The following is a 253,314-nucleotide window of genomic DNA, read 5'->3' as shown; positions in this document are numbered from 1 at the left end:
GAAAAAAAGAACCTAACTTACTTAAAAAAAGAAGTCAAAATAATTTCATTCCAGACTCGGACAAAAATAAGGATGAAATTACTTTATACTACTTCAAAACAAAAGCTGCTAAGTTCCAGGTTCAACAATTCCTTGCTCAACAGCAGAATGCCTGACTGGCAGCTTCTATGGTAACTCTATCCAAACGAGTATGACATAGCCTTAGAAGAGATAGGGAGACAGTTAAAAAATAAACAAATGAGACATGACTAATTGCTAAATGTTCACTTACCAAAGTTCTGGATAGTTCAGTGCCTAAACCTGAAAAAAAAAATAAATCACAACTTGTAGAGCAAAAAACCACAGGCATGGAAAAATAGGTTAGCTCCTATTCCACCTGCATGGAGCTCATTAGTTGTAGCCAAGAGCTGCTTTGACTCATACATGAACTTGATTCAAAATCCAGAATCCAGCAACAACCAGATAGGACTACAGTGTGTGCAATACTATTGAAGAGAAAATCTTAGGTACACAGTTCAATAGTATCTCATTATTAATTATTGTTTTGATTAAAGAATCCACCACAATCCTTAGCAAACTTCTTCAATGATTTTAAAGTAATTAGTTACAATATTTGTCTCACTTCTGCTTTGGTCCTAATCTTATCTCTGGCTAAGGATTTATTTCAGTGCCAGTGTTTAAAAGTCTGACAGTGTAAAAATGCCTGTAATTTGGATTTTACAAAAAAATAATTTCTGGGCATATGAACAATCCGTACAAAACTGATGAAGAACAGCTGTTTCTGAAGTACATTCTGTTAAAACTAAACCATCTTCACTTTTAAATCAGTTGTCTCATCTCCAGAAGCACATTTCTCAGACACCAAATCACGAAGAAGTAATCAAAAAGTAAAAGGGATCAAATACATTAGGAATCAAAAATGCATTGTATCAGTGAAATCGCTTTTCACAAACTTGGCTGATAAAAATCAATAGTTTTAAAAGAAGAGTGATCAAAACAGACCAGACCAATCTTCCATTAAGCTACAATGATTAGCATGCATCAGCCTTCTTTAATCTTTTAAGAACAAAGTCCCATGTTGGCTATTTACCTATTTTCTCCTCACTTTTCCCGTCTCATAAGATCCACGTAAAGTTGAGTAGCCTGAAGTCATCTAGGTTAGCCTGTTTCTTTTTTGGTAGTAATTTAAAAAAACTTACTGTACCTCACTGTGTCCTCCAGGCTTTGGGATGTTTCACTGTTTTGAACATCAGTATTAATAACCTGAAGACCCTGATTCTTTCTATTTTTTTTCTATTAACTGCCTACAGTTGTGGTTGTTTTTTTTTCCAGTTAGAATTGGCTGTCTGCAAAATACTAAAATAAATAATGTTACAAGTGATACAGAAATACATTTTCAGGTTCAGTTCTTTCAAAACCATGCAATTTTATTGTCTATACATAAACATAGCTACAATATTAACAACTTCTCCTTGGCAACACTATATGTGCATCTAGTTTTGTTATCATCATTGCTTGCCCTTATTTTTAAACAGCAACAGTAACACCAAAAGATTTTGTGGGCAAAAGCCATGCATGGAGTTGCATGGATCCAGTCCACACTGACAAAAGACATTCAGTGTTATTCCCAAAAGCTATGTAGTACTTCTGGGATGTATTGATATTCACATGATTTTTTCACATTGATATTTGGGATGTATTGATATTCACATGCTCCATAAAAATAAAGCATGGAAAGAGAAGCATAAGCAGTATTTTCTAATAATAAAAGCTAGCTACTTCCTACTGAGGAAATGTATTGTCTGTTCCAACACCTAGTAATTATGGTCCTGGAACAGAAACATACTAAAATGGTGGCACTGTAGATTGACCTTTAAAACAAATTAGAATTGTAAATTTTTCAGGCCTAATAGCCTAGACTGAGTCTGTGCAATCAAGAATAGATGACTTTTCAAAAAAGAGCTCTGAAATTATTTTCCTCTTTCTACAAATTACTAGGACCTATAACAAAATTCTTTCTGCTCTATCACAAACACTATCCTAAGTGCTCCAAGGCAGCAACAACTCAAAAGTTGCTGTCAGTTTTAACAGTTGCATTATTGTGACAAAGAGGGAGCTAGCATAAAGAAAAGGTTATATAGCAATTATTGAATTGGTTGCTATTAATAACCTCACGCAGACTTCTCCCTCTCCCATTCAAGCACACAAAAAGCACAACGTGCCCAGTAAGAACTTCATTTAGCAAAGGGTGAAAGGACTTCTATGGGCAAACAGTGAGTTAATTATTGATCAGCAGCAAACACATGGTTTTGAATGCAGGTAAAAGATGGAGAGGGCACTTACCAAATCTACCAGGCACAATTCATATGAGAAGCCACCAAATAAATATCTTCACATCTGTAAGAATGCACTAAAGCTAATAAAAGTTAAAAAATGACTAATTTTAGAAAATTTGAAGCAGATGTACTATGTTGAAAGCCACAAGTGCATACTGTGAAAATGAACATTATTTAGAAACTCTTCACCTTTCTTTCTGAGAACAAATTACACATTCTGTATTTGGTGGCAGCACACATATAAGAACACATTCTGTGCAGCTCTTATATGACCACATAACATCTGTGGTCATACAGACTATAGGACAGCAAAAATGCAGAACAAAAATATTTAACATATTTGTCTGACATTGTTGCCTTTTGGTCTGAAAAATGTTCATATTAAGAAAGAAAAACTACCTTCCATTAACATTAGTAACAACAGACTCAAAAAATTTTTACTTATTTTTGCCCCAAACTTTTCAGTCTTATTCCACAAGGGATTTTGCTCCTACTCTCAGTCCTTCTTGTATTCTGTGTTTCTGTTTGACTTCTGTACTAGGATTTCTTTATTTGTTCAGTCTTACAACTGATTTGCTAGACAGGACAAACTGCCTTCATGCTAAGTCAGTCATAGCAGCATGTCCACCTTGGCTTTCTTTCTGCTTAGAATGAAAGCGGTCAGAACACAGGCATTCTGGTTTTCTAGCAACTGATTAGGCTGTTTGTTACCAAGCTGGTTAAACCAGCTGCACTTTCCCACATCTACATGGAACAGATGAATTGAACTTTCAAAATTCTAAATAAATAAATGGTGTGGGTTTTTTTTGTTTTGTTTTGTTTTTTCCACATCTCATTTAGTATCACTAAGGTTAGTCCCTTTTCATCAAAACCCATTCTCTCCAGTAGTAAATAAATAAATAAAACCACAACTTCAGTTCAGATTCAATGGAATCAGAATTTTACCCTGGTTTCCACTGCAATACCTGTAAACTAGGATGTATTCAGAAAAGTCTAAGACTGATAAATAGTGATCTAGAAGGCAAGTGAAAAGCCATAGAAACTATAAAAAGTGCAGCAGAAGAAGCACACCAGAAGAGCAGAACTTCTCAGGAACTTTTTTAACGTAGAAGAAAAATTCAGACCTGCTTTTAGCAGGATTTGCTAAAAGCTACAACTGAAGTTATTATATTTGATTAAATTTATAGCAGATCCTATAACAGCAATCTTCACTTAAAAAGGAATTATTAATACCAGTGTCAAACAGAAGAAAATATGAATGTACAGTATAACTGCTGGAAGCATACACATCAGCTTTTCAGGTCAGGTACAGCCACTCTGATACGCAGCCAAATAGAGAGCATCATACATGTTAGTCACCAAGTATCTGCTTATTTTCACGTGCGGGATGGGCTTTATGGTACTCAGAGTATATTAGTGCTACAAATTCAATATTTAATATCCTGGTGCTGATGGAAGCCACTGGCTAGCTGGCTTCAGTGCTGTTGCCCTGTTTATCTGAAATGGTCACACAAAAAAGCCTTCAGTAGTTTAAATCACGCCAACTTACTTTCACCAACAGCCTGACTAAGAATGTCGTAATTACTATCTCAGCATATTGGAAACCAGTGAAAAACTAATTTACCTTCCTAACGAGAACATTTTGGCAGAGCAAAGAAACAGAAACTCCAAAACAATGTATCAATGCTGGTTAATTTTAAATCATAAGATCTGTTTGGTCCCCTCCTCATTAAAAAAATAATCTATTCACTAGGTGAAGAACAACAATTTCACTCGCTACCAAAAAATCCAAAACATCTTTGAAATGAATCTGATAAGGAAATCTTATTGCATGACTCAGTGGGTGTGGTTTTTATCATGTTTCAGCCAGCATTACTGTTCACTTACGCAGACATTGCTTAAATTCTGTCCAAGAAGGAAGTGAAGATGGATATCAAAAGAGGAAAGTTAATTTAAATACAGAAGAAAGAATTGGTTACAGGCTCTCAGGTAAGAGCATGGTACAGAGAACAGCCAAGAAAGGGTTCCCTTATGCCAGCCTTCTTCTTCAACAGTAAATTCAGACAGCCACAGGTATCCAACTTCGGATTCTCTGGCAGGATGATGTTTGGCAGACAGTGATGTTGCGATAGCTACAGATTTAAGTGAACCTATGACATACACTTACCAATCCTTTCTCCCCATCTCCATCAATGAAAAACTAATGTTGTACAGCGAAAAAAAGTGGCTGCCAAAACCTGGATGTGTCTGTGATATCTGACTTCACAAACATCACAAACAATGCCAGGTACAGTTACCCTCAAAATGGAAACCACGCTATTAAGCTACCAGTTAGCATAGTCTATAGGTCAAGACATGTTACAAGACTAAACTTTAGTCTAACACAGTGATTTTAACCCTCTACCTTCAATCTGGGATTTTTTCAACACGACTGTTCTTGCCTTTATTACAAGATCAGCAGACTACACACTATTTTTCTCCCTAAGAATTCCATCTCAAAATGCTAACCTTGTTCTAGTGTGAATATAAATTAGTTTTCAAAGCATGCTTATTTAGAGCTACTTTAGTTTAAGATGCAGTTAAGTTTTCCTAACAAGATTCTACTTAATTTCTTTCAGGTTTAAATCTTCCTACAGTTAGAGCAAATACAATCATTCACAATGAGGGGAAAACAAACAAATAAACAAACAAACAAAAAAAACCAGCAAAAAAAAAAAACCAAACCCAAAATGCCTTCGCTTTCAGGTGAATTTAAATCAGACAAAAATAAATGAATCACAACAAAGCCAAAAGCACAAGGATTCTACTAATAAAGGAGACTGACTTCCATGTATGGAGGAAAAATAGTTTTCTGTTGAAATCATTTTGAAAGAATTATGAACAAAAAAATTCCACTTCTTATTGCAGTATGTATACAGGAATGAAAGTGATTTATTTATTACACACAAAAACTTTTATTAAAAAGGCTGGTAATGGAACATTTTATTTTCATCTATCAGCTTGATAAAAGGTTAATTACAGAAATTGTGTATAATGTATGTCACATGGATGGGTTATTTAAAAAATAAAGACTTGATAGAGGATCTTTTATCTTAGTTACATTGTAAAGTGCCTCGTGTAGTCATATTCTATTGTTGGAATGACTGCCTGTACAAATTTCAAGAAAATAAGAAGGTACCTGAATTTCTTGTTAAGGAAGAGTTGTAAAAACTGGAAATCCCATAAAACAAACTAGAAGTCACTTACAATATTTCATTCAACTGTTCTTCTTGCTAGCAGGAAAATAGCACTTACAAATTATACAGATAGAGACTGGGAAACTAATACAACAGATCTCTAGTGATAACATCTGGTGCTTGCCCAAACATAGAAGTCTTACTTTTTCAAGATAAAACAAGGAACCAGAAATTACTTTCAATAACTCTTACAAATATCTTACAAGAACATATAATGCCATTTACCAATTTAACATTTGTTATTAACAAATGCCAAGCTGAACTGAACCTAGCAAGGCTAATTCCTTCCTGCAGCTGCAGCGAAAACAGGCTTCTTCTCACAGAATGGCTCATGGATCATGAATCTCCAACCCCCCTGCCACATGCAGGGCCACCAGCCTCCCTATTTAATGCCAGACCAGGCTGCCCAGGGCCCCATCCAACCTGGCCTTGAACATCTCCAGGGACGGGGCATCCACAACCTCTCTGGGCAGCCTGTTCCAGCACCTCACTGCTCTCTCTGTACAGAACTTAAACTGAAACTTCTCATTTTCAGTCGCTCAGAAAAAAAAGTAAGCTGCTGTTCTGAAACATCCTTTGGAAATGCTCCTTGCTCTTGAGAAGGGAAGGAGAAATAAGCTTTGCTAAGCTCAAAAGCTTGCATTTGAATAGCAGATTTTCTTAGTCTTCCCTGTATGATACACCTTCAAACGATTGTTGGTCCCAAATTTGTAATGTTGAGTATGCTGGACAATTGTAAACTGAGGTGTCTGTCCACTTGTGACTGAGGCATGCAGTGAAACAAAAACTAAAATAAATCACTAAAATCAATCTCAGAGCCAAATCTAATACCAAAGTAGTACATCTGATATTTCCAAGTCTACTATGTGGTAATATCAAAGCATTGATTCTCAAACTTCACTCAAATGCATGCCAACTCTGGCCAACGTCTATGTAACTCCAGCCTTATCTTCTTAATACATCCTCCCTCACCAGGATCTCAATTGCATATTCATAGCTACCTCCTTAATTGAGATGCAAACTTTCAATCTTGTCCCTTCAATACTACTTGTTTTCCACTCTGGTTCCTCACCTGCCCTCCCCTCTCCCCAGCAGAGTAGCAGTGTTCATTTACACAAAAAGAGCTCATCCCAGAAATCTAATTAAGTACTACCACAAACATGGTTTATTGCTTTCACACACTATTGAATTCTAGTTTAGGAACCCTTAAGTAACAGCTCCCTACACTGAAAGAAATCCTTACAAATAGCATGCAGTAATGAAAAAGGATACATGTGAACTCCAAGTTCTCCTCCACCTTCTGCAACAGTCTCTATTATTTTCTTCATCACCTCCGCATGCCTGAAATACAGATTAGAAACAGTGAACGAAAAAATAACGAAAAAATAACTTCTTCATCTCAATAAAATCATATTACCTGCAAATTAAAAAGTTTCGGATGTTTGGTTCCAACAGCAGCAAGATGAAACTTGCAGTTTATTAACAGAGAAGTCCCAACAACAACTGAAATATTAATACTGAAGTGCTGAATATAACAATTGCCAGCCTCCTACATTCACAAAGAAAAAGAAAATATTCTATGCTACAGTGAAGACTGAGTAGCATAATGCAAGACAGTATGTTTTCCTTCTGCTTGTACAATTGTTAATTGTAAAATGACAAAGTCATCAGGAAAGTCTCTAGAAGGTAATCCTCACTAGAAGCAGCAAGCCAGCAGAAGTCCCCAGATGATCTCTGAAGGTGACCTACAAATCACTGCAGCGTTTTCATCTGCCTCGGGTGATTTTCAGTGTGCTTAAGAAATATCAAATACATAACTCATAGTTTCCTTGGAAATGCAGGGTAAGCCAAACCTACATAAAACACCTTTTATAAGAATATAAAATGGAATCACAAACTATCTGAGGTTAGAAAAGTTTCTGGTCATTGCCTAGTACTGCCAAGTCCAGCCTTTCCTGCAAGAAGAACAGTAAGCTAGAACCGATTGCTCAGGAGCCTGTCTGATCTAGTTTTGAATACTTCCAACAAGGAATGCTATAAATCTTTTAATGATCAGCTACAATTCAGGAATAATAGTCTTCTGTATCATAAACTAAAGGATGAAGAACATACCAACTCAGAGGAGGAAAATACTGTACGGTCAATTGAAGTTTTAATTATAACTTATTAACTCAGACTCACAGGTTGTCACTTTCACCTATCCATCAGCTTTAAATTCATGATTCTGTAGGCAGTCCTGACCAGAAACGCCACATGGTGTTATGTTTGCCCACCCATTTAACAGTGCAAGTTAGTCAACAGTAGCAGTTTAAAGTACTCATCCTGAAACAAACTGTATTTGTAAGAACCAGGAAGAGTGGTAAGCACAGTCTGAATAACTTACTGAACATCCTTTGACATAATTATACAAATCAAAACAGCCTAAATAACTGACTAATAGTGGCATTCAGTAATTATCTCTAAAGTTACTCATGCTGACAGTGACTGCAAACACAAGGAAGGAAGTTGTTGTAAAGTTACCAAGACACTTTGTAAACAGGAACGTGTAAGTCTGGGAAATAATAAAGGTCAGCATTTGTCACTTACTGTGCTGTTGGTCCTTAGAAACCAACTAATCATCAGAGTTGATTCCAATTCTGGATCCTCATGATGCCACTGCAGAACTTATGCTCACACAGATACCTAAGCCAGTTGCTTCTTTGTAGGCACATGGTCTCTGTTACAACTTAAGTTTCATCCTCTCATCTGTTAATGGTGAGTTATTTTTTGTAGTGGCACAAGTACAAGTCACCACACAGCTATTTTAAGTCTTTTACAGGATACTGGCTCAACCTCATACAGAATCACAGAATGGCCAGGGTTGGAAGGGACCTCAAGGATCATGAATCTCCAACCCCCCTGCCACAGGCAGGGCCACCAACCTCCACATTTAATGCCAGACCAGGCTGCCCAGGGCCCCATCCAACCTGGCCATGAACAACTCCAAGGACAGGGCATCCACAACCTCTCTGGGCAGCCTGTTCCAGCACCTCACCACTCTCACAGTAAAGAACTTCCCCCTGACATCCAACCTAAATCTCCCCTCCCTCGACTTAAAACCATTTCCCCTTGTCCTGCTGTTATCTACCCTTTCAAAGAGTTGATTCCCATCCTGTTTGTAGGCTCCCTTTAGGTACTGAAAGGCTGCAATGAGGTCACCCCGCAGCCTTCTTTTCTCCAGGCTGAACAAGTCCAGCTCCCTCAGCCCATACATACATCTTAATGAAATTTGTTCTTTCCAGTATTCTAAGAACCAGTAAAAGATAACTGGAATTCTCTAACAGCAACATAACGGTCATTCTTACAGTCTTACAGTTACCTGTGAGAAACTTTGTGACTTAGAAGCTTTCAAAAGTTGGTTTCCTTCTACAAGAAAATTTTGAGAAGACAACATGAAGAATACATATCCTAAAAATAAAAGAAGCAAGCTAACTTCGGGAGAAGTGTAATTTGAAAAACCCTATCTAGAAATCTCAAAGATTATTATTATTACCTTACTTCTGAATATTAGCTACCCCGAAATAACTGGTTGCCTTAACCCAAGGTAACTGTAAATGCTACTGATGTTTGTTTCAGGCCTGTTTGTATATCACTTGAGCTAACAAGTAGATCAGTAGATCAAACATTCGAAACACCTACTAAAGTCTCCTAATTTACTTACTGGTATATTACCAACTCTTAATGTGCTTCAAGTAATACAAGTTAACACTCATATTCTAAGTAAAAAATACTGTTGTTCATATTGAAAAGAAATTGAGACAGATACGTATAGAGTTAAGTCCATAAATAAATAAATAGAGAGAATCCAATTTCTTAGATTGATTACACTCTCATAAGTATTTACTTTGTTAAAAGTTTTTGCTTTTGAAGAGAATCACAGAACTGTAGGGGTTGGAAGGGACCTCCAGAGATCACCAAGTCCAATTCTCCTGCCAAAGCAGGTCCCCTACAGCAGGTTGCACAGGTTGGCATCCAGACAGGTCTTGAATATTACCAGAGGAGACTGCACAACCTGGGCTGCCCATTCCAGTGCTCTGTCACTCTTACTGTGTTGAACTTCTTGTGCTCCAGTTTATGCCCAATTCCCCTTGGAAGTAACTGAAATCTTTCAGAAGTAAATGAATAAATAAAATCAACCTGACAGTGGAATTCAGCACAGTCGACATACTGATATTTTCTCAGTATCAGCTGAAAGGGAAAATTACAACACTGAGAAGTAAATGTATACAATAAAAACCATCCCTGACCTATTGGGGGGAAACACAACCCACAAACCACACAACAGCAATACCAGAAATGATCGATTATTCACAGTTCAAAACAGTAAAAGGCCTTCTTCAGGACTTTCAGTGCAGTGGACAACTATAAGCTTCTAGAACAAAGAGCTGAATCTAAGACACTATAGGACAGTGTATTTTCAAGAGAAAACTGTCCACGAATGTGATTCAGTGTCTGTAACTGCTCACAGAAAGACACTGGTGGGAAAAAAAGCACACAGGTGCTATTTTCAGTATAAACCTGCATAATCTTGACAGTTGACCATAAACTCTACAATTCACTTATCCTGAGCCTTACATTCACTTCCCTGCTGATAGCTTACACTATGTAAGGTTAAAAGACTTCAAAAGCCTATTATTATACATTCTGAAGGAGAGGAAAATATGATCTCGGAATTAGTATATGCAATTCAAACCCAATTGTAAATGTGTTTAGTAGTTAACTAGTTTGCTATCAAATTATCAGTCATAAAACCCACATAAATAGTGAGAACTGTGGTTAAACCAGTTTCCAGCAATTAATGAGGAAGTTGAATGTGTTCCTGCTGGTATCATAAAAATGCTGATAAGGAATACAACTTCCAGAAGAGATGCAAGATGAACTCTTTCAACTAACTACTTAAAATAGAAGCAGTCTTAAGAAGTGGCAGTCTCCCTCATGCCAACATCCCATTTCCTCCTGTTCTCTGACGCAGGACAGAAGGACATACGCATTGCAAGAAACAGCCAAGTGAGTTTAGGACCACGCAAGTACCCCACATTACACAATATATGTAATGTGTAGGGAAGCAACAGCTGCAGAGCTAGAAAAACACTAACTTAACAACAAAACATTTTTGACCTTTTAAAATAAATTAATAAATAAAATCTCAGAAGTCCAGACCTTCTCAGCTATACGCCTTATTAAATTAAGGAGATGGAATAGCTTGCCTCATACAGCAAGAGAATATATATTTAACGCTTTAAGAATTAAGCGGCATGAGGCAACCTAATTTAACCATGGCCTTTGTAACATTAGTACCTAGCAGTCACATAGAATTCCATTTTAAACCACCATTTTAGATACACTATCAGTCACTTTCTTCACGTTCTCAGGACAATACCTGCTAACTTACACAACGTCAAGCAGTTGCCAGTCAATTAGATCACCTCGTCTTGTTTTGGAGAAGGCTACATTGCTTCCTCTACATTTAAGACTAGTGACAAACTGATCTCACTGCAATATCAATCTTCCTTTTTTGTTCTTAAAAGACTAATTGCAGTAAGTCTCATGATGCAAGCTGTTTTTCCGAGGGTAGATGTGAATTATGTAACAAAGTCACTGAAACTTTACTCATTTCAGAGGAGGAACACATACACTCGCAGCTCTCCTCTGTGAAAAAATTTCAATCCAAATTCACAGGCTAATAGGAAATTGGTTCTTCTTCTATAAAGAAGTCTGCAAAGTTAAACAGGATACATTGTAGTCACAGACAAGAATATACTCTACAGCTTTAAGTAGTCAGCAAGGGTTGTCATGCCCAAATATCTTGTCATCTTTATTTCTTTTGTGAGTGCCCTCCAACATGCATCCATCAGAGGCTTCCTCACATTCCTTTATTAGCAGGTCTTTCAGCATCCACTAAATTGAGCCACATCAGGAACGTTTTCTTCTTTGCTTTGGTTAATTGCCTTCCCACTCAGTCTGCTAAACCTTCCTACATTCATCCCACCTGATCAACCATCAAAAGGAAAGAACAGCATATGCCATTTTCTTCCCAAATCCTTCTTACAGCAAAAGATCTTTTTCATTCTCCTCATTATCTGACAAACTCAGAGTACATGCTCAAAAAACAGAGGCCTGAGCACGTACTTAGTAATGCTTCCCTCAAATTTTTCAAGTCTCCAGCAGTACACAGACTAGAGGCTCCCTAATTCTGGAACAGTAACCACACCTGACAACTCTTGACAGCTTTTCTTCCATTAACTTCCTAAACAACTTTAATATTTAGGTTTCTTAGATATATGCAGAGTATACTCCTTTTTCTGGCTTTCAACATGCCAGTAGTGAGTTCCATTCAATAATACGCACTTTACTACTGAAGAAAAAAATAAAAAGAAAGACCTACTGGCTATTGTCCCTCTGTGGCTTTCATGATAAGAGTCACTGAAATCAGAACTCATTCCTCAGCGGTCTTTTGCCAGCTGAAGGGTCCCAGATTACTCAAATCATTTCTTATTTGGAAGAAGCTTCATAACTGCAGCTATTCCTGATACCCTATCTGTACCTCTTCCTTTATCTCAAAGACTACAGAATGGATAACAACAACTTACTGCAGTATTCAACATATAGGTCATCCCACAGATTCGCAGTAAGAAACTTAATGTTTTCTGTTTTAGTCTTTATTCCTTTTCTAATAGTTCTCTAAGTTGTATCTGCTTCCTATACTACTCTCGAGTACCAAGGCTTGTCTAGATAGGTCTTTATAGACTTAAACCTGGTCATTAAAAGACCAACAATGAAGTTCATTACTTAAATTTCTCTACATCAGCTGAACTGGGCAGAAAGCTATTTCCCACTTGTAAAATGTTTTCCCTGCTTAATATTGTGCAGGCATAAGCTTGAGTGCTTGTTAAAAGCAGAGACTATTGCAAGGCGGTGGTTAAAGAACCAAAATCTGGAAGACAAGATACAGATTATAAAACACATGGATATACAACCTCATAAGATCAAGAGCAGCCATCCACCAGTTCAAAGCTTCCATTCTTTATAAAGAATGGTACAGCCTTCCCAAAACTAATCGTATGTTCAAAGAATGCCTAACCTAGAAGTAAGAATGCTTTGAATCTGCAGAAGTTACCACATGCTTGTCAGTCACATGCTAATTATTTGGCATCTCAACTAGTGACACAAGATCCAGAATTGTTTCTTCAAGCACAAAGAAACTTATGTGAGTGAAAGGGACAATCAGAATTTCTATTTATTTGTATAGTAAGCATGTACACGATACAGGATGTTTTTCCTTTTTATTTTTTAATGGGGAAAAAAAAAAAAAAGAGAGAGAGAAAGCCCAAATTCACATCTCCAAGATCTTGATAATAGCAGGAAGCTGAAGAACCACTCTACATCTAAGATAAAAGCCATCTTCAAAAACATGTTAGAAAAAATATCTGTGCAACTAGTCTAACTACAGACTACTTGTATATTGGATAAGAAATGTGGAAATGCAACAGAAAAGATCCTGAAAACTATTTTTTTTTTAAACATAAGTGCAAAATAATATTTCAGTGTGACAATTACAGGACCTGTACTTAGCAGTTTAATGGACATTTTGGGAAGAAGGTAGTAATGAAAGAGAGTTCTTTCACACTGAAATAACATTTTCCTGCTCTCAAAGCATATATACTTCTACTGCCCCAAAAACAGCAAATGAAAGCACAGAACTTGCTCTATAGAGTTCTAGTAGTCTGCCATCTTCTGGAATTTCTGGGAAAGTGGAGGAAAAGCAAGTTAAGCACAGAAAAGAGAACTCTAACTGCATAGTACATTTGCAGCAGTGAGCAGCGGAATGACCTCAGAGAAAAACTATTCTCTGTATTTTATATTCCCTCAGAAGCTAAGAGACCATTGTGGCAGCCAAGTATGGAAATAAGTCCAAAAAAACCTGAATCAAAACCTTAACAAGAACAGCAAAGTGCCTTGTGTCCACATCCCGCATCACACTAGAAACACTTACCTGCATGGATGAACTGAGCACATGGGAGGTGGAGGAAGGTGAGGATGGTTTTCAATGGTCACAGTCTTCTTGACGTGATCTTGACTAATGTCTTCATACATATGCTCTACTGTTAAAGGCTGCCGTTGCTACAAAGAAAAAAGGAACACTCCATCAAAAGCATTACTAAAAAAGAATTTTTTACTGCTTCTTAGTAGTTCTAGCATCACGAATACATGTAGTACCGTAAGTCACAAGTACAACAGTTCTGAAAGTACACTGAAAATACAGATTGTGTTAAAATTCATACAGTGTTGAAATAGTACTACATAAAACCTTGCTTTTAGTATATAAGGTGAATGGTCAATTCTATATATGACAACCAAGGCCCTGGTTCCCATCTAGGTAACTGAGTCATAAGCCCTCATCAACTTTGATCCAAGAAACTTAGCTAGTAAAAGGGAAGTGATTTATCTAATCTTTTTATCACAATAACACATGTTTAGTTGTCTGAATTGACAGGGGTTATTTCTCTTAGCTTCTCTTAGAGCAATAGCTTAAAAAAAATAACAGTGCACAATCCCCCTTTTTTCCAAAAATACTTAGTTATCAAGTACAATTTTTCAGTGAAATAATTTCTGTGTCCTGCAACCCTAAAAGCCCTGTCTGCAATCCTGACTGCATAATGGCTTCCTCACCATTTCTTCCTTTCAATTTGCACTGTGATTTAGAAAGTAATAACAAAATAGCCTTGTTATCTGACTTGGTCTCATTTCACAGAAGTGGGAAAACAAACAAACAAAGAAACATCGCTGTACCTCATCATATCCAAATAACCAGAGCCTTGGAGTTTGGTAATACTTGTCGTAAGTGATGTAGAGGTCATAAGTTCTAGTCTGTAGAATAGCATCTTCCCCTCCAACATCAACTTTGGCTTTGTTAACTTCTACAATCTGTCTTGTGTCAAGTGTTGCCTGGTTTTCAAGGTGAAAATGACAACATTAGTATAGTCCTGTTTGTATTCCCTCTTGTCCCATCCTATGCAGCTAGGTAGGGCTGCAAGATCAAAATAAATGTTCTCCAGTGTACATTAAGAAATACAGGCTTTTAGGTTTTGTTTTCAGTCTTCAAAGAAGTAATATAAATTTCTCTCCACTTTTTTTTTGTTTGTTTTTTAAGACACGATTTCCCAAGGAAAGGTGCAACTACGTTGTGCTACCCTCTTCCCTTCTTCCACCAAAAACTTTTAAACAAAAAAGACAATCCCAATGAAATTCACAAGGCAGGTCTCAGATTATGCAGGTTTCACGAAAACCTCAGAAAAGTGCCTCCAAATAATGATGCCCTGTCTTCCCTCATTAGATTCTGGAGTGTGCATGCAATTAACGGAACCTATAAGACACTCCGTCCACCACACACAGGTTTTAGAACAACCACCACACTTTATAACTTGTGAATTGAGCATAGTATGTAAGCAGAGCAAAACAGAACAGCAAAGAAAGCAAAATTACTGCGGTCAAAATTTGTAAGGACCTATGAGTTAAGGTAGTCAGGAAGGAGACAAATCCATAGGAAACCAAGCTCAGGAATCCCACTGCTCCTAATAACCTTATGTGAGCCACTTATCTTTATTTTTACTCTGCCTGTGCTCATACTGGTGATAAGTATTTTAACAGACAAGACAGAACAGTTCACTCACATCATCTGTCTCCAATAGCCCACTTTCTTCATATTCTGAAAAGAAGACCCATAAAATTCTGTGTTCAGTTCACAGCTAGTTATCATAGCTCTCATTCTCATTGTCACATGTATATAAAAATGTTTTACTCGCATAGATTTCCCAACCCCCAAACCAGACTAAGCCTTTTTAATACAAATGTGACAAAGCCTACAAGTACATGATAAACAATCCTTAAAAAAGTGGTTTTTAGTTGACGGATTAGGTACAGCCATGTAGCAGGAATGAAACTATGCTAAATTCCTAATTTTTCTTTGCTTCTACGTTGCTACTGAAACCTATTCGCCTGTCAATAGTCATTGAGATTTCATCACACAAATTAAACATGCACCAATAAGACCATACAAAAGATAATAAAGGAGATCTGCCTGCTGATTATTGTTAGCATGCATTCTGTAAAAATAAAGTAGTATTCTCTTAAAGTGTACCAATATAGCTAAAGGCCTGAAAAAAAAGTGCATCCCATTCAATTAAGGAAATACCTTCCATGTCTGCAGCTTCTCCTTCATCTTCCTCGTCATCATCTTCACAGGATGCTGATCGCTCTGGTATTTTTATATTATCCTTTAGATAAAAAGTAAAAATTGAAAGCACTACTTTAAAGACAGCTGCATTTAAGATGCCCCAGCAAATCTCAAGTATTTAGGTCCAGTCAAAACAGCCGTGCAAAAAATAAATATATAAATGAAATAAAATAATCTGCAATACTAACAAGGACTATACTGAACTCAAACATTAGTCCAGAATGATTCTATTTATACGTAAAGAATAATCACAAATAAAGTATTACACAGCCATAATTTATTTTCAAATAACCCACTTGCCTCAAATGAAAGCCCACAACTAGACATGCAGATTACGACTTTCTATAAACTAAGCCACAAACAAGCCCTCAAACAACTTTTGTGCCTATGGATAACGTTTGAATCCAACAGACAATTCCAGAGAAATTCAGAGAGAGAGGCCTCAATTTATGCCAATGTCATGAAGACTTCAAGAGAATACTCAAAACAATGATTAGAATTAGGAGCTGCTCTAATTATAAGGAAAACAAAACAAAACACAATCAGTACATAACTATGTTGTTGAGTACTTCGGCAAATGGTACATAAGCAGAAAAAGATTTGTCATTCTGGATTGGCCTTGTGATCCAAGAAATGAAGTACTCTACATGCAGATTTTTTTTTCTGTGTACAGAACAGAAGTGAAATCCTTAACACAACAGCAGTTACACATCCAATAAGGTTCTACAGTTACATTTTGTAGAAACGCCAGTCACCTCCAGGTGATTCTTAAGAGAGTTTTTTCTACCCTTACGTAACTGAGTTGTCAAAAAGTTGTATTTTCACAGTGTTCAGTACAGTCTCACTTGGATGAATTTCACAGTTAATCACATCAACAGAGTTTGAGTTGCTTACAATTTCCGTTCTCTTTCCATCTAATCTTCAGAATCAAAAAGATTCATGCTTGGATGGTTTCACACATTCTTAAAGGACACAAATAGAACTCCACTCGAGCGTTCATCGTTAAAATCATTTTGCCCTTTGTGACATTCTCCCCATCTCTTAAGCACATTAGCTATTACACATATCCATTTCAATTTCTGTTCTCAGTTTCATGAGGCCTTAAGTTTCAGATTTGGATCCTGCTACCGAGTGATTTTTTGGAAACGTACAGAAACTGATGACTTTGTAAGATATTTAAACAGTGCTAGTATGTCAGTGAATGTGAGGGCATCAAACAGGACTTAAAGAGTTTAAACGCTACTGAAAATGAAGTTTAAAGATTATGAATAAATACTTCCTACTCCTGCATTATTTTTCCACAAAAAAAAAAAAAGATTATTTACATTGGATCACCAAACATCAGCTTCTTGAGAAACAAGGGTAGTTATCACCGTGAATCCAGGTGCATTTTCAGTTTGTAGAGGTTTGGCACAAGAGCACACTAGTTAAACACAGCCTAAAAAGAACACCGCTCTGGTAAACACATGGTAATGTAGAGATTACATGCTTAAATCTGTATCACAGCTATGAAGGTCAACGAATATCTGCAACACATCTAGTGACAAAGAGTATTCTAGACTTTCAGAAGCAAGACTAGATTGCTGCAGGGAAGATTTCTATTACCTTTATGTCCAATAATAAAGAAAAAAAATAATTCCAAAGCAAGTACCTTACAGTCTAGAGTGATCTCCTTAACTGCTTCTGTTGCACCCGCTATACCTGTTAATTGAACAGCAAATTTGCATTAAAGAAGCCTGCTTCTTTGTTACAGAACACTACAACGAATTACAAGGAACTCAGAAAGCAGCATATGATCATTCCTATTACACCTCACAACAATTCTATAGATTTGAAAGGCTATTTATTTGGTGTTGGCAGCATGCTTGGAGCTGGACATCCATAAACAGACCATGCTAGTAATGCATAGCACAATAGCACAGCTCTTATGCTGCAAACAAATTTTGTTGATGGAATAACTGCAAAGTAATTTGGATTTTTTATTTTAAGGATCATTGGCACAAAGAATGAATTCACGACGTGAATTCTCTCAGCTTCACAGGCAAGGTATGCTTCATTAGTTGTTTCGAAGCATCTTGAAGGCAAAGTGTTGACAACAAAGCAGAAACATGGTAGCACACAATGCTTTCAGCTGAGAAGAAGTGGAAGTAAAAAACACCCCAAATCACAGCAGTATCAACATTTTAATGCCTCCACATTTGATTCCCAGTTTTATTCTAGCACTCATTTGCTGCTCTTTGGGATACACGACAACATTCTGCTTTGAAACAGTAAATGAATCTTCTTATCTGCTCAGGTAAGAAGTTATATCATGAATGAATGAACTTGAAATCAAGTTACTGTCCCGCAGAAATGCAAAAATGGACCTTAATTGCTTAGGGAAAGGGATGTCAGGTGAATGCTGCTCAGAAACAACATATTTCTAGTGGAAATGTGATTGTTTACATGCAGTTTTGCCACACACACCGAGAAGTGTTGTTATAAAACTTATGAATACAGATGAAAGGAAATAAATTTTTACCTCCTAAGATTATTCAGAGACCCAGCTAGATCTAATCAGAAGTCTTATAGCTGTACTAGCAAAGCATAGGAACCAAATCAATCAACCCAAATAATCTCACCCAATAAAACAAACAAAAAAACCCACACCCAAAACTTGACAGAGCAGAGAAGGAGAAGGCATACCTAATTAAAGAATATGACAAAGCTATGTCTCATGTGATTTCCTTGCAGAGAGGTGTTCAATTATGAAGAGCAATACAGGGAAGAATTTCCAGTGATCAAAATTACACATTTACATAAGCAAAAGCATCTTCTTGCACCCCTGCTCTCCTCAGTATGGCTAAATTATTTAATGAGAGAAGATTTGCCAGAATACAGAAAAAAAAATTACACTGAAAAAAGTAAAGCTGACTGAAATATATTCCAGCCTTGGAGGCAGTAGAAGACAATGTAATTGAAAGACTGAATTTAATTAACTCATTACAGCTCATGAAGAAATTGATTAAAACTAATAAAACTGCCATTTCTCAGAAAAGGACAACGTGGTTTACTAGAAGCTGTGCTACACAGGATCATAGAATCACAGAATCCTAGAATGGCTTGGTTTTGAAGGGACCTCAAGGATCAACAAGCTCCAAATCCCTGCTACATGCAGGGCCACCAACGTCCCCATTTAATGCCAGACCAGGCTGCCCAGGGCCCCATCCAACCTGGCCTTGAACACCTCCAGGGACGGGGCATCCACAACCTCTCTGGGCAGCCTGTTCCAGTACTCATCACTCTGCTGGTAAAGAACATCCCCTGATATCCAACCTAAATCTTCCTTCTCTCAACTTAAAACCATTTCCCCTTATCCTGCTGTTATGTACCCTTGTAAAGAGTTGGCTACCCTCCTATTTGTAGGCTCCCTTTAGGCACTGGGAGGCTGCATTGAGGTCACTCTCCAGCCCTCTCTTCTCCAGGCTGAACAAGCCTGATAATGAGACAGATCCATGTAAGCAATAATTTTTAGACACAAGCTCATTAAAAACAAAAAAGGATCATCTTTCACAGTCATCACCTTATTTAACAATATTTTTAGCCCTTCAAATGACATCAAATACTAAGAGCTGTTTTCTAATTGTTCCCCTTTTTAACTCAAACCCAACAAATTAACAAAATGAGAAATACTACAATCATTAAGTCTCTTTGCATCATCATTTAAGTATCAAAATCCTTCACATGCCATCTGACTAAAAGCAGAAATTACTACGTTCTTGACATATATTTTAAACCAGTGCTCTCTTGAAGAGAAGATCTCTTTGCTAAAGAATGAGCCAGTACACAGCCCCTAGCTTCCCCCCTGGCAATAACTTCCTAGAACTTTTCTAAGAGAATACCAAAATAACTAAAATACCATTGACATCACTGAAAAGCAGCCTATTTCAGATACATACAGGCATACAGTTAAATATGTCATACAAGCAGTCATACACAAAGCACGTGGGTTTCTGGCACAGTAACATACTTTCTTCCAGATTAGGTACTAATACACAGTCAACCGCATGAGAAAGATTTTACTTTCTAATAGTGGAAACTGATAATCTTATTGATTACCAAATGCAAAGTTTGAAGCAAGACTCTGAATACCTGCATTGTGAAAGGTGTCTACCCATCCCCCATCACCATCATCTTCTTCTATAATTGCCTCCTGCTCATCTGAGTACTCCATCTGCTTGCACCTTTTGTAGCACGGTACTGCAAAAAATTGCAAAACAAGATGACTGCAGCCATTCCTATACAAAATCAGATTGATGCAAGAAACTTTTCTACAAGGTCTTCTGAAATATAGTTAGCTCATATCTTTATTTAAGGAACCCTGGATATATATATTTCAAATGAAATCAATTATGCTGATGAGCTGTAAGTGGTGTTTTATCTCACTACAGCACATCACTTGTTCGAGTTGCTGCAAGTTCATTCTTCTTCTAACAATTAGAACTTTCACCCAAACTCATAAGTACCAGAAACAAATTAACTTTTCATGTGTCTTTATGCTACCTATTAATTTGACAACAACTAAACTACTGCTAAACACTAAATTACATCTAGCCCAAGTACAATATTGCCTGTATTACCACCAGTTTACTGAGCTGATTTGTCTTTAGAATTCCTTTAAAGTTTGTATCAGATATTTACTGTTAAATGTACCTAATTTATCATGCTAATTAACGTCTACAAGTTTGGAATAGGCTAAAATTAATTTGTTAATTAAAGCAACTTCAGTCATACGTATTGCCATTTAAGTACAATTCAAATATAATTTTCAGAAAACAGTCACAGAAAATGCGGATCCAGTTAAGACAAAGCAGACTCTTTCCAATTGCATAAACGAGCAACAAAATGCTAATTTTCAGAAAGAGAGAAGAAGGCTTGAAAGTCACAGTGAAAGAACATTCTCCAAAGACTTCCAAAATGAAGCCTGTAGAGTGGCTTTTGGCTTCACCCTTAGCCCACAGCTTCTACTCAGGTGCTTGGCCAATGCGTCACTACCAGTAGAAACAGCACAAACACATTGCTTTAAAGCGTGGCCTAGGAAGCTCACAGCAATGTGGTACCCTGGAAGGAGTAGAAGAGATAAACAAAGTAGATCACCTGGCCATTCAGCTATCAAGACTATCTCACTGAAGTCTGTCCAACACTAGCACTAACATCTTCATATGATAGTTCCCTACAGCTCCCTGCAAGACTTCAAAGCTTGCAAGGGACATCAAAGCATGAAATACAACTTCCAGCAGGTAAAAAAACTTTTGACGATCTTCATAGTATTGCAGGTACCTCTAATTACATTATCTTTGACACATTTTTATACAAAATCTCTCAAGAAAACAATTCTACCATGGTAGTGCCAATGCACATCAATGTACAGGTCTCTCCTGTATTTTCTTGAAAAGGGAGTCATCACAAGTATTATACATACACACAATTGTGAATCTGATGAAAACTGGATTTAAAATTGCATTTTATATAATCGTATGATATAAATTATTGAAAGGAACAGTGACATCAGTTATGCATTCCAGAAGCACTGGTATGACAATTCTGGGAACTTCAATAACCCACCATTTCCAAAAGGAGGTGTAAAATAAACATATCTTATTTATTTAAACTTAATAAACCAATTATGATCCAAAGGGTGGAGGAAAAAAAAAGATAGACAAGGACAATAGACAAGTTTATGGCATTTACTCTTCATTTTTACTTCATCAAAAGAAACTGCACTGCTGGTATAAAGTCCTGGTAATAACAGATAAAAGGAAGAGATTTCAGATGTGCAGGAAAAACTTCTAGTATCACAAGAACAAAATACGCTTCAATTGTCAATACAGGCAATGAGTTGACAGCACAATCAACCATGCTGTCCTAAACTCACTTATATTTAAACTTCAGCCTTACCATTTTTAGTTACCAAAAATTGTTTGTCTGTTGGCAGATAAGCCTTGACTTTTAGCTCTTCTCCTGAAGCCCTGCAAAACAAAGTGCACCACAAAAAGGTTGGGAATTGGATGACGTGCAAGCAAAAGAACCCTATTTTCAATCTACATCAAGAGTATTTTATGTACTCCTTTTGAACTCTTAACAGAATTTGTTTGCTATAACTTTGCCCTTGGTTATATAGAGACTTTGATATCTGTATGGGATCAAAAAAAGTTGGCCATTCCTAAACTATCAAGTCTTGGATTACAAATATTTTCTGCTTCAATAACCACCTTCACTTTGAGATAGCCTAGCAAAGATGGGTTGACAAAACAATCTAGTCTGTAAGAAACATACTATAATCAGCAACAACATAGTACCAAGCATCTCCAGAAAGCAACTTCAGAAAAAGAAACAGAAGTTATACAACCTGTCCATAGTAACCAGACTCCAGTAATTTTGCTAAGCTCACATTATTCAGAGCACTTTCTTTTACCTTCCTTGCTTTTTGGTTTGGAATAAAAGTCTTCTAATCTACTAAATAGTCTGCTGCAAACTATGTACATAAAGCTTATGTACAGACATGATTCAACATCTTATTTTTTCTGAAGACAGTAAAAAAGGCAAGAAACTGATTCAAGTATAACAATTCTTTCTCTGTTCACGGTCCAGAATGATTTGTTTTATAATGCAAGATACTAATAAAATGTAAGAAAGTACCCTGTTTGCACCCCCCACTGCGTGTGAATAACAATGAATTTCCCAGAACAAGCACAGCACAAAGCAACCTGGCGTGGGTCTACTTGAAAACATTTAACCAAACTCTTGCTTAAAACATACCAATTACAACTTGTTCTTAGCAATTCTGTTTGGACATGGCCTTTTGTTTTTTTTAAACACGAAAGACAAACTTGGGAAGAGACACTGCTACCGCAGCTAAGTACTGAAAGCATGCATGGTATGTACAAGTTTATTTCCACCAGAGCCTTTGGAGAACAATAACAACGAAAAAAACCCACAAACAAACCCTTATTTTCCCTACTGCTACAAAGAATAAAAAAGACCTGTTTGACTTTAAGTTCATATATCTTCATCATAGAGATAGAGTAGATTGCACTGCAAGAGTCAGAGTACTGTTCTGAAATGAGACAATTGTACGGTTGTATCCAATGGAAACACATCAAAGCATAGGTATGTAGGGATGCTACAACTTTGTGCAATTCTTTTGTGTTTACTTACCATTGCCAAGTAGGACAGTGGTGAACTAAGTGATCGCCAGCTGCGACAAACTGTTAAGGCAAGAAAAAATTAAAGAACTGTTAAATATAGCATAAGAAAGCAACGTGCAATTCCTGCAATACTATTTATATTTCAGTTGCATATTCCTCTGATACTTATTACATAGTTAATCTGTTTATACTTTGTTTGATGCTTTCTTTACTATTTTTCAGCTAATCATAAAATGACTTACAAAACTAAATCAACTTCACCTGAAGGAAATGCATACTAACCACTATTTCTTAATCCAAGTTACATCATTGATTTTGTGAAGGATAAATTATTTTTATTTGCTACTCTTCATGTTTTACAAAGACATTGAAGAGATTAATATGAGATGAATAACTGAACTTAAGCTTTCCATCCAAAATCAATCCAGTAAAAACTTTATGTACATTTATTTGAGTTTCAGCTACAAAAAACCAAAAGTTTAATTCTCTTCTAGTGTTCACAACAATTTTGCAGCAAGAACAGAAGCGAGACTGTCACTACTTCATTGAATTAGTGAGAGAACTGCAACAGAGGAGTAAACAGTATGCTTTAAGAAGTGAGCACCAACCACCATATTTCACCACTGGCATTTACTAGATATGGATAACCACACACTTAGTAAATTGAAAAAACTTACGTAGAACGTTGTTCCAAACAAAGAACTTTTAAAAATCTTCACTCTACTTTTTCGTAGTATCAAAGATAAAAGCTATTTCACCATGCAAAACTGTACCAACTCAGAATCTACCCAGCATAATCTAACCCACTGAGCATAGTTTTCCTGCACAAACTGAAAAAGAAATCCATATTTAAGAATAATGATTTCTGTGTTCCATGCACGAGTTCACTTTGAAAAGAAGGTACACACCTAATGCTACAGTTGCTTTCTTTTCTTAGAATGCCAATTTACAACAACATATTTGTAAGCTGCCCACAAGGCGTTATGGCGTGATACAGCAGGCTTGTAGCATAAGCATCAGCCATTTTCTCATCGTGCCTTCCGATGCACACAGTGGAAAATACCAGAACATGTACTGCATATGAGTTAGCAGACCTGATCTCTGCAAAAGCGAACCGTTTCAACCATTCCCCAAGAGAAGCCTCTAGCTGAAGTGAAATTTTCAATTTAAGGAAAACTGTAATCTCTTCCAACACACAGGGAAATTAAAAACAACAACAACAACAACAAAAGCATGTACTAGGCTGTATGTGATAATAAACACCACATGGAAATCCAGAATCATCTAAAATTCTCTGTCCAGGGAACTGGAACAAGTGCTTGCAGCTCCACTGTTAAAAGACATTATTTAAGATGAAAAAATTCAAAGCGTTCTTTGCAGGTTCTGTAATACAAAAAACCTAAAACAATCTCTAAATTTCACTTGAATTTTTCTTCAGCTTGGACTGCATAATTAAATCAGGTGGTTTCACTTTCTATTTCTACTGTGCTACTGCTATCGTACCTTAGCCGGTAACACAAAAGTGACAAGAGAACAATTTTAGGACAACATCTTACTTCTACTCTTGAAAAGAATTATTTTAAAGATTTGCCCATGCTCACATATGAAATTTAAAAGGCTATCTTTATGAGTTATTAATTAATAAGAACACCTGGCAGGCAAGAACTTGCTGAAATTACATCAATTACACAGACCCCAAAAAAGGTGTTGAATTTGATTAGTCTAATGTTGAATTTGATTAGTCATCATTAGTGTTATTATGGAATGGTTTGGGTTGGAAGGGATGTCTAAGACCACCCAGTTCCAACCTCACTGCTATAGACAGGGACATCTCCCACCATACCAGGCTGCTCAGAGCCCCATCCAGCCTAGCCTTGAATAGATTCATCTTCACAGACAAGCCACAAGATCATAGAACCATTAAGATTGGAAAAGACCGATAAGATCATCCAATCCAACCCCAACTCATCCCCACCATGTCCACTAAGTCATGTCCCTCCTCACAAAGTTTACCACAGTGGTATCTCACACTAAGATGCAGGAAAAACAAGTTAAATTGAAATTCATTACTTGGGAAACCCAAACTCATTCAAAGATAACATCCTACCATCATCACAGGTGACTTCAACTCTTTAGCAATCACTATTCTATAAAGAACAAAACAATCAGTGAGTAAAAAGGTTGTCAGAGACAATAAGCAGGTCCACGCTTCAGCCCTACCTAAGTTTAAGAAAACAATTTGTCTTGCTAGATAACCATTTCTCTTGAGTACAGCTTTGAAGGATTCAATTTATTCATCCTATCAGTATCTGTGTTTACACAGATAATACATATTATTTGCATTATTTTACTGACCCATAAATACTGCAAACAGCTTAATGTAGCATAGAGTGTTTCTTGCCACTACAGAAACCTTCTTTTCAGTTCTACTATGGAGTTCCCTCCTTCAGATCAAGAAGGGATTAGGCACTAGTACATTCATTTACACTTTCTCTGTAAAGTTATACTTTTTTTATATAGAAAAAACAAATATATTAGTATGTAAAACGTATAACCATCTACACATATATATTGTTATCAATACAGCAGAACACTTTGTTACTAAGCCTGTTCTTCAGAGTACTGCTCTTCTGGATGACAGAGAGCACAAATGTTTGCATGTCTCGTAACACAGCAGAACAATACTATCTACCAACATTAGGAAAAACACTCCTGCCCATACTAGCTGCAGTTGGTTTAATTTCATCTTCACATTTGTAAGTCATCACATTTTTCTTTCATTCTACCCAACTCTGTTCAGCAAGGACAACGTATTTTCAGAACAGTAGCATTTTAATGGGAGAAGAAGCGCAACCAGGGAGCCCAAATAGCACTGCATGTTCAGTGTTTCTACAATTCTAGAAAAATTCTTTTTTTCCTCTTTAAAAATAGCAATTGCTTGGCAGCATGAAACAGCCTCCACAGGGGGGAAAAAAAAAAAAGGGAAAAAGAAAAGCATTGAATGAATGCTTACCGTAGACAAGCATATATAATGGTTTAGCCATAGTCTTGGAAGGAACCAAAAGTGAGGTAAGCAAGATACAGTAATAAATTTACCTCATGAAATGTTTATGGGAAAAGCCTTTGAAATAAACATATTCCTGTTAACCCCCCAAGACAAACGGAGCTGCTGACCCAGCAAAAACTTTCTAACTAGTGTTTTAGGACATAACACAGGAAAAGACATCCCACATTCAGATCTCAAGAAGAATTCTGATGCTGACCTACTTCACCTGTAGGCTAAGAAGGCTTTTTTTTTTCACATTGTGGAAATTGTTTCAAGAAGGAATACTTAACTGACAAAGAAGTAAACTGTTTGAGATGAGCACAGTCACTTTGAGTAAAAATTATCAGTACTTTCACAGTTTCCAAATGTATTTCAAAGGTTCTAAATACTTACTTCTTCAGGTGTAATGACTCCAGTTTCTTTAAATTTGGATTCCTGCAATAAATAAAAGGTAGAGTTTTTGAGCTCGGCTGGCAAATCAACATATTCACTTTCCTGGGGACAAAAATATCTGCTCAGTCCACATAGATCTGCAAAGCAGCTTGGAGGCAGCCTCTGCTTATGCTGATACCTCCATATCCTATAACATAAGGCCTGATAAAATTACTTTGTAGCAGACTTGGGGGGGGAAGGGGAACGAGGTTCATGATAAGATTACAAAGTGGTTTTGTTGGTAGTGGCTTTTAATTTATTCTTTTTTGCTTTTGATAGAGTCAGTTATGTCAATAATAATAAATATATTATAAAAATAATAATAAAAAGAAAACAAGAGAAAGAGGACACCTTACACTCTGTATTACATTTACCAGTTAGAGACAGAAAAGCAGCTGGAAATAATGATCTTTAGAATAACAATTTTGAGACTGTTTAAATACTGAATGACAGCGTAATGCATCAGTATGTGGGTTTCTAGGTCATGAAATGAAGGACTGAACCAGCTTTCACCTGTGATAAGAAAAGCTGCAATGACTGTTACTAAATCTTTTTGGTACCCATTTTGTTTTGATGCCTTCATTATACACACCATAGAACCAGTTATGATTACAACAGATGGCAAATGGCCACGTAATTTAGTTTTGCATAGAAAAATTAAGAACTTTTGCATTAAAGACAACATCTATGAAGTTTAAGACTACATTTTCAGCGTAATCAAATTTGGAGAGAGAGTACTCAGTTTATGATTCATTTGTTTTTTCATTCAGAAAAGCCTCAAGGAAACCTACAGTTTTTCAGTTATTTAAGAAGAACTTTTGAAAGAATATAAATTTCAAGGATGGCGTAGCTCACTTTTCAAGTCCTCAATTACTACATAGCTTCTTGCCCTGAAGAACTCATGATTTTTTCCATCAAGACTAAAAGCAGCAAACACAAAGGATTTTATGTTTGGCTACAACTTCAGCAGGTTCAGTCACTGGGAAAGCATTAAAGAAAACCAGCTGCTACTTAACTTAGTTCTTCCTGGCGCTTGACCCTGGTGCACACTACCACCTGTGCTATATAAACGGAAACAAGCTCACCTATTTCACAGAATCACAAGGTTGGAAAGGACCCACAAGATCACCCAGTCCATCCTCTCATTATGATTGCTAACACAAGGTACTAAACAATATCTCATAGCTCCTTATCCAGATGCCTCTTGAACACTGCCAGGGATGGCGACTTCACCAGATCCCAGGACAGGGGAGGTATTCATGAATACCTGATCCCTTTCTCTCCCATTATGTCTCTGAAGAAGAGACACTGAAGTGAATGATTAATGATAAACAAACTGGCTGTTGTGCAAACATCACTATATGCACTGCTATACGCAGTTAACAAAAATAAAAAAACTAAAGAACTAATTTAGCAATTTGGATTACTATAAAAATTGAGAATAACATATTATGCAACACCTCGTTAAAGTCTACTTACTATTTAACCTCAAAATTATCCATATACTTTATGCAACAAGAACAAGCTTGTAGTTCTGGAATTACATTAGGAAAAATGTAAAATAACCACTCTCTGTTCCCAGAGGGTAAATAGTTCACTTTTTTAATCTATGTGCATCATGTGGTATGCAAGCCTAGCACAAGACACAGTCGCTAAAGTTAATTTCTGAAGTCAAGAAATCAGCGTACTTGCTTAAATCCCCTTGTGAAGGGAATACATACATGTTATCATCACCTCCCACTCATGAGAAGTTCCACAGCCCCCCAGCACATCTGAGCACAAAAACTCCTCTGCTGTTCACATAATAAAATACCAGTTGTGCAACAGCCATACTGCAGTGAACAAGCCACATTTCCACACAACTTCACAGCAGCAGATGGCTCGCACTAGTGGTGAAACCTACAGAGACAGACTATCCAGGCAGGAGCATGTTATTTGCTTTAAAGGGACAAGTTCAATTAATAACTGCATATCACCAACTTCTGTCCAAGGATCCAGGTTGCACAGTACAAGTCATGTAGAAGGTCATGCAGCAGAACTATAGCCAGAGAGCTTGTTGTTGTAGGCAATTATAGCAGGCATACAAGGCAGAAATAATGCCCCCTATTTTATTAAGTTGGTCTATAATGTCAGAGGTAGATGTAGGTGATATGGCAGGATTGAACCCTCCCACCAATATTCCATTACATTTGGTTGCCGTGTGACAAATGGCAGCAAAGGGGAAGTACGATAAAATGGTGTCTGACCTATGAGTGTGGATGAAATGAAGATGTGCCACTGAATTCCTCCACGCTGAAAACATGGCTGCTACTGATATTCATCGACACCTGCTGAGCATTTCTGGAGACCAAACAGTGGATGTAGTGAGCTTCTTTACAATGAGGGTGACAGAGCAGTGGAACAGGCTGCCCACGGAGGTTGTGGAGTTTCCCTCTCTGGAGATTTTCAAGACCTGCCTGGACACCTAGTTGTATGATCTGGTGTAGGGAGCCTGTTTTGGCAGGGGGGTTGGAATTGATGATCTCTGGAGGTCCCTTCCAACCCCTATGACTCTGACATGAACACAGCGAGGTGGTGAGTGGTGTGTTTCAGCAGTTGGCAGCAACTGGTCATCTCCAATGATGCAGATTTTGATGAGTGGCATGCAGGCTCTTGTTCACTGCTGGCAAAAATGCACAGCTAATGCTGGTGCCTATGTTGAACAATCATGATTTGTAGCCAAGTATTTTCTCTGCCAAATACTGTTATTGCATTCAGTGCATTTGTTATAGCTTCCACAGAAATAAGCAGGAGGCATTACTATTGGAGTGGCTACATATTTTAATAAAAACATGGAAAAAGTCTGAAAGTCAGTAGTGAGAGTACTGCTGGGAAGTTAAATATTTCCATACAAAGTCAACTTTTGAATAGGAAAATAGTTGAAAACTGAAGGTAGAATATATTACCAAATTGAGAAATGGAGAAAAAATAAAAAAATCACTTCCTACCTACCTAAGCAAGCAGGAATAGATTTGCTGTACACCTTTATAAGCATGTTATTAGAGGAGACCATGAAGAATTTCTACTGTTTGCTGTTACGTTGTGCAGATGCTTCCATTTATTTAGCAATGCAGATACAGCCAGTCATGCTATACAGCTTTACATTTGCGCACATAACGGAGACTTGACGAGTTTGTTTCTTTCTGTCAGCTGAGAAAGCTGCACTCTTACCCAAAGACCCACTGCAACCCACCCCTGAAACCACGCTCAAGCCTATCACTGCACAAGCACGCTTGGCTTCCATCCCTGCTCACACAGGCAAACGTTCAGCCACTTCAGCACAAAACGATGACAGCAGACAAGCCGTTCTTCCAGCAACCCGCCCCCTCCCGAGGCCTGCCACCATTATCTTCCCCCACCTCCCCAAGAGATGCTCCAGCCCTGACGGAACGCAAAGCGCAGCTCAGCCCCACGGAAGCAGGCAGCTGCCCGCTCCCTCCTTTGGAGCCAATTCGCAGAGGCGGGACGGCGCCCTCGCGACCCTCGGGGCGTCAGCGCGGCCTTCACAGAGAGGGCCACCCAGCCCTCCCCCCTCCCGGAACGCCTAGCAAGGGAACGCGCTGGGATCTCCGCGCAGAGCCGGCACCTTGAGGACGGGAGTGAGGTACTCGGCCACCTCCAGGGCCTTCCCCTTCACCGTGTTGATGACGTTCTGCATGCCGCCACAGGGCCACGGGAAGGCCACGGGAACGATCGCCGCAGCCAACGGTCACGGCGGCACCGGCAGCCCCGCCCCCTGTCCCGGCCACGTGACCCGCCGCCCGCTCCGTCGCGCACACGTACCTCATGTGCGCACGCGCAGGCACAGACCAAGACGGGAAGCCGGCAGCTTTTCTTGCACGCGTCCCCGAAAATAAACGTATGCGTCACGTGGTGGGGAGAGAAATCCGGAAGTAAGCCTGGATCACGTGGGTAGTTGTCATGGAGAATGAGGCGGCGGAGGAGGGGCAGTCGGGGCAGTCGGGGCGCGCGCTGCCGTCCGTCTCGGGGAGGGTTCCGCCCCGTTCGGCTCCGCCCCGGCAGGTGAGGCCGGCGGGGAAGCGGGAGAGGGGCAAGGTGCCGGGGATGAGGGCCGGGAGAGGAAGAGAACGAGCGGGATTAGGGACAGGGTCGCGGTCTTCGTTCCCCACCGGCGACGGGTGTGTTTGACGGCAGCGTCGCCGTGCCCGGTGCCCGGCTGCTGAGTGCAGTGGGGCGGGGAGCTGAAACGGGCTACGGCCGAGGCCGGTGGGAACAGAACGGGGAGAGCCGAGCGTCGGATGCGCCTTCCCGGTTCCCCGTCTCGGCGGCAGCCGCCCTCTGTCGGCCCGGCTTGCCCCGCGCCCGCGAGGCGGAGACGTGGCAGAGAGCGGCGAGCGCAGCCGCGAGGCTGAGGCGCAGCCGCTGAGGTGGATCGGCGCGAGGCGAGAGACCGTTGACAGCCGGTGCCTGGCGGTGCCGGGGCCGCCGCCCTTCCGTCTTTCGTTAGCGGGTGGCTGAACTGCGGAAACAGCCGCCCGGAGCGCGTCTGGTAGCGGATGAGCCGCGGGCGGCCCTGTGCAACTCTGTCTGCTGCGATCGGGAACAGGAGCTGTTTGTGAAAGAGATCGAGGCCGGGTTGGATGGAACCCTGGCAGCCTGGTCTGGTGGGTGACAACCCTGCTCGCGGCGGGGGCTGGAACTGGATGGGCCCTTTTAACCCAGCCATTCTGTGATACACGTACATGTATATTCAAACATAAAAATTCTGTGGAGAAATAACAATGTATTATTATACATTTACATTATAATTATAATATTACATGTATTTTTTATAGAATTACATGTATAATTATAATTATGCATTATACATTATAATAACATTTATCTTGTTCAGCTGGTGAGCATTCCATAGATATCACTGTGTATGTGAGGTGTTTATTTCCCCCTGGCTGGCCCTCATTTGAAATAAAATGTTGATTTTAGCATGCAATTATAGTTCTCAACACAAACCATTTTGTTTGAGATGAAATAAAGCAATAAAAGGCAGACGTTTCACCTCACCATATCAGCCTCTGGAAGTACTGTTTATAGCATATGTGTGTTGTGTCATCCAAAGGGCACTGACAGCAAGGCAGCAGAATGGAGAGCAAGTGCTGTCGTCGCTCTGCAGTTTGCTCCAAGACAACCATCTACACCTTTCTACTTGGAGGAGTCTTCATTGCTCTGGGCTCGAGTCGAATCCTTCTGATGAAATATTCTGCTAATGAAGGTATTGTTGGACAATAAACGTAATGAACTTCAAATAAGATTTGTTATTTCAGGTGTAATGGATACCCCAAAACCTAGTTTTCCACCTAGTTTTCCATTACATAAACTGAGGCATAAATTTCACTGTGTCTAACGTAGAATAACAATTTGAGGTTGCAAGATATCTGATCCAGTTGAAGATTAGCCTCAAAAGATGAGACAGTAGATTACTTTATAGCTGATTTCCAAATATTAAACTGTGCAGACACTGTTGGTGGTGCATGACCAGTTTATTTGTTTCACAGCACCTTCAGGAGAAGGTGGTATAGTGGTGTGCAAGCTGTCTTAGAGCAAATGTTAGCAAAATACGCTGTCCTTTTAGCAAACGTTAGCAAAATATGCTGTCAAAGAAAAGATAAAATCCACGAAGTAGGTCATATCATCCTGGAAGCTTTCTCCTACTAAGAAAACATACTCTATCACTCTGGGGGGGAAAATATTTCCTGGTTTGATTGTTTTAAAAATGATGGTTAGTTCTTCCAAAAAAAATGTACTGTAAACTGAGAGCAAATGAGGAAAGATTTCAGCCTAGAACAGCACCTGACTTGTCAAAAACTGACTATCTGTAATAGGAGTGCTAACACTTTGTGTTTATGAGCAGGGGGTCTAATCCTGACTGAAGGGGTTAAAGTATTTCCTTTTCCAATTGTGAATGCAAAAGGAATCTGATGGTGTACTCTTTACAATTTGCTGAATCCCACAGATAACAAGTATGATTATCTTCCTACAACAGTGAACATATGTTCTGAAGTAGTAAAACTGTTCCTGTGCGTGGTATTGGCACTATGGGTTAAGAAAAAAGGTGAGTACATATGTTTCAAGTAACTAAGATGTGTTGACTTGCTAAGATTTATTATACTTCATATCTTTTTTTTTTTACCTTCCCACTAATAGGTTCACATGTAATGGCATGAAGTCCTGACAGTAATGTTCTCTGGAATTATGTCTTTGATTCATAATTATAACCATACTTATTATAACTCTAATTTTTCCATTAAATTCAGATGTTCTCAAGTTGTTTGTATGATAGCAGAAATAAGGATAATGAGTAGAGTTAGAAAGTGTAATGAAGACAATCTAATCTTTTTGAAATTTTAGCACAGCATTGGGCTAGGGTAATAGGAGTTGCCTCACTGTGAAGACATGACTGAAAAGAAGCTTGTTACTGGCTACCCTTTGGGTGCTAAATGAACAGATCCTCCATCTATGTCATTATTTCTAATCTAAATGAGATTGATAATCAGCTGATACTGATGTGACTATTGTGTGGGGGCTTTCTGGAGTGCTTTTTGGTCCTCAAAGAATGATTATGATGTGTTTTTGCACCAGTGGAGAAATACTCTGATAGGGTTAAAGGATTCTCTAAGCATCTTTTGGCTGTTTCTGTTCAGCCCTAGAACAGAACAAGACAAAATGGCAAAAGGAAAAAAAAAAAAAAAAAAAAAAGAGGAGAGCAGAGCTAGAGATTGCAAGTTTTGTCTCCTGGTTTTAATTCTCACATAAGAAACCACTTGAGAAACCCTAATTCAGGTTTCTGTCTTGTGGACAGATTAGCAAAATCTGCTTAGAGAAGTTGTGGAATCTCCTTTGGTGATAGTCAAGACTTGTCTGGGTGCCTGCCTTCGTGACTTGCTGTAGGGCACCTACTTTGGCAGGTTTAGCAGGCAGGTTGGACTCAATGATCTCTAGAAGTCCCTTCCAACCCCTACAATTCTGTGATTCCTTCAGAGTTTCCTTAGTGAAGCAAGGATGTGAATGCTTACAGACACTAGATTTCTGTTTTAGCTGTGTGTTCTGCCTTGGGGCTGTCCTCTGTGTTGCCAGAGAACGCTGGTGACTATTCACAGGGCTTCAAAATGGACTTCTGATAATAAAAAAGTTGCTTCTCCTATTGATTTGTTTTCCTTCCAGAGGGCTGCTTAGATCATCCATTTGGCTGTCTTTCCTGGAAGAATTTTTGTAATTCCATGAAATGGTCAATTCCTGCCTTTCTTTACTTTTTGGACAACTTGATTGTCTTCTATGTGCTGTCCTACCTCCAGCCAGTAAGTATGCCTGTACTGACTAAAGTATCTTTCAGTGTGTTAATAATTGACAAGACTGACTGTAGGCTATCAGCAATTGCTACATTGACAGTACAAGATTTGCAGGTAAATGAGTCATCTGAACAGCTAGACCATCCTTTCTCCTGCCAGTGATCCAGTTCTACAGCTCTCAGTAGAGGAATGTTTCTGTGAGTTTTCTCTATCCTAAGTGAGTTAGGAATAGGCTGAATTCCTTAAGTAAGGGGCAGGTTTTTGTGCTTTCCAATCTTTGGCTTCTTCAATTCTGTATTTCTCTCACAATGCATTTGCACATGTTGCTGATGCTTAAGTTGCCCTTTTCTGTGTGGCTTCTGCCACTTTATTTACATGACTTCACATGTTGACTTGTTTTCTTTCCTCAACAATTCCAAAGAAAATCAAATAAATGTAATCCCACTAAGTGAAAAAAGTGTAATGGGAAGTGAGTAGGCAAGGAATAGAACTGTTTGGCTCTCAATTTTTTACTTTTTATTTTTATATAACAATATATGGGACTTAGTTATGTTTAACATGTTTCATTTATATTTTTTTTTTCTAGCTGCATTCAGCCTTCTGAATGAATCTATGTATACTTGGGAAATGTGGTTTTATTGTGCTCTCTCTCTCTCTCTTTATTCTAAAGTACCTTTTGGCACAGAATCAGTTTGAAATTTCATGGAAGCAAATGGTTACTGCTTGCTATAAGATACTGTCTACTCTTTTTTTACCATTAAAAATCTGTTTAACTGTTTCTGTTCATTCTCTTTCAGGATTTCTTCTCTAAACTAATGTCCTTTTAGATGTGCATTTCTGGTAGGGACAGAACAGAGTCTAGAATAGGACCTGGCTGAAAAAAAATGATTAAAATGAATAATCCCCCTAATTCTGTAACTCTTTGTAATTTGGTATTTTAACATTAGTAGATGGTATTTTATTTGTGTTCTTTGCTTTCTTGCAGGGGGGGATTGGTGGAAGGAAATTCAGCTATAGCATTTATAATAGCAAAGTCTGATATTTAAAAGGCTACACGATACTTACTGCTTTCTTAAACAGTTTGATTTGGCTGAGTTAGAGCAATCTCTTGTTAAATGTGCATTGCAGATTTTGTGTTGCATGCACACACCCATATGCATTCACATGTAAAACTTTTCTCTCTCCTCAGAACATGTGCACTAGAGTTACTTTTCTTTGGAATTCTGAGTGTCTTTTAGTTTTTACCTGATGGGTAGATAAGACTGTGACACCATCATGGCTAACCAGACAGAAATAGTAAATGAGGTAACCAAATACCTATAAGGTAGAATATCTTGATGGAATTGCAAAACCCTCAGAGTGAAAAGGCAGATGCAAGATGCCCGAAAGAAAGCAGCCATGCCTGGCTACACTTGGTTTCATGTGAATTTTGACACTAAATAGGCTTTGGACTATGTTATACTTAGGTGAGCAGGCATCTTGACTGTAGAGTTGCTTTGGTGAGGTCTTTTCTCTTGAAGCTTCAGCAGTAACTGCGGTTATTCTTCAGTATTTAATGTATATTACTGGTAGACTTATTTTTACAGGCTTTTCTTGTAATGCTGGCAGCATGTAGGCCATTAGTGTGGTGGCCTTTTGTAAATTGTTTTCTAATTCGTACTTATGTGAGATTGATGTCCCCTGTGGCCTCAGAATAGAGCAACTCAGAATTAATTCACTTTAAGTATTCTTCCATTGATTTGGGTTGTATTAATGTTACCAGAGATGTTTTTGTCTCAGTCAAAAGCTCAGCCATTGTTTTGCACGTCATTTGTACATCAGTTTTAAGTCTCCTTCTTCCAGAGTGATTTCTACCAGCTCCAGTTCCATCTGTTCATTCATTGTTATTTTCTTCCATAATTTTCACCTAACATGAGTTTTTAACTGAGTTGTAATTTCACGAAGCATAAAATGAGGCTGTGATTTCTTAGGCAGATGTGTCATGTGTCAGCTTACTTAAGACCCCGCGTAGTTTCATGAGGAAGTGATCTGAGAGAGCCAGCACAGCTTCACCATGGGCAGATCATTCTTGACCAATCTGGTGGACTTCTACAATGGAGTTATAGCAATAGTGAACAAAGGAAGGGCAGCTGACGTTGTCTGCTTTGACACTTTGAAATGATGCTCCAATGTTATTTTAGGGCTATGCTATCCTACCACTTTGTTAAGGAAAGAAGGTTCAGTACAAGAGTGATGCTTTCCACTCTAGTCTCCCTTCTGTAAGGTATTACTGAAAGTTGTTGGGCTGATATCAACATGTCTGAATTATGAGTTTGTTCCTCTTCTTTTTCTAGGCAATGGCTGTCCTTTTCTCAAATTTTGTCATTATAACAACAGCTCTTCTCTTCAGGATAGTGCTAAAGTAAGTAGTACTTAATAAGGTGAACAAAACTTTAAATTTTGTCTTTCTAGCCTAGATACAGTGGTTACACTACAGTCTTTCTTTGTATGATAGCAACAGTAATATTGTTTTCTTGCAACTCTACCATCTTAGAGAAATGGCTTTGTGTTCTACATAAGAAGGTGTTGGAAATAATAGGTTTTCAGAGGCTCCTGTGTATCTCCACGTATGGTCACCTGTCACAGATTGCAAGTGATAGCTGTTGAATGATCAGACTTAAGGTTTGGGTTGATGTATCTTCGTTTGTGCGTTAAATCTCATACTTAATGATGAGCAGTACATCTTTTCAGACCAATGTAACTCTTAAAGGAATGTAAAGGTAATCTAGCAAGAAAGGATGAGATATATGAGAGTGAAATACGTGTTTTCAGTAATATTGTTCCTGCCCTGGTGTGTTTCTGCTTATTTGCATAGGTTAAGTCTCTTCTTTGTTATTCATGTGATAGGGAAAAGGATATTAGCTTTCATACACTACCTGAAAAGTTATTTGTGGTGAAGTCTGAACAAAGATGCTCTTTTGGAATATTAACACCTGTGGAAAATGCATTTGGTAGTTTGGCCAAAGTGCTTTTACTCAGTTCTTTAGTTTTATATCTCTTGTGATGTCACAGTTTGTTTAATCTTCCGAATTTTGATTTTTTTTTTTTTAAGTTTTTTTTCCCGCCACAACAAACTAGTTTCACTTGCTTGAGTGAGAGAGTAGTTACAACAGATAAGATATTAGGCCTTGTACATTACATTTCTGCCATCATAAAATATGTAAAAAATGTACAAAATCATGGGGAAAAAATGAAATGCTGTAAAGGTTTATTGGAGAGAGCATTATTGGAATGTCTGACTTCTTTTTAATCCTTCTGTGATTACAATCTGTGATTACAAGGACAGCAGTTGATTTTAGTTGTTAGGTAGCCAGCATCTACAACTGACTTAATCTTGAAAGATTTTCCTTTTGTTGTCTCTACATTGGTTTATTGTCTATTCTGTGTTTCTGCGATCACCAAGTTGGGATCCCCTTGCCATAAAAAAGTATGTTATGTTTTGGCGTTTTCCTTTCGATTCTGAAAAATCAAGATTTTTCATCATGCCACAGATAAGGAAACGTAGTCAAGCACGATGTTTTGTGTGTGCTTTATTAGGGTTTGTTCTCATTGAATTTGTGTGACCATGTTTCTAAAGTTCGTGGCTTTTTTTGTCTGCTCCTAGGCGAAAACTCTCTTGGGTACAGTGGGCATCTCTGGTTATCTTATTCTTATCCATCGTCGCCCTTACACTAGGAACTGGAGGCCATCAGCAAAGCTTGGCTGTGCATGGATTCCATCACAGTATGTTTTTCAGCCCATCTAACCACTGCCTTTTTTCTGCTGGACCGGAGGAAACGTGCATGGAAAATGGTAGCTGTGGAGCACCAAGATTCCTTCCCACCTTCCGGTGGAATGTTACAAGTACCATGGCAGGAGCACTGAAACCTCTACGACTCAGTCTGGGGCATCTGCTTATTCTAGTGCAGTGTTTCATTTCTGCCCTGGCTAACATCTACAATGAAAAGATATTGAAAGATGGAGATCAGCTTGGTGAAAGCATCTTCACACAGAACAGCAAACTGTATGCCTTTGGAGTGTTGTTCAATGGACTGATGCTGGGCCTACAGGCTAAGGACCGGAGGCAAATAGAGAATTGTGGTTTCTTTTATGGGCACAACATCTTCTCAGTGGCTCTCATATTTGTCACTGCTTTCCTGGGGTTGTCTGTAGCCTTTATCTTGAAGTTCCGAGACAATATGTTCCATGTTATGACAGCTCAGATCACCACTGTCATCATCACTACTGTGTCTTTTGTCATCTTTGACTTCAGGCCTTCTTTAGAGTTCTTTTTGGAAGCTCCTGTAGTGCTTCTCTCCATATTCATCTATAATGCCAGTAAACCGAGAGGCCTGGAATATGCCGCTATGAGGGAAAGGGGCAAGCTCTTCAAAGGAGATACATGGGAGAGGTCAAGTGGGGTAAGGCTTTTCCATGCTTGTCTTCTCTGATTTTTTTTTTTTTTTTTTTAATTATTTATTTTTTCTTATTTCCCCTCTATTTACGCTATGGGATATGGACTGAAATCACTCATCTACTGAAACACCAAAATCCGTGTTCTTTGTCAAAAGCCTTCAAAAGGGATTGAATATTGCTTTGCATGTCACACTCTTTCAATTCATAAATCCCAGATAAACAATGCTTTTCTGCAGTGACTGTGCTGTGAGCAACTTCAGCTTTGTGCAAATTCTCTGTTGAGGATATTGCTGGCCCTGGGAATACAGAAATTAGAATCGATGCCAGGAAACTAACAATACTTAAGTAGAACTGAAATTTTTGTGTAGCTGAGCCCACATCATGAAGAAATCAGTATTTGTTATTAAGATTATTTCTGTCATAACAGTCAAAGATACAAACAGACACAATGGTAACATTGGAGTAGACATTTTAATATTGTTTCTTACACAACATTTTCTCCAGGGCCTTTTGTGTGTTGTTTGTTTGTTTTTTACCCCTTCCCTAAGTTGAACTGTAGCCTAGATAACTCTAATATGGCACAGAGAGCTTGCCCTTAAGAATCCCAGTTAACTCACCTGAGCTGAGAAGTCAGTCTAAGGGGGAAGGAATTGCTTCATTCTTTGTGGACAGCTGTATGTCTGTAATACATGTTGCAACCAGCAGAGAGTGCTGTCTCCATTTAATTCTAGGAAACATTAAGCTTCCAACAGATGTTTTCTAAAACTTACAAATGGTGCCCTTTTTAGATGCTTGTTTAATGAAGAGTATGTGGGGTTTTCTTTTGTACCTGAAACTATTTATTTTAGCATTTACAAGTGAGCGTATGCGGTAAAAACAAAGAATACTATGTGTGCAAGTTTCCTGATGGTGGGCTACAAGATTTTTCAGGGATCAAGCTACAGAATAAAGCATTGAAGATAAAGAGGTTGTCATTTATTAGCATATGTGTACTAGAGTAAGATTTGAACATACTTGTAAAAGATAAATTACTGGGTGTTGACATCACAGAGATTGCTTAAAAATAGTCTTTCTTCTTCTCTCCTTTCTTTATGCATTGATAACAAGTTCACTTTTGTTCACATTGTTTTCTCCTGCTTCTGGTTCTTGCAGGATGGAGAAGAATTTGAGAGATTGAACAAACCAAGCAGTGACATTGATACAGATGAAGATTCACTCTAGCATGGAGCAGGCTGAGAAGAATGCTATTACTCATAGTGAGGGAATGTTCATGTTTCCTTTTTCCCTTTTTGCAGAATGATTGAGATTTCTTTGGGCCTAAATGTCAGAGATAGATGAGGAAAACATTCAAACTCTTAATTTGAGCCACACATTCTTGAAAACTGTTTTCCCTCTTACTATCTCTGCAAATGAAGAGGTTAAAATCTGCTGTAATAAACCAAGTTTATAATTGATGTGAACAAGAAGAGACTTGGATGCTGGACTCAGTTGTGTGGGTGACATGCTGTATTGGAGGGCAGTCCTTGCTGCAAATACGCCAGCGTGTGTCTTTTGTCACTTTGGTTGGTTGTGAAGCGGTGCAAATTCCTGTATGAATTCTTTTGTTAGCAAAACAGAGGTGATAAAACTGTTGTTCATGTTGCAGAAGTGGTAGGAGGACTGATGAGCATCTTCTAATTAAGCTGGCACTAATAACCTTATAAATAATGAAGCATATTGACTGTTTTATTGCATTTTGGTCAATCAGATTGAAACATCCCTAGCTGAGTGAAAGAGTCCCCTTGAAACAATCTTATCAAACCTTGACTTGTGAATGTATAATAGATCAGACAATTTGGGTTAAGGATTCTTCAGACAGAGGAATCTCTAGAGTGTGATTTCAGTATGAATGGTTTTAATTTAATTTTCATTCCTGTTCTACACCAGTGTAACTCTGTACTGGCTCCTGTGGAGTCCTTCCTGGTTCTTTGATGTGACTGAAGCAGAATAGATTCCAGTGACTTCAGCCACTAGCTCTCTCATATTTCTAGTATGAGATTGCTTTGTGCCTGTCTCCCAGTGTTTGGGGAAAATGAAATATGGAATGCCTTTATAGAAAATAGTGTATTTTACATGCAACTTACGTGGCCTAACACCGAAAGAGCCTGAATAAAACAAAAGTATGTTATTCAGTTTGAATGTATCATAGGATCTTTTCTGCATGTGGAAAGCATGTATGTAGAGATATACTTTACACTGGGGCCACCATCTGGAAGTGAATATTACATAGCTACAGTGAGGCACTACAACATGTAGTACTAAGTACAGGGAGCACCAAGCAGGGGGGAAAAGGTGTTGGAATCGTTTGGCGTTGCTCCACTAACTCAGACTGATAAAGGTTTGCATTCGGTTTATAGAGTGAAAAGTTATTCTGCAGAGTGCCAGGCAGGGTGATTTCAGAATAACTGTTGGCTTGTATTTTGAGTGAGATGAAAAATAGATTCCAAGTAATTCAGTGAATCTTAAAAATTGAAGGATGAAGTGAATAGGAATGCAGATAAGAGTTATTAATGTGTTCTTGGAAAGATACTGTCAAAGGAATTCCTAAGGAGGTATGCAATAAGTTCAGCATCAAACTCTCATACCACAGAATATAGTAATGCATTTCTCTGTGGACAGTTCTGTCTTTGTTCCCCTCTTCTACCCTGTTTCCAGGCTCTATGTGCTAACAGCTTACTTACACATACTGTATTGATGGCTCATTGCTGCATTTATTAGCATATCTCCTGTCACTGATCCATCAAAAAGATCAGCCTGTTTCCAGTTGTGGCCAATGCCTGTCAGAAACTATGTATGTGAAATTCTTACTCTGATTTTTGGTTTTTTGGATGATGAATGTGAAATCTTACTGTTTTGTTTTTTTTTCCCCCCCAGAAGTGTAAGCTTTTTCTTGTATGTATTAATACTAATTATACAAAGAGAAATTATTGTTGTGGTTTGTTTATATGAGGTAACATTGTAAGTAGTGTTGAAACATGAAAAACATTTTACAGCTGATGTCGTTGTGCTTGTTGTGCTTTCCACAACAAGAAAAATCTTGTTGTTTGGATCTATACAGAATGAATAAGAAAGTATATTTGAATGTAAACTCCACATGGTTTCATTGATGCATGATATCCTGATTTGGGAAATGAAAGTTGAGTGTTAAAAAAGAAACAAAGAAACCCTTAAACTGTTTTGAGACTTAGTTTGCAATAAGACAGCTTCATTTTGTTTTCCATTGCATACAAGTTTGCAATATATACTGCCTGAGTTCATTGTTTTTGCTTCTGGTTTTTTGTTTTCCAGTCACAGCTACCCACTTTTAGCAGATATTTTCATGAAAAAATGAAAGTACTGTTGGCTTTAGACTGCTGTTAAGAGTGGTATCTTTTTACGTTGACTTTTGCAGACAGTTTTGCCTTAGATTAAGTCACAGCATAGAATTCTGCTTCATACTTCTAGTGACAGTGTCAAAACTGAAATGAATGTCTTGAAAACATTATTTGACCTTCCTGCATGAACTGTCTGCCTTAAGAGAGATAAGAGTTGGAAATGACTGATTTGCAAATTTTATGAAGTGTATTTGGGATTGCATTCGGCTCTTGTCAGCCTTAGTCATTTCTTCCCTCTTTAAGTTTCACTGATGTTGTAACGCTTGACTTGTTTTGCCAAACTCTGATTGCACAAAGATACCAGGTGTATAACTGTGAATGTATGCTGATATACTGATTTACTGGTCTATCTGATTTACTTTCCACGTAGAGTTAGGTGCTGTCTAACGTGTGGAAATCTTTCTGTTGTCTTCAGGTGAACAGGTTGGAATGAGGCTGTTGGATTGGCCAGGCAGGTTTCTTTTAATAATGGAAGAGAACTTTGAATCTCCTCAGCAGAAACAGGAACATTAACTGTCTAAAAATGGGTAAGGACTTAATATAAACTTAGCAATAAAAAGTATATAAGTAATTCAGAAATATGGCCATGCATTTCTGTGCAGCATACTGCCCATGGTGATAGTCAAATGTAGTGTGTATATGACATTTGTTAGAGAAAGTGACTATAAGCAAATGTTAGCTGAAAAAAACAACTCTGGTTAGCAAGTGAGGCTGTTCTGTGGAGCTATACACTGCAAATAGATCATGTGATCCCTACAGCAGTAAGAGTGGTTAAGTACTGCCACTGTGGTGTCCTTCACCTACTCTGTGTCAGAAAGCTTACTTTTTTTTTTCTTCTCTAGCTTACTATTTTACTCCTCAAAAGGCAATAGGGAATTTTATTAGGAGTTATTTGGAGATCGGCATTAGTTTGACACATAGTGAAGTGTTTAATGAAGGTGTTGGACTGAGAGCTCTTTCAAAGTTGTGAGTCAGAGCCCAGATTCACAAATGTTTGAACTTTATCACTGCTTAGAATGTTATGTTCCTCCCATGGATGGGAGGAATTAGTTCATAAAATCTCTAAGGAAGAGAGATCTCTTCATGTTTCTCTTGTTTATAACAAGTTTGTTAAAGTAGTTTTTATTGGTTAATTTCAGCTACTTTGTGAAAGTAGAAGCTGAGCCATTGTGCTTAAAGGACAGCTCAAGCTGAATCAAATCCCAGAAATATGGATGAGAAAAATGTTTTGAAATTTTCCTTCATTGTGTCAAAACTTCCTCCTCAGAACTGTAAAAACAGGGCTTTAATCTCAATAAACCTGTCCTCACAGTGGTGCTGCAGGGACAGACGCAGTATTTTTGATCTGTGTTTGGCACGATTAAGTGTTGGTCTGGAGTTGTCTGTCTCTGATACTTTTGGAGTCTTTGAGGTAATTTTTGTTAAAAGGTTTAGTGTTCCTCTCACTTCGCTTTTAGTTTTCCACAGGGAGAGGTAGGTTGCAAAATCAGGGTTTTAAATCATTGCTAAAAGTTGTTAGTAATTTTAAGCCATTTTGTAATGAAGGCAGAATTGGCACCAGAAGGTACAATCATACTGAGTGTCTCAGATTTTATAATGTTAAAATGTGCAGTTTTGGTTAAGAGCACATCCCAGCCTCCCTTATCAGTACATAACTTGTTTGGAGTTGCTTTTTTTAAATGCAACTTCCACAGCCAAGACTGGGTTTGATATTTGCACAACTTGAATTAAGCATAGCCCTGTCTCTTGTAAGTTTACTGTCTCTTCCTACTGCTTGGTACAGGATGTTTAGGTTCCATGTTTTGTACTGTCAATTAAAACAGCTTTTATTTTTCATTTGCATGAAAAATAAGGTTATAGGAAAGTTGAAATGAAAAATTGAAAGAAGACACTCCAGAGATGCTTCTTCTTTTGTCAACAGGCGGTGGCTGTTAGGTACACTTTCCTCTGCTTTTGCTTTAGGCAAAGATGGTTAGGTAACTGACCTTAATGCATTGGTTCAGTACTTGTACTTGCTCTCTAAGACTAAGCTGTGGGACTCAATCTGTTTTCTTAGAAAACTTTCAGTTCTATAACTTTTTTTTTTTTTTTTTTTTTTTTTTAATCTGTCCTCTTTGGGCTTTTCGTTTTGTTTTCTCTGTCCTCTGCTTTCAGCTGCAGAAGTTCTGTAGGTAAAGAGAAGTACTGTGCAGGCATCAGTCCTCTCAGATTGGATCTGTCAGAAGTCTATCTTTTGCCCATTTAGCTCCAGACACAAACCTGAGAGTTTTAAGATAGAAGCAGTATCCTGTGTTGGCTAGACCTTTTGGCAGAGGGCAGCCAGCCCTGGAAGGTGACTGGGTCTAATGCAGAGGAACAACTGGCCAGGCCCTGTGACCTCTTGACATCTGTTTGCCTTTCAGTAGGGTAAGCAAGATATGACCTTCCCCTCCCCTCTCCTCCCCCCCAAAAAAACAACCCAACAACAACAAAAAAACAACAAAAACCCTCACTCCATCAGAAAAACTAAACAAAACAATCCACATCTAGGGGAAAAAGAAAGCAAAAACAAAATGGAAAATACAAAATCTCACATGGTAGAGCATGCTCTGTCCAGTTTTGAGCTGTACTTTCTACCTACTCCAGTGCTACTGCTGTGATGACAAAACCTAATGAATGCCCTGTTACACGTATGCATGCAAGGCATGAATGCATATCTGGAGTACGCTTCCATGTAACAGATTATAAAGAGGAAAGGTGACTGATAGGTGTGCCTGAAACAGTAGATAAGACTATTGTGCCCATGTGAGGATTTGCATGATGCCTTCACTTCAACATATTCCTGAATCTCGCTGCTGAGTCTTTAGCGTTTGGGAATCTAACCCAAATGATACTGAAAACACAGCTTTGCAAGGAGTTTCTGCAACTGACTTCAACAGAATAAGGTTGTGCAATGGACCCAATGCGCGAAGACAACAGTGAGAAGGGAGAAGAAAAACATTTCAGAAAATGTGGCAGAAATACAGCTGGTTTAGTAGCAAATCAAATTATACTCAAACAATTCTATAAACATTTCATCCTTTTTTTCTTTTTTCAGGGGGTAGGATATGAGAAGAGGTAGAAGGAAATCTGGAGTTTAGAGCAATAGTTTACATAACATTACAATAGAGAGCTAGTACAACTTATTTAAAATATGTGAATTGACAATGTTTTCTTTTTTTTTTTCTGATTAGAAATAATGCTTTTAGTTTATTTCAGACAAGACTATATGGCTGGTGTTTTCACTTAGCTCTCATTAACTTAGAATTAACTGCCAGGTGCGTAAGACCTAAAAGAACAGGGACCCAATTAAAAGACTAGATGGCCGCGTGCAGCCAGCTTTGCTGTTAAGAGAACTTTACACTGTTCAGTGTTGGAACAAGTACTGCCGGAACCTAACATTCTTACTTTCATTGGCAAAGTCAGCAAATTACAATGCTGATGCACTGTAGAAGGCATGCTGTGTTTTTTAGACAAATTACTTCAAAAGGATTTTTTTAATTATTATTGAAGAACTTGTCAAAGGTGTCTTTCATAATGTTTCCTTTTTTGGGAAAGTTTTGAAGTTCTTCGCTTATCTTCATCAGCGCAATGCAAAGTTCTCACTTTCCAATAAATACAGGGGTTTTTTTCTTAGAAAAAATACTAAAAAGAGCATTGCAATATTTGTCAGACCGTTCATGTCCTGCCCTACAGTAGCGTCCATGGACTGAGGCTGTGGGGACTTTTTGTTTAGTTTTAGTACAAAGAAACAGCAACTGCTGATGCCTTTTGTTTTTAGGATTAAAAATATAAAGGAGTCTTTATTGTTTAAAGCTTCAACACTATGGTTTTGAATTGTTTCACTGTAAAAAGGCTTCTGCATTTTTGAGAAGGCAAATAACCAAAGTCCCTTGATTGAACAGTGCAAGAAGGAGGCGTGGATATCTAGATGGCCTGGAAAAACTCTGCAACAGGCCACATATTGCTTGGATAGCTATTAGAAGACAGGCACAGGGCAGTCAGAGACTAACTTGCTCTTTTCAGTATGGGTATCCATGGTGGTAACTTCCATGGTGACGGTAGTCATCTTGGTAACCTTCCTGGTATCCCTGGTGATAGCTATGGTAACCATACCCACCATACTCATCTTCTGGGCACTGCATGCCGAGCGATTGCTGAATTGTCATTTCCTGTCGCCGAAGCTGCATGGAATCAATCAGATCATACACAATTGCCATAGACCACATTGGAGAAGGGTACCAGGATTTGACGTTTCCATCTTTCCCAACTAGAAGCATGGAGAAATACTCTGGGCTAATTTGGAAATAATTTCGAATGTCTTTCACCAAGTTAGCTGGGATATCTTCTCGGTCTACAGTAGCGCTTCCTAGAAAGTGATCACATAAAACAGCATTGGCATTTTGTTTAAGCAACAGTGATGAGTGTCAGTCACTCAGTGAGTTTGCAGTGTGAGAAGAGATACAGCCTAGTGTTTGATAATGTAATATTCTTGACGTTTGCAGTGTAGTATTTCCTGGTTCTGAAATGAAAGGCTGCTGTACTGTGAACCAAAGATGCATTTTTAACGGTTTTGTTAGGGTTAGTAAATTTGTCTTTATCCTCTAGGCTGAAGCTACTGAGGTCTGGCACACCTTTTCCTCACCTGGCATGCATGTGTGTCTTTTGCTTCTTTTGCAGCTTGAGTAACGGTTAATGTCTGCAGAAGGCACACAAAAATAGTCACAGTGAAAGAAATCACTACACTAGAAATGTGATAGTGTGCAGCATTGCAGGATGAATATGCTGGGTCATTAATGGCAGTGTAGAACCTCACTTTTGAGCTGGAATGCTGTATGAAATATGAGAAGTGGCAGATGTCACGATGACTTTAAAAAATAGGCTCTCATGCTGATCTGCTGAATTTGGCTTATAAATATGAAGCCTGTACTAAGTGGGCAGAAAGTATAAGGCAACTGGGTCGGTGGACACCTATATGCAGAGTTGATGTAGTAAAAGGACTTCCATGAAGTGGCATCCTGCTTACCCACTTTGTGAGATTCTCCAAAGGAGATCTGTGAGTGGGTAGCTGAGAGTGGTCAGGCTGATACAGTTGATGAAGATTTCTAGAAGGCTTCAATATAAACTTTGATAATATGATTGGAAGGCAGAAACAGGGTAGGAATAAATATATCACCAGTTCCTAGAGTGCAGGAAGGTAGCTTGTGTGACCTATTGTAGGGTACCCGCTTTGCCAGGGAGGTTGGACTCTGATATTCTGAAGTCCTTTCCAACCCATGCAATTCCGTGATTCTGTAGCCAGTAAAGTTCACAGTTGTCTATGCTGGGACTGGTGCTATTCTAGGTTAGAGCTTATGTTTATGAAAGGGAGTTATTTGAAAGGCTTGTTCTCTGCTCACTAGTGGTCAAAAAGCCAAAACTGATGTTAGAAGCTGTGAAGAAAATGATACAGGAAGAAAACAATATCATTATGCCACTATGTAAACCTGTTGTGTCCCTCTTGAATACTATATACGCGTCTGATTGTCTCACCTTGAAACTGGAAAAAAGTCCAAGGCAATGAGGATGGTCATAGGTTTGTCAGTGGGTTGGGGGAGATCTACAGGATTGTGTATATTACTGCAGGGATTAATTAACTGTTTACCCACAGAAAAGGTAAGGGATATCTAATAGCCCTATAGGAATCACGTTTAGGACAAATAAAAGTTGGTTTGCAGATTTATGGAGTTTCTCAGAGGGAAGTATGGATGCTAAAAGTTAACATGAAATCAAAGGGTGATTTGACAAGCACATTAAAGGTATCTGTTGAGAACTACATAGCATGTATAACAACATCTGATTTGCTCCTTTGATTGTTATCCTTTATTGATAGTTCAGGCCAGCAGCGATGAAGTTGCTGAGAGAAGCCTGAGGATTATCAAAAAGAATTTCAGGGGACTGAGGCAGTTAATACGCAGAGCAGGTGTACAGGTTGTATGTTCCTCAATCAGTGGCAGGGATGCATTCTGAGAGAAGCAAGAAAACCCATCTCATAAATACATGGCTGAGGCTGGTGCAATCACAAGAATTTGGGTTTTTTTTTGACCATGGGGCAGTTTACTCTGTTCCTGGCCTGATGTCTGCTGATGGGTCTCATCTGTCTTAAAGCAGGATGTGGATGCTAGCCAAGGAGCTGGTAGGGCCTGTTGAGAGGGCTTTAAACTAGATGTGAAGGGGGAGGAGGGGGCTAAAAACCAAGCTTGCTAGAGATGAGCCTAGGGGAATGATGATGGGATTGGGAATGAGGCAACAGGCGCAGTTGAAGTGCATCTACACCGATGCATGCAGCATGGGCAACAAACAGGAGGAGCTGGAAGGCATTGTGTGGCAGACAAATATGACTTAATTTCCATTATGGAAACATGGTGGGATTGCTTCCATGACTGGGAGTGCTGCTGCAGTAGATGGCTGTAAGCTCTTTGGAAGGGACAGTTGAAGAAAGAGAGGTGGTTGCATGGCTCTTTATGTTAGAGAATGTTTTGATGTTATTGAGCTTGGGGCTGGGAATGATAAGATTGAATCTCTAGAGGTAAGGATCAGAGGGAGGGCCAACAAGGCAGGCATCCTGCTGGGACTCTTATAAACCACCTAATCAGGGTGAAGAGACAGATGAGGCATTCTACAAGCAGCAGGCGGAAGTTGCATGATCATCAGCCCTTGTTCTCATAGGGGACTTCAACTTTCTTGATGTATCTTGGAAATAGAATGCAGCACAGAAGAAGCAGTCTGGGAAGTTTCTAGAGTGAATGGAAGGTAACTTCCTGATGCAGCTTGTAAGAGAGTATACCAGAGGTGGTGCCCTGCTGCTAGACTTCAACAGAGTCTTCGATGAATTCGATGCTGCCTACCTGGACTTCAGCAAAGTCTTCGATGCTGTCTCCCACATTATTCTCCTGAGAAACTGGTAGCCCATTGTTTGTACAGATACAGTCTTTACTGGGTAAAGAACTGGCTGGAGGGCTGGGCCCAGAAAGTTTTGGTGAATGGAGTTAAATCCAGCTGGTGACCGGTCATGAGTGGTGTTCCCTCGCAGTCAGTAGTGGGTCTATGTTGTTTAATATCTTTATTGATGATGTGAATGAGGGCACAAGTAAATTTGCAGGTAACACCAAGCTGGCAGGAAGTGTCGATTTGCCTGGGGGTAGGAAAGCCCTACAGAGCAATCTGGACATGCTGGAAAGCTGGGCTGAGGCCAATGGGATGAAGTTCAAGTGCCAAATCCTGCATGCTGGCCACAACAACCCCAGGCAATGCTACAGGTTTGGGGCAGAAATACTGGAAGATTGTGTGCAAGAAATGGACCTAGGGAGGTTGGTTGATGCTAGACTGGTTAACATGAACCAACAGTGTGCCCAGGTGGCCAGAAAGGCCAATGGCATCCTGGCTTGTATCAGAAAGAATGCAGCCAGCAGGAGTAGGGAGGTTATTGTCCCCTGTACTCAGCTCTGGTGAGGCTGCACCTCAAGTACTGTCTTCAGTTTTGGTCCTCTCACTACCAGAAAGACGTTGATGCCCTGGAGCGTGTCCAGAGAAGGTCAGCGGAGCTGGTGAGGAGTCTGGAGCACAGGTCTTATGGGGAGTGGCTGAGGGAACTGGAATTGTTTTGTGTGTAGAAGAGGGGGCTCAAGGCTGACCTTATCACTCTCTACAATTACTTTGAAAGGAGGTTATGGCAAGGTGGAGGTTGGCCTCTTTTCCTGCATAATTAGCGACAGGACTGGAGGGAATGGCCTCAAGTTGCGCCAGGGGAGATTTAGGTTGGATGTTACGAAGAAGTTCTTCTCCAAAACAGTGTTCAAGTGCTGGAATGGGCTGCCCATGGGCATGGTGCAGTCACATCCCTGGAGGTGATCAAGAAACAGTCACTTACCATTAATTGGATACAACTCTAAGACACCACCAACATCTTCTCCAACTCCTAACAACTTGAGGATAGTTATATGGCGCAGACCTGTGGAAGAAATGAGGGAGATTTTGAGTGAGACCTGTTCTTTATGCACATTCTTGGACAGATTTCAGTTAATTCAGCCAGACCTATGCTAGCTTAATTAGCAGCTGGTCTCAGCAGCCCTCTGTGAAGCTGAATAGCCAGTTTCCTTGTAGTCTCTGCCAGTCACATCAGCTGTCCCAAACATGGGGATAAGCCAGCATACTGACATACCAGTAACTCACAGAGGCCACATCCAAAATTAAGAATATCTCTGCACTGTTTTGTTCAGAGCTGATATACTGCCGATCGCTGTACTGTACGGCTTAGGACAGGCATGTACTTCTTTCACTTGCTCTGAGCAAAAGCTTGAACTGTTGCCTCAGCACTGAAGAAAGTCTTAGGGGGCTGCAGAACCTGTTTATGAAACGTGAGTCTATGTGATCCACGAAATCTCTGATGTAACTTCTTACAATGTGGAGATAAGATGCTTGGAAACATCACTTGGTTAAGAAAAACCATTGAAGACAAACCCTTTAGGAGCTCCTTCAGTCTGTTCTTAGCAAGAGGCAGAAGGAATGGCTGTGTTCTGTTCTTCTGAAAGGAGTTTACAATGGTTCACAGTTTTCTTTGGGAGTTACCAAATAAGATGTTGCTAAAGCTCTAAGTGAAAGCCGGGTGATTATGAGTAAACAAAGCAGTGTAGCAGTAACAGTGTTGAAATGTACTGAAATAATGGCTTTTGAATGGGACCTATTTCATTCTGTTACAGGAGTAAAGTTTAGGCCTTGCATCACTCTGTTATTGCTAGGAACTTAAGTTAAGGTGCAAGACTCTCTAGGCTTTTGTAAACAGTCTTGCTCTCAACTGCCTCGTGGAACAGTCTGTCTCTCTAGTGAATATCTTAAGTGCCTAGATAAGGAGCTGAGAAGGTTGTTGCTGGATTGAAGTAGCTTCCATTAACATTTTTTTACAGGTTTAGGAAATGGAGCAGGAAGGAAAAGGGGAGGGAAAAAAAAGAAAAAAAGAAAAAAAAGCAACTGATACCCATGCATCTCCCTAGCTCTAAGCTGGGTATAAGAATCTGACTCTTCCAAGGCATTGCATAATTAATTCATGCAGTAAGGTAGATCATCTATAGTATAAGCTGGAAGAGAAGTCTTCAGAGCACTAACCTTTCCTGCCTAAAGCAAAGGATTCTAGGGAACACTTGATTTAGTGTTGCTAGCTGATGGTGCTGTACTACCTGCTTATCATGGTATTTTCCATTTGTATTTGGAGTAGCTACAAGCTTCAGTTGTGAGACTCCTCAGATTGTCTAGTTTCAGACTTGAGCAAAAGAATCCATCGCATCACCAGGAAGGATGTGGTTTTTGGGGAGCAAGAATGTAATTTCCTTTGACTCACCAAAATTACAGGCTTGTCCACTGAGAGCAGCAAGCTGCTGGGAATAAGCCCAGTCCTCATCACTGGGAGCAGAGATTACCACTAGCCGCCTTCTCCATCGGAACCTGAAAACAAAAGGGAGTGCAACAGGGAACCATCATGACATACGACTGGAGTACTTTGAGGACTTTTGTTCTTTAGGCTGAGATACGTATAACTTTCACAACTTCTAAGAAACGGCTGCTGGGAGTTCTTCCCAGTTTCATTCATCACGGAAAGAGGATAAAGCCTGTCTGGAATTGTACAGCTCCAAAACAAAACAAAAAAACTCTTGCAGCTTTGCTGCAGTTTAGCCAAATAAACACTGAAAAGCTTAAGATCTTTGCTGAAGGCCACCTTTGCTGGATATTACAATGCTGAGACCTGCATATTCAAGTGCAAGAGAGATTCCTGTAGAATTTCTCATTAGACATTTTAGCTTCTATGTCATTTGCTGCTGCTGGAACTGCTCTGTTATTTTGCAGTCCAAGGGCTGTCTGAGAATTAGGGTGTATCTTAATTTCAGACATAACTCATGCTTCTATGTAAATAATCGCTGATCTCTTTTTCTTCTTTACCACACACGCTCACTCAAAATACTTTTAACATTCTCTTAAATCTAGTCTTGTTTATGTAGATGTCTGTATGAGACTGTGGCTACATAAGCCATCCATTGGGCAGCAGAATAGATTTTGGAATTCTCTTTAACAGGGGTGTCTCATCAAACCAAACTTATGCATTGAGGATCACTTTTCATTGTCCTCTCAGAGAAAGGGAATGCCATAGGGACACTTGAAACCCTTAAGAATTCTAACTACAGAGTTATTTAATACTCTGCAAACAACCCCTTTTTTGAGTAAAGGTACTTATACACTGAACCTAAATAAGTCAGATTTATAGGAATTTGCAGAGCTGCAGGGATATTTTTATAGCAGGAAATGATATTTTAAATGGATGCAGATGTTACTCTGTTACAATAATAGTCTGCCTTTCTGCAGCACCACATGAAGATCTCAAAATAAAAGCTAATGCAGCGGATCAACACTGTTCCACTTGAGAATGCAGAAAATACTGTGGGATTTGCTCAGTCACAGAAGTTACTGAGAATGCAGAGGATGCTCCTGCCTAATTCTTTATCTTGTTGACTGACGCTTTTTTTTTCTTTTTTTTTAAATAAGTGATTTGTTTTGTTTTTTAAAATAAGTTCCTCAGTTTTAATCTTGCCCAGGAGGAGCAGCTAGGAGATGTGAGATGTGCATGCAGGTATGAAAATGGGAACAAGAAGATGTATTAATCATATAATGATGTAAAGAAAAGAGGATGAATTTCTTGTTTTTCTGAAAATAGTAGACTTTTTTTTTTTTGTGATACTTTGTATATCAAAAACACTTGGCTGCCTATAAACAAGGACAGAGAATGGAAACATTGGATCATATTTTGTCTAGGGCATAAATGAGTACAGTACCTTACCTTTGAGTTGCGTTAAGATACTCTAATGATTACTTACTAATTTTTGAGTATCTGCTTTGGATGCATAGAGATGAGGAATATTAACAGTCACTTGAGTTGTGAATTCTTCTATCCCAGGCAAGGCCTATACCTGTGTGCTTGTTTGAAGTCACATCTAACCAATACATTAATTTATTTAGATTTTTACAGCTGTTGGTTTAGAAACACTAATATACAAATTTATGCCTATTTTCCTGACGTGGGAAAAACAAACTGGTATTCCTGTCCCAAATAATCTGCCAGACCTTTCCCTTTGTGCACCCTGTCTTCCTCATTTAACCGGTTTTATTTCTCATTCTGATTTGTGAGCCCAGAAAGCAGCACAGCCAGTGTCTCAGTGTTACAGGGATCCAAGGAAATTCAAGGATCTCTTGCCAATATGTGTGGTTTTTAAGAATTACTTAAGGAAGTCCTGGCTCTTGGTCTTCTTTCACACCAGACAGAGGTGTGAAGAACAACATTTGCAATTATACAAGGGCTGTTCTAAAAGTAATGTCTCCTGTTCTATTATGTTGGTTGTATGGAAGTAGAGGTCGAACCTCCTACCAATATTCTGTTAAATTTTGTTGCTGTGTGACAGATGGCAGCAGAAGGGCAGTCTGACAAATTGGCGTCTGACATGGCAGTGTGGGTGAAGAAAAGGTGTGTTGCTGAATTCCTCCATGCAGAAAAAATGGCACCCACTGTCATTCATCAACACTTGCTGAATATGAAGATCAGAGTGTGGATGTGTGCACAGTGAGGTGGGGGGGGGGGATGAGGGGGACGAGGGACTTTTCAGTAGTGACAACACCAACAGTGGGTCACCTCCACCTGTGCAGGTTTGTACAAGTACTGCATGTATGCTCTTTTTCATCACTGGTGAAATTGCACAGCTGATGGTGGTGCCTATATTGAAAAATGGTGTTTCGTAGCTGTTAACTTGCTCTATCAGATAGTGCTGTTGTGCTCTTCGTATCTGTTATAGTTTCCATGGAAATAAATAGGCATTACATTCAGAGAGACCTAAGTACAACTGACCTCCCAAATCTGCAATTCTAGGACTCTTGTTCAGCTGGAAAGTTAATCTTGGACAAAGCTGGAAGTAATATTGCTGGGAATCTGACCAGTTATCGTGGCTAATGAAGTCCACCCAATACTTAAACCTGATGTCTATTCCACAGACAACAGACAAATTTTGTGCAGCAGTAGTTCTGTTTATAGATGCACCATTCTGTATTTTTCCTGCCTGTTTCTCTAACGTGTATTTACTACTAAGGCTGTTCATAAGTAAAGAAGTATTTGGGAACTGCCACTTCTCAGCATACAAGCTCTTTCTTGTGTTGGACAGCTGCTTCCAAACTGTGGTTCTTCTTGGTGGTCTTGAGGATGAATCACTGAGACCTAAACAGGAGGTGGTGAGGAGGGTGGGGTATGTCTTGTTAAAGGTTCTCTTTCTGTAGAAGTGGCCATAAAATTTTGAAATGTTCATGAGTAAACAACCTACCAATTTGCCTGTTGCTCCATTCCCCCTTGTGTCATAACACATTATTCTGTCCCACTTATTTGTATAGGCATCTGGCATTAAAGGTGTACCTGGATAGATTCTGATAGTAGGTGCAGAGAACACAGTAGTACCACTTAAAGCCTAGAGTGATGAGATAGCCCTAATTTTGTGTAAATTTTTCTGTACACTGCTGTTCTTTGGGTCTGAATTTTCCCACAATCCAAACGTTTATTTCAAGGTATTTAGGTCTCGCAGGTATGTAGAGACTGCACAAACAAAACTGCCTTTCTACAGAAGGTCTCTCAGGCATTTTACAAGAAACATCTGCAAGATCTGTAATGCATGACTAATATGACTAATACTGGCAAAGGCCAACTGTTATCTCAAAGCAGTATAAGAAGGAAATTACAGCGAATGAATTAGTGAATCAAACTACATGAAAAGGATTAGAAGGGGATTAATGAGACTGTGATGGCAGTTGAAACATCAACATTGTACTTTATACGTTCAAAACAATGAGCTAACATCTGTGAATTAATCCTTATTTGCTCTTCTAATGCAAATCAGTGTTATTATCTCCATATCTTGGGGGGGGAAGTTGGGGGAGGCTGATATACAGAAAGTTAGTGTCCAAAAAATGTGCGACAACATGCACACTGACTTCTAGCTCTCTGTGCAAGACTGCATGCAGCTGTGGCTACATCTCTGTTTTGCTTAACACTGATAGCACTGAGAAATCTCTTTAAAAATTGTAGAAGTAGTTGGATAGTTATTTTTCTAGTAAGACAGTAATTACTAGGACAAGCAGCAGTTAAGAGCAGAAGGTAATACCTGGATAAGAAGCTTTCAAGGGATTGCTTTTTATCTTCTTTGCAGACAATGCCCTCTTTTTTCTGTCTTTCCATGTCTTTAATTCGTGACTGGAAGGTATCGATCAAATCAAACACGGACTTCATTGCTATGGGTACTTCATAGTATTGCTGTCAAGCAAAAAGAACAGTTGAAAAATGGTCCACATATTAGCATTCTTTCTGCATGCATTGCAGCACTGTAGGGTATACAGAGATTCAAATATCCTCCTATGCACACAGGTAGCAATGCCTAAAACAGATGATGAACTATGGTAATATTCCTATTTTTGCAGTCAGACTGCTCCTTGGGAATGACAGATTATTTGTCCAATGTGTTAAGACCAGGCCATTGCAGGCAACACATTGTCAATATATGCTTTTGTAGGGCGTTGTCATATAAAATAGTTAACATCTTGGTGAGTTGTCACACTGTGTTTAAAATACCAGGTACTGCATAAACATCCCTTCCAGAGGCTGTCCTGTCCCAGCAGTGTCAGCTCACCATCCCCACAGAAAGCCACAATCCCTGAGATCCTCCCATCTGCAGATTATGAAGATAATGATCTAATTCCTGACATATTCTCTTACTGTCCTTTTTCTTGTTATCTAGCAATGACAGTCTCTTATGTGCCTGACATGCTAGCCTATATTATAATTTCATCCATTTATTTTTTTCATATTTTTCAATGCCTTTTCTTTCCAAGAGTCAAAATTCTCACCTTGACCTTCATGTCAGTGTCTGTCAGCACCATGAAGAAATCATTGTAGGTCATCCCATACTCTTTCCTCAACTCACTGATGAGCTGCTGATCCACAAGATCTTCATCCTCTATCACTTTCATGGGCTTTTCGTTATCTTAATACAAAACAGAGGAGAAATAAAAACGGTCATGGAATTGCACAGCAAGTTGTCTTCAGTTACATCTTGCAAGAAAAGAGGAAGTTCATCTTCCATAGTCCCTCTTCCCACTGCAATGGCAAGATCTTCAAAAACAGTGCTATGCCACTATGGCTTTTAACTGTCCAGTTTTCTGTCTCAGTATTTTTGGAAAATGAGTTTACCCTAGGTCTCATGTACTTCAACATTAGGCATTTTTACTTGCTTTTGAAAAATTTTGGTTGTCTACTCTTTTCTGGAGAGGGATTTGAGATTTTTTCAGACATATTTATGTATTCATGTGTGTGTTAATTATTTCAGTAGCTCCAAATGCAGCTGCTCCTGCAATAGAAAATAGAAACTGACAGTTTCCTGCAGAGGCTGGAAAGCGTTGAGAATCTGAGTCAGTAAAATGTAGTTAGAACAACTTGAGGCTGTCCAGTATCTTTCTGTCTTAAAAAATTACATGGGATGTTTAGTGACTACAAGAAACTAGAAACCATTAAACATATCTTGGATATTGCAGTTTTAGCTCTTTGGGTCTGCACAAATACCATGCTGTGGCACTCTTCTATGTGCTTGCTGATGTCAATTTCCTAATGGGGAAAGAAAGGTGTTCTGAGAATGATTTTATGCATACTCACTGGTTCTACCCTAAGAAAACTTTCAGAAAAGAGAGAGGAAGAAAAAAAAAAGCAGTCAGTGATTTCATTTTGAAATTTACAGAATTACTAGATGTCCAAATTATGCAAATGGAAAAGAACCAAACACCCAACAAGATTTTTAACTAACTCAGAACTTTATGTCTCTTTTCTTGTATTTAACATGAAAAATGATTAGTCTGATGCTTCAAGTTTCAACCTAAAAGTTTCACCTCTTTCACCATTTTCAAATGATTTATCATCATTTGATGACAAGTACCAAAAGATAGTCTAGGTATGTATTTACAAAGTTAGATCCATGTGACTTAAACGTGTACAGGACAAGCCCATAGAGGTACTGAGAATCCTTAATTTCCTTAAGCCAGAGTGCGTTAGGGCCAAGTTCTGAAAGCTTCCATATCATCAGCTCATCCCCAGCATCCAGAACAGCACTATACAACTACGACAGTGCTAAAGCAGGCCTCCAGATGCAGCTATGGGCTTGGGAATTAAAAAAGCAGGGAAGTCTCACACACAGTGAAATAAAGCACCTGGGGGCCAAAGAGCTGTCTTCAAATACTACTTGTTTATGCCCTAAGACAGCGCTAGGTCATAAATACTCTCATCATCACTTAGCGATCTCAGTCGTGGCTTAAGTGATCTGCCTGAAGTCAGAGATGCCACAGCCAGTAAAGAGCTGCAGTGCAGAGGTTCAGCTTTACTGTCTCCTGCTTCATTGTTACTCATCAGCAAACAGACATGAGATGAACTGATTTCAGCATGCAGCAATAGAAAATACTTATTCAAGAACAAATGTATATTTTGAAAATAGTTGAAAATGTTTGGATCAGAACCAGACCTAAACTTCATACCTTGGGGGGAAAAAAAAAACAAACACCATCAAGTGCTATAATTTGGCTATACTAATCATTATACAGACAACATTTTTAATGGTTGTACATGGTTATATGCACTTTACAGTTTTGTGAAGGACTGCAGGTAATGTTATAAATTCTCTGTTATATGGGTTCAGTTATGCTTTAATGCTTCTTAAACAAGACTTACATCTTACTAATGTCAAGCGTGACTCTTACAACATTAACCAAAATTCATACTTATGCCTGCAATTTTATCCCAAAGCAAGATCAGCACTTTCTCATTGGTCTGTACGGAGGTAAAATAATGCAAGAGAGGTTAGTGGAAAACAGCTTCAATGGTACACTACCTTACACTAACTGACTCATAGCACTGTTTTGCTTCAAAGGTTGCAGATAGCAACATGAAGATAGCACTCTAGAGTTTCACTGTTTGGATGTTTTCTTTCAGAGCTTACAATGTAAAGTAAAACAAATGACAAAAGTGATACAGAAAAATGTTTTCTGGGGAAAAAAGCCAGAAGGACTGACTTGCCTTGAAAACTTATGCAAACATAGAAGTGGTTTTTGGAGAGGAAAATAGAAGTTAATCCGATAGCCTTTCTCCAGTTCACCACTTGTCCCCAGCCTTCACTCTCATAAAGCATATTGGGTCAGCCTGAAGAACAACACAGTTGAGACTGTCTACTACCACCAGCAAAATTCTCTTTGATGTTTCTGTACAGGTCACTGAAAAAGTGTAAAATCTTTTCTCAGTACATCTTTAGCAGCCAGATAGGCTGGAAAGATGAGTTACTCTTTACAAATAATTCAGTCGAACAAAGAATGTCAGTACTTAGCTGTGAAAGTATAGAAGCCTAGTAGATTATGTGCTGGCTTTGGTTGTAAGATGGTTGTGTTACAGCTTGGAACTGCAGTTTAGTTCCCTGAAGCCCTGTTCCCAGGATGTGGGGGAAAGAGACCAAATGGCTAACAAGGTGAAAAGGATTCTGATTTTCTGTCATTCCAATGGGAAACAGTCTTTGGTTTCATCATAAATCAGTCTAGGCCAAACAGTGTTAATGAGCTCTTTCATTAACTACTTCTAAATATGTTTGAAATTCCAGATGAAGTATTTTCTGTGGGCCTTTCTGTTTTTGTCACTTATAATTCACTAGCACAGCAAGTCCGAGGATATAGCAATTTAAGTAGATCCCTTTGTGCTGGCTGCTAAGACTTCTCACTTTGGCAAAATACTGTGAACAAAACATTTGTTAGGAGTTTTTGCTGCCTCTGATGCTGACAGAGACTGTGTCATTAAGAGGCTATGCCAGCAAGAAGAGTAGAGGAGAAGGGGAGGGAGAATAGAAAAGTGTTTGTATTATTAAAATTTTGAAAAAGCTCAGGAGATTAGGTGTTCTGGGCAAACATGTAAGGTGAGCTTCTCATGTAAGGTTAGCTCATACCCTTCTAAGTCTCTTGCTTTTTTTCAACAAGTTAATTCCTCCTATGAGAATTAAGCTGTTATACACATTTGTGGTTTGGAAGAAGTTTGGGTGTAAGTTAAGTTTGGAAGAGGCTGAAAGAGTATGGTCTATGTCAGAGTGAATGTCTGTTTATTAGAGAGACTGGAGCTAAATATATTCCTAAACAGTCCACTGACAGACAGATGGTGTAGGTACAGAAAAAGTGACCTTGAGTAACCTTGGTCTGATGTGGAAAATTCTGTACCACTCCAGATTTGCCAGAGAGGTGCATGGATGGATAGTCTGGATATGTGCGTCTCTGCTGTTCAGAGACAAGTCTGCTGGCCCCCAGCTAGCTCCCCTCTCTCATAGCAAGGGCATGGCTGGAAGCCAGGCATAGTTCCATCATTTTCCAACCAGTTTTATGCCAGATCTGAAATACTCTGGAAGAAACAGGTGATGGGAGCATCATGTAGTCCTGAGCTTTCCATTCTATCATACATTGCTTCTAAGGTCTGGGAAACCAAACCATATGAATTTCTGAATGTGGTCAGTTATAAGCAAAACTAGTAGTTTATATACTATTGATTTGCCTTGGTTCATCAAAACACTTAAACTGGTGCGAAGCTGTAGATGCAGACAGCAACAGGATTGCTTACATTCTTTAGAAGACACTAAAGCTTAGGTGCTTTGCTGGACCTGGACTTGATGTCTCTGTCCAAATTCCACCATAACTGAAGGAAAGGTTCTTGCTGGCTTTGGTGGGTTTCCCCAGGACCTGAGCACTGACACCTGTTGTTTAAAAACTACATAAGAGTTGGATGCCCAGTGCCACTTGCAGATACAGGAATTCTAAAGAAAGTGGAACTAGATAATGCTGAAAGAAGTGCTTTACAAGACCTGCACAGTCTGATTTATAGCGCCTCCAAAGATTAACCTCTTAACAGCCAGCAATAAACAGACACACTGATGAGTATCTTGCTTTCTGGGCAAAGAGAGGCTATCAGACTTAAAACGGTAAACCTTTTAATATCAGGTATGCTAGTACAAATATATAGGGTTGCCCATACTTAGAAGCTATGGATGAAATCTCCTATATTAATATCTCTTTACTAGCAGAGAGAGGAAAACGTTCTTGGACCTCACTTGTGGTAGAAAGTACTCACTTTAAACATCTCAAAATCATCTGTTAAGCCTAGAGAAGCTGATCTTGGAAGGAAAAGAACTCACTTCAAGGAGTCTACCTGGCACACTTCTCTCACAGTCCTGGGTTCAGTGAGTGTGTCCCTGTGCAAAATTAAGCCTTTTCCATGGCCTCATGAGGAGTGAAAAGGCATAAGTAAATGTTATATGGCAGGGCAGAAAGCTAATGATGTTGAACTTCGAAACAGAGTAAGCTTAGACCAAGTTTTGAATTATAATCTCAAACATTCTCTTCAGCTTCTTCTGTACCCCACCTCCTCTCCTTCATGACATCAGACAGTTTCTTTAAACCGTGTTTAAAACATGCTAGCAAATATCTAGCTGCCCACGGTTTAGAAAAGAAACAATGGTGGTGTATTAGGACAACCATCCTGATAGTGAGGTTAGTATTCATGATACTGGTAGAACTGAGCCTCATTTCCCCCATTTTCCATGTCCTCATCAAATTTTCAGGCCTTTTCTCTGTTACACTATTTTACTGTCTTTATGAATTCCCACAAACAAAGCTGAAGTTACAGCGCTGGAAGCCTAAGCATGGAAAATATTAGAGGCCTTTACATAAATACAGAATGACAGAAGTCAGCATGGAGGGAGGAGGAATGGGTTTGAAAGTCCTACTATCCCACAGCAGATGGTCTTGTTCAGGTCTTGACCCAAGCTGGGGAAATTTCTCCCTTTGCTATCTGTTATGTGCCCACAAGATGGAAAGAAATTATATAAAAAAAAAAGGAACCTAGCTGGAAGTGGTCAATTTTCATGCTGCTGTTGTTCATGGTGCCAAAAATTGTAATGACTGAGATTTTCCTTGTTGCCATCTTGCAGAAGCTCTCCAGATATTCGTCTCGCTGCTGAACATACATGGTGTTGTCCGCCTTGGGGGTTGTAATCAGCTGGTTGGTGGCAGAGACAAAAGAGCTTGTTTAATATAAGAAATGAAGCAGATTACTATTTCACTGAAGGAGAACTAGTCTCTGTCTGCAACCTTGGATTTCTTTCTCATAAAGCTATTGACTCCTCTATAGTTTTATTTTGCTTGTGGTTGTAGCATACCTTTAAGACTAGTCCTCTCCAACCAGTCCCAGGAAAGCCATAGGAAGCATGGTAGCACCAGCTCTTCCAATGCCTTTCCACAGTACTGGTAGGAGAAATGACACTGGAATTTACAGGAAGCCCTCTACCTTCTTATTATCCTTTGCCCTACCACATCTCCCCCCACTCATCAGGGATGCAACATATTTAGGATTCCTCCCACCCAGTCACAGCAGGAGCACTGGGAACATGGCAGCCTGGCAGCTACTCCATCCTCATCTTATGCTCCAAGCAGAGCTCCTGTGGCTGTTTCGACTATGACAGTGCAATTACAACTAGAGCTCATTGAATAATTATATAACTGATGGTCGTATAAGAAGACCTTGAAAACTCACTAAGGCCACTGTGACCTCACCTGAAGATCAGATTTATCATATATTTGTTTTAAGTCACTTTGCTGTGATATGGGTCTTTTATTTGATTAGAAGGCATGGCTATGGAGGAAAAGCAGGAGGAAGAACAGTTATAAAAACGAAAGTATAAAATTATCCACAGTTTATGTTACTCCATTCATTTCAAAGTCTCCTAACAATTGAAAGCTTAAAGAAGTTTAAAGCACATAACTTGGCTCCTTCATCAGTGACTAGGATTCTGAAATCCCAGGAAGGGTGTTTGTCTCTTAAATGTTCCCTGCTTTGTTCTGCAAGGTTTGATGACAGGTCTAATTCAGACTTCAATATATGTTCTCACTCATGGCTTCTGAAACTAAGAGGAAAGTGCAAACCAATGGTCTGGTCAGCATGCAGTAGTTCTATGCAGCAGTTTCCAGAAGAAGTTTGGACAGGAATGCCCCCAGTCTAGCAACATAATCATATAAATGCTGTCAGTGCAACACACTGAAGTACCTGCAACCACTCCTCCAAACACAAAGGGAGTTGGAATCTGAATTTTATCATTTAATATATTAAAATACCAGAATCCGTCAATTGCAAGCTTATGCTTCAGTCTGTAGCAGGTAAAATTATCTTCTATATACCTCATGTTCACAGAGCCTGAAGGCTAATGTTTACAATATATTCATTATTAATTTTAATCACTGTACTGAAACGTAGGGGGCATTTATCAGCTTGTAAAATCTGACTAGTTTATAGAAAGACTCCCTGGCATGACTATAGCCCTGGGTGAATGAGAATTAAACACAAAAAGTGTTTGATTTACATGTAATGAATTGTTTTTAAATTGCACAGAAATACTTCAAGTTAAGAAAAGATCATCAAGAGGATTTGAGGACTGGAACCAAAACCAGACCATTGGTTTGCATTGTACGTTTAGTTTTAGAGGCTGTAAATAAGAGCACACACTGAAGTCTGAATTAGATGTACTTGTTCGGATCTTGCAAAATGAAACAGGGAGCATTTAAAAGGCAAAGCAATCTTCACATCAAAGCTTTGTTCTAGGACTGTTAAAGCCAAACAGAAAATGCATCACATCTACCTGCATTTTCAGGCATGTGTGTGTATGTGCATGTATGTATTCATATATGTGCACCTATGTATAAATGGTTATACAAACTGTCAGCTTGCACTTCATCACCATAAGGAAATAAACAGAAAACCCAAACTCGGTAAGCCAAGACTTCTCAACGTTAGTAAGAATGAAACAAAACCCTCAGTATGGACTGGTGGGGCTGCAGACCTCAATACCCATATGCTTGTTCAGTGTTCACAGGTGGATCCTATGTTTGTCATTAATTGAGCTTAACGCAGATTAGCCTTCAGAATCTATATGTTTGAAAAGCATGCTGAAACCTGCAAACTGAAATCCTTAATGATGCATAAGTCTTAAAAGCCTGTGACTCTCTTAAAATTCTCTTGTACTGGGAGAGGACTGAAACAAGTCTTTGGGAGACAGTCTACTAAAGTGACTGAAAGACAGTATCATAGCAATGTGGTGGTGTTCTACTCAGGTAGGGCCAATTCTGTAACAGTGTGGGCTAATTCTTTAGAGGAGTTTAAAGACTCATGAATGGTATAGTTTGTCCAGCTAGAAGGACTTACCCTAAGTGAACTGAATAGTTTGATAGAAAGGAGTGCAAAAATGCATGTGTATGAATTAACGAAGCTTGGAAAGTTTTTTGTTATCCACGTGCTGGGGATGGAAAAGAGAGAACAGGCTTCAGCCGTTGCTTTTACTATTGATTACCTCAAACTTGTCCTTCAAGAAACTTCAGGACAAGCAGGCTGAAGGTAGTATTAGATACTAAAGAAATTCAATGGAAATGGCACAGTCATTTCTCTTCAGTGAGTTCTGGCCTGACAGCCTGAGATTGTGCAGCTCTTTTAATGAAAATGCAGCTGACAGGTGGCCTGCTATCAGCTGATTGAAATTTCAGACCAGCCTTTAAGTTGCTGTGACTGTGCTGGTGTAATGAATTAACAGTTTGACATCCATAAGCTCAGATTTTGACGTTTTACAAATTTGTTTTTATTTGTCTTGATGCTGGACATGTTGTTGGAAGCCACAACATTGACATATATGACCAAATTTCAAAGATCTCAAACTTCTTTGGTTTGCCTAACTGGTAGTTAACATGTAACTGACAAGCATTATTTGCAAAATTAACTTAAGTTCAAATTTTTCAATAATAATAATAATATAATTGAATAATATTTGAATATTATTCAAATATATTGCAAATGGATCAAATATAAGGCCAAGTGCAAGGTCCTGCATCTGGGTTGGGGCAATCTTAAGCACAAATACAGGTTGGGCAGAGAATGGCTTAAGGGCAGCCCTGAGGAGAAAGAATTGGGAGTGTCAATTGATGAGAGATTCAATATGAGCTGGCAAAGTGTGCTTGCAGCCCAGAAGACCAACTGTATCCTGGGCTACATTAAGAGAAGTGTGACCAGCAGATGTAGGGAGACGATTCTGCCTCTCTACTCTGTTCTCGTGAGACCCCACCTGGAGTGTCCAGTTCTGGAGCCCCCAACACAAGAAAGCTGTTGGAGCAGGTCCAGAGGAGGGCCACAAAGATGATTAGAGCTGGAGAACCTCCCCTATGAGCACAGGCTGAGAGAGCTGGGGCTCTTCAGCCTGGAGAAAAGAAGGCTCTGAGGATAGTAGTCTTCAAGTTCCTTGAAGGGGGCCTACAGGAAAGCTGGGGACGGAGTTTTTATAAGGATATTTATGCGACAGGATGAGGGGAAATGGTTTTAAACTGGAAATAGGTTGGTTTAGACTAGATATTAGGAAGAAATTCTGTACTGTGAGGGTGGTGAGATACTGGAAAACAGGTTGCCCAGTGAGGCTGTGAATGCCCCTTTCCCTGGAAGCATTCAAGGCCAGGCTGGATGTGGCTTTGGTCTAGAGGGAGGAGTCCCTGCCTATAGCAGGGACTTGGAACTAGATGATCTTAAAGGTCCCTTCCAACCCAAACCATTCTATGATTATATGATTGTTCTCCACTCACAACATGCTAGGGAATGTTCTTCTAGCTCTGCACAGGCCCTGACTCTGGAAGAATAGGGAGGGGAATAAGAAAGTTGGATTCTACTTACGTTTGTGAATCATCAACAGAATGATTAATTACATTCCAGTGGTTGAAATCTTGGCTTGGCGTCTTAGGTATTTGAATTGAAATATGGGGCATCAAAGTGAAAACTGTGTTGTGACACTGACTGTTGAACAATAACTGTCAAAGAGGCCAGCTTGCAGTGGAATAATTGCAAGAAACCAGCTCCCATAATAATATTTTTAAAGAACTATTTTTCAAAGTGTGCCGTTTCAGGATATGTGCCATCTGCCAGGAAAAACATCTGTACTACAGCTAAAACTGTTTCCTGTTGCAGGTGAAGTGTTTTTTTAGATAAGTCGTTGGAAAAACATACAACACTATTAAACCCTGAGAGAAGTAACTCCAGATTGTGCTGAGTTTCTAAGACTTGAAAACTAACCATACAGTTATTGTTTAATAAAAACAGCAGGAGAATAAAAGGGAACAAAGTTTGTATGGGATCCCTGACGATATCTAGGAGATCTGAACGCCAAATTCCCACGAGAAATAATGGCACATATAACTGTTCTACCTCAGGGCAAACTTGTCATATGCCTTTGTGCATATCGTTAGTCAGACATGCATAATACTGCCAAAAACACCTGGCTTACTTCCAGTTTTAGGACACCAGCACCAATACAAAACAGGTTTGCCAGCTGGCAGGACATGCTGAGCATCAAAATGTAGTGACATTGGCAAGTGCCTTAAAGCAATGACTGAAATCCACATGAACTTCATTTTATTGAATATAGTTGTAGGGATCCTGATACCTGTGTATCTATTGAAAATAAAATATTCTGATGACTGTATGATGGCTCATGGAAGTGAGTGGGAAGAAGTTTTAACCTAATTCCTGTCTGATGGATTTTTGTACCATATGTAAGATTTTCTACATGAGGCTGCAAAAACTTCCATGTTGGCAATGATCCTCCAAATCTAGAGATCTGATCTCTTAAACAAAATCAACAAAATAGACTAATACAAAAGCACCATAAACTTTCTGTTCCCCATGTTCCTACTAGGATGGAGATATTAGTTCATTTATGAAATAGAATTCAGATGAACAAGTTACTTACAATGAGCCGCCTTTTGCCTTCAAAATAGTCTAGGAGGTTGGCCACCGATTTCCTGGGAGGCTGTAAGAAAGGCTTCTTGTTGGACTTGGGGAAATCCTCATTTTCTGTTCTGCTCCCCTTCTTGTTTTTTTTGCTACGGTCTTTATCCTGCTTGCTCTTTTTCTCAGCTTTGTCCTTCTTGGACTGTTTCTCACTCTTCTGCAGCTTGTCAGGTCTGTCCTTTTTCTTTTTCTTCTCAGGTTTATCCATTCGCTCATGCTTCTTTGATTCTTTCCCTTTCTTTGGGGGAATGCTTCCCACTGCAATCTCTTCCTCTAGATGGGGACTAGCAGGCTTACTTGGGTCGTATTTATCTTCGTATTCATTACTCAGTATCTTCTCTTGCGTCTTCTTTTTTGGTGGTTTAGTCTTAGTTGGTTTGTGTTGCCCTGGCGTGACATTCAGGTCCCTGTGGTTATAGTCCTTCCTGTCTGTTCGATTATCTTTAAACCTACTCACGCTTGCCTTCGTGTAATGCACTGAGGGGGCGGTTGGGACTTCTGTGAAGCTCTCATAGCGGCCACCTTTGCTTGGTTTCCGTGTGGCTGCCAGGTGTTTCTCTGGGTGGCCTCGCTGCCGGTCCCTGCGATTTGCCTTCCACACAGGAGAATAGAAATCCTCAGAGGCCATGACTCGCGGCGTGGTGGCCTCAGGAGCTGCTGGCAGCCTGTGGTACTCTGTGGTGGTATGTGACTTTGTGGTCCATGTCCTCTGTGTGGTGGGGACGGGTGTAGTTGTTGTTGTAGGCCTGCTTGCTGTTGTCACTGTGCGGGTGGTGGGCCGGGTGGCTGCGGTGGTGGTAGGGAGGGCAGTGGTCCTTACTGTAGGCAGAGGAGTAGCCACAGTGGTTGTCATTGGTTTTCTCACTGTTTTGGTCCTTGTTGGCTGGTTGTTGCTCCTCTTTGGTTCCTCCTTCCTGCCTCCGGCTGATACTTGGACATGCCCACCACCAGGGGTAGATTGGGTGCTCCCCCCGTTATTGTCATCTTCAACCACCTGTCCCTCCACCCCAGCTGCTTTGCAAGTCTGTATGAAACCCTTCTGTCTCATCTTCTCAATTTTTCTGATGGGGTTCTGATCAATGACCTCATACATGGCCTCTAGCCTTACAGGGTAAGGGTACCTTTCCTCCACCTGTAGAGTTTTCTTCAGCAGCACCATGCCAAATTTCCCCTTTTCTAGTTTCAGAAAGCTCATGAGTTTAGGGATGAGAGCAGGATCCAGTGGCTGTTCCAGGATTTTTCCTTCATTGGTTATCCTTCTGACTTTTCCTCCTTCTTCCCCTTCTTCATGGAACAACACAATCTGCTGGATGTGTCTCTCAGCCAGTTCACAGTAAACATCATTTTTCAGCAGGCTCATCATGAGCCGGTAGTAGCCCTCCGAGGCATGAGGGGCAGAAATGACCCACACCCGATTTTTCCCAGCAAAGCTGGCCAAGACATTGGGGGAGCTTGATCCCGAAGGGAAGCGTACTGCTCGTGACTGTGGGGCAGTAGATATCCCTTCATCTTTGATCATCTCAGACTTGGAATATTTGGCTGCAGCTGTGAGTCTCTGTACCCGCCTTGTTCTGGTGCCTATGCTCCTGGATTGGGAACGTGATTCCTCTTTCAGGAGATTGGCAGGTGCCCTTGGAGGTACTGAAGAATCTCTCTTGGTGACGGGGTGTTGGGGATTCGGGCTCAGATTCTTTAGGGATGCTCCAGACCTTCTGAGGAGGCTGCTTGCAGCCCTGTGAGACTGAGGCACTTTCCTAACTCCATGGCTCCCTCTCTCTGCTAACCTCCCTGTCGTCTCAGAGCCACAAACTAGCCATGCTGTCCACAGCAGGGCTAAGCTGAGAGCTGGCCTCCAGTTCATTGTGCAATCTGCTTGTGGGAAGGAGGAGAAAAAGTCAGGTGTTAACAGTATGATGATTTGCACAAATGATTAAATAAAGCCACAGAAAGAGACTGGATAGTTTTAGGAATTTAAGAGTGCTGGTTACACCTCAGTATTACCCCAGTGGTTTTGTAGAGTTTAAAAGTTATTTTTGGAAAAGCACAAAATGGATCATTTTATCAAAAAATGACATCATCCACCTGTAACACAACTCTGTCTATCCAAAAGGACATCATGATCCACATCCTTCTCACTCTCTCAGTCTCTCACGCTTTCACATGCACACATGCAAACACACAGAGAGAATAGGTCTGGTACATAGAGCAGAAAGCCAAGAATTAGACTTGAGACTTACACTCTCACGGAAGTTCCCCTTCCAGAGACGAGGTTTCACGTCTTTTTCCTTTAAAAGGAGACAAATGCCATACAGCTTTGCTGCTGCTCGGTGATTTATCCTTACACAGCCTAGCAGGTCCCAGAGCCCGTCTGTCTACTTGTGTATCTTTTACTTTTTCTTTTTTCTTCACGTTCTTGACAAGCGGGATGAGGTGAGTGGAAATTTCCTTTGGGATCTCTGCTTCTCCATTTACCTGCAGGTCTGTCTTCTTTCTGTACCGGTTACCCACACAGGCAGGGATTTCATTTAAGAAAAGGAAACTCCCAGCTGCTCTGAGTCTCTCTCTTTCAAACTTCCTCAAGCCTCCTTCCCACTCCTTGCTTCCTCAGTCCAGCTTAGCTCCTTTGTTTCCAGAAAGGAAAGCACAAGCATTAATATATTTTCCAGGCTGAAGAAAAACACAGGAATGTGGTGTTGAAAAAAAAAGCAGATGCTTCCCTTTCCCCTTTCTCCACACTTAGACAAAAGCAAATTGTGTAAGTTTAATCTTTTCTTCTCCTTCCCTTCTTGGCTCTTTACGGTCCCAGAAATGTCAGGGTAACCCCAGCGCTGCTCAGAACCAGCTTCAGACAACAGTGGCCACTGGAAATGGGGGAAACTTCACTCAGGATTTAACAGCTCAGCAGAACCCGCCTCCTCCCCACTCTGACACAGGGAGGGAGGGAGGAGGAAGGCTCTGGGGGCTGAAACACTGCACAGCATCACAGCACACTTCAGAGAGGGTGACTCCAGCCTTAACTCTTTCCTTTGCACTTCCGAGCTCCCTTGTGCTCCCCAGTCACATCTTTCTCTTTCTTCCCATTACAAAGACACGCTCTGAATAAAAAAGAGTCCCGTGAGAAATGTATTTCCCCATCTGTGTCAGAAACCCCTCTGCTGTTTTAAAAGTAGTTGCTTTGTAACCCTATTGTTTCTGCCTTCTGCTCCCCTTCTCCCCGTTCGTTTGTTTTCTGGGAGTTCTCCAGTAAAATCCTGTTTTGCTTCACTTTCCTGCCAATTTCACTTTCAGATCCTCTTGGATGTGTCACTATAGTCTGCTCTGTAAACATATGTGCACATGGCTGTTTGTTCATTTGTAGTTTTAAACAGATCAAGATGTTTACTGCATTATGGTACTAAAAACAGCGTCACATGTATTTCCCTTGAATGTACACTAGTAGTAAAAAAAAAAAAAGTGCAAAAATACCTAAAGCGACATGGTTAAGGACAGGGTCATGTCCTTTGCTCTGTTCATGGGGTAAATGACACCATTCTATTGAGCTGACGTAAACTGGCACTGCTGCACTGCCAGCACCTGGTCTTTAGCTGATTCACACTGGCTTCAGTGTGTCATGAACCTTTAGTGTAAAACACCACTTAGTTGTGGTTGATGGATAACAACTGAAAACAACCAGGATCTTAATATTCTTCTTATAGTTTTCCAAAATCTCACTTATTTACTGAGATGCTGCTGCATTCTTGTGATCGTGATAAAATACTGCATTTGATCTGAATTATTGTGGCAAAGGTGTACCTTCTTCGTCCCTTGAAATGAATGTTTCAAAGACAAAACACTTCCTCTTCTTTCTCTTTCCTTATTTGCTTCATTTTAACTTTACGTTATCAAACGCACTGGTAAACGTTGGTGGTGTTTTTGCTCCACACTAATTTGTGTGCACTGTTTGCATTCTATGGCCTGTGGTATGTGTGGAGGTATGGGAGGATGGTGCATGCCTGTGCTCACATTAATGTGAATGCAATCAGCCCCTCCCAGAATATCAGCTACAAAATAGGAGGATTGTACCTCTCAGAAGGACCACAAAAGTGGAGTTCTGTGAAGCAAGGATTGGGTAACATTTTCCATTTAAACTTACACTTGTGGCAGACCTGCTGGATTATTAATCTTGACAAGGAAAAATAAGTCTTTAAACAATTTCAGTTCATTGTGACTTTTTAAAGTAAATAAACTCTAGCTTCAGAAGTGCTTTTCATTTCAGTGTTTCCTTCAGTTTTACTACAAAGATTTAAAAAAGAAATCACAGAGTTGAAGTTGAAGCCAAATGCTTAATTTGGAACAATTGATTTTTTTTTCCCATTAAATCATTTCAATTTTCTTGTTGTAGGAATCCATACAAAAGCAAAAATTTATCTGCATAGCTTGAACGAAGCCACAAAAAACACATCTAGCACATGAAAATGAAGGAAAAAAACAGAGATTCTCTCTACTGTCTGTCCTATCAAATTATAGATACACAAAATAGTCTTTGTGAGGACTTTATTGAAAACTGCTTCAGAATTTCCTTTAAGCTTATCAAAAGGTGACAGATCACCAAAGGTGACAGATTGTAAGTCAGCTGCAGGGACAGACTGTCACACAGCAAGAGCTGGAGCTGCAGGAATTGTTTCCAAGGCTGATGCTTCTTGGAATTTTTATTGGAGGTGAGGAATGAAACCTGAAATGACTGCTGAAAATATTTGGCATTGGAATTTCATAGGAGGTAAATAATTTTTACAGGCCAAAGTGGAACTCCTAGTAAAGCAAATTTACGTCTTACAGGATCAAAGCAAGGTCATACTGCAAGAAACAAAAAAATGTGTGAAATATGCATGAGATGAATAAAAATATCCTAGAATGCAGCTATTCTGTAAAGAACTTAAAGGTCAGAGTAGATAATCCACTGGAAATAAGCTTCTGCTTTGATACTGCAGCAAGGAAAACATCTACTCACATACAATGAGAAGTTAGGAATTAATATGTAGTACCAATAAGGCTGTTCCTGCCATGCACATCAAGCTTTTCTGAAGAGTTGCATGGGATTCAAAAAGTGATGTGACATCTGGATATGATCTTATGCAAACAGAGGTGGGAAAAGGTCAAGCTAACTGTAGAGAAGGCACAGCCACACCTTGGGCACGATCTCCGCATGCATACTCAGGAAAAAGTCCTTTGAAAGAAAGTGGCTTTGTAATCCATCAAAGGGTGGCAAAAGGATTAGGAATTAAATCTTGACAAATGCAGACTTGAAGTAATTGTCAATTACTGCAACTTCTTTTATTAGTGATCTTTGTTAATCCCTGAGACCATTTCCCCAGTAGTATGGTTGTTTTCTGCTGTCATTTCTTCAAATCAAGCCTGTAGGAGATCTGTAGATTAGAAGACACGGCAAAAGGATGGACAGAGATCCTTATGGACTCACCAATATGGGAAATTTGAGAGCAAAATGCCATCCACTCTTGAAGAGTGAGGCTCTTTGGAGACTTATGGAAATCAGCTCTTATTCCTAACACAAGCTTGCTATTTGAGATAGGTTGAGTTGCTACAAGGCAGATCTTGTAGTCTTCAGAGTGGTTTGAATGAGGAAGTGATAGTTAATGCTGTGTCCACAAAAGGGAAATATATATGTGCTTATGAATAACTGTTTTGTGGATATTTCTATGTTCTGCTTTAGGTATCAGAATTAAACATATATATATAGATAAAGTGTGTGTAAAGGGCTGTGCACAAAACTGCGCTATTTTAGCTGCTAAGGAATTAACAGAAAAGCCTTCAGGGAGTTTACATGGAAGGTGACAGGAGATGAAGGGGCTTGGGAAAGCCAGCATCAGCTGCTCTGTGCTGGGAAGCTGGGAGCCAGAGGAGCAGGTGGAGATCCCCTGTGGATGCCAGTGGGGGTGACTGGATAACAGAGAACCAGAGTCTGAGTCCTGGGAAGCAGACATTGTTGCTCCTCTGAAAAGGGGCAGGTTTCTTGAACTCTGCTGGCTCTTTGCTTTCCTCTGAAGGGAGGAAGCTATTATTGGTGATGTGCCTGGGGTCATAGCCCATCCAGCAGCTGGGGAAATAACAACTAAGAGTGTACACAGTGGACCTGTGCTGCAGCCCCCTATATGTAAGCAGGAAAAGGAGTCAATACAGGGAGGCTTGCAAAAGCAATGACCCATAATAAAAAGAGCGGTGCCTGGTTAGTCAGATCAAGCTCCTAAAATAGAAAGGCGCTTTTGATAAATAGGGAGGCCCCAGCAGAGCCTTCACTATTAAAATGTACATTTTTTCTGTAGAGTCCCCCAGCAGTGTTGCTTAGAAACCAATGATGCAATATGACACATATTACAAACTTTTAATTCTGAGGTTAAGCCTTCAAGATACTGACAGGGCTGCAGCCGCATAGGTTTGGGCTTTATTTGAGATACAGTGAAATTCTAATGTCTGGATATTAGTACTGGCCTGCATGCAGGGTGACCTTGAGTTTAGCACCTCTGTCAAGTTTACAGGGCCTCCTGGTGAGAGAAAGGCTCTCAGATAGACCCATTTCTTGTTCTACATCTGGTTGACATCTGGGATGGAAGTGTCAGCCAGGAAGAACATAACATTTTCTGGCCAGGACAGACACAAATTCTATTCCAAACTGATGCAACTGATGTTATGTACTCTGAGACCAAAGTGCTTATTGAGAGCAACTGAGTACGAAGATTGCCATCTGCCGGCCTTTCAAACTGTGTTACTAGTCACAAGCCACTGGGAGTCTCAGAGCCATTGCAGCCTGCTGTAGCTGATCTCTTGATGTTATAGCTGCTGATGTACAGGATTCTTTCAGTCACAGAAATAGTTGTCTCCTTTCTTGGTGTTACTGGGAAAAGGAGACTTCATGAGCTCTGATCAATAAGTGAGGCCAACTTCCCTCTCCTGGAGCAGTATTACCCATGGGGAAACTGTACTGAGGGCATTTTATGATGCTGAGGTTTAGAACTGTCCCATGAAGCACAGTGGTTTCCCAGGTCATGAATTCAGCTATGGCAGTGGACTCACCAGCTGCAAAGGCCTGGTTTCTTTTCCCACATTTGTACCTCTGCACAACAGAAAGTTATACTGGTGCAGGTCTGAGCAGTGATCCTAGCCACCTCCTCCCTCCAGCAGACTTTCCTTTTTCTTCTATCCTGTCTGGATAGAGGGGAAATTCTCTCCTGGCTCTTGCTGCTCTGCTTTGTGGTATGAAATAGATTTAATTAGGATGAAAGCTAGAGCTTATGCAACTTCTTTGCACAAATGCTGGGACTTCAGCTCCCAGGCCTGATTTCCCTGCTTACTGTTTTTGTCCAAGTGCAACCACTTATGGATTTGCACATGTGGAAGCAGATCAAGTAGAAAGTGACCTGCAATGCAATCAGCTAATTCACTTACCAGGGAAGGCTCAGTTCTCCTCTTCATTGACAGAGGTACTTGAAGGAATTTCTGCCAGAAAACAGCCCACTGATTCAGATGAGGTTGATTCTTAGATATTTGTGGGCCTTATTTTCTAGCCTAAAATATTATGGTTTGTAAACCTTTTTCTTTCACCCTGTAATTTAAGTAAAAAATTTGTTTGGTTCCTTCTTTTTTTAAAGACTTGTTTTGATTATAAAATTGAAGGGGTTGGAATCAAGGAGGATCCTGTTTAAAAAACAGGCTGGGCTACAGTTTAGCAAAAGAAGACTCTTCCAAAACAGGGCTGTGCTCAGCGATTACTCTCAGAGATTACGTGTCAGAAAGCTTTATGGATGAATATAAAAATGACTAGTTACATGGTTGCAAACATTTTTGTTCTAACATTTTACTAGCCAGTGGCAAAGATTCAGATTTTCCTATGATTCTAAGTCAGATGAGCATTTAAGCATATACTGACGTTCATCTTGTTTTGGTAACTCTCGTGGCTCTATAGAGGGAAGGGCATGGAAGGCAAGGAAGACAAGGCAAGGCACTGAAGTGGAATAAGAATGTAATGATTCTATCCGTATTCTTTAGGTCAGACTGAAGACAGTTCAAGCCTGAAAATGACATTCAGAAATATGGCCTTTAAATAATGCACCACACTTTTTTGTCAGATTGCTCATGCTCACTTGCAGGCATTCATGGTCCTTTTTTAAAATTTGCTATCAGGAGCATTACCAAATTTCATCTTCTGTGAATTCACTGTTTTCTCTTTATGTGAATGAAGAGAATCAGATACTACTACGTTTAGCTGAGGGACAGCCTGTGATTATCCCTTGCCCTCCTTTGGGCTAAACTAAGTCTTCTCGCCAGATGCTTCTTGAGTCTTTCCTTAGTGGGTGGCAGAAGAGGGTGCTACCTGTTTGTAGGTGTGACCATCAAGTAAGCAGATGCTCCAGAAGCCGGAGACCTGTAGGTCAGTTTATAAAAATGAGAAAAAGGAATACAAGTAGTTGGAAGCCCAAGGCTCTTAATTTCATTCCTTGAATCCAGCACAAGTGTCTACTACTGCCCAGCTATGTCCAGTCATGAAGGAGGAGAAGATGGGCCTTTGAAGATGGAAGAGAAAACTCTGGAGGAATGCTCTTGGAGATAGAGCAGAAATGTGCAGCTATCACCTTAAACTCGAATATTTAGAAAATGGAGTCAAAAGTTCTGGAGTCATTTAGAGCAGGATGAGGATCTATAGCCTCCTCTAAGAGCTTTTATTTTCGGTGAGAAGACCCATGCCAGCCTTCTGGGTGTGCGCCTTGGATGGTGAATACAGTTCTTGCAGAATTTTGTTTTCCTTCTGTGGCTGTGGAGGAGCAAAAAGTACTCACCTGGGAGAGGAGACGAATTGCTAATTTGCTTAATCTCATCATTCCACCAGTGTACAGGGTCATAAATAAGTCATCTTTCTGCACTACTTTTGGAAGCAGAAATATGTGCAGAATGATGTAGGCAGCGAGTTCTTAAACCATAATTCATGGGATAATGGCAAGTGGTCAGCAGCTGGCAATACAACAGTGCTGGCTATTATGGTCCTTTCAACTGAAAACATACGAAGAGGGTGCAAAATGCTGTGAGGAGTCTTGAGACATGACAATGGTCCAGAGGGTTTGGCAACTACAATTTGCAGTTCTTTAGGCCAGTGATTTAAACTCAGCTCAGATTGGAATCAAAGCAAAACTGAGGCCTTGTGGATAAGTTTCCACAAAGCCAAAGACTAACGATGCAGTTGAATCCTAAAGTGGTTTTCTTACCAAGAGAAGCAAACAATTAAAAAAACATCCTAATCCCTGATATGGTATCTTACACTGACATGTACACACCTCTCTCTTTCCCATTCAGTAATACTGGTATTAATTTTTTAATCAAATGATAATAAGAAAAGGCTGGGTTTCTGAGATTGCTTCAGAAGCAATACACTCACATAAACGAAAAAGTTGCAGATGGGGTTAGCATACATAGCAGAGGCAGGGAATGGTCTCTGCCGTGCACAATCACCATCAGTATTTTCATTCAGAATATAAAATGCATTTTAAGAGTGGAAGAACTTATGCATATAAATTCCACAGCTCAGTTTGGTACTGCAGAGTGAGAGAGAGACATTTTTTCACAGTTATTGACGAAGGACATTCTAGCAACTAGTGAGATCTGGAGTTCATTATATATTTTGGGCTAGAGTGCAAAAGCACTATCTGCCAGAAAAAAAAATAAATATGGTTGAAGCGTGTTTTATTAATACATTGCTGCTGTTCTTGGATTATACTCCTGTAGAGGCTCACATCTGAAATGATGCATCTGATATGCTATATACTAGATAGCTTTTCAAGGTTCATTTTTGGATCTGGTTCCCTTTCAATATACAGATACTATGTAAATTTCTATTTTTAAGCTTTCAGAGACATACTGTCTCTGCCCTTCTGTAGATCATTATTGCAAGCTGTTTTTGCTCATATTCTAAAAGCACTAATATTACTATAAAGCAATAAGTTGTTGCCACTGAATCTGGTACCTCTGTGTGTAATGTATGAGTGGAGGGTGACATCCCAGTCCAGACAGGTTCTTTCCAAATAAAGAGGTCCGATGTTGTCAACACTGTATGTCATTGCAGTGAATGTGCTGTTAGGAGAGAAGCAGTGGCAACACACTCGTGCCGCTCAGCAGGAAGCAGACCTAGAGGACCAGAAGAAATGCTTTTGCTTCCCTGTCACCTAAGCCCAGAGAGCTGTATTAATGATAAGAGCTCCCTGACAATTATCTCCAAAATGAGCAAAACAAGAAAGAGAGAAACATGTAGAGTCAATTTTTTTTCAGGAAAATATACAATTAAATCCGATATTTCCATTTCTGGTTTTGCATTCTCATTTTCTTGTTAAAGACAGGCCCACACGTGTTCCTGATATATGAACCAGCTGCCTTGAAATCAATAGCAAAGTTCCTGTCATCAGCAAAAATTCTTGGATGTTACCCATATTTATAGGATATGATTAAACTGAAAACTTAAGGGAGATCACAGCCTTCCAACAATTAAAGAGGAGGGAGAAAGAAAGGAGAAAGTAAATATGTTGTGAAAGAGATCCCAGGTGAAATAATTGGTCCAAATTTTCAAGTCTGGATGTTGTTAGTTTTTCCATAATTACTACAGCAAGCTCCTGCTTTCACTGAGGGGAGGTGACCTGGTTTTGTTCCAGTAATAATAGAAATTTTAACACACAAATGACCAGAACTGCTAAAGCTGCTTTACATACATGTGTCAGCACTGGGAGAATCGAGATATAGCAGACATCATTTAGTCAACTACAAAATTTTGTGTCCATGAACTCAAAATGGAAAGAGAGCAAAGAACAGAAAATCACTGTTTATCAAGAATAGATTGATTTAAGCGTCAAGTCATGTAAAAGTGTACAGTGATGCAGGTGTGGTTAAAACATGATTTAGGTGTCTTATTTCCTGCAGGTGTTTTAGAGAGTCATGTTGTTGGAGTAAGGAAGCCCAATTTACTCTTACACCACCTTTAGCTATGAAAGTATCTGACACAACGCAGCAACTGATGTTGGAAGTCCCACTGTATTTAAGCCTCCAGTTTTCTTCATTGTTGTTTCTACATAGACAGTTAATATCAAATGGTTGCATGGTATTGATGCTTATGAAGTAGCCAACTCAACTCAGCTCCCAGAGTGAATGATTTTATAATCCTTAAAAGCCTGAAGCCAAATGTCTGTGCTCTCCAAAACTGTTTGGAATCTGTCACATTTCTGCAGGAAACAAAACTGGTGACCAGATACAAAGTTAATTTAAAGTTCCTTTTTCACAGGCTCTATTTTCCATTTTTTTGTTTGTATTACTATATTATTGTTGCCATCCCAACCAGAGGGAGAAAAAAAACACTGAAATCAGAAAGCAACTAAATCCTGTTACGGAGTAACAGCATCAAAATTTATCAAAAATTATTTACTGAATGAAATGTGCTAGTTTCATATTTCCAGTAATGTCTTCCTTCTCAAAAACTCTTTACAAATATCCATAATTGTTGTCTGATGCTAAACCTGTGATTTATATGCTAATAGTGTTTGCCCTTAATCTCACCCTTGGAAATATACTATTACATCTGATATGAATTTATTCTAGCTAACAGCTGAGAATTAAAGGAGTAGAGAGAGTTTGATGATTTCACAGAATGGCTTGGGTTGTGAGAGACCTTAAAGATCATCTAGTCCTAGATGGGTTTCATTCATGGTCATTAGTATTAGTAGCCTGGCTAGTGCCAGGATGCTGTTGTAACAGCAATCAAAGATCTGAAGCATCAAAAAAAGTTCTTCAGGAAAACTGCAGTCTCTGCTGAAGGCAATAGGTGGTTATAGACAGACAATTACAAGAGCTCAAGGAACAATGAAGCAATAGAGGCAGGAGTGCCAGGCTGTTGTGTTAGACATGAATGGCCAAATACATGTTAGACACATAGGTCTACACATCAGCGGTGTAGGAGTATCTTAGCATAGGGAAGTTTATAGGGAGCTTTTAAAGAACATTACAAAGAATAAGAATGAGCATTTTTCCTCAAATGTGAGTGAAAAAATGTGATTTTGCTCATTAACAATATGAAGCGAAGGGACAGAACTAACCCTCTGTTATTTAGTTCATTTAAGGCAAGTTCTCAAGTTTTTGTGTTAGAGGAATATTTCTTTATTGCTGTACTGGTAGCCAGAAATGTCTAACATCTGTATGACTAACATCTGCATGCCATCACACATAGCAGATGGTAAGCTATACAATGACAAGAAGCTTTGGTAATGGAAAGATCAGCAGCAGACTCGAACACCAACCAGCACTATTTATAGAGGGAGAGATTTAATTCTCTTTGAGAGGAAAAGCAGAAGTGACAGAGAGACTGAGAGACTGACTGATGAAGAGAGAATGAGAGAGAAGCATATACATTAAGCTTGGGGAAATGATAAGCCAAAATGAGCTGTGATATGAAGAACCAGGGAACAAGAGATTTTTTACAGGGAAGGTTGGGCAATAGAATCACTGGACAAAGACAAGGCTAGCATGAGGGATAAGAGTCCATGGAAGTACGCATATCAAAACTTTGCAGGTAAGTTCCCAAGGGAGGTGGCAAGTGCTTGTTATACCTGGATTTCCTAAATGTGAGCTGGGCAGAGCATGAGGGAACATCTTATGAGCAGGAAAATAAGTCTTAGGTGACTGCATCAGCATTTTGTGTCGCATCCATCCAGTTCTAGTATTCCATTCCTGGAGCATACATACCCATCCTCATATGCATCCTGTGCAGAAAGAAGTAGAATAGAAAGCTCCAGCTTCACATGCTTCTCCAACCCTATGCTGAGGCCTTCAGATCCTCTAGTTCTGGTTTCCTGGGGAGTTAGAAAAATGCCTTCTAATTTTAGTGACAAGAACGAGTCTCATGCTGTCCCTGCTAGCCTTGGAGAACAGGCACAGCTCTGGGGATGAGAGCTGGTCTCTGTTACAGCTCATACATCATCAACAGAATTCTTAACTGAACTGCAAAGGCAGAGCCTCATCTCTGCCAGTCCTAATGCTGCCAGTGCAGCTACATGGCTGTAACTGTAGGCAGGCCAGAAGGCAAGTGGCAGTGCAGTTGTAATTTGGAGCTAACCTCAGCTGAGAGACGGGTGGGTAAAGTGGGGGATGAGATGACTGTCTTGATTCCCAGAGCTCCTAGGAAGAGGGCAGGTTGTCTCCAAGCATTTATCCTTTTAACTGTTAAAGTTTGATGAGCTGATCTCAAATACATATTAATATATACAGCACCTCTTCATATCAACTTTAGAAACTCACTCTTAGGCACAACTACAACACAGGCTTTAAGGAAGGGCAGTCAATCAGTCATCTGCATAAAGCTGGAAACATGCCCAACAGATTTCCTAAGACAGGACCATGTTCACTATGAAAATAGCCCTATCTTTGCTTCTCTCCCTGGTTTCAATGAGTTAGTCTGGTAGGAATGAGGATCTCACTACACTTGCAAGATAGCTGCGTCGGGGCAGCAGTAGAGAAAGAAAACTGGTCATTTGTGTGTGTCATTTGTACGGTCTGTCACTGTAGCATCTCTGACTGGGAACTGGTACCTGAGCCTAGTTCAGTGAATGTGCTACATGAGCAGGTTCTCCAAAGTATCACATGTGAGCACAGCAGCTTATTAATCAACTTTCACAGCCTTGTGATTTGCCATTAAGCTATACCATAACTGTTTTGCAACGCCATCTAGTGACATATACAGATGCCTCAAATCCCTCAAACTCTTGCTTTTCTCTTATTTTATTGTACTGAATGGATCATCTGTGATTTTTGCAAGAAAAAAATAGATGTTTACACTTATCAGCAGTGGCAATTAGACCAGAAGGAGCATTTGATGCATAGGATGTGAGCTGTTTTCTTATTCTAAATGAAAAATAAAAATGTTTGCTGAAGCAATAACCTGTCTCCAAGCAATGTTCAGTTCAGCTTCAGGTTTCAGTGAGAGTCCATGTGATGCACAAATGCTCCTCTGCTTTTAATATTAATTAAAAACATCAACAACAAACTAGTTCAATTTATGTTTCATGCAAAATACCCCCAAAATTAACATAATACGTACATTACATCTGTGTTCTTATTTTAAAGCAAAATTAAAACCTCTCTCCTTTAATCAGATGGTTATTAAAATGGAAGTCTTCGAGAGAAGTTACTGACAAGTTCACCATTTGATGAGCCTGCTGCATAGTAAGCTTCCAACTTTTGTAAATCTATGAGGAATTAGAGGGAAAAAGAGCTCGGAATCCAGAGAAGCCAATAACCTCCTTCTATAATCCTTAGCTGTCTAGAAAGGCACAAATCAATTTTTCCTCATACTTCTTAGCTTTAATATTTTGGAAAATGTTGAATTATTGCTGCTTTTTCTTACTTTGGTACTCATACTTTTTTCTCTGCTTAAAAAAAAAGATTGATGAAAACCTTATGTTTGAAAAATGTATTAATTCTGAGGAATGGTAAAGCTCTTATTATCCTGTGGCAAGCTTGTAACTTAATTTCAACCCTAATGACTGTTTTTACTGTAGTTCTCCTCTTGCCATCCTTGGACAGGTCATAGCAAGAAGTTACTTTGCATCTGCTGTGTTCTCTCCATCCTTTCCCTTTCGAAGGAATCTGGCTGTTTCATGGTGCTGTTGTGCTTTTTGCATTGAACAGAAAGTTTTGGAACAGATTCCTTAATCTGAAACAGATGTCTCTTCTCTCAACTCCTTGCTAGCTGACTGCAGCCAGAGGATGGAGCCATGAAGGGATATGCTCTTTTCTCAGGAGCACCTGGCAGAGGCCATCTCACTCATGCAGGGGAAAATAGTGCTTAAAAACTTCTCACTCTGTTTGTGTGTGGGAGGAAAATAAGCACATTCAGACAAAGAGAATTCACTCTTACCTGTGCTTTGTGCTGGGTGCTCCTTGAACTAAGGTAGTAAGGGTGTGACACAGGGACAAGAAGGCCTCTTTATATGAGAAACCCATTTCAGTACTAAACTCTCTGACCAAAAACCCACTTCTGTAGAAAGCGTTCCCGTTCTGTTATTCCAGTAAGCAAGTGTAATAATATGCAATCTAGCAGGTCAGAAAGACATGTGACTAGGCATTGGTAAGTGTTTTTATTGGAATCAGTAGGACAATGCAGAATAATGTCATGGTGCCTTCATTTAGTGCATTCACTGACCCATCTCAGGCCAGTGTTTATACGGGGATCTGTACAGACTTGTATAAATACAAACCTCAGCCCCTGTCGCGCCATTCACAAAGGGGCTGTTGTGGCAGTGCTGGTTTTTTTGTTTCACACATTGTGGCCTATCTTACAGGATAATGTTGTCTATTTCTATTATTTCCTATTTGAGATCCTAAACTGAAAGCTGATGTTTAGCAATATCCAGGACTCTACTATCAGTGGCTTCAAGGCACTTTTGAACTACATGCCTCATGACAGCCTTTGTGGTAGCCTCAGTTTGCAAATATGGAAACAAAAGCATAGGAAATTTCAGTGGTTTGATGCGTCATTTGCTATTCGGAACAGACATCAGCAGTGTCATCTCCCCTTCCCTTTCTGTCTGTACAGGACACAAACTCAGAGCTATTGTTCTTGAACATGGATGTATCTTTTTTCAGCTCTTCTCATTAATAAGCTGCAGACTGTGCAGAGGCAGGAGGAACTATATCAGTGAGCATTTGGATGTTACTGAAATCTCTTGTGTTACCTTGGGAAGGTTACTAAGCATACTGCACAAGTACTGTCATTGTAATTGTAAAATGCATAGCTTATAAACAACCATAATGTCCCATGAAAAGCAGCCAGTCTTACGACACTGTATATTTTGAACCCTGCAATATATTATTCATCTTTAAAAACGTATTTTTTTCTGTTGCTGCTACTAGTTGGCTTCTCATCACCTCATCTGTGTATTTCTGCCTTTTCTGTTCTTAGCCACAAAAGTTGGAATTTTCATTCGTGTCATTTTTTCCATCCCATGGAATGCACAACCTTGGTTATGCATTTGTCTGTTGAATGTATGACAGAAAGCAATCCAGAAGTGTCCTGCTCCCTCTTCTGAAACATAGAGTCATAGAATCACCAAGGTTGGAAACGACCTCTTAAGATCATCCAGTTCAACCATCCACTTATCGCCAATATCTCCCACTAAGCCATGTCCCTCAGTACAACAACCTAAATGTTTCTTCAACATCTCCAAAGTCAGTGACATCACCACCTCTCTACGCAGCCCATTCCAGCACCTGACCACTTTTTCAGAGAAAAAGCATGTTGCATGGAGAGCCATAACTGCAGCACTGGTGTCATGGAAGGATTTTAGAATTTAGCAAACTGGGCAGGCAGCTGTGCATGGAAAAGGCAAACCAAAAAGACTGAAAATCTAAGATCATGATAGGAAAGAAGTGGGGAGAACACAAAGCAAGTTTCAGATATAGCTGGCAGCTTCTAGGCAATATGGGCTTACAGAGTGCTGCCTTGCTGACCAAAGCAGGAACACACTGGCCCATGTAGTAGCAATTTATGACAGGATGGAGGATACAAATTACCATCTGCTACTAAACCTTCCTTTCTCCTTCCCACTGACCAAATCTAAATCTCCCTTCCTTTCATTTGAAACCATTTCCCCTTGTCCTGTCATCAGCAAACTTGCCGGGGATGCACTCAGTGCTATCATGTATGTCATTGACAAAGATGTTAAAGAAAACCAGACTCAAGACCCATGGGGAACACTGCTTGTTACCTGGTTCTACTTGGAGATAGAGCCATTGAGCACAACCTCATTGCTGTGACCTTTCAACCAATTCCTTATCCTCTGAATAGTCCATCCTTCAAATTCATTTCTTTCCAATTTAGAGATAAAGATGTGGTGGGAGACCATGTCAAAGGTCTTGCAGAAATCCAGGTAGATGACATCACTTGCCTTCCCTTTGCCCACCTATGCTATCACTTCATCATAGAAGGCCACCAGATTGGACAGGCACAACCTTCCCTTGACGAAGCTGTGCTGACTGTCTCAGATCACCCACTCATTGTATTGTATTAGCTATTAATTCTATTCTTTCTAACATAAAATTTGCTTCTTGAGTCAAAGTCAGGATCTCAAAAATAATACAGAGAATTATATTAGTGGCAAAAGTGCCCAAATTTAGTCACACTTGGGAGTCTGCATAGATACTGACAGAGATTTTTATTTAGGTCAGGTGTACAATTAGAGTCCAAGGTGAAGGTGAAGACAAAGACTGTGAATGCGCTATGTTAGCTCCAAATGTAAGTGGAGACCCTGTGCCCACAACCTTCCTCTTGAGCTCAAATGTCCCAGATGTTATCCTGCAGAATAAGGCATGCTTCTTGTTACATTTTCCTTTGTAATATCTTAGTTTTTGAACATTTCCTCCGGGGATGTCAGGATATGTGTAAAACACTGGGATGGGTGCTGACAAGGTTTACAGGGCTTTGTGGCATCAGATGATTTGAGAGGAGAGAGAATTTTTTTTTCTTCCCCAAAAGCAGAACTGCAAGAAGGAATTCATAATTATATTATGTTAGAACATGCAGCTCTGGTGGCCACAGATAGCTCTTCAGACAGAAATGCTCTAATTAAAGACAGAAAGGTTTGAGGAACATGTGATTCCAGCTTATTTGGAAGACTGTGAGAGGCCAAAACTAATCCTAATAAAAGTAGCATAAAATATCAACATGAACAGAATTGCTCAGGGGAGGGAATAAAACCATAGCAGCTAGTTTGTGTACAGTTTGTGCACACATTCAAACTGAAGGAGGCAGGACAGAGAGATTGACTGAGTATGGACCAATAGGTGTACTGCTGAAAGCAGTGTAAGTAGAGAGAGTTAGACCCACCACTTAGAAAATTATAATAGGTTTGTGTGGACAAAATTCAGCCATTTTTTTTATCTCTGATAGAACGGGTGCAACAGGATGAAAGAAAAACAGTCTAGCGCTGAAACCAGGGAAGCTTGATTGCCTGGGGTCTAGGCTAGGAACTGAAGAAGCTGTGAGGTCCTTACAAACTTAGGAACATAGGCTAAAGGTCAAACCACGTGCCTGGAGCATTGGCTAGTGGCTGATGTGGCAGAGGTGATGTGGACAGTGATAGAGACTTTCCACATATGGACTCTGCTGTGCATGGCTACCAGCCATCTTACTGCGGTCAACACACTTGTCACACTTACTGCCACTGGCATCCCAGTCACTTTCCACATCCAGTCACAAACAGTGGGATCCCAAGCATTCTCATAAAACTAAGATTAGAGAGAAATGGAACCTGGTATTGATGGTACTGATGATCCACAGCAACTCCATTTTGAATGATGTAGTTAAGAACAGAGACTGTTGTAGATAAGAAACTCCTAGGACAAGATGTTATTTAGAAATGATGTGCTTGAGTATTGCTCAAGCTTTATGGTAGAATGCAGAAGAGAAGACAATTGCCATGGGCCCTGTGAAGCACAGGGTGATTCTGTGATTCTGTGATATAATACAATATAAGGACATGTTAGGTGAGAGAGGTGATGGAAAATTGAGCTGAAGTCTTACAGATTCATAAAAGAATTGAAGAAGAAAATGAAAGCTTTAAAGGCATAGCCCTACACCTCTTGAAACTGGCAAGTTTCAATAGCAGCCTACAAGTAGTTAAGGAAACTGAGGACCTGCTCTAAGTCAACACTGAATCAATGGCACAATCCATTATTGATGTTGGAAGATATAGCTACTTGATTTGCCAGGAGCAAAAAAGTGAAACCCCTTGTGTTGCTTTCACTGGGTTCAAATTTCCCTCATCAAACTATCTGCAGTTGCCAGAAAGCGCAAATGCCTACAGCCATCAGCCACTACCAATGATCTTCCTATGACAATTGAACTGGGCATTGGATGGATTCCCAAGTATTTGTCAGATTTAATCTTTATAAAGAGCTTGCATGAGACAAACAGGAAGGCTAGAAAAAAAACAATAAATGATAATCTAAGAAGATTCAGTAGCATCTCTTTGAAGGAACAGTTGGAAAGCTACTTCTCTTTGGAGAAAACGTTAATATACATATTCACAGCCAAATCTCCTAATTTGGGACAGTATTAATCAATACTTTGAGTGATACAAGTGAGAATGGGCATGAAGAGAGTATCTTCTCATCTGCTTTGCATGCTGTTCAGTTGACCTGGCTAGCTGAAATACATCACGCATACCTGGGAGTCTCTTCCATTTTACTTGTTCTTTTTCAGCATAAGGGTAAGTTGTGGAGGAAGTGGAACCATCTGTTTAACTGTGGTATGTGATAAAAAGATCCAGACTTTCTCTTGGTTTACTACCTGGGTAAAATATTTATATATGTGAGATGCTGTATTTCTTTGTAAACTTACTTCTGCAAGCCAAACCAAGCTAATCTTCCAGCATCATGAATTTATATCCTAACAGTGGCTTCCTGCCAGCATCCTCTCTATTGAACTGTATTTACATTAGCACTGTAGAACGTTACTTCATTCAAGCGTCTGAAGTGAAGCACTCACTCAGTGCACACACTTAGTTCTTGTTCATTGCCAGCTAGTAAGATGTTAGCAGATTGCCTTTCCCAGCTGGGCCCTGCCGTTCTACATATAATGAGAATTAGGGACAGTGGTCTTCTATGGTTGCTCAAGCTTCAGCGTTGGTTTTAGTTGTTTGTAGCTGGTGTAAATGCAAAATACTAGACAATTTCCTTTGCTCAGATTGAAAGATGAATCCTTCTATTAGATTCACAGGCATTACTTAAGTATCAGATCTTGGTGTCCTTAGTGATAAGTAATCTGGAGAATGGTTTGTTGTTTTTCAGTCTTTTTTTTTTTCTGTAACTTTCAAAGTGCTTTACAAAGTGGAAGTATTTTCATTCTGTGGAAGGCAAAATTGGTAGAAGAGAGGGGCAGATAACATTACTGAACCTGGTATAGATCCTTATGTGAAGCTTCTTTGATTTGCAGAGTCAATAATGCAGTCTCAGCGAGTGTGTGACTGAACTAGGACAATTTCATAGAATCATTAAGGTTGGAAAAGATCTCTAAGATTTTCTATCTCTGCTGTCAACCCACCAACACCATGCCCACTAGACCATGTCCCTCAGTGCTATATCTACAGGGTTCTTGAACATCTCCAAGGACAGTGACTCAACCACCTCCATGGGCATCCTGTTCCAATGCCTCACCACTCCATCTGAGAAGAAATTTTTCCTAATAACCAACCTGAACCTCCCCTGGTGCAACTCGAGGCCGTTCCCTCTAGACCTATCGCTATTCATCTTGGAGAAGAGGTGGACCTACACCTTGCTGCAGCCTCCTTTCAGGTGGTTGTAGAGAACAGTAATGTCTCCCAAGTCTCCTCTTCTCTAGACTAAACAATCCTGGTTTCCTCAGTCACTCCTCATAAGTCCTGTGCTCCAGACCCTTCACCAGCTTCGTTGCCCTTCTTTGAACACGCTCCAGTGCCTCAATGTTCCACTGCACAGCTATCCAGCCACTCTGCCCCAAGCTTGTAGCATTGCATGGGGTTGTTCTGACCAAAGCGTAGGACCCAGCACTTGGTCTTGTTGAGCCTCATACAATTGGCCTCAGCCCATTGGTCCAGCCTATCCAGATACCTCTGTGGGGACTTTCTTCCCTCAGGCATAGAGAAGCATTTTCTGTAAACTTACTAAAGGTACACTCAATCCACTCATCCAGAACATCAATAAGGATATTAAACAGGACAGGCCCCACTACAGACCCTTGGGGAACACCACTCGTGACCGGTCAGCAGCTGGATTTGACTCCATTCACCAACATTTTCTGGGCCTGGCCATCCAGGCAGTGTTTTACTCAGAGCACACCTGTTTAAGCCATGAGCTGCCAGCTTCCCCAGGGGAATGCTGTGGGAAACAGTGCCTGGAGAAATGAAAGACTGAAGAAGTCCGACTGTACTCTGTGTGCTCTGATGCACAGACTGTTACTTCTGGATAAGTACTTTAGAATGGAGTTAAAATTATACATTCTCTCTGTGTTCTAAAATGGCCTGCTGAGCACAAACTTTGTTCTCTTTATTTAAAGAGATGATTTGAAAAAGGATTTTTCATCCTTGAATTTCACTAAAAACACTTAAATTACTCTCCTTGTCCCATGTCATGCTGTATTCTGAAAAAGCACTGGGACTTTGCTAGCTCACAAGAAGGAGAAAGCAAAAACATTTGGTCCCATCTCCAAAAACGGATGAATGACAGCAGCTGATGAATGAAGTACATGCTTCGACTCAAATGTAAGAATTAAATAAATAATTCTCTCTGGAAATTTGAAAACACTTTACTTTTAGTGGTAAGAAATATGTGACAGCTAGTTTAAGGAGAATAATTGTGTAATAGCTTGGAAATCTGATTTCTCATACAATGGTTCCAGTTCTTAATTACCTCAGTGTTAACATGCAGACTGGGGTATTGAAAAACTTTTCTCACAATAATCAATTTCAGGGCTGTGTGAAGTTTTTTAAGGTCATTGCATACAAGGTTTGAAGGAGATTACCAAGAAAGATGGTAGTTTCATTATAATGTAGTCTTCTATTTTGATTTGTTTAGATTTTTATCTCCATTTTGAGGAAGTGGCAAACAGAGAATGAGGAAATATTTTCACATCTTTCTGGGAGAAGAGCAAAAAACATGAGTTGGGGGATTGTAAAGACAGCAGTTACAGTAACTGTCACTCCATTGTTCCTTAAGATGGGCAACAAAACAAAACAACCACCTGCCCCCAAGTTAAGTGAAATTAATTAATTTTTGTGGTTTTAAATTTGCTTTATGAATGTTTGTGTCTTCATGGGAAGAAAACACTTTCACATTCCAAAACCACTGGACTAGGACAATAATGATCTTTCCTGGTGATGAAGCCAGCCTTTCCCTCCTGGGTATATGAGTAGCTGCCACTCTTTCCTACTCAAACAGTTTTCAAATGCTGCAAGCCTAATGGAGGGTAAGTTTGCCTCACTGAAGCAGGTCTTTGACTGTAAAGTGCAGGTGAAACCAGTGGAGATGCATTTAAATTTGTCTGAGAACTTGACCTTATTTCTAATGTTGAATATGTTTACTTCTGTCTTACAGGGTCATCACTGGTCAGCAATGAGGGAACATTAAAGAGTCTGGAAGTCCATTTTGGCTCTGTCAAAGAATGTGAGCACACTTCTGTTTATTTTCTTCCCTCCTTCATTCCCTCCTTGCCTGTGGTGCAGATTAGAGGTAAAAGTCTCCAGAGAGTGGATTCCTCATTAAGATTCCCGATACCTCCTGGTATGTGGTGCCTGAGATTACCACATGAAGGGTATCCTGCTATTTTTGCCTCTGGTCCAGTCCCTTTGAAGGAACCCTGGAACACTTTACACTCATGCAGATTTATGAGTGCTGTGTACCCTGCCAGAGACTTTCTGACATACTCCTGTAAACTAATTATGGGAAAGTCCCCCAGGCCCCTGACGTTAAAAATACATTCTTAGCATTTCATGAACAAAGCTTAGTTTCCTCCTTCTGTTCCTATAGGATATGATCTATTTCCTGACAGATGTTTATCCTAAAACACCAAGTGATTGCTTCTGAGGAAAGTAAGTGAACAAAATCATGCCATACCACCTAGAATGAGTCACAATGTGAATCCTGAACTCCAGGTGTGATCTGAATTTCTCTAGTGGCCAAGGATTTTGATTTTTAAAATTCTGATTTATTAAAGTTTGTCTCAGTTGAAGACTGGGCACTTTAATTTCTGCAGCCAGTCATGAAGCCTTCCTTTTCAATGCCTTCAATGCCTGCATGGCTTTTGATCAAAATCCATTGTGCACCTGCTGACTGTTTGGATACCTGAATGAAAGAAGTTGATCCTTCCAAGTGCTTGTGCCTTGCTTCTTCTTAGGCACTACAACACGAGATGCCAAGAAAGACAAACAGATATAGAATAAACAAGAATGGGTGTTGGCAGGAGTAGAGTTCTGGCTCATATAAGTAGAAAAACACAACATTTGTTGGCTGACAATTATTTGTGATCCTAGGGGCTCCTGGGAGAGGGGAAGGTGGCATGTGCATCAACTGTGAATGCCTGAAACAGTCTTGGTGGTTATGAACATAGGTGTAGATGCTCTCAACACATATATCACAAACAGTGCCCTTGGAAACACTTATTCCCTAACTAGACAAGGAGCACAGGGCTAGGTGCAGTAGGGAGAACTGGATTCAATTCATAATCTTAATCTTCAAATCATAATCTTAAAATTCATCCCATTATAGAGCCATACTGAGATGCATTCTGGCTTAGACAGGTGGTCAAGTTATTGCCATTTACCTGATTATTTCAGAGCAACCGAGCTGCCATAACTGTGTATGCTTCAGTCTGCCTCACTTGTTAATTACTGTATTTTAGCTCAAACTTCAGTGAAAGGCCTGGCATACATAAACTAATTAACCTGAGCTGTCACATGGGCTTGTTTTTGGTCAGTGAGCATGGTCTGTGTAGGAATTTCAGCTTCTTGTTGTTGTTGCTTGTTGATGGTGTCTTTTGGGGTCCTAATCCTTGATACGGCCTGAACTTAGAGTGTTTCAGATGTAATATATATGTGCACAGTGGCCACAAAGCTATTGATTTTGTTAACGGATCTTAAAATCTGAAGGTGGTGTTCTTCCCAAGGCTTTCAGCTTGTGTGAAGGTCAAACACCAGATGATCTGCTACAGCACAAGGCTTGGAACTGAACCCTGAAATTATATGGCCATCCTCCATACGGCTATAAGGTTTTGAGTTGCCAGATAAAATGCAGTGGGAAAAATAATATGCAGAAAGATGTCCGTATTTTCCGCCTGTAAATGATTAAAACAAAGATTCTGCAAGAACAGACCTATTTTGTACTAGTATTATTACTTAAGATTTCTGTTCTACTGCACAGATTTTGTATTTTATTGTTGTCGTTTGCTTGTTTGTTTGTTGGTTTCCTGTAAGTAAAGCGATGGGTCACAGAATGAGACCAAAGCAGGAGAAGAACCTGAAGCACACTTTCCTTCCCTTGACACATGATGAATAGTAGGCACTGAGGTAGAATCCTTTATGGGGTGAAGAGCTGAGAAGGCAGTCTTTTTACAGAGATGGCAGGAGATGCAAAGAAGTGACAGTAAGAAAAAGGGAATTGAGAGACAGAGTGAAGGGACATTCAGGAAAGTGCTGATGCATGTCCAGGCAAACTAAGGTGGGATTAGAAAACAATTCCAAAGCCTCCTTCTCTGCATCCTGTCCCACAAAATGATGTGCAATAGCAGTGAGCCCCAGCACCATCTTGGTAATGCTTGTTGATGAGTAATGCTGAGGAGAATGGAATAATTCCACTAAATGAAGCTCTCGCTCTTGACTTTACAGTCTTCTATTTACTCTTGGTATTGGTATAAATTCTTAAGGAAGCAGAGGAGCAGAAAATCAAGCTGAGCCTCTGGGAACGCTGGATAATTCCCAGTGTGAAACGGGTGAGGCAGTAATTGAAGCGTACAAAGTGAGAGATGATGTGGTCAAGTGAAGAATTGGTGGAATTAGTTGTCTACGTATAGCAACTCCACCCATTTTTCCTTTTCTCAGTGGTGTAGTTTGGCTATAAGCCTATTCCAGACAATCCGAGCTTTCTCCTTCCTTATTTCTTGCAGTACAGTTGAATAAAATCAAATGATAAACAAACTGCAGGCTCCAAGTTCCCTCTAGGATTTACAGAAAAAACAGTTGTAGGATTTTTTATCCGTTTTTCCCCCACTCTCAATCTTTCATACTTTTCCAACTTGTTCTGTGAACAGAACAGGCTTTCCTCCTTGGAGTTGATGCTGATAAATGGCGTAAGCGAGGGCCAGCTGGGTGTGTCCCTGTGATAATTAGCATCTTTATTTTTCTGCAAGGGGAAAATGAGAGGGGGTATGAGACCCCTTCCTCGGCTAGGGTCCACCACTGTCAGAGATAGAGTAACAAACGAAGAAAACACTCAGGGGAAAAAAATCGTAAGTAATTTTCATGAGCTGTGGATTAGCTGAGGATTTGCCATTGGGGTTCCATTCTGCAAGAGGCCTGTATGATCGATCCCACTCCAAACCCACCACTTTCAAATAAACATAAGCTGAACTGAGTTTACACTAGGAAGGCTGAAAAGCTGCACAAGGAACATCCTTTGTGGACCTGAAGGATGGCATAACAGAGATTCTTTCCTTTTTTCCCACAAAGATGTTAAATACAACAGTACTACCAACTGCTCCAGATCCAACAGAGCACATACCAGCTGGGGATCTTTTCCAATGTGCTCCTTTGAACAGGGTGCTATGTATATATATTCTTGCTTTACTGAGTGTGTGTGCCTGTGGTATATCATCCTACTTCTTCATCAGCGTCAGACAAGTGTTCTAGTGCCACTAAACATAAAGCATATGAGCCACAGTCTTCTTGGCTCTACTACAACGTTTTGTACTGATATGGTATTCACCCCTTTCCAGAGTCTTAATAATGACTTTGTCATGAAAGCATGAGTTTATGAAACAGTCACCACTGTAGCCACTTCCATCTACCTCTGCTCCAGAATAAACAAAAGTAGAAACAATATATTTGGTGTCACCTAATCAATCTCTGACAGTATGGAATAACTCCTACTACTCTACTGCTAATATTTAATTTGATGTAAATTTTACAGTAGAAGAATATTCTCCCTTCTTTGGAATTCTATTCCAAACTCTAACTCCTAACATTCGCTGTAGGATGCACTGTATTGTCTGTAAGATGCAGACAGACATGAAAAAGTTGCTGTTGGAGCAACAAGAATGATAAGAGACTTAGAAAGCATGACCTGTGAGTAAAGGCTGAGAAAATCAGCTTTGTTTAGTCTAGAAAAAGAGAATATGGCAGGAGCAAGGGGTGGGAAATACGATAGTCTTAAAAAATGTCTAAGTTCAGCAAAGAAGGCTTGTATTAGATCTTTCAAAAAGGGAGAAAAAAAAACTTCTAGCTGTAGGAATAGGTGAGTGCTGACAACCTAGAGACCTGCAAAATTATTTATGTAGGACATTCATAAGAATGAGCTGGAGGGATGAAAATTGGAGAAACTAGATCCCAAACTTTCATTGTGTTTCCAGTCACATTTTTGTGTATCACCACCAAAGCAAATTTCCTTTTTAGTCTTGAACATTTTTAACTAAGTGCAGTCCACTTTTTTTTCTCCCTCCTTTATTATTCTCTCACGCCATTTCATATTGCCAGATCAAAACTCTGGGTGGCTGTAGACTCAAATAGCTCAATTTCTATAACTTCATTACGTTAATTTGAGCATGATGCTTTTGTCTTTTTTTACCCTCACTCCCAGGGGAATAAAGGTCAGAATCTTGCTCTACTTCTGAACAGCGCCTAGCACAGTAAGGTTCTTGTCTGGCACTGGGACTCTAAAGGTTGCTGTCAGTCAATTACTACATACAATAATAATAGTTACCCTCTGTCTTTAAAAAATATACTGATTCTATCTGTGGCTGCCCTTGACCAAGACTGGGATGTTTGATTTTTTGAACTGAATGAAATGTTTCATCTGATTATTTAACGCTGCATGAAGTTGTTGTGTTTGAAGTATTTGCCAGGGGTCAGCAGTAGGATCTTATGCTTCGAAGGAAAACATTGTGATACATACTCATTTTTGCAGTTTTGAGATAGCGTAACTAGGTTTTCTTGAAAGGAAATGACTGAGGGCACGTAATGCAACTGGACCTTATGTGTTAGCTAGCCTACATTAGTTGCCCAGTGAGGCAAGACCGGCACCCTGTAAAGACTATGTGAGATCAGCCCTCAGCCCTGAATGAAACAGATTAGAAGCAAAAGGAGGAGAATCATGTGTCCTGCTTAATGACAGTGGCTTTGAGCAAGTCACAGTCATCTTGTGCTTGACTTTGAAGAGGCATTATAGTGGATAATGAGGAAGAAAGGGCTGAGTTACTCCTCCATCCGTTCAGGGGAACATAATGCTCTTGTGTTAACATCCAGATTTACAGCCCACACATCAACATGCAGCATAGCAGGAAATACAGCCAAGGTTTCCTGTGGGGAAACTGGCAGCCCTTGGGAAACCCCTCCAGGACTTCCTCACTCTTGCCTGCAGGAGGGCAGACAGCCCATGGCCTTCTTGGCATCCCCCTCCTTCTCAGCCTTCGAGCTGTGACCCCCTCCAGAGCTTGGGCACTGACCCTGTTAGGGCTGCAGCCCCTTGCAGGAATGCTGTGGCCCGACAGGCACTGTCTAGCTCTTCAGTTGAGCAATGCCTGGCATGGCAGGGGCTGAGCTCGCAAAGCATCTCTGTATCCAAAAGCCAATACGCTCAAGCTGGGATAATTCAGAAATCCAAGCTGAGTTACACAGTTTTAGAGGGTTCTGAGACTCAGCTGAGGCATTGAGATCGCTCTGGTGGCGTTTCCAGCCTGCTACAATGTCGCTGTGCCGTGCATGGCAGATAGTGGGTAAACCCATTGGTACAGCTCTGCTTCTGGCTCTGCCAACTGCCCCACTGCTGTAAAGAGTGCGGTGGAAAGATCTGCAGACCAGACATGGAACTTGTACCAAGGATGGCATACAATTAGCACAAACCTTCACCTTACTCAACTTCTGCCAGACCCAGTGGAAGAAAATGCAAAGCAGGTGAGGAAAATATGCCAACCACAGTATCTTGCCATAGCTGGTTGTTGTTTGGAGATAGTGTAGAACTGGGACCACTAATCTTCTTCCACACAAATATCTGTGGGTATATATCTAGCCCTACATTCAGATTTGGTGATGGCAGCTCCAGTTGGCTTGAAATGCCCCTGTCCAAATTATGCTTCTGTGAGAACACAGGTGAAGATCTGGGGAATTTTTTTGTTCTAATGCTGATCTGTTGAAAATTTGGGACACTTGTCTTCTGGTAATTAAGCCCTTTCTAAACAATTTCAACTTGAACATATGGTCTTCTTTCTGTCTCCATTCTACAGCATCCTCTGGTGCTTCTTCTATCGTGCTTCATCCTCCACTTGCTCTTCCACCTCCAACACGGGGGCTTTAATAGCTGCTATGCAAGTAAGCTGTTTTTCAGGCTTTTGTCTTGCTGACTCATTGAGAAGAAATTGGGATTTAAATTACAATGTAGGGTTGATAACATTTTCTCTTACTGTGTGACCGTGTTGGCTCAAGCTATCTTGTATCTATCCAAAGTTACTGCAGACAGACAAGCTTTGATCTCTCCAAAAGTGCAGAAGTAGATGTTTGTCCACAATGTACTGTCTCTCCTATTATTTCAGAGCCTGGAACACAATAATATCTTATGGAGAGCTTTGGAGTTTAGATTACAGCCCGTTCATTTATTTTGCTGGAGCACTGTCCCATAAGGAAAATCCTGTGCTGGGTTTAAAGAGCCAGACAATAGAGCAGCCGTCACATTTGGATGTTGCTTTTGAAAGAATACCCTAATACTACATCACTTTGCTCTACTGGGTTCTGCTCCTATTCTTCAATGGCAAAAATCACAAGATCAGAATTAGTAAAAGGGCTTTAGTGATGCTTAATGCAAAACATGTTGAAAATGAAAACACCAGCTCAACTGTGCTGAAAAAGCAGCTCTCTGGTTCCTAAGTTTCTTCTTGACCAGTGGATGTAAGCATTACCTCACAGTCAGTACAGAGTCAGACAATGGATTCTATGTCTCAGACTTTTGCAGGAGAAAATATAACTAAATTAGGGTATATAAATATATAATATAAATAAATTAGGGTAACGTGACAGTTCTGTATGTCAAAGATACACTCCATCTCTTACCATTGAATGGGGCTTTAGAGTCCCTGAATATATAGAAAAGAAAAATATTTTTTTCTAGTCCTATTGTATGTGAAAATAATCCTAATCCTTCTCCTGAGTTTGCAGATAGCCTGAAGTAGCAGCTTCAGCATGTATGACTTACTGTACTTATACTTAATGCATTTTCAATGATAAAATGAAAAACAGGCAGTATTTTTACAAACGTTTTGTTGAAAAAGGTGTTTATGAAAGACACTTAGTGAAAAAAGTTGATCATGTTTTGCTTGCTCTATTTACCACATTCCTCCCTTCCTTCTTTTGCTTCCTGTTTAAAAAAAAATACTAATATGGTACATGTAAGCAGCTAGAAAGAGCTCTGTATTGCAAAGGTATGTATTGAAAAAAAATCAAAAAGAAAATACTTGAAATTCATTTTACAGAGTGAACTTTCAATTCTCATCTTGATTAGAGAAACAGAAATGACTGCTATGTTGACATTTTCCCTATGATTTGCATCTTGCATGGACTGCTTAATTTCTTAGACAGTTTGAACAACTTATCTAGCCCTTAATAATCTCTGTTAAACTCTCCAGATTTTACTTCTCTCTTAAAATCTCTGATTTTCACAATGCAGTTAAGTATAAGAATTATGAAAACTAAAGTTTTGTGTGCATATATCTGTATATATCTATCCAAGATAGATACTAGGATACTAGAGCAAGGGAGTTCTGCATTAAGTATTTATTAAGTTCATGATTAATCTCTTGATGATGTCACTATTTTTCAATGGGTGCAAAATACTTGAGATATCTCTGTCATCAGATTGCTGCAAAACCTGGGAATCTTGCCATGAAAATTAGGGCTGGTTTGTCATGGATTACATGGGCTTTTGCTAGTAATTACAGGAACAGCACATTCAGTAAGCTGGCACTTGATGTATATACACATATGGCAGGTCAAACAGGGTAACAGGAAGTAGTACGAGCAGCCCTTTCAGCCAAGTTTTCTTTTTGAAGGACCAAGTCAATAAAAACAGGCCAAAATAAAAATTTACATCTCAAACAGGACAGCCAAGACTTTGTGTGATATCTCACCTAATTGCTTAAGTCCTTACTGATCAGCACTTCTGTTTTAAGTTGTTTTTTTCCTTATGGGTGCCACTGAAGATTCCAAGCCTTTGCCCTGAATATGAATCCATAACTGCTTAAATGCAGATGCTAGGATTCATTTCAAATTACAGCTACTCTGTTGGACAAATTGAGAAATAACAGATGATGAGAAAACTATAGACATAACATACAAGCTTGGGTTCAAAGCAAAGTCTGTAGATCCAACTGGAGGGCTGAAATTACTAACCTCTGAATAAAAAGCTGTGCAGCCTTTGAAGAGCCCACACTGCAGGAGCTTCATATCTTCAAGATTTTTGTGAGATACCAACAGCATAGGTCTATGTGGTCCTTTCATAGATAATTCAAAGCCTGGAAACCTTACCTTGAGGGTAGAGATATAAAAGGCTTAATCTATTCATTTTAGCAAAGAGTAGGTGAAGAGGTGACTTGATCAGAGCCCAGAAGGCTTTAGTGTAGTAGGAGGTTTCTGGGAACAAAGAACTCTTTTACGCAGAGGGAGGCATAACAAACCCAGTGTCTGGAAGCTGCGACTAGGTTTATACAGATGGGAACTGAGGTGCAAAATCATGGGCTTGTGGCAGGAATCACTGGCAGAAATTCTATGCCTGGTGTTACACTGTGGATCAGACTAGGTCATCACAACCAGCGCTCTTGGCTTTGAAATCTGTGCGCCTATGATTAACGTGATTCCCACATTATATGCACACATCAGCATTACATTTAGTCACTGAAGAAGAGAGAGAATGCATCCAATTAGCTCCGGGCTTTCTGCCCGAAAAGGGAAAATGAAGTGGGATTTTGTTTAAGGACAACCCCGAAAACTCTGAAAAACACACCATGGGATCATTAGCACTTGGGCAGAGGGGACAGGATTTCAAGTCCAGCACAAAAGCCCCTGCAGAAAGAATTCTGTTCAGTGAGCTGTGTGGAAGGAAGGACTGTGCCTACCTCGCTCCCGGCTTAGTTACAGTTCTAGGAAGTACAGGACACACTTAGATAACCAAATCAGAAGTATCCTGTATTGTTTTAGAAACAACTGTTTCAAGAACCCTTTTTTTCTGCTGGGTCTTGCACGAGTAGAAAGGAAAATACCCTCTTCTCTGAGAACGGTCTTGTTAAAATAGCTGACATGGATGATGATGGTGGGAGGCATCTGCTCCTGCAGAGCAGGCCTGGTTTGAATGTCTAGTTTTGCTGGAAAATCCCCAAGTTCTCGTAAGAACTTTGCAAGCATCAGTTTCAAAAGTTCTTGACTCACATTACAGGAAAAAATGTAAAAATGCAAGTTTCAAAGCTACAAAATACATTTTTCAAATGCAAGAACTTGTCTTTGAAAAGGTAAGCAAAATATGTAGTTTTTTTTTTAAACTACATTCTCAAAATCCCATTAAAGTACTTAACAGGTGTCATAATGAAAGGTTTTGGTGATTCAAATAGAAAATACGTTAATAATTTTGCTGGATGAAAAGCGTTTGGTCCTCTGACAATCTATGCAGATTGGAAATATTTTGAAGTTGTTCATGGAACAAGAAAAGCCAATTACGATACAGTCTAAAATTCTGCTGTCAAAGGTTGCTAATAATCTGTAATTGTTGCTCATGTATGTAGGTAAATCCTTTTAATACAGCTGCTTTATTTTCATTTTCCATTCTTTCCAACACAGAAGCCAGTTATCCTAACCAGACCCCTCTATCTGTTCAACATTTCCTGTCATCTGACTCCAAAATTTGAGCGGCCCAAAAAGGAACGATCAGTTGTGGTTCTCACTTAGGAATTCAGGTTGTTGTTGACTTTTCATTCTCTTCTCTCTTGTATCCAAACTGAGTGACAAAACAAGCTGTTTCTGTTATTGTAAAAGACCACGTTACCCATGCCAAGTTGTGTAACATGGTCTGAGATCTTCTCACACTATTTTCCAGCCACCTTAATGAGGAAGTATCATGCGAAATCATGCCTTTGATTACACTGAGGACCATAGGTGCAAATCTGAAAAAAAAGCTACTTTAAAGAGCCCTTTAGTTTTCAGCTTATTGCTATTGGCAGGGGAAAAAAAAAAAGAAAAAAAGAGAAGAATTTGTTCCTGGCTGATTTTTAAGCTGAATGCACATACGTAATTTTTTTCTGAAAGTCCTTTACATGGGACTGGTTTTTGAGGGCTTGTGATCATACATATAATTTGCTTTTCATGTAGCCACATCAGTTTACTGCATTCACAGAAGAGTCTTTCAGCACCTGATCCTATATCCAGGGCAAGTTCTGCAACCTTTAATTGTTTAATTAGCTGGTGCTAGTTTAAAAATATTTAACTGTGCTCTTTTAGGTAAACAGTTTATTTCAGGAAGCATCACTATCAAATATTTTCATTCCTCTTTTACTTCCTTTCTCTTTGCTGCTTCACACAGCAGAAAGGAGCAATGACCATGTCTTTGAAGGTGATCTCCAAATGTTTGCAAGTAGTTCTCATTTTCGCAACCGGTGAACAAAAAGCTTCTGCCCAAATCCTCTTATGCTGAGGGTATTTGTGCTTTACGTGCTCTGTGATGGTGTGTTAAGAGAAGTGAAAAAAATGCTCTGTATCTTTCCATTGCTTCTTAGTTTGTTTAGTGGTGAGTGGGTAATTCTTTCATCTGAAACTTTGCATGTTCTTTCCTTCTCCACATACATACCTCATTTAAAGTAACAAGTAGCACACAGCTGCTTGTCCCGGCTTCCTCTGTAAAAAGGACATTGAGCAGAAGTGAAAGGCAACACTTGTAAAGTTGTTTAAAAGAAAACCTTTTGATTGCTACCTAGCTGGGAAAGGTGGCACTGAATTTGAGATTCTTGTTTGTACGTTGAGACGTTTCGGATTGATGAGGAGAAGTCTGTGCAAAACTGAAAAGTTTTGACTCTTTTGTTGACATCCAGCCACTCCTCCTTTCTCATCAATCAGGCTGTCAACTGGCTCTTAGTTTATTTCTGGTAAATTTTCTGATATTTTTCATATTCAGACACTGGCAGATGAAAAACAAAAAATGAAGTGATTGTTCATTCTGATAGGGATAAACAGGAGCAAACATAAAGTATCCCAGTATCACTTTCACGGAGCCACTTTTTAGACTGCAGACTCTTTTGAAAGTCAGCATTGCACTTGGCTGAAATGATGAGATGCTGACATTGAATGCTATTTAGGTAGAGCCAGTGTTAATATTTTCAATGCCTTAGAAAAAAGGAAAGTATGTAAACTAATTCTACTTCTGTAATGATGAAGTTCCTTCATAACATCTGAGCAAAGATCAAAACTGTGTTTGAGGACCTAAGGAAAGTATAATTTTTCCGCTATTTATTTGGGGTGAGATATGATAGGGGGAGATTATTTTAAAAATGCTCAGTGCGAGTCATATTCCTTTCCTCACCCCTGTGTGAAAACTTCCAAGTCACCTTGTTTCCCATGGTCAACAGCAGAAAATGCCAATAATTACACATATTGTCAGCTAGTGAAATTCGTAATTTCTATGTTCCAGAACAGAGACAATGAAAAAAAAAGCTACAGCCTTTCAATTCCAAATAGATCTTTGGGCTAAATGCTGACACGACTAAGAAAAATACCTATCTAAAGAAATCACTGTGCAAAAAAAACCCCAACTCCTTGCTTACCCCCAACCTTGTGTTCCCTCCAGCAATTAGTACTGGCTAGCTTAACTGTGTGCTGTAATTCCCGCAGCAGCTAAACACTTTTACCTACAAACATTAATGCGTTATTTCCAATAACTCCACTAATGTGCTACTCCTATCCATTTTACCGGTGAAGACAAGTGGCCATTGCTAAGATGTCACAGAATCATAGAATGGCTTGAGTTGCAAGGGATTGTACAGGCCACCCAGTTTCAACCCCCCTGCCATGGGCAAGGATACCACCCTCTAGATCAGGGTACCCAGAGTCCCATCCAACCTGGCCTTGAACACCTCCAGGGATGGGGCATCTACAGCTTCTCTGAGCAACCTATTCCAGTACCCCACTACCCGCATGGAAAAGAGTTTCGTCCTTGTGTCTAACATAAATCTGCCCATCTTCCTTTCAGTGTTAATTTGATTGGTGTTGAGTCCTACCTGTGCCCATATAGTAGACTGGTGTATCTTAACTCTCACACACTCATCTGCCACCTGCCTGTTCTGAAGCCTGATCTGATCTAACTGTTCCACTTTGTGTTGCTGAAGGAGCAGCCTGTGCAAAATTCATATTAGCTCACAGTGCGATTACCCACTGGCGTGGCTGTTGTACAGTAGGGGGACATTGCACTTCAGTTTATCTGGAAATTAAGACTGCTGACTGTGAAGTGAGCGCCAGACTGTCTGAAAATTGGGCTATTCATTGATTTAATGGTCTGTTGAGATAAAAGAGGATAAACCAGCATCACTCCATGATCACAGCTTATCTTCTAGAGTCCATCTGCAGTTTATGATGACTAATCTTACAAATGACAACTCCTTTCCAAGAAAAAGTGTTGTCCCAGACTAATGGTAAATAACATCCTTCAGCTAAAGCAGTTTTACACAGTTCAGTGCTTTGCATTCCATAGATGTTATTAAGTATTTCTTGCAGTTCTCTTTTTCCTCTTTGCATGACTTTGTGTGACTGCGTCTTCCTGGAAGTTGGATAAGAATATCAAGTCTGGGAAGATAAAGGGGTGGTTCTTGCTGTCTCTTGCAGGAAGAAAAGAAAGTAGGAAAGATTGCAAACTTTAACACATGAGAGATATAAAGACAATATGCTTCTTGTCAAAGCAATCCAGCTGAACCTTTCTGTATCATGACCCAAGCCTTACTCTGGTACCAGCTCAGCTGTAATTTGGCCACGTCCATTACTGAAGCAAGTTGGGCTTAAAGAAAGGATTTTATCCTATATGGTTTCCAATACTGTGAAAAAAACATGCTGCTGATGAGGAGGAGGAAGCAGTAAAATAAATAGATATATTAAAGAGTGATTGAGACCAAGAGAATGCTGTTTATCTGTAGGAGCAAGTGAGGGGTTAAGAAAATGTTTCTGTTGGAAGAAACATACTGGTAATTTTCCTATGCCTAGGGAAATGGAACCTCTCTAACTAAAAAGTTTGTACTAAAAATATGTTTATTTATGTTCCTGTCTCCTTCAACAGGAATTTAACTAGGTCCCAAGATTCACCAAACCTGGCGTTTCAGGGACACAAAAGCAGTAAAGAGGTGAGGAAATCACTTTCACAATTTTAATGCTAATATCCTTTGTATTCACGGTAGCCTATTCAATTTCCTTGCTTCAGCAGGAGAAGTGCATCTCATTCCCTCTGCTCTGGGCATCACTGTCCTATGTTCTTTTTATAACTGCTCTCTCAGTTCAATAGCCATTTGCATAGTCACTAAATTCTCTTTTTAAAATATTTCTCTGGTTCTGGGCATTTTTGCTGCCTTTCTCAAGAATCCATCTACTTTGCTCCTATAGATTTATATCAGCTTAAACAAATTGCACTCGGTCAGACTGCAGTGCCCTCGCCCATATTACACAGTGCTTTGCTTTGCAAACAGTGAGCAGTACTGCTCAACAAAGAAGATAGCTAGCTGCAGTAAAAGATCTTTGCTTGACGTAAAAATCTGTGTGATAAGAATCTTCCCCATCTGCATGATGAAAGTCTTTTCTTTCTTTGGTGAGTGTGCTGAGCCCTACAGATCAAAACCTGGCTATACACACTAAACATATTTGAGTGTTTAGAGGCATTTCTATGATACTCGGAGTCAACAGTGTTGTGAAAGAACCTGTCAGGAGGTAGGGAAGTTATCTCTAAGAAGAATGGGTTTTTTTCAATAACCACAGAGAATGACAAATGCAAAAGCCTGCCAGGTAACAATTTTTGAGAATCTCTGATCTGATGATTTGCCAGTTCCTGGACCTACTTGGTGAAAACAGTCTTTTCTGTATTATAAATGTCTGCACAGAACTTAGGTGAATATTTATAGAAAAGCCAAGCCTCAAACTTATTTCTGCTTTTCTTTTTTTAAATCTTGGTATTTATATAATCTAACCATAGGGTAGTTTTGGTTGCAAAACTGGCTGACAGAAGCCCCGAGGCCCTGCCACAAGAAAGAAAACTTCACTGGTTAAAAAAACTTTTTGGGGGGGTGTGCTGGAAAACGTTTTATTTGACTGAAGCAACTTTTTCTAAAGATGGGACAGCTTTGTGGCATAGTTCAGCAAACTTCTGCCTTAGAAGGATTCTGACTCTACACCTCTTGCCTTTGCTATCCAAAAATACTCTACTTTTTAATGTATAATTGAATCTTGATTACTTTCTTGCAAGTGTGGTCTTACTATGAGAAATTCAAGTGTTTTCTACATAGCAGAAAATTGAAAAGAATACATCACTAAATGTTTTTGTTCTAATCAAAGAAGAGAAATTAGTCATTATACATTCTGCTGTTTGAAAAGCCTGAGAAGGTAAGTAGCAGAGAATATAGTTCCCATTTCAGAACAACAGAAATGTGAGTTCCTCAAAGTCATACCAAGACAAGCTCTACCACAAACTTCAGTAGCCCAAATTAGTTTCATGTCAATAGCCTAAGATTGGAATTTGCCATCTTACCCATCTAACCACTGAGGTTTAATTATAAAAGAACTCTGTTATGAACAATCTCACGTCTGAACTAACGGAACAAAACCAAAACTGATGAGGTTTTGTGACATTAAACCAAACCTACTTCTCATAGAAGAGATAACAATAGTGTAAAGCATTTTATCTGAGTGCCAAGTTCTGGTGGTTTGGATGAGCAGAGACCAGAGACCAGGCTTCCCACAGAAGCTGGAATGGAGTGCAGCCACCCAGGTCAGATTCCAGTCACAACAGTAAAGCTGATTTCTTTCATTTTCTGAAAAGAGAACTGGAGTATCTCTCATGAGAAGAAGGCTGGCTGGCTTCCTGTTCTAAAGAACCCAAGGTGCTGATATCATGATATGAAGCTTCAGTCAATACATCCGCAGAACAAGTTCCCGTTTTTACCAGTCACAGCAGGGCACTGTAACTTGCTGTTACCTCTAGCAATAACTTCATCAATAATTAGTAGCTGTGTGGCTAACCTTACATGATACTCTTGTCATACTCTTTCATTAATTCTCTTACTGCACAGACATGAATAAGTGACCTCCAGCTTTCATTTGCATTTATTTGTTGTGATCATTTGTGGGCTGAGAATGAACATTGGCATGTCTCTCCTGGCCACCTGATGACATCACTGTTTACCCAAAATTGTCCTATGGTTTTCATATTCATATTCCAAATGAATTTGCTTGGCTTTCATTAATTTTCCATTAAAGATGATGTTTTTCCCCAGGGCTCATATAACCATTCCCAACTCACCGTGCTTCAGATCTCCCTCTGCTAATTTTCTTCAGCTTACGTGGAGCATGTGTTTTTGTTGTTGTTGTTTTTTTTCCCCCCAGTAAATTCAGTAATGTGAAAACTGAAATGTGCAAATGCCTTGCTGGAGAAGCTATAGATAAGAAAAAGAGGGTCTGTTGGGTCACCCAAGCTTAGAGTTTCCTAGCCAACTGATCCATCTACTGTACTTCAGGATGTGAACAGATAGGTTTTGTTCTGTTCTAAAAAAGAAAAAGCACCTGTTCTTGTAGCAATGACATTATCACAGGATATTCTTCAGAAAAAAATAGTATGGGAAGAAAGCACTTATTTTCATATTTGCTCAGATAGCTTGCTAGTTACATTCATAAGATTAATGGACTGACCTTGGTCATAGCTTATTTTCTAAGTTTAGGGTAAATAATGTAGTATCTACATCACAGTATTTAATTAAATAAAATGCTCAGTCTGGCTCCATAAAAGTGATGAAGCTTGTATGCATGGTGTTTATGCAAGACAGAGTTTTTGACTGTACTTTGTCCAAGGTGTCTTCAAATGCAATGTCACCTGCCTCCTTCTAGAAGCAGTGCTCTGACTAATTAAGTCTGTGCAACTGTTCCCATTGGAATTAAACCTCAGCAAAAGAGATGTAAAAGGTTGCAGAAGGCTATATCATAATTATTACTCATGCTGATTTGCACTCTGCTTACATAAAGCAATATGCTTCTCAAGAGCTGCAAATGCTTCTCAAGACTGCAAATATCTTGCTAATCTATAGCTTTGCTGTTTTGTGCAGTACCAGATGTCTTTTATTGTGGGAACTCTACTATGTATTTGAATAATGTGTCACTACAGGCCTTATTGTTCTCTTTTGAGCAGAGTGAACAAGAGAGTACTAAATCCTTTGAAGAGTTAGGAAATGACAGTAACTAGTATAGTAGTACTCCACAGCTGATGAAGAACCAGATGATCTGGTTTTTTTAGGTCCTGAAAGCACAGATGGACCTGTGATGAGTTTAGTGAGAAAAAAGACAAAGGAGATTTCTTCTGTTCTTGTAGTTTCAAAACAATTAGAATGTAATACTCCACTTCAAGAGATTTGCTAGCTGCTCAGAACCATGCCTCTAATTTTCTGCCTACGCTGCTAACCTTTTTTACATTATCTCAGCACGTATCTGCTTCCTCCTTTGCAAAACTTCTTGACATCTGAGAAAGACTTACTCTTCTCTTTGTAAATTGTTTTGATATCTAAGGATAAAAAAAATGAAGGTCACCATGTAAATATTCAACAGACTGGTATGGTGATGCTTCAGTTGCAAAAGTAAAGCTCATATGTGGTGAATGAGATGTACATTTTCTTTGTCATGCATGCCCATTCCCCTGTGAACAATAAAGAGAACCCTCAATTTTTGCTGTTAGGTAAGGTTGAGGCTTTGACGAATTTGGCGCTGAAAAATGCTCTTTTGCCAGTGCTAGTGGAGAATTTGATCAGTGCATCACAAGAAATTTTGGTGTAGGTCACACAGATTGTCAAGCACATTCCATGACATCTTTTGACAGCAGCCAGTTTGATCAGACTTTGGGCTGCACCTTCCTGCATGGGGACTCTTGTGAGCGAGGTGAACTTCGGTGAGAGTCAATCAGTCTGGGTGGTGGCAGAGCTCTGAAGTGTCTCCTCCTCTTCTGCCAAGTCACTTTCTCAAGCACTGGACAGCTGGCTTGAATATCTCAAAGCAAGAAATTGTATGAGATCACAGTGCAGCTCTGGGCTTCATCACCCAGATTTCTTGTGTGACTGTGCCAGAGCAGAAGGTTTGGCTTGCTTGAGAGGAACATCCCTGTGAAATATGGGCACTTTGAAATGAAAGTGGCTGGATGGGGGAGAACAGAGAGGACTGAGTGCAGAATTTATCCTGTTGTGCATTTCACATGATGAAGTTTCCCTTACTAAAGTGACCCAAGCCAAAACAAAAAGAAGGAGCAGAGGGAACTGAGAATTTTTGTGGTAGAACTGTGCTTCACGTGCTGTTCTGCATTATGAAATGAATCCAGCTGTATCCAGCAGACTGTAATTAACTTTTATTAAGGGGAAAATAATAGTTCTACAATACAGAAGACTATTTAAAAAATGAAGTATCTTGGCTGGTTTTAATCCCAAATGCACAAAAGATCTAGACTACAAAACATTCCAGTGGCTTGAAATATTCCAATTGGAAAAAAAAAGAAAAAAAGAGAATTAATTTATTTTTGACATGTGAAAAGACATCACTGCATCCTTAGGTTTCATTGCCTTTATTTGTGCGGGAATAAATTGAGATAATTTTGGTTTGAAGTCATGAAAAAATTACAGTCCCGAGGATGAAACCTTGACTGTGAATATCAGTGTTGAGTGAAATACTTCCAGCTAAATTGCTAACCTCTCTAAATACTCCTTTAGCTGAATGAACCAAATCTGAGAAGGAGAATGCTGATTTTGGGCTTAATATCAGCAGAGCATCTGTCTATGTGGCAGAGATTATGTCATCAGGGAATGTGGACTTGGAAGCCCTCATCAGCTTGCCTCCTACACTTAAAAAATGGCTGTTACTTGCATCCTGTGGTTAAGTATTTAACTTACCCTTGTTTGCTTTAATTTCCTCATACAAATTCTCTCTAGTACTTTTTTTTTCTCTTTTTTTTTTCTTTTTTCTTTTTTCAACTTTGTTAGTAAGCTAATCTTGCTTTTCATTTTCATCTAGCAGTTCTTGAAGCTGCTGGAAATCTTGAAGGTAACTGTATTCCTACAACTTCTATGGCAACCAGTTGCTAAGAAGAGAGAAGAGGTCCAAAGTATTGCTTTCATAAAGGAGAGACAGGAAGCCGGAAATGTCTATACATTTTATCTCATCTGCAATGCTCTTTCTTTTACAGAGGTGAGCACTTCATAGTGGGGACTGTGGAAAATTACTTTGCTGCAGCTAAGCAAGGGAAAAAGAGTTGTATTTTGAAGTCTTACCAAGTAATATCTATTTTTACAATTTTTCAGCAATGTGAATCAAATAATTTTGGAAAAGTACTAACACTTTCCTCTGCCCCCAGGAAAAGGTAGAGAATGACATTTATCTATTCCTTGTCTTAGGAGTTGTGTATTTCTGCCTCAGAACTGATGGACTGAATTTTGTTCGAAATCACATTTTTCCTAGATATACAAAAGAGTGAGGAATAAATAAATCTGACAAAATTTGCAAGGATCTTTAAGGGTGTAAACTGTACCCAATTTGTTTAAGCTTTAAAGGAGACTTGGCAAAGAAGCTGCCATCCAGGATCTAGAGAACAAAAAGATCTAACACAGTACAAAACCGTCTTCTTTTAAATTCAGCTGTTCTTCAAGCTGAGTTATATGATAAGAATTCTGTTCTTTTGCTACTGCTATGTACTTTTTATTGAGAAATAACAAATTCTGAGAGCCATCTTAACTTTCTTCTTAATGGAGCCTAAAAGAAGACTGTGGGAAATAGTGCTTGAGAAACAAAGCATTTGGCCTAGTATTAGTAATTTGTCGCCGTATCATCATTTTTTTAAGATTGTTGTCCAGGGTAAATCATAAACTTATGAAGTACAGAACTGAATCCAAAAACATTTCTACTTTACAGAACAACCATATTGCCAAGAGGCAGACTTAAGATCCCACTCTGTTAGCAACACTGACTCTGAAACAGAGAATTCAGCTCATCCTCCCCACCAAAAAAGAAAACAAATGTTTTGGACCAATGTTAAAATACTCATTGCATAAATAAATCACTCCTACATATTCTTTCCTAATCCTCCATGATCTAGTATAGACAAAAGCACCTAATATTTTTTGAGCAAAATGGTGCATCTAGTGGAGATTTTAGGCCATAAACACAGAAAAAGCTCTGTAACTAAAGGCCTGTGGCATAAGTATTAAAGAATGTTCAGCTCCTTTTTGGTCTAAAAGGTAAATGCTTTAATTTCTGGTACTCATCCTTGTTAGGGAGTGTATGCAACGAAGGTTAGAGTTCCCAGAGCGAGAACACAGCCTCTACTACAAAGAACATGTGGTCTGAGACAAGAACCCCAGGGCTCCTGGCCTGCCAGGCTGACAGAGAGCCACTAATCATTTGCCTGCAGATCATAACGTCCTCAGTGTTGTGGCCTGTTTGCCTGCAAAGACTGGGGACAAGCAGACAAGCTAAACTGGGAGAAAGGGAAACTGGAAACTCCTAGCTCACAGCCTAGGCTTCAGCACAGCCATCCTACCTATTTCTCTCTGTACCTGCTTTCTGTTTGGGGTCAACTTCAAGATCTGTGTGTTCAAATAAGGACCAGTTCTATATATAACACACTTGCTTAGGTTGCCCTGCAGTGCCAGAAGTATTTTCTCCAGGATATCTGTGTTACTGACTCATTTCATCATTATTCTTTCTCATCTCTTGCTGGTTAATGGCTTAGCTGTTTCCAGCTGGTACTCTACTGAGTTTGCAATTCATTAAGTATCAAGTAACTTTTAAAACAGCTCTCATAGTTTGATCTTGCCAGTTACCCACAAACTCCAGCTTTGTGCTCCTGTTTAATTTTCATTGTAAAAAAGTCCAACTGAGGAGTGAATTTTTTAAAAGAAAAACTGTCTGTCTTTGTGGAGGAACAGGAAGGAAATATCCCAGAAGCACTTAAGTAGGAGACATGACTCAGATCGAATATGTTGTTTTGTTTCTCGGATTTTCAGCCTTCAGAATCTTCTACAAACCATTGTTCATTTAAACGTAAATCTGCAGGTTTTCTGGGGCTTCATGGAGGTGGCCCACTTGGTGTGCGGTATCTGCTGCAATACAGAGGCACAAAGGTGGGTAGCTACAGTATTTTGTCAGGGAAAGGAAAGTAAGGGATGCCAGGGTGAAGGACTGGACACTTCCTTCCTGATTCCTCTGTGCCTATACAGTGCATAAGCATGCACTTTCACATCTGGGATCTAAGGTGCATTCGAGGTTATATCCAGGAGTTTGAGCTGAGGGCCCAGCAACTCCTAGATCACTTCACACAGAGCAGAAAAGGGAATTGGCTGGTTTCTCAGGAGAGGGCATCAATTTAGGCTAGTGAAAAGTTTTTCTGGTGAACAGCCTGCTGCAAAGGTCTGCATGGCAAAGCACCATCACAATGCACATTTGGGTGAGCAGTACATCCTGGGAGAGACAAGAAACTTGTCAAATATCTAAAGCATGAAGTTTGGACTCTACTAGACACAAGCAGTTCCCATACAGGAAGGTCCCTGGTGACAATGGCAAATTCTGCTTTTATTCGGAACCAGAAAAAATGAAGTTTGCTCATCCTGGCTCAGCATCAGCAAAATCATAAGTTCCTGTGTGGTCTGAGATTAAAAATATCGGCTCAAACTGATTTTCTGTTTGGATTCCGTTCAACAGCCTTTCCAAAATGGAATTAAGCTCTGGAGGATCTGCCCATTCTCAAGTGTACCAGTGTGCTTGGATGGTAAGAGAAAGAATTTTAATTCCTCAGTTGATTTTCATTTCAATTTTGCTGTGCTTTGCTGCATTACTATTGCATAAGCCAGTGTTACTACTCCCTTGTCTCTCATCAGCATCACTAGGATAAGCAGGCTGGCCACAGCTTAACCTTTTGGTTAAGGCCCCTTCTTTGTAAGATCACCCCTGTGTTTTTCCCTCCACGGCAACAGAGAAGCCAGTGGCTGACAAGGCCATGGAAATGGGCTTCTTCCCTTTAGAGGGGTGTCTGGAGATAAGAGTTGGAACACATCAGTATGTGCTGTTTTGGCAATTGCCACTGCTGTATCTTATCCTGTATCTTTTTATATGTAGGAGATATTAGGCTCCAGGATCATCAATCATACATTTGTTTATTTTAATGAAAGGAAAGAAAGAAAGCCCCGGTTTCACTGGAAAATGATAAAGAAAAGCTTGACCTAGTGCCAGATTTAGAATGATTAAAGGGAGGCTGTTATTTTCCCCATCTTTATAGATTTGTGTGCTGCCAGCTCATGGGCCCCAGCCTGTCAAGTCAGGAGAGCAGGCTGGAGCAAAAGAGCTGTCTTTTTCTGAGCTCTTCTGTATGTACCAACTGTAATGATTAGTCTGAGGTCAGGCTGGAGTGAGCACTTTCCCCCTGAGGAATAGCATCACTGTATGATGCCAGAATCAGCTGGCACAGGCTGATTTTCCTTTACTGGATTATCCTCTTCCATCTGTCTGCCTCCTCTTCCTGTGACCCCCGCAACCCATGCTCAGAAGCATGCTTCAGCCCGCCTGCAGTGCTCATCCAACTGGCAACTCACCCACAGCTGCTCTGGTAAAGGATTTGGTGGGCTATTTCCTGTCCCTAACTCCCACCCTAAGCCATACGCTTTCTTACTTTACCTAGACACAGACACAGATGTACTTGCACAACAATCCGCTTTATCAGCCTGGGCCATTTCATACAGTGGAGATTTACACTCTCTGCTGTCGTGGTTACAGCCTGACTTCACTGGCTAGGAATGAGACTACTGTATGATCTCCTAAGCTGAATAGGCATTTGAAGGGCAGTTGCTTCACCGTGAACATTTTATTTATTTCTTTACTTCAGAAGTAAATGGTCAAGCCATCTGTTTAACCTTATTTTGGGCCAAATCTCCCCTACTTAAAGACTCTTGAAGCCGCTGCACACACGTAACAAATGGGAGAGTTTGAACCATTGATATTCAGGGCTGGAGCGATAGATATGATTACACAGGCTCTCTGGGAATGAAGCAGTGTGCTATATAACAGTTCCTTTCAGATGCGTTTGGGCAGTAGATCATTGTTTTCTTTTATAATAAGGATTCCCATTTGAACTACAGCTGAATTGATTCCAATTCTGTGAGAGACTGTTCCAAAAGAGACTTTATTTTCTCTCATAAAGTGCACCCTGCAGTGGTTCTTCCTTTTGTTTTTGCTGGTAAAGTTTGTAAAACATTTACTGAGAAGGGTGTCAAGATGTAAGTTTTGCTGGACCAAGGTTTATTTTCCATTCAATCATACCTGTACCATAGGAGAAAAACATAAGCTTGAACTGGTGTAACCGAACACAGAATTTGACTTATCTGATTTTGAGCAATTCTTGTAAAGCCTTAAATTTTAGTTTATTTGAATTCTTGCAAAATAATCTGTGACATCCTAGGCAGTCCTCTTGAGAAATGTATTTCTTTCATCTAGCTGTTGTCATTTGGTCTTCTGTAACCTACTTTTTTTACTTGCAAAAATACAAGAATTGCCACATGAGATTAGATACTCTGGTATTTTGCATCCATATGTAGCCACTATTAATTGCTTCAGGAAAGCTGTAAAGGTCTCAGTAGCAAATACTTACTAAATAACCTAATGCTGATTGAAATTACTTCTTTCTACCTGTCTTAACTTACGAAAAGTTGGTTATGCCCAGCACGATATCCTTCAAAGCGTTTTTGAATTGTCAATCAGTGAATTGCACCCTCTGCCCTGGTGTATTTTCTTTCCCTAGGAAATTTCTATTTCTTTCCTACATGCTGCTGAATTCCTGGCCTCAGTGACTCTCTCAGTGAGTGCTCAGATTCTTCTTTTCTCCTTTACAGGAGCTGGACTTTACCTCTTCAGATTAATACTTCAGTTTGATGTTAATCTGGGCCACTTCTTCCCCACTCTGACATTCATCTAAATCGTTGCACTTATACAGCAGCAAGAGCATTCACTCAGTGCTGCACAAAGCCAGTGCTACACATTTACACAGCCTGTGTATTACTGATCCAGTATCTAGTGATGACACAATCATTTCCTGATTTTTTCTTAAGTATCTTCATTCTGACCTCAAAGGCCTGTTTCCCTCTTCTTCCACTCCTCCTTTCTGCTTGTCTCAACAGCGTGTGTGCTCCCTACTCGCCTCACCTTCACCATTAGAGTAAGGTCTGCGGTTTGCTGGACACTCTCCCTCTCATTTTATTTCATTTATTAGCTTCAATTCCAATTATACTGTATTATGTCGTGTTTGTTATCTTGCATTCTGATATCTTTTTTTAGTAAATTATCTTTCTTCCTCAGATCACTGCCACTGTTTTGTTTTTAGGCCCATTTCCCTACCCTTCCCCCTTTTCCCTTTTCTCTTCCCTGCCCCATTAGTCACAGAACCGGGCTGATCTGATATGTAAACTGTTGACAGTAAAATATTGCAGGGGAATATTAACTCATGTAAAACTTTTATAATTTTCAATGCATTATTCATCATTCTGATGTTTTATATATATATATGTTTGTTGTTTGTTTTTTAAGTCTTAGATGACAAGCAGATAAGGCAACACTATCTTTTAGTCATCCATCACAGAAATTGTGCATAAAAGAGTGACAATTTTTTTCATTTGCAGTTCATTGATTCTGGGTTTTAGTCCCATCGAGACATCTAGTATGCCCCAATGGCTTGCTTCTCCCTTATTTCCATTCAGTGCTTCTATTTTCTGACAGCATTATTATCTTTATTATATGAAGGGATTAACTCCAGAGTTTGCTGTTCACTTTGCCAAAGGGTGAGGTGATGAAGGCTCTCTGCAGCTAAATCCCTTAACTACTCTGTACTCAACACACATGGGATTCATCTAGCTGATTTCAGAAATACCACACACGCACAAAAAAACCCAACACACACACACAAAAGGTTCCTAGAGCATTTTATCAAAAGGGAAGAGTAATGAGAGGGATGGGGGCTAATATAAGGAGCCTCTCACCTGTAAGTCAATAGTTCAACTACATGATAAACAGAAGTTGGCTACTCTTTAGTCTTTGGTTTTGTGCTCCTTCTAGTTCCAGCATGCAGCTGCATAATAGCAAGCGCTACCAGCTCCAGCTGCAGGGCAGACTGTGTGTGTGACCTGTAGACAACTGAACCCTAAAACTAATTTTAAAAGTAGCATTTGTACAGATTTACACTGCTCCTGTACAACTTTCATAACAGAGAGAAAGCATATGAAAAGCTGTCAGACCAGTGCTAAACAAAATTGAAGAGGAATGCACTTACTGATCCTACTTAGCTGTTTAGGTGTGAATTCTTGGCCTTATGTGTACACCTCCTGAATTCTTCTGGATTTAGACATAGGCCTCTGAAAGATTCAAGTGTATTAACATGGGATCTCTTACAGAAGGCTCAAGGCCAACATGATACAGGCCCCTGCTTTACAAAGTGCTTGTCAGATTTTTCAGCTGAAATTTTGGCCTTTGGCATATGTCTAATGTTTTGAAGTTGCTTTAGAGAGAAAAGTCAGGAAGACGTGTGTGGAGTCAAACCTTATCCGAATTACAGCCTAGACCTGAATACTGTTCCACAGTGTTGATCAACAACACTGATAAATAGGGATTAACAAGGAGACACTGTAGTGGAGTCTGTAACATTGCCCTGACCTCAACCACAACTTTTCCCTGGGTATGAGCTTGCTTATGTTTGTGTGGTGCCGGATCTGTCTGTTTGCTGCCTGAAACAGCAGTCTGAACTGTGCTCAGGCTGGAAAGAAGAGCCAAGGTACATTACATCATACATTAGTAATTCAAACTACAGGCAGTTGTACCAGCACTTGCTGAATTTCTCTTTTTCTCTCTCTTCTCCTGGGAAGAAAGCTGTTCTCTATTACAATGAGTTCTAATCACATATTATGGTTTTCCTGGACTGTCCAAATGACCTGTTGGCAAGAAATAGCTCACTACTAAGTGAGATATAAATAAATAACAATAATAAAATATCATTAAACAGGTTAAAATGAATCACTGCACTGTAGCCAGAAGGAAGGTTTTGATAATTTTTTCCCAGTTCCCTGCACACAGAATGCTTCATAATTAACTGTCTCAGTGTTATATACGGCATTTAAGTGGGAACATCTATATTCATGTAGACCCCTGTAGACAGAATCTCTTAAGATTCTGTATAGCTGGTAGTTAAGTAAATAGATGTTATACTGAGGGCAAAAAAAAACAAACTTTGCTAATTACTTATCTTCCATTCCATGTAACCCAAGATTTCACAAGAATCTCTAGATTCTTCAATTCATCTAGCACTTACATTCAAGAAAGACTGACTCGATCCTGACTCAAAGTTCTCAATTATGGGAGAGCCAGTTACATATCTAGTTACCTTATTCAAATGGTTGATCTACCTCATATTCATTTTTGTCATATTACATTTATCTGAATTTGCCCCAACAATAATTTCCAGTCATGAGTTCTCATGAAGCTTCTCTGCTAGGGTTATCCATGTGCTGTTTTGGGCAGAAGCACACTGTTATATGAAAGCCATAAATTTCAAATCTTCCTGAGATCTGTTTACAAGTTCTTCATAAAGCAGCACGCAAACGCTACAAATTTTGCAAGGACTTCTGGTAGGGAATGTGCATGAGAGTTCATAGGAATGTGGTGTAAGTGACTAAGTTGGGAAGAATGAACAAACTAAGTAAGTTTTGCCACACCAATGCCATTAGGGAAAATTTCCCAGAGAACTAGAGGCAGCACAGTTAGTGGAGGAAGTAGACATTTGCTCAAACATCTGGCTGGTATCCAGTCATTTGCTTTGTGTGATGTAAGGTCTGGTCTTTTTCTCTTTTTTAATCAGTGGGCATTATAAATTAATCCTGCTTTAGTGCTTGAGCTGTAGTGTGTTGTAGAATTAGCACTAGGAGACTAACTCTGCTTTTCACCTAGCACAAGTTATTTCCATTTTATGCAGAAGCATCTTGGATCCAAATCATGTAAGTCATAGTTGGCATCAATGGACACTTGTTTTGAGTAAAGCTGGTGGCTTACTCAGATTGGGTTGAGGTAGCTTACCTCTTAGCTCATTGTTTAACATGCAACCCCAATCAATTTAATGAGAATAAATGTTCAGCTTTTCTTTTGCTTTTTCACAGTCTTCTACTTGGTCATATAAATACATCTACACTGTCAAATGTCAACCTTTCCCAGTCCAGGTGGTATAGTGTTGCTTACAGCCATACTCAAGACGAACCTGCTGAAGAACAGGCTGACAGCGTTTATACCGAATCCCTTCTCACCTCTTCCAGAATTACATGGCAGCTGTCTAGTCCTAGATACAATCAGTATTTTAAATTATCTTCCTTTTGCATTTAAAATGCCTGCAACAACAAGGAATATGTTGCAGCTCACTGAGATGATGTTTTTATCAGATGAATTCAGTGGCATAAATTACGTGCTGTGCACGTAGTGTGAGGATTTGTCAGAATGCTTGAGAGTGCAAAGCACGCTGAAGTAGGTACTGTAAAGCTGAACTCAGGTTTGGTATGGTTTATATCTACAGTTTATTTCTATGCCAGCTGTCTGGAGCAGAACATAGAATGAACTATTCTCAGTAGTGCCTGGGCTTCCTCTAGCATAGACCCATTTTGCTCTGTCCTGAAAAACGTGGGGAGTAATCTGACCTGTATGCAGCATGGAAGGGCAGGTATTTAGACTGGCTAAGGCAGTTACTTGAATGTAGGCACAGTTGAGGGAAAATCGTGTTTCAGGTCCTGCTCAGCCACAGGCTTTTTGTGTGACCTGAAAGAAACCACTTGTCCTCTTCATACTTCATTTTCCCATCTATAAAATTTCTGGCCCTTGTCTTGTCAAAATAATGTTAGTGCTGCTAACTGGAACAATCTCATTCCTTGTCTGTTTGGAGAATTCAGCACAATATGATGGCTGATTTGCAGCTTGCAGGCTCTGTAAAACTGTAATAAGAAGACATGTCAAATTTTATTTTTGTACATAATCATAATTTGATGGGACTTAAGAAGAATCTGTTCTCTGTTTTGTTTGTTTGAGCGTGGGTTCTTTTGTTTTTAATGTTCTGTTCTTTCAGGAGAATTCAAACTGGTACAGAGAACAATCCCTTAATTCTCTTCTTCCCCAGATGAGCGTATACGTAAAAAATATGGAAAAACTAAGAATCTTTTCCACATTCAGGCCTTCATATAAGCATCTTGTGCATTCCATAAATTCCAGGTGAACGAGTCAGACTTAGTGAAGCTGTCAGTAGGGGCAGAGTCTGGCTTTGGTTATTTGCCCACAGAAAATGACACAAATCTTTTCTGAGAGCTTTTCAAATCTACAGAGATTTTGCAACTAGTCCAGAATAGCTGTGAGGTGGCAGTTCACCTAAGCTGCTGATACAGAAGCAAGTCAGCAGTGCATATAACAATCGATGTAGAGGAAATGAGGACCATGGGGCTGGGTAAGATTTGAAGACTCTCTAAGTCTACTCTCTTGCTGTCATTATCTCCCTAGTTTTCGTAACACTCCTCATGAACTCAACTTCATCTTAAAACAGTTTAGCTTTTTGTTATCACTAATGTTTTTTGGCCTCTGTATATCAACAGCAAGAATTAGAAGAACTTGGAATCAGTCTCCTCCTCCACATTCAGGATTCTGAGACTCACCTAGGCACTGTTTAAACATGTGCCTAAATGGAAGCTTGTACACTAATCAATGAGTCCAGCAGTGTTCTACAAGACACATATGTGCTTGACACCTTGTTGAATTTGTGTACTTCCTTAGATACATAAGCTTCCTTTTAACTGATTGTGTAGGGGTTTCCAGAGCATGATTACACTCCTAGGGATGGAAAGAGGTAGAGGAGTTCCTCTGAGATGACAGAAGAGGAGTGGAAGTCCTCTGCAGCATAGGAGATGGTTCTATGTGTCGAGCAGCGTGCTGAATTGCCCATTCTGTGAGATTATGTAGTGAAAGACCCCATTGTCCAATGTGACATGCAGAGGAAAGGGGCTCGAGCTGCTGTGGGAACCTTCAGCCTGAACTTCCTGACCTTTGTGCAATTAAAATTTCAGACAGCCTCGCATGTATGCGTGCTCTTGGCACTGCATTCCCTGTGAGGATTGCTGTTCTGATTTTGGGCAAGAGATTTGAAAACACTGTTGGATAAATAAATGGCAATCAGCTGCAGATGCCATTGTGTGACTATCACTCCTCCCTAAAACTGCTACAAATATGAAACGTCTGGGTAATTTAACAAGTTGCTTATGTTAATAAGGTAATTTGAAAGGTGTTAGGGTGAGGTAAGGGAAAACAAAGCAAAGGATCAGTAAAGTGCTTATGAGCCCAAGTCTGCTTTTCCTTTCATTGGCAATGCAGCCAAGTGCTGCACAAAACATGCGATTGTTGCCCTCTTTAACTTCAGTTTTCCTCTGCAAATTCCAAGCAGGCCTAACACTCCTGAGTGTTAAGGACAGCCCTGTGCACAGGCTGCCCAGCAGCTGCTTTTCAAGTTATATGTTTCAGTCTCTTGTAACTTGTTAATTTCATGCTGTGTATCTGAATATGCTGGATGCCTGTGTGAACTTTCTGTGACTTAGTATTTACAGCACATTAGCTCTCTCAGGCCCCATCTGTGTTTGGACTGGATAAAGCAGCATACCTTAAGTGCAGTATGTTGGAGAGAGACTCGAGCTGGCTGTTAGCTAAACTCAGTCCTGTCTGTGAGGGAGTTCCATCTTCTCAGTGAGGTCAATTATCCCAGGTGGATTTCCACACCAAGAAAGCTCAATTTTTCTGAGCCTTTTTTGGTGTCCGGATGGTGCAAACATACTCTGCTGGAAAAAAAGCCTGAACACAGGCTGCCAGCATACATGTGCTTGTAAAATCTGCAGACTTCAACTTTATTAAGTCTAAGGCACTTTCTCAAAGCTCTCAACAGTATGAGTGCAGGAATATGCGAGTGGGGGTAAACCATAATTTTCTGCTTCAGCAATGCTAAAGGCTTTAGCGTAAATAGTAAATAATCTCTTTGATTCTGGATAATATCACACATCAGTGGTGCTAAGTCCTTGTGATTCATGTAGGTTTTCTTTTCTTTCCCCCAGAGTGAGAATAACCACTCTGTCAGGTCACTGGCTTCTCAAAGGGGAATATTTCCAGATGGAAAATGGAATAAGCTCTGCTCAGAGGGAGGCCTCTCTGGTATGGAAAGAATGAATAAATTATGGCACATATACTCTAGTATTTGGTAACTTTAGTAAATTCCAAGCAAGCTGAGAGCTTTATTCTCCACAGTGCAGGGCAATGTATGCAGTCACTGAGTTCACCTTCACATACTTTTCCCCCCCATTCTCTATATGAGGCTAGGAAGATTAGAAAGCAAACTTATGGTTATGAGTCATCCAAATGTCATAATCAAAACCTGATAATAGCACATAATGTCATGTCACGCAAGATATAACCACCACTGGGATAGTGATCTGTGCAGTATTTCAGTTATACACTTTGCTGTTTAAATACATTTTTGTGGCTCAACTCAGATTTGGACAACTCCAATTCAAAATCCATGATATTTCTATTATGGGAAAGAAAGAAAAGAAAGAAGAAGAAAGTATTAAATCTTACTTGGAGATGGTCGTTGGCACAAAATTTGGCTGTTGCCTGGCTCAGGAACATGTGCTTTTAGAGTCAGTTCTCTTGAGGGCTGCATTATTCCTAATCTGTCTGTTGTACATTTTATAGAGCAAAGGAAGTCTTTTGCAAATAGCTAAAGCACCACCAGCTTAGTGAACTGTAGGACAAGGGAAACGAGTCGCCACCAGGATTCCCACATCCTTCTTCCAACCCCATTTTCAGTGTTCTGTACAGCATCTTGATTTTCTTATGGAAGAAGAAACCGGTATCTCCCTGGAATCAAGAGGCTTAACTAGTATTTTGGGATCATGTGGGAGAAACTCAAGTAGTAAAGACACAGACAGTAACAGGAAGTTGAAGTGGTACATAAACCTCAGTTTTCTAAAGAATGATTGTTTCAGATTGGATTTACTTAAGCAAATCCACATGATTAGGTAATTCCAGCATAAACAAGGATGTGTCATATCAGGAGCTCAGTTCAGTTTTATCTGGAACTGAAATTGTTCCTGCTCAGTTTCAGTACAGGACACTAACTGTTTGTTAACCAGCCTGGTAAATTGGAACTGACTCATAGCGCAGTGCTGGAAAAGTTCGGGTGGAAATGGAGCTTCAGGGAGAGAAAATGTTAGTTCTCCTTAAGTAAAGTAAGTTTGAAGAGGGTCCACTTCCAGTTTAAGTTCCCAAAGGCTACAGAACAACACTCTGGTTTTGGTCCAAAAGAGAAATGACAATTCTGAGTGATTTGCGGTTGGATTCATTTATCAGGATTTGCTGCATAGCAATTGTATTCTTCTCTCAGGTGTTATAATCACCTGCTGAAAGATGATGGGTACTACAAACAGAAGAGCAGTACTGACTCATTTTCTATGTGTCCTCAACAAGGTGGTTCTATTTGATTCCCCACATTTGCATTTCCACAGTCCTGTTTAATAATATTTAAAGCAGTTAATAAGGCCTCTGTTACTTAGGTAACTATTGTTCTTTTTTATAGATTTTCCTATCTTACTATTTATTCTAGCTTTACCACAAATACTTCTTTCTCCACGGAGGTCCAACTAATTAACATTTGTGGTAGATTTTTCTTCTTCTATGAGACTCCATACAGAGGCTCAGGTTTGCCTCTCAACCTCCCAGAAGTTACTCACATGAGTAGTCCCACAGAAAGAAATACACTTGTATGACTAATCTGCTCAGCAGCATACAAAATGTGCTGTCTGGACTAGAATTAAATTACTTTAAAGAGTGCTACACAGGTTGCAAATGGGGTGAATTAAAATTTAGGAGATTCCACTGATAAATGCCACACTTTTAGAACAAGGCTGTTCTTGCTGTCCAGCCAGACTGAGTCTAGATGCCAATTTTATTTTCTCAGTTTTTTTCCTGTGTGAAGAAAATGCAATGTTTTTTAGTATTTCAAGAAACTGCATATAAATTTGGACATTTTGTAAGGGTTACGAAACTCTTAAAATCAATACTTGGAAATGTTGCAGGTCTTGTTTCTCCCAGACATTTGCTTACCAGATCTGATGAGCCAGTAAACATGTTGTTGTGTGTATGTTGGCACATGCATTACCTCAGCTTAAACTAATTTATAGGATACAGCACCTCTGACACAGTTCCCTGTTACTAACAGCAGTCCTAATCAGTCCCACTCTGAAATATGTATGATATGTGAACTAGAAGTACTGGTAGCTTTTCTCTTGCTTAGGACTGTTGCACTGGCCCATTTTTCAGCCTTCTATGAACAAACGTGTAAAGCAGCTGACTGAAAGAGAGATGACATTAACAGGTGGATCAGTGTTTTTCTTCTGTCGGGAAGAACAAAAACATTCTGAGACAACTGTAGGGTAGGGGAAGTAATACAAGAAAAAAAACAGTTTTTTTTTTATCAAAGATGTCTGGAGTGAGCCTGTGTCAGAACACCATAATATGTATTTACTGCCTTTTGAGTCACTAAGGAAGATAGAATTTACTGAGGTAGTGGAGTAATCCTATGGTTACTTAGGAAGATGGGGATACTGGGGCTGGCTCTTGCTGCGCCTCCAAGAGGACTGCAAAGAACAGCCAGTGCCACGGTGGTTCCTCTCTAATACTTAAGTACCTCAAAATTTATGTGCCCCTCATAATAGGGATATTCAAGGGTCTCCACCAGATTGAAAAGTGAGATTACATATGTATTTATGATTCATTTTGGAATTTGGGAGAACTAGCATCTTCATCATATATTGTATCTTTCCTAACTATCTGCAGTCTGCATTGGCTTGCCCTGACTGTCTTGCTAAGTATAGTGTAAGAGAACTGTTGTTTATGCACTAATCCTGCACAGTCTGTGGCCATTTTTTCAGCAGGATCATGAATTTGCCTTGAGACCCACTTTGGCACCCTTTTAACTGAGGAGAAGGAAGAAAAAGCAGAAGTGGAGGTCCAAACATAACGATTGTATGATTCGGTGATACTAAGAATTTACAGAGACGTTCTAGGTACCATCAGGAATAATCTTCCATCCATCCATTTCTTCAACTTGTCTCATAACTCACAAAAAGAACTAGGGAGATTAGCTGAAGGATTTCACTTCAAAGAGCGGCCAGTGTTTGGAATTGCTTTCTTTAAAAGTTGCCAAAAATATTTTTTCCATTTAATTTGAAATTTCTCACGGTTTCTTCCTTTATTTTTCCAATAAGTGAATGTTGGTTTGAAAAAACAATTGAGCGTCCTTAAAGGAAAGAAAGGAAGAAAAAAAGGAGGAAAGTAAAAAGGTGGTCTAGAAAACTTTACAAGATGAAACTTTACAAGAGTTTGCCTTTTCAGTAAATAACTTCAAACTACGAAAAAGAAAGTCTCTATGAAAGCCTTTTCTTCATCTCAAAATGTGTCGACATGAAGTGAGATGGATGGCTGCTGTTGCACTGAGTTGTATGTCCCAGAGAAGGAGACTCCAGGCAAGGACATGAGTCCAGTCCAGTCCACTCCACCCCACAAAATGGCCTCCTATTGATGGGTGTACGGGTGGGTGTGAAGCTCTTTTCTCTTTACCCAGATGTGCCCTGAAAAGGATGCCCTGTAATACCCTGATTTTATTTATGATGAAAAACTGTTAAAAGAAAAGGAAAACGTGACTCAGTTCTCGGTTATTTTTGTCACTACATTAAGGCAGTGTTGTTAGCAGTATCCCAAACACTGCAGCTGGCAGCACACTGTGCTGAGCTGGACTGCCTGAAACAGAAGAAAATAGGGCTGTTTTCAATCACTCTTGAGTTTCTGTGCAAAACCACCCCTTCTCATTGTGTTAAACCCTGTCTTAATCCTCCTGGCTCATACAAAGGGCAATTACTCTGTTCACATATCATTGCAGCCCACTGCTTAAGATGTGCGGGTGATTCCTGTGGGGCTGCATCAGATGCTGGAGTCTTGCAAGGTGGCTTCTGCTGGAAGACTGCCTCTTGCCCTGTACGGCCTGGGGGGGAGGGGAGGTTTTGCAAACTGGGAAGGGAAGGTGAGGAGCTGGCAATTGGTGATTGGCAGTTGGCTGTTAGCAACTGGCCTGGCAACTGGCCGCAGAACATTCCAGAGCCCTGCAGCTGAGGGTAGTGGGCACAGGAAGCAGCTGAGTGAGGGGAGGCCTGGGGCACAGCCCAGCTCCTGAGGAGGCAGCTGTGGGGCAGCCTGGATTCCACATAGCACTGGTGGTAAGAGCGATGGGTCCCTTGGGGTACTGTGAAGGTGTGAGAGGAGGGTGCCCAATCTGTGTCTGTTGGATATGTTTTCCACTCCCTTGCAACCTTTTTGAAATTCTCCACTGTGGAACTCATAGAATGGTTTAGTTTGGAAGAGACCTTTAGAATCATCTTGTTTCAACTCCCTGCTATAGGCAAGGACACCTGTCTCTAGACCAGGTTGCTCAGAGCCCCATCCAGCCTGGCCTTGAATGCTTCCAGGGAGGAGACGTTCATAACCTCACTGGACAATCTATTCCAATGTCTCACCACCCACACAGTAAAGTGAGGGCAAAAATCTCTTCCTAGTATCTAGTCTAAATCCCAGTAAATTCCTTTCCTTTGCTTCCAACCAACCACTCCCATTTGCTTTTTTGCTGGCCTGCCTCACAAATTCCTCTAGTGACTTTCCTGCTCTGTCCCCAGACAGACCAACAGAACAATCCTGAGGAAACAGAGGGCCACTGCACAGCCAGGGCGCCATTTGCTTTTCCCATCTTGTATCATCACGGTAGGCACGAAGCGGTGCACAGTCTCTAAGCTGCTCTGCACCAGGCTGCATGGGTACTTGGCATGAGTTAGGTGAAGCTTGGGGTATTTATCTGAGGAGAGAATTCCTGCTCCCTCTGGCTCCTTCTTTTAAGCTCTCCGCTCCTTGGTAGTTTTCTTATTTGTCTAACATACCTTTCCTAGAAAGTCTTTCATATCCCCTCTAGCAAAGGAGAATGGGGTGTGTAAGAACGTGGAGTACATGCTACCTTGCCTGTGAAAAGGTTTTTTTTAAATCCCTCAGAATGAGGTAGGAATAGGGTGGACAATGTGATTTTTAAAAGTGAATGAGTCCATTTTTCTCTGTGAATAATATCATCTGAGTTGAACTGAAAAAAAGAATGTGAAAGAGATGCAAGAAAAATGATATCTAGTGGAAAGATGAGCATAATTCTGCTATGTACTCTTACAAAATTATATCCTTGTAGCAGTCTGCAACCTCCCTTTCCATCCTTCTGTTTTTATGTTTTTAAAGCATATGGATTTGTTCGCATCCTAAGGGCTGAGGAAATCAGAAGACAGAAGTTTTAAAGTCAAACTTTCCCCTAGTTGTACCTTACTATGCCTAGCTTCTGTGTGTTAAACTACCTGGAACTCTTCTCTTTGACAGGTAGGACTAAGAGACAAAGGAATTGCACCTCTAGGTTTGTTCCTTTCCTTTTGCTACCCTCTCTTACTGCCAGAGTCCCATGGCAAGCAAATTGCTGTGACTAATAAATTCCATCTCACACTTCTTATGAAGAGGTTTGGTGGCTTTTTCCAGAGCCTTAAATTGAATCAGGGATAAGCCAACAAAGAGATTACAGACATATCAAGAGTTTACTTTGCGTGATTGCCACGTATTTGATGCCAGATACAGTATCCTGTTTTCCCTCTATACTTCACTTGGAGATCACATCAAATAAAACTCAACCTCTCAGTTATGTAAAAATTAAGCAGGCAGCCCTCTGGTTTTAAAATTCTTTTTATTTAGCAAGAAATGGAGGGGAAAAAAAAAAAAAAAAAAAAAAGCAACCACATAGGCATTATGCTGAGGAATTAAATGCAATTTGAGAAGAGACCATGATGAAAGGTTTCTTCAGATCTTTCTGGGGAGGTGATCTCTGAGTCCAAATCATGACAAACAAGACTTGGTGGGAGAGAAGAGGGAAAAGCAACTCACAGTGTTCTTTTGACTTAAAAACACTTTGGTTATTTACTGACAGCTTTTCCTCTAAGCTGTGACCTATTTTCACTTGCTGCACGGAATCTGATGAAGCTTATGACTAAAATGAATCCTTTGTCACATTGGGAAATAAGAGTCCTCACTGGCAGAGGTTAGATTTTAGGATGATTTTCCTTAGACCTCACAGTTGCTTACAGATGCTCAGGTTTCTGCAGTAGCCCTCTCCTCATAAGTCTTTTGATGTCAGTAAGCACAAGTGAACTTTCCCTTTTGGTCTATACAGATCAATGCTAGGAACTGTAGTAGAGTTTCTGCTTATTACCCAGCACTGCAGAGTCCATAAAATCACTTCATCCTTCCTCCATTACAATGAAGCCCATTGTGTTGGATTGCCCATACACGTTACTGACTGACAAAATTGGAAGGGACTTTAAGGATCATCCATTTCCAGACCTCTGTTTACCTTCCACTAGGCCAGGTTGCCCAAGACCTTATCCAGACTGGTCCTGAACACTTAGAGGGATGAGGCATTCACAGCTTTTCTGTGCAACCTGCTCCATTGCTTCACCAGAATTTCTTTTTTACAGCTAGTACAAAACTTCCATATTGTAGTTTTAAACTTTTCTCTCTTGTCCTATCACTCTCTGCCTGTGTAAAAGTTTGCTCTTCAGGCTGAGATTAATTATGCTGCAAGCATTGGTGAGTTTGAAAAGTTTAACTGTCCTTAGCTACACTTCAAAAATGGGAAGACTGTTGCTGAATGTTCTTGCAGCAGATGCTGGTGACTGCAGTCAGCTCTGGCAAATAAGCATGCCTGATCAGGAAAGAAAATGTCTTCAGTGCTGTATGAGCCTGACTTGGAAAAAAATTCCTCCCGTCTCCCAGTCAGTTTACCTGTGAGAGTGCAAAGTCACACTGATATGCCCAGCAGATTTACTTGTTTTCTCTTATGCTGTACATTCAAAAGTTGTGATCACTATGGCGTGGAGGCTGGAAGTGAGGTGCTGAGGAAATTCAGTTTATTTTCTTTGACAGATGAGAAATGCTTTTATGCATTTGCCAGTGTTTAGCTCATGAGCTCTGAAGGCAATGCAACTACTATCCTCCATTTTCTATGAAAATCAGACAGAGTACTTAACAAAAGGTTCTGAAGAGTTTGTGTTCATAGTCGGGGAAATATGTCTACAGATGCATAAATATGCTCTGTACATTACAAAATAAAAATGAGGCAGATTCTTGCCACAGGATCTCCTACAGTAATTCCCAAATGCCCATATTGATTTTCAGCTTGCAGAATTACACGTACTGGGCAGCTTTTCCAAGTGCCTTGAGCCTAGGGGTTTGCTGAGGCCTCAGCTCTTGCTACAGAGCTCTGACCTTTCTCTTACTGTCTGGGTACTGTCAAGGGGCTGCTGCACTGTGAGCCAGGAGAGAAAGGAATGATTTCCCAACCTGGTAATTCCCAGATTTTCAGGGCTCTGAAATAGGTACGAGTACTGGGAAATGAATTTGAGATTTTGTCCATTACACTTTCTCTGCAATCAGTTGAGATAAATAGGTGGGAGTTGGGCACTCATATTGAAACCTGTGTCTGAAAGCAGCATTTGAGTCCCATTTCCAGAAGAACCAGTGGTGTGTTAGGGGCACCACACACTCAGGAAAAAGAAATATGATAAGGCAGTGGAGGAGTGGGCAGCTCTCCTCACTGCCTTTGGAAGGTGCACTGTAGAAGTCACGTCCGCCAAAGCTTTATTTTCCAGATAAGACCTTCATCTTTAAACTGTCAAGCAAGCATTAATTTTGTAACAGGAAAATTGACATTATCTTGCAAATGCTTTTATCCATCTTCAGGACAGAAAGATTATTTTCTGGAGTTTAAAACATAGCCCTTGAAGCTTGTAGACTTTATAAGCCTGCACTGTGTGGAGTAGAGAACAGGCTCTCCAGTGAAAGGCACAGGAACTTGCAGTTTATACGTATGTAGCACTTGCAATAACATCATAAATATTTCATTTCACTTCACACTTGCAGTTCCCAGCACTGTTAATATAGATGTATTGTCAATCTCCAGCCTCTGAGGAAGGAGAACTTGTCTGGAAACTGGTTCATTCCTTTACTGAAAGTGCATTGCCTCTACAACTCTGTAGTGAGCTGACTGTGAAGCATGGGCCCCTGGTTTCCCTTCTAAGTACATGAAGATTATTTTTGTTATTTCTTTCCTAGCAAAGACACTGGGATCTCTCATCTGACTTTCTGACAAAGTCTCAGTGGAATAGCTCAATTTCCTTAAATCTGTTGCTCGATAGATATCGAAATAATTTTTGCTGCCAGTTTGCTCAATAATGCAACACTAGTGGGATTGTAGCAGCATTGAAAACACCACTGCAAATCAAGAATGTTTTTCCCTTGCAAGGCAATGTCTATATATACACATTAAAATCCCAGTGAGCTTCCTTAATCCTTTTGTGTTTGTGTATGTCCTAACAGTTTTAGAAGTGGTCAGCTATGAAATAAGCCAAAAGATAAACTGAAATGTTTATCTGAGAAATGAACGTGATTTCATACACTAAGTTTCTGTGTCTATCATAATGAAAAGTAAAAACATCTTCTACTTGCATTGAATCTGAAAAAGAGTTAATCTCAAAAAAATTCTGATTTTGCTCTGGAAAGGTTTTAGTATGTCAGTGTGACAATATGTCAGAAGTGGATGGCAACATCTGTGCTAATGCAGCTGCAGACATCAAGGCTCATTTTGCAGATTTAGAGAGATGTGTGTCCCTGGGACTGCTCCATCATCATCTCCAACAGCTGACTTGACACTTAGTTGAGAGTCCAGCAGCAAGGATTTTTACTGTACCAGCACACATTCTGTATCACATAGTGGCCCAGAAAGGTTAACTGTCATGGTCCAGCCCAGCAACAGCAGTGACAGCATGTCTGGTTGTGCTCAACTTGAGCTGAATTTCCATTGGCAAAGCTCCATGGAAATGAAAAGCAGAGATGGTGATGGTGAGACTAGTTTTACTTTAGAGCCAAGGGCATGGCTTAGCTTAACTTCATACAAGCCCAGTAATCCCAAAGTGTTTGAATATCCTTGAATGCACGTTTGGAGACCACGGGGTTTATCAAGTGTGTTACTGAATAAGCCCTTTGGTTTGCAGCTGTATAATCTGCAAGGTTTTCATGTTCTGCTGCAGCTCTTGGTGAGTACCAAAGCTCTACTGAAGACCAAGAGCTTTTAATGTGGACCTCCCAGTTTATTTAAAACCTGCAATTTAACTCTGCAAGAGGGGTATCAGAGCACCTGCCTTTCTGAACAGAACTTAGATCATAAGAGTAAATGTTGAAAGACTTCACCATCTCTGAAGAAAGCATCATCTTTCTAATGAGACCGAATGAATTAAATATGTGCAGTGCCTGTTTTGTTTGTTTGTCCAGATGAACAAACGAAACAGGCAAGTGCTGCTCTTTCTGAAAACCCAGCTGAACTTTTTCTGTCCCTTCTCATACATTAGCACCAAGAAATGCTGTGTTGAAAGTGATATTATAGTTATCGTACTAGCGAGCATTGCAGGCTATGCTCCATCTCATAACCACGGAGAAATCATCAATCCAGTCGTGCATATTAAACCATTATCAGAAAAAGAGCAAGAGAAATTTGAGGTGGCACCTTGGACTCTTCCTGGAGCAAAATCGTGCCAGTCTGCTCTGTTGCTTTGCTAAAATAACTAAGTTTTGAAGGAGATTTTATTTCCTGTTGCAAAGTCTGCATGTTCAGAGCAATGTTTCCTAACACAGACTTTGTGCTCATCCTGTGTTCTTTGTCCTTTCATCTCCAGCATTCCAACATTAATATTTTGGTTCTGTGGTTTCCTGACTGTACTGTAGTTTTACACATGGATGCCTCCAGTTTAGCTAACAGCATGTGCTTTCAACTATTATTACTATTGTTAGCATTATTTCTGTCAGAAATACAGAGAGCCCAGAGATACAGAGATAGAATCAGAGCCCTACAGCAACAGGTGTTTTGTACACAAATACACTGTCTCTCTCTCTTCTGAAGTACCTACAGTCTTTATCCAACCTGTAACTGTTTTTGTGCAAATTAACTTAGTGTCTGGGACAGAGGCCCTCTGAGAATTTCATACAGAAATAAAAACGATGATGGAACATATCTACATTTGCAAGAGCTCCTTTTTTTTTTTTTTTTTTTTTTTTTTTTTTCCATAGCAAACTGGAAATCTTAAATAATTCTTTTTGCAGGCATTTTATTCCTTTTATTACAACCTGGCACGCATCACTTGTTTGGTTTTTTTTGTTTGTTTTGCGGGGGCTCTTTGTCACTGAGGTTTGCTTTTCTATGGTACCATTCTCATCTGTTAAAGTCTCACTACAATTCTGGAGATTAATTTTGCCAGTTTGGTCTTTAAACTTGCTTGAGGAGAGGAGCAAATGGGAGGCAGTACTCTGTGTGTAGTACCAGGTAAAAGATTTGTCTCCAATACCTTACACAGGCTTTTATGCATATAGCCACTGGCCCTTGCAGCCAGCAGAGGTTTTGTCTTCTGTTGCCTAATACACAAATAAGCACCAGTTATATAAAATATTGTAATGAAATGCAACGTAGTTTTGCCTACTGTGAATCAAGTTGAGCTGAAAGTTATTCCTATGGTTCCCATGAGCTGAAACACTACAGCAAGTTTGGTTTCAGGTGCAAATGTTGTAGCTCCAACTGACCTGTAGAATTTTCATTCCTGAATATTGCTAGTATTTTATTAGTACCTGATCATATGAATGCTGACAGTGACTCGTTTGCTACTTTCTGCCAGACAAAACATGCTTCAACATAAGGAAACAGGGAGGAGGAAAAGGTAGAATCATAGAATCACAAGGTTAAAAAGGACTTACAAGATCATCTAGTTCAACCATCCTCCCATTACCCTTGCTACCACAAATCACTAAACCACAGAGGAAAATATATAGGAAAGTCTTTTGTCTTTTGTCCTGTATATTATTTACAAGAAGGCATAGCCTGTGAAGACTAGGTTAGAGGCTCTTCATGTTGAATGTCTCAAGACCACAAAGCCAATTTTAAAAACCACAACAACAACAACAAAAAAGGCTTGAGGCCTGTAACTTAGCACAGGAGTTGCAAAACATATTAAAATGTCTGAAAAATAGAAAAGATTTGTTCTAAGTAGATACAGTGAGCCATGTGTATTATCACACTTCTGTTTTTCCAGTGAGATAGGATAGCTTCATATCTAACTTCAGAAAAGGGAGGTGCAGATGATACTTTCCCAAATCAGTTTGTTTCAAAGCACAAATTGATGTCGTTCTACTTCTCTTTCTTCATTGCACGAAGCAGCGTTTTTCTTTAGCGCACAAAAATAAGACATGCTAAAGGGTATCACTCTGTCTTGCTTGTTTCCAGTTGTTCTTGATATTCTAGAATTCACTGTTCTTCCTGAAAGAGCATTCTGAAAGTGCTTGAACAGATCATAGGTGGATCTTTACATACAATCATAGAATGGTTTGGGTTGGAAGGGATTGTAAAGATCACGCAGTTCCAACCACAGCCATAGGAAGGGCTGCCACCCACTAGATCAGGCTGTCCAGGACCCCATCCAACCTGGCCTTAGGCACCTCCAGGGATGGGACATCAGCTCCTCCAGGCAGCCTGTGCCAGTGCCTCACTGAGTAAAAGTTTCTTTCCTAAGATCTAATCGAAATCTCCCCATTTAAAACCATTTTCCTTTGTTTTTTCATCACCAGATTGTGTATAAAGTTTGTTTTCTGCAAGTGAAACCAGCTCTCTCAGCCTTTCTTCACAGAAGAGGTGCTCCAGCCCTCTGATTATCTTTGCGGCTCTCCTCTGTACCCTCTCCAACAGCTCCATATCCTTCTTGTGCTGGGGGCCTCCAGGCCTGAATGCAGTATTTCAGATGAGGCCTCACAAGGACAGAAACAGCCACCTCCATCACTCTGTGGCCACCCCTCTTTTGATGCAGCTCAGGATACTGTTGGCCTTCCAGGGTGCAAGCACACACACTACTGGCTTCACATCCCCCTGGAGCCCTAAGTCCTTCTCTGCAGGGCTGCTCTCAGTGAGTTCTTTTCCAGTCTATAAATGTATTTGGGTTTGCCCAAGCCCAAGTGTAACATCATGCACTTTGCTTTGCTGAATCTCATTAGGTTCTCATGTGCTCACTTTTCAAGCCTGTCCAGGTCCCTCTGGATGACATCCCATCCTTGTACCACGTCAACTGCACCACTCAGATTAGTGTCATCAGCAAACTTGCTGAGGGTATACCTGATCCCTTCATGTCTTTGATAAAGATATTGAAGAGCACCTGTCCCAAGACTGAATCTTGGAGATCACCACTCATGACCGGCCTCCATCTGGACATAGAGCCATTGACCACAACCCTCTGGCTGCAAATATCCAACGCTCTGGCTGCAACATCTGATGCCTGTAATTATAACAAAATATATCATCAGTAGATTGTAATATGTTTGTCCCTTGGAGTCAGCCAGAAAGGCTTCATTTTATTTCTGTGATCTTTGGCTCGGACTCTGACATTTGCTAACATCATACTAACAAGCATTGCTTCAGTTTTGTGAAAACTATCTGGAAGCTGTTTATTTATACTCTTAACTTACTTTTCTCTTAAAAAAAGAAGCATGCACCCTCAATTCAGGCCAAGCATGAGTTTATCACTGTCAAAAAAGGCTTAAAAAATTATCTTTTGTTAAAGCAGCTTCATAGAAGAAAGCAATTTTTTAGCAATAGTGTTAACGAAGTCAGACCTGCTGTTTTTAGTAGGCCTTTGTACACATTATTTCATTATTTTGATTAAATCAATTTAAAAATTTCTGACAATTGGCACTATCCAATTTAAGCTGTCATTGCTCATTGCTCTTCTTCATTGGAAAACATTTAATTGACCTGTAATTGTATTCCTGAGTATGTTTTCAGATACTTCCTCTGCACAGAGGAAAGTATTTAGTGGCAGATTTCAGCAGTGATGTAGACATCAGCTACTTTCTATCTTTATTTGTAAATAGGACTTTCTATACTATTTTATTTAATGAAAATACAGTGATTTTGTCCATGCACAAACATGAAGTGCTGAAAAGCAACTGAAAATATTCCAAGGTTATTAGCTTTCAGTTTTATGATGCAATTCCTCCGACGGTCTCTTGTAACACATCAGGAAATGTATACTGAGATATTTCTAATTGAAAGATGTGAATGATGCTTGTGTTCTAATTAAAGTACATGAGGAAACTCCCTAATCAGGATGTAAACATAAGGTTTCTGTTGTCAGGCTCATAGTTTTGTGATAAGATTTCCAAATGTGATTTTATTATTGTTATGAAGTAAAGAATTATTTAGGGTATTACAATAACCTAGCAATGAATGCTAAAATCCTTTTTCAAAGGAGTGAACCTAGTTTATATTCTGTGCTTTTCATGTAGTAACTTTCTTTAAAAAAAAAAAAAAGAAAAAATGAGCTTTTCCTGTTAATGTGGATTAACAAAAACCTGCTATATCATGTAGATTGCCATGTGGATAGTTACAAAGCTTGTACTATGGGCAGTTGAGCAGTTTACCTCTGTCTCTAAGTGATTCCCAGCAAAGGTTTATACTCACGTTATTTAAATTCCTTCCTCAAGAATAATTTTTATCTGTAGCTCATAGCTTTAACAGAATCTGTCGTGTACAAATAAAGCATGGGGCTGTCACCCACACTGAAACAGAGTTCTGTAGCAGTGCCAAGCATTTGGGTTTTATTCACTTTGTTAAGCAGTTTCTATAGAGTCTAGATCCTGAATCTGACAAAACAAAATACTAGAGAAGCCTATAGGTTTGTGAAGTGTTGGGATGATGTTTCAGTTGCCTTGAGCTGAACAAAGTTCCTAACAGATGAAAAACATTTTTGTTCACTTGAGATAATTGCAAGGCAGCCAAATGATTACATTCAAACTTTCCAATCCTTGCAAAGATTTGCTTCTGAGTCAAAGCCAAACATCAATAACAGCTGCCCAGAAGGGATATTGTTTGGAAAGGGGGAGATGGCTGTAACTGATTGCAGTGCTGAGCCTGGAAATTCCTTGTCAGTCTCATCTTCAGCACCATGCTTTTGCAGTGCTTTTAACTCCACTGCTGTTGAAGCAGCAATCCAGAAGCCGCAAGCTTGTCTTTGTGATGTAATGAACTACTCCAACAAAAAATGTGTTGAATCCATACATCAGGGAAGGTACAGTCTAGTAAGCAGGTAGCCTGCAGAACAGAAAGCAGTCAACAGCATTCCTTCAATCAATCAATCAATCAATAGATATACTGCATAAATCTCAGCAGTTAATCTTTTATCATTAGAAACACCGTGTAGCCAAACAAGATGCTCTGTCAGTATTAAATGCAGGTTAGGCTTTATCAAATGACAGTGAATAGTTGGCTATTAATAGGGAATTTGGGCCTTTAAATATTGGCCTACAGCAATTTATTTTTGTGTGTTGTTAATGAAATTTCAGCCGGTATTTTACAAATATTTTCTCTTGGTCTTAGAACTAAATGTTCCAAAGAGCTATCATAAATTAAAAAGAAACAGGTAGAACGTCTGCAGAAAGAAGTCAGGATAGGAAATACCTTCAGAAGAGCTTAATATTTGACTGAGAAGAGACATTGATTCCGGGATACTTGCGGAAAATCAAAAAATGACAAGCATGCAATGTTCAGTCCTTGACCTGACTTAAAGGCACTGACATGTCTTTATCCAATCCAAAAAGGATTTATCCTTGGATTCATCCATGTCTTTATCTTCCTCAGTAAGGCGTTCTTGAAAACCTTAAAATACTCTTCTTGAACATCCTGGCATTTTTAGTGGTAGAAGCAATTAATATTAGAAAACAGACTCCCAAGAGAGACTCCAACCCTTAAAACAGTGTTCTTTCTGTGTTGTTTCTAGTTCATATACGACTTTTACCTACCTCCAACCAAAATGTTCTTTTTCTAAAAGGAGGAGGACTCTCTTGTAAAGGATTAGGAAGATTCTGGGCATCTGGTATCTCTCCTTGCTGCCAACTCTTCAGTTAAATATAGTTGCAGTCTCTCCCTTGTGTGTACGGGGATAAAAAGCAGATGTCTTTCAAATCCTAAGTGAAGTTTCTGTAACTGCCATTTGAAAGAAAACACCCATGGCTTGTGCATCAGGCAAGTCTGAACTGAAACCATTTACCAGAGTAAATATGATTCTCCTGGTGTCATTTTTAGAGGCTCCTTTTTTGCACATAACTGCTCTTTAAATGAAAATAATCACTGTTCCCTAAATATGTGATTTTTTTACCCTGAGAACACTATTAGGGATTTCACAAATATTACCTCAGTGTATATTCAGACATTATTAAAACAAATTACTCCATTGCAGTACAGCTAAGGCCCATTCATTCATTCATTCATAATGGTGGAGGACTGCATAACGTCCCTGAAAGAACTGCTCTGTTGTGAGTATACACACTGAGTTATTTAAAATTGATTTATTTTGTTAATATCGTATAATGGTTCCCAGGAGGAGATAAAAACAAACAGATCAGAGCTGATTATGCCTCCAGGTTATTCCCTGAGACAAGGCAGTAACTTTTAAGTCTAGAACTTGCAGCCACAGAAAGATACTGCTTTGTGCTTTGTGTGCTTTTTTTCCCCCTGCATCCCTTTGAACCTCACAGTATTCGTGTGCCTTGGGTGTTAAACCACCACAGGCCTGCATTGTACAGCTTGGCCCATGCTCTCCAGATTGCCTAAACTGTATCTGGCACAAGTCCAGAGGGGTCTTGTGCAGACTACTGTAGCTATTGGAAACCACCTACACAGCTCTCTGGTTTTGGGACTCTGGTCTTGGGTCGTCAGTTGGCACAAGGTTAAATTCTCTGCAGAAAAACACTCCAATAGTTGAGGATTCCCAGTGCACAGAGGCAACCAGTTTGTTCCACCTTTTCTGTTCTGTATATGAATATACATAGGACATGACCTAGAACACAAAAATGTCTGTATTAACTTTGGCTTGACTTAGAGATTAGGGCCAGCTAGGAAATTTGGACCCATATGGACCTTTATGGGATCTATAACAGTAAAGGCAGTTTTAAGATCCAGATAAGTGTTCCTCTGAAAACAATAGCAGGATTAATGTGTTGCATGTTTCTGACCCTCCATTTGCTTCCACTTTCCTGTCAGATGCAGGTTTCTGTAGACTTTAATGATAATGCAGCCCGGAAAAAATAAATCCTCAGGATTTTGTTGACTGTCTGTGGTTTCCTCCACAAACTATTTTTTAAAATAGAACCTGATGAGCAGAAGCTGCCTGACCCATGAGATGATAGATAGGTAAAAATGAAGTGGTTCACTGACTAAAAGAGAATCATGAGGTTTTCACTTATGCTCCTGGGACCCTCAAGGCCTCAGTGGATAACACGACCTTATTTAAATCCTTTAGTAATCATCTAGGGGTCTACCCAATGAAGCAGTTAAATTACTTTCAAATAAGATGAGGCCAGGACAAGGACACATTTTTTATTTCTTAATGCCTAGTTGAAGCATTGCTACTTTGATTATATGTCTGGTCTGGTCTTCAGATAGAGGCCTGATTCAAATCTATTAGGGCTGCATTTTCAAGGCATTTCTAGTAGTCCATACATCTCCTTAGAACTTACATGCAGTAAGACTGAGTAAAGCTAACAAAATGTGGACCCTGGAGTGTACTTTCACCTGTGGCTGGCATTGAATATTTCTATGCAAAGCTGGTAAAAAGTGGGGTTTTTATCCAAAGAATTTTAGTCGTGCTGGGGTCTGTCATTTTCTTTTAGAGAGTAGGAATGAGATGTTTTCTAGTGCTGCTTAGCATCAGCACATTCTCTTCAGAAAACTATCAAGCTCTAGAAGTATCTATAACTCTCTACTGTTAAGTATACCTTCTGCTGTTTATCTGCTTAATCCTTGGCCTCCACTGTAAGTTTAATATACTACATTATCACTCCAGTTATTGCCAGCAGTGAAGTTAGATTTGGAAACTGATCTTCTGCCCTTAGTTTCCCAGTTTCCAGTGAAACAAGGATGAATGTCATTGTATGCCCATCCTTATACTATAGTATAAGTACTATATAGTGAGACCAACTTCCCTTTTTTTTTTTTTTTTTTTTCTTTCCAATTTTCGCCTACCTCCCATAATCAAGCATTGATTCAGGAGAATCCATCTGTGAAAGATTCAGGTTCTCAGACTGTGAATTGGTAACTTGTGATACAGCCTTATAAACGAGGACGAAACATTTTGGATGAAATCTGGGCTCCAAGCTTCATGTTAACTTCTTCTGATCTGATAGAAGTCGGTTTCAAATATTTTATTAGAAACTTCTTCTGCTTCGGAAATGGGAAGCAGCAAACCATTGCAGGAACCTGACTATATGAGAGGGGCAGACACAGGGTAGACACGTCTGAATGAGGCTCATTCACCAAGACCCAGACAGCATGCTTAAAAGCTGTTGGGAATCTCTGTATAGTCTGGGGCCTGCCCAGCCCTAGTTTGAGCCATACAGATTGCTTTAATTAGGATCTTCTTTGCACTAGTGCAGGGGCCCTGGTGCACTAACGCTATTGCAAACCCCCAGTGCAGATGTGTCATACTGTGCTGACAATGGCTTCATTCTTTTGGCCCTGCATGTTACACATTTTTTTTACTGATGGGTATAAAATCTTCTGTGTTACTGAAATTGCAAGTTACTTTTGAGATGCTGGAAAGGAATGAGGTAAAAAAGCTTTAAAGTACAGGTCTGGCATGAAGGCTTGGTGTTTTTTCTTCGACTCTGTCTATTTGTCTTTTCAGACTGTAAACTCTACAAGGAAGAAGGTTTTATTCCCTGTTTTTCACTAGCATTTCTAAATTGTCCAGTGATCCTATTAAATAATAGTAAAATTATATACATATATTTGTATATTCATATATAAATATGCAGCTTGAAATTATTTTGTAAATACCTTTTTTTTTAATTTGCAGCTTTTCATCAAAGCAATTCTTTGGTAAAATTTAAAAGCACATGGAATTTCCAATAAAAGACAAACCCAAAGAGAAAAAAGAAAAAAATGAAAAAAACCAAACCAAACCAAAAAAAACCCCAAAAACAGCAGGGATAGAGATAGAAAGGATGAGCAAATAATGAAGTTTATATGTGGGGTATGGGTCAGATTTCAAAAGCAGATGGAATAAACTTAAGCAGAACAGCATGTATTCCAAATTGGAATCAGCTATATAATATTACGAGAAGTCTGTGTACCTCCTATTGTAAATATTTATACTTTTGAATTTCCTTAGTAAACTGCCAGATATGATTCCCCAAAGGACATTATTTACTTGTTTTAGGCTTTAGCTAATCTGTTCTTAATTTTTCCTGTGAGATCAAATTCTGACATTACTGAGAGATGAAGGTTTTTGTATTGCAGATCAAAGAGGAATATAACTCATAACTCATTACAGCATCATATGTTAACACCTAGCAGACTATAGTGACTAGAATTTGACTTCATAGAGCATTAATATCCGAATATTGTGACATTAAAGGTCCATAAACCTCCCTGAGAACAGAAATCCCGTACTGATCCTTGCATAAGTGACTTCTGCACAGTGTTCCCTATCCTAAATTGCTGCCTGTACTTCCACACTACTTCAGCTTTTTGCACCTAAGCATGAGGAAGCACATCTTTACTGTGTGGATGACAGAGCACTGGCACAGCTTGCTCATAGAAACTCTGGAATATCCTCCTTGGAGATCTTCAGAAGCCACCTGGCCATTGACCTGGGCAGCCTGCTTTGGGTGTCCCTACGTGATCAGGGCTGGGAGCTGGTGACCTCCTGAGGTTCCCTTCCCATTTCAGCCATTCTGAGATTCCCGTGATTAAAAGGGAGAGCTTAATGCATCCAAAGATCAATGGAGAACTAGTGCAGAAATTACGCTATTTAGGTTTATGCATTTCCTGTTCTGTTTCACTGTGCCTGCAGTTGTTAGATTTCTGATAATACTGACAATATGATCAGTCTTGCTCTAGATGAATGCTGTCCTATTAGTCTAATTCTGAGTTATTCTGTGTCTCTAATTAATTCCTGTCCTTTATTTCATGCCTTGAATTCCATCTGCTGCCTACCTTCTCTCCACAGCAGGAATATGGTGTCTTACATACTTTCAACTTAACTGCTTTGATGTCTGCCGAAAGAAGTCCTCATAAGAACTGGTTTCTGCTTTTTTTTTTTTTATCAGAGACATGTAGTTATTTAAGTTGTTATTGTTGCTTGAATGGCATAATAATTTAACATTCATTTCAATAGGAACAGAAATGGAAACTGTATATCAGCTTGCAGAGTTAGTCGTTTGAGGTGAGCCTTCTCAAGACAGTCATAATTCTTACACCTCTGTATGCTTTTGAAAACCTTAACTTTGGTCCAGGAAGGTCTAACAAGGCATTAAAGCACTGAAAGTGCAGCCAACATTGCATGCACTTTCAAACATCTTGATAATATCCTGTTCTCTCATATCTGGTGTGTATGTTTAAATTCTAAGTTCCTTAGGTCAAAGACTGTCTGCAACTCCCTGTTTATATAGTGCTTACTATATCTTTGTCAATTTTGATTAGTCTCTAGATATTGCTATAGCACACATAGGTAATAAAAGAGCAATGATCTTCAGTCACTTCAGATTTGAGCCAGCGGCATAGAGGCAAGTCTCCATTATCCCCCTGAGCCATTCATTCAGTCTTTTGAAAGCAAGTTCTTAAACAGAACAAATCATTTTTCTTCCCCTCTCTCCAGCAATCCCCAGTCCTTTTTCTTTATGTAATTAAAAGGCAGGCAAAAGAGAATAACTCAAAAGCCCTCGGGAAAAATATGTCTCCTGAACACCTCCAGATCCTGATGACAGAACAACAACAACAACAACAATTTAAAAAGATTTCCTAGTTTGGCAAAAGAGTTTTGATCAAAATAGCTGCAGTTTTCAGGGATTAGATTTGGTCTGCTGTCTTGCAGAAGTAAGAATTGGACAGTGGCTCTTTATGATTTCATGGCCCTATGGTTTGGCTGCCAAAGTAAGCATGTTTTGGATGAAAGTCTGAAAAAGGGAAGAAAAAAAAAAAAAAAAAGAAAAAAAGAGCTGGCATCAAAAGACATTTTGGTGTCTACCTCCTGCCCTAACAATTTTCTTTTGATCTTTAGCCAGGACATGAGAAATACAATCCTCCTACATTAAAAGCAATTAAGAGATCATATGTTAGACTGTATGTGACTTGAGATTTGTTCCCTTTATGGAATGAATAAGGTTAATGGAATCTGGCTATAAGCTGAAAAGCCACCACGGAAATTTTTACAAACTTTCTTTCTTCTACCCCCTAAAAGTAGCTAGAAATTTCTTTCTCATTTTGATGACAAGAGGAGTAGAGCAGTAGGGAATAGCTTCCTGAAATAATATTTAAGAATTCTTTTGAGTTATTCTACTATACTTTAGTTCCTTAGACCTAGTGTCTTGGACTCTTTCACTCCCATTCAGTCATCTAAGTGATTTTTTGTGTCCTGCTTTATGGTTACGATTATGGTTATAAAGAGTAGAAATAATGTTTACTTTCAGCTGGTGCAGTAGAGCTTGCAATGGTAAATGAAAGCAGATGACGTCCAACCAAAGTCCCAATGTTATACATTGTTTTTGCAGTTTGTTTCCCACTCTTTTTAAAGCCACCCTCCCATCCCTGCGTACACGTGGCAGTGTTTGTAGATTCTCAGCCTTCAGAGTGTTAGCAGCTGAGTCTTGTGTAACCTTTCCACTTTAGGGCATGAGCTCATCAGCTTGTACAGCTCAAGCACTGCTGAGCACTGATCAGTGTGAAGAGACCATAGGAAAACAAATAAGCAAATAAAAACCAGTGTCCCATGGAAAGCATTACTTAATAAATGGAGAAGAAAAAATGATTTGCAGCAAGGTGATATCTGAAATCAAATACCAAAGGACCTTAGAATGTTATTCCTTAAAAACTCAGCATTATTCTCTATAAGAATGTTATATGCACTTCTATGACATGGAGGAAATATGGAGGGATGGGAGCGAAGGGCAAGTTTCCCCATCTGACCTGAGTTTGGCAGTTTCAATGTGATATTACTGTTTTTACTTTCTGTTCTCTTAAATGGATTAGCAGTATTCACAGTTAACTATGGTCAAGCTCTGGTGTGGAGGCACTTTGATGCTAGAAGAAATGCTTAGTTTCTACACAGTATTATAAGTAGAAGACCATGCAGTTCACAAAGTAGGTCACTATAGTTGCCCTGTTTTACATAAGGAAATGTGGGACTTCTAGAATTAGTTTGCCTGTTTTTACTGGAGGTATTGTCAGCTGTTTAAAAATGGATTTGAGGGTGCTTATAACAATCTTTCTTTACTACTGCAGTTGATCTTTCCTGATTTCTATTCACAGAGGCCTCAACAGACTCGAAAGATAGGCTGGGGTGAACCTAATGAGGTTCAACACGGCAAAGTACAAAGTTTTGCAGTTGGGCTGGAGGAATCCCAGGCATCCATACAGACTGGAAGGAGCGGTCCTTGAGAGCAGACCTGGGGGTCTTGATAGATGAAAAGCTTAACATGAGCCAGTAGTGTGCTCTTGCAACTTGGAAAGCAAATGATATCCTGGGCTCCATCAGAAGAGGGGTGGCCAGCAGGAACAGGGAGGTGATTGTCCCTCTCTACTCTGCTCTTGTGAGGCCCCATCTGGAGTACTGTGTCCAGGTCTGGAGCCCCCAGTACAAGAAAGACAGAGAGCTGTTGGAGAGGGTCCAGAGGAGAGCCACAAAGATGATCAGGGGACTGGAGCACCTCCCCTATGAGGACAGGCTGAGGGAGCTGGGCCTGGAGATAAGAAAGCTTCAGGGTTTGCAGCCTTTCAGTACATAAAGGGAGCCTACAAACAGGAGGGGAATCAACTCTTTGAAAGGATGGGTAACTGCAGGATGAGGGGAAATGGTTTTCATTTGAGGGAGGGAAGATTTAGGTTGGATGTCAGAGGGAAGTTCTTTACAGAGAGAGTGGTGAGGTGCTGGAACAGGCTGCCCAGAGAGGTTGTGGATGCCCCGTCCTTGGAGGTGTTTGAGGCCAGGTTGGATGGGGCCCTGGGCAGCCTGGTCTAGTATTAAATGGGGAGGTTGGTGGCCCTGCCTGTGGCAGGGGGGTTGGAGATTCATGATCCTTGAGGTCCCTTCCAACCCGAGCCATTCTGTGATTCTGTGATTTTTGAATGGGCACAGTGTAGTTCTAGGTGACTGTAAGCTGATTATTGTACCCTTCATGTTCCTGTCTATTTAAAATACCAATGATGATTGAGAGGGGGTCAGTGAGACTGAATATATAAGTAATGATGAAGTGCTGTAAAATCCTTGGCTAGAAAGTGTTACTGGCAGGCAGTATTATTGCTCTTCTAAAGTATTCTGACTGCTGCTCTTTAAATACTAAGTCCAGAGAAGGAGTGCCTTGTGGCACTGGCATCTCTTACATTTGCACCGTGCTCTTGGTTTGGATATCCCCTATCCCCCCTTGTTAGCAGGTCTATTATGTGTTGAGTTGTTCTTCTGCCTTGTGGCTCCTGGAGTTGGAAAGGGGCAAGTGCTGGCAGTAGTAAACACTCCTAAAACACGTTGCTACAGTTTTTAATCTCTAAGCCACTCTCATATAACTTCTTCTAAAGTTTCTACTGCAAGTCTATGCTCTTGATCCTACCAGAAACAGGGTAGTACAGTTAGGTTGCATTTGGATTTCATGATCTTTAAGGTCTTTTCCAACCTGAGCAATTGTATGATTCTGTGTTTCTACTTCCCTTTCCTGAAACAGCGTGTCAAGGAATGTGGTGGATCACATACATCCGTGCCCAGTCATCTGTTTGTTTTGTGTTTGAATATGCAGCTTTTCACACTATACATCCTCAGTCCCTTGTGCTATGTTTATAACAAAACTTGATATAGGAACCTTATTTTGGAAGCTGATGAAACTTCTAATATTATTATCAACATTTCAGTACAGAGAGGTCTGAGTGCTTGCAGAAAAGTGGAAAGAGAAAAAAAGCAGGGGCAGTGGCTTGGATTGAGGTGGTTACCCAGGAGAAACATAAAGGGGACTAACATCATACTGCAGATGACTGCAATAAGATGCAAACTTTAAAATATATATATATTTGATGCATGGTTCTCAGTGTGAGAGAGCCATGAAAGATACAGATGTAAGGGCAAAGAGTTGATGACAGAAACATTCCTACCAGGTTTCTATACTTATGTTTTCTTCTGAATATAAATTCTTGGACATGTTTTATAGGGTTTTCTTTAGAAAGAAAGACTACACATAGCAGTGTGGGAATGCCTAGACCCTACAATTAAAAAGGCAGCATAAACTCCCCTTAGTTTTCAAGATCCTCTCCAGTTTTATCTTTCATGAAGGCAGAAAATGTGGCCTCTGCCTACTTTCTCCATCATGCTTTCCATCAGGTTTTGATGATTCTCATTCACTGAGGTGGTATGCAGTGGTCTCTTACCCATTTCCTTTTCCTCTTTCCAAACTGGAAGATGGAGATTAAGCTCAGCACACATGTGGTACCAGAGGATCCCACAATAGGATTCAATCTCTTTGTATGTTGTGTGGTGTTCTGGGTTACAGGTGTGTGCTGAGGGAAAAGAGTAGGAAATCTGGCCAAAGCTGACTTCAGATGTTTATTTTACCTAGAACATAAGCAACAATTGTCTGAATTGAATAACAACTGAAGCAGATGCCATTCTGCTTTACTGTCTGCACCTTTTTGATCCTACTAGCAACAAGAGTAGTTAGGCCATACGCCTCTGTCCTTTGTTGCATTTCCACTGGGACCTCACACCCACCTGCTTCCTTTCCCAAAAGAGCAGTCCAGGAGGTTTGGGAACCAGTGGGGTCACAGGAGAGAATTAGCTGTGGGTGTCAGGCTGTAGATGGATTTGGATTCCTGTAATAAAAAGGAATAGGAGCCTTCCCACTGAGAAGGTGGGGTGCTGAAAAAGGAGAGAATCCACTGCTTTTAACTGCAGTCCTTTGAATTCTCATTAATTCCTCCATCTTCCCAATATGCCTTTTAATGCCCCACCTGTCGATATCCTACTGGCTTTTCCCCATTCTCTTCTCTATCCCATCAGAACTTACAATAGTACAAAAAAGCTACTTTAAAAACTGTGATTTTGTGTATACCATAGGGATGTCAGTAATCAATTTTGAATGAGCTTGTTGGTGAATATTATACTGTATTTGCTGCATTCAGAATTGCCTTATATGCCACTATTGTTTTATATGCACTGTTGTGTCACCTTCAGGAAAATGTGTTGTTTTTTTTTTTGAAGTAAGAACCTCGTGTCACAAAAGAAGCTCCACATGTAAGAAAAAAGAATCACTAAAATCCCAAATCCAGTGAGAGAATATATGGAGAACGACTATTCCTCCTGTGGCAGTGTTTTTCAGAGGATGAGGTGAAACTGTCATCTAGTGGTCATTATAGGTTTTAACTTATTTCCCTGTATAGCTGTTTTCATCTGGATATAGCTGGAATGTTTCTTATTCCCAGGATATATCACCTGAACATGCTAAGCTAGAAAAAATAATATTAAAAAAACAATGGTGAGGCTTTGAGAGGAAGGGAAAAACTCCACAGATTTTGATCAAGTGGAATCAAGTTTAATAACATTATGTAGCAAGGCTGTGAACTCACTCTTTCCTCTCTATACTATCATTTACCACAGTGACACATGAGCTTCTGCCTTAGAGGTGTGAGGCCGAAGACCAAGATACCTGATGCCAAAATAGGGCATCAAAAGAACTTCTCTTTTTAGGCCTTTTTATATTTTGTGGGTCAGCCTGAGTTTCAAATTTCCTCTTAACAGCAGCAACATTTTATCCTAACTCACCCCAGAAGAAGGTTTTGTTACAGAATCAGCACAGAGCCTGTGTTTTCAGTTGGACAGACGCAGATCGTAAGGTAGAAGAGCCTTCAGCCTAGAGGTGTAGGTCTTCTGATGTGCCTTGACTTCTATAAGTTGTAGTAAACCTACAAGGACTTATCAGCAGTCTACATGCACCTTGAGCAGGCACGGCCTCAGGCACCTAGATCTTGGAGTGCAGCTATTGTAGAGCAAGTGTATTGATATTGCCAGACAGAAGCTGACTATGTGCATCTGCCCACCATGGCCTTGTAAGTTAATTAATGTTTTACAGATTACTGATTGGTAAAGCTAGTAATAACACCTAGACAATAATGACTGAAGGTAAGAGAGAAACTGTGGGAAAAAAAGTGAGTCTGGTATGCAATGTGATAAGAATATACTCTTAGAAAGATTAAAGCAATTAGAACAGTGTTCTGAGTTTGATGACTCAGGCTAGGGTGTTGTTGTGTAGCATTGCTGATATAGGTGCTACCTGCATCCAGTATGTGTGAAACAGCTCTAATTCCAAGCAGAATTGTGGCAGACAAAAACAGCTGTGAATTCTCAAGTTTTTTGTATGGTGAGATTGATGGTGCCAATCAGTGAGGAAGCTTTTTACACAAACAAGATCTGTGTTTGAGCAAAATGGATAGCGTGAGTCATAATATGTGACAAACATACTTCCCCTCTAGCTCAGTTTGTAGCTTCTTTGTGTTATTCATATTTTCACACTGTGTTGGAGTCCCTGTTTTGAATTTGGATCCCTCTGTACAATCTGATAGCAAATTCAGGGCCTAAATATAGTGTTTGCCTTGTAATGCTTACAGTTTTAACTATACCAAGGGGCCGTGATGACAGACTTTGGATACCATAAAGGAATGACAATGCAATCTGATCTGTCCAGTAAGCAGCAATTCCAGAATGCCCATATTCTAAATAATGTCATTTTTAATGAACAGATGTCATTGCAGAAGTTACACAAAGGCATTGTTTGGGGTGTGAAGGAAAACACTGAGGTAGCCTTCTAAATGTTTATGCAGTTTCCTAGCCAAGGAATGTCCCATCTGTGTTAAATGAGAAAAAGTGTAATTATTTTTAAATTTAACATGTGGTTAAAGACATTTGTCACCTTTAGTCTGCCAGAGAGAGATACTTTCTCAGTAGTGAATGTCAGGGAGAACAGAACAGGCTATGGAAGCCTTTCTGATGTAGTGACTAGTGAAATATACTCAGTAACGTAACGTAATTCTGCTTAGTAATTTCTGTGAATTTGTTTTCTCCTCTCGAACTGTGTTTTTGCTTTCTAGCTATGACTAACTGCATTGCATACTTCTCTTCCCCTACCAATAGAATATGAATCGCTTCTTACACTGCTTATAAAGATTTCAGAACTTTTGCATTTCTTTTAATTACTGTTTCTTGAAACTTATTTATCAGTCCCTTGCCAATAGATTTTCCTAGATTTGTGTAAAGAAATGCAGTCATTCTCTCTATATATAAAAAGAAGTCCCTTCTACATCTGCAGTTAAGTGCCCATGTCAGTGCTCATGTGAAAGACATCCAGCTCTAATGTCAAAATTTACATTTATCTTCCAGAATGATGAAAACAGAAGATGTTGAACTCATTTTAATTCATATCTGGCAGTAAGCTGGGCAGAACAGCGGGGCAGTCACACACCGAACAAGGGAACCCAGAAAAGACATCAGGATTAAAAACTAGACTGTGGATAGTAAAGCACAAGTACAAGGAGGTGATACTGGCAGGAGAGAGGAGCTGTAAGTCCTGAAACCTGATGGAGTGCTGAACAGTTAATGGGTCACGTTAGGAAAGCTGTGTGAAGCAGGTAAGTGGTCATATAATGACGACTCTGCTAGAAGTTGTGTTTTAATGAAATTTTATATATTGCTGTAATGAGTGGTGGAGGGGTTGACTCCGTACCCATGAAATAATTTCTGGTTAGAGAGTCCCAATAACTGATGTTTTGCAGCTTTCATCAGTTGCAGGGTTTATAGTGCATCCATTTTTTCATACTGTCAGTCTTATCTTAAAAAATAAGCCCTTATTCTGAAGGAAGCTGCTGTTCTTCAGTGAGCGTCACAGCACCTGCTGACTTTCAGTGCATGTAAGCTCAGTGTTCAGGGTTCTTTATAGTCATAAGATAACCATGATTATTAACTGCCTGATTAGAGCAGGAATGGCAGTTGTGAACTAGCAAGAGACTGCACTGTATGTGTGTAAATACAGCAGCTAAGGTGGGAAATAAAATTAAGCAGAAGTAAATGTTGCAGCACAAGGTTATTGATCCTTGATAAATGTGGTGGAAACCAAAACTTCTGAAAGCAGTTGAAAAGCTGCTAACTTTCTTCCGACTCTGTAACATGCTGGGAAGTTTTAGAGGGTAGGATTGTCTGACCAGTAATAGATAAAGAAATTTTGGTATGGAGGATGACTGTAGCACAATAGCAGTACACTGCAAAGAGAAATAGCAAGTAGCCTGATAGAGAATGAGGAATGGAGGAAGGAAGATTCAGTGCTTCTTGAAAGAAAGATGATTTTATACATATGTGTACCTGAGATGCTTGTATGTATTTATCACAGTCACAAAGTATGGGCAAAAGCCTATTCTCTGTCAAATTACTGTAGAGGATCTGCCTGTATCCTTGGCTATGCTCATCAGTTAGGCACAAAAAATGCCTTCCTGTCTACATGAAAGGGCAAGATTATTTATTGTGTTGACTGATTGGGCCTTCTAGCCCTTGGCTGCACTGAGCTTCAGGTCAGAAAACATTCATGCCACCATCAACAGCCTACTGACTCTTGCCTCAGAGTGCATGGCCTGATGGCCTGATGGTGGAACAAAGTAGAGGACAAAGGAGATAATTGATCAGCTAGCAACTTAGCAAAATCTAGGTCTGAATCATACATGTTTAGTCCAGTGTAATGGACCTGTAAAGAATCTTAAAACCCTGCAGCTGGACAGCAGATTAGCAGGTTCTGTACTTGGATAGATTTAATATATTGCATATAAACTGGCAAGAATCTACCTTGAAAAACAGCTGCCCCACAGGATGAAACCCATTTTATGGACACTGAACAACATAAATGACTTTCCAGTCCGTAGGAAAAAATCTGAGAAGTGGTGGTTGTTTGCAATGCAAAGAAAGGTCACTCAGACAGCATTACACCTATTTAAAGAGGGAAATTTTAGAGGACCATGACTGACTGGTTCTCTCCTTTGGGAAGACACTGGAAATTGGAGTTTATTTAGACCTTCATGTCTGTAGCTGATTTATATTTCAGTATGCTAAATTCATTGTGCAGCTTTGATCCATCACATTTCAAAATGACAATGAAATGGAGAAAAGCAATACTTGCATACATATGAACACTTGGACAAAAGCAGCTGTTTCACAGCTCATAGAGTGAAAATCAATAATCACATCAGTTTACATGAGTAATGCATTCAAAGAACTTCAGTCAATGTAGAAGTCTGTTTTCTAAGCATAGCCCTCAAGAGACTACCTCAAAAGAGAACTCTAGCAACATGTGAGAAAGAGAATTCTGTGATCTAAAGGAAAAATCCTGTTCTTCTCATCCTACCATCAGGCCAGCTACTCATTCTGTCTTTTCAAATACTGAAAGAAAAGGCAGTAAACAGAAATTTACAAATGGATCTCTTTACTGTTACTGTAAACCAGTTTATACATTAGTTAGTAAGACATCAGTCAAAAAATCTTGAGAGCTGCTAGTTTAGATATATATATATATATTACTTATTCTGAAAATATGTTTTGGGAAGATGAGAAGAAATCACCTTAACATGAGACACTTTAAAATATACAAGCTAATTTACATGCAACAAAGGGGACTTGCAGTTACATTAAAAAAAAAATAATGAAAGATCTAGACATATGAGTAAAATATCTCCAGTTGCACTTAAAATAAATATCACAATCATCAGGAGCTTTGTCCTTTTAGTACATTATTGCACAGTTATAGATAATATTTTGAACTTTTCATTGCGAAATACTTGAAGTTAATTTCTGTTAAAAAATAGCTTACCAGATTTGAGTAATGTAATTCTTTTACATTACTTTAATGCCAATACATTTAAGAAGACCCCATCTCCAGATAGTCTTATAGAAAAGTAATCAAAGCAATATCTGACTAACCAAACGGACAGGTTTAGTGGAAATACTGAGCATAAACCTAACGAGTTAAATCAGCATGCTAGTGATGTCTCTTTTTTTAGTGAATGAACTTGTACGTTCATGACTCATTTCCATTTTCAGAGCAGAGAGATTGAAGCTCTTCCCTACTGATACCTTTTGCTAGGCAAAATGTTCTGTGATGATCAGAGCCATTATGTTAGTCATTTGTCAATTAGGAAAAAGTGGCTGCTAACTGAAGGGTGTTTGACTTAAACACTCTCCCCATCTCCCAAATGTATGCAACATAGTGTCAAGAGTATCGAAGTAATGCCTAGAAGTGACCAACAAAACTAGAATGTCCAATGCAAGAACAGCAAAGGGAAAACCAATCATAGCGTATTTTTTCCAGGAAAAACTATGTCTTGATGTCAGTGAGATTTTCCTTAGGAAAAAAAGGACATCTCTTTCCTTTACCAATGAGGAAGGCAAAAAAGAGGGGAAAAAAAAAAAGAACTATGCAGACTCATCGATTAACATATATCTTTAAAGAGACCTAGTGAGCTATGTCGCCTCCCACTTTGGCCAAATGCTTTGAGAAATTTCTTTCTGTGACTTGTCTTAGTAATAGAAATCGTCTCTCCCCTTTCCAGTGTTGCTGAATCACTCATGTTGCTGGTGACTGTCCTTGTGGAAGATTCTGCCTCAATGTCAGATCAGATACTGAGTTGTAAATTGCATTTTCCTTCTGCACATACGTAGTATAAGGTTCCACCTCCACTGTGTCATCCTAGTAAAACAAAACCAAAAATTGTGAATACAGAAAGTAGTTTATTTTGTCAAGTCACTGCAAGCTTTTCATCTGGAATGAAGAAAGTATGAAGTTCAACAAGGCCAAATGCAAGCTCCTGCACCTGGGTCAGGGCAATTCCAAGCACAGATACAGGCTGAGTGGAGAATGGCTTGAGAGCAACCCTGAGGAGAAGGGTTTGGGGATGTTTGTTGATGAAAGACTCAACATGAGCCAGCAGTGTGCACTTGCAGCCCAGAAGGCCAAATTGTATCATAGAATTATAGAATGGCTTGGGTTGGAAGGGACCCCAAGGTTCATCAAGTTCCTACCCCCTACCCCAGGCAGGGCCACCAACCTCCAGATCTGATTCTAGACCAGGCTGCCCAGGGCCGACCTAACCTGGCCTTGAACACCTCCAGGGATGAGCATCCACAGTCTCTCTGGGCGCCTGTTCCAGCACATCACCACTCTCTCTGTAAAGAACTTCCCCCAGCATCCAATCTAAATCTTCCCTTCTTGAGCTTAAAATCATTCCCCCTTGTCCTGTCACTGTCTACTCAAGTAAATGTTGATTCTCTTCCTTTTTATGATCACCTTTTAAATACTGAGAAGCTGCAGTGAGGTCTCATAGAATCATAAAATCATAGAATGGCCTGGGTTGAAAAGGAACTTCAAAGATCATCTAGTTTCAACCCCCTGCCACAGGCAGGATTGCCAACCACTAGACCAGACTGCCTCAAGGCTCTCAGCAGCCTTCTCTTCACCAGGCTGAACAAGCCCAGCTCCCTCCTATCTCACCTATCTTTATAGGATAGGTGCTTTAGCCCTCTAGTCACCTTAGTGGTCCTCTTCTGGACCCTCTCCAACGGCTCTACATCTTTCCTGTACTGGAGGCCCCAGACCAGAACACAGTACTCCAGATGGGGTGTCATGAAGGCAGGATATCCTGGGTTGCATCAAGAGAAGCATGACCAGCAGGTCGAGGGAGGTGATTCTGCCCTTCTGCTCTGCTCTCATGAGACCCCACCTGGAGTCATATGCCCCTTTCTGGGCTCCCCAACACAAGAAGGACATCAAGCTTTTGGAGATGGTCGAGAGGTGGGCCATGAAGATGATCAGAGGGCTTGAGAACCTCTCATAATGAGGAGAGGCTGAGAGAGCTGGGAGGGGCTCATCAGCATGGAGAAGGGAGAACTCCGGAGAGACTGTAAAGTGGCCTTCCATTACCTGAAGGGGGCATGCAGGAAAACTGTAGAGGGATGTCTTATATAAGTTTGTAGTGACATAACAAGGATAAATGGCTTTAAACTGGAAGAGGATGGATTTAGAGTAGATGTTAAGAAGAAATTCTTTACTGTGAGGGTTGTGAGATACTGGAACAAGTTGCTTAGGTAGGGTGGACACCCCTCACCTTGGAGGTGTTGAAGACCAGGCTGGATGGAGCTTTGGGCAACCTGGTCTAGTGGGAGGTGTTCCTGCCTATAGCAGGGGGTTGGAACTAGACGACCTTGAAGGGCCCTTCCAACCCAACCTGTTCTATGATTCTGTGATAACTGTGTAGGGTCCACACTAATGAAAGTGTGCCAACACCAAGACTGGTATATAACTGGTTATTTTACATTTATGAAACTGTGTCTGTCAGCAACAATTAAGAGGCAGGGCAGCAGAAGATAAATAACAAAAATAGCTAGAATTGGCTAAGTCATTTCAGAAATCTAAGCTGAAGTACTTTAAAAATGTGAGAATTTGAGCCTTGAATCTACTGTAGCTACATGGAGAAGCACAATATATATGTCTCACAATTTCTGTGCATGCTTTCCTGTGTTTGTCTTGTTGTTTAATCATTTTATTTACAATCTTTCTTAGTATTCCCCAATCCACAAAATTGCCCCCCTTCCTGGGTATTGTTAATACAACACCTGTGACCAGTGTATCTCATATGGCCGGGAAGATGCCGTGGGACTTGCTCCTTACAATAATACAAGATAGCAGTTATTGAGTTTTTGCTGTTGAAACATGCTGCTAATATTTGCTCCAAGACAGAATTATGGTGGTGACAATACTGAGATACAGCTACATTCAAAAGTATATGACATAATATTGCCAACTGAAAAAATAATAATAATTAAAAAAATAAAAATCTTAGGGTTTCTCTTACTTGACCATGTTTTCAAGGCTATTAGAAAATCCCTGATTTAGTGATGGGCTAATCTCCTTACCTGCAAGGAATATGTAGGAACAATATCAGGAGGTTTGGTTTTGCGACAGAATCTGTGAGAAAGAAAATAAGCATTAAAACAAATGTCATCCTCTGGAAGGATGCACAATTTGTCCTTAGTGAATTTGTACTGAACTAATTATTCATCTCTGGGAGAAAGTTGGAACAAAAGCCAGTTTAGGAATAGGAGACAGAGAGAATTTATCAGGAGTGTTCAGTCAAGTGCTAATTAGCCTTTATCTGCACAAATTATTTTTATATTCTTTTTCCATGGGACTGCTTTCTTCTCCACTCCAAATCCTAAAGGGTGTAGAATTCAGCTTCACCCAGAGATCTTGTTCAAAATACGTATAAAACCTGCTGCCCCATCAGTTGATATGGCAGGATAGCACTGATGAATCCTCTGGCACTTGATAAAGCTTAGTGGAAGAGAAATTAATCCTCTGATGTGAACAAGAGAGACACTGACAGGCTCTCACAGTACCTGAAGACTGCATTTACTCTGCCAGTTTCCTGACAGAATGAAGTTTCCATTCAGTGCAGCATGCAGTATAATGAGTATTGCTTGCCAACATCTAACCATCTATGTTTTACTCAGGGGCATTATTCAGTGAAGATGTGTGCAATGCACAATTACTGCAGTAGAAAGTCAAAATATTTGATATAGTTAATTCACCCATAGTGGTTACCATGAGCAGCACAGAGAGACAGAATCATTTGATTTCAAGACACAAACAGTATTTAAAGCTTTCTGCTAACACCAGATGAGTTTTCCTTAGCCCCATCTTGTACATACCTGTAACCATGGAGCTTTAAATAGTAAATGACAGCCGCAAACGTGATGATGATCAGGAAACTGAGAACGATGGCTATGCACAGGATAAGATATCTGTGTGCTAAATGCAATGAGTTAGTCTTAGTTATGTCTTCTTACTTCTGTTTCTTTAGTAAGTTTAAAGCTGCTTTAATATATACATTTTCAGCATGCTTGTAAAATATAATCCTCTTTAGCAAAAAGGAAAGTCATTAATGAAAGCTATCTGAGAAATGAAAACATGGTTTGTGTCAGAAACAAAAGCAGATGGCCCAAATTCCACAGTGGACAACTCATGACATTTATGCACTAAGTTGTGGATGATCCTCTCACAAGGACTCTGCATATCTCCATATTGCAATTCACATGTAGTTATCCAATTAAAGAAAAAAAAATTCGAAACAAAATGCAGAAACCAATCTTACTGTGTCAGATATTCACAACTCAAAATGATTTGTTTGTTTCTTCTAGATATATGGTAGTTGGGTCTCTTTCTCTCTCTTACCATGATCCGAACAGGAGATCATTTGCATTTTAACAATAAGAGCATGTCCACTCTGATGCTGCTTCCTACAGCTTTCCAAATACCCAAATAACACTAATGCATCAATGTACTTCCGTCTTAGGGAAGAAACCACTTGGAAATAGTGTCTGGAATGCAAACAAACTGTCAAAGTTTATGAGCAAAAGTGGTATGGGATGGCACTCATCTATATAGAATTTGATTGTAGGTTTCTTTAGCTGTAGAGCAAGAATGTGAAGAGAGGGTTAAATGGGACTTTGAACACTGAGCACACAAAGGGAAGCTTACGTGAGGAGCAGTCTATGGACTTGGCCTCGTTCAGAGTTGTGTGGGACACGATGCAGGTAGGATTCTTCCCATCGCTGCTATGTGCTGCAAACCTGCTGAGAACTGTCACTGTCCCGTTACTGTGACTGTCTGCTCTGGGTGTGGAGTTGCTCTGTGGGACCCACGAGATCTCAGCAGCCGGCTTCTCTGTCTCTGCCTCGCACACAGGGTTCCCGTGGTCATCGCAGTACAGAGCCATTCTCGGGGAAACTGCAGAGCACCAGGAAGGGGGGAGATGCGTGTGGGTTGCTGCAGTGGGACAGGAGGTTTTATCGACTATCCAAAGGGATCGTAGTGAGAACAGGGGAATTGGAAGTGCCATCTCATCACAGCAATGTGTTCCAAAGCCACAGGAGACAAGGGCATATCTTTTTTCATTCTGGACAATTCTTCTACATTCAAGTGAGCTACTACAGCCACGTGCCTTGAGAGGAGGTATTCCTGGACATGGAGGTAGGGAATACCCCAGAATACAGGCCTGAATTAGTCTTTTGTCCCAAGAGACATCAGAGTCATAGCTTAAGATGGATTGGAATGCCAACTGAGGAGGAAATGATGCTGTTCTTCCTATCTGAGTACTAACATAATGTGTTTGATAGGATATCTTGGTACTTATAGTTGTTTATCTTATATGCTTTAGAAAAATTAATGTATTACTGAGTTACTACAAAATAACATGTTACCCATGCAAAATCCTTCTGTGTCTTGAAAATTGCTTCACACCTGTTACTTGTAACTCTATAGGAAGAAGAAAGAAGAATTTTGGCAAATAAGAAAAGGGAAGAAACAGTTACTCTACATGAAATGCATGACCCTTTCTAGCCATGAGAAAGCTCCTCTTCTTACCCTAAACTTCCTCCCACGCACAAGGAGAGGAGCTTTGTTTGCCCAGGCCTGGACACGGTCCTCTGGAGAACAGTGAAATGAGGAAGGAGACCCTTACCTTGCACAGTCAGGTGATGCAGGCCATGGAAATTCCCATCTGCATTTACCACTTCGCAGGTGTAATTTCCCTCATCAGCCATTCCTACTTGCTGTATCTCAAGTGCATGATCCCAGTCTGGTCTGGATCTCCAGTTTATTCTGTCACTGCAGTTGGTTTTTTCTGTCTTGTTACTACCAATCAGGTGTGCCAAGATGCATTGGCCTCCAGTCTTGGGGCTTATTTTCCATGTTACCATAGTTATATTTGTTTTGTTAGGGCAGGTCATCACAGCGCTGTGACCCAGGGGTGCTGACACTCTGTTAATTCCTGGAGGAGACAAGGAAGGAGAAAGAGGTATGAAAAGGTGTCCAAGGATGTTACGTATGGCCTTGGAGTTCTTGTCTGTGCTTCACGGGGAATTGCCAGTAATATTACATTCTGGAGGGAGGCCCTGCCTTTGATTATCCATAAAGTTGTCATCTGCTATGGACTGTGGAGCCAGTGGGCTATTACAGTCTGCTCTATCAACATGTTTCCCACTGGGACTTATCTTATTCGATGAGAGAGATACTGCAAGAAGAGCATGCTCCAGCACATTGATTTTATCAGATCAATATCTTATTCATATGTATTCAACTCTTTGTTCATTGCTTAAACATTTCTTGGTAGATTCATTTAATTGTTTCCTGCCTCTTATGTCTCTGTTCTTTCTATCAGAATCTCTGTATAGTTGCCACTTTTCCAGGTTTGTAACTACTTTGTCTTTGCTTATGTCACTTGGATCAGATTCTCTACTGGCAGTCTTTTCTGAGAAAGCCATTGATTTCTACTGTCTTGATAGGTAGCAGGGATGCAAACTGATCTCATTTTCCTGTACTGGAGAAAGAGATATCCCTTTTTCCTAAGGTATTGTCTACTGTCATGAGAAGTGCAGGAAATATATTTATCTTTTTTCCTTAATTGAATACATTTTTAATCCTCTTATTGGACATCTACAAAATGTGAGATTATCTTACAGTTCTCCTGCTTGTTCCATCATGGAACCACTACAAAAATTCAACGAATATTCAAAGAATATTTTTAATATGGCTGAGTTGCTACAGTTAGCATCGTGGATTTGCTGACAATAATATAAGAGGCAAAGAAAGCTTATTCTCAGTCTTCAAGATTTGTACAGTATTTAGATCCAGTCCAGGATATTTCTTAGTTCTTTTTCTCTCTTTATGCCATCTTAAAATGAGTGACTCTACAGGTAGTGCAGCATCATAAAATGACCTAAAACACAGCATGTCAGACAAATACAAAATGGATGTATAAGAGCAATGATGCCTTTGTGGGGGGTCATGGTTATATCTATTGGATCTCTTCTGATTCAGACAAGATTAGTAACTCTTTAGGCCTACTATTCCAGAATGCAATGCTGATATCTTCTTACAAAGGAAATTAATTTTGTCTGATCTAGGTGGGAATTAAGTACTTTGCTCTTTGAAACTGCTCTTGGAATATGGCTTGTATCTGTGGGTAAATACAGGGATTATCGATCTTCATGACGGCCATGATCCAGCTATGTTTTCACAGCATTGTTTACGCTAAAATATTGAACTTCAGTAGGACATCCCTAACAGTAAGAACTGAAATTAAGGTTCTACTGAATGAGGTTTCACTGAAAGGCTCACCTCCGCTAGTGAGCAAAAGCAATATTCATTATTTGGGTTAAATCCTACATGTCCATCTTGCTAATTGTATGATTTGCTGTCCCAATTTTTTATGCTTTAATAAATAAATAAATATTATGCTTTAATAATAAGTAAGGAAGTAAGTAAAGTAGTTTTGTTTCTTATATAGCCTCAAATTGCAGCAAGGGAGGTTCAGATTGGAAGTCAGAAAAAATGATCTCCACATTTTCACTGTTCTTGTTTTTAGCAAGTTTTGCGGGTTGGGACATTAAAAATAAAAATAAAAAATAATTTTAAAAAGAGGTTTCTTTTTTTAAAAGTTGATGGGTTTTTTTTTTGTTTTGTTTTGTTTTTTTGTTTTTTTTTTTTAAACAAAATTTGCCAGGGGTGGGAGGACAAAGCTTGAGAAACAGACAAGCTGAACAGGTATTTGCCACACACACAAAAACTAGTGATTCAGAAGATAGGTGGTTTTATATGCACCTCTCACCAGTGTCCTTTTCCCCCATTTTGTAAAAATATGCCTGAACACTTCAGGGCTGTTACCACCTTTTATTTGACCATCTGGTCATGACTTTTTTCTGAAACTGTTATTACAAAGGAAGTAAGCAACTTTTATATCTGCATTCATGCAAAATAAATCCAGCACTGTGGCAAAGACCTTGATTGTATCTGTCAGACATGATTGCAGCACAGATAGCAATGGGGAAGCTTTGTGCGAGAGAAAAGTCTAATGTCTCAGAGGTGTCTTTATTTTCTAAGTCTTTGTGGACATAGTCATTCACACTGTGTGTACACGGTGCTCATACGTGCTTTCATGCTGTGACGGGCAGCAGTCCACATAAGGCATACGTAAGTCCTACCCATCTTTGCTCCATGCATGCAGCTACAGAGGTGTAAAATGTGCCCAGTACCTCTATCCGTCTTGCTTATGAGGCTAAGATGGCAGAGGATCTTTATTCAGCTGGTATAGCAACTTCTGTTGACTCTAATATTGTGTCTTGTTTGTGTGTTCTGTTTCACATTTGCATGGAAACATTCTCTTTGTTTTTTGTTTGATTTTCTTTCTATGACACTGACTTCTTTTGGGCTTTAAGTGATGACTTTTGGATGGAGTCATGTACAATGACTTTTGTCTTTGTCTTTTCATGATCCATGAGCTGTGTGCTTAAATAACCTAAATGTTTGTATGGAAAAGCCCTGGACATAGTGTTCATGACCTCTCTGGAAGTTATCACTTTGCCCATTGGAAGGGCGACAGCCAGGCCACTGTGATGGCTCCTCTGTATTATGTAGACAAGTAAGATTTTCTTATGCAAGACAAGTAGCTGCACAGTCAGGATTGCCTTCAATATTTTTTTAAATTATATTTTTATTTTTTCCTATGTGTCCATGAATTACTTTTTCCACAAGTTGTCAGGGCTGAATCATTTTTGAAATGTTAGATCTTTTTATACTGACCAGCCTTATAACTACTCATATGCCTATGTCTTCAACTGACACATCCAAGGGGTCAGGTTTCTAATCTTTCACTGTTTCCTTGACAGTTACAGTGCTGTGAAACCACTCAAAATGATGTCATATTTGGGACAGTTCTGTTTTATTTCAGCTATCCACACTGGGATATTTTCCTTAATAAGTTAATATGTGATGGGTGTTGTTCACAGTAAACATTTATGTAGACAAACACTCGGAGGTGAAAGAAAGATTATCTGTCATTCTTTAAGATTAGTTCCTTACATGTTATGACATTCATAGCACACTTCCTCTGTGAGGTACTTTTGAGATTGAGAGAAGGCAAAATCCCAAGGCATAGATAGCAAAATGGCATGAACAATTGCGAAGGGGATGGGACTTTTATGTTTTTTGGTCCTGTTGAAGGAGAAACCAAATAACCCAAAAAATCAGCAGTGTATCTATATGTATAAATAAACTCTTGAAGAATTAGGTGTAGTGCTGATGGAACACAAGAGCCCAAAGCTGCACTGGAGGAGGCTCAGACTAGACATTAGGAAAAATTTCTTTACTACGAGAGTGGCCCAACACTGAAACAAGCTTTCTTGTGAGGTGGTTGATGCCCATATTTGTCAGCATTGCACTCAGTGACATGCTTTAACTTTTGGTTAGCCATGAAGTTGGACTGGATCATCTCTGAAGGTCTCTTCCAACTGTACTACACTATTCTATTCTAAATGCAAAGAGTTAGAAGACCTAACTTGTGCTTGATTATTCAGACCTTTGCCAAAGTCTTCCCCAGACTGGACCTTTCTGAGTTTCTTGTTCCCTTGCTTAGAGCTGGAATTCTGTGATCTGTGCCAGCACAATATGAAGGCCAGTTCCTGAACATGTACCACACTATAAGAAATGGTCCTAATGAAAACCACCTTTAAGTTTTTAGTCAGATCATTACTATTAGTTTGTTTGAGAAATCAACAGATAAAGTGCTAACTATTCACAGTTTTCTGATACATAAATTATACACCTTGTCTTAATTCAGTTATTTAGCATTCTTTGATACATTGTTACACTGAAGGTGTTTTAAATGATGAGGTTTTTTTTTCTGCTAAATATCATTTCAAGAAAATATGAGGTGCATGTTTTAAAATCAGATTATTTTACCAGAAAAGGAACTGAAAAAAAGCCTTTTCTGTCAGGATGGCTTCTGCAAGTGAGCTCTATGAATGCCTCTGAAAACAGGAGAACAAAGTGTTTCCCTGCCAGCTTAACAAGGCCAAGTGCCTCAGAACTCTGAGTCATGTCATCAGTATAGCTGACCTCATCTAAAAATGACTAAGCAAACCTCTGCATTCAAACAGACTATATGTTGGAGCTGAGGTGGTTGGGGTTTTGTTTGGATAATGTTTGCAATGTGTACCAGAAAAGACAATCTTGTGCATGCATAATGGTGTACACTTTCATGTACATCCTATAGGAATATCAGTTTAATGGTCTTTCAACTGCGCATTTCCCAGGTGACCTATTGTGTTGGGTAGTTTCCCAAAATGAGTTTGCATGCTTCAAGACTGGAAAGAAAAAGGGAACAGAAGTAATGCTTTCTGTTACGCCTTTCTGTCAGAGTCACCTCAGAATTAGTCAGGTACCATTCTTTAGAAATGATAAGTCTCATGAGTCAGCTTAAAATCTGTTAGGTCATATGTAAGTACAATTTTAGGTTTATGACAAATCTGTAGAAAGGTTCTGATTTCCCCTGTAACTTGTTTAATACAGCAAATGTTTTTTTCTCCAGATGATAGTTTAATTACTAAAAAATATATTTGCTTGTCCTATTCTTACATGCATCTGCCTACTAAAATATAAATATAATAATGTTAAACTGCTTTCACCTTAGTGTCCTCTTTCATTACTAGCGTATATGTAAGTGGCATTTACATAAACATAAATTGTATACATTCTTTCTTGCTTTTCTTCTTTTGTCTAGTATGTTGCTAGAATGATAACCTTTAGACTTCCTGTAGAAGAAGGATGTGTGTGCCAAAAATGGTTAAAGGTTTGGTTGACTTCTATTTCTATCTTGACTGACAACCTCTTCTTGAAGCAGAGTAAGGAAGATGCTTTTTCCTCTGTAGAATAGAAACATATTACTAGGTTTTATCGTATCTTATGACCCTGTTAGTATTCTCCTAAAGCTAGCTAAAACTCTGGCTGTCTGTTGTTGAGTTGAAAGAGAAAGGGAGAAAATGGTGAAGGAGAAAGGCATAACTGCAGGGCCTATCCAATATGAATACCTAGCTGCAAAACTAGCGTGGCCAGGTTCTGCTAGTCTTTTGCTTATTAGCTCTGTTTGTCAGCCACATGGAGGTACAGTGCTACTGTATGTTTAATACTTGATGAGAACTTACAAAACAAGAGCTTACAAAGGACAATGTCATAGATTTTCTTAACAGTTTCTGATAAAAACAGGATTTGCCTTTCCTTCTGTTTTAAGCTAAGACATAGTCTAAATCCTGTTTTTATCAATGAGATATTGAGATTTCCTATTCATAACCACAAAATTAGCTTTATTTAAATACAGATTAAAATATATATACACTCCACAATTAGTCTGCTAATAGTTATGGCACGTATGTCCTACCCACAGCCTGGCCATCCACTGCCCAGCCCATCCCACCCTGTGGCCTCCCCTTGCCCCCACGTCGTCATGGCAATGACTCTGCCCCACTAAGCAGCCCAGCCCTGACTGCGCAACCATCATTCACAGCAACCACACAGCACTGTGCAAGCAGCACTGTCTGGGCTGGAAGCAGGACATAGGGCACAGTGCAGCGCTGACTCAAGGGATGGCAAATAATGTTACGCGTTTTGGTACACTGATTGAACACAGTCCTGTGATCAGTGAAGAATATGCAGCCATGCTTTCCGTTTTGATGAAGGTATTTGGGACAATGTTCCAAGATTACAAAAAAATCCATTTTTTATGCTTGCAACTCCACTTTCAGTTGACATAAATACATTTGTCTGTGAAATTTCAAATGGAGTATATAGAGTTGTAATCAAGTATTCAAGTCAAAATTTTGATCGTGCCTCTTTCCCAGACCTTTATAAGCCCTCTCTTACCAGAGAAAAACAACCATCACTTCACAACCACATCTTATTTGTGTCATCACTTTTTGGCAGTACATATATTTGTGAGCAACCGTTTTCAAGGATGAAACAATAGGACAGTAAAATTCCATCAAAAATCTGACAAACATCTTGAGAAGTCAGTAAGAATTTCTGCTGCTGCTATTGAACCAGACTGATACATCAGTTTCGACACACATACAAAAAAAGATCAAATATCCCACTAATTTTATGTGGGGCTTTTCTTGTTCATTTTAATGTTTTAATAAAAAATATAAAAAATAAAATGATTTTTGTTACTTGTATACATTAACAATACTATATATTCTATATGCAGCCCTAGACAGTTCCTCTTCACTTAGTGCAGCCTGGACAAGCCAAAAATTTGAACATCCATGAGCTATGGGATCAAACAGCACAAAAGCAGTTCTTGAATGAAAATTATCCTCCTCCCTGTCCTGTTCTTTCTGGTCAGCCACAGCTTTACTTTAGTGTGTAGGTATTGAAGGGATCTCCTGTTAATCAAGGGCTGCAGTTGGTCAAGCCTTACCTTTTCTTTATAGTGAGCATTCCAAAAGCCTTCTGTCTCTAAAAATGTTCCTTGTTAAAATATAAACCAAGGAAGTGATAACTTTTCAGGTACCTTATAGTTGTTGGCTGTACTCATCAACGAAATGCTCTCTGTGCCTCATACAAAATGACTTCTTTCCCCTAGTCCTCTTTTCTATTCCACCAGCTTTCAGTGACTTGTCAGGCTGCATGGATTTCACATAATTTCTTCTTGTCTTCTTTTTCCATCACTTCTATGTCTTCCTGTAGATTTGTTCCAACCTAATCCTTTGCAAGGTTCTGTCTCCCAGTCTGTTTTCTTTGCCTTTCTATAGCCTGCCCGAGCTTGCACTCTTGGGTATGAGCTGAGCAGCTCAGGAGGAGAACACAAATCCCCCTCTCTCCAGGAACTTAATTAAACATAAAGGATGCATACCTTCTCTGTGGGCAAACTAAACAAAATTATTCCACTGCAAAAGAGGAAAGGTTCAATGCTGTAGGTATTAAAATTCAGACTGATCACTGTACCGTTGTTTCCTGGAATGGTGCTTTCATACTGTAAAATGGCAGTCAGTTGCTGAAGTTTTCTCTGTGATAGCTGATTGGTTTAAGACCTGAAGTGTCAGGGCACATATGCCATACACATCAGCTTTTAGCTATTTGAATGATGGCTTGGAATCAAGCCAGTACATTGCACTGATGCGTCTCAAAAGGTGAAATCCCATGCTATAACTGAGCTGAGCTGGACTGATAGCTTACTCCAACTGAAAAAGTGAATAACCAGTTTAGCAAAGGCCTCTCTCTCTGTGGGTCTGCAGAGAAAAAGAAAATCGAAGAGGTGTGAGCTGTCACGCTTGTCTCCTTGCAGTGATAATGAAGAATGATAATTAAACGTCAGCCCTGCTAATGATTTCATTCTATTCAAGAGAGACTATACAAAGCATCACATATCTATATATTTATTGTAAATAACTTCTCATTTTCAGTCTCATTCACAAATGAGTGAACTCTGAAAAATGGCAATCATTTTTTTCTGTTTGTTGGAAGGTGCAGAGCCTTGGAGAATGTGTTGTCAATCATTCCAATGTAGAAAAAAGCCAAGTGAGATTCAGGGAGTTCTGTACAGCTCCAAGCTGAACTACCAAAATTTGGCTATTGAAACAAATCCCATTTGTGGGATTTCACGAAGATTTCAGTTTGGAGCCTCCTCTGACAGGTTATGAGGTTGGAGATGGGGTTGAAAACCAGACTGAAGTCCTCCAATTTGACTCCAGACTCTGAAGTTCACCTTATTAAAATTCAAATAACATTTTGTCATCCTTTCAGTGTCTCCCATTGACTCTTGCATAGATTTTAGGCAATATTTGAGGAAGTTCATGAGCTCTATTCCAGTGTATCGAGTGTACATTGCAATGCACTGACAAATTAAGGGTAACAGAACACTGGCACAGGCTGCCCAGAGAGGTTGTGGGGTCTGCTTCTCTGGAGACGTTCAAAACCCACCTGGACGCAGTCCTGTGTGACCTGATCTAGGTGCTCCTGCTCCAGCAGGGGCATTGGACTAGATGATCTTTTGAGGTCCCTTCCAATCCCTGACATTCTGTGATTCTGTGAAATTCCAATTTGAAAATGGACATATCCTCACTTGGGAAAAAACACACTTAAAGGAGGAGTTGGTATTTGTGTTTCAGAAACGTAGTGGTTACTGTTGTCACACTAAGATTATTGTAATTGAAAAAGACTGGGGAAACAAGTTGTCTTGTTTTTTAACATGGTTAAACATAGCCTGTTTGACAGCTCTGGTGGATAACTAGTTACGCCAGTTCTTTTGCAGTATCACTTAGTCATTTCTCTTGTTTCTACTTCACACAGTAGAAGGAGAAATAAATATTTTAAAAACAGGAAAAATTGAATGTGAAACCACTAAAATTTTCAGAGGAATCACTGCAAAATCAAAGACAGCTTGAAAACACTTCTGATTCCTTTCAAGTAGGAAAAATTTCCAGCCTCTTATTCTTTGCAGCAGGTAAAACCTTTTCTTACCCTCAGAATGACTCAAGTTTCATGACAGCCTCTGCAGAAATTCAGGTGCTAAAGAGTTTTTTACACTGTAAGGAGATTACTTTAATTTCTCAGGCACGATCCTGTTTGAGTATTTGTATCTTCATTTCTTGCTGTCACTATCTGCAACGCGTTTTGGAGCATCCCACCTCCCACCTTTTCCCCCTCCCTGTGATAATGACACATTAAATTTAGATATATAAAGAACTGAAACAGTGATAAACCACAGTTAAATGACTAACTGTATCTTGGAATGAATACGTTATATTAGTCATAGTAAGTTATGATCAAAAAGACAGTACCAGACACTTGGAAGAGGCCAAGTACAATAGATTGAGCTCTGCATCTATTTTCCCCTTCTCCCATCACAGGGTGCCTGTGAACACTTAGAAAGTCTTGTCTGTAATGAAGTGAAAGATAAACAAATAGAAGGTCTTTGTGCTAGGATATAATTTGCTAAATTATTGTCAGAACTTTCTATATGGCAGCTTCATGACTTTGTCAGTGTATCCAGAACGACACAGGACAGAATGCAGCCTGAAAACCTGCCCTGCATTCTGGGTAAGCAGTTAGTAGTTTGAATGCTGTAAGTCTCGCAGTAGCAATACATGAACCAGTTGGCTTGAACTGATGTGAATTCACATCAGAACTTCAGCTACAGTCACAGCTTTTTCAGTGTCAACACATCCATAAATAGGCAATACTTGACACAATAAAAGACTGAAGTCTTTATTGTTGAGTTCCTTCAAACCCTCTTTTATCCATCCTTTTTCATTATTCCTTGAAAGTATCCTTTTCCCATTTCATTCTATTTAAGCCTTTTTCCTGTCTACAGAAATTTCATTTTTATGCCCAAACTGTTCTTTTGTTCTTGCAGCACATTTCTACCACAATTCCTGTGTCAGTTGCAGCATGTATCTCTTTCCTGCTGTCTTACCAAATTTAGTGGCAAATTTAAAACAGACAGAAAGTTATGCTGTTTCAACGTGAACTATGCTTTTATAGTATGAATTGTCTGCAGCATGGCTGGGTTTTTTTTAGATTGCAAACTTTAATATCAGGGAGTGATTGTATATCTTGCAGAAAGACAAGTACACAGACAGAACTTAATAAAGAACAAAAGGTTTCAGTTTTCACATTCCAGACAGAATATAACTTTGCAGTTGCCAAATCTTGGTTCTTAAAGTCCCTGTGATTTCCTCAAGCTCTTTAGCTTTCTTCAGCATCCTTTCAAACAGTCATTCAAGACAACTGGTTTTGTAGGCAAAAGGAAGATGTTAAATCTCACCTCATTGGAAAAGAGGTTTGATACACTGTCCTCTCAAAAATCCTAAATTGAGCTGATGAGAAGAGGAACAGTTGGAGGGATGTGTGATGGATAAAGAATTGTTTCCAGGAGAGAAAGCAAAAGCTAGTGTTGAAAGGAAGTGTCACACTGAAGGTAGCTTGCTAATAATGTTTTCCAGTAGGCAAGTTTTTTACTAATTCTGTGTAGCATTTCAAATAATTGCATTGGTATTTGTATCTGGAGTTTGTGAGGAAATTTGTTGAAAGCAGAAAGTATATAGTATTATAGAAACACCTCAAAAGAATAACCGGGTAATATTCATGATGGAATAGTAGATATGCATTAAAATCTGTCATCTCAAAATGTAATAACAATTTTAAAAGTGCAACAAATATAGGCTGGAAATTGGAATAGAGTATCTTGCCTCAATCTGGATTAAAAGCAGCCTTTCAACGTGTTTAGGATTCTTTTCCATTCTCTTTTTTTGGTGCTCAAATTGTTTGTTTCACGATGCAGTGCCTGTAAAAAAGGGCAATTTGGTGCAGTGACTTAGGGATCTTTTCTGAGGCTGTTTCTACTCTTATGTAAAAGAGCTATGTCTCAATATCAACATGCCTCTGTAGAAAAAAAGGATCAGTATGCCTCTTTAATGGAGGAGCTGGCGTTGAAGTGATGTGTTGGCATCATCCAGCCTGTAGAATTAGCACCTTAGCCCAAATCTTCCATCATCTATAAATCTTCACTGAACTTAAGTTGTCATGTTTGTTACAACTGTGGTTACTATCTTTAAACTTGCTATAGCAACTTGTGTATGCAGATTCAATAGATCTTTATCTTTGCAGAATGTGAGCTGGAAAGGATAAGAGGAAAAGAGGTTTTACATTGGAAGCCAAAGTGATTTGGGTATTATTTCTTTCATAATGGATACCCTTTGAAATAAACTGTGAATGCCTTCTGAACTCTTCTTACTACAGAAACAGAGTGTTTGATATTCTGTTCTGCATGCTGACCTTGACTTTCTACTCTCTTCCTCATCAGGAGAAGAATACAAGAAGTTTTACCACTTATGCTTAAGAGGAATTTTCCTGTTATTCCAAACAAAAATAGAGCATTGACAGCAAGTGATGGGTTGTATGCCCTGCCCTTTTTTCTTTTTTCTTTTTTTGCAAAGAGCAGACAAGGAGCTGCTGTGAAAACAGGCTTACACCTTCATCTTTGTATGGTTAAAATCTCAGTCATACCTTGCTTAGTAATCAGCTTCAGCTTTTCTTTTCTAGCATTTTCTTACTTGGGAAAAAATAAAGCAGCATAAGAAGAATCCCTATGCTTTATTTTTTTGAATGGTTGTACCACTGTGTATAAAATATATTACCAGTGAGTTTTAAATAGCCTGTACATCTGTAGGTTCATTATCAAAATAGATATACTTTTAGTGATGGAATATGTGGTCAACTTGCAAAACTGAACTTCTCTATTTCTGTAGTTATGAAGCTAGACACCTTCAAATGCTGTGTTTGGACCATAGCAAAGTAAATTGTTATGTCACATGAACATGCTTTGAAGATTGTGCTAGGGCAATTTAGATACCTTGTGAGAAATTTTTTTTTTTGCTTAATTTAGTAGTACAGAGTTCTGTTTTAAGCATCTTAGTAAGAAAAATTTGCTACGGTGGTTTAGGTTTTTATTGTAAAAGAAGTCAAAGTGATTCCAGCACATAGAAACAAGGGAACAGCAGAGCAATCATGAAACAGAGACAAATGAAAATTTACCAGAATACTTTTTTAGCCTATGATTTTATTTCCGGAGCAGTAAAGTAGAATTAGTAGAAAGTAGAAAAGCAGTAAAGTAGGAAGGAACAAGGAAAGGGAACACACCAAGTCAGTGCAAGTAACAAGGCAATAAAACACCATCATATTAGCAAAGGAAAATTAAAAGGTTTTGTTAAAGAAAGAAGCTAAGTGAAAGCTAAAAGCAGTTGCATTCAAGAATTTGTGTAGTTGACCTTGTACTCTAGACAGGTTGGTCTATTTCAATTTTATTCACCTCATACACTCTAATTCCAGCACCAGTGCAATTGGTTTCACTTCTTTGCTAATGTTAGAACTGAACTAACCATAGAGAATCACATCTCATTCCTAAGAATGGACTTACTGCAGCTTCCTCTGAAGCACTAGGTCATATCTATTGTCACATGGTAGTACTGGAGGTGTAGGACTTGTATAAGTCAACGCTGCTTGTATTACTCCAATAAAGAGTTTAGTTGTGTGAATCTCTCATAGAAAAACTTGCCCTCCCTTATCCTTTTCCTTTGGAGTATGTATGCATACAGCCACTCAAGGTGCCCTGTTTGTTCTTTTAAACCAGGAAAAGTCTTCAAAGTTTGCCAGCAAGATTTTAATTCTGAATCATTTCCACTACTTCTGCAATGAGGATTCTCAGGAAGAGTCATACAGATCATGCACCAGCAGCTTTAGCAGCATATTATTGTTCAGCCCCATTTGGGTGCAGATTTAAACATAACAATCATGGAGTGACTTTGCTGAGCTGCCTTTTTTCTTATTCGTAGAAACTGACCAAAGCCACATAGAGCAGCATGCTAAGGAAATGCTAAGGAAAGTACAAATGCAGATAAGGTCTGGTTATGCACAACAATTTTTGCATGACATTATTTCACTTGGAGTGTCTTGCTTCGGTCTTCAGAAAGGGAGCACAATTCCCTCTGCGCTTCACACAGCATTCCAATTCTCTGGATAGAGTACACACACCAGATTATCTTAATACTATTGGTCTGGGATCTCTAAGTGAAAAATGTTGTCACTACAACTTGCTCAGCACTGTCACACTAATATTGAAGTGCCCAGCTCTCTCAGAACTGTAGATTGTCTCTGATGCTATCATAACCTGTATTCATGACCTTCGGACAGTTCTTCAGCATTCTTCTGAGAGAATTTCATTTCTGATAGCTGTTTTGTTTATGTTTTGCCTGCAGTGTGCCTACTGTGTGCCACAGAATTAAATAGTTTGTGAAGTATTTTGAGTTTTTCCAAGTAGTGGCACTGAGGTTAGCATTTCAGATCCCTTGTTTCATCTACCAAATGCATTACCGAGTGGTGTTCCCTCACTGCCAGCAATGACTGCATCTACTCTGCTTAAAAATGTCTTCAAGGAGCTACTCTTGCTTTCTAGCCAAGTGAATAAAATAACTCATTACCATGCAGCTAAATTCTACCTGTCCATAAGAGTAATGGGCACATGCATATTAAATGTTATTCAGAGATGTCTCCAGCTGACAGTTTAGGTTTCTGAAACTGCTGCTCAAATTCCTAATTCACTGGCCGAATCTTAGGACTACTGTTTGCTGTCTGGAAGAGCACAAACTCTGCAAATGCAAATAAACACTATCTGGAAGACATTAACTTCTATAGCTAGAATATATTAAACTTAAGTTGATGACAAAGAAAGGGTTAGTTCACCGTGTTTGGCACCAAAGCCCTATGCATGCTTGATTGCAGTTATTCCTATTAGCCTTAGAGAAAAATTCCAGAAGCTGATCCCTACTGTCAGCATACCAGTGATCTTCCACCACTTCTCAGAAAGATGCGAGAGATCCCTGCCACATTTCACTGTGCCTACCACCTCTCCTCAGCAGAAATCCTTATGAGAAGAAAATACCTGCACACATTTCCCTTTTTTCCACCCTGATGCCTGTTCGCTTTCAGAGACCAGTTCGACTCACCCTCTGTTCTTCTGAGCCTGATGATAGTGAGCAGCATGAAGACACACACAGCCTTTCCAGCAATCTCCATATCAGCTCCTGCTTTCATGGCTCAGGCAGCTCCATCACTCCATTGCTCTTGCTGACAGCTTAGCTGTGGTCATGGAGACTGTTGTGTGCCCATGCATCCTCAGCAGCCAGTGCTGGTGTTTTCTCTTCCCTCTCCCTACTCCTCTCCTGGCCGCCTGACTCCTCAATGCTGGAGAAGTTCCTCCTTCTGACTTTTCTGAGCACTAGGCTTCCTGTGCTGAGTGCCTAGGCGAACGCTGAGGAAACATACTGAGCAGCTCTGCCTTCCGCTCATTGGCTCTCCTCAAGAGGCTGATGAGCAAAGATAAACCCTGCAGCGGATCTCAGATGGGGTAAAAATGGAGGAGATTATTCAAGCCTGAGTTTAATATCAAAAAGAAAACCTTTGTCTTGGGGAGCTAGTAAGAAAATTTTTTGTCCTCTTTATCACCTCTACTACCACTAGTGTAAACGTCTGGCACTTCTGTCACACTGCATTATAGAAAATTCCTCCTTCTGTCTTAAGGATTTCCCCCTTTCTGTTAGAACAACAAGGCTTTCAAGACTCTGGGAAGAGAAACTGAGTGAGAAGAAAGAAATACTATTTTACATACTTTCCAACAGAAATTGTACCAATTGAAGCTTACCCATATCTTTCAATGAAAACTGTTTGGTATTTTTTCAGAATAGTATTTTTTCTTTTGATAACATTGTTCCTGTTTCTTCACCTCCTCACTGATTTAGTCATTTCAGATTCAGAGCTTCATTTTTTTTCCTTAAGCCACAGCACTTCCCTGGCATCTGCAGGACAGCAGTAGAGAGGATTTCAGCTGCCAAAAATTACAAGTCAGAGTAATTATCATTGAGGACAGAGACAAAAACAGCGAAGACAAAAAACAGATCAAAGTCAGCAGAAAGCTGAGGTTTTCAGGAACTAAGACTGCACAGCACTTTTGGACATCAACGTCTTTTGTGAATAAGTAAAAAAAAAAACCAGAAAACAAAAAAACAAAAAAACAAAAAGATAATGACCATATAAAGAAATTCAGACGAGGCAGAAATTTGTTTTTCTTGGTCCCAGAGTCTTACTATTGACTAGAAGTTTGTTTGGCAAGGAGTTCTATAGATTTTTCCCACTTGATTTTTAAATTCAGTGTAACATTCTGATATTTCTCTGCACTATTCTGAGGTTTTCACTATGCTGAGGTTTTCATTATTCATAATAACACCCTGGTTTATTTTTTTACTGTTCAACACTGATCTAGAAATGTGACTAAATAACACATAGCTGTATTCTAGATAAGGGCTTGGAGAAGAAGAGGAGTCATTTATTTAAGTCAAGATTAAGATAAAGGTGGGAGAAGGAATTAGGCGACATACAAGCAGTATGAGGCCTTAGGTGTGAAATAAACAGTGATCAAACTTGATGCAAAGGCCAAGTGAAACTGAAGTGGTGTAAATGTGGAAGCCAGACTGGGCTCTGAACAACCTCGTCTAGCTGTAGATGTCCCTGTTCATTGCAGGAAAGTTGGACTATATGACCTTTAAAGGTCCCTTCCAACTCAAACAGCGTTATGGTTCTATATTTGGCAAACTGGACGATTGCTGCTTGAAGAGAAATACTTGAAGAATGAAAGATGTACTGGGTTAGATGAGATTTTAGAAGAGAGTATACTTATTAATAATGAAAGTCCTAGTTTAAATGAACACAGTAAAGATTTCTGCCATTCCAACAGGAATTCCTTTGGAACCAGAAATTAGCTGAGTTCTTTTGCTAGGCAGGTATCGTTTAAGATGCCATTAGAAAGCCCTGTGAACAACTTCCTGCTTCAAGCCTGGGTGTTCAGGAACAAGTGGGGCCTCATAGGAGAAGGTAGGACAGAAATCTGAGGATGACAGAAGCTGGAAACTAAAGTCACAGGGATTTTTTTTACCCTTGTGAAAATACCGCTGCAGGCAACAGAATATAGGATGTGAAACGGCCATGTCTACAGTGAGATGTTATTGAAAACATCGTTCTACGACAGGAAGTGATGGATCCTGAATTTCTTCTTCCTGTCCTCTCAGTTACAGATTGGAAGCCAGGATTCCATGACAGAGGAATCAATCCCAAAAAAGGCCAGAGTGGGACAGAGGATGACTTAGATGGAAAATAATGCATGGAAGTGGGGGAGAGGTATCAGGGATTGCTGGCTGCATTGGTTTGGAAATATTGTTGTATTTGATGAAAAGGAGAAGAAAGAGAGGGACAAACTGACTGTAATAGCTGAGGCTGAAGCCTAAGTTGTAAAGACACTTATAGCGAATGCACATTTCTACACAGCAGCAGAGGCTCATTTGTTTAAGGTGCCATGAGGACCATGAGGAGCCACTGCAGTCTTCCTTAAGTCTGAGCATTCCCTGTCTTCTGTGTATAGACCATAAAGACTTGGCCTTTGCCTGTGGTTTTCAATGTGGGTTATTGCAGAACCATTTTATGTTAATTATCATAATGTTATCAGATATTATTTGACAAAGGCACTGGCTGTGATCTGCTCTGTTTGAAGTGGTTTCACTCAGCCTTGAAGTCCTTGCTGACAGCAGATTCCACACCAATCATTTGTTCAATAAGAAATGGAGATGTGTAAGGCTGGATTATGACTATCAAGATACAGACAGAAATGGAATTTTTTCAGGAATTTCGTTCCCCGTGCTGGTATGAATATCAGTGTGCTGAAACCACAGCTGCTATAAACTGGTATGCTGGCCTGCATCTTGTGGATCTTCCATGTTTTTCTCCACATGAGAATTCTCCCTGTTGTATCTCCTTCTGTGTCAGCTCAGGACCCTAAATCTTGCAACCATACACGTAGCACAAGGCTGCTCATATATGGGAAAATTCAATTATCTCTGAACCTCAGAGTGGTTCTGGAAAAGTGTTGTGGTTCTCTGTGCTACTGAGAGAGTTGTCTTACAGACTAAGTACACACATTCTGGCAACAAAATGCAATGGTCTTGTCTGGGAATTTGTCAAGTAAGTGGAATCAAAGCTAGAATATGTTATGTAGCAGCCTTACCCAATGTATAAGGCATCAAAAACACTTCAATTCTTTCAAAGATAGAAGTATATGTCACTTTTGTCACTGAATTTCCTGCCTTTTGATGACCTGTCTTAGAGCCTAGAACTTGTTACATTTATAATGAAGGAAAAATAATTTCTTATGTTTTATTTGCATCCTCCACAACAAAATACATTAATTTTGAATATAAGGGTGTATGAAAAAGAAAGCATAAATATTGCATAGTCTCACTTCTTGTACGGGCAGACGCAAAACTTCTATCTCCACCTTGCAAATGCACTTTACTCCATATGTCTGTTCCTCCTAGTATTCTGGTTTAGAACTTAAACAGAACTTTGTCCAGTCTATCTGGAGTGTGATTGACAGGCTCCCACAAAATATGATCATCTGAATGCTTGCAATTGCAGGCTTTGTCATTTTAGCATACGGTGCACCATTTCCTAGCCCACCACAAGGCGAGTCAATGGCATTATAGCTGGCTGTGGAGATAAAATTTATAAATTTTGTAGCAGTAAAGTGACATGGTATGCTTATAAAGTCGCTTCCTGGTTGTTCTGTGGTTGAGTGTTGTTTATTCCTGGAAACACCCACACACCTGAAAGTCCTGCTGAGAATATGGTTTCTTTTACACAACACCTACTGAAGCATAGGTGAACCTGAGATGAAGCCCACATTCCCAGAGTCCTTCTCCCTTCAGGGAAGCTTGCATTGAATAGCAAGACTGAAATTACAAGGCCTGACTCCGAGTTCAGAACTATCGTTCCCACTTTACACATATGCAGGTAAATAGAATTCTACCCATTGTTTCAAAGTATTTCTAGGAGTGCTGTATGGGGAGCTAAGTATGCTAACCACTTCCCTGCAGCCTAGTCTGAAATTCTGTTTCCTGTGTCTCCTTGGATTCCTGTCTCGAAACCTTCTGCGGGCAATGTCCGTACTTCACAGTTTCTAACACCCTGAGCTAGCTTTGAGCTAGCTTTAGAAATGGAAGAGGTACAGACGAGTCAGCAGTTCTGCACCTCGCCAGGCAGAGCAACTTGTTCATGCAACTAACTGCTGCCCCGTGGAGATGAGTGTTCAACGCAATGGCATGTCAGCTTACTTGGAGCTAGCTCTGGTATCACTAACATATGAACAATTCTGCTGATGCGGAATGTTGTGGCTCTTTTCCAGCATTAAGATTCCTAAAAACATGTGATTCAAACCAGCTCAAAAGTCCTGCTTAAGCAAAAGATATCTAGGAGTTTTACCCTGTGATACGCTTTGGTTATACTGTAGCCTACCTCCCAGAAAGACTCGCCTTGAACCCTGCTCCAGATTGTGCAAAGAAGACTGGGTTAGCTGGAGAAGTGCACTGAGGGCGGATGACTGAAAAGTGGGGAGGAAGTGACTCAGAGGACCGGATTAAATGAGACAGATGTTTGGTGAGCAGGAACTTGCAGATGAGCCCTAGCTCCCCTCTGTGCTGGAGATCCAAAACTGGAGTCAGCCCTTCTTTTCTTTAGTCAGGAGGAAAATCTTGCAAGAGGTTGTACTGAAATAAGTTACTGTTAAGGCTCTGCTTTCTCAACAGGAAGATGTTTCACTTCTCTGATTCCTTAAAATGCTGAGCATTCTTCACTCTATTCTTCTCCATCTGGATCAGAGGATTTCATTCCCCATATCACTATTTTCGGTCTCTGGGCTTGTGGCATTGCCTCTCCCCTGAAGATACTTTGGTACAAGTCTGCTTGTCTGCCACACAACCCTTTGCCAAAATAAGACTCCTCTTTAGAACCAAGAGCTTTTTGAGGAATGAGACAGGTGAGAAACACACCGCTGTGATGGTCATTGCTGTGTGATGCAACAACTGAGATTCACATTGTATGCACCTTGATTTCCATCTGGGTGGATGGCAACAGACACCTGATTTATCACTGGGAAATGCGGTGAGTTCCATGACAACAGTCCTAACCTCAGGCAGATAAGGCTACCAACACCAGATAGCTGAATATTTAAAGAAATCATGCATGCAAACAGGATCTCAGTCTCCGTGTAATCCTCTGGTGGACAGAGTCACAAAAATATAAATAATACAGTCCTGTGATGTTGGGAGTTTTTGGTTAAAGGTGTGGACTTCAGGAGAATGAAACTTGGTGTCTTCATTTCCTTAGGGAAGAAAGACTTGAGAGGCAATTTCTGGACTTCTTGGGATAGTTTTTCCACTGCTTTTTCATTTGCAAACCATATTATTAAAATCTGTTTTGGAATTTAGAAATCCACATGCACTAAGCATTAACAACATTTAGGTTCTTAACTTCTTAACATAGGAAAACTAAAAGCTGGAAGCTATTCTGTTACCTTCCTCCTGCTGCAGAAGGGCTAGTGTTGGAGGTTAAAGCAAGAAAAACACAATCAGAGATCAATGAACTGTAGAGAGAGTCAAATGCCATGGTCTGGTAGATCCTGGCATGTCAGTTTGGAGTTGTAGTCCTTGTAAGAGAGATGAGATTGTTTTTCAGTCTTGCACTTCAGCTATCTGTACAGCTGTGGAGGAAAGTAAATGAAAATTATGATTACAAGATGAAAGAAAAAAGGAAGCTAAGAGAAGCATTTGATTCAAGTCTGAGGTATCAGATGGTGATGGCATGTGGCTAATGTATGAGAGCTTTTTTAAGGCCACTCTGAAATTATAGACTAAGTTTATTAGGAACTCCAATGCATTACATATTTCACTCTGCAATTGGAAAAAGATAAAGAACTGAAAGCAGTTCTGGATCTGAATATCTCCTGTACCTTTAGAAAGCTAGCTTTTACACAGTGCAGTCGAGGCATGCAGAAGTGAGCATTGTATGTGCGGGTGTGTATATTTATACAATTTTAGAACTATAAAATCATTTGAGTTGGAAGGGACCACTTAAGGTCATCTAGTCCAACTCCCCTGCAATGAACAGGGACACCTACAGCTACATCGGGTTGCTCAGAGCCCCATCCAGCCTGGCCTAGAATGTCTCCAGGGATGGGGCACCTACCACTTCTCTGGGCAACCTGTTCCAGCTCCTCATCACCCTTATTTTAAAAATTCTTCCTTATATCCAGTCTAAATCTCTCCTCTTTTAGTTTGAACCCATTTCGCCTTCTCCTATCTCCACAGACCCTGCTGAAGAGTCTGTTCCTTCTTTCTTATAGCTTCCATTTTAGATACTGAGAGGCCACTCTCAGGTCTCCACAGGCCTTCTCATTTCCAGGATGAACAGCCCCAGCTCTCTCAGCCTGTCCTTATATGGGAGGTGTTCCATGCCTTGGATCATTTCTGTGGCTCTCCTTTGGACACATTCTGACAGGTCCACATTTGTCCTGTACTGAGGACTCCATATCTGGATTCAGTACTGCAAGTGAGGCCTCACCAGCGCAGAGTAGAAGGGCAGGTTCACTTCTTGATTTGCTGGCCATGCTTCTTTGGATGTAGCTCAGGATACAGTTGGCTTTCTGGGCTGCAAGAGCACACTGCTGGTGCATGTCCATCTTGCCATCTAACAGTACTCCTGGGTCCTTTATGTGCTCCATCCTTACAACCTCCAGCTTCTGAGGAATATTTGATTGTTGGGGTTGCCATGACCCAGGTGCACGAACTTGCGCTTCAATTTGTTGAACATCATGAGGTTAACCTGGGCCCATTGCTCGAGCCTGTCTGGGTCTCTCTGCATGGTACCTCATCCTTTGGGTATGCTGACTATACCATACAGCTTGATGTCATCTGCAGACTTGCTGAGGGTACACTTGATCTCAGTGATGTAATTCATGAAGATGTTAAAGAGTAGCAGTCCCCGTACTGACCTCTGAGAGATACCACTCATCACTGATCTCCGTCTGGATATTGAGCCATTGACCACCACGTTCTGGGTATGATCTCACAGTCAGTTCTTGTCCATCAAATAGTCCACCCACCAAATCCATATCTTTCTAATGAGAAGGATGTTGTGGGGGATTATGTGAAAGGCCTTACTGAAGTCTGTATTGTTGCTGTCTATAGAGAGTTTTAGTCAAACTGACTTTTCATGTTCAGGATGGTTACAGTATTGTTTAAATATTTGTGCTAGACTCATGCTTTTGAATCAAAAAAAGCTTCCCAAATCCAGTTATACTGCCACATAGAATTAGCAAAATCTCAAGTTTGCCATTCAGAATAGTTATTTTCAGCATGGTATCTTTGAACACTGGAGAGGAAACTTCTCTCAGTTCTTCTTATTTATTAGGATAGCCTCTCTCCTATGTGAAGTTCAACTTAGCACAGATAAATTCACAGTAAACTCACAGTTCAAAATCATTTTTGAACGATGGAAATTCCACTGAGATCCATCATGACATTCATCAGTAGTCACTGAAAGTTGAAATTAGTCAATTTTTTGTAAAACAAAAACCTGTCAGATATCTGTCTAAAATCATCTTTGCTTTAAAACTTTTGGCAGGGTTAAGTGGAACTTCAGGGGAGAAAAGATGAAGGCTTTCTATCTTTCTTTCTCATCACTGCCATTGAAGTGACCAAGAATATTCATCAATAAATGTCATCCTGAAAAGGCCAAATTTTACAAGCTGTATATTATCAAATTCGTTAGTTTCATTGGAATTTTGTCTCAAGGTATGAAGAAACCTGTATGAAATAAGTGATCAGGTTGTCCTGACTTGTACACATTCATTTCCTCAATTATAGCAAGAAATGCTTTTCTGGAAGCTCTAATCCTTTGGAGAGATAACTACAGTAGCATACAAAGAACCATGTAAGTGGAAACACAGGAGATTAAATTTAATCTGATGTCAACATGCAAATATGCGGGAAACGTACAAAGGAAAAGTGCAGGTGTTAAAGGATGTTTTAACTGAGTGAAAAAGAAGCAACACCCACCAAGTTACATCCAGTCAAATTCAAACCGTAAATCAGACATGGTTGTTTTTTGGTTTTGTTTTTTTTTTTTAAAGTGAGTATGACTCACTTGTTGGAACAAACTACTGTAGGAAGTAATGATTCCCATGCCTCAACGTCTTCAGATTAAAAACCAGCTGCCTTCTTAGAAAAGTGCTCTACTGAAGCCTGGGTTTTCTGGCCACAGAGAATGAGTACTGGCAGTATCTCATTTTTTTTAGATAAAGAGGAAGTTTCCCATGGCATTTGAAACACCCTTTATACATATCTATACACTCCTCCCAGGATCAGACTTAAACACGGTAGTGAATGGTGTAGCAGTGATGAAACTAATCTGCAGATGATTAAGAGAAGTTATGTGTTCTCAGCTTTAGGATCTTCTGTGCTATTGTCTATTTTTCCAGAAAAGCAAAACAAAACCAAACCAGAGAGCTATAGGTGGGAAAAGGAGACTATATTAAAAAAAGAAACTCATAATTTCCTCAAAGCTACAGAAGATCAGGTGTGTCCAAAATACAGAGAGCTACACTGCTGTTTAATGACTGCAATCCACATCCCTCCTCTGCCTCTAGGGGGGCTGAGGGGTCAGCAATGAAGTTGAGGATAGGAAAGTAGGGAGAAATGTTGTTCTTTCAATATTTTCTTCCTGTTTCCTACTAGCCACATGTTTTTATCAATTGACAATAATTTTCCCATATCGAGTCTGTTTTGCCCATGACAGTAATTCATAAGGAATCTTCTTGTTTCTTTCTTGACTCATGAGATTTCTGATTCCCGTTCTATTTTCTTCCCCTGTCCCACTCAGGGTGAGGGGAGTAAGTGAGCAGCTACGTGGGCTATTTGTTAGCTGAATCTAATCTAGGACGGTCATTTTAGGTGCAAAATCATTCAGTTATAATTAGTTTTATCAAGATGTAGCAAAGTCTAAATGAATCTCTATTCTAACCTCAGAAAGCCCCGTTTATTTATTTATTGAACAAATTTCCTGATTATATTTTTAGTGTACAGAATGGATTTTCCTAGTTTCATGGTGCTGTTCTTGCCACTTTTTGAGAAAGGGAAGAGAATCGATTTGTAGGGATCAGGACAGGCTGGAAGTATAGATATCTCTTCCAACTTTGCCACTGGCAGATTCTGTGACCTTCTGTTTTTGCCAGTGGACTGTAAAAACAGCTTGTGCCAGCAGAAAGGCCCAAATTCCCAGGCTACCTGCATTATATACATATAATGCTGATGTCATGTTCCAGGTGCGTGTGTTGGAAATTGAGAACAAATTGTCTTCTCTCTGGTGAGTAGACTTGCTAATCTGAACAGTTTATCTTTTTCTGATGCTGATATATGGATAAGAATCAGCCCTGCTTGTTTCACCTGTATCAACGAGGCCTGTCTGGTACAGAAGATGGGGTGGAACTCTAAATATCATTTCATATGGGAATTCAGTACTACTGAGAACATTTCAGATGAAAAAAAAAAAGAAAAAAAGAACAAGATAGTATCATTCTGGTAGCTGCAGTGTTTGTTTTTATGTTTTAATCCGCTCAGAACATAATGTACATATTGATGAATAAAAGTGATGATGTGAAATTTGCATCTCTCCAGTGCAATGTGAATAAGGCAGTGAGTTAGAAGCTCAAAAATGATGACTTGGGCAGTAGAAATGACATGTTGTCTCACACTGCTCTGTTCTTTCTTTAGAAACTGCTGTAGCAGCTATTTGGGAAGAAAATGCTGAAATCATGATGTAGAATGAAACAGCATTAAAATCCAGGAAATGCAACTCTAGTTTTGATGAGCCAAAAGAGGGTATTAAGTTTTCCGCTTGGGAATGGTTTTCAAAACCTTGAGCCCTTTGATTGTGATGGCATCTTATGACTGGAGCTCTGTAAAGAGCATCTGGTTTTTCTGATAAGCTGTTCACTAATGAATGCCATTTCTGTCAGTAAACATGTGGCAGGAGTACAGCAGTTTTCTTCCCAAAAAATCATTTTGTTATACACTGTTGTGATCCAAATCACCAAATACAAATAAGGTTTCCTGCACTGCTACCCACGTTCAGAATGGACTTTTTGCCTAATAAAGTGGGTCATTCATACAGTGTGGGGAAATAATTCTTATGCAAATTCACCAGCCTATTTTCTCCCTGGCTGATGTCTTGTGCTGATAAACATGTGGTAAGATCTTGTTTCACCATAAACGCTGACAGATCAGAAGTGACTTTTCAAGGAATATCTTGTTTGTGTTGTATGGTTCTCCCACTGAACTTACCTGCAGTCCACCTAACTTTTTCAGCTACTCTGGCAGAAAGAGATAAGTGTTACCTTTTCTCTAGAGAAGAAAACTGTCTACAGGTTAATCTAGAATGCACAGCAAACTGACCTATTGCTTTATTTCAAAATGTTTCAAAACAGATAATCCTTATCAGTTTTTCCTCACTATCCAGTCTGTAAGATTATATTGTTTTGATGATGTACATTTAACCTGTGGGTAACTTCAGTAGATTAAAAAAAAGAGACCGTGAGTTGGTCAGTCATCCCTGCCTTGCAGCCAAAGCAGATAACACTTCCCTCTTTCAGAAATATGTTTTAGGATGGAAATATGTTATTCACCACAAAGTGAAAGATTAATTTGTTCAGGGGAGCGGGGTTTGTATTTTTAAAAGTATTTTTGAAGTTCTACTTCCTGTAAAGCTTGAGGAGAAAGTCTGCAGTACTATATGACTTTTATCTAGTGTAATTACTTGAATTAGGTATAGCATAATGACTGGTCATCGTTGTTTTAAAATAAAACATTTAAATGAAAGCATTTAATTAAAATGTAACTGCTGCATTGAGACTGCTGTAAAGATTCATCTTTATCTAAAAGTAAACTCATTCTTCATCTGAGAACTAAGCAAGACAAACGAGAAAAAACTTTTTAAGGAAATTTCCTCATTAAATCAGAAAAGACAGTTAGCATCATGAGAATCACTGCTTCCTGCCATGGCACAAAACATGAAATAAGCAAAACTGAGTTTGCTATAAGGAGGTACTTGTGTTATCTTGGATGCACTTGACAGCTGTGATTTGACTCACTGTTCTCAAAGTTCAGTATTCAGCTGAGTTCAAAGTTGCCTCTCAGTGCAGTGCACATGAACGGGCTGTGTGTTTTTCCCATTCCATGGAGAAAGGGATTTGTTTGCTGAGGTTGTTTGTAGCTCACATGACAGCAAATATGAGCAATTCTAACATTGTTTTCACCTCTATTTGTAATTTCTCACTCTTTTCAATCTGTGATCCTGAAAAGAACTGAAGCTATTTATCTGGAGTAAAATGCATGATCAATAGACAGTGACACTCCTCAACTAAGTTGCTGATACATCTGAAACATCACAGAAAGTGGGCAGGGGACAACACCAAAGACCTTACCAGTACCTCACATAAATATAATCCTGCACTGCTATTCATGCATGGGCTCTCAACCTTTCTCATTCAGGTTCTTCTCATGCTTTTTTCTTCCTCTTACAGAAATACTCCCATATACATACACTGCAAATCCAGGTGATTTTCAAATCCATCTCTGAGGCAGTATGTAAAGGAGTTTCATAACTGAGTATTTTTCCTAGTGAAATGGGCTACCCACTTGCAAGACGTGAGACTCACTGGTTTAGAGAGTTGCTGGTGCTTGCCCAGTTTCATAACATACTGCGTTTTGATGACATTACCAGGCAACACATGAAATGAATAAACAGTACTTGATGCAGTGTAAGATAACCTTCCGATGCACAAGTGTTAAGCAGACTACTTAATAGGAAAAAGTGCATGTGCATGAGTGGAAACACCACACGTAGTAACAATAAACATAGGTCCAGCCAGCCTTTTGATAGGAAGACGGGTGGCAGTAAGTGAAGATTAAGCAAGTCCTATTATTTTGCCATTATACCACCTATATTGTGAACATTTGCAACTCTAGACTGAGTATTTGGCACTGGGCAGTCCCCCATCACCAAAATTACTTCAGCAAGTAGATATTTTTGCACTGTTGAGCAGACTAGAAGTTGTAGATTTTTAATTTATTCACAGATTTGTGTAGATCTCTTTCCAGGCTCATTATTATCCTAGGGAAGAACAAACCAATACAAGCAAGACTCAATTGAGTGAAGGTCTGGATGCAAGCAAACTATAGTATTGTGCTCATTGTAAGCACTGCCTTTCAGAACAAGACACTCTTGCTCACTGGTAGCTGTGAGTGACATGCAGCCTGTTTTACAGTCCTACAGGAAACAATATATTTTGTGGCTACCATAGTGATGCAGGACTCACACCATCTGCTCTCTCCCATTTCTGTAGATATGCCTACATTACAGTCCCTAACAGTGACTGCACTGTATGTAAATCTAGATGCAGCAAATGAACCAGACTTCTAAGCAGATTTAATGAAGCTCATCCCTGCACAGTTAGTTTGCCCTTTGCAGTGGTTGGATTCAGGGAGCACTAACAGGTACCAGGAGCCCTGACTGAACCTCTACTCACAAATGGGACAGGAGTCCCCATTTAAACCCAAACCTAGGTCTTTGCTTTCTGCTTGCTCTCTAGCTTGGATGTGCTGCTGCTTTACTCTAGACTCATTTCACAGCTGCAGTCAGGCTGCTGAAGCTGGAGAGCTTCCAGTCCATGCCTTTTTGCAGAGCTGGACCCCCTGTACCTTCTTTGCTCAGCCTTTCCTTACAGGGCTGATCTGCAGCTGATAACCCCTGCAGCAGAGCTCTGATGGGACAGGAGTCTTTCCTTATCTTGTTTCATCTAAAAGAGAGCATTCTTTTTCTGAGCTGATGGCAGAAACATATCCTTCATTGAGCATTGAAAATGCTCCTGTCTTACCAGCCCCTCCCCAACTCTTCTGCAAAGTGCTGACAAAATAAGTCTTTCTACATTTGCACTGCTGATGCCTTCTTCCAGATAAGAAGCGTTTGGCCATTAATGGGAGCATAGTTCTGAACCACATACAAAGAGACCTCTTTGGAGAGAAACTGAGGAATGAGGGAGATGCTCCTTGTATGCTAGGAATTGGTACCAATTCTATTCTAGTGCCAGTCTGTCCTAGTGTATGCCATCCATCTGGCATGTCCTAGAGCATGCCATCCATGCAGCATGACAAGGAATAAACACAGGGCCTGAAGGAGTAGCTAGCATATATCAGCCTTACTTGTCCATGGGATCCTTACTTAAGTGAGAAGTTCTGCTGGAGAAAACTCCTTTTTGTGGGGAGTTTTTTGTTACTACTGTCACTTCTATCACTTCTATCAATTGTCAATTATTTGCATAGTACTGTATGCTTCTATTCATTGCTCCCCATCTCTAAAGTACTGACAAAAGCACCTGCTTATCTCAGTGATGGATTGTTAGATACCAGATTAAAGATAACTTCTGAACTACATAGGCCTTGGTCAGCAGACTCTGTGAGGATGTCGTGCACATTAAGGTGATGTAGATGGACTTCTGCATGATGCCCTAGGATAAGCTGGCAAGTTGTAATGAGTTACAGTAGTAATAATGAATAAGTCTGTAGCTGGGTGTTTGCTGTGTCCTAAGTAAAACTTTCTGTTACTGCTTAAGTCTCAAAGCTTGTTTAGTGGACATTTTTGGTAGGGAAAAACTGAAGGCAATCTCTGGGTCTCTCAGGGAAAAGTCTGCCATGCATTTCTTACAGTTTGCCTTGCCACTCAGTTCAGAGAAAACTAATTCACATGAAATAAACATAAATGATAACATAAGGTTGGTGGTTAAAATGTAAATATGGCTAGTACTCAGACCAAGCTGCTAAGTATTTATCTGAAAACAAAATATATTTCTCGGATAATATCTGAAATCATGGCAAAGCCCACAGTCTCATGTTTGAGAACACTGAAGAATGGTATCATAAAATAAGCAGTGTGCCCTTTGCTTTGAGCACTCTGTTAGTAACTTCTGTCAGAGAGAGGAAAGTAGGTCTTGAACTGTCAATTCTTTTGGGGAACAGCGAACGGCTCCACCTGTGCATGAGCAATACCAGGTGTGCCTACTCTGCATGAGTGGATGTGAGCTCAGGTTGCTGTGCTGCAAGGACGGCTCTGTAATAAGCAGTACCTTTCAACTGCAGCAGGCTCACTTTCACTCTGTGAACTTGATCTTCGTGTTAATTTAAAATACATGTTTTGCTTGTGTGGCTTTCAGTTATGTTACCACAAAGAAGTAATAGCACCCTCAGTTTACTCACGTGAAATGCTTCTTGTGCTGTTTCTCATTTTTCACTGCAGAAGGAAGAAAGGGCTTTTGCTCTGATGGGTGATTTATACCACGCTTCTGGTCTGTATGGCATAGACTGTGTAGAAACTGTACTGCCCACACATATAAACCTGTGTGTCTAGGTGGTACCTGTCAGTCGGTTTAACTGACTTTTCTTCAAAAAGAAAAAATGCATATGGCCGTGCACAAGTCTCTTTTAACGAAGGGTCAAAATTAATGACTGCATCAGTATCAAGCCTGACTCACATCTGTTCTCCAGCTAGACTGCTAATGAGAGAGTGAGTGACCAAGCATTGGTGGGACTCAACACAGCACAGCACTATCAGAAAAGCAAGTGCTGCCATATATCAACCCCTTGGTGTAAAATATGTCTTTTCAAATAAAAGACTGCCCACGCTTTCTGGTGTTAGCAAAATGTTCTTGGGAGTTACTGATCTAAAAGAAAAATTAAAGGAAAAATTCAAATATTGACGTGAGGCAGACATCTACCACAGATAATCTCAGCTCAAAATTGTAATATTTATCAATAAAATAAATTGTAAGAAACATTCTTTAATGGATCCGAGAAATACTCTTAAGAGCTGATCATACCACTCCTGCTTATAGGCACCCACCCGTGCTTTTGCACAGTACTTACACAGAGATCACTCACAAAAACTAAGAACCAGAACAAAAGCAAACAAGAAACACCGCAGTACAGTTTGGTCAAAGTAAACTACTTATATATTTTGAAGCATTTCATTTTTAGATAAATAATTTAGGCTCTATTTTGCCTCTCCTTTTTATTTAATCCTTTTCCAAAGTGAGCATTTGCCAAAGCTTGCTAAACCGTTTCATTGTCATATCACGTGGAAGAAAGGAATTACAGATTCAAGTGCCACTGTGTCTGTAGCACAAGCTCAGATCAGCTTTGTTCCAGATTTCAGACTTCCTGTTTGCTGCTGAGCAGGTAATTGCTTGTAATTTCCTGACTATAAGCACATACATATTCAAAGGGTTATGGTGTGGGTAACACACATAGAAGAGAACACACACAGAAGATTAAGGGGTGCTTCTGGAGCAAGGTATTGCTAACCTAGGGTAGGTAGAACTGAGATTGCTGGGGAGCTCACACACTGAGAGGACGTGGGAGGATTTTTCATAATCCTCAGATGGACAGATACAGTGAGTAAAATACAAAGAACCTGTGGTCACAGATTTGCTGTCTTGCAACTAAGCACTGTGGCAGAGGAAGACTTGAAACCTACTGATCTCTGTTTTGGTAATGGAAATTTAGAAGTAATTGTTGGTTTTCTCACTAAAAGCTCTTCCTACTTCTTGCTCACTTTGTACCTTTAGTATACATTACATTGAGAAGTAAAATAGAAGAAAAGGAAAAAAAAAAAAAGACAAAGAGAATCATGTTAAAAATGTACTGGCTTGAAAATTAAGCCATCAGATGTAAGGAAAGGCCCTGACAAGCACTGAATAGCTTACATGCATTGTTTTACAGTCTGCACATAATGACCATGTGACACATATACAGACCAGAGGGAAAGGCTGTCCAGAAACAACCAACAAGGGGTGTCATCATTTTGACCAACTTTTGCTGGGCAGATGCTTGCATGGACTGCAGCTGAGACAAGCTGGGTATGTAGGAGAAAAGAAACTGCAGGGGAACCAGCTGTGTTAGAAGTGCTGGTGATAGCTCAGTATGGTTGTTTTTCACTTGCTTGACATATAGGCACAGTGCTGGAACTTGGAGTGACGTCTGCCATTCTGGGTTCTAGTCTTTTTAATCTCCTCTACAGGAGTTCAGGAATGGATTATCTGCAGACTGTGGAGACCCACTGGTTTGCTTGTGATCGTGTGGTGTCCTGAGAGTAATGCTGAGCTTTGCTGGTGCTGAGGAGAGTGAAACCTGTGGCTTGGCATGTAAAAAGGAATTGATATAAAAGGTGCTGGCTTCTTTTCTCTCATGCTCTGCCTGGTCACTCACAAGAGTGCAGTGAGGTTGCTGCTTCAGTATAAGGCTGTGAGGCACTGATGGAGAATGATCACTGCAGCTTCTCTGTGGCATTTGTGGAATTCATGAATCAATAGCAGCAAACCTAAAAGAGACATTTGAACTGAAGTCCTTTCTGATGTCTATGGTTTATTTGTGAGTTTTTCCTGGTTTGTTGGATTAAAATAATTCATTGACTGAAGCAGCTGTGCACAAATATTCTACACAGAAATCCATGTTTATCTTCAGTCTTAAGTTGTACAAGCTTAACAAGAGATTTTCTGATGCTAACTTCAGCAAGTTTTTGTAAAGACTAATAGTTATGATATATATAACTCTTCTTCCCCTGATAACTGCTTTCAGCTTGTCTCAGCTGAACTCAGAACTCAGAAACTTACTGCTAGAGTGAATGAGAATAAATATGTTCTGCCCAATGGAACTGTGGCTTGTTAGAAAAACTTGAGAAATTGTAAAGATCCATTTATGAATAAAAAGATGCTTGTCTTCACCTCACTCCAACTTTCACTCCTTAGCTCTGTCAAAAATTTTTTGTCTATGAACTAGCTACTCTTAACAAATGCATAATCTGTGAAAGCCACCCGGGCAGAAATACTGGTCTTTAAAGCAGTCTTCTGCATGAAATGTATACTGTCCATTAATGTCTCAAAGGTATAGACAAACAGCTTCCATCAGGATAGCAGGTAAACACGTATTTTCTCATAGCTCTACCCAAAAGCAAACACTTGCTGTGTACTAATATTTTCCTACAGTCCAGATTTTACAGTGGGAGATTCCTACTGATTCTCTCTGAAGAGGACAGGTTTGGTGTCCTCTGGTGTCATAAAGGAAAATGTTTACTATCCCTACTCCAGTAAAATCTGTGGTAAAATCCATATTTTTCTTTCAGAAAAAAAAAATATATATATATTCCAATTAAAAATTGCAATTAAAATATGTAGGAATAGTAGAAAATTACTTTTCTTGTATACAAGCTGTTGTTTCTTTTATTGCTGCAGATGAAAGTGAGGAAATACCTGGATTTGAAGAAGAGAAAAAGAAAGATCCAATTAAAATAAGCTCCTAGATTCTGGAGTTATGTGACAATTTCAGGTGCTTCAATATTGGAGGCTGTACCATTCTTCAGAGGAGTATTGCAAGTGACTGCAAAGGCAGAGCATAACTCACCCAGGACTGCATTCACCTGCACAATGCCAGGTGTCAAATGAATACAATACCTGGCTGCTGTGACATGAGCAGGCATGCAAAATAATTAAGTATCTATGCAAAAGTGAGGGAATCAAGGGAGAACCTGTCTCCTTTCCTCTGAACCTTTTGGGTGAAGGCACAGAACCAAGTGCAGGCAACTCTAAGCCCCAGCTGTGGTGTTTGCCACCAAAGTTTATTCCTCAAATTGTTATTGCTCTCTTTCAAATGTAGGCTGAAAATGCCATTTTTCATACATTCCCATGTGAATATTCAAATATTTTATCTGTTTTTTTTTCATATCTTGGTGCATGACAGTACAGACATGCTAATATTCTTTCTGATCTGCTTGTTCTGTGTACAACCAAGGTAACAGTTCTGAAATACACTATCAGCTCCGTCATCACCGACTTGTGCGTTGAGCAAATAGCAGCATTTAACTTTTAGGATGGAAGGAGAGTTTTCACTGAGCCAAAACAGCACTTGACTCATTGTGAGGATTTCCTGTGCATCTTTTTTTGGTACTGTTAGACTTCAGTCAAGATGTAGACTCTTCTACATGTTAAATTTAAATATTTAATTCTGAGGCTTTTGGGCTAAAACAAATTGAAATATTCATGAATTCAACATCCATCATAAATATATTCTCAGCTCTGCCCTTGGTGCAAAATTCCTCTCTGGTCTGTTCATTACTGGTTGTTTTTTTTGTTTGTTTGGTTGGGTTTTTTTGCATTTTTTCTTCAGGGGTTTTGGTGGTTTTGGGGGGTTTTAGGGTTTTTTTTGTTTTTGTTTTTTGTGTTTTTTGTTTGTTTTTTGTTTTTTGTTATTGTTGCTGTGGTTGATTTTGTTTGAACCCTGGCTGGATTTGCAGTTTGTGAATATCTGTTTTATTTGGTGCCAAGTTTTTGTGCATTGTGATAGGGCATTGTGATAGATGTATAAGCGTAGCTTCGAAAACCACAGCACACACACAGCTATTCTCCTCCAAACATGGAAACCATCTAACAGCTAAATGTGTGGATTTTGGTGGTCTTAGGATTTTCTTTTGTTTGCTTTGTCATTTGGTAATCATGGTGACAAGTGCTCTCCTAACCAGTGAGAGCAATTGTGTCAATGCATTCACTGTCCTAACGCAGAAAGTGTCCTTCTGGGTGATGCCCAGTTCTGGTATCCTTGTAAAGGTGTCCTGGTGGTTGTGCATTGCCCTGTGCTTTGACGGGCTGAGCAGCTGCTTGAATCTGCCATCTGCTTCAAACCAGACTCCCATTCTCAGCCTTGTGTGTCAGGAAGATGCACAAATTTACACACGTTTCTTTGAGTAGGTTCAGCTGTGAGCTTGCCATCACAGTGTTCTCCCTTAAAATCTATCTGAACTGTTTTGAAGACGGCCTTCAAGACCCAGGGAAAATATCAAAGTATACCAATCAGCAGAAAGCCCCATAAAAGTAACCAGTACTTGTTGGTGTGTTGTTTGGAACCTCTTGACCGGGGTTAGCTGTTTTCCTAAGAAAACCTAAACATTTCCTAAGCTGATCTCTGCCACTTCCTTCCCACACATCTTTCACCTCCAAAAAACAAACAAGAACAACAAAATAAACAGAAAAAAAACCACCAGCAGAGGCTCACATCCTTCTCTGTTTCCTTCCCCCAACCCAGCCCAGCAGCGGAGCAGACGCTTTCTCTGCTGCCAGTTTGCTGTCCGGCATCATGAAAAGGAAATCTGGGGAGCAAATTCCTGCCTGGTCTCGCTTTTCCGTAATTCCTGTGGGGAATTTTCTTCTGTTCCATTCTTTTTTCTTTTTCCATTCAAACTGCTGTCTGATGTGGATGTGCCACCTAGGCTTGAGTCTGACAGCAAAGGCAAATGTTGCATGTTCTCCTGACCTCCAGCATTAATAGCTAGATACTCATGAAGGTAGTCAGCCTTGGTCCTTGCTGGAGATCCCTCTTCACAGCACCAAGCCTCCTGTGCTGACAGTATGGAAAAGCATGTGGAAATAGATAACAGTGACTGTGGCTTCTGCTTGTCCCTTCTTTGCACACAACTGGGTAAATATATATTTTGCATTAGATGTTAGGGGTCGGGAACGAAACGTTCTTCCTCTAGTAATGACAAAGTATTATCAGTGTCCAGGCATGATCCCAGCTTATTCCTCTCTCAAAATAATATCAGCTGACATCTTTTCTTTACAGTGTGGTCTTTTGCCAATGCCTGAACACATGCAAAGATGGAAATTTAACAACAGGGCTTTTAAAACTGCTTTTGGAGAAAGCAGCTGTTACAGATAGAGGAGCCTCTGAGTAGCAGAGTTAAGTAGATATGTCTGTTGTTCATTCGTTTTTAGACACAGAAAGAGCTCTTTTAATGTAGTCATGCCTTCCCTCACAGTCTGCTCTGCAGTTTCATTGCCCCTATAAAGAGAAACTGCCTCCACCTGGAACACAGCATCACTTTCACGCTGGAGCACCATCAACATTTGAGAGAACCAAGCAGCCTCTGCTTCACATGCCCTGTCCCCTCGCTGGCTGTTCCTCACCACTGCTGTAGTACTTCCTCCCTTATGGCAATCTTGGGGTAGATCAGACAGGTTGCATGAGTCATAGCACACAGAAGAAAAGCAGGGTACTCTACAGGTTGGTGTGAGAGCTTGTCAGCGAGACAGGCGTGGGTTTATATCCTCATACCAAGCTTCAGAAATACTCTGGGGAACTGAAAATATCTTTCAATCTCCCAGTGTCCCATCAACCATGCTGAAACAGGATTAGTAGGGAAAAGAGCAGAATTGTACTAGGAATTCAGAACTAGCAGTATGGAAGAGCTACAGATGGTGATGCTGGAGAGCTCACTGAGAGTTCTTGCAAGTGAACAGGATGTGAGATGGCTTTACATAATACTTTGGGATAGGCTCACCAAGCAACAAAAGAAAGGGGTCTGTGGTCAACTTGTGGTCTCAGTAGCGTGTCTGTGCTGCAGAAGGACTGATATTTAGAGTAGTACTTACTTAGGGGTAAAGGTGCAATGAGGAAAGTTAGTGTGGTCTCTGAATTTGTCAGAACTGTTTCCTCTTTTTTTTACATATAAGAAGAACAATAATTTAAAACTGGTATATTAAAAACCAATGACAATCAAAAAAAAAGGCAAACAATCTTTTCTTGCCGAAGCTCACTATGTAGTGAACGTGCCAAAGAGAATATTTGGCATCTGGTGAGATAAAGGACAAAACATTCCAGGTTGTTCCAGTAGCTGCTCAGGAGACAGGACTGAAACTCACAATGTAGAAATCTTGGGTGGCTTTATCCCCAGTCCTGCAGAAGGATTTGTGATGGCTTTGAGAATAAATAGACCAAAGAATGGTGGCAAGGTTGGTCATATAATCCTGTGGATTCTACTGTAAGAATTTGATCTCTTTCATCTCTGAAGGAGGACAGAGAGGCTCTGAGCTGCTTGAATGGAAACTGCAGCAAAGAATGCTAGTTATTTTTCTTTCTGGCAAAAGTCAAATACCATATGCTAGCCCCAAACAATACAGCAAGATTCACATCTTGCATTCTGCTGACACTGGTGGTATATTGCTAACATAGGGGCTAACTTTGTTGGCATCTCTGAAATGCTGACTTGTCCTACAGTTGATGAAGAGAGAGAAAAAAGAGAAGTCTTATCTGTGTATTGTTTCTCTGTAATTTACTTAGTAAGAGCCAAGCAGAGTTGCAGCTCTGCAGGTTTTCTTATGGTAAAATACAACCACTGGTGGAACAGCTGTGTGTCTGCATGTGGGTTTGTATGTACACATGCCCAGAGCTTGTTCAGATGCTGCAGAGAAGCACTTTAGCTGAATACTACTTGCATGCAGTCGGTTGATGCACACTGTGGAAACTTACCAGGATAACTACAAATATCAAAGTCAGTGTGGTTTTCTGCTGGCTTTTGATAAGGCAGTTAGGTTACCACAGTGAATTAGCAGTAATTTGGTTAGCATTGTAGTGAGTTTATTCTTCTCTTGTCTCCAAGTTTACTTGAATTGTGTGTCAGTTGTACAAAGTTCAAGCTCTCCTGTGACCAAACAGCCATATGTGACAGCAGATGGGCACAATGAGGCTGTGTCTGTGAGCATGGAATGGAATCATCAGCTGTGTTCATCAAATGTCATGGCCAGAAACAGCCCAGGAAGTGACTTACAGGACTTTATCAGCTGCACCAGAAAAAGGTGAGGAGAAGAAAAGTAGTGGTAAATAAACTACTGATATCAGCTAAGAAATGGAGGCCAAGCTAGTTTGCTATTCAAGGAGAAAACAATACATCTTCCAAGTTATTAGGATTTATGAGCAAGCAATTATGTGTCTTCAAATGGTTTATACCTATTTTTGTCTGTCTAGATGTACTTGGCATGCCTGGCACCCAGGGAAAGCCAGGGACAGCCCCACCAGAGGAGCTGCAATGCTGGACCTTTTGCTCACCAATGAAAGTGAACTGATTGGTGACATCAGGATTGGAGGCTGCTGGGGCTGCAGTGACCATGCAGTGATGGAGTTCACACTCTTGAGAGATATCAGATACACAAAGAGTAAAATCAGGAAGTTTAATTTTAGGAAGGCCAACTTCCAGCTCATCAGGCAGTTAGTCAACAAAATCCTCTGGGAATCTGGTCTCAAGGACAAGGGAATGGAGCAGAGCTGACAGGTGTTTAAAGAAGCTTTCCTGAGGGCACAAGAGCTCTCCATCCCCAAGTGTAGGAAGTCAGGAAAGGAAGGCAAGAAATCAGCATGGCTGAATCAGGACCTGCTGGTCAAACTGGAGAGCAAGAAGAAAATGCACAGGCAGTGACAACAGGGATGCTGCTGGGCTGTGTAGGGATGAGGTCAGGAAGGCCAAGGCCCAACTGAAAGTGGATTTGTTAAGGGGCACAAAGAAGGGTAAGAAGGGCTTCTGTGGGTACAGCAACTGGAAAAGTCCAGGAAGGTGTACCCCCTCTAGTGGATAATATAGCCATGCTGATAACAACAGACAAGGAAAAGGCAGAAGTACTCAACAGCATTTTGGCCTCAGCCTTCACTAGCGACTGCTCTACACAGTCTTCCAGTAGATGGCTCCATATGTGGTCATTTTTATACAGAAATACAGAATTCTTCCAATGAAAATAATAAATCCGCTCAAACTGAAGCTAACTTCAGTCCCTGCATAACCATCTTGAGAAAGTTGCTATTGCTAGTATGCAAGAAAATTTCTTCTGAGCCAGTAAAATAGGATACTTGAATATGAGGATGTGATGTACTTAAAGTTGAGTGACTTCCTTCTATATACCATGAATTACTTTCTTATTTTGTTTATTTAAAAAAAAAAAAAGGATACTTGCATGGGTGATGACATCTATGGTTACTTTAGAGAAAGGATAAAAGAGAAAGCTGACAAAGATCAGCTAGGATCTGCCCTGCATGTCATATTTCTGCACAGTTACATTGGCTGCTTCATGGATGTTTGCTTCATCTGCCAGAATGCTTTGACACAGTGATTCACGGTGACATCTCACATTGCTGACTGAGGCATACAGGGAGTTTCTTTCATCTCTGCTCAGGTGCTGAGTTAGGAATAGCCTTCAACAGCTATGCACATGGATATGCCTTGGCTTCTATGAGTTCCTCTTCTTTCTTGAAAACAAAACATCAGTACTGTAAATGTGAGGACCAAGATTTTTTTGAGAAATGCAGTTCTGGGCTCTAGGAATGCAAGAACAGAATTTCTCCAATTTGTTTCTTTTGGTGGGGAATTTCAGAAACATGAGGCTTTATATCTGTGATTATATATATCTGTAACCTCAAGTGAAAATACTTTCATTTTGTTTCTGCATTACTTGTTTGTACTGTAACTTTGCATAGCAGTTGCACCTTGCGGCATACAACTGATAACTGGCCATGCTGCCAGATTGCTGCCAGAACTCTGAAACAGTTACAAACTAATTCTGATCTTGTGCAATACTTCCTGCATTTCTGCATGACCCCTGCCTTCCTTACCTTGTTTGAGAAAGACAAGATTGTCCAAAAGTGTGTACCCAACCTCTGGAAGATATTTTGCTGTCATTTAATCTTCATAGCCTGGAAATCCCGTGTTTTCTATCTGCGGAACTGTTCTATCAGTGGAACTGAACTGATGTTTGTTTTGTATTTTTGCTACTGGAAGAAATATGGCAGCAGGAGGTGGGTCTCTAGCACCAATGAATGAATTCTAAGAGCAGCTGTGATGTTACATATCTCTGATAAACCCGCATGAACATGTGCTGAGCTGGTTCACTTGTGTCAGATTCTGACATGACTGCACATGATGTGAAATAGCACCAGAAGCCCTTGTAAACTTCTCTAGGTGTGACCAGAGGGGTGTTATATGTATCACATCCTGCACATACCTGGCATCACAGAATATGCAGAGGTGAAGAACAGCCAAAAGGAAAAAGGAGGCCAGCAGACAAGCACGGCTGATGACACAGTGATGAAACTGTGCAGTGCGGTCTAAAGAGAAACAGTTATTTTAAGTGCACCTCACAAACCATTTACTGCATGCCTGACAGAATCACACCTTCTAGAAAATATTATTTGCCGTATACTTCTGAATAAGACTAATTTCAGCCTTATTTTTAGAAAGGAAGAGTACCATGTTTATCTTCTTGCCTAGAATTTCACAGAGCACTTTTCAATTCTGACAGCACATTTGTTTATCACAGAATCACAGAATCACCCGGGTTGGAAGGGACCTCAAGGGTCCAACCTGGCCTTGAACACGTCCAAGGACGGGGCATCCACAACCTCCCTGGGCAGCCCGTTCCAGGGCCTAACTACTCTCCTTGTGAAGAACTTCCCCCTAACATCCAACCTAAATCTTCCCTCCTTCAACTTGGATCCATTTCCCCTAGTCCTGCTGTTGTCAGCCCTTCTGAAGAGTTGACTCCCCTCCTGGGTGTAGGTTCCCTTCAGGTATTGATAGGCTGCAATGAGGTCACCCCGCAGCCTTCTCTTCTCCAGGCTGAACAAGCCCAACTCCCTCAGCCTGTCCTCATAGGGGAGGTGCTCCAGCCCCCTGATCATCTTAGTCGCCCTCCTCTGGACCCTTTCCAAGATCTCTACATCTTTCTTGTACTGAGGGCTCCACACCTGGACACAGTACTCCAGATGGGGCCTCACAAGAGCAGAGTAGAGAGGGACAATCACCTCCCTCTCCCTGCTGACCACCCCTCTCCTGATGGAGCCCAGGATCCCATTTGCCTTTCGAGGATCCCATTTGCCTTTCGAAAATCCTTCCCCACCCCAACAAATTTCTCACTGGAAACTTCAGCTCAGCTGCATGGTTGCAGTCATGCCATTGTCACTGACGTCTTAGTGCAGGAACAGAGGGCTAAACAGGAAGCTGAGCACACAAAGGGAAGCTTACGTGAGGAGCAGTCTATGGACTTGGCCTCGTTCAGAGTTGTGTGTGACACAATGCAGGTAGGATTCTTCCCATCGCTGCTATGTGCTGCAAACCTGCTGAGAACTGTCACTGTCCCGTTACTGTGACTGTCTGCTCTGGGTGTGGAGTTGCTCTGTGGGACCCACGAGATCTCAGCAGCCGGCTTCTCTGTCTCTGCCTCGCACACAGGGTTCCCGTGGTCATCGCAGTACAGAGCCATTCTCGGGGAAACTGCAGAGCACCAGGAAGGGGGGAGATGCGTGTGGGTTGCTGCAGTGGGATAGGAGGTTTTACTGACTATCCAAAGGGATCGTAGTGAGAACAGGGGAATTGGAAGTGCCATCTCATCACAGCAATGTGTTCCAAAGCCACAGGAGACAAGGGTAGATCTTTTTTCATTCTGGACAATTCTTCTACATTCAAGTGAGCTACTACAGCCACGTGCCTTGAGAGGAGGTATTCCTGGACATGGAGGTAGGGAATACCCCAGAATACAGGGCTGAATTAGACTAGTCCCAAGCAGCTGTTACTGAGTGACTGCAGGATATCAGTGTGCTCATTCAGAATCCTTCTTTAAAGTACTCTAAATTGCTTCACACTCATCATTTATAACTCTACAGGGGAGAAAGTGGCAATAGAAGGTAAGAGAGTTTTGGCAAATAACGAAAGGGAAGAAACAGAGTTACTCTACATGAAATGCATGACCCTTTCTAGCCATGAGAAAGCTGCTCTTCTTACCAGACACTTCCTCTAGTGCACATGGACAGTAGCTTTGTTTGCCCAGGCCTGGACACGGTCCTCTGGAGAAGAGGGAAATGAGGAAGGAGACCCTTACCTTGCACAGTCAGGTGATACGGGCCATGGAAATTCCCATCTGCATTTACCACTTCGCAGGTGTAATTTCCCTCATCAGCCATTCCTACTTGCTGTATCTCAAGTGCATGATCCCAGTCTGGTCTGGATCTCCAGTTTATTCTGTCACTGCAGTTGGTTTTTTCTCTCTTGTTACTACCAATCAGGTATGCAAAGGTGCATTGGCCTCCAGTCTTGGGGCTTATTTTCCATGTTACCATAGTTATATTTGTTTTGTTAGGGCAGGTCATCACAGCGCTGTGACCCAGGTGTGCTGACACTCTGTTAATTCCTGGAGGAGACAAGGAAGGAGAAAGAGGTATGAAAAGGTGTCCAAGGATGTTACGTATGGCCTTGGAGTTCTTGTCTGTGCTTCACGGGCAAATGTCAGCACCATTACATTCTGAAGTGAGGTCCTGTCACCACCAGCCCAAGAGCTGCGTGTCTCGTTTTAGACAGAAACCAATTGCCAAATTCATGGCTGTGTTTGCCAAAGTCGGTCCTTCGTTTTTCTCCTTTCCTCTGCACAGCCCATTCCCTAAACCGATGGATAAGTAACATGACTTGGAAGCAAAGGCTGGCTGAGCCCATTGGCATGGGAAGGTCTCCTGGAGTTCCCTTCCCTCAGCATCATTGCCCAGTACAGGAGAAGAACCAACAAAGACTGACTCCTGTTTTGTGGTAGATATGAGCAACCCCCCCAGTCAGGGCAAGCACAAGAGTCAAATTCTCTCCTGCCACTCAAAAACTTATGTGAACCGATTTCCCTGATTATGGCGCCATCAAATGAAAAATGATGAAGTAGAAGAGTAAATACAACATTTAGCTGAAAGAAAACACATGCCAGTTTTCTGACAGATGGAGAAACCCCTGACAGACTCAAGATCACTGCCCCACAACCCTCTGTCCTACCTGGTCCCAACAAAAAACAACATACAAAAACAAAGACAAAAAAAAATAATGACATGAATTTGCATAGTTAATGTATGGTAAGAAGGAGAAAGCTTATTGCTATATTTTCTGATCCCACATTGTTGGAACTTAGCTTTTTTAAGTGTTTAACTGAATTTGTGAAGGAGAAAGTGCCTTCACAGCAAATCTTAAACTCTTGCACGCTACTGGTTTCCATCAGAAATTCCCTTTGGCAATTTCTAAGATCCTTTCCCTTACTTTTTTTGGTTGATTTTTTTTCCCCATCTGAAGAAGAATTGAGAAAAAGATCATTGTGATGCAGCGCTCCTTCCTCCTCAGCCCTTCATAGACACTTGATCCCTAAATACTGTCAGAACTACCTGTAGCTCCTGTGACTGCGGTGCTGGTGAGCAGAACGACAGTCCATGTGGTGCTCCTGACCACTTCCAAGGCAGCTCTCGTTTTCATGGGTGATGCAGGCTTCTTGCACCATCCAGCTTGCTGTGAGTTCCCCATCTTCCCCTGCTAGGGATCCACAGCACTTAGAGCCACTGCTCTTCCTGTGCTCATACAGACCCCTGACTGTAGCTACAGCTTGATGGTTATTCATATCACAAAGCTTCTTCCTGTGCAGTGAATTGGTCAACATAAAGGAAGTGGTATTGGTATTCGCTTTCTGTTTTCTGGACTTTTGCATAATGTTACTTAGAGAAGATAAAATCTGTAGCAGAGGTTGCACAAAGTACAAGCAGAGTGACTTTTAGTCTGGCTCTTATCCAACAGTGGGGATTTTATCATCAAGAATGGGGGCAAGGTTATTCTTATCCTACTGCTTAAAGGATGCTCGGCATATTAAAAAGCCAAATAAAACCCTCTTAAAATCCATTTCCCTTCCAGCCTACTCTATTTTCCTCTTGTACCAAACAGCCTAAGACTTCTTCTCTAAAATGTATTGCCAGTCCCTGCTCCCCTCCAGGCAGGGAAGGTGGGTAAGTAGAGGCTGCCCACGTGATTAAGCCTGCTGTCATATCAGCAAAGATACCTTCCTAGATATAAGATGTACCTCTTTGGAAATTAATGCAGTGAATGGAGTTTTATCTCCAAAGTGTTAGCCTTCCCAGCGCTTGAAGCCACCGGGCTGGAATGAGGTGCTGCCTGTTTTGCCTGTTCCTAAGGGAACAGAGCTCTTTGCCCCACAGCAGTCATCTGTTTTATAGATGTCCATGGCTGTGCTGAAATGTGCCTGCCTGAAAGGGCTTTGGTCCTCTGGTCAAACAGACACAAAGCATCCACAGATGAAGAAACCATTGGCAAGAAGGCAGATATCTCACCACCATCCCTCCTCCAAATTGCAGGTGTTAGCTGAGAAGGGGCATAGCGCCCATTGATGACTCAAAGGTGAATCTGGATAAGTTCAAGAGGTAAGTTGGGTTCCTGTGCTCACAGTTTCTGTATTTAGAATAGCCAACAGTCACGATACACTGAAATTTTCATCTCTGCCGTTGTTGCAGTTTTGTTTCCAAAATATTTGACAAGCAATTTCAGCTACCTTGGTCAGTACAGCCTCTGCTGTGTGGTTTGGAGGTCATGTGCAACAAGCATTTAAAATGTTTAGACACGAGCCCAAGATGAAAAGAACATATTTAACAGTCTTAAATATTTAACATATTTAACACAGATATCCCTCTAGCATGGGAGCTTCAGCCACTTCCTCTTGACGACAGAGCTTAGCACTAAAGGACAGGGGAAGAAAACATAGCCTGAGCCATGAAAACTGGAAGCACTGAGGTTCACATTCTCCTAGTTAATGTCGTTTTTTCAGTTTGAATTACAAGCTGCTCACAGCACAGCAATTTACTGCATGCCTATGATGAAGGGAAAGGCCATGAAAGTGCAATATGGATGGGGTCCAGTGGTGGGGCTGGCTGCTGTTTCTCAAGTTTTGGAAGGTCAGCCTCTGTCGTCCTTTAACACTGGAGCCACACAGAATGGTAATATGGTGGCACGAGCATCATTGGTGTCACAGGTAGTTGCTCTGTGCAGCAGAGCTTCTGACCGGGCTGTTTTACATCTGCCTCTAGCACATCTTTGGAGCTGGTTCTAAATGTCGTTCAGCCTCAGACTGTTTCCTCCACCTCAGTTCAGACTTCTGTGGTTTGGGAGACTGATTTTCTCGTGGTAGCAAAGTACAGTGAATGACTGCAAGGTGCCCTGCTTCCTTTGTGTCATTTCTTCAATGCTGCAGGAGTCCTGGGGGGACTTTGTGCATGCATCACGCCTCTAGCAGTGGCCTTATCCTTCCCATTTCCTCCCCAGTTAGTGATGTACCAATGGCTGTTTTTAGCTACCGGTGTCCCAAAGCGCACTGCGGAGCAGTTGCTCGCCAGCTGGCTCACCCCCGGGCACCAAATGGCAAACACCTCCTCAAGTCCTGGCGTCCGTGTAAGGGTGTTTCCATGTGCACACACTGCCTGCACCCTCACTTCCATCTTGTGGGCATAGCGAGCAACAACAACCACTTGGGAAGCTCCTCCTATTACATGAGAGTCCGACCTTTTGCATCGCCTGGGCTGCACGGAATGAAGGGGAATTGTTCCAGGCTACATTTATGTCGGTTGCTCCTGAAGTAATGGCTCCTAATTATATCCATGGAAACTACAACAGATACAAAGAACACAATAACACTATTTGATTGAGCAAATTCTCAGCGACAAAACACTAGTTTTCAAAATAGTCACCAGATTAGCTATGAATTTTCGCAAGCAATGAACAGGAGCTGCCCTGCATATCACACTCGTCAAAACCTGCACCAGCGGAGGTGCCCCACTGTCATCACTGCTGAAACGCACCACCCACTGCCTCACTGTGCTCACATCCACTGTTGGATCTCCACAAATGTTCAGCAAGCATCAGTGAATGTCATCGGGTGCCATTTTTTCTCCATGAAGTAACTCGGTGGCACAGCTTTGCTTCATCCACACTCCCATGCCAGATGCAGTTCTGTCACACTGCCCCTCCGCTGTCGTGTGGCCATCTGTCCATCTGTCGCGTGGAAACACAAGGAAATATTGGCAGGAAGGTTCCACCTCTACTGCCATACCAGCAACATCCACCTCTGGTGTTGTTGGCCAACATAATAAAATAAGAGGCATTACTTTTGGAGAGCTCATCATAAAATATATAATATAATTAGTGAATGTAAGTAACAAAACTTCTTTCATTGGCATGAATAAGGTGTGACTGTGAAGAGAAGGGTAAATAGAGGTCTGGTGGCAGGACGTGATCAGATTTTTATTTGCAGCTCCATACATTCCATTTGAAAACTCACAGGTAATGTACTGAAAATGGTACCGCAAATAAACTAAAACTTTGATGATTTTTTCAGCCATCCTGAAACGCATTCTCAAATCCCTGCATCAAAACAGAAGCACAGAGGACTGTGGTGGCCCAGTGTAACACACTGCATAACCCCGCTGGCCACCACTTGAGCTGGCACCGCACTGCGCCCCGTGTCCCGGTCCCAGCCCGGATGGGGTCACAGCGCACCGATGTCCCGTTGGTGCTGAGGGGCCGGGCCGCATGGCGGGAAGAGACACCGCCATCGTGGTGTGGGGCAGGGAACGGCTGCAGGGAGAGCTGTGCCGGGCCGTGTGAGGGCTGCGGGTGGGACATGCCTGCTCTATCTGAATGAAAGGATGGTTGGTTCCAAAAACCCACTTCATTTTACTTTCAGAAATGGCCTTTGTTGCTTTCCAGTGTTACTGGATTTACACATTTCCAAATAAACGTTTTCACCTGGATCTCCATCTGACATGTTTTCTGTGCAGATCACTAGAGAATTCTGTATACCACATTGTAGATCTTCAAGGAACAGGAGCCATCTCATGCAATGGAAACCTCAAAACTGTGACCCGTGTGACCCACGGAGCCCTCAGCATCACTGGATTGTGTCACATGCAGCCTCTGGATGCCATGGCCACAGAAACTCCCATATGCTAAGAAGGGCAGTGTTGGACTGCTGCCTGTATGCCTGCTACAAAAAGCAGCTGTCAGAGGCTGTTCCATCGGAATAGGCCCCCCAAGGAGGTGGTTGAGTCACCATCGCTGGATGTGCTTAAAAACCATTTGGATGTGGTGCTCAGGGACACGATTTAGCCGTGGGTTGTTAAAGTAAGGATAGTGTGGTTAGATAGTGGTTGGACTTGATGACCTTCAAGGTCTTTTTCAACCTGAGCGATTCTATGGTTACCTAAAGGATGTCCCTTCATATCCACACACGGCCAGCCTGGTCAGCAGCCTAAGCTTTTTCTCTCTGTTAGTCTATGATTTGTTCGCATTACCGGGGACAACAGGAATAGATATCTCTACATATCTACTGTCTGTATTGTATCCGTTGTAGTTTCCATGAATACAATTCGGAGGCATTGCTTTGGGAGCAACCGAAGTATATGCAGCTCAAGACAACTTTCCTTCACTCAGCGCGGCCCGAGCAAGCCAATAGCTCAGACACCGACGGGTTAAACACTGCGTAGCGCCGAGCCCGCCCCGCCCCGCCCCGCCCCGCCCGCCGCCGCCTTCCGGGCAGCGCCGCCGCTATGCTGTTGCTGCGGGCGGCGCGGAGCCGCGCGGGGGGTCCGTATGGCCACTCTCCTTTGCCGCTGGCCGGCCTCTCGCAGGTGTTGAAGCTGGAGCGGAGCCGCCGAGACGGCGTCATGTTCCCGCTGCAGCGGCTGGCGCGCAACCTGGCTCCCGGCGCAGAGGAGGCGGCCTTCAATCTGTTCCAGCCCGGGCTGCCCGCGCTGCAGCGCGCCGAGATGCTTTTCACCTCCCGCCGCGGTCACGCCATCGACTACGTGAGCTCCGCCGTGCGTATGGAGCACGCCCCGACGTCCGCGCGGCCCGAGGTCAGGACGCGGCCGGGACAGCGGGGAGGCCGGGTGGGTGGGCTTGGCGACCCCAGCGCTGTGGTTTTGTCCCCGTTGTGCCACGTGCGTCTGCAGAAGCGGCGGTGGGTGCCGGCCGCCCCGTGCTGAAGGGCGGTGTGGAAATGCTCGCTCTTCTCTAGCACAGGTGTGCTTCATCGGCCGGAGCAACGTGGGCAAGTCGTCGTTAATCCGGGCCTTGTTCTCGCTGGCTCCAGAAGTGGAGGTCAGAGTGTCAAAAACTCCAGTAAGTGCCGTTTATAACTTCTGCTTCTCTGGGCCAAAAGCTGCTGGTAACCCAGGCGGTGTGACTGAGGAAGAGGGAAAGGCTCGAGTAGAAGGAGAGCAGCCAGCGCTGGCCTGGCTTTTGCACAAAGAAAGGTGGGAAGCAGTCAGCATAGCTCCTCAGCCTTAGTGCGTAACACACCTGGCACATGGAGTAAAAGAACCCTTTGTAAAAGAACCAAGATACCTGTGAAGGTATTTTTAGTTGATTATTTTAAAGATAGAACCATAGAGGATTGTGAGAAGAAGAGGAGATGACAGCTTATGTACGGGGTATGGAACAGAGACCACTTTCAGGCTGTCACCTAGCTGCCCATCTTAGCATCTCTTTCTTCTTTTCTAAATCCTCTCCCCAGGGCCACACAAAGAAGATGAATTTCTTCAACGTAGGGAAGTACTTCACTTTGGTGGATATGCCAGGGTATGGCTACCGTGCCCCAAAAGACTTCGTGGATATGGTGGAGGCTTATCTGCAGGAGCGGCACAAGTAAGGGACTTCACTATACCTCAATGCAGTAATGAGAGATGCATGCCTAATTTGCAGATTCATGTAATCAGAAGATAAAATGCCACAGAGCTAGCAGCATTCAGTGGTCATGTTGATGAGTCTGAAGTTGTTCCCTGGAAACCTGTGGTGACCCTTATTCAGTCACTCACTCATGTTTAGCCAGATCGAACAGCAGAAGATATGAAGGTGCTGCTCCATGCTGAACTCTCAGCTGCCGTGCATGGCTTTTCTTGGCTTTTCTTTCTCCAAATCTTGCATTTCTTGTTCTTGCTTATGACTTTGGCAGTAGCACAGCAGGATAAAATAATGGTGCTGACTATTGTTGCCTGTATTTCTGACAGCTTGAAGAGGACTTTTCTATTAGTCGATGCTGTGGTAGGAATCCAGAGCACAGATCTTATTGCAGTAGAGATGCTGGAGGAGTTTGGGATTCCTTATGTGGTAAGTAATACTTTGTTCTTGAGAAGGTGGAAGCAGTAGGAAAACTTGACTGGTGTTAGATTACCTTTAGCATATAACTATAAAGGAATGTACCTCCTACCTGAACTTGAACTACCTCACTAGTAATACCATCCACTCCGCCTTCTTTATTGATAATAAAATAGATCCAAGGTTTGTTTGGGGGCATCTGAGGGATTTTTTAAAATTTATTTATTGACAATTTTTCAGTGCTCAGCTCAAGGAACATGAAAAGGTCTATAGCCTGTGCAGGCTGTGGTGGTGTTCTGGGAAACTGTATTATACCATTTCTCCCAATTAGCTATGACCCAGAATTTTCTGCCTGCCTTGCAGAATGCCCCAGGAGCTCTTCCAGATGTTCCAGGCTAGCAGCAAAATCATCTTCTTTTCTTCTCTGTCTTCTCTTTCTGGATCCATACAGATGGTGTTAACAAAAATTGACCGAGCTTCCAAGGGACTGTTGTTAAAGAATGTTCTGGGGATCCAGAAGTTTGTAAAGGAGAAAACTCAGGGTTGCTTTCCTCAGCTATTCCTAGTCAGGTAATGGGTTTTTTTCTTGCTGCTGTTCTTTGTGGATGATGATTTGCGCTGACCAAGCTACCTTTGTCTGGAACTGTGCTAGCAGTAACAAGCTGTAATTGATTACATTAGAAGTGCTTACTCTATTAATGTTGTATTGCACTGTGGGGATAAATTTAATTTAATGCAGCCAGTGGTTGAATTTGCTTGTCTTGCTCCGAGATACGCAGCATCAGGCACTGAACATCCCTTTGTTTCCACAGTTCTGTGGAGTTTTCAGGAGTCCACTTGCTAAGATGTTTTGTAGCCCATGTTACTGGAAACCTGCCTACTGTAGAGGCCAGCTGAAAAGTCTGGCTCCTGGTCTGCTCAGCTTATCTGGAACAAAAGGTACCAAAACTAGAGGTCTGGAATTTTGTTGTAAGAATCTGAAGCACCAAGATTATTTTTGGATAAGCTTGTATAAATTTTTGTCTAAGGTAATGTTTTTAATGGTAAGCTTTTTGCTTAATAAACTCATTAATTCAAGACATTTGCACTGTGAATGAATCCTGGGTACTGCACAAAACTTATGTATTCGTGTCAGTGGAGGAAAAATAAATAATCAGAGAACTTCCAGAGAAGCCACGTTTTAATAAAGGACTCCATCTCCCTTCAGGTAAACGTTCAAAAATTCACTGCACCTGTATTTAGAATACTACAGATAGCCCAGTAATCTCATTAATAAAAAAGCATTTAGTTTAGAAATGAAAAAAACACGGCCGTATGTTAGGTGAACTAAACTTGCCTTGTTGAGCTGAATGACACCTAGAAGTTTAAACTAGCACATGGGCACCCTGCCTGCTCTAAGGCTATCCAGAGTGAAAACAGTCAATGCTTTGTGTGCAAAAGGCTTTTTGGAAACTTCTTGTGTTTTTGCACCTTTGTAACTCCTCTGCATTGTGCATTCCATAGGTTCAGCACGATAGCATGCCTCGCTTGTGTACATCCAGTTGTCCTTGTTCCTGGTGGATGCAGGAAAGGAAACCTACTTGATGGGATCTGCCTTCTGGTTGGCTTGAAACAGTGGTGATAAATGAACAACACCTAGCAGAACTCTCTCCTCCTGCACTTTATCATCACTCGGTGCTGCATCTACCTTCTGTTTTAAATCCCACTTGAAGTTCTGCAGCTGCCCTCAGCTGAGTTATCAGAGATGGGTCTGTTACCTGCATCTGTCCTGTGCTGGGAGCTGAAGCACAATACTGAGGTCCCACAACCGCTGTACCTCAGAGTACAATGTGGGGGAAACCAGAGCTTGTACAGAATCTACAAAAAGAACTGCCATTAAATAGCAGTAGTTGTGCACAGGAATTTAGACCAAAGCTAGTAAGTGCCTGTGTCATGCCCTGGGACTCATCCTGTCTTAAGACTGCCAATTCTCTGTATGCAGTTGTTTAAGCTAACTTACATTAAGTGTTTAAATCTCAAGGTAATTCTTTCATAAACCACTCTGAGGCTTGAAGGTGGTGTTTCTGCTGTTTGCTACATTAAGGAATTTCTTGTAACTCTCAGATTAGACTTGAAGCAGAGTTTGTTTCCAGCAGATATGTAGGAAGTGGAAAGGTGAGGAATACTGTCGAGAGATGTGGATCTCCAGTTTCTACATGTAAGTAGAGATCAAGCCTGTAAAACTCTACTGTTTTGTTTCTAATCCCAAAATGCTCCAAAGCAAACTGGCCTGTGGGTGTTTGATTCTAGAAATAAATACAATAGGATCTAGAGAGATGTTGACGTGCACGTCAGCATTTCAGGAATAAGCATGTGTTAGTATCTTAAAACCACTGTCTTTCAAAGGCATCATTGTAGTCAAAGAAGCTGTAATCTTCAAGGCCTCAGTTTGTTGTGTGCAAGAATCGATGCCTCTGTGACAGGTGTGACAGTAAATAAAATCAAGTTAAATTAAGCAGGCTTTACGTGTTCAAGCACTTTAGTGCATGCTTTGGCTAAACAGTTGTGACACACTGGCAAGTAGACTTTCTTGCCAAGTTCTTAGGAGTGTGCTGTGTTGCTGAATGAAGAATTGCATTTTCTGAGGCTGTGGACACAGAAGTTCTCTCTTTCGTTCACTCGCTGATAATGGTGGGCCTGGCAGCAAACTGAAGGAGAGATCCTGAAACCATTCCATGTAACATCTGTTTTATTGCCATCTCATCAATTTACAGCCAGCTGTATCAACTTACGTCCTTCCCTTACGTGCACAAGTGATTTTTAATACTGGGTTTGCTAACTACTGTATCTCTTACTGAATTAGCCAGAATGTTAAGCCTGTATGCACTGTTCTATTTTAATACTAATTTAACGCTGTTCAAGCATTTGTTAAATACTTGATTTTTAACTACTTCAGATATAGCTACTCAAATCTTACATAAGTATAGGAAACTGTTGTGCTCAATAAGGTAATTATTGAACAGCCATCAACTATTTAGTTTAATAGGGAAGATGATGATGTTTTTGTATTCTAATAATCCACTGTATCATTTGTGCACCATGTGGCTATTTGTGCTGATGCTGTTCCCCAGTGGTTCCTGTGACCACAGTACTGCTGGACTGCTGCCCTCAGCCCTCAGGCAAGTGGTATCTCCAGATGGCAGCAGCCATAGACTGCCTTGGGGAAGGCTGTTTAATCTCAGACACCTCAAAGCAGTGTATTCACTTCCTTTGAATTTACTTCTTGAGATCCCTCTGTGTTCCATCTTCTTGACTCTACTGTCTACTGGTTTTGTTTCTCCAGTGTCATCACCTCAGCTGCATCTTTTTCTTCCTCTTCTTCAGCTTCCTAAAGAAAAATCTTCTGAATAGCTTAAGTTACCAAGGTATCGTTCCCCATGATACAAACCAGCAGCCATTACTCTGCCCTAAACTGTAACTGTTCTATTAAGCGCAACAGATTGCCTGAAAGGTATCTCCAAGCATAAATGCCAAGCAAACAGGATACCTAAAGACACTTAGTGTATGTCACACTGCTTAATAAAACAGTGGTAATGTTCCACACAGTACTCCATCATTTAGGAAAAGTCCTAAAGATGTTTTAAAGTGACATTCTCCACAAGAACTCACATTGTTCAGTGCTGAAATTCAAGTTGTGAAATTCAAGTAATCTGCCATGATCCATGTACGTAGGAGGAGGAATTTACCCAAAATCATGCTGAAAAACTGAGTCAAAAAGAAACAGCAGTGGATCTCTGCAGAGCCTCCTCCTGACAGGGTATGGAACTAGGTACCGTAACTGTAGCACTTGCCTTATATTGTCAAATTTCATCTTCAGCTTTTCTGGACAGACCTATGCATCAGCAAAAGCTTGTGCCTTCTTGCCCAAGCCACTGACATGCTGAAAAGGAATTTGGAGCATTTATTTAAGATCCCTTTTCCATAAAACCTTGTCACAAAGTGACCTGTGCTCTTTCAGTGCCTCGCTACCTGCAAGAAAGCTCCACTGATACTCCAATACTATCCTAAAATGAAAGTCAGAGACTGAAATTGATTTTGAGATTTGATTTAGCATATCCACTGCTTTTCTTATCTGCAGATTCTCTAGATTTATACTCATTATGATACTACAAGTGTACAGGAACTGTCAGCTTGTGACCTGAAAGTCACAAATCAACTGCTAACCAGAGGCAGATGCCGTATTAGCAGTCTCCTAATCACTCCCTGCAGAGATAAACGTGCATTCTTTGCAAGCTTTGGGAGAAAGGAAGAGGCCAGTAAGAGTAGCACTGCGATATGAGTGCTACAGACCATTCAGCAAGGATCTTGAGCGTCAGGAGCATAGCAGATCCTGGACGTAGAATCTGTGATATAAACATAGTGAGAAAACTCTACGCGGGATCCCATGGAAAGCGTTTCTGAAAGGCAAAGACACTCAAGGAAGCCGGCAGGTCTTCAAGTGCAAGAACTGGTCAGGGCAGGAAAAGAAAGCGCCCTAAGCGAATGGTTCGGCACAACAAGATGGCAGCCCCCGTGGGAGGCGGGACGGAGCAACCGGAAGGTCTTCCGTCCTCGGCCGGAAGCGGTGGCGGGCTGTGGCGGCCATGGCTGACGAGGAGGAGGATGCGCCGGTGAGCGGCGGGGGTTGCGGGTTGTTTGCGTGGGGCGAGGGGCCACGCGTCTACCCGAAGGGCGGGAGGGGGCTCCCCGTCTAACGGCCTCCTTCCTCCGCTGTGCCCCTCCAGTTCGAGGAGGACTCCGAGGAAGCCGGCGGCGGACTGGACGGCGGGCAGGGCAAGAGGAAGAGGCTCTTTTCTAAAGAACGTGAGTCCGGGCGGGGGCTGCCGGGGCGGTGCGTTACCCGCCGTGCCAGCTGCCCCGGGGCCGGTAAAGCGTTCGGTGCGGGGCCGGACAGCACGCTGCTGTCTGACATCCCGTTCCGTGCGCGCTGCTGGGATTTTGTTGGCTTCTGCCTACGTGTTCCCTGCGCTCCTGCCTGCCGGGAGTGGGTACCGTCCTGCTGCGGTGGCTGGGCGGGAGCTCGGGATGGGAGCGTTGCTGATGTGCTGAGCAGACAGAGGCCTCACGCTGTGTATCTTCCTGCAGTAAGATGCATGATGTACGGATTCGGGGATGACCAGAACCCTTACACAGAATCTGTGGACATTCTTGAGGACCTGGTGATAGAATTTATCACAGAAATGGTAAGTCAGCCAGAGGTGGTGTACTGAAGGTGGCTCTGTTCAGCTTTGGAAAAGAAGACTGAGGGGATCTGATCAATGTCTATAAATATCTAAGGTGCGGGAGGAAAAGAGACAAGGTTGGACTCCTTTCAGAGGTGTGTGGCAATATGACAAAGGGAAATGGCCACAAACTGGAGTCTAGGAGCTTCTGCACAAATGTGCACAGTACTTCTTCACGGTGAGGGTGACGGAGCACTGGAACAGGCTGCCCACAGGGGTTGTGGAGTCTCCTTCTCAGGAGATGTTCAGGACCCACCCGGACTCCTACCTGTGCAACCTGATCTAGGGAGCCTGCTTTGGCTCCCTCTGCTTCAATGACAGCAATATTCCAGGCAAAAACTCAGTTCCAGCTAGGAAGAAATCTAAACTCAGATGTTGCTCTTTGAATATTAAGACAAAATTAATGCACTTTGTTGCACATGGATTTAGGGCAGAGTTTGGAGCCTTTAAGTAGCAGAGGAAAAAATCTACAGCTGACTTTGAGGCACCCTGTGGCATCACTATGTGTTCTGCTGACAAATGGCTCAGTTTTGAAAGGTTGTCCGCTGCGTGTGTTCTCTCAGTGCCTTTACACAGATGGGAATGCAATCCCATGCCATAAAATAAGTGCAGACGTCTGGGCCCTAAAGCTGATCCAGACACGTGGATACTACTTGAGCACTTGTGATAAACAAGAACAGAAAATAAGTGGTATTGTTTGTGGATCTCTTCTCATGAGAAGTTAGCCTTGCCTACCCTCAGCAGAACACCAGGCTTTCCTCTGATGCAGGTACTGCACACTGCATGCAGATTCTGTTTGATGCTGTTGTTTCCTCAAGCACTTTGCAGATCAGGTGTTCCCTCCCCGGTCTGGCTTCAGTTCCAAAGGCATTCCTGTAGAGTGGTACCCAACGTATATGAGGTACTGCACTTGTAAGTTCTTCTGGGACTTGGATGGCAATGCCCACATCCTGCACTTGCTGCTTCTAGACTGTTAAAAATGACAGGGAATACAGTGGGATTGAGATCAGAAAAAAACTAAAAGGGGTAGAGGAACACTGATTTTTCTCTCTTGCAGACACATAAGGCCATGTCAATTGGACGGCAGGGCCGTGTACAGGTTGAGGACATTGTCTTCCTAATCCGGAAGGATCCCCGGAAGTTTGCCAGAGTTAAAGACCTTCTGACTATGAATGAAGAACTGAAACGTGCCAGAAAGGCCTTTGATGAAGCAAATTATGGATCTTGATGCTGCGTACAGGCTTCACGAGGGCATGCTGTGGGCTCCTGTAAGAAGAAGAAATGTCATGTGTTGCTTTCAGGGGTTTATTTGAGGTAGAGATCATTGCTGCTGGGATATCTGCCCTGCCTCTCAACCTCTTGTGGTAGGCATTCAAAGCAGCCAGGTGTTACCTGATTGCACGTGTTATTCCTAACGTGTTTTTATACCATTCTGTGAATTTGAGAAATGAGCTCTAAGGATTCTTTAAAGGTGAGAAGTCTGTTTGCTGTGGGACTGTTGAATCTGGCATCTAGAAGGCCCGTGACAAGTTCTTCTTTACTTTGGTTATTGCTAGGTATTCTGTTGACAAGAAACCTGGAAAATAGATCTTGGTTAACTGGACGAATGAAGTTTTCAAGCCCAAACTATTCAAAATTCTGCTCTGTATATAATCCTTGAATAAAACAGCTCAAGTCTGTGCCCACTCTTAAGAGACTGAACTTATATTGACCAGTTAAGACAGGGCACATAAAAAAGTATGAGCTCTCTAGCATCTCATGGGCTCTGAAGTGCAGTTTCTGTCCTAGTAGACATAGCTCTGCTGTTCTCTACTGTATGTTTAGAGAACTGAAATTAACCTGTTCCAGATTTACTTGCTCTTAGACCCCTTCCTTACCCCTGTTGGGCAGATGCTCAGCTATAAAGCTGGTTTGACTTCATTCAGAGAAGTTTTTCAAATAAATAACCCCAAGATCAGGATCAGCAGGTAATTAAGAGCCTGATGGAAAGCACTAAGCATGTGAAATGGTGTTAGAGCAAGCAATAAATATGTGCTGGAATAGCTACACTTTGCTTTGCCAAGCAGGCAAAAATTGCATACTGAAAAGACTTCAGGACACTGGAGGACTTGTTCAAAGGTAGGTTTACTCTTGCAGGCTCTGGCTGTGCTTTGCCCTATTTCCAAAGCAGCAGGATTTGGTTAACTTCTTTTCACGACAAGGATAACAAGTATAGAACGGTGAAAACACTGCAAGTCAAGGCTCTTGTCTGTACAAACAGCAAGAGAGGAGTTATAACACTTTATGGAGAAGGGGCAGATCTTTAGGCCTGAGCAGCAGCAAGTGATCAGCTGCAGCTTTCTGCCTTGGGTGGTAATTAAGTGCTGTTCAATGCACAGCACGAATAACAGGTGGTCCCAGCAAAAGGGAAAAGGCACTGAGTAGGAAGTAACTCAAAGCTGCAGTCCCTGGACAAGGCTGGGTAAAAGGATAAAGATTGCTCATCTGTTTTGAACACTGTTCCATAAAAAAGGAAAAAAAAAAACTTAAAAAAAAATAAGATAGTTATTCCTTTGATAGCAGAACTTGGTGTATGAGGTACCAAGACACTTAGAGGCATTCCGAGTTCTACTTAGAAAAACGAGACATGTCTCTTCTTCCCAGTCCAGAATCAGACACCCATTACTGCAAAAATAGAATCAATATCCACATTCTCAGAATCTCTGTGCACAGACTTGGGGCTTTCTTTTAACAGCAGCTGTTTAGGAGTCCCTGCTGTACTTTGTTTCACAGAGGCTGTATGAATGATGGGACATCCTTTCCAACTTGAAGGCCTCACGATGGGTGAAACACTGCTCACATGGTCCCCAAAAAGCTCAGAAGGTTTTTGCTGAACAGTCTTCAGAATTCTCTTTGAGCACTTGGAGAATTTTGCCCTCCTTTGAAAGAACCATGCCCCACGGTACTGCCTTGGCCAGCGTGTGTTCTGTGAGCCATGCAGGAGGTATTTACAGAGCGTTGTTTTGACACAGCACAGTTTCTTCTGCAAGCTTAAGGGAAAGGCAGATGTACAAAAGAGAACTTTAACAGCTGTTACTGTTACTTCTGGTCTTTTCAGAGATATAGATATGGGCATTCTCTTACCATTTCATTTGTCATACCCAGGAAATGAAACAGTATCTTGTACAGTGGTAGCCATAGCATTCTCAAGAAATCTGATGCCCTTTACATCATCTAGCATCATTATACATGCACATAATCTAAGCTGCATTTTCATCCCCCCTCTTTATTACATATTCATGCACTTAGTAACTTTTTAAATCCTCTCACAAGTGAAGCTAAACAGAGTATTCATATCAGCAGTTCTAGTGACCTGAAGGTGTGATTGTGCTCAAGCTCAAAAAAATAGGTTAGACCACAGTATTTCTCTGCCTTGTAGCAAAACATGTGAAGTTAAACTATAGAAAGTCAGATCCAGAACCCCCAGACTCAGCATACCTGAGTATGTTATATACTCTGCATACCTGCATCCTTGCGCCTCCACGTGGTGCAGCCGATTGCTTTTCAACAACTTGCTGCGCAGAAAATAAGCTGCTGATTTGAGTTTATTGCCTTTGCACCACAGAATAGCTTTTCTGAGTGCCTCTGACAGCTCACCAAAAGATGCAGCTGTTTGAAACATCTGTACAAAAGGCCCAGCTTGCTGCAATTTTGCCACAGAAGAGGAAAGTGACACTGATGCTTCTTTAAAAGGTTTTGATGTCGTGCATCTACCCTGAAACAAAGAACAAAAATAGTTGGGTTTCTAAAAACATGAGGTGTCTGATCCTCTGCTGGAGTGGAGCAAAGCACTGTGTTTTGCATTTCTTAAGGAGAGACACACAATGAGCATTTCTATTCCTGTCTACTGACTTCCTCTCTGGTCACTTCATTTGACAAACCAACAAGTGCTTTCATAACAGAATGACCTGTTAGATGAGTAACATAAGGCAAGGAAAGGGGACATCTTCCATCATACAGGTATCAAGTGCTAGGCTCTTTAGAGCAAATTAAAAAAAAAAAAAAGCCAACAGAAAAGCAAACTCCTGTAAAATGGTGGCATACAAACCCTTTGTACTGGAGGTCTGGATGGTCTAAGCAAACTCTTCACATCAAACCACAGGTGGTTCCCTATAGAAAGAGAAGAGTTCCCATTAAGCAAAGAGTTTTAGGACCTTGCACAAAGAACCTTGCACAAAGACACTGTAATGCTTTGCCCTGCTGAGCTCTCAGCTCTCCACTGTGTCAGCAGCCTCATGCCTATACCCAGCACTTAGAAGCTTTTCATCATCCTGCATGGTAACTAGCAAGGGATGAAGAAGATGCAGATTTACAGATGGCTGTAAGGGTGAGCTTGCATGTATAAAAGCTTCATGCACATATCCAGATGCATGACTGTCACTGCCAACCATAGGCCTGACTGCAAGAGAAGACTGCTAGTTCTGGGCTATGTGCCCTCTGTATCATAATGTTACATACTCGTCTGGACTTTGCATCCCTTGCCATACTTGGGCCCCAATTACACAGAAGCAAGAAAATACAGGACCTGTACACAGCATTCATTGCCTGCTTCTCTCTTTGCTGTGTTGTTTAAAAACAATTCTCCTTCTTCCCCAGTACTGACATTATCTACAGCTTTATAAAATCAAGGGTGCATGCAGCATTCTCATCCTCTTCCAAGGACAAGAGAGGAGAGTTAGTACCAGAACCACACTGGGTAGTAAAAGTGCTTGGCTCTGTTAGACAAAGCTGTAGCCAGTCTCAGATCTCAGAAACCAGTAGCGCTGTGGCAAGACTTTACCTCTGCTGTCTCTGGTTGCCAGAACGGGTTCTCCAATGTCATCCGCAGGGATGCTGTGGTTTTTCACAGCACTTGCAGGGGTCACAAAACCTCTCTTTTTCCCAACCTTTGACACTGCTTCTGATGTGGTTGGGAAGAGCTTCTTCAGCCAGCTGGTAGGTCTTTTTGCTGTAAGCATTTTAGCTTTTTGTTTCTTCACCTCAGAAGAAAGGTTAACTCCAAGAAAGCTACTGATATCAGAAGGGAAGGTAAATCCCTTGATGTAAGGCATCTGCTGGGTCTCAGACACCAGATGAAGTGATGTTGATACCACGCCATACAGGGAGATAAGGCTCTGCAGTACACACCTGTATTGAATCCTGAAGGGAGAAGACAAAGGTGTAGATTCTCCCCTAGCAAGAACTTGTGCTTATATTCACTGAACAATTGCCTTGAACTCAAGGGGAAGAGTTGACTATAAAAAAAATCACATTTCAAACTGCCCTTTCCCTTTGTTCTCCATTCAGTAGAGGCCCTTCTCTTTACATTCCATCACATTTTCCTTTAATACCAGCCTGAGCCTCTCCTGCCAAAACACCTTCTATCTTTCAAGCACATTCATGACCACAGCACAGGACTGATGTGACTGGTCCTACAGCTTTGCAGAGTGCAGGCTCTCACATCATGCACAAATCATTTCACAAGAGGTCTTTCTAATGAGCAGTGCACGTGGACTCAGGACACTTGTGCTTGCACTGATGCTCTGTGTTTGCTGGGGAAAAAGAGATTTCTTATGTGAAAAACAATTTTAGCAAGTTCTTGTGCATAGTCCTGTTACTTCCTCAGTTACAGGCAGTAGTTATTTCTTAGTGCTGCTCTGACCAGAACAATGATTTTCCAGGAAAATTATTAGTGAGCAACTTTATCACAGCCTTTCCATGTCAGCATGAGGCAGATGTACTGCTTGCTGCAGAGTGCCAGATGTCAGTGTCTGGCAGGCTAGCAGTAATGCTGTGTTTTTATTAGCACCCCAAAAAGCTTATGATGAACAAAGAACAAAGCCTTCCAAAACAGCACTCTCCACTCACACAACTCTTCAGGTGCTAGAATCGAGTCCAAAAGGATGGAGGGATCTCTGATTTATAAGATCTTTTTCCTCTCTCCTCCTAGCTGAATAAAGCTCACTCAGCAGCAATGCTCTAATCACAAGCTTTCTCCCTGACAGGCATGTCAAAAAGACAGCAAACTCAAATACACAAACCATAGCCTGCTCAACAAGCCTGAAGCCACGGTGTTCAAAAGTATGAATTCTTCTGAACAGAGATGTTTAACAGACAAGCTGAAGATTACACCAGTTAAGGTTAAAGAATAAACAGTATGTAATGAAACTTGCTGAACACACCAACTACAGGCAATTCACAAGGCAATATCCTGAATAATTTGGGAGATATGTATCCAAACTTTGGGTTTCTCAAGGCTGGAACAGCAGCCAGCCAACAGCCTGAGGTTCCTACCTAATAACTTGAAAATAAGATGTCTGGCTATCAAAGAATCTTCAACATGCACAAATGAATTGCACAGTGGAGTCCACCAGCGACACAGAGCCTACAGCAGACCTTACTTTGGCCTCGTGAAGTGCTGCCGGTGAGCTGTAAGAATGTTTACATAGTGAAAAAAGGATACAGAAATGCTTTACAGCAACAGTCTAGCAGACGCAGTATGAGCTTACAGCCTCCCAGCACCTTCACGGCCACCGTTTCCAGCATAGGCTGGCTGGGAACTAAGCACTCCGCTTGGGCCTCGGCTTTATTTTTCCTGTGACAAGACAAGGGCAAGGAGACATCTGCCATCTAGCATCTGCAACTGAATCTAGCATAGAAACTGAAGGAGGCCTTCAGTTCTGTAGGCTGATCAATGGGTAGTATTGCATACAGGGTCACGTATGCAATACCTACCTGGGAATCAGTTCTGCCAGGGTTTCAATGCAGCCCACCAAGTTCATTTTCCACAGGCGCTTCAAGCATTGTTCTACCTAGGAAAAAAAAAGGGAAAAAAAAAGAAGAAAAAAAAAGGAAAGTCCTTCAGCTGGTGTTCTGAGAGACACAAATGCCCTTGTCTAAGAGCAGTCAGTATTTTAAGTGACACCTTCCCCTCATCAGTTTAATAGCAAATTGCAGGTTTGTGTGATGCAGTCATGTTCCCATATCTGCACTGTGCAGAAGAGACCCCTTTATCACCTTACTGTGAACAGGAAATTAAAAGCAGGAGCAGGTCACTGTTCATTGGCACTGCATGGTTTCTCCTGCAGCATATAAATGGAGTTCAAGAAGCATTTAGACAATGCTCTGAGGCAGACGGTCTGATTTTTGGGTGGTCTTGCATGGAGCCAGGAGTTGCACTCAATGATCCTTATGGGTCCCTTACAACCCATGATATTCTGTGTCTCTGTGATAATGCAGCATGATGGGGATAAAGTACAGAGGTTTCTGAAATATTAACAACGGAATGTGTTTGGGATGTAACCAGTCTTTCAAAAACAATAAAGAACAAATGAATCAAGAAGGTAAGAATGACTGCTGTTTTATTTCAGCACAGTTATTTGAAGACTATGGCAATCCCTTTACTACAGAACTGCTGAAGAGTTAAGCTTCTGCCTTAGGAGAGGCAGTGCCCGACAGAACAGCCTGCAGTTGTTCTTCCACACACAAACCTCCCCCCTCCCAACTGAATCAAATAGCATGAGGCTCCAAGACACACCAGCTGAAATAGAGCTCTGCTTTGCACGATGTCCCAGGCCCATTCCGGGACCAGTGCATGGTGTGCACAAACCATCTGTGGTTTTGCACTTGGGCCAAACGAATCCTAGGTATCAATGAGCAGACCTTGAGAGCAGCCCTGCAGAGAAGGACCTGGGGGTTCTGATGGATAAAAAGCTTAACATGAGCCAGCATTATGCTCTTGCAGCTCGGAAAGCAAATGATATCCTGGGCTCCATCAGAAGAGGGGTGGTCAGCAGGAACAGGGAGGTGATTGTGCCTCTCTACTCTGCTCTTGTGAGGCCCCATCTGGAGTACTGTGTCCAGGTCTGGAGCTCCCAGTACAAGAAAAGTACTAGAGAGCTGTTGGAAAGGTCCAGAGGAGAGCCACAAAGATGATCCAAAGATGGAGCACCTCCCCTGTGAGGACAGGCTGAGGGAGCAGGACCTGGACAAAAGAAGGCTGTGGGATGACCTCATTGCAGCCTTTCAGTACCTAAAGGGAGCCTACAAACAGGAGGGGAATCAACTCTTTGAAAGGGTAGGTAACTGCGGGATGAGGGGAAATGGTTTTCAGGTGAGGGAGGGAAGATTCAGGTTGGATGTCAGGGGGAAGTTCTTTACTGTGAGAGTGGTGAGGTGCTGGAACAGGCTGCCCAGAGAGGTTGTGGATGCCCCGTCCCTGGAGGTGTTCAAGGCAGGTTGCCCGCCGCTCACCTGCTGCATAGCCAGGTAAGGCCGGTGCCGCAGCAGCCTGCTGTGGAAGACGTAGAGCAGGGCCCGCAAGACGCGTCCCTCGGCGGCCAGGCCCGGCCCGGACAGCCGCTTCAGGGCGCCAACGCAGCGCCGCCGCAGGGCCGGCAGGCAGCTCACTGCGAACGGGAGGCACTCAGCAACGGCCGCGCGCACCGCCGTTCCCCACGCGCGCTCCCCGCCCCAGACTCCGCACGCCCAGGGTCGCCTTCCCCCTCCCGGCCCTCCCCGCGGCCTCTCCGGCTCCGGTGCTCCGCCCCTCCCCACTCTATCCCGGCCGCGCGGTCCGGCAACCGAGCCGGGGACCTGCGGGGTGCTGGGCGGTCACGGCCACCGCGCTGCTGCTAGCGGGCCACGGCACGTCCACGCGGTTCCACGCCGCCTCGGGCGCCGCCATCTTTCCCTGTGCGGGGCGGCGCTGCGCGGGGCGGGACATGCGGGCGGGGGTGCGGTCTGCACTCAGTCATCCCCGGCGTTCCCAGCGCGCATGGAGCGTTACCGTTTGGGCTGCTCGGAAGGGAGGGTGCGGCAGCTGACGGCCCTTGCGATGCGCTGCGGCGGCAGCCCGTCGGGCGGTGACACAAGTCCTGTTGGCTGTCCTCTGCCATCACGCAATGCCCAGATCCCACAACACAAAACACGGCGATGTGCTTCACGTGAGCAGCAGTCGGCATTTGGGGCGGGGAAGAGGGACTGAGTGTGCGCTCGGGTGCCTGATCCCAGCCCAAGGCCATGGTCCCCTTCGCAGTGCCAAGCTAAAGGCTGAAGGCTTGGGGCAGAGCGGTTGGAACGCTGTGCTGCAGAAAAGGATTTGGAGGTGTTAGCTGACAGCCAGCTGGACGTCAGCCAGCAGTGTGCCCAGATGGCCAAGGCCATCTGCACTCTTGGCTGGTATCAAGAGATGTGCAGCCAGCAGCAGCAGGGAGGTGATGGCCTTTCTGTATGCAACACCGATGAGGCTGCACTTCAAGACATCTCATAGCACCATAGAATGTCCTGGGTTGAAAAGGACCACAATGATCATCTGGTTTCAACCCCCTTCTATGTGCAGGGTGGCCAACCAGCAGCCCAAGCTGCCCAGAGCCACATCCAGCCTGGCCTTGAATGCCTCCAGGGATGGGGCATCCACAGCCTCCCTGGGCAACCTGTTCAGTGCATCACCACCTCTGTGTGAAAAACTTCCTCCTAATCTCTAACCTAAACCTTCCCTGTCTCAGTTTAAAACCATTCCCCCTTGTCCTATCGCTATTTCCTCACGCTTGAGTCAAAGATAAATGTTCACTCACCTACTAGCATTGCCATTAATATATTTTCTGTAGACAACTACATTAAACTGAGTACAAATTTTGACCCATCTCATTATTTTAGAATCCAATTTGTTAAATGCTTCCTGTTTTTTCCTTCAAAGAGGTTTGTGCAAATGCAGATTTAAGTGGTGTCCCTTTAAAAAGCTAGAGTAAAATTGGCATTAGTGTTCACACCTGTGTGTGGCAGAGTGTGTGAGGGAACAAACCTTGAGTCAGAACTGATAAAAGGCTGCTGCCTGAGCATTCTCTTGTCCTGGGAACAAGGCTGTTAAGCTTCCTAGTCTAGTAAAGAGTTGTAAAAATAAACATGGAGTCTCCGTGCTGTGAGCAGAGGGCTGCAAAGGTCTCTCTAGCTGAGATTTTGAGGTGCTTTGAGCACCCTATAAGCGAAGAGCAAGCCTGGGCTATTTGCTTTCAGTGCTGCTGCAGAATGAAAGAATTAGCCCAAGGGCTGTACCCATCACTCCATTCTGTATTCATAAAAGGTCCTGGGAGCATCTTTATTCATGCTGATGGCACTGTTTCCTTCCGGGTGTATCATAAGTCTGGTAAGAGCATAAGTAGCTGTGGATGCCAGGGGTTGTTTCTGTAATTGGTTGAAATTTAGGGACAAAGCGGATGAAAACTTTTTATTTTTCCCTTTCTCTGTATGCTCAGGTTGTTCTCACTATATAGGCTGCTCTTCTGTCTGTACTTTATTCTAAAAGTTTATATATAAGATGTAATGCAGATATGCCTGCTAATTTTTCTGATAAAATTTTTCTGACTGTGGAGTTCATTGCTAGACTCTGCAGGGACAAGAGCGAGTAGTAAAGAATGAAGACAAACATCCATTGCCTTCCTTGTGATTAGATATGTACTAACAAAGGAAAGAAACTAACCAGTGGTACTTAAATTGGGGCTAATGGTCACAGTAAATAAAGGGTATCTTGCACTGCTTGGCAGGGTTCTTGAAAAATAAGCCTGTTTATCTAAAAACTGTTGATCAATGCCTGTGCAGTGATCATCCTGCCCTACCTCCTCTTGTCTCCTTTTCAGATGCTGGCAGCATTCAGCAGTCAGAGGACAAGGTAAGCCTGTGTCTTTGCTTTTGTATACGTGCAGATATAATCCTGCCATGTAGAAAGCCAGCATGGGAGATGCAGGCATCTAGCTGCCTAAAACTGTAAAGGTATTTTCGTTTACTGGGTACTGTGGGTGTGACTGTCCCTGTCATCTGAAAAATGAAATAAAATGTTAGGAGTGAGCTCCAGTAAGACTTTGGGACTGGGAAACAAACAGCGTGCACTAGTGCTGCTACTGTGGAATAGCGTATAGGCTTTTTGTCCTGGTGTCATCATTTAGAGGTTCTAGATAAGGCCTTTTAAAAGTTTAACATAGCTCACTGGGGAGTGTCCCAGGCTACTGGAAGAGCAGTCAGTTGCTTGTTGAGCTCTTCTCACCCTGAGAGATGTACTCAGCCCCGTGGGGCAGCAGCAATAGGGAAGTGAAGGCTGTGGAGTTGTACTGCTTCCTTGGCTTCTGTCTGCAGCTGCTGGAGTACCTGGGAGTGGTGATCTATGAAGCTCTGGACTGGGGAATTGACAGCCAAGTTGAGCGAGAACTGAGTGATCCGCTGGATAAACTGCTGTGCCTCATGTTGAAACTGGATGATGAGGGAATGAAGCCAATAGTCACCCTGCAGGATGTTATCAAGGTTTTATTCTTCTTGCTCAGTAAACACAGCTGCTTTAGAGGAGCTGATGGCTAATCATGCTGACAGGCTGTTTCTGGGGAGTAGCTGGGCAGTTTGTTGGATGGGGGGAAGGTGTAGCTTTTCTGTCAGACCTGGAAGGTTTAAAACCTTTAAGGTGCACTCAAATGTCTATGGAAAAGAAACTAAGGAGGAAGTCTGAACATGGCTCTCACAGCTCTGTCTACAAGGTTCTTCAATATGTAGTCTCCAACAGTAGTGTTCAGTACCTGGAAGACTACAGATCTTGAAACAAGTCACTTGTCCATAATTGGTTGCTGCAAGAGGATTTGAATGCCACAGCTCAAACTAATAGCCCCTCTCAGCCGTAATTTAAGAAAACAAGAAATCGTCGGAGCCCTGGTGTAAGCAGGGTAGGGTGCCAAGGGGGAAAATGAGATGACAAGTGACTCCACCTGCTGTGTTTTGTTGTGGTTTGGAAGCTTTCCCTTCCAGGTACTTATTTCAAAGCACAGCTTGTGGAGATCAGGATATATAAATCACACAAGTACTGAAGTTATTGTAAATATAAGATTTGGCATTTTACTTCTTTGCTCCTCTGCATCTACAGTAAAATAAACAAAAAGATACAAAGGAACAATGAGGAAAATGATTTTTAACCACTGATTGAGGAAAAAAAGGATTTTGCTTTCTTCAACCTGCATGTGTTTTTATTTCAAGATTTCTTTTAAACAGTTCCACTTCTTTCAGGCCTGTGAGCATCACCTGTCCATGCCTTCTGAGGCTACCAGTCATTACAAAATGACCTGTAAGAGTCTTTTTACTGAATTTATTGAACTTCAGAAGCTTGTGTCCATCATCCAGACCTCCAAAGAGGTATATTTGGCATCACCCCTTATCTACTATGCCTTCTACCTCCATAAATTGATCTAGTTATAATTTTTCCATTGCACTAGGAATGGAGTACCTAGCTGATAGTCTGTTTTCATGATATGGAACATTTCTCTTCACCACACTATTTATTGTAACTTGTGAATGTTTGGGTGTTGGGGCCTCTAAGCTTTTCAAGTCACCATTAATAATTTATACTGGATAAACGGGAAAGCACTGGGCAGCTCGATGTGACGACCTCTTCTGCTCACTTCTTAGAGTCTAAAAAAAATGGATGAGGAAGATTTGCTGGAAACCCACGTGCAGAAGAAGGAAAAACAGTGGGTAAGGGATTTCATTCCTTCATTAGAGGAGGTTGGGCTTGTTTGTCTACCCTTGCTCTCTGAGGCTTCCTAGTGACTCCTTTGTTTAAACAAACAAACAAAAATAGAGCTTGAACATCAATTACACTTGTTACATTGTTCAAGAACTTAAGTAGTTAAAGACTTGTCTGCAAAACAAGCTGGGATGTGAACTTGAACTTAAGCTATTTCATGTGTTTACCTCATGTGGATGCTTTTTCTGCACAAAGAGCCTCTTTGTGGTTCAACTTAAACCACTTCTAGAAGTGAAATTGGAGGCACTCTTTGGAATAAGTGTCCACAAGTAGTTACTCATGCTGTTTCTTACTGAAATGAGTCCCACACTCCATCTCCTGGCAGGATTTGATACCTGTCAAAAGGAATCTGTTTCTTTCTGTAGTTGGATTAACAACTCCCAGAAGACTTCCTGTTGGTGGTCAGAGTAAGATGGACTGCATCACTTTAATCACGTGGAGTCTGCTGTTAGTTCAGGGCTGGAGGGGAGGAAAGTAACTCCATCCCTCCTTATGGTTGTGAGCTCCAGCAGCTCGACAAAGGCATGAAGTAGGGTGAGGCTGGAGATGTAGCTCCTACCTTCTGTTTTCTGTGTTACTTGTCCTTCCGTTCTGTCCTTCTCTAAGTCTTGGAATGTGTTTGGGGCAGAGATAGCAACTTATTCTACTCTTTTCCAAGGCCCTACACAGTCAGGGCTCAGTCAGAAACAAATAGCTCTTCTGGCTGGAGCTCTGCCCAGCATAAACAAATGCTCTGTAGTCTGGAGTCTGTGGAGACAAATGGCAAGCCCCGAGAGACTTGTGGACTTGCTCTTTTTGTCTAAATAGCACTTGCTTTGAAGCGTGCTCAAACTATTCGTATGAAAATGTTTGTGAAATGTGTGTTTGGGCATATTCTCAAATTTGTGATCTATTAAAATAAGCTGGCAAGCTATCTTAAACCACAAACTCATCAACTGCTCTAGCACTTTTCTGCAGGGAATACATGAATAAATACATGGGCTTTGACGTGTGGCCTGGAGGCCAGTGTTTTTGGCCTCTGCTCCTTCAGGAGACATGGATTCCAAAAGCAGGATGTCTGTTGCAAATCCTTTGCCTCTAGTTTCCAAGTCCCTCAGCACCAGTTCACTGCATCACTCTGACAAACTCTTGAGTTTAAAATAACCAGGGTGCCGACTTCTGGGATTCCAGATTGGAGCTGAGGCTTTAAGTAGTGCCAAGCAGTTAATGCTGTCTGTGGACCACACTTTTCCATCTTGACTGCTATGAAATGGGCTTTCTGAAACACATACTGCAACCTGATATCATGCAGGGTTGTTTTGTCTGAGCAGAGCTGATTCATATGTGTCACAAGACAATCTTCTGCTTGAAATCTAAGCACCAAGATCTCTTGGGAACAGCTATCTTACCACTTACGATGTTGAAGAGAATGGAAAGTGTTTAATGTTGAATAGGAGACAAACACCAATCTGTTTGCTTAGCTCTTTCTTTGGTAGGACTTTAAGAGATTTGTGTGTGTGTGTTCTCCTACACAATAAATTATGTTAGTCAAGGAGATACAGCTAGTATATGGCTAACATCTGACTACTCTTTTTTTTTTTTTGAAGTGAGATACCACTGTTGCAAAACCCACCTAAAGCAATCCAATTAAATGTCTTTCTTCTCAAAGGCAGCCTACCAGTCAGAGTATACGTAAAATTTTTCTGCTATTAGACCAAGATATCTGAAGGCATAATTTGAGAGAACGCACTTCATCCTGTAAAAGGAAGATGGATATGAATTTAAATCAGAAGTTCTGTTCTGAGGCAGTTTTCTAAAACATGTTGCTTCCTTCTTTACTGTTTATAATACAATCACTTTCATATTCAGTTTGCCTTTGGGAACTAAATAAGCTGTTGACTTTGCTCTTCCGTTACAATGTTGTCTAAACAGGCTATTGAGTGGATTATGTTGTGTGTTTTTTTTCCTGCCTTTAACTTTTGTTGTGCTATCCTACATGCCTGAGAATCCTGTGGAAACAGGTATTAATGCAGGAACTGGATGGGAAGATAGGAGTTATCAGCTTATGTCTCCAGGCTGTAACCACTAACATAAGTTGCTGTTAGAGATTGCTTTCTCTTTGTGTTCTTTGAGTTTGTGGGCTCTTCGACTCTTGGTTTCCAAAAGTTCAGAGGATTTTAATCATAAGGCTTGGGATTTCATTCTCAGTGTTTCCTAGAATGCAATAATATGAAGACAGGAAAGAAGAGGGGGAAACCAAAACAAAAACTCTTCTGGTACATGGAATGCTTGCAGGAAGTACTTCAAGAAGATGAGTCTTAAATACCTGGTAACAAAAAGTGTGTTTTGATGAAGTACATTCATAAAGTTGATGACAAAAATCAGGGATAAACCTGGTACTATGCCCTAATCTTCAAGTGGGTTAAAGGGGACTGTTGAGAACACACTTTGTTTCTGCAAGACTTCAGTTGCTCAGTTTGTCCCATTAACAGAGAGGGAGAGAGTGCTCTGCCATGAGTTCTAGCTAGATGTTGACTTGTTTCTCACTGGATTCTCCTAGGCATCCCTGTGGCCCAGTGTCATCCATGAACTGCAGAATGGTGTAAAGCTGCAGAAGGCCACTGAGCGACCACAGCGTCCCGTCCCTCTGAAAGAATGTACCTACTCCCCTTATGAATTACTTCTAGATGATATTCGGCACAAGAGGTACAAACTTCGGAAGGTGAGTGACTACAGTCAGAGGACGATTTTGAAACCAACTGGTTTCCAAACAGTATTTGTTCTGACTGAAAGGCACTCTTCAGGTCTTTCTCGAAGGTACATCCGATCCAAAAGTGTTAAGAGCTCCCTCTCAGCTACAGCTCAATATCTGATTGTTATGTTTATCCAACCAAACGCTTCATTTCCAGTACCTTTCTAATCTGGGCCAGGCAGACTTTTCTGAAGCTGGATAGCAAGCTTGTTTCCCCTCCAGGTGTCAGTCACTTCCTTCTCCAGTGCAATTAAGCTGCCTTGCACAAAACAACTCCATTAAAGAAACTCTTGCCTGCTCATGCTTTTGTACTCAAGACACTTGTCTTTACAGGCTGCTTGAGTTGTGCCGTGCTTGGCATCTCCTACTGGATTTCTTGCCTTAGCTGCTGTGAGATGTATGAAAATGTAAAATCACTGTGGAGTTAGTGCTCTGCTCAGCCTAAGGCAGAGGCCTGTAGGAGTGTATGCGAGCTACTGCAGGAGCTTAGGCAGGATGGAAAAAAAAAGTTCAACTGCTTCCAGGGCAGCTGTGGTGCTGACTCAAATGGTAAAGGCTTCCAGCAATGTTGATGTTGGTGAAGATGCGCAGATATAGAAATGACTGAGTGCCTCCGAAGGTTTGTGATGCTGTTTACTTGCTGCAGCTTGAGCTGGGAATGATGAGCAGACCTAAAACACTGGCATAAGGCTTTGTGGCATTGGTGTGTTTTGCAAACAGACATCTTGGCAGAACATAAGACACAACTCCAGTTATAATAAAGACCAATATTTTAAAGTGAAAAGTTTGCTTAGCGTGCTAGACATCAACGTTTTTTTCCCTCCTTGCTGGCACTCCTAGAGTGCGGGGGATTCAAATCTTCAGCTCAACACTCATAAAACTCTAACTCTCACTTTTGATTGTGGCGCCAGCCTTCAGATAAGGCTTTAACACTTATCTGGAGACTAATTTGTTCAGAAATACATGAGTAGTAATGGAAAGGAGAAAATACAACTACTCATTTCATTGATACTGCTATGCGTTGTAAAGCACTATGTAGTACAGAAACGTAACTGAAGGTGGCAGGATGAACTGGCTCTTGATTTCTTTTTTCTTTTTTTATTCCCTGTGGTTGACAAGAAGCACAAGCTTCAATTTGAAGCACATTTGTCAAAAATACTGGGAGAAGGAAAGGAGTACTTACTGTTTCAGCCTTTGTTTGAGAAGTCTCTTAAACAAGGATTTCCCCATGTGCAAAGCTACTTTAAAGCTCCTGTAGCAAACAGTGGTCTAATTTTCAAATTAAAGGACAGCTAGTGGTATTTTACTGCACTCTCATGTATTCTGCAGTTGTATGCACAGGGAAAGAAAATGGCATAGCCTCAAAGTAAGAATAAGTGGACAAGGCAGATAAGTTGTACATGTATATATACATTTTTTTGTCCTCTCTACATCAAACACAGGCCTTGATGAGAGAAAAAATCTGCCTCACAAGAATGCCTGCACTGCAGTTCTATCTTGCTATTGTTCCTAGTTTATGTGGGGCTGTAAACCAGTCTCTGGGACTCCAGCTTATGCATACAGCTGCCTGCTGCTACAGTTCTTGTTATGGTCTTCTATGTTCTATGTTAACCTATTCAGTAACTCTCCTCCTTGGAGCTGAGTTATCACTAATGAAAGTATTGTGATCAAGTCCTGACCTTAAAATATGACTACAACATTTTTTTCAGTAGCTTCTTAGAGCATTTTGAGCTGTCTGCTTCCTATGCATGCTCCAAAGGGCCATGCAGGGCTTCTGATCATCTCTTGCCATAGGCAAAGCTGTTTCTACAAAAAACCTCTAAGCAAACTTAATCACTCTACACTTTCCTACTTTTTTTTTTTTTTTTAAATTTCTTCTCCACATTCCTTATTCTCAATATTTTGAGTTGTTCATTGTGCCTCTGAATGAGAAGGTGTGCAAACTGTAGAGAAACTTATTGCTCAAGCACCATTTCTGCTTTTTCAGGTGAACATCGAGCAAAAATGCAAAACCCCCAGCAATGCTGTAGCCACTCCCAAGCCTCATCTAAAACCTGTAGGTGACTTGGTGCTGTATCTAATGATAGCAAAGCAAGATAATTTCAGAGTTGATAGGATGGTTTCTGGGAATACAAATTTATGTTTTAACTACTGGTTTGGATTTAGGAGAGGGCTAAATTGTAATTAATTGTTGGGCAGAACCCGCTGTTAACACATGGGATTAGGAAAATGGGAGGTGGCAAATCTTCAGAGAAAAATTATCAGTCTATTTCCACTGCTGCTACTTCTAGCTGGAGCACTTTGTGGTCCTGAAAGTACTCCTATACTACTTGATGTAGCCTTGTTTCAAATATGAAAGTTGCTGAAATGTTCTTTAACAAACACATTATCTGAAGCTTCTCTCAAGTGCCTCGACAGACAAGAAATGAGGTATGGAAGGCATGATGTAGAGAGCTTAGTGCCCTCTTGAGTGAGAGGTGCTTGTACAGCAGTACCCTTGCTGAAGCTCCAGTTCTGTCACCACTGTCTCCCCACTTTAGCTACTGGCTCTTTGCAGTGCTATGCTCTGCCTGCAGGTGCTGGAGCGGAAGCTGAAAGAGTGTGTGCCATCAGAGCCTACCTTACACAAACAGCTCATGGCAGAAATTAAGCAACCGCAGAAACTTCGATCGTCATCAGCAAGGGAAAGTGGGAGCAGGCCTAAAGGTATCTGCTACAGAGTGACCTTATTTATTATTGAAGTCACCAGACTTCAGTTGTATGCTTGATAAAAATATTGCATAACATATAATGTAAGGGAGGAGGGAATGCAAACTTTGTTTGTAAATGATAAGAATGTTTCTAGAAAACTCTTTGCGGTTTATTACATCTTGAAGATGTTTCAAACTGTGGTTTTTATAAATAGAGAGTTGAATTTGTCAACTGACTTGGAAAGCAGGATTTCAATAATTTCCTAAAACTGAAATATTAAATAACAGGGTAAATATCAAACTCCGATATGTGGGTATAAGGTGTGTTACTTTCTTGCCACAACATAATATCTTACTGTTGCATGTGTATTCTTTCTTTCACTTCCCTCACACCACCCAGAAATGTCTATAATTCCAAATGTTGCCTTGAAATCTCTGAATAATATTTTTTTAACATCCCTAGATGCCAGTGCAGCACTTCAGATCGTGAACACAAGAGCACAGCATCCGAGATCAGGAATTCAGGTAAGGCTTTAAATGAAAGGGCTGAATAAGTATAAACAGTCTATTCTAAGCATTGTGTCTGTACAGATTTGTACCTTAGAACATCAAGTTCAAATCTCAGCGTGAGCAGTCTTGTTCTTCAAAAGTGCACAAACATGATACTGTTTTGTTCATTGGAGTATTTGACTCTACAGAAACTCATGTGATGTTTAAACACTTCTTTTTATGACACGAGTGTGGCTCATAAGTCTAAGGTCTGCTGTTGTCATTAAAACTAGGTATTCTCAAAATCTTGATAAATACAGGAGAAATTTTGGCGCATATTAGCCAAACTCCTCCTTTTACCTTCCAGTGAGGCAACTGATGCTAGATGCGTTTGCATTTCACATGATTTAGTTACAGGAAGCAACTTTACTGGTGAATTCCCACTCTTCTGCCTGGGAAGCAACTGATGGAGCACCATTTTTAAATAAACTGGGCTATGCAGGCTTTGGGTTCTTTAATTTCATAGCCTGATCTTGACTGTGTGGTTCTGGGATTCAGTCTGAGCACAGTCAGAAACTGTATGGAACAGAACTGAAACCCTAACACGTTATGCCTAGCACAGATGCTCTGGCAAACAAACAGGAATCTGTTTTCTGTAAGCATTTGTCTGAAATGCATTTGCTTAACTGAGGAAAATGGATATGAATTAATAAAAGCAGAAAATCTTAGCTATATTTGCACAAGAATGTGCTACTTGTAGGAATATTCACAGCTTGAGAACTATTGGTGTATTATTGTGAACTAGAAAGACCTTCTCTGTGGAGGCTGTAACTTTGTTCTGCTTTTCTAGAGAAGCTAGAAACTATGCTCTCTACATACAGCATTGGGTTTGAGCTAAGTTATTAGTACACTTAACTGTTTTCCAGTTGGTACATGTGAGCCAGAACTAAGAAAAATGGCAAAGCATTCTGAAAGCTGTAAAGAATCTAGTGAAGTTGGTTGCTGACCCATTGAAAATTTGGGACTAAAATCAGCATTGAGCTTGATTGAGGTGATAACAGATGAATCTGAAACTTAACTGGCTTGACTGGAGCTTCCTGTTTAGGGAAAATTTATTTGCAATTGATTCTTGGAACACTAAGTTTCTAAATATTCTACATTGTTTTCTTTCTTTCTCCTACTTCTGAATAAGCCTTGTACTGTTTCTGGTCAATTCTGAATCCTGGGTTTTGTTTAGTAATAGTCTGAGCAAGCTTAAGAGTACCTTGTTCTCTGGTCTACAGGAAATGACTCCAAAGTTGTCTTCCAGCACCCAGCATGCCTCAGCCAGGTCATCAGTAGTGTCCTACAGCAGCACAGGTCAGTGCTGTTTTTGCTATGTGTGTAAACCAGGTGGTGACAAAGTAGTCAGTGGCCTACTGTGCTGCCATAAACTTAGGGCTTACTGTGCTGCAGCTCTCTGATCACTTGAAGGTACTTGACAGAAGAAGCTCCAACACTAAATCATGAGTCTGGGGAGGTGTCCTTAGAAAACCATTCCTCTGCGGTTGACTGATGCTTGTACATCTCCTGCAGCTTCAAAACAATGATAGCGTATCCCAAAAGGCATAATTGAATTCACAGTAAAAACTTAATGAGCCTTTTGAATGTTGAAGTAGAACGCTTGATTATATTAAACTAAATGGTGCTAATGAAGGCTCATCACTTCCTACTGACAAGCATAATTACAGTAATCTCTGCTTTTTATGATCTGAATTAATGGAGTTTGAGAAGGAGAGATGCAGGCCTAGCTGTCTTCAGAAGGCAGTGTCATGCTCTTAACTATTCAACTTTTGGGGGAACATTTAGAGGCTGCCAGCCCATTTTTGTCTGCTGTCTGAAACTTTCTACCCAGGTCTTGCTGCAGATCATACACTTCCTCCCACGAGCACACCCCTGCTAGGAGACCTTCAGCCTAACAGTGTCCTGAATGTTGGCCAGCAGCAGCTGCATCCTTACAGAAGAAGGTCCAAATCTTTAGACACTGGCCTTCAAAGCAAGAAATTTGTAAGTCTGGTATATCAACTGCCAAGCTGTTCTAATATATCTGATGATGATTCCAGTGTGCACCTTGAACCTTGTGTACATGTATTGAACATGTTATGTTGGTTTTATTTAAGCCATATTGTATGCTCAGCTTATGTTGGGATATTATTTTTCACTTGGAGGCAATATAAAACTTGTAGTGTCCTTGGAGGGAGCTGCATTGCTCTTTCTCCCACCCCAGATAAAATTCTAATCTTATCATAACCCTGATCTCTTTGTTCAGCAGCATAGTGGGGGATGCAGGTGGGCAAGGCTCCCCACCTAGACAAAAACTGGTGATCTTGTTGAAAAGGAAAGAAAAAATAGCTGCTATTTGTGTGGGATCAGTGGGTCTTTGGCAAAAGATAAGACAAGAGCATTGTGTTGTGGAGAGAACCTGTACCTTAGGTGAGGAGAGGAAAAGGTACCATCTGTGCTATGTCTGTATCCAAGGGTAGGAGAGTTTCCTGGTGATGGGATTAAATGCTTTGGGGTGGGGGGCAAAGGACATGCTTCCCTAGTGCAGGCTCAGGAAACTACTTGAGTTTTTTACTAAAATCTCAAAAGCTAAAGCAGTATTCCCTGAAGTGTGCTCTACTAGCGACATATACTGTCCATCAGCAGAAGTGAGTTCTGGACAGAAATGTTGCTGAGCCTCTTGGGACTGAGGTTTGAGAATAGCTTTTACAGTGTGTGTGTGTGTGTGTGTGTGTGTGTGTGTGTGTTTGTGTGTGTTTAGCTCTTTCTGATGCTTAACTTCTGTCTTTGGACAGGACTCTTACTTTCCTACTACAAGGCCATCACCTACCATTGCTGAACTGATTGGAACCAGATATGCAATGATAGTGCTGGAAAGGGGAGGCTTTTCCCAAGGAAGTAGTGATGGTGTCTTTCCAAGAGCAAAGGTATGTTTCCTTCTCCTTGTAGAGTGCTGTCCTTGCCTTGATAGAAGCTGCCTGGTTTCATCTCTTAGTCTTGAACTGCTGAGGTACTCTGCCTCAGTTCTTCCTGTTCATGCTGCTGATCTGAGTTTGTCCCTAGGCTGTATAGGATCTTTTAATACTTGTGCTGTGATGGCTTCTAATCAAGCTTAGGCTGTGTAAATTCCCTAAGTAGCAGCCTAGCCTTTGCTTAGTATTTCGTCTGTTATTTCTATGCTAGTTTAGCTGATTGCCGTTCTTGTTGTCCAGCTCTGAATTCACAGAGATACAGACTGCTTCTCTGTGTACCGAATTTCAAAGGCTTTTAATTCAGACTCTTAACACTTGAGTTGTGCTGACCTAAGCCATCCTGCTGAGGGATGAGTATAAAGACTAGAGAGATGAGGGAGGTAGAGAATGCTACAGCACAGGACTGTTGCCTGCCCACTCTGCTTACTTATTCACAGCCTGTTCTAGAGGGCCTGCTTCCACCAGCCCCTCAAGAGCAGAAGTCTTCAGAGAAAGCCCTTTGCAACACAGATGTGAGGAATTTCATGCTGCTAGGCTTTGGGGTCAGCTTCTTGTACTCACTTAAGTAGCAGTATGCACAGAGCCAAAGAGTTCTACTAGCGCAGCTATGATAATTCCACTCCTGTCACAAGAATCCCTGTTTCCTTCTCACCTTTCTTAACCAGTGTTGCTTTAATTTGCTTTCTCTCTGCTTATTCTAAAATGGCTCTCTTATCCCCTTTGTCTTCTCACTGTTGAAGTTTTTTTTTTTATAGCTTTCTCAAGCTCTGCTCCTCAAGATAATATCACTTCTGACTGCCAGCTGTGTATGAATGTTCTTTTTATAAAGTTCAAGAGACTCATCAGCTTCCTTATGACTCACTTATTGCTTCAGGATTGGATTCAAAGTTGCCCTGACTTAATCTCTTTGGGATTGTTGCAGTCTACCTCAAAGAATGTCTCTCTTCTTCCCTCTCTTAACTAGCTACTGTTACGCTATTGCACAATACAGCTATTGTTTGTTCAAGAGCCTCTTTTTGAACTCCTGTTGTCTGGCAGCTGCTCCAAACCTCTGCATCATAAAAACACAGACTTACAAATAAGGCCTCTTTTGCCTTTTTAGCTTTTAATTCCTGTCTCTGCTATCCTTCAATGGATCAGCTATTCTGTGTGGATCTGAAGCCTTGAGAAGGTTAGCTTGTATGCTCGCTCTTTGGCAGGCAGTGGATACTGTTGGTTGAAAGATATTTCCTGTTGGCATTCACAACATTTTCCATTCCACAGATCTGTTTCAGCTGCCATAAGCAGATGTTTCTTAAGTGGCCTTACAGCTGTTACCTCTGCAGCAGGTGAGTGGGTACGAAAGGACTGAATGAGGGTGGAGAGAAGGGTAAAAGAATAGCAGTGAAAATACTCAGAATTCATATGGTAGCAGTCCTTGGATTGGAGTGGGTTCCTTAGCATTTCGGCTTTGCCTTACTACACAAGCTAGGCTGAAGAACGTGGGAAAACTTACCTTGGAAGTGGTATCTCAATATTAACTCCTAGTAATAGCTAGCAATGCCCAAATTTAATGTGCAAGCATAACGCTCAGTTCTTCTCAGCAATCACTGTCTTCATTTTGCTCTGTAGGTTGGATTTTACTTCAGTCAAGGGCTTGGGCAGGTTCTGGAGAGCCTTTTCAACACAACTTTCTATTCAGGACTGGAAAAATGGACTCCAGACCTTGTGCCTGGGGAAAGAATTGGACCTAGTATTATCCACTGATTTGTCAGAGTTCTTCTCTTCATAGGAGAGGAAAAGAGAAATTTCAGGTTCTCCCAGGCTCATTTAAGTCTATTTGAAACAGCAGCAAAGTGCTGCACTGAATACAAGCAATAACTAAACAACCAGTGGTAGTTCAGTAACTCTGTTAGTGAAAATGGTACTTGCATTTGAAGCCTTCAAGCTACAAATGATGATGTGCTTCAGATGACCTAAAAGTACTATAAATACCATAGGAGGGCTGGCTGAACAGAGAACTCTAGACTTGTTCACTTTGCCTTCAAGTGACTTTGCTGCAATCACAAACTGAGACTCTGGATAAGTCCTCCTTAATACAGCACCTGTGTTTACTGAGCTTTTCTCAAACATAATGCTGGGTATTTCTTTTTCTTAGTGTCGTCTGCTGTGACTGCTGCATCAAGGCAAGTCTAGTCTTTACAACAAACATGTTTTTTTCTTTTCTGTTTTCTCTGCACTTCATTTAGTCATATGAAGCTTTCCTTCATCCCATTGGTACCTCAAATCTACCCTCTAGCTTGTTTCTAAGAAAATAGGCAGTAATAGAAGATGGAAAAACAACTAGGAAAGAAAGGCATGTCAGCTGAAACAGCTCTGGTTCCTCTTCCTTTGATCCTATGTAAAGTTGTTGGGATTATTCTGTGCTCTATTTATGCGAGGGTCAGGGAGTTCACTGCATTACTGTTAATCTTCTAAGTGCAGTAATGAATCAACTAAATGCCATGCAATCTTCCTTCTAAGAAGAAAGGTTTTCCTGAGAACTCAGGTGATTTGTGTTGTGATTCTAGATGTCCATGCCCTTCAGAATGTGTGTACATCTTCCACTTCACTTCTTGAAACTTTTGAGACTCTCCAGAGAAGAAGACCCAGCTACTCAAGAGCAGAAGAGCTCGGAGTTGCTGCGTGAAATAGAACAATGGGAGTGTTATAGGTAAGCTAGGACAGATGTATTGTGCTTTTACCTTGAAACATGTTACCAGATACTTGTCAGCAGGTTTGTTTACCTGTGCATACAGCTGCATTATGTAGTCTCGTTCTAGTCAACTGAATATTATACTGAATGACTGGTCTAACTGATCTACAGTTCATAAAAAGTATTGCAGTCAGATGCAGAACATTTCTAGTGGAAGAGTCATTTGTATGAGAATTTCCCAAATTCTCACGGTGTTCCATATCCACGGCAGCTGGGGGTGTTTCCCTGCAATCCATGAGTACCCTATCTATACCTAGAACAGAAATATGTGAAGGGTCCAAGGTGTAACTGACTGAAGAGTAATGCAGCAGATGGTTTTCTTAGTCCTTCTCCAAGCATTCAGACACCTTTTCTATTTATTTATTTTTTTTTTTTTTTGTCCCTGGGAGGGGAATTATTGCCAAATGATTTTTTTGACAGGTCTGAGTAGAAAATACATTGTGAGAATAAGTGCAATATCTAGAACTGGAAGTGTATGTTCTGTTTTCCTCTTTCCAAATCTATATTTGTGTATGTGGTACTGGCTGAACAGGTATCTACTTTCTCTGATATTGTTCTCTAATATAGCCAAAATAGTCACAGCAGTTTCTGGTTCAAATGCTTGTACTTCAGTGTCCAAAAATCAAGCCAGTGTTCATTACAGATGTTAGCACTGACAGTGCCTGGGTCTGGCTCACAATGCAGATGCTGCAGAAGAGTTCTGAGTGACTGTGTTACTGTCATACTTCCAGATGTCAAAGAAACATTGTACAGCATATGCTGTAAGTCATAACCTTGGATGAATCGCAGATATGTTAGCTAGCCCTTCTGTTGAAATACTGTTAGGCTATTATTACAATAGAGAAGTCTCAGTGAATGAAGTTGTTCTGGTGCCTAATAACTTTCCCAAGCGTGGAGATGACTGCTCCATTGAACCCATCCTCTTAGCTAAAATCGTTTAGCAATGTTGGATCAGGTCTTGAGGAAGGGTGGAAAAAATTCAGTATCCTCCAACAGGTACCTGGATTGATTTACTTGCCTTGCCTTCTTTTCCTTTGCTCTCCTGCTCCAGTGTGCCTGTTATTTTGGAGCCCCACGGCCTAGCGCAGCCTCTGTGCTGTCACACAAGGACCATGGCAAACTGGCTGACTGCAGACATTTGTACTCAATGTGAGCATTATCTGTTGAATGTGGCTTCCAACCAGCAGCAGAACATCCCACTCAGGAGAATTTCCCAGTCTTGGACTAAACTGGAATGACTCCGCTTTATATTTTTCCTATCACCTGTTCTGTACCTGAATTAAATTAAACAGCTTTATGCACTTTACTGACATAAAGGCCTGAGTAAAAGACTTTCCTGCTGCTTAGTCTAAGCGGGAAGTACAGTTAGTATTTATGTATTGTAAAGCATTATAAAGCATTGCAATTTTTAGAATTGTTTTAATCCTTTTATGATTCTTTGGGGGAAAATAAATGTTGAAGCACCTTGGCGCCTCTAGTATTCCTCCTTTGCACCTGCAGTTGTCATTGTTCTGTGGCACTGTTTGCATTCATTGCTAAGCAGTCTTTGTCCTCTGTGATGAATATAGGGAACTTTTAAGCTAAAACCTCTGTTTGTGAGAGTCTTGGAAGTGGAACTCTCAGTTATGTGATCACAATGCCATACCTTTTGCAAATAATTCTTCCTTCCTGCTAACTCACTACAAAGCACCTGAACTCATTCCTGTGACACATGTACCATCGTAGTGATGGCTGTAAAGCAGCCTGCTCAATCTGCTTGCTCTGGAATTGCTCCTGATTTGATCTTTATTTATTTATATATATATTTTTTGTGCCAGCTATGCCTTGATAGCAAAGTCTTTCTAGGTCGCTGAAGTTCCTGGTCTATCTTGATGCTTTCACTGTCTGAGAGAGGATAGCTGTTTTGTACAGAATTTTTTTTTTCTTTCTTTATTGACCTACTGCTTTGTAGTAGTGAAACTGAAGTAGTGGAACTACTGCAACCTGTGTAACACTGGAAAAAATTTGGTGAAATCTTTATTTGGTTAAAACCAGAAATGAGATATTTGATAGTATGTTTCTCCTCAAGAATTGCCAGTGTGGAAGGGGATGCAGGTGTTCTGATTTGTTTTCCACAGAATTCTACCTGGTGTGGTTTGCAGAGCCTGGAAAAGACAGTACTGAGGGATACAGTGGACTTGTAGCTGGAATGAGCCATACTAAAGAAAATAATGGCTGAGAAGGGGAAAAGAAGGGCCAGTTCCCCCAGAGAGGGGAAGAAAGACATGTTTAAGCTGAGCTCAAGGTGTGCCTCCAAAGTGCCAGAAGGGTCAATATCTCCAACTGACTTGTGCTGGCCTGACTCTGTTTCCTCTAAATTGCTTGTCTGCAAGCTGCTGCCTACATGCGGGTTTGGACAAGCTCTGCAAGTAGATGAATGCAGAGAGGCTGAAGCTTGTGCTTCCTTTTGGAGCAAATTCAAGTCTTGTTCTTCTTTCAGTCAATTAGGAGGGGTGCAGCCTGCCTGTCCAGGTCCTCTATGGCATCTGCTAATTGCCTCTGCTGGGAGGCACATCCCTATCAGGCAGGTGGGCTCCTTGCGGGCTGCACAGAATGGCAGCCAAGCCACAGCTGTGCTTACTGGCAGGATGGGCACAGAGTGGGGCTGGGGGCATGAGGTACTCTTGGATGCCTGCTGAGTGAGTAGTTAAGGCAGATCAAGAAACGAGCTGAGATCAGCCTGTTTTGATTAATCTGTGGGCTCAAAGAATCTCTCAGAGCCTGGGTGTGGGGAAAAAGCATCCATCGCACTGATGCAGATGATTTATCAGGAGAGCAAAGGCAGTGCTGGGTTCTGTCTCTTGCATGCCTGCTGCAGCGCCATGTGTGCTCTTTTTACTGACTTACCTTTTTACTACCTTGTGATCATGAGTGTTGTGAAATGCTCTCATGGCAGAGCAAATGGGCAAAAGGAGGAGGGGGATTGAAGGTGCATGGTAGCCTGACCTTTGCTGCTCAACCCTGATCTACTGAACTGTTAGAAAGGCCTGAGTTTTTATCACTCCTCTGCTTTCATGGTTGTGTTGCCCCCGGAAAGGCTAGTAAAGCCCTTCTCCCCTGCATAGGAGTGACCTCTACCCTTTCACAAATTTTGGCTTTCAACCACTGTTCTTGTCAATGACAAAATGTGCTGTTTTGTGGGAGCATGCTTACTAGAAGCATCCATTTTTAATTTTTTTTTGAACACAGCGAGAGGAGACTGCTCATCCCCTCTGTACTTCTTTCTTCCCCTGATCAAGGCAGCCCTTTGCAGGGAATGCTGACTTGGCTTTACCTGGGAGCTACAGGGTGGAGCACACAGGGAGCCTGAAGCCAGAGTGGGAGACGCCCAGGTGGAAAAGGCCTGGGACCCAACCTCAAGGGCACTGAGAGCAGCGTTTCTGAGGGAGATGGGGGTGACATCATAGAAGCCATTCTTTTTGGGAGTCCTGGAATTTGATGGTATGGAGGAATGTATTCCTGTGAGAACAAGGCAGGACTTCATCTGTTTTCTAATTTCTTACTGGTTCCTCTCAATGTATAGGCTAGAGCTTCCGTTCCCTGCTCATAGTTAATGAGTCTAGTTGTTAGTGTTCTGTACCAGTGACACATACCTTTGGACATGGGGACCTTTTGGTGCTTACAGACTGCTGCAGAAAGCACTTTGTTTCCAAGCTCTGACATTGGGTGCCTTCATGCATTCCCCTAAAGCACAACTGCAGCCCTTAGTCCCATCCCGACGTGGGGAAAGAGGTCTAATTACTCCACCTAGCAAAGGCAGGAAGCTTTTCTTTAAAGAGAGAAGCTATGGTTAGCGCTGAATGCAGCCACCCAGTGACGCTTCAGGCCTGTTACCCAAGGCACGGGGCTTCTGAGGCTGAAGGCGGCGGCGAGCTTCCAGGAACGGCCGGCCTTCCAGGGGCGGCGCGGGCTCGCCCTTGGGTCCCGCCGCCTCGCCAGGGGGCAGCCTCGGGCCGTGCCGCCGCCCCGCCGTGGGGGTGGGCGCTGCGGGCCTCGCAGGGTGCTGCTCATCTGGGTCAGGCTTAAGTTTTGTTCTTCTATCAGAAAGGGTAAGGGGGGAGGAGGATATTTTTATATATGAAGCAAAAGTGGATACGGTGTTGGACTGGATTAGAATTAAAAATTGTTTGGGCAAACTGGGGAAATGGTCTGGAAGAAGCCATCAGCCGATTGCTGGGTGAGTGGAAAGTCTTACGCTGCAGCAGCAACACAGCTCCTCAAGGACCAAGTATTGGTTAACAAGCAGTTCTTCAGGAAAAGGATCAAATGCTGAGTGCAAGTCAGCTATGTCACAGTGTTGAGGTGATGGAAAATGAGAAGAGATGTGGCGTAATTGGATCCAGCACAGAGGAGAGCAGGGAGAACAGCTGGAAGCCAAGGAGCCATTACCTGCCGTGAGAGCTTGAAAGAACTGAAATACCCAGCCCAAAGGAGGGGAGAACTGAACTCTACAAGCACATAAAAGCACACAATCTTTACTCCTCGTTTGTGGTGGAGGAGGGAAAAAAGAAAAAAGAAAAAAAGAAAAAAAAAAAAAAAAAAAGGAAAAAAAAAAAAACCAACAAGGCTTAAATCACAGCAGGAAAGGCTCAATTTAGATGTTAGGAAAAACTTTCTAATGACAGGGGTAATAAAGAATAGACTGCCTGGGGAGCGGAGAGCTCTAAGATCAAGTTCGGCAACATCTGTCAGAGATGCCCGAGCCCTAGGTGATCCTGCCTTGGGTAAGAGGGATGGACTGGTCTGACCTTTCGAGGTCCCTTTCAGCCCTAATTTTTCAGTGGTTCTGCGGGCTGACATTAATCTTCTTAATGGTATTCAAACAGTCAGCAGCTTCTCTTAAGTAACTGCTAGCAAGTCTCTTCTCTTGCCTGCAGTTTAAAATTAGCTTAATTTCCATGCATCACTTTCACCCCGCAGCTCCCAAAGTCCTGCACAGCCAACCAGCAACTGAATTCGTTGACTGCTTGTCAGTACTTTGCTCGTGGCGCTATACATATCCAACAAGAAAAAGAAGAAATGGGAATGCCCGGTCAGTACCTGTGCCTTCAGAGGGAGGGCAGCCTCCTTTCCTGTCTCTGTATGTGGGAGATACAGTCCGTGTTCTTGTGACAGCCTGAACTTGCGTGCAGCCATTTCAGTGCCTGTCTGTGCCCTTCCATGTCGCCCACAGCTTTTATAGGGAGATTCCTGTGCCCTGTTCTGGCCCTAGATGAGGAAGGAACTGCCTCTTGCAATGGCTGGCTTCTTCCTGAAAGGAGCTGTGTTGGACATAGTTTAGTGGGCATAGTGGTTATGGGTTGGTGGTTAGACTAGATGATCTCAGTGATTTTTTGGGGGGCAGGTGATCTCTGCCCCAATCGAGGAAGGTATCCAGTGGGGAGCTGGCTTTCTGTGTGAGAATGTGTCCTTACTACATACAAAATTGACTGAAGTTTGTCATCAGTCAGCAACATAGCAAGAGGAGGAGAAAACACTAAAGCCTTGTAATCCTTGTCTAGTAAGCACAGTCCTTGGAAAGCAGAAGAACCTGTCCTGAAGGCAGGGATGCTTGCGAGATTGTTAGTTATTTGCTTAAAACAGAAAATATGATTTTTCTACAGCTAAGGAAAAACCGTCTCTAATGAAAGGGGGAACCACAGGTATCTTATCTACCCACAGAGAAACAGTCACAGCTTTTACCACTAATTTTCTTCAGTGGTTTTCACCAGCTGAGATAATTATGGGGCTGATACCCAGGTCTTTACATTTGCTTTTGTCAACAGACCAGGGGCTGTGCTATATTCCTGCTACTGGTAAGTCTTAAGAGTGTTATTTTATACGTGGGAGTAGTGTACAAAGAATTGGAGCAGCCATTGCAGCAGCAGGTTGGAACACAGGGTCTTTCACTCAGCTTTGAGCACCTTCTTCCAGACTGTGTTGCCAGCTTGCAGACATGGTGCGGAGGGCCTGTTATTTATATGCATAATAAAACACTACCTGAATGCACCTGGAATCCTACCTTTGAGCAACAGTAACACTCCAGTGACTTCATTTACAGTTATTTTACTTTTGCTTTTCTTGATGCTCGGAAGGAGAGTTTCAGGTGTGTTTCCCTTTAACGAAAAATACTCTGAAATATGCATATTTTACAGTAGGTTGTGCTTTTGTAGAGTCTGTATCCTGAACTATATAATAGAGTCTCTGTGCACAAATTGTACGAAGTCAGCTCCACTCCAGTGAAAATGTATTTATCAGAACTGTGTCAGTTTGAAGGAAACTTTCTAAATGAGACCTTAAATTTTTAAACGAATTTTTGGAACAATTCAAATACAGCAAGCTCCAAAGTTCCTCACAGGTTAAGGGCAAAGCAAGCTACTTCCATGCTGTGGCTTGGGAAAGCTTTTTTGAAGTGCATTAAGTATCATAATCTTTTGTGAGATATTCTGAACACAGCAGTATCCCACAACATTTATAAGTAGGATGAGATTAGCCACCCAAAATGCAAGTTTATTCGAATGAAGCAATTTATATAAAGTACAGTGGGATATTCCAAGATAAGAGGGAATTGGGAATTTCTGTTTTCTGAGCAGACACTAACACCACCTGAGGAGCCCATGTCCAGCTATAGCTGAACGTGCTTCATTTTGGGTGCTACAGACTCCAAGGTTTTCTGTTTCTGTACTGCTGCCAGCTGTAGCAAGCTTGATCTCTGCTTTGCTCCAGAGTTAGAGCCAGACTGCATGCTAACACAGTATGGCTGCAGGCCTTTTTGGTGTTTTTACTCTGTGGAGTTTTTATGAGACCATATCTGTCAAACGTATGTGTGAAGATAAATCAAACAAGCACAGCCACGGCTATTAAATAAATGTGAAATCTGAGTGGCTTCCACCAGTCCCTCGGTCCCTCCCCCCCAGCTGCCATGTGTGCTGAGTGTTTTACAGAAACAGGGGGGTGAGGGATGGCTGGTTATGGGAAAGGGAAAGCAGAGGAGAGGAATTCCTGGGAAAAGGGCTGGTTTCCTTGTAGGGGGAAGCAGAGAGTTACAAGACGGATTTGGGGCCACGCTACTGAAAGATTTCGATCAGGAAAGAGCCTGTTTGGGATTTTTTATGACTTTTGGAGAATTAGGGGCTCAACATTCCATCAGGGATGTTGTCTGACTGCTCTCACGACATCCACAGTGCAGAGAAGAGAAGCTTTCAGCAGAGGAGGTGAGAAGGTGCACTGAGCACAATTGTGATGAGTCAGTTGGTCTCGGACCATATCTGGAGATAATGAGTGAGTGCCAAAGCATGAGAAGGACACCCATGTGCTACGTGCCTCAAGACTGTCCTCTCCTGTGGAATAGAGTTATCTTGACCTGATCCCCACTCGATTCTTTTCCTCATTCCCTAATCTGTGCTTCTGCTGGGAGAAGGCTGGTCTTTCCGAGGTCAGGGTTGAGGTTGCTGTCAAGTCAGAGAGGGCAAGGTCAGACTCAAAGCTAGCTGGCTGTACCAAAGCTATCCCATGTAGGGAGAGGGCCTTGCAGTTTCCAAAGCCATCAATCTCCTCCCCACTTTCACCAGCTATTCACCTCTTCCAGTTTTAAGTGGAAGAAAATACAGCCGAGCTCTTCAAGCCCTTGTGTTTAGCCTCCAAGAGCTGCATTCTTGCTCTCAAGTGGTCAGTCAGTGAAAGAGAATAGCCAATATATCACTCTCAGCGTCTTTATTTGCAAGTTGAAGTTGGATCAACAATGTATCTGAAGGCTACTGTAACCAGGAAATGATTCTTCTGATTTCTGACAATGGGGCCACTTCTGCTACAAAGAGAGCATTTGTCATTTCCCCCTGGATGCACCGCAGTTTGGCTGAATGTGCTCGTTTACATGAACACTTGGTACATAGGCAGAGAGCATCCTTGCGGGGGAGACAGGGCCCAACAGGAGACAAGGCCAACAACTTGTGTAGTAATGTAGCATGTAATGTACTGTGCTCGTGCCTAAGGTGAAGCAGGAGGTACAGCACTGTGATGTGTTCTGGATGTGGCCTATAAAGCAGAAGTGGGAGAAAAGGAGTATTTGAGCTAGCTCCTACATACGTGAAACCATTGCTCTGCTATGGAACTGGAGTGCTGGTTAATGCTGGAAGAGGGTTTGAGCTATAGGAGTATAATCTGCTGCACATATGTTTTGTGAAGTCTCCTGGTTGTCGTGGTCTGTACACATCACCAGTGTTCAGTCAAATGAAAGTAAATATTCAGAGATGGTGGTTTTTTGCCAATGGAAACATGAAAGGAAATAGAAGGCTTGTGCTTTCATGTGCATTTCTGATGAGTTGCTAATGCAAGGCAAAATTATTAGTAGAAATAATTAGCAACAAATGTGAGACTACCATTCAACAAATGACCTACTAACACCCAGAAGGCCAGGAAAACACTTAAAACTAATCTTTCTTCCATTGAAAGCGAGTCATTCAGATGGAGCTCAGTGTGCTTGTAGGGCCAGGTTGCTTAGCTGACATACATTCTTAGTTGATGTGCCGGTACTTTTGCCTTCATTGAAACCTAAATTTAGTTGAGCTGAACATCTTGCCCTACATTTTCTGTTGGTTGCTATTGATGTTAAATGTTTAAGGGGCTAGATTCTCATTTAATGTTGGGGTTGAGTTTATTGTTTTCTTTTAAGAGTGTGCTGTAGCTCTCAGTTCACAGAGATTCAGCTATCACTTACCATCTGAAATGCTGAGTCTCTGCCCTCACATCAGTGGGGAACAATTTCCTTTTGATCACAAACAACAGAAAGCACAATTCAGAGGTCCTGAAGTGCTTGGTTGTCCGGGCGGAGTATAGATTGCAGTTTGCATTTGGGATGGAATACAGAAAAAAAGTGGTGGTCATCTGATTGCACTGATATGCCTGCAACTTACCTTTGCATATGAACACTCTCTAATCTGCCATCCAAGGATGATACACAGGTTTATAATATGTTTTAATCTTAAAAGCATGGTTCCCCATAGTGCAATTCTGAACTTATTAGTGCAGGTATTTATTGGAACAGAAGTAACACAGCAGTGCATGCAGACCAGGATAACTTTTAGTTCTCTGCCTCTTAGTTTATTCTGCCTGTCTCTCCTTGTGGTCACCAGTAATCTTCTGTTTACATTGCTGCCCTGTAACCAGTGCAAGAACCTTGTAAAGATCAGACTAGAGATGCAGATTGTCTTTGACATATACTGTGATGCCTGTTGTGAGAAAGAAATAAAAACAAACACCTCACACTGGGATCTGCACAATGCTGTAATGCGTACACAACATAGATGCTTGCCTTGGGTTCCAGACTTGCCACCTTTCCCCTTGCTTTATCCAGAGGAAATTGGTGCTGGTTACTGAGAAAATGTGAATGCAAGCCACTGGTTTCTCTCCTCCTGTGGGCATAAATCACTGCTTCTGTCACCACTTGTGGCTCTGACTATAGGGAGCTTCTTTTTGCAGCAGCAAGAGCTTTTTCACCCACCCCATCATACCCAATGGCACTGGGAGCAGCAGGCCCTACTTTCCAGCTTTTGTAGTGCTCTCCGGCCTGCTCTTGCCTCCTTTCCTCCCTGTAGTGTGGACTGGCTCTCCCCACTCTTCAGATGTGCAAAAAGGTCAGAGGCACCTACTGCAGTGATGTGACTATGCAGAGAGAAAGTGCAGAGGGGGAAGGATGTTTACAGAGTGCAGGCTGAGGAAGGGCAAAGAGAAACTTCTTGGTGTACTTCCCCACCTGCCAGACCCACTGAATGGTTACAGCAAGGTCCTCCATTTTGGATCGATCATTCCCAGCCTCCCCCAGAAGAGGCACTGAAATCTCTGTTCTCCCTCCAGATCCCTGAGGCCGGACACTTATGTCATTCCTGTCAGCTATCCAGCCTGTTCTTCAAGCATTCCACTCACAGAGGCTTCACAGCTGGATACTTCATGCATTACTTCCATCTATTTGCCCCTATTTAGTTTCATAACATCAACCCTGAATCCTTCTTACAGTTTAAGCCTGTTGTGGTTTCTTAACACTTCCATTGTAGGCCAGTTGAACAGATCAGCACCTTTCCCCCTTTGTGTCAACCTTAAGGCATCTTGTGCTTCTTGTTGGTCTTATTTTCTTAAAGCTAAACTACACCAATTCTTTCAGGTTTTCCTCACAGATTGTATTCTCTAGATTTCTAATTATTATTCTTGTTTTCTTCTAGACTATATCTGATTAGGCCACTTTTTTTTTTTTTTTTGTCTTTTCCAAGAGTATAGCAATGATGACAAACACCTCAGGTTTTAATCTGCTCTAAACCTCAGCTCCAGTAGTTCCATACCCGTATTTGTGTCGTCAGTTATTCCTTAGTGTAGAGTCTTTCATGGATTCCTACTGTGTCCTTTCTTTTTTCTTCCCGACTCTCTAATTCATGAAGCTGTTTTATAAAAAAAAGTTCTGTTCCTGTCTTCAGTGCACTTGCAGATCCTTTCAGCTTTGGGTAAATTTAATCATTTTTGTTCCAGTTCAGAGTCCATAGCCCTAGCTGATGGGAGTCAGACTCAGAGAGAAACCTGTGGATGTCTATTCAATGTGTTCCTGTACTGGAGAGCAGAGCCCTATTCTCAACCATCTGGGTACCAATACTTTATTTGCTCTGCAATCAATAGACCATGCATTCCTTGCTGGTTTATGAGAATTTCAGGCAAGCTAGTGTCTAAAGACTTAACAAATAAAAATACTAACATCTGCTTCTTCTTACTGGCCTATGAGGTCTGTCTCCTTGTTTTAAAAGGAAATTAGATGGGTTTGTCAAGACTAGACTGTGAAGCTAATATTGGTTTTTGCTCATCCTGTTACATTCCAGTTTCTTACAAATAGATTTTTTATTATTCATTCCAGAATTATTTCCTGTAAATGAAATTCAATTCACTGGTCTATAATTCCTCAGCTCCTTTTTTTTTTTTTTTTTTTTCCATAGACTTTCTGATTTTGGCTGTCCTTGCTTTTGCTATAATTGTATACTAATTCTTAGTAATCTAGCTTGGATTCCACTCTTTATGCATAACTTTCTTGTTCTTGAGGCCAACAACAGCATTCTAGTCAAGCTGGCCTTTTCTTGTACTCCTTTTCCTTTCTTTGAACTGATGTAGAGCTTGCTACTTTCTTCTCCCAGGAACAAGATGGCTGCAAAAAAATCTCCTCTTACTATAAAACCCTGGGCTGTGGTTGGAATCTGCTGTTGCTTCTTGGCTTGATGGTTTGCAGGCTACTTGTCAATGGGGGGCAACCTACATCTAGTGACCTGTCGATCACCCTATACTGTTGATGCTCATGTTTTCTCCCTGAGTTATATGAACGACAGTGTTTCACCTGGCAGATGCTCTGAAAGGTGCTGAAACAACTGAAAGGTGATGGAACAAAATATTCTGGATGCCATCTCCAAGCATTTGGAAGAGAAGAAGGTTATCAGTAATCAACGTGTTCCTCAAGGGGAAATCATACTTGACCAACCTAATAGCCTTCTATGATGTCATCACTGGCTGGTAGATGGGAGGAGAGCAGTGGATATTCAGTGGACGTTGTATACATTGACTTCAGCAAGGAGTTTGACACTGTCTCCCACAACACCCTTGTTATGAAACTTAGAAAATGTGGGATAGATGAGGAGACAGTGAGGTGAATTGAGAAGTGGCTGACTGGCAGAGCTCAGAGGGTTGTCATCAGTGGTTGGAGGCCTGTAACTAGCAGTGTTCCCCAGGGGTTGGTGCTGAGTCCAGTCCTGTTCAACATCTTCATCAATGACCTGGAAGCAAGTTTGCTGATGATACAAAGCTGGAAGGATTGGCTGATACACTGGAAGGCTGTGCTGCCATTCAGTCTTTCACATGGACAGACCGGAGAGTTGGGCAGGGATGAACCTGATGTGGTGTAACAAGAGCAAGTGTAGAGTCTTGCACCTGGGGAGGAATAACTGCATGCATTAGGAGCTGACCTGCTGGAGAAAAGCTCCGCATGGAAGCACCTCGGGGTCCTAGTGAACAACAGGTTGGCCATGAGTCAGCAGTGTGTCCTTGTGGCTGAGAAGTGGGGTGCATTAAAAAGAGCAGGACCAGCAGATCACAGAAAGTTCCATACTAATATGCAGAAGAACTACTTTATGGTGACAGAGCACTGGAACAGGTTGCCCAGAGAGGATGTGACATCTCCTTCTATGGAGATATTCAAGACTCAGCTAGATGCCTACTTGTGTGATGTATTGTAGGGTATGGGGGTTGGACTCCATGATCTCTTGAGGTCCCTTCCAACCCCTGCAATTCTGTGATTCTGTGATCTGGGTCATCCACCTCAGCATTGGTGATACCTCAATTCTTAGCTTCTTCCTTTTTTTTTTTTTAAATTCTTTTTTTGGGGGTTAAAAAATGGAGGAATGAAATGGTTGTATCTTCAGCAATGCCCAGCAGCTATCCATTCAAGGTACTCTGCAAGGGATGGGATTGATACTGAGCACCAATGGCAAGCCAGTCCCTCCCCTGCAGTTACTTTTCTTAGCCTTTGAAGTGAAAGCTAGATCTGCATTTCCACACTGGTGATGAAGTCCTAACTGAGGCCATCTTTGGATAATGTTTGCTCAGGTGTAGTACGTTGGAAGTAGAATCACCACTGTTCCTTTCCCAGAAAAAATAGTCATTGTTTGCCACATTTAATTAAGTTTTTCCCTTTCACACAGCCTCCCCCATCCAGATCTGAAGTTAGTTTTACGGTTTCCTCTCAGCCTTTTCCTTTGATCCTAAAGTAGCTGTCACCCCTGTACCTACAGCTCTTCCTTTATCACCTTGGCCAGCATAAAATGTGTCTGTGTGTTATGGCTTTCTTTTTGGGGCTGCTGACTCTCTTTTGCAGTTAGCTGGATGCTAGATGAAATCTTTCTCTCTGCTGTTTCAAATATGTCATATATGTATTTCCTCGCCTGTGCTTTATATTCCATCCCAAATTCGTTCATAGGAAATGATTCTGTTTTACTTCATTTTGTTTTGGAAAGTGAATCTGTTGCCAGGGGAATGCATGAAATTTCCAGGCGTGGAGTCCAGGCTTGGCGCAGGAAGGTGCTGCGCAGCACAGACCTTGCCACACACAGCCTGGAGCTCCTTGTTCCAGCCTTGTGAGCAGATCTTCCCTCCTCAGTGCTGGCTGTGCTCATGTCAAAGCTGTGTTGGCTCTCTGCTTTGGTCAGCCTGTGACTTGCTCTCTCTGCCTAATCTGACTCTGGTAAGCTCATTTGCCTCTATCTGAACTACAGCTGAGGCTTGAACTATTGTGTCTGCACTGGTGAAAACCTTTGTTAGTAAACCAAGCTATAGTGCGGTAACCAAGCAGGGCAGGGGTGAGCAGCTTGACATGAGGACGACAAAATAACCCCATGCTGCAAGATATGCCATTATAAGCAGTGCCATATTTAGGCAGTTAAATTTCTCTAGCAAAAGTATTAATAAAGTGCTTTACCAAGAGTGTTGCTTCCATAGCTTGACTTGGAAGCCTCAGCCCAGAAATGCCTTATCTGTTGCAGAGCCTAATTTAGATGCTACGTTCTGCCATGCCACAGCAGGGAGATTCAAAGTGCTCAGTGTGGTTAAATCAAAGTGTAAAGTAGACTGCACATTTTCTCTACTATGGCATTAACCAATGCTCCTTAGCTCTGGTGCTGGGATGAGAACACAGGATCCATCTCACAGGTATGGTGTACGTGAGAGGGTAATGGGAGGAGGGCTGATGTGTGTCTGGAAGAGCAGATCTAGAAGGAAGGAATGACAACAAGAGGAGTGAAATTCCAGCAGAGAAATGCGTGCAGTTAGATGCAGGGGCCTCAGCCTGTTCCCACTCTGCTCCATAGAGGTGAAACCTTATGCTGCTGTAATCAGTGACAGATGCCAGCTGCTGAATAGAACCAGAGAGAACTGGAGATGAGGGTACACAGAGATGTGTGGTAAGAGTGGTCCATGAGGAACAATTGCAGATTTTTGTCTCAGAAATGAACATATGTTGTTCTCCAGCGTTTGCTGAAGATTAACTTATAAATGAAACCCCCCCACATATTTGTAGATAAGGTCTAGAGAAAATGTCTGTGATTTTTGCTTTTTTTTATCTCCTTGGCACATTATTATGTGAGTAAGCTTATTAAATCTTCCTTCTGCAGATGATTTTCAAATGTATGCTTACATTATGGCCCCCCCTCCCCCCCAAAGAAAGGAAAAAAATACCTCTGTCCAAAAAAATGGCTGGCAGAGGATGAAAAACGTCTGCTTTGGAAATGAGCACTGGCTCTCCCTCTCATTCATACACATGCATACCCTTAGCAGACGGGCAGCTCATAGTTGATCAAGGTTACCAACAAGAGTTAAGGCCAAATCTGGAACAAGGGAGAACTCTGTATGTAGAAACAACACAGCAGATGCACATTTATTAAATTCAGAGCAGTAGAAAAGAAAAAAAACAACAAAACATTTCTTGTTGCTTGTGTCTGATTTGCCTGCGATGACCTCTTTCCATCAAGCCAATTCCTTTCCTTCTGCAGATCTCCATGTATGGCTGGCATTCCGCAATTAGGGAGGCATCAATAAATCAGTGACAGACAAGCAGGGACTTCAGCCTTCCCTCGAATTTGCACTGTCAAAAGTTCATCTCTGAGTACTCCCCCTCCATTCTGAGCAGCGCTCAGAATGCCTGGGGTTTGCAGGCAGGAGCAGCTTGGGCTCAGAGCCGGCCAAGCTGTGGAGCTGGAGTCAGAGGGGGTGGGGATTCAGATAGTATTGGGCTGAACCGAATGCTGTTAGATATTGGCCTGTGCCCTGAGCCAAGAACTTGGGTGGTAGCTATTGTTGGGAATCACGATCAAGAAATGTTGTTATTACATAGTGCTTTACAATGGGTTGGAGCCTGATGCAAGCAGTGGGGATCCAGCTTTGCTGAACATAAAGACCAAAGAAAGGCTCATGGGGCAAATGTCCATGTGAAGAAAGTTCGGCATGGTGGAGAAGGTACTGCATGAAGTATCAGTGGCGTGGTGCAGTTGCAGTTGCCAATGGCATAGGTGCCATTTGGAATATCTTAATATTCCTGGTCACATGAGACAGGACCTCAGCAGGGCTCTACCCTTGAGCCCCTGCTAAATGCAAGGCTACCTTCAAAAACAGATTGTAGTGTCTCTGTTCAGCTGAGTTCTAAAAACCTCCAAGGCTGGGGATTTCACAGTCTTTTTGTGAAATGTGTGCCAATGCTGAACCAGACAGGATTTTTTTTCTCAATTCCAGAAGCATTTCTCTTGTTGCAGCCTGTGCCTGTTGCCTCTTGTCTCACCCTGCACCCCCCAATGGAGCCTGCCTCTTGCCTTCCCTGCAGCTTCCTTAGGTAACTGAAGGCTGCAAGCAGGTCCTCCTGAACTTTCTCTGCTCCAGGTCCATTTCTCTCATTGGCGTCACAGGTCCTCTCAAACTCCAAGACATGGGAAGTAATTTTCCTCTGCCTTGTCTATTTAGACAGGATGGTCTTTGTGACAGGTGGTGTTATTTGGTACATGCATTGCAGTTTGAGACCTCCTCTGGATCTCACTGCAAGGGTCTTGGAAGTCTGCTGCAGATAAACAGAAAGTTCAAATCAGCTTTGGAAGTCTTCTGAGAACCAAGCATGCAGAGGGACTTGGGGAGGTGATGAGTTAGAGCAAGGAGAAAAAGGCAATGGGCAACCACTTTATGAACAAATTCTGGGGGTCACCTTACTCTCTTGCCTTGCTAGAAGTCTGAGAGGGGCTGTAAGTAAAGCTGCAAGGTCACGTGGGGAGCAGGGCAGGCAGGAAAGGAGCACATCTCTGGGTGCTTGGTAGTGGTCCATAGATGTCCTTTCCTAAAGTGTGCCTTTGAAGGAGAGTCTGCAGTATCCATAGTTCCAAAGACTCGCTATTAAAGCTCAGTTGGCCTACATACTTGCTGCAAACCCAGTCCTCCTCATGCTTCTCCTTTAGAGTCTGTAGTCCTTAGCCTTTATGTACTAAAAGACTGTTATGTTCCCACTTAGTTGTCTCTTCACTAGACTAAACAAACTCAATTCTTTCAATCTTCTCTGAAAGACTATTTTCTAAAGCTTTTATCATGCTTGCTGTTGCATTTCGGAGCGCTCTCCAGTTTGTTTACCCTTGGAGAGTGCTGTGCCTAGCGTCCAGCTGAAGCATCTTCCGGTGCCAACTGCAGCATGGTTGTTTTCTCCCATGTCTGTCCTATGAATCTCTTATTCATGGATCCCATCAAGAGGCTTGTCTGTTTTGAAACAGTATGACAGCATTGGCAAAGTTTTTGTCTGTGGTACTGGGAGCACGTCCCTCAGCAGTGCTCTTTATCCAATTTGTTCCTGCTTTGCACTGGCATCCTAGCACCTCGCTGTGGCATTCTGTGCTTGCTCTGCTGTGATTTCCATCCCACTGATTTCAGACTAATTCTCTGATTTAGCTGGACAGTTTTGTAGCCCACTGCTACCTTCCCGTCTGCACACCCTGTGGCTGCAGCTTCTCCTGGCTGATGAGCCTGCCATGCACATGCAGAACTCGATCACGTGAGACAGGAGCTTGGGGGGCTCGTGTGTCTGAGGACAACCCTTGGAGCTGGTCTGCTGACTTTTCTGCTTACATGCCCAAGTTACATACATTTTTGAATATACTTTGCTCCAGAAATGAAGAACTGTTAAGCTGAGCTGAAAGAGTTGTTTATACTAAAGTTAGAAAACGTGCAATAATTTATGTTCCCTGCATGGGTAATATCCATAAGTCTGTCATAATGAGTTTCTAGCATGTATTCTAAATCATGTCGACCCTGGTAATTCAAAGGGAATTAAGAGAAGTGAAATCTTTGACCTCTAGCCTCTGTTTGGAATGAGCACTCACATCCTAGTTGTGGCACCACACCCTGCAGTGCCCAACAAGACACCCTGGCTAGTCTGGAAGTCTTCCTACAGGACGTCATGCTGGGTTTCAGAGTTACTAGTCCAGCCACACAGCCTGGTTAAATTATATTTACAGCAGTATAAATGTTCTGGATCTGCACTGACAGCTTGGTTAGTGATTTAGGAGTATGCAGAATGGATATAGATCCAACAATAAGATACATAAAATAAGACCACAGCTCTTTGTCCTTCCTTGGGTAGCTATGTAGAGTCTACCATGCTGATGGCTCCATCTTTATGCATCAAGACATGCAGATTTTCATTCATCTCCATTAAAGGCAGAACCATGAACAGCTTCTGAAAGGGTTTCCTGCCAATGAGATTGTCTTCCAGCCCACTTTGGTAACATCTTTCATTTGCCCTCTTCAGGTGCAAGGCCTCTGTTTGGCAAAGCCCCTGAGAATAGCATGGTTTTGGTTGGAAGGGACCTCTAAGCCCACTGAGTTCCAACCCCCCCTGCTGTGGGCAGGGCTGCCATCCACCAGCTCAGGTAACCCAGGGTCTCATCCAGCCTGGCCTTGAATGCCTCCTGGGATGGGGCATCCAAAGCTTCTTGGGACAGTGCGTGCCAGGGCCTCTGTTTCACAGACATGAGCTGATGGCAGGGGAGGGAGTTTGGGATCCCCTCAGTGCCAGCTTCCACTGGTTTAGGTGGAGTGAAGAAAGTGGGCTGCCCACTTGAGGTTTTCTGGGGACATAAGGTGGGGAAAGGTTTGCTAGGGTTTTGTTTCACCAGGCACGCGAGGGCCAGGAAGCCCTCCTGCAGACGCCTTGTCGCCTTGGAAAATGAGCACTGTCTCTGTTTAATTTTAATGCAGCCCTTTAACTAAGCTGTCTCGCTGCACTTTGTCCATCTGTGTTGCCCTGTGTGCGGCAGCGTTTCCCTTTCACATTATTCCCCCTGTGACTCACCCTCCCTCTCCCCACTGCATTGACATTGTTCTGGGCAGCGAGCTGTCCATGTTCCCTCATGCAAAGATGCTGACATACCCAAAGATAAACAACATGCATATAGCAAAAACAATTTTTTAAGTATCCTTGTTTCATGAGAAAGGGAATAAATATGATGGAGGATGAGGCCACAACTACCAGAAAAAAGAAAAGGGTAGGGAGGAGGAGAACGGAGGAGCTGGGGGTGAGGGAGTCAGCCAGACAAGCGGGGTCCCTCTGCTGCAGCCATCAATTAAAGGGCCTGTAGCTTGGTTGCTGCTGTTGTCGGCAGTGTGGAGGGTTGTTTTCTCTCTTTTTTTTTTTCTTTTTTGTGAGGTCTGGGTGAGCAGCCGGGGGCGGGGAAGGAGGGTGAATGCAGGATTTTGCCCAACCCAGTGATTCTCAATGGAGGCTCTGGGCAATGCTGGAAGAAAAGCACTCGCAGGGCTGTGGCATCCCTTGCTGATGAGATGGCCGTTTTGAGGCAGGGGATGATGCAGATATTTTGGAACTCCCAAAGGGATCCAAGTCCAGACCATACACTTGTGCACTGCTGTAAAACTGAGGTGGGTAAATAAGCCGTGCTGTACTAGAGCTTTGGCTTGGGGTGATGCTGGCCTGTACCAACTGGGGCTTTGTGTATGTGTACAGCTACACATACATGTGCACATGTGTATATATATATATATATATATATATAAAACATATTCCTGCGAGTAGTGTGGGCTTTACAGCCAGAGTCCCAGAGACCACTGGGACTCTTCCCCTTGCAGTTTGAGCAGTCCCTGGCTAGGTGATATCATCTTTTCCAGAAAAACATCTGGTCCTAATTTACTGGCTGCCCTTATGGGTAATGTACTCCTCAGATTAATTATTTTCACAGTTAAAAAAGTGCACCTTGACTTCACAGCCTGAAGCTGTCCAGCCTCAGCTCCCTGCAGCTGGTCCTCATCATGCCCCTTTTCTGCCAGATTAAAGGGCTCTTTGATATCAGGAATCCCTCTTCCCCTTGAAGTGCTGGTAGATCAAATCACTCCTTGGACGCACCAAGGAGACTGTGCTTTTTAAATTGCACACAATAGGGCAGGTTGTCCAGACTTCAAATCCCACCTCTCTGGCAGCTCATGCCAAAATCTTTCCCAATTGAACTGTGCAGAGTTAAATATCCTGTGACATCTGCACCTGCTCCTGACTGCTCACCTGCGGCTGAGGCAGATGTGGTCACAGTCATACACCCGCTGATGGAGGAACCAAGACCTGGGGAACTCTGGTCGTCACTGTGAGTCCTGGGCATGCTGCTTCTCGATGTAAATGAGTAGTTAAAACAAAATTCACAGCCCTTTGTGCTGCTGAAAAAGTAATGGCACACCAAGTCAGTCATGGCAAGTGATGTTAGTGGCCAGCGAGTTTTTTGCTACCAGCTTTTGAGGAACAGGGTAAACTCTTGGGACAAAGGGTGTTTAGTCAGAATAATTTGTATGTGGGGAAAAAAGGTTTATTTTTATGAGGGCTACTCCAGAAGTAATGCTTCCTTGTTTTTTATCATGTTGGCTCACAGTGTCAGCGGCAGATGTTGGTGATCTGGCAGTAGAGGCTGAACCTTCCCACCAATATTCCTTTACATGTTGTTGCTGTGTGACAGATGGCAGCAGAGGAGCAGTCTGACAAAATAGCATCTGACATGGGAGTGCAGATGAAGCAAAGGTGTGTCACTGAATTCTTCCATGCAGAGAAAATGTCACCTGCTGACATTCATCAATGCTTGCTGAATGTTTGTGGACACCAAACAGTGGATGTGAGCACAGCAAGGCGATGGGTGGTGCATTTCAGCAGTGGTGACAGCATCATGAAAGACAAACCGTGTTTCAAATGGTCATGTAGATTGTTATGAGTGTGGCATGCAGGCTCTTGTTCATTACTGGCAAAAATGTATAGCTAATGGTGCTGACTGTTGAAAAATTGAGTTTTGTAGCTGCGAATTTGTTCTATCAAGTACTGCTGTTGTACTCTTTGTTTCTGTTGCAGTTTCCATGACAATAAATAAATAGGAGACTTTATTTTCAGACAAACCTATGCAGAAACCTCATTCTCTTTTGAGGTTTGTTTTGCAACAACATGCTTTTAGAATTTCACTTTTTGTCATAGTAATGCAAGCAGAGCAAAGCTTTTCAATGAAGCTCACCACAAGTGAAGGTATCTCTTCACCCAGCTTTGCAGTAAATATGTGTCTATGGCAGTGTAGTAGGAGGCAATGCAACATGGCAGAGAGAGAACCATGTTATTTCCCTATACTCCTGCATTTTACAGTTGTTTGTTTTTTCTTTAACTTTGTTATAAGCTCTGCAGCATGGTATTGTTTCTGCATTTATTAAGCTGAAGATTCATGCAGAATGGTATGTGCATTTCCATCCAGATTTGATCTCTTTTCTATTGTCAGTGTTCACATAGGTCTTGACTTTTGTCCTTGCCCTGTTTCGGTGAGTCTGAGTTCTTTCTCCATGATGTTTGCAAAACAGGAGTAATTGCACCTCTTTAGAAAAAGTTGCCTAGGGAAACTGTCTGGGGAACCTGTAACTTTTTTTCCAGCTCTGCCTCTTCATCATTGAGCCATCTCCCAGGAGAAGCCATTCCTCCAGAGTTTTCAGGTCAGGGAAAAGGAAGAACTGCCTGGGCAGCCTTTCCTGTGTAACTCCATATCTAAAACAAACACAATTGTATGTTTTATGCAGAGCTACAAGTCTTAAGGGTGAAGATCTTTATTCCCCATCTTCTGAACTCAGGTGGTGAATCCATAGTGTGTCCCAGGAGGGAGCACAACAACCCCTGGAAAATACAGACCACAAAGCTTTTCTCCAAAGATGTGTTAAAATCCACTTTTCAGAAGGATTTCATTCCTTTACAGGCTCTGTAAAATCTCCAATTCAGCCTCTACCCAGTGCAAATTAAAGCTAATTGAAAAAATCTCTTCAATCTGCCCAAGAAAGGCAAGTGAAGAACTCCATTCCCCCTGGTGTGTCAGCTGGTGGGATGTATCCACCACCAGGCCTGTATCTCCATCAGCAAAAGCAGGGAGAGCAGTTGGCTCTTCAGACTTCAAACCTCCTCCTTCCTGTGCGGTGCTCAGTGCTAATGGGAATAGAAAGCAGAAGAAAGATCTCCTTTCTTGCCTCAAATCCTCCTACCCCACATCCCAGTCCCAAGGGCCCCTTGTGATATGAGAACATGTTTTCCTTTCATCTCTGTTCAAGAAACTCATGTTTCTGCATTAGCATGCAAGATGGAAGAGAGCCAGCTGTTCGGTGGGCCTACTTTGGGAGGATTTCATCCTGCAGACTACTTTTACCTTTTTGTTGTAGCATTGTCCGCAGCAGGAAACTCCTGTCAGTTTGTTACCCACTCATTCCTAGAGGTGTTGAGCTGAGCCACTTGCCCCTGTCAGTAATACACTTGGAAATGGTGATGAGCATCTCTCACCAGAGGCTGTTTTCAGTACAAGGCGCCCTACGGAGCTGACAGTGGAGGAGTGGAGAAGGGAGGTGACTTCTTGTCTCATCGGTTGTAGAGATAATTAAAATGGCTAATTTGACTTTTCTGACTCTGTCATCTCTCTTAACCAACTAGGCTGCATGTGACCAAAGCAGCCTCCCAGCCAGTGCCATGTGAGACCAGCTCTCCTTGCTGGCCAGCCATTGTCTCCTGGCCCCATTCCCACCTTGTGCCACTAGTGCATTTCCTTTATTTATGAGACATCTCTGGGCAAAAAAAAAGAAAAAGAAAAGGCACTTACAATTCAATCATTCTTGGTCTGTCTCTGACTGCTTTTTAGCCTTTGCTTGGCACACTTATGCCCATGGCATAAGCATCACTGCAGTTCAGTACTCAGGTACCAAACACAGAATCATTTCAGCTCTTCCTTTCTGGCGAGGTACATTTTCAGAGAAGTTTCAAAAGGGTGAAATGTGATCACTGTATGTGTTTGCTTGAAAAACAACAAAGATGAAAAGTTGGGAATTAACATTCTTGAAAACCAGTGACTGCTTGTGCTCAATGTAAGCATACAACTTACTGGGAGCAGGGACCAGAATTCTGACCCATTGAGAAAAGTGAGAACACATCTTCAGGTGTGTTACTGTCTTTTCTGATGGTCTGCCAATGAGACCACCAGCCAGTGCCCATTATGATTAGTCTGCCCTGATATGCAGGAGGAAGTACTATGGGATGCAATTTATTCATTTCCCATGTGCCAACATTCATCAAATGCTCGACCATCATCGATCCCTTGCTCAGGTTCCAGAGAATGGTGTTACTGAGAAGAATGAAACCTACTTTTCCTGTAGCATGAAGCTCACTCGTTGCAGTGGGAAATTGTGAACATATTGTTCATTTTTATTAGGCGTACAATTGCTTGCTGAGAGAGGAGGCCCTGAGAGAGGAATGCTTCCCAACCAGACACCAGCCAGACCTTAGCTGTGTGACCCTATGGCTTGTAGACAGCAGTTATGCTAGCATATCCAAAATAAACCTCTCCTTTGTCCAGATGCAGAAAATGCACAGAGGCTGTTTCATTTAGAAGCTCATCTTTGGACAGCTTATTCCTCTGGTGGCCCAACAAGGCCATCGGCCTCTCTTGCAAACTATTTACCACCTCTGCCCTTTGTAAGACTGAGACTTTCTGCTGCCTTGCTTTCTCCCCAGGACCAACAGCATGAAAATAATAACGCTCACCCAATTTAAGCAATGTGTGACACCCCCATGCTCTGCCTTCACAGTAAATAAGCCACTCGGGCCTGGCTAGCACTTCACAGACATCCATGAATTTTTCCATTCCCAGGGACACTTTAAGTTTCTGTGTTCCCACTGCGATAGCCCAGAGCTTGCTGTCTTGATCTGATTTGGAATGGGGTAGGGGTTCATGGCTCCATGCTGACGCCAAGCCATGGGTGGGAGTGGAGAGGAAAGGCTCTTTCCTGGGGACTTGAAATCTCTCCTCACTCAATTTCTGAAAGATTTCATCTCTCCAGGAAGCCGTGCTCTCCCAAGACGGGCTGTTTGTGCAAGGCTAGGCCCTGCGGGCTCGCACTAAACGCTTCAGATGTAGCCAGACCAAAAGCCTCCTGCTCTTTTTCTGGGTTTGGTCCAGTCAGAATCCAAATTTCAGCAGAGACTTTCTGTCCAAGAAACTGAATCTGAGCTGCCTTTATCTCCAAGTGGGAAGTGTGTCAGCCGAAAGAACAGCTTTAGCCCAAAGGGGCATGTGAAACGCTGTCACTCTGGTGTAGCTTTCCCTCCAGACAGAAGCCACTGGGCTTGTAACTGGGGTGGGTGGCTGACAAGGGGACTTGACAAAGGGCATGCCAACTGGCTGCAGCAGGGACAAGGGAACAATCGCCATGCTCTTCTGTTATCCCTCTCTGACCCACAGAGACTGGTTTTCAAAGTTGGATGTGGACCAGAGACTCCATGCTCAGCGAAAAACTGACTGTAAAAACAAGGATAACAGAGAACAAGTCGGGAGAGTGCAGAGCCCATTTCTAAGAACTTTCAGCAGAGCTGCCAGAGTTGGGGTGCACTTGAAACACACCCTGCTTTAGGTAATGAAAGCCAGCATTTGAGGTGGATTTTATCCCAAGGCTGGAAGTGTGGGAATGTCTTCTCCTGAGGTGTATCTTATTACCGTGGTCTGGATAATGAGCCCTCTCGTTCCCAAACTCTTGCAGCCGCCGTTTCTTTTCAAACATCCTAGCACAAATGTTTGCCGCTAGATCACTGGATCAGCTTCCCGCTCCCGCTAGCTCCGTGTGTTGTGTTCAGCCCCTACATCCCGAGACTAGCTGCGTTTTGCACCCTACATCCTGAGAGGAAACGTGTTTCAGAGAAGAGCCGTGCTTTGCTTGCACCCAGCAGCAGCATCCCTCCCGCTTTCACAAAGCCAGTGCGAGTGGGGACGGCGGGGGGGGAAATAAGATGTCACGCTTGTCCCGGGCAGAGAGACAGGGACTTGTCACTGGAGATGGAGGGGGCCGGGGGGAAAGCAAGGCTGTGCTGACAGACTCTCCTGAGACGTCCCTGACCCCTGCCCGGGCTTTCCTCGGTGCCCCCGTGCATGCGCCGGCCAGCGGCGCGGGGGGCCCTTAAAAAGCCTTGCTGAGAAAGGTATTTCTTGTGGGGGGCGGAAAAAAAATAAAAAGGCGAAGGGGGGGGGGGGGAAGGGGGGAAGAACAGAGAGGGCAGGCCTCCTCGCTCCCCACTGAGCCCATTTCTCCTGCTTTGCCGGAGCTGTCAGCCTTGAATCCCGGCGGCGTCCCGTAACGAATTGGCAGCAATGGGGGCTTTGGGAGCCGGGCGAGCGCGGGCGCGGGGGCTGCGCGGGCGGCGCTGGGGATAAAGGCGCCTGTCAGCGCCATTGTGCCTGCCCGCGGGGCCGTGCGTCCGCGCTGCGGCGGGCCTGGCCGGGGGGCGAGGGGACGGGGCAGGAGGTAGGTGCTCCGGAGGGACGGGGAGCGGGGGCTGCCATGCTGGGGACGCGGACACTTACGCTCAGGTCCCTGTTTAATTTCTGCTGGGCCTTCTCCTCCGACGCGAAGGCAGTTGTGCAACAGCATCGCAGATAAAATATTGTCTGGGCGACGTTTTTAATGCCATGGTTTGAATAACCAAAACGGTCAAGTGGGGCAAGTGTAGGAAAAACAGGCACTGATGCCCTGGGCAAAGTGCTCACAGCACAGGTGTGTGGGGAGCATGGTACATTTGTGCTGTGTACCTGGCCCTTGGGAGAGAAAATGAGTGTCTGGAAGGTGGGGCATGAGTTCATAGGTTTGAAGGATGGAAGAGATCATTAGACCATACAGTCTGATCTTTCCGTGTTCCAAAGGGCTCCAATGACAGTTATTCTCATTTTGGTCTGACCAGTAGCTACTTGTGTGTGTGTGGTTGTTTGTTTTTTTTTTGTTACAATCACTTATCTGCAGAGTTCAAGTAGACCCTATGCAAAAAGGATGGGCTCAGCCCGCAGAGAGCTCTCAACCACTTGGCAGGATATGTTTACTGTATTGGCCTCACCTCACTGAAGCTGCTGCTGGATTGCTTTCTTGTGCCCAAGACATCCAGGAGCTATTGCAGCTCTGCCTGCATATCCAGTGCTACTAGCTCCAGCCTGATCTCCCCATCAGCTCATTGAAAAGACGGTTAAGGCTCAGCTCAGAAAGGAATGTGCCCTAGTTCTGTGCTTCAAAAATACCAGCATGGCTGCTGTCTGCACCCACCTGTTGCCACTTGTAATGGTAGCACTGAGGGCTCTGCAGAGCATAGACCTCGTGTGGTACAGTATTAATGTGTAATATTAATTACCTCAGCAGACATGTAATGCCAAGCCCCCCTGTGAGGGTGCAAATTGGGCTGGCATTGCTTTGCAGCTTGCAGCTGGGCACTGCTCTGCCATAAAGAGATAGAGACATTAGCCCCAACCTCTTGTTTTTCTCTCTCTCAGCTGACAGTAAAAAATAATGTGGTTTCAGACAATAAGGTGCTGTTCTTTCCATGTGGAAGAACTGGAAAGGCATGCAAGATTGTCCCTCTTTTTTTTTTTTTTTTTTTTCCCTACTAATTGCCTCGAT

The 253,314-nt window shown here is 41.2% G+C and overlaps 8 protein-coding genes and 1 long non-coding RNA gene across 21 annotated transcripts; 5 read left to right on the top strand and 4 right to left on the bottom strand.

The window, feature by feature from the left end:
- Positions 1 to 5,247: 5,247 nt before the first annotated feature.
- Positions 5,248 to 30,308, bottom strand: ATG3 (autophagy related 3). The gene is made up of 12 exons (XM_052665772.1): positions 30,136 to 30,308; positions 26,472 to 26,513; positions 23,043 to 23,092; positions 21,783 to 21,853; positions 19,977 to 20,084; positions 17,497 to 17,546; positions 15,804 to 15,885; positions 15,283 to 15,317; positions 14,402 to 14,557; positions 13,605 to 13,732; positions 6,845 to 6,913; positions 5,248 to 5,514 (listed from the first exon to the last, which is right to left on the bottom strand). The coding sequence occupies exons 1-12, from the start codon at positions 30,205 to 30,207 to the stop codon at positions 5,433 to 5,435; spliced, it is 945 nt and encodes a 314-aa protein (XP_052521732.1). The 5' UTR covers positions 30,208 to 30,308; the 3' UTR covers positions 5,248 to 5,432.
- A 52-nt stretch (positions 30,309 to 30,360) lies between these two features.
- Positions 30,361 to 41,323, top strand: SLC35A5 (solute carrier family 35 member A5). 6 transcript variants are annotated; one of them, XM_052665738.1, is made up of 7 exons: positions 30,361 to 30,461; positions 31,627 to 31,779; positions 32,521 to 32,619; positions 33,729 to 33,862; positions 36,187 to 36,254; positions 37,497 to 38,292; positions 39,440 to 41,323. In XM_052665738.1, exons 2-7 carry the CDS (start codon positions 31,650 to 31,652, stop codon positions 39,506 to 39,508), a joined length of 1,296 nt encoding a protein of 431 aa, XP_052521698.1. In that variant the 5' UTR covers positions 30,361 to 30,461; positions 31,627 to 31,649; the 3' UTR covers positions 39,509 to 41,323. The 6 variants fall into 6 exon arrangements, with proteins under 6 accessions (XP_052521698.1, XP_052521717.1, XP_052521692.1 ...); XM_052665757.1 differs by having other exon boundaries at positions 30,400 to 30,457; XM_052665732.1 differs by having other exon boundaries at positions 30,453 to 30,572.
- A 3,366-nt stretch (positions 41,324 to 44,689) lies between these two features.
- On the bottom strand, positions 44,690 to 68,615 carry CCDC80 (coiled-coil domain containing 80). The gene is made up of 8 exons (XM_052665718.1): positions 67,936 to 68,615; positions 65,658 to 67,567; positions 60,730 to 60,886; positions 55,675 to 55,811; positions 54,936 to 55,084; positions 51,092 to 51,195; positions 49,628 to 49,708; positions 44,690 to 46,087 (listed from the first exon to the last, which is right to left on the bottom strand). Exons 2-8 carry the CDS (start codon positions 67,557 to 67,559, stop codon positions 45,741 to 45,743), a joined length of 2,877 nt encoding a protein of 958 aa, XP_052521678.1. The 5' UTR covers positions 67,560 to 67,567; positions 67,936 to 68,615; the 3' UTR covers positions 44,690 to 45,740.
- A 19,226-nt stretch (positions 68,616 to 87,841) lies between these two features.
- On the top strand, positions 87,842 to 193,581 carry LOC128091231 (uncharacterized). 3 transcript variants are annotated; one of them, XR_008211309.1, is made up of 5 exons: positions 87,842 to 87,907; positions 88,271 to 88,332; positions 143,448 to 143,695; positions 191,476 to 191,548; positions 193,497 to 193,581. It is a non-coding gene; the product is annotated as an uncharacterized LOC128091231 (long non-coding RNA). The 3 variants fall into 3 exon arrangements; XR_008211307.1 differs by lacking the exons at positions 87,842 to 87,907; positions 88,271 to 88,332 and adding an exon at positions 108,258 to 108,508; XR_008211308.1 differs by lacking the exons at positions 87,842 to 87,907; positions 88,271 to 88,332; positions 143,448 to 143,695 and adding an exon at positions 151,686 to 151,802 and having other exon boundaries at positions 191,397 to 191,548.
- Positions 145,087 to 193,525, bottom strand: CD200R1 (CD200 receptor 1). 3 transcript variants are annotated; one of them, XM_052704256.1, is made up of 7 exons: positions 192,522 to 193,456; positions 191,213 to 191,521; positions 151,619 to 151,927; positions 150,637 to 150,924; positions 149,808 to 149,907; positions 149,013 to 149,064; positions 145,087 to 146,790 (listed from the first exon to the last, which is right to left on the bottom strand). In XM_052704256.1, the coding sequence occupies exons 1-7, from the start codon at positions 192,655 to 192,657 to the stop codon at positions 146,668 to 146,670; spliced, it is 1,317 nt and encodes a 438-aa protein (XP_052560216.1). In that variant the 5' UTR covers positions 192,658 to 193,456; the 3' UTR covers positions 145,087 to 146,667. The 3 variants fall into 3 exon arrangements, with proteins under 3 accessions (XP_052560216.1, XP_052560227.1, XP_052560237.1); XM_052704267.1 differs by lacking the exons at positions 150,637 to 150,924; positions 151,619 to 151,927 and adding an exon at positions 190,360 to 190,608 and having other exon boundaries at positions 192,522 to 193,525; XM_052704277.1 differs by lacking the exons at positions 191,213 to 191,521; positions 192,522 to 193,456 and adding an exon at positions 165,492 to 165,895 and having other exon boundaries at positions 150,637 to 150,885.
- A 3,133-nt stretch (positions 193,582 to 196,714) lies between the features above and the next one.
- Positions 196,715 to 201,188, top strand: GTPBP8 (GTP binding protein 8 (putative)). The gene is made up of 7 exons (XM_052704201.1): positions 196,715 to 197,045; positions 197,212 to 197,310; positions 197,705 to 197,835; positions 198,198 to 198,297; positions 198,737 to 198,855; positions 199,098 to 199,224; positions 199,789 to 201,188. Exons 1-6 carry the CDS (start codon positions 196,737 to 196,739, stop codon positions 199,180 to 199,182), a joined length of 843 nt encoding a protein of 280 aa, XP_052560161.1. The 5' UTR covers positions 196,715 to 196,736; the 3' UTR covers positions 199,183 to 199,224; positions 199,789 to 201,188.
- Positions 201,189 to 202,839: 1,651 nt separating this feature from the next.
- Positions 202,840 to 205,227, top strand: TAF13 (TATA-box binding protein associated factor 13). Its single transcript, XM_052704214.1, has 4 exons — positions 202,840 to 202,934; positions 203,049 to 203,127; positions 203,410 to 203,507; positions 204,604 to 205,227. Exons 1-4 carry the CDS (start codon positions 202,908 to 202,910, stop codon positions 204,772 to 204,774), a joined length of 375 nt encoding a protein of 124 aa, XP_052560174.1. The 5' UTR covers positions 202,840 to 202,907; the 3' UTR covers positions 204,775 to 205,227.
- A 424-nt stretch (positions 205,228 to 205,651) lies between these two features.
- On the bottom strand, positions 205,652 to 212,276 carry NEPRO (nucleolus and neural progenitor protein). Of its 3 annotated transcripts, XM_052704171.1 has the most exons (9): positions 212,160 to 212,276; positions 211,818 to 211,972; positions 210,300 to 210,376; positions 210,028 to 210,159; positions 209,606 to 209,683; positions 208,366 to 208,724; positions 207,634 to 207,695; positions 207,050 to 207,300; positions 205,652 to 206,575 (listed from the first exon to the last, which is right to left on the bottom strand). In XM_052704171.1, exons 1-9 carry the CDS (start codon positions 212,248 to 212,250, stop codon positions 206,197 to 206,199), a joined length of 1,584 nt encoding a protein of 527 aa, XP_052560131.1. In that variant the 5' UTR covers positions 212,251 to 212,276; the 3' UTR covers positions 205,652 to 206,196. The 3 variants fall into 3 exon arrangements, with proteins under 3 accessions (XP_052560131.1, XP_052560146.1, XP_052560137.1); XM_052704186.1 differs by lacking the exon at positions 211,818 to 211,972 and having other exon boundaries at positions 212,160 to 212,228; XM_052704177.1 differs by lacking the exons at positions 209,606 to 209,683; positions 210,028 to 210,159.
- A 57-nt stretch (positions 212,277 to 212,333) lies between these two features.
- Positions 212,334 to 229,243, top strand: LOC128091163 (protein spire homolog 1-like). Of its 2 annotated transcripts, none has more exons than XM_052704164.1 (16): positions 212,334 to 212,509; positions 214,199 to 214,230; positions 214,692 to 214,856; positions 215,604 to 215,729; positions 216,003 to 216,068; positions 218,660 to 218,821; positions 220,839 to 220,907; positions 221,428 to 221,557; positions 222,005 to 222,066; positions 223,314 to 223,389; positions 223,925 to 224,076; positions 224,868 to 224,999; positions 226,308 to 226,372; positions 227,182 to 227,209; positions 227,594 to 227,736; positions 228,830 to 229,243. In XM_052704164.1, exons 1-16 carry the CDS (start codon positions 212,341 to 212,343, stop codon positions 229,014 to 229,016), a joined length of 1,764 nt encoding a protein of 587 aa, XP_052560124.1. In that variant the 5' UTR covers positions 212,334 to 212,340; the 3' UTR covers positions 229,017 to 229,243. The 2 variants fall into 2 exon arrangements, with proteins under 2 accessions (XP_052560124.1, XP_052560116.1); XM_052704156.1 differs by lacking the exon at positions 212,334 to 212,509 and adding an exon at positions 213,322 to 213,708.
- Positions 229,244 to 253,314: the final 24,071 nt, after the last annotated feature.

Source organism: Tympanuchus pallidicinctus, unplaced genomic scaffold, assembly GCF_026119805.1.
Source record: "Tympanuchus pallidicinctus isolate F22 unplaced genomic scaffold, pur_lepc_1.0 scaffold10, whole genome shotgun sequence".
NCBI lineage: Eukaryota > Metazoa > Chordata > Aves > Galliformes > Phasianidae > Tympanuchus > Tympanuchus pallidicinctus.
This window is presented reverse-complemented; position numbering and strand designations above follow the sequence as displayed.

Coding starts and splice junctions, on each gene's coding strand:
- GTPBP8 (XM_052704201.1), top strand. CDS start 196,737: ATGCTGTTGCTGCGGGCGGCGCGGAGCCGCGCGGGGGGTCCGTATGGC. Junction 197,311..197,704: donor TCAGAGTGTCAAAAACTCCA/GTAAGTGCCGTT, acceptor TCCTCTCCCCAG/GGCCACACAAAGAAGATGAA. Junction 198,856..199,097: donor CCTCAGCTATTCCTAGTCAG/GTAATGGGTTTT, acceptor TTGTTTCCACAG/TTCTGTGGAGTTTTCAGGAG.
- NEPRO (XM_052704171.1), bottom strand. CDS start 212,250: ATGGCGGCGCCCGAGGCGGCGTGGAACCGCGTGGACGTGCCGTGGCCC. Junction 209,684..210,027: donor TGTTGCTGTAAAGCATTTCT/GTATCCTTTTTT, acceptor TGTAATCTTCAG/CTTGTCTGTTAAACATCTCT. Junction 207,301..207,633: donor CCAGACCTCCAGTACAAAGG/GTTTGTATGCCA, acceptor TCTTTGTTTCAG/GGTAGATGCACGACATCAAA.
- CCDC80 (XM_052665718.1), bottom strand. CDS start 67,559: ATGAACTGGAGGCCAGCTCTCAGCTTAGCCCTGCTGTGGACAGCATGG. Junction 60,887..65,657: donor AAGGCAAAAGGCGGCTCATT/GTAAGTAACTTG, acceptor GCCACCAACCAG/CTGATTACAACCCCCAAGGC. Junction 55,085..55,674: donor ACACTGACATGAAGGTCAAG/GTGAGAATTTTG, acceptor TTTGCTTGACAG/CAATACTATGAAGTACCCAT.
- ATG3 (XM_052665772.1), bottom strand. CDS start 30,207: ATGCAGAACGTCATCAACACGGTGAAGGGGAAGGCCCTGGAGGTGGCC. Junction 21,854..23,042: donor CACTGTCCTACTTGGCAATG/GTAAGTAAACAC, acceptor TTTGTTTTGCAG/GGCTTCAGGAGAAGAGCTAA. Junction 17,547..19,976: donor AGACACCTTTCACAATGCAG/GTATTCAGAGTC, acceptor TTCAATTAACAG/GTATAGCGGGTGCAACAGAA.
- LOC128091163 (XM_052704156.1), top strand. CDS start 213,468: ATGGAGTCTCCGTGCTGTGAGCAGAGGGCTGCAAAGGTCTCTCTAGCT. Junction 225,000..226,307: donor GTGTCTTTCCAAGAGCAAAG/GTATGTTTCCTT, acceptor TCCATTCCACAG/ATCTGTTTCAGCTGCCATAA. Junction 227,210..227,593: donor GCTGTGACTGCTGCATCAAG/GCAAGTCTAGTC, acceptor TTGTGATTCTAG/ATGTCCATGCCCTTCAGAAT.
- CD200R1 (XM_052704256.1), bottom strand. CDS start 192,657: ATGGGGAACTCACAGCAAGCTGGATGGTGCAAGAAGCCTGCATCACCC. Junction 149,908..150,636: donor GTCCATAGACTGCTCCTCAC/GTAAGCTTCCCT, acceptor CATTGCATTTAG/CACACAGATATCTTATCCTG. Junction 149,065..149,807: donor TTAAAGCTCCATGGTTACAG/GTATGTACAAGA, acceptor TCTTTCTCACAG/ATTCTGTCGCAAAACCAAAC.
- SLC35A5 (XM_052665738.1), top strand. CDS start 31,650: ATGGAGAGCAAGTGCTGTCGTCGCTCTGCAGTTTGCTCCAAGACAACC. Junction 31,780..32,520: donor GAAATATTCTGCTAATGAAG/GTATTGTTGGAC, acceptor TGAATCCCACAG/ATAACAAGTATGATTATCTT. Junction 32,620..33,728: donor ACTATGGGTTAAGAAAAAAG/GTGAGTACATAT, acceptor TTTTCCTTCCAG/AGGGCTGCTTAGATCATCCA.
- TAF13 (XM_052704214.1), top strand. CDS start 202,908: ATGGCTGACGAGGAGGAGGATGCGCCG. Junction 203,128..203,409: donor GAGGCTCTTTTCTAAAGAAC/GTGAGTCCGGGC, acceptor ATCTTCCTGCAG/TAAGATGCATGATGTACGGA. Junction 203,508..204,603: donor TAGAATTTATCACAGAAATG/GTAAGTCAGCCA, acceptor TCTCTCTTGCAG/ACACATAAGGCCATGTCAAT.